This window comes from Halichoerus grypus, chromosome 10 (assembly GCF_964656455.1).
Source record: "Halichoerus grypus chromosome 10, mHalGry1.hap1.1, whole genome shotgun sequence".
Taxonomy (NCBI): Eukaryota; Metazoa; Chordata; class Mammalia; order Carnivora; family Phocidae; genus Halichoerus; species Halichoerus grypus.
This window is the reverse complement of record NC_135721.1, coordinates 1,771,790-2,015,582: the sequence shown is the minus strand read 5'-3', so window position 1 is coordinate 2,015,582 and position 243,793 is coordinate 1,771,790. Positions and strand designations below refer to the sequence as shown.

Genomic DNA, 243,793 nt, shown 5'->3' with positions numbered 1-243,793 from the left:
CTGCAGTGAATGGGGGGGTACCTGCTCCAGGCGCCTCACCTGCAGTGGACGGGGGTACCTGCTCCAGGCGCCTCACCTGCAGTGCACGGGGGTACCTGCTCCAGGCGCCTCACCTGCAGTGGACGGGGGTACCTGCTCCAGGCGCCTCACCTGCAGTGAATGGGGGGGTACCTGCTCCAGGCGCCTCACCTGCAGTGGACGGGGGTACCTGCTCCAGGCGCCTCACCTGCAGTGCACGGGGGTACCTGCTCCAGGCGCCTCACCTGCAGTGAATGGGGGTACCTGCTCCAGGCGCCCCACCTGCAGTGCACGGGGTACCTGCTCCAGGCGCCTCACCTGCAGTGAATGGGGGGGTACCTGCTCCAGGCGCCCCACCTGCAGTGAATGGGGGGGTACCTGCTCCAGGCGCCTCACCTGCAGTGGACGGGGGTACCTGCTCCAGGCGCCCCACCTGCAGTGGACGGGGGTACCTGCTCCAGGCGCCTCACCTGCAGTGAATGGGGGTACCTGCTCCAGGCGCCCCACCTGCAGTGGACAGGGGTACCTGCTCCAGGCGCCTCACCTGCAGTGAATGGGGGTACCTGCTCCAGGCGCCTCACCTGCAGTGGACGGGGGTACCTGCTCCAGGCGCCCCACCTGCAGTGGACGGGGGTACCTGCTCCAGGCGCCTCACCTGCAGTGAATGGGGGTACCTGCTCCAGGCGCCTCACCTGCAGTGGACGGGGGTACCTGCTCCAGGCGCCCCACCTGCAGTGCACGGGGGTACCTGCTCCAGGCGCCTCACCTGCAGTGAATGGGGGTACCTGCTCCAGGCGCCTCACCTGCAGTGGACGGGGGTACCTGCTCCAGGCGCCTCACCTGCAGTGCACGGGGGTACCTGCTCCAGGCGCCCCACCTGCAGTGGATGGGGGGGTACCTGCTCCAGGCGCCCCACCTGCAGTGGACAGGGGTACCTGCTCCAGGCGCCTCACCTGCAGTGAATGGGGGTACCTGCTCCAGGCGCCTCACCTGCAGTGGACGGGGGTACCTGCTCCAGGCGCCCCACCTGCAGTGGACGGGGGTACCTGCTCCAGGCGCCTCACCTGCAGTGAATGGGGGTACCTGCTCCAGGCGCCCCACCTGCAGTGGACGGGGGTACCTGCTCCAGGCGCCCCACCTGCAGTGGACGGGGGTACCTGCTCCAGGCGCCTCACCTGCAGTGCACGGGGGTACCTGCTCCAGGCGCCCCACCTGCAGTGGATGGGGGGGTACCTGCTCCAGGCGCCCCACCTGCAGTGCACGGGGGTACCTGCTCCAGGCGCCTCACCTGCAGTGGACGGGGGTACCTGCTCCAGGCGCCCCACCTGCGGTGGACAGGGGTACCTGCTCCAGGCACCCCACCTGCAGTGGACAGGGGTACCTGCTCCAGGCGCCCCACCTGCAGTGGATGGGGGGGTACCTGCTCCAGGCGCCCCACCTGCAGTGGACAGGGGTACCTGCTCCAGGTGCCTCACCTGCAGTGAATGGGGGGGTACCTGCTCCAGGCGCCTCACCTGCAGTGGATGGGGGGGTACCTGCTCCAGGCGCCTCACCTGCAGTGAATGGGGGGGTACCTGCTCCAGGCGCCTCACCTGCAGTGGACGGGGGTACCTGCTCCAGGCGCCTCACCTGCAGTGGACGGGGGTACCTGCTCCAGGCGCCTCACCTGCAGTGGACGGGGGTACCTGCTCCAGGCGCCTCACCTGCAGTGAATGGGGGGGTACCTGCTCCAGGCGCCTCACCTGCAGTGGATGGGGGGGTACCTGCTCCAGGCGCCTCACCTGCAGTGAATGGGGGGGTACCTGCTCCAGGCGCCTCACCTGCAGTGGACGGGGGTACCTGCTCCAGGCGCCTCACCTGCAGTGCACGGGGGTACCTGCTCCAGGCGCCTCACCTGCAGTGGACGGGGGTACCTGCTCCAGGCGCCTCACCTGCAGTGAATGGGGGGGTACCTGCTCCAGGCGCCTCACCTGCAGTGGACGGGGGTACCTGCTCCAGGCGCCTCACCTGCAGTGCACGGGGGTACCTGCTCCAGGCGCCTCACCTGCAGTGAATGGGGGTACCTGCTCCAGGCGCCCCACCTGCAGTGCACGGGGTACCTGCTCCAGGCGCCTCACCTGCAGTGAATGGGGGGGTACCTGCTCCAGGCGCCCCACCTGCAGTGAATGGGGGGGTACCTGCTCCAGGCGCCTCACCTGCAGTGGACGGGGGTACCTGCTCCAGGCGCCCCACCTGCAGTGGACGGGGGTACCTGCTCCAGGCGCCTCACCTGCAGTGAATGGGGGTACCTGCTCCAGGCGCCCCACCTGCAGTGGACAGGGGTACCTGCTCCAGGCGCCTCACCTGCAGTGAATGGGGGTACCTGCTCCAGGCGCCTCACCTGCAGTGGACGGGGGTACCTGCTCCAGGCGCCCCACCTGCAGTGGACGGGGGTACCTGCTCCAGGCGCCTCACCTGCAGTGAATGGGGGTACCTGCTCCAGGCGCCTCACCTGCAGTGGACGGGGGTACCTGCTCCAGGCGCCCCACCTGCAGTGCACGGGGGTACCTGCTCCAGGCGCCTCACCTGCAGTGAATGGGGGTACCTGCTCCAGGCGCCTCACCTGCAGTGGACGGGGGTACCTGCTCCAGGCGCCTCACCTGCAGTGCACGGGGGTACCTGCTCCAGGCGCCCCACCTGCAGTGGATGGGGGGGTACCTGCTCCAGGCGCCCCACCTGCAGTGGACAGGGGTACCTGCTCCAGGCGCCTCACCTGCAGTGAATGGGGGTACCTGCTCCAGGCGCCTCACCTGCAGTGGACGGGGGTACCTGCTCCAGGCGCCCCACCTGCAGTGGACGGGGGTACCTGCTCCAGGCGCCTCACCTGCAGTGAATGGGGGTACCTGCTCCAGGCGCCCCACCTGCAGTGGACGGGGGTACCTGCTCCAGGCGCCCCACCTGCAGTGGACGGGGGTACCTGCTCCAGGCGCCTCACCTGCAGTGCACGGGGGTACCTGCTCCAGGCGCCCCACCTGCAGTGGATGGGGGGGTACCTGCTCCAGGCGCCCCACCTGCAGTGGACAGGGGTACCTGCTCCAGGCGCCCCACCTGCAGTGCACGGGGGTACCTGCTCCAGGCGCCCCACCTGCAGTGCACGGGGTACCTGCTCCAGGCGCCTCACCTGCAGTGCACGGGGGTACCTGCTCCAGGCGCCTCACCTGCAGTGCACGGGGGTACCTGCTCCAGGCGCCTCACCTGCAGTGCACGGGGGTACCTGCTCCAGGCGCCCCACCTGCAGTGCACGGGGTACCTGCATCCTGCCTCAGCTACTGGGCTCCGCCAGTGGTCATTCGGTGCTGTCTCCTGGGCAGGCATGAGGCTCAGGAGGGCAAGGCCCTCTCAGGCAGAGAGGGAAGGCAAGTGAGCCAGGGAGTGGGTTGGGGTCTTGCCGAGGCGGGGGCAGACCCTGTCTGGGGCTGGAGGAGCAGGGCTGAGGAAGTCTTCGGGTCCACATGGTGATGGCTGGGCTGTCTTGAAGAAGTGTGTTTGAGAGGGTGGAGGGGTAAACGCTCAGGGCAGGGGCAGCAGGTGTGGGGCTCGGGGCTCTGGGGGAACGTGAGAGAGTGTGAGAGCCACGCGCTCCTCTGTACCCCGGGGCCCTGGCACGTTACGGGAGGCCAGGGAAGGGGCAGCCCGTGTCCCTGCAGGACGGGCAGGATCTGCTGGACAGAGAGGAGGGAGTGTTTGCGTTGGGGGTGTGTGTGTCTGGACGCCTGACAGACGGGAAAGGACGGAGCTCCCCCCGCGGGCTGTGGGTGTGGTGTCACTGTGTGGTTGGCAGGGAGCAGGGCCACTGCGGAGGATGTCACCGGTGTGGGACACGGCACAGAAGGACTTGCGCTGGAGGACCCGAGGCGCAGTCCTGGGTGACCGGGGCAGCCAAACCACACGGGAAAGGTGGGGACCAGAGAGAGGCTCTCGAGAACAGGAGTGATGTCACGTAGTGTTGGTGATTATTGTTCCATAGCGCAAGGATTTTAGAGATTTGGAGAAGAACCCACGTTTTTACCTAAATAAGCTGGCTGGGGAGCAAATTACTGAAGGTCACTCGGAAGCCGTGCAGAGCGAGGCCAGCACTCCCCTCCCTGCCAAGTACACCGGATGTTTCTGGGAATCGATAAATCGTGAATAATGCATGAAAACCCATTTTTACAGCAGTAGGAAAGGGGATAAAATGTATCCTGTGAGGCTACCTGGACAGGACAAACACGCGTAAATAAAACATACAAAAACAGTGAAGAGAAAGGTGTCCTACAGCCACAGCGGGGCGGGGGGGCTCTGGGGTGGCAGGGTCCACCCTCGCTCCTGCTGAGGCCTGAGGCTGCGGTGGGGCGGGGGAGCCCTGTGGGGACCCCACCGGCTCTGTGGCGTCTGTCCTTCCACCTCCTCTGCCTTCTGGCTGGGGCTCACCTGCAGGGCGGGCTTTCTGGGACATCGGGGGATGCAGCACAGGGCCTGAGCTCCTGGGTGGACAGGCCGTGGGCAGATCGGGGACCAGACCTGGGGGGCCCCGAATGGCACCCCGCTGGGCCAGGAAGGCTGGCGGGCTCTCCTGCTTTTCCCCTTCCTTCAGGTCTGCTCTCCTGTTTCTGCTTTCTCCTCTGCCCTCCCCGTCCCCTCTTCCTGCCCTATTTCTGGTCTGTTCTCTTCCTTCTCCCCTCTTTCTTGCCTTAGAGTAAGACACTGACTTAAGCAAATGGAGACGGTGCGTGCCTCTGAAGCCCCATTGCGGCCCCTCCTCCCACACCTTTCCTTCCAGCCTCCCTGGCTGCCAGGCTCCGGTGAGGCTGCCTTAGCAGAGCAGGCCTATGGGCTCCCTGGTCCCGGCCCTAGGGGTGCAGCGCCGAAAGACTATGGCTGAGCAGGACGCTGTCACCAAACAATTCCACAAGAAAGGCCCTCGTTTTCCTTTTATGGCATTGCATAAATTCCCAGCCACTGCTGCTGGTGGGACGTGCTGACTTTGATGGAGCATGGTGCATCGACTGGAATTTACAGCTGGGCTTTTCAGTGTGGGGCTTAGCTTATTACTCTTTTGGGTAACCTCTCAGGAGATGTGGGATAGCTTCTCTGTGGCCAGACATTCTGAGTAAGTTCTCTAATTTCCATGAGGCATGTTTGCCCTAGCCCTCAGCTTGTGTGCTAATAAAGGCAAAGGGTTGCTATTTCAGTGAGCAACCCAGAAAATCTGCACTGGCTTCTTTCAGGGAGTGTGGTCTCGATGGCCGTGCAGCCCGACCCATGTGCGCCAAAGGCTGATTGATGGGGCGTTGGAGGAAGGTTCCAGAGGTGCTGACTGCCTGTTCACCTAGACCGGTGCTTTCTGATGCTTTAAAAATGAAGCCTCCTTTGTAATCTTAAAAACTTCCAGAGCCCCCTGCTCCCCACCAATATTGCTGGTTTTCTTTTAATACTTGTTGACTGAGAAAAAAGCATAAATAAAACTACCATGCATTTATTTATAGTTTTAAAATGGATTCCAATTTTAGAAAATATAGCAGCATCTGGGCACATCTGAAAACAGTCTGTTATTTAGCCTACAGCCAAGCCCTGGACTCACACTGACGAGCAGAGCCCGCCCCACCCCATTCCCAGCAGCTCGAGGTCCCCAAGGCTGTGATGTCTCTGAAATCTGTAGGTTGGAGTCTGTGGTTCTCAATGCTCTGGGAGCTCTCCCTAAACTAAGCCAGACTAGCAGGGAACCTTGCGTGTGGATTGCCTTTCTCTCCTCCTTTCCCACAGCAAGCTTCCTCTGCTGCGTTGTACTCTGTGCTGATGTCACGGTCCGAGGGACAGCACAGGGACAGTGCTCGGAACCCATCTGCCCCGAGGGAGCTGTGGGGCTGCTGCAGCTGGGAGGCTCGGCTGGGCTTCCTGGTCGCCGGCGATCGCAGCCTGTTCTGGCCGAGCTGGGTGGGAAGGAGCTTAAACAACGTTAAACAACCATGAAAATGGGAAGCGTTTATGAGACAACTGTGCTCAGGCACAGACGACAGGCAGTGCAAGACTGTGAGCCCAGGAGAGGGGACACTGGCAAGCTGTGCCCCATGATTGTCCGGGCTCCTGGCCTGGTTAAAATTTCCTATTGTGTCACAGAAAACTGGGATCCAAAGGAGCACGGCAACCCCACTAAGCAAAGGAGCCAAAGCTCAGAATCTGTGGAAGCAGATGCACCCGGAGTCAGCAGAGTGGGCACGAGGGAGGAGGGGCAGTGCAGAGGGGAGCCTGGGAGTCCATGTGTGGGCTCTCCATGAGCACTTGGCAGGGACCTGGGCTGTGTGTGTCCAGGCCAGACTGCATGGGGCCCACCGGTGCGTGGCTGCTGTGGGGCTGAGGGGGACAGAGATACTAGAGGCCACACAGTGCTGGTGACATCTGGGCCCGAACAGAGTAGACAGAGACTGTTAGCACCTCCGTTAACACCCTGCACCTTCATCTCATGGGAATGAAGGGAAAAAAAAAACATTTCCTGGAGTCAGTCCTATTCTAGAGCATCCCTAAGTGTAAAACTAAGCCCTGATAAGACCTGCAGACATGGAATTTGGAGGTTGAGTCCTACCAAGTTACAGAGTTTAGGCACAAGTAAAAAGGAAAATGAAAACAAAACAACAACAAACGTGTGTATTCATTCAAGGTGAGTAGCCAGTGAATGAACTACCTAATAGAATAAAATGGGCACTCTTTCAAAGAAGGTGACAGAACACAGAGGCCATATATTGTCTCTTCAACAAGGGCAAATATACAGAGGAACAGGAAATGTGACCTGAGTCAAGAGGGCAGTTAAAGGAAGCAGACTCAAGATAGCCAAATGTTGGATTTATGTGAAAAGGTGATAAAGCAGCTATTATAAGTATGTTTAAAATTCCAAAGTAAAACATATTTAAAGAATTAAGGGAAAATATGGCCCTCACGAGTTCCCGGATAAATAGAGAAATAAAAACTAGAGAAAAACCAATTGAAATTCTCTAGAACTGAAGATATAACAACTGAAATAAAAAATGTATGGGCTCGGGGTGCCTGGGTGGCTCAATCGTTAAGCGTCTGCCTTCGGCTCAGGTCATGATCCCAAGGTCCTGGGATCGAGCCCCGCATCGGGCTCCCTGCTCAGCGGGAAGCCTGCTTCTCCATCTCCCACTCCCCCTGCTTGTGTTTCCTCTCTTGCTGTGTCTCTCTCTGTCAAATAAATAAAATCTTAAAAAAAAAATGTATGGGCTCCACATCAAATAGAAGAGGTCAGGAGAAAAAGTCCATCTAAACTTCAAGTCTAAACTTGAAGACAAATCAATAGAATTTATCCAATTTGAAGGTGAGAGAGAAAAAAAAAGAAGAAAAGTGATCTCACATACAGTGAGAGTCTCTTAAAAAGAGCATCAGATTAGGGCAGAAAACATTTGAAGAAATAATTTAGCTGAAAAGTTCCAAATTTGGTGGAAAACTTAGAGATTCAGAAAGCTCAGCCAACCCCAAGCAGGTTAAATACAAAAAAACCCACAACTATAAGTATCATTGCCAAATTGCTGAAAACCAAAGATAAAGAGAAAATCTTGAAAGCAGCCTAAAACCCTGAAAACAAGCAAAAGGACATGTGGGGGGGCAATTATAAAAATGATACCCATCTTCTTATAAAATATAATGAAGTCCTGAAAACATTAGAACGCCTTTAAAGTGTTGAAAGAAAAAAAAAAAACAACAATGGTGTATGTCCAGAATTTTCTATTTCAATGCAATATCTTTCAAAAATGTAAGCAAAATAAAGACATTTACAGAAAACCAGAAAACTGAGAGAATTTGTCACCAGCAGACCTGCACTACAGGAAGTGTTAAAGGAAATCCCTTAGATCGAAGGAAATGCAAAGCATGAATTTACAGGAATTCACAGAAAGAAGAGCACCAGAACTGGAAATAGGTAAATATAAGGTGGTGTCTCTCCTCATGATTTCATTGGAAGACAACTGACTGCTTAGGACAAAATAATGACGGCATAAGGGGAAGTTTATAAAGTGTGGGCAGTAAAGGCCTGAAGACTCCCACACAGAAGCAGGGCGGGCGCTGAGTGGGCGCATCGGTGTGGCCACACTGCAGTTGGGCAGGAGTGAGGCCTGACGTGCAGATGTAAGACATCAGATGGGAAGCAGAAGGTGTTAGAACAGAGATGTTATGACATTGACTCTAAATGGACTTTGGTCATTTAAGGATGTATATCGTTCTAGAGCAACAATGAAAAATAATTAAAAAGAAAGAAAAAGCAAAGAAGCTAATAGAGGCTATAAAATGAAATCCCAAGAAACGTTTGATTAACACAAAGAAGGCAGAAAATCAGCATCAGAGGGACAGAGACATAGAAGGGGCTGCAATAAACCCAGCCATGTAAGGAATTACATTAAATTTATTTGGACTAAATATTCTAATTAAAAGGCAGAGATTGTCAGGTTGGATAAAAAAGCAATCTCCAATTACATGCTGTTTACAAAAGATGCACTTCAAAGTTGAAGACACAAATAGTTTGATAAAAAAAGAAGTTAAACACTTAACAACCCAGGTTGTGCATGGGCCCGACCGCCAAGCTTTAAAATTCACTATGCAAGAAGCGACAGTTCTAAGGGGGAAAGAGGCCATCCATAGTCCTCATCTGGGGCTGTTAACTTTGCCAACATTATATATCTGAACATTACCTGCAAACATGATCTACTTGGCATTTATAGAACACCACACTCAACACAACACATGTTCTTTCCAAGTGAACACAGAATGCACCAATAATTGCATTGTCAATAATTTTTAAAAAATTAATATGTAACAGAGAATGTCTTCTGACTAAAACAGAACTAAGTTTGAAGTAAATAACAATAGGATATCAAGAAAATCTCTAAACTGTTGGAAATAAAGTAGCATGCTTCTAAACAGCACCTGGGTCAAAGAAGAAGCCACATCGGAAACCGGAAAATAATACAAACTAAATGAAAATCAACCCACAATGTATCAAAATTTCCGTGAAATAGCTAAAGGAGACCAGAGGGGGAACTTATGGCTTTAAGTGCATATTTTATGAGAAGAAAGGTTAAAATCAACAATCTAAGTTTCTTCCATTAGATGAAACAGAAACAGAAAAGTGAGTTAAATCCAAGTAATTAGAATGTAAAAATAATGAATATCTGTCCAGAAAATCAGTACAATAGAGCTCAAAAGGACAATAGAGATAATAAAGAAAGCCAGATACTGGTTCTTTGAAAATATTAATAAAATTGGTAAATCTCTAGAAAGGAAAATAAAGAAAATCAGATACAGCTTACCAACAGCAGAAAGGAACAAGGGAATATCGCTACATATTCTGCAGGTATTTTAAGTAGGAAACTATTATGACCAGCTTTAAAAAGATAAAATTTACAACTTAGATAAAATGGAAACATTTCTGAAAAGCAGAACTTGACAAAACTGACTCTAGAAGAAATTAAAAGTCTGAATAGCCTTACAGTTAATAAAGATTGGAATAATAATCAAACACCTTTCTATGGAGAAAACACTGGACCTAGAGGGGTTCATCAGCAAACTGTATCAAATTCTTAAGGAAAATAAAATATTACCAATCTTATGCAAGCTCTTTCAGGATGTAGAGGGAAACTGAAAATTGGGGAGGCCAGTATTGATCTGATAGCGATACCAGTTAAAGATCATCTAATTAAAAGTACAGACCTATGTCCCCATGAAAAGAAACAAAAAGTCCGTATCAGAAATATTCTCACATCATATCTAGTATTGTATAAAAAGTATATTACATCGTTATTAAGTGGGGTCTGTCTCTGGTATGAAGGTGTAGGTTCAACGTGAGAAAATCCACCCATGTGAGTTCCCACTGGTGAGTAAGAGCCTAACCAACCAGCTCTCCTGAAACTAAAATTCCTGGGAAAAGAAATAACTACATGAATGCTCTGAAGAGTGAACTAACCAGGCCGGTTTTGGATGGGCATCACACCTGGAAGGCGGATGGATCCCCAGGGACCCCGGTGCACTTGTATAACCATGTACAGAAGCCCTCTGAGGGTGTGGGGGGTGGCCCCCCATGGCCACCCCTGATCTGCACCCTGGGCGGGATGTGCGCTCCCCTGAGCATGGCGGCTTCTCAGCGGCCACGCCAGGTGCGCCTCCTGGAGGCTGCGAGGGAGGCATGTGTCTGTCTGTGCCGTTGCCCTTCATCCTCGTGGGTTCAGGGCCCCTGCAGACGGTCTGGTTCATTCTTGCGCTCAGCTGTGCCTCGTTTTCTTACTCCTTACTGTGCTGGCTGACCTAGGGCCCCTTTTATCTGGGCCTTCTTTTCCTTTTTCTCTAGTGTCCCTATCCTGCTTTAGTTTGATCCACCTTCCAGAAGTTCTTTCTCTGTGTGGCCTTGTCCTGAGAGAGAGTCCTAGCTGGTCAGGGTGAGCCGTCTGGCCCCTTTGGTCCTGTGCAGACCCTGCCCCGTGCCACGGCGTGGCCAGAAGGGTTTCCAGCCCGGCTGCTGTGCTGAGGCTGGTCAGACACGTCTCCTCCCTCCGTTTTCCCCTCACGGATGCTGGGGTCACGCACATCTGCTAGATGGCAGTGGTTTGTCCTCCTCTACTTATATTTTGGGATTTGTGGGGAAACCTTATATAGTGAGTTGAAGTATGTCCCCAGAAAACATGTCTAAGTCTGCAGTGCCAGGCCCTGGGTCTGTGACTTAATTTGGAACAGAGTGTTTGCAGATGTCATTCAACTGGGGACTTGGAGATGAGATCATCCCCCAGTCCCAGGAGCGGAGAGGGAGACTGGACAGAAGGACGCAGAGGTGGAGGCAGAGGTTGGAGCGATCGGCTGCCAGCCGGGCCACACCCAGGACGCTGGCAAAGGCACAGGACAGGTTCTCCCCCAAGCCCCCCAGGAAGACTCAGCCCTGCCCATGCCTTGATTTGGGGCTTCTGGCCTCTGCCACTGTGAAGACACGAATCTCTGCTGCTTCAGCTGCTGGGCTGGTGGTGCTCATTACAGCAGCTCTGGGAAACTAGGCAGTGGGTCACTGGCGGCATCCGGTCGGGGCGGCTCTCACGGGGGCCGCAGACCCGGCAGCTCACGGACCGCGGGCAGGTGTGTGTCTCTCCCGGCTCTGGAGGCTGGAAGGCCTGGTGTTGGGGAGGGGGTGGGCGCTTCCTGGCTCAAGGGCCCTTTCCCGCTGTGCCCTCACCTGGGGTGGGGGCGGGAGCTCCTGGGGTCACCGGGGCTCCACCCTCAGGACCTGACCACCTCCCACAGCCCCACCTCCTAACCCAGTGCACTGGGGGTTAGGTTCCGACTTGTAACTGCTGTGGGGACACAACATTCAGTCTCAAGCACCTGGTTGAGCTCTGAACGTGAGCTCTGGTTTCAGTGGGGCTGTCTAGCTGCCCATCTGCTTTCCCGGGGATGTTTCAGGAAGAGGCTGCGAAAACTCTGCCGTCACGGCCACCATATCCCCAGGTTCCGTTCACTCACCGTTTTGTGCAGTCCGGACCCCTCCTCTCAAGCCCCCTGCCTCTCTGTCCCCTCCAGACTGTGTCCTGCCCCTGCTCCTGCCACTCTGGACCTGCTGTCTGGGATTCCTCCCCTGCCCCGCACGGCGGCTGGGTCCCCTGCACCCCCAACCTGCACCTTCCCTTCCCTGGTTCCTCTGTGCTTTGTTTCCCTGCCTTTTCACCCTGGAGCTCGGGCGTCTTGGTTCCCACGTGCCTGGAAATGCCTTATTTGCACTGTGCTGGTTTTGCTAGTTGAAGAAGTTCCGCCGTTTCCCGGACCCGGTGCTGGTGACATCCTGACACAGTCCTGTGCTCGTCCATTGTATGTGACCCGTTTTTCCTTCCCGGAAGCGTTTAGTGGGCCCCTCATCAGGGCCGCGGACACTCCGTGGGCCTCTGGGGCGCAGGGGACACTTCCTGCGTTCTTTCCGTGGCCATCTGAGGATGGCCTTCCCGGCTGTCCTATTTCTCAGGCTCCTAGGAGTTGGACACAAGACGACCTACGTCCCGTCCTCTAAATCTTTACCATTTTCCCTGTCCTCTGTTGTCTCTCCCACATTTCCTGTCCTTCATGTCCCAGTTTGTCCTGTGGATCTTTAATTTCACCTATCTTAATTTTAAAGAGACCTCTCTTTTCGTTTTCTATAATTCTTACATTTTTTTAAACAAATTCAACCATCTCCAGACCTGAGAGTGTTTCTTCTGTATGATTTTTCCCTCAATTTTTTTCTGTTATTATCTGTTTCCTTCTGATTCCGACTCCACCTTTGTTTCTTGCAGCCTCAATTTCGTGCTTGGCTGTCTGCCTGGTTCACAGCGAAGGGCTGGGGGCTGGAAGCGGCATGTAGCACGGGTGTGCCCGCCGGCTGACTTCAGTGCGGTTGTGGGGAAGTGGTGGGTATTCGGGAACAGAGCTGCTTTCCCTCTGATCGGTGGTCCCTGGCACAGTCCGCCAGCTCCCTGCTGGGGCTCAAACCTGGCGGGGCAGAGGGCTGGTGGGGTGGGCACACAAGCGGTGAGGCAGCCCGGGAGATCGGTCCTTACCCCCGTCCGGGCCCTGTGTGTTAGTGTGGCCCTGGGGTGGGGTCGGGGGAGGAGGGAGTCATCCGTGAGTTTGCAGCGCTCCTGGGTCATCCACCTGCTCTGTCCACGAATCTTGGCACCCCCGTTTCTGATCTCGTTCCTCGTGCCCGCGACCACGAGCTCCCAGCTCGCTTCTGCGGAAGCTGCCCGAAGCCTGATCTTTCCGTCCTGATGCTTCTCCTGGTTTCCCGAGGCAGAAGCAGCTTCTGGGTGCCACTGTCCTCCTCCACCCACTTGCTGTTTTCACAGAATCTGTGGACAGTCTTGCATCTGCTTGCTCCCTATACCCTGTTCTCTCTGGTCTTGCGTGTTTATAAATTTTAGTTCTTTCGTCTTTATTTTGTGTGGTCTAGTATGAGATGGAAGACTTGATGTTTAAATTGCATTGCACTATGATATTCTGCGTTTTCCTTGGAAGTCTTCTAAGGTCCTGCCTCGGACAGAGAAGGCGCATGCGTGGGAGCCCCAGGCTCTGGTCCGTGGTCCGCAGGCATCATGCTATGGTTCTCGGCTATGGAACCATCTTGGTGGGGTGAGCATGTTCTTCCCTTGTTGTCCTCCCCGCCCACCTGCAAGTTTAGGTGCCTAATTTTTTAAGAGTGAAATCCCAGGGAGTACCTTCAGCTGGCAGTTGGGGCCACAGGGACGAGACACCTGGACTGTGATCCTGGTTCTAGCTGAGCCTACACCCCAGCTTTGTGGCCCCCCTGGACTGACCAAAGACGGCATCTGATGTCGCAGGGACTTTGTGTGGACCACTTGAGCAGGAATGTAGAAAACGCTTGCACAGTGCCAAACACACCGGGGACCCTCCGCCAATTCTGACTCCAGCTGGTCCTCTGTGGACCAGAGGAAGCCAGGCGCCTGCATGCAGCATGGAGGAAGACGGTTACAGGGAGTCTGGGGGCTGCTGGGGCTCACGCATGCGTGCCCACGCCCACACATGACTCCTCCCAGACTGGGAGCCCCCAGGGCAGGAGCCAAGAGTGGTTTCCTGTGGTGCGTCGGCCCCGCCTCGTCCTAGGAGGTCAGTGTGCATGTGTGGAGTGGAGCCGAACCATGGGAGGGGTCTCGCCTTCCACCCGGGCCAGGTGGTTCGCCCACAGGGGCATGCAGTGGGGGCTCCCCACGGTGAGGGGCGGGGGAGATGGAGGGAGAACCCCCAAACAGGGCTTGAGAAACTGTTCCTAAGGGCAGCAGACCACCTCCCGTCCCGGGGTGCTGAGGGCTGCATGGCCGCCTCCTGCTTGACCACCCAAGTTTTCCCGAGAACTTTCTCTATTTGTTATAGAATTTGCCACAGGAACTAGATTCCTTATGGTGAAAAATGTTTATTCACCATGAAGGTTAAGAAAAACAGCCCTTGAAAGGGAATGAGCTTTTGTCGGAGGATTGTAGTTCTTTTAATGAACAGGATTATGTTTATACAATTGTGCATTTTGTGCGCATATTTTTCTAAAAGGAATGAGGACTTTTCAGAGTAAAATGAAATCCTTTAATTAGAAAGCATTTGAGAAAGCAGAATAGGAAATAATCCCACACTTGCAGCTCTGCCGTATCTCCTAGGAGGGCCTAATAGCATGTGTGTAGATCGCTGGGTTTCTGCTGAAAACAAGCTTGCTGTGCTGAGCTGCAGGCCGGGAGGCTTTGGGAGGACGAAGACCCAAATGTCCGTGTGCCCAAACCCGTGTGAGCACAGCATGGCCTGGGCAGGGCCCTGTGTGACTTCCGCGCCCCCTGGGCAGGTGCAGGTGGCCCCCTGGCCATGCTCGGGGAACAGACGTCTGGGGCAATGAGAGGGGGTTTGGTGGCTTGCAGGAGAGAGCTGCTGTGAAGGGGTATTGGGGTCCTGGGCTGATGGAGTCGGGCCAGCTGGGGGGCCGCTCTAGACTCATGGACCCAGCAGGAGAAAGAAGACCCACGGCTGCTGTGGTTCACCAGGTCAGTGGTTCTCGACTGGACGACTCAGCCCCCTTGGCGATGTCTGCGGACATTTCGATCGTCATGGCTGCAGGGAGGGAGGTGCTGCCGGCACTCGTGAGTAGAGGCCAGGGGTGCTGCTGATCACCGTACAGTGTGCAGGACCCCCACCCCCACCGAGAATCACCGGGTCACTGAGCCGCAGTCGAGAGATTCGCGTGTGAAGCCCAGAACTCTGGACTTTCTGTCCAGTGTCTTTGCTTCAAGGTTCTACATTTGCCTAGGACTTACCTGGTGGAAGGAAGGACAGGAGGGATGCACAGTGTGATCCCAGGCTCCGGGGTGGCCCACTGTGTCAGAATTACGCACAGACAAGGCAGGTGTCTTACCCAGATTCCGCTGTCTGGCTGGGAGCTGCGGGGCAGGCCACGCCGGTCACCTGCACACTCTCTGGGTCGGGCTGCCGGACCTTCACAGCGTATCTCCATGCTTGGAGTACAGTGCAAGTCACACGAGGACGTCGATTACTTGCCCTGTGAATCTGGGGTCACTGGAAAGATGCCTCTGTATCTGCTAACCATCCACACGTCGTTCTTGTGTCAAAGACTGTAAATATGAAAATGCCCCAGAAGAGGGTCAGATAGAAGCTCTTATTAACCTTTTATTTTTTTTTATTTTTTTTATTTTTATTTTTTAAAGATTTTATTTATTTATTTGAGAGAGAGAGAGACAGCTAGAGAGGGAACACAAGCAGGGGGAGTGGCAGAGGGAGAAGCAGGCTTCCCGCCGAGCAGGGAGCCCGATGTGGGGCTCGATCCCAGGACCCTGGGATCATGACCTGAGCCGAAGGCAGATGCTTAACGACTGAGCCACCCAGGCGCCCCTCTTATTAACCTTTTATCCTTTCATGTGAATGAGCTGTGGATTCCAGGCCATATTGATCATTGGCTGAAGCCAGAGAGTTCCGTATTGATCATTGGCTGAAAGGTTCTGAATGTTGGACAGAAAACCCTTGCCGAGTGTGGGGCAGGCTTGGCCCTGGGTGGAGGAGGGCCTTGCGGGCCTGGGAGGTATGAGGCCAGCAGCCCTTGGGTGGTGGAGCAGAAGGCAGCCCCCAGGGGCACCTGTGCTTGGGCTGGTCCTGGGCCTCGGCAGCCCTAGGAAATGAGCGTGAGCTTCAAAGAGGCGGAGGTGATGGACCAGGAGCTCTTCAATGGTCCATGCGGCTAGGTCTCCAGGGGCCCGTGAAGCAGGAGCTCCCTGTCACACAGGAAGCTACTGAAGACGCTGGGGGAGAGCAGCAAGCATTGCTCGTGTCTAGACCAGAAGCTTCTCAGGATCCCTGGTTCTCTGGAAGTTAGTCATTCTAGAAAATCGGGAGGGAAAGATCCAGTGACTCCACTGACGGGTCAAAGCGACCCTCAAAGTATGCTCCAAATCTCACCACCCTGCACCAGCTGTCACTGTGTCTGTCTGGGCATGGCCGTGGCCCCAGATGGCCTCCAGGTGACCCCCGCTTGGGCCCCTTTCCCAGTCTGCCCTCTGCAGAGCAGGATAACCTTTCAAATCATATTTCTGATCACATTGCCCTATTATTCAGACCATACAATGGCTTCTGTCACAATTAGAGGGAATGAGAAGCCGTACCTCGGTTTGCAAGGCCTACTGCTCTCTCCCGGCCTTCGTTCTAGCCGCATGGCCCTTCTTCCACGTTACTTGACGACGCTGAGCCTGTTTGAGCGTAGGCTCTTTCCTCTTGCCGTGGCTTCTGCTGGAAAGTTCTCTCTTACCCACACACAGCTCATCTGAACCTCTGGATGTTCCATCTAAAAATCTCTGTGACTTTCTTAACTCTTACGCTCTACTATTTTATATTATCACCACTTGAAATTACAGTATTTATTTATTTGCTTGCTTTTCGTTACCTAGTTCCCACTAAATCATAGGCCCAGTGTTGGCAGGAACTTTGTCTTTTTCATCTGTGGTCCTAGTGACTAGGACAGTGCCTGGCACACAGAAACCCAAAGTCAGCATTTGTTAAATAAATGCCTGAGTCATCAGCAGAGGGACTAGGAAAAGGGATACTTAAATAAATTACCTTAAGGCATAAAATTTAACTAGCACATTTAAGAGAACAAAATAATAAAAGTTCACCAATAAGTTTAATAACATAAAACAAATTTTGTCAAAATGCTTAGATAGGAAGGGGTCTGCAGCAGACACTTGGTTACAAGAAGCTAAGTCAATTCCAGAATGGTCCCCCTGAAGGACAGGGGTTGGAAGGCCCATTTTATGAGAAACAGAATGCACAGAAGTGATATGGCCTGGACCTCCGAGAATGAGGGGATTATTCCCAGAGAACTGGGCATTCGTGTTGGAGCCTGTGGTCACTGTTGGCCGGCATCCATGAGAACGCGTGGTTGGAGAGGGGCTTGGCGGGGTGTCTAATAGGGCAGCGGTGTCTCCTCTCCTGGGTTCACACCTGTGGGGAAACTCTTTACACGTATGCACAAGGTGACAGGCATAAACTTGTGTATTGCAAAATTGCTTATAACCACAAAGAGCAAAATAATCTAAATGACTATCCCTGTAAATGAATACATTGTGATATATTGAGAGATTAATTTTATAGTAATTAAAATGAACGAACCTCAAATCTCGCTCTCTCTCTCTCTCCGTGTATGGACATTTGTAAGTCTCGGTCATGTGATGAGGAGCCACGGACAGCTGGTTACGTGGAATCCCCATGGCAGGAGCTCACGCATGTACAGTAACGGTACAGAGCCACGCTGGTGGGAAATGCCGGATTCTGGGTGGTGTTTGCTTCTGAGGAAGGGCAGGTTAGGGATGCGCAGAGGTGAATACGGAAGTGAACACGTTTATCACTTAAGTAAATGTTTAAAATTGTAAACATAAAGCATACATGGCACCACGTGATAGAGCTGCGTGGGCAGTACTTGTGTGTTTTTTCTCTCGTTCTCTGTACTTTCATGCATGTGTGTCGTTTTTCGTAAGCATGTGACTGATTTTTTAATGGGCTGAATAAATGGCAAACAAATAGGAAACAGTATTATTATTTCTATAGTTTCTTTTCTTTTTTTTTTAAAGATTTTATTTATTTGAGAGCGAGAATGAGAGAGAGAGAGAGAGCACATGAGAGGGGGGAGGGTCAGAGGGAGAAGCAGACTCCCTGCTGAGCAGGGAGATGGATGTGGGACTCGATCCCGGGACTCCAGGATCATGACCTGAGCTGAAGGCAGTTGCTCAACCAACTGAGCCACCCAGGTGCCCCTTTTCTTTTCTTTTTTTTTTTTAAGTTCAGGGGTAGAATTTAGTGATTCATCAGTCTTATGTAACACCCAGTGCTCATTTCATCACATGCCCTCCTTAATGCGCATCCCCCTGTGACCCCATCCCCCCACCCTCTCCCCTCCCGCAACCCACAGTTTGTTTCCTAGAGTTCAGCGCCTCTCATGGTTTGTCTCCCTTCTGATTACATCTTGTTTTATCTTTCCCTCCCTTCCTCTATGTTCATCTATTTTGTTCTTTAAATTCCACATATGAGTGAAATCGTATGGTATTTGTCTTTCTCTGACTGACTTATTTCACTTAGCATAATACCCTTGGTTCCATCCGTGTGTTTGCAAATGGCAAGATTTCATCCTTTGTGATGGCTGAGGAGTATTCCATTGTCTATATACACCACATCTTCCTTATCCATTCATCAGTCCATGGACATCTGGGTGGCATCCATAGATTCTCTTAATAGCACTCTGGGTGGTTGGCTTTCTTCCTTCTACCTGAACTCGCAGGCAGACCTCACAGCTCTGTGTCGTCTCGGGGCCACAGACGATCCTGCTCTGATAAATATCACCTGCTCAGGTCCGTAGAGGTCCAGGCTCGTCCGGGGCAAGCCCTCAGCCTCACGCTCCATCCTGGCTTTCCTCCCCCAAGTAGCGCTGTGGCTGGGGGTCCTCCTCCTACAGGCCTGCTCTTCAGGGGGTTGGGGGCCAGAGAGCAAATAGTAAGATATTGTTTTCCTGTGGCCAAGACCGCTGATGGCTACTGGAGTCAGGGAGGGTGTCGGGGTGCTCCGGCCAGACTGGCACCTCTGGGGTCTGCAGGAGAGGGGGGCAGATGCTGGTCCCCATGCTGCAGGGACACAGCCAGTCTGGTCCAGGATCTCTCCCACCACACGTTGCCCTGGTGGCCAGGCTGGGGCAGGCCTGCAGAGTCCCCGGCAAGTGTTCGGCAGGGCGGATGGGATGGCCAGCAGCAGACAGTTGGATCGGAGGGTGTGCAATTTTTTTTTTTAATAAAAAGTAAATCATGCTCAAAATTAAAAAAAAATCAATTTGATATTCAAAGAGCAAAAAGTGTTTTTATTTCTCTTCCTACACCTACCCTGTAATTTCTTTACCTATAATTTACTTAAAATGTGGTCATGTGCTTAATACATCGTACTTGATAAATAATTCTCAGTTGGTTAGACATGAAGATGTTACAAAGGTAAAGGGAGTGAGCAAGAAAAATGCCCACAAGGAGAGTTTTCATCCCTGAGTCTGGACTGTGCGGAAATGTCAGGGGCTTCTGAGGAGGGGCCAGGAAGTAATCAGGCTTGCTTGTTGCACCTGTCCCAGGGGCCCTTGGACACCTGTAGCCCAGACACGATGTAGACTGAGCCCTTCCTCTTAATGCTCATAGAGCAGATGCTGGAGGCGGTGACATGTCGTGGCTCGGTTCCTGACCATCCCGCGGCTGGTGAGGGAGCCGAGGAGGCTCTAAGGCACCGTTTGCGGGAAGGCGTGAGGTCCAGGCTCAGCGTGGGCGGCGCTTACTGCGGTAAGAAAGGATTTCTGACAGCCTGACAGAGAGGGGGAAGCTGGGAGAACCATCAAAAGCGTATCGACTTGAAATCATTTAGCTTTTAGGAGAGAAGGCTTGCCTTATTTATAGCTCTTCCATCCCTGGGTGTGGGAGCTGGTGGGGAGCGGGGGGGGGGGGGCAGGCTGAGAAAAAGGAGATAGAAGGCCCAGGATGTGTTTGGCACACGTATCGCATTTGGTTTTTAATTGCGAGTGCCTCTCTGTGGGGTGGATTTGACTGTCTGCATTTATAAGTGAGAAAAGCAGGGCTTGGAGATAGGAAACAGGTCAGATCTAGCTCATTACAAGGACCACCGAGACAGCCAGAGACGATGAAACTGTATTCCAGGATGCTGTGTCAGAAGGCAGGGGGCATGCCCCTGGTGCAAAAAGGTCTCCAGAAAAATGGCTCCTCGCAAAGGTTTTGGTCGTGCAAGGGGAACGATGCCATTTCCCCAAAGAGTCCGCAGTGGGCGGCGCTCTTTCCCTGGTGTGGAGCGCCGGGAGCCGCCCACACTGAGGGCAAACCCCGGCTACATTATAATGCCTTTTTTGGGAAAGAGGGGCTTCTTCCAGTTTGGGGGTGCGCTGAGGGAGGTTTGGGGTAGGTAGGTTGCTGCAGGATGTCCCATCCCTGGACTCAGGTGAATGATGCAGGACAGGCAGCCTGTGCACTGAGCTGAATCAGGTCTTATTTGGGAGGAAGTGCACGGTACTTTGAGGAAAACCAAAAGATGCAGAGCATTAGGATGGGTGTTGTTTGGCCCCAGGGAGCCATGCGGGGTGGGGGGGCGGAGCAGGGGCAATTGCTGCTTGTCCTCCTCCAACACCGGTCTGATGGCTCTGGGTAAGGTGGTGTCCCTGGAGGCTCCAAGCTGGGAAAGCTTTCCCCCCTTTCACAGGCCGAGCCCACATGCAGGGGGCTGGCGCATGGAAGGGCAGGGGTGGGGGAACGTGTATGTGGTGTGCAGTGCGAAGTTCACGGGGTGGCAGGTGCCGTGTGTGCATAGTCCCTCTGCAAGCCTCTCTCATCGTGAAAAACAACTGGTATTTATTCTGTGGGCTTTGGGGCTAGCCTTTGTTCCTTCGGGCCCTGGAAAAGTGCCCTTAATCCAAAGTGATTACTTTGCTGCTGACTCAGATTTATTCTTTGGTGATAGGCTCTCCTCGTGGCCTGAATCTGGGGCTCAAATTACCCGAGGCCTGTCACAGAAGGGCCATCTGTCTTTCCATTCCCACGCTGGGAATGACATTGAGGCCTCTGTGTATTCTGAATCTTTTGTGTGTGTGCGTGACATTGACCTCCATGCTTCATTTCCACCCGCAGTTAAGAGGAACCATAAAGAACACTGGGACTTTAAAAAGTGGCCTGGACAGAAGGAAATAGCTCTCCCAGCAAGGGCTTGCAGGGTCCCTGCGTCTCTCTTTCTGGCCATTGGAGTGACCAGAGCACACGGGGTCAGCAGGAGGCGCACCTGCATCCCATCTGCATGGGGATATGAGTGGCTGGTCTCCTATTTGCTCTGCTCCTGGAGCCCACTGGCTTTCTTGGCAGGCTTAGAAAGGATCAGAAAGGGCCCCAGAGGGTGCATGGAGGAGAGAGACTCCTTCCTGGCAGGGTTGGGGATGCCCAGGTGTTCAGGATTTGGGGCCATCCCTCTCTCCATTGAGTGTCTCCTTAGCCCATAAGAACCCTGTCTGTGATGCTTTAAGTCTTGCTTCTCCATCCAGAGCATTGGCCACGCGGCCTCCCCTCGCGTTTTCCAGGCTCTGCTGCCGTTTCACTGATGTGGGTGTTTATTTCAGGCAGGACACAGGAGCGGACGTGACTCCATTTCACGGGCGCTAGGCATCGACTGGAAGGCATGCCCAGTCACACTGAATGCTCGCTCTCTTTGGAGTGACACAGAGAACATCTTTGGTCTTTGTGTCTCTGCTTGACATGAGGCTTGGCTATTTTGCACTATATAAAAAGTAAAATTTCAAATTAACTGTGGTTTAGTTGTGACTCAGCTTTTAATTGCTTGGAATTAGCACTTGATTTGCATAGTACTTGATTTGCTAATTATCTGTGACTTTGGGGTAATCTGTGCTAAAATGAGGGACACGTCCTGATTATATTCAGTAACGGGAAGAAGCAGGATCACGAATGATCCCACGATGGAAAACCCCCAATGCTATGATTCAGCCTTACCATGCGCTCCATCCTTCCGCTCAAGTGTGAGCAAGCTGCTCGTTCCAGAAGGAAGTGGCGTGATGGAAACTCAATCGGGGGGCCACGGGGGAGCTGCCTGGCTGCCCCTTTCCCACCTGAGCCCCTGTCCTGGCCACCCGTTCCCTCACAGCCCAAGATTGGCAAGATCGGAGACAGAGCTTGGGCTGACCTGACCTGCCCCGGCTGCCTGGGGGCGGGCGGGGGAGGGGGAGAGTAGACAGATCATGACATCAGAGTGGGTGGTTCACCCCACGTCACACCGCTGTCAGCTGTGGGCCTGACACGGACCCCCAGTCAGTAGTTCCTAACCATGGATGACCCAGGGTCTTGCAGAGGTACATAGATGGAGGGCTGCTCCCAGAAGCCCCACTCTCGGGATGGTGGAGTGGGGACCCAGACTCATGACCCCGTGCCCTGTGGCCCGTGGTCTCAGCTGTCTAGGAACTGCCTTCCAACACAGGCTTCTCCAGGGGCTGGTCGAGTCCGTGGATTGATCTGACAGGGATGAATCCTTTGTGCCACAAACAGAGGGGCAAACGAAGACACGGCAAACTGGGAGTTTTGGTTACCACTGGAGTGAAGTGCTCTCAGGAGCAGATGCTTCTGGAAGTCGTCATTGGCCCATCCACCCCTCCCGCCGGTCTTTACTGGGCATTGAACATAGGCCAGGTGCTCTCAGTCCTGGGGCTACAGCAGCCAGTGAGACTCAGTCCCTAGCTTCTTGGAGCCTTGAGCCACGTGGCAGAGCCAAGGAGAAATACTTAGGCATATAAATTAATGAGAAAGTAAGAAATGGCTGAAGGGCTCAAAAGGTAAACAACAACAACAACAACAACAACAAAAAACCTAGTAAATAAAATAAATAAAAATAAATAAGATCAGCTTTCTGAGCTAAGCAAAGGGAAGGAAGTAAAAAATTATTTAAGGTTTGTTTATTTGTATGATTTCCTGCCTTCATTGACTTTTTCAGTGATCCAACCAGAGACCCATTCTAGAAAGAGGATTGCTCCTGGGCTCACCCGTAATGGCCCCACTACCCAGTAGTGCAATTGCTGGGTCACAGGGTAGCTCTATTTTTAACTTTTTGAGGAACCTCCATACTGTTTTCCAGAGTGGCTGTACCAGCTTGCATTCCCACCAATAGTCTAAGAGGGTTCCCCTTTCTCCAAATCCTCACCAGCATTTGTTGTTTCCTGTCTTGTTAATTCTAGCCATTCTGGCTGGTATCAGCGAGGTGGTATCTCGCTGTGGTTTTGATTTGTATTTCCCTGGTGCCAAGTGATGTTGAGCATTTTTTTTTCATGTGTCTGTTGACTATTTGTATGTCTTCTTTGGAGAAATATCTGTTCATGTCTTCTGCCCATTTCTTGACTGGATTATTTTTTTTGGGGGTGTTGAGTTTGAAAAGTTCTTTATAGATCTTAGATACTAGCCCTTTACCTGATATGTCATTTACAAATATCTTCTTCCATTCCATAGGTTGCCTTTTAGTTTTGTTGACTGTTTCTTTGCTGTGCAGAAGCTTTTTATCTTGATGAAGTCCCAATAGTTCATTTCTGCTTTTGTTTCCCTTGCCTTTGGAGACGTGTCTAGCAAGAAGTTGCTGCAGCTGAGGTTGAAGAGGTTACTGCCTGTGTTCTCTAGAACTTTGATGGATTTCTGTCTCACATTTAGGTCTTTCATCCATTTTGAGTTTATCTTTGTGTATGGTATAAAAAAATGGTCCAGTTTCATTCTTCTGCATGTGGCTGTCCAATTTTCCCAACACCATTTGTTAAAGAGACTGTCCTTTTTCCATTGGATATTCTTTCCTGCTTTGTCAAAGATTAGTTGACCATAGAGTTGAAGGTCCATTTCTGGGCTCTCTATTCTGTTCCACTGCATCCATTTTTGTGCCAGTACCATACTTTCTTGATGATCACAGCTTTGTAATACAGCTTGAAGTCCGGAATTGTGATGCCACCAGCTTTTGTTTTCTTTTTCAACCTTCCCCTTCACAGATGACATGGTACTTTATGTGGAAAACCCAAAAGACTCCACCCCAAAATTGCTAGAACTCATACAGGAATTCAGCAATGTGGCAGGATATAAAATCAATGCACAGAAATCAGTTGCATTTCTAGACACTAACAATGAGACAGAAGAGAGAGAAATTAAGGAATTGATCCCATTTGCAATTTCACCAAAAACCATAAGATACCTAGGAATAAACCTAACCAAAGAGGTAAAGGATCGGTACTCTAAACACCACAGAACACTTATGAAACAAATTGAGGAAGACACAAAGAAATGGAAAAACATTCCATGCTCATGGATTGGAAGAATAAATATTGTTAAAATGTCTATGCTACCCAGAGCAATCTACACATTCAATGCCATCCTGATCAAAATACCATCGACATTATTCACAGAGCTGGAACTGAATCCCCATATACTTCTAAGGAAGATCTCCCTGGCCTCTCTTGTGTGTCGGTAAAATCCATGTGTTTAATAAGAAGAAATTAAAGGTACAGAGTACTTGGTTTTGCTGAAGGTTTGTTTTTTGTCTCTGCAAAATCAATGAGGCCTGTGTGGTCTAGGAAGAAATTAGTTCTGTTGTGGTTTGACAATAGTCAAAGCTGGAAGTGTTTTGCCCACGGGTGCTGAGCCCTGTGACGGGTTGTCCTGGGAACAGGCTGAAGGGGACTTCCCATTTGACTGGATGCTCTGTGAGCCAGGTGGTATTTCAGACTGCTTTCCATGAAATGATCGGCTATTTGCATTGATTAGATTTTCCTTTTCTTTGAGAAAATGTTCGTAGCAACCTAGTTTCCCTTCTGAGTTAAACAATAATTGAAAACACAAAATAGAGCCAGCTCCCTCTGGCAGTGTTTCTCGGCCCCCAGGATTTGTCATTGATTTTCGGCAGCCTCGCCCTGCTGTGGATGGCAGGATGTCTGGAGTTCATGGAAGGTCTTCGGTCGATACCCTCCGATTCGCTCCGTGCCCTGTGGTGCAGTGCTTGAGCTGGGCGCGGGTGCAGGAAAGGCCGGGGCTCGCCAGCCCGGCCCTCCGCATAGGATTAACACTCCGTTACACTCAAACTGCCCTCACCACCACCAAACGGAATGCTTTCCCTCAGCTTTTAAGTGTCTGTGTTTCAAAACCTTCAGTTTCAAGAAGGTCATAGAATTTCTTAATCGAGAAAGACCTGAGGACATTTGTATGTGGAACCATCGGTTTACCAGCAATATTTTAAAAGCTGTAAGTTTTAGGGAAAGAATAAAAAATCATGAGGCATCCATATTATGGATGGATCCCGCCCCTCCTCCCTCCTTCCTTCTCTCTCTCTCTCTCTGTTTCTCTGTCGTGTCTAAATAGGTTCAGGGGGATGTCTTGCATTCAACACTAAGCTATTACTTCTTTATATTTTCCAAACTACATAAAGGATTCAAGTTAGCTTAGAATATTAAATCATGTATGAAATAACAATCATAATAATAAGTAAGTAAGTAACAAACTAATAATCATGAACAGGAGGAATAAAAACACCTTTTAGGATTTGAGAGTCAGATGCTAAAACTGAATGATACATTTTGCTCTCAACTTTTCAATAGTCAGATGAGAAGGATGGAAAGCAAGAGGCTAGATGAGGGAGAAATGGGGACAAATGGCTTGGAGAAGGGTCTGAGAGAGAGAGGGAGGGAGACAGGGAGAGAGAGGAGGGAGAGAGAGAGGGAGGAGGGAGAGGGAAGAGGAAGAGGGAGGAGAGAGGGAGAGGGGAGAGAGAGAGACAGAGAGGGAGGGAGGAGGGAGAGAGGGAGAGAGAGAGAGAGGAGAGAGGAGAGAGAGAGGGAGGAGGGAGAGAGGGAGAGAGAGGAGAGAGAGAGAGGGAGGGAGGAGGGAGGGAGGAAGGAGAGAGGGAGAGGGAGGGAAGGAAGAGGGAGAGAGAGGGAGAGGGAGGGAGGGAGGGGGGGGGAGGAAGAGCCTCTGGCTGTCTGCCTGGGGTGTACTTACCTAGAGGAAGAGCTGCTTTAGGCCCTTGGTCCCCGGAGTGTGGCTCCTCATGTGGGGACACTGGCTAATTTAAGAGAGACCATTTCCAGTCATGGTGGAGCGCAGCAGGATCTGGTGAGAGATTGGACACAGAGGGCAAGACAGACAGAGGAGCCAGACTCATCTCGGGCCAGGCTTGTGCGGAACCCAGGGTCCTCCTGCCCAGACACCCTTCCTGCTGCCCCTCGGCTCCAGAGTCACCTTCCCTGAGACTAGCACATCTGGCCCAGGGCCTCCCTCTCTGCCACTTTCCTTCTCTTCTCTGGCTCCCTCTTTCCATCCTTGCCCCACCCGCCTCTCCTTTCCTTTCCTGAGTCAGTTCTTACTGCACATGCACAGGACAGCTGCTCTGGCTGGTTTATCATGTGCTGTGATGTTTGCGATAACTAGCCCAGCTAAACACTGTGCTGGGCACAATGCCGTGAGCTTCATCCACACAACTTTATTTCATCCTCACTCATTTTAAGGATGGTGCCAAGAGTATACCTACTTTTAGGGAAGACGAACTGAAGTAAAGAGAGGCTGAGTAATTTACACCCACCCTCCCCCAGGAAATCACTGTGAGCCAATTCTAGTGCTAGCTCCTTAACATTTGAAACCAGCCCCTAATTTAACAGGAGAGGACTCAGGCTTATCTCTCAGCAGATGAGAGCAAGCTGGCCTGGCTGTGTTCTCTGGCCTGATGACCCCACCTGGCTTCGACAACCCAGAGCTAAGAGGAGTCTGTGTTCCCCGAGCCTGTGGCTGCACAGGCAGGGTGGAGATCTGGACGGAACACAGGTCTGCTTAGAAAGGTGGGGGATGCTTCTGAGTAGGCAACTAAAATATCCACTACATGCATCTAGACATTTACTGCATGGAGTTTACTGAAGCCCTAGAAAACTGGTGATGCTCCCTTTCCCACACCCCATTGCCATAGTGGAGAGTTCATGGGAATCTACTTTCATACTAACCCTTTGCATTTTTATTTCCTATGCATAATTGCACCAAAATTGGTGGAGGCAGGTAGAGATCTCCAAAGAGATAGATGCAGGCAGGAATAATGTGGGCCCGGGGACCATATACCCCACAAAGCTTCCTTTAGGCATGTTGTGGTTCCTGCTTGTCAGGCACCTGTCCTAGGTGTTCCACATGTGCACATTGGCTGGAAGCAATAGCATTCTTCCAAGTAGCCTTGCAAATGAAATAAACCTTAGTTAATATAAAGCAGGTCTGGTCACAGCTATCTGAATGTTCAGAGGAGTAATAAGCAAATACAGCTTTCCTAGAGTTCAGGAGAACCCACGAAGCCCGCCTTTGCAAGTGAGTGTTGAAGAGTGTGAGTTAACATCTGGGATAACAATTACCCATGGTATTTATTATGACTGCCTGGTATTTTATGTTGCCTCTTTTTTTTTTTTTTTTTTTATTTTTTTTTTTAGCTTTTGTGGCCCTTTGTATCCACCTAGAGCACAGTAAGAAACTATTTGGTTGGAAGAATCTTAGGAGATTTTCTAGTTCGCAGTTTAATGGTTCTCAAAATTTAGGATCACCTTGAGGCCTTACTGAAGTAGAGACTCTGGACCCCACACCTAGAGATTAGGATTTGGTAGGTCAAGGGTCGTGCTTGAGAATTCACATCTCTAACAGATTCCCAGGTGATGCTGGTGGGCTGGACAGGGCTCACATTTTCAGAAACAGCAGCATGATCATTCCATGGGAATCAGCTGATGTTGTGGGCCAAATCTAACTCAAAGAAAATTTCAAAATGATACTATAAACAAAAATGTTAAATATGTCTCATCAGTTCTGTTGTTTCTGCTTCTTTCTATGATCTTCAAAACTCAGAGGCCATAGGTTCAGGAGAAGAGGTTTTCATTTTTCTTTGTTTTATTTTTAAAGTTTCTTGTCCAGGGGCTTTGTCCTGCCTGTTGATGCTCAAGATTTACAAAATACCCAGTAAATCAATCATTGTATTTTGAAGATCCCTAGTTCCCTAAATATTGTACATCATTGGTATTTCCTCTCAAAGCTTTACAGGAAAGAGCAAAGTATCATGAGCAGTGGATTAGGGTGTAGTGGAATAGTGGGGAGTTTCATGGAGAGAGTGGCCATTTGAAATCCTGCTGAATGCCAGGGATGGGAAAGGGAAGACAAAAACCACTTTCTGTCCCCCATGACATCACCTCCAACCCTGCTTCTCATTTTATTTTCAACTATGGTAAAATATATACCACAGAGAGTCACCATCTTAACCACTGTACAGTTCAGTAGTATTGAGTATATTCACATTGTTGTACAACCATCTCCAGAACTTTCTCATCCTGCAGAACTGAAACTCTGTCCTCATGAAACAGCAGTGCCCCATTCCCCTCCCCCAGACCCTGACAACCTCTGTTCCACTGTGTCCCTGTGGATCTGACGACTCTAGGAACCTCATATGAGTGGAATGATACATATTTGTCTTTTTGCAACTGGCTTATCTCACTTAGTATCATGTCCCCAAGGTTCATCCATGTCGTAGCATTACTTTTGAAGGCTGAATAATATTCCATTGTATGGATCGGCCACATTTTGCTCATCCATTTACTTGTTGATGGACACTGATGTGGTGTCCATCTTTTGCTTTTTGTGAGGAACACTGCTATGAACATGGGTGTACAATCTCTTTGAGACCCTGTTTTCAATTCTTTTGGGTACATACCCTGAAGTGGGATTGCTGGGTCATCTAGTACTCTATTTTTGATATTTTGAGGAACTGACATACTGTTTGTTACAGTGCCTGCACCATTTTACATTCTTAGCAATAGTGCATTTTCTCCAGATCCTTGCCAACACTTCTTTCTTTCCTTCCCTCCTCCCTCCCTTCCTTCCTTCCTTCCCTCTTTCTCTCCTTCTCCTTCATCTTTGGATAGTAGCTGTCCTAATGGGTGTAAGGTGGTGTCTCATTGTAGCTTTGGTTTGCGTTGCCTAATGATGAGTGATGTTGAGCATCTTTTCATGACCTTGCTGTCCATCTGTATGTCTTCTTTGGAGAAATCTCTGCTCAAGTCTTCTGCCCATTATTAATTAGATTTTGTTGTTGTTTTTGTTGATTTGTAGGAGTTTTTTTATAGATGCTAGACGAGCCCTGTTTGAATACTAACATTCCAGACTGGTGCCCTGAGGCCCTGTTTACTGTCATTGAACAGCTGTGTTGCCTTAATCCAGGGGTCTCAACTGCAGGTGATTTTGTGCCCAGGGGGATTTGACAATGTCTAAAGACATCTCTGGTTGTCATAACTGGGTAGGAGTGCTATTTGAACATCCTATAATGCATACCAAAGCCCCACAACAAAGAACTATCAGGCCCAGCATGGCAAAGTGCCAAGATTGAGTAACCTGCTTAAGGCAAATCACTTTCCCTCTTGAGGATTTTGTCTCCTCACTGTGCAGTGGGAGGGTTGGACTACATGACCTTGAAGGTACTTTACTATTTTAATCTCTCATGTATTCACTTTCTTTTATCTGCCATCAATTAAAAAAAAAACTAACATATCTTGAAAGGTCCCCCTCGGTCCGTGATGGGCGTTTACACCAACATCTCAAATTCACTCAGCCCACATGAGCTCCTCCGCTTGTGGAGCTGATGGTCCACACTGACAAACAACTGGCATGGGATGGACGTGGGGACAATAAAAAGTGCCCTGGCCACTTGCCCTTTGGCTCGGCCTTGAAGGGACCAGAGCTGTGTGATGGGGACAGCAGCAAGCTTGGGGTCATGGGGACCCAGACTTGAACCCTTGATGGCCGAGCACCTCTGGGACAAGTATGCATTTTACCGGTCATGCATTTTTCAGAGAACACCACTCAGACTTGTGGGAGCTGAGACGTGAGTGAATCTGAGGCTCCCCCTTGAAGTCTTGAACAGTCCCTAGACCCTCTGAGTGCCAGAGTCCCGTCTCAGAGGGCGATACAGGAAGTCCCTGGACAGTGCCGGGCGCACAGTGAGCACTCACTAATGGTTGTTGAGTGAAGGAGTGAAAGACTTTCTTCTGAGAGTCTTCTGCAGTTAAAAAAAAAAAATCCAGTTATTCTATGGAGTCTGGAAATCTGGTAATGATCACAATACACAGAAATTCTATTCTTCATTCTGTTCTGTACCTGCTGGTCCACAAATGGAGAACAGCCCCTAAGAATTGCAAATTCCTTTGTATAGCTTTCAGTCTGGAAATTCTAATCTGAAGGGGAACTGCGAACATATTAAATTATTGTTTGCAGGCACTGAAAACATGGGTCCTGGGTGTCCTGTTTGGCACGTCCGTGGTGGCTTTCCGGCACAGATGTGTCCCCCAGCACAGGGAGTTCAGTGTGGCTTGAATCGAATCCTAACTCGGTGCCAACTCTCTGCTCCTCATTATTAGCAGCCCCATCAGGGGCTGTCAACGCTCACAGAGATATGTGGTCAGGGAAAAGCTCCTTTTCATTTAGAGAAAATTCCTCGAAGACTTTTCTTAAATTGTTTCTTTCCCGAGTGGCTAGAATGTGGTTATTCATTTAAATATTTACCATGGGGAGAATCCCCCACCAACTGCAGGATCTCATGTGCTGAGGGATCTGAGACTCACGCAGTCTCCTGTACAATTTGGAATTACCTTTGAAAACCCTCTCAAAATAGGAAGCTGATGAAGCATCCATCTTTGACAGATCAGGAGAATAAAGCCAGGTCTTTGGGAAGGAAGCCAAAGCGGATCGTTAGCAAGGATCGGGTGGTTGTTCCCATGCCAGGCACCTTGCGATAGGTGCTCCTATATTATCTCATTGAATTTAAGCCACCTCTCGAGGTAGGAACCATCTTGCATTGGACACATGGGGAAACTGGGGAATAAAGGCTTTAAATCAGCTGTGCGTGGCCCACTACAGCTGGTCAGTAGGGAGGCCAGGTCTGCCCAATTCCGAGGCTCCTGCTCGTAGCCACTCCCTGGTCTGGTGCTGAGTGACACCACACTGGTGGAAAATGCTTGGCTTTTATCCCTGATGTTCTTTCTCAGTGTAGGTAGTAGGAAACTCAGAGAGGCTTTCTTGGAGGAAATGGGAAGAAAATGTGTGCACATGTGAAGCTTTCAGGTGTGAGAAATTAGGGGTAGGGATGAGCCTGTGAAAGCTTTCAAGTCACACGGTGGTGGCGGGGCCCTAGTTAGATCAGCCCCGGTGTCCTGCATGCTTTCCTTTCAGCTCCAGTAGGAGCACAGTGGGGAGGGGCTGGGACGTGCCAATGATCCTGGCCCGTTGCGGGCACCGGCCCGGCCGACGCCCACAGGTTGGGCCGGTGAGAACAGATCAGGAGCCAGATCTGTGGAAGCGAGAGTGCTCGGCCAGGTGCAGAGAAATGGTGAGAGGTCTGGTTTTGTATTTCTCCTTTTCCCTGATTCCTTCTACCTTCCTAAATAAATAGAATCAACTCTTTAAAGACTTAATTACAAAAGCAATACATATCTTTATTGTCTGTTTAGAAAATAGAGGCGAGCCAGCAGAAGAACACAGGAATAAACCGTAATACTGCCATCCAGCAGGCGGCAGTAACCCCTACCAGCATCCTGGTGTCGGGCTTCCAGGCACCTCGGGGCGTTTGTGTGTCTGCATGTCTCCCCACAAGACACATGCACACACGTGTGCACACATGCACACACACACACAGGCAAAAGCATTTAGAATATGCAGAAATAGAAAAAAATTAGGTATTCCTCTCTTAAAGTGTTGTTTTCATTCATTATATATATATTTAAAGATTTTATTTTTTTGTTTATTTGACACAGAGAGAGAGATTGAGCACAAGCAGGGAGAGGGGCAGAGGGAGAGAGAGAAGCAGACTCCCCACTGAGCAGGGAGCCCGATATGGGGCTCGATCCCAGGACCCTGGGATCATGACCTGAGCTGAGGGCAGATGTTTAACCGACTGAGCCCCCCAGGCGCCCCCATCATTCATATATATATATATATATTTTTAAATTTAATTTTATTATGTTAGTCACCATACAATACATCATTAGTCTTTTTTAAAAATTTTTATTATGTTAAGTTAATCACCTTACATTATATCATTAGTTTTTGATGTAGTGTTCCATGATTCATTGTTTGCGTATAACATTCATATATTTTTAAAAACGATTTCCTTGGTGTCACGTAACTTGCTCTTCGTGATTGTATGCACGTTGGGCGCATGTGCTGCCGGCCGTGTGGTGGCCAGGGTGCAGGTGGTCAGCTACCCCGACTTGACCTGGACTTGACCCAGACATGCACCTCCAGCTTCTCGCTCTCTCCTGGCCCTTCGTCACTCCCTTGGGGTTTGATGGGCTGCTGGCTCGTGCAAGGCCGTGGGGTCAGGCCCTCAAAGCCACCACATGGCAGGTCTCTGGGAGTTCCTGCTGACCCGGCTGCGTGAAGGTGGGGCCTTCATGGGTAGGAGGTCTATCTTGGGGGGGGTTGGCGAGCAAGGGTGGACAGGCCACGTGAGGGGCAGGAGAGTCAGGTGTGGCTGGGGCACCGAGTAGACAGGCCAAGCGCAGGCCCAGGGAAAGCTCAGGCAAAAAGCTAGTGTGGGCCTCGTCTTGGCTCAACTGCTGTAACAGAAAGACCAGACTGGGTTTAAGCAACACATACTCATTCTCACAGTTCCAGAGGCTGGAGTCCAAGATCCAGGTGCGGACTCGGTCTGTGGCGAGGGCCCTCTCCCTGGCTCGCAGACGGGCACCTCCTCCCGGTGTCTGTGCGTGGCGAGAGGGAACTCTAGTCACCCTCCTCTCATGCGGCGCTGGTCCCACTACGGGCCCCTCCTTGTGACCCCATCTATACTCAGTCACCTACCAACGGCCACAGCTCCTAACACTGGCACCGGGGGCGGAGGGGACACAGCCACACCATCCACGACAAGCCCACCCCAGAGGGCACCTTGACTTCCACACTGAGGACTTCTGGACACTGGATATGTAGGGTTCCAACATTAACGTTAGCCCCGTGGCCTTGAGCAGCTGAACGGACTGTGTCTTGCCACCTCATTCCATGAAACGGGACAGTCATTTATGTGGAATATACTCCTTGGCCAGAATGATTAAATTTATAGTTAAATTTTATTATCAAAAATCACCTGATAGACAACTGGTTTTATATCTAGAGGCCACACCACTGCATAGCTCCTGTGGGGTCCCCACAGGTTTCCTGGACATGGCTGGACCAGAATGCAGGGGGCGGACAGCGACTTGCCCCCGGCCACAGCTGTGGCTACAGGACTAGAATCCTCATCTCCTGGGCCCTTATCTGGGGTCCTGCCTCCTCCCTCTAGGTGCATATGACAGTTCATGGCACCTTTTTTCAAAAAAGCACCCTGGCTGGCGAAAGCCCAGTTCTTACTTTATGGAGATATGCCCGATCAATGTTTTTCTAGGGAGATACCTACAGTTTGCTGGTTCTTCTTAAGTTTTCGGGAATCCCTAATAGAAAACCAGTTACCTGGGAAGTGGGGGTGGCTGGTAGCGTAGCAGAGATTGACTTGAACGGGACGTGGATGGTGGAGTGCATACCAGTCTTTGCTCACTTAGCTCACGGATTACTTGTGACCCCAGGGAAGTCACTTAACAAGAGTCTCAGTTTCCTTATCTGTCAAATGCAGGCATTAATGCTTATTCTGAGGATAATGCAAGAGTCAAACGATATCGCAGATGGAAAGGACTTGCACAGGTGCTTATCACCTCCCAGATGGTCAATAACGTTTGTTCCCTTCCTGAATTCTCTTTCGCTGTTAGCTGGTATTTGTCTAGGGTTGAGCATTTGGACTGAGTGCCTGCCCTCCCCTCCAGCCCTCAGCTGCTGTCCTGGCCTCTCTGCTGGAGACAGATTTGGACAGGCCTGGCTAAGCCAGCCTCCTGCCCAGCCTGACCCTGTCTGTGAGCTCTGTGGAGCCTTCTCCAACCTGTCGCGGGGACCTTCTGGAGGGTGTTGGCTTCCAGGGACTTGTGACCCCAACTTTGCATGTTTCAGCCTTACATGAGTTTGAATAGATTCCTCGGTGGTCAGCTGTTCTAGGATTCAGGGCTGGGATCTGGCAGATGGTGGCTGGGTTTTTGCAGCAGACTCTCTCATTCCTGTTCCTAAAGTACTTGTGTTTCTGGGGCTGAGGCTTGGGTGAGTCTCAATCATTTATGCTCCCAAAGCTGACTTCAGTGCCACATCTGGGCATAGATGCCTGCATCGGGAGGCTGTAGGGAAGGTGACTGGATTGCACAGGCAGCGTCTGATCTTCCCAAGGAGAACCAAGGTGGAAGGATGAGGTGTGTTTCCTCCCACTGCTTTCCTGTCTGATTGCACAGACTCAGAGGTTCCTAACTGATTGCACAGAATCAGAGGTTCCTAACTGATTGCAGAGAATCGGAGGTTCCTAACTAATTGCAGAGAATCGGAGGTTCCTATCTGATTGCACAGAATCAGAGGTTCCTATCTGATTGCACAGAATTGGAGGTTCCTAAGTGATTACACAGAATCGGAGGTTCCTAACTGATTGCACACAATCGGAGGTTCCTAACTGATTGCACACAATCGGAGGTTCCTATCTGATTGCACACAATTGGAGGGTCCTAACTAATTGCACACAATCAGAGGATCTTTGACATCAGAAGATTCCGCAGAGATCACACCTTCCAGCCGCATCATTTGGGAGAGGCAGAGAGGGAGACTCAGGGATCTTCAGTGATGTCCTTGAGATGCTTTGCTAGCTGGTGACAGCAGAGCCAGCAGCGAACCCGGACCTCTAGGTGTTTGATCCAGTGCATTTCACATCACCACAGGGAGACTTTAAAGCATGGCTCTCCAGGGGCCGGGGGAGACCAGCCTTTGACTAGTGCCTGCTCTGGGTTAGTAAGTTCACGTGTACCCCACACAAGCTGTGTTTCGCAGGAGAGCAAAGGACTAAGGTATTTCCTCAAAGCCGCATAAGCGAATCCAAGCAGGAGCCCAGAATGCCTGTCCGTGGTCGCGTCAGCTGCCACCTGACATGCAGCCCCGCAGCTCGCTCTCCCAGCAACCCCGCGGGCCAGGTGTCACCACCCCCATCTCATGAGGACAGACAGGCATGGAGAAGTTGACAACGTGCCCAAGTTCACAGCACACAGACTCCGTGGCCGGGTCCAGAGGTCTGCCCCCCTCCTTCGTCTGGCTCTTATTACCCCTTCCAAAGATAGTTCTGAGACATCCTGCCTTCCTTGCCGAGGACTCGTGTTCGCGAGAAGAGCTGATCACGATGCACGGAGAACATAGAATAATCTTTTGCGCTCTACAACACCATGTAGTTTACGGAACAGCTGTGTAGGTTTTATCTGAGCCTCCCAGGAACCAGCCTCCTTGTTCACGGTGGCGGCCAGGTCAGGTCGCGGTTCTGCGGCTCCTCAGGAGCCTGCGGTAAGGAGCACGTTGTTACCCCAGGGAGTCCGAGGGGCACCCGTCCAGGGCCGGGTCTTCCAGCGTGGCCGTCCTGGCCCAGCTTTGATCAGGGGTCTCAGGTGGGTTGGCTGCCCTCTTGGTGTGACAGGTGTCAGCAGGACAGGACGTGACAGCCGAGCCCACGTTAGTCCCTTCGAAAGGACTTCGTCTCCTGACCACAGCCACACGAGCACAGAAGTTCCTAAAACAGCAGTGTTGACAAGCAGGTGGTCTTTATGTGGATTCACTTAGTACTCTAACATAAAGAAATAGAGATGTGATGCATTTTCTGAAAAGTCTAATTTCTGATCCAACAATTCCTCTTTAAGTACTTTCTTCCTTTTTAAAAATTGCTTTAAATGTCCTCAAGAAAAATTATCCCTGCAGTGACAAATGGCTTGCTTGCCTTGGGATCCAATTGTTCTTATAGTTAACTAATGTAAGAGTTTGGGTTAATATAAAAAAAAGTCTGGGAAAAATGTGTTTTTCTCTAACCCAATTATTCTTTGCTCCCCCATATTGCATTAGTAGGTGTCACCGTTACGGGACCTCATATCTTACTTTTTCACCAGCCCCTTGTGCTTCTGCACCCTCCTCCCTTCTGAGACGGCGGTGTCGCTGGCCCCTTTGCTGCGGAGGGCAGATGTGCACCCAGGGAGAGCCAGCAGGTCGGACCCAGCGGCACCGAAAACCATCCGACATAAAGAGTGTCTCTCCGGAGGACTTCTTTAGGAAAAGATAAAAGCCACTTCAGAGATGATTTTCACCCTTCTTTACGTTGATTTAACCCAAATCTGGCTTGTCCTCCCCACAGGCTCTGGGGGCGGACCCTCACCTCCATGTGCTCCCGCCCCCGCTTTGCCTCTCACGAGGCCTCGCTGGCCTCTCCCCTCCCCGCTGCAGCTTTTCATTCATTATGTTCCTTCCTAAAAGGAGAAATGAAGAAAAGAATTTATTTTTCCCCAGACAGGTGGTAAGAAAGAACGTGAGAGATCAAAGCCATGGATTTAATTGATGCCTTTCAACCACTCATCTGTCTTTTTGGCCCATTTAAATATTTTAGCAAATAAATGTCAAGTCAATAAAGCTACCTGGTCTGAGGATGCTTGTAATTATTCGTAGAAAATAATTAAATGATCTTAATATTCTCTGTGATATCCTCCGCGAAGCACACCCACGCGTGCGCACGTGCACATGGAAGAAATGCCCTGGGTCGTCCCGTCTCTGGAAGGCGAGGAAGATGAATAGTAGCTCGGAGCTGGCTGGTCTGGGGGCAGGTGACGGATGGTGGCTGGCTCGGTCACCGGCGCGCCCTCCTCACACGCATCCCCATCAAGGACAGCAGCGAGTCCGTGGAGGGAACTCGGTGCAGGCCGGCTGTCACGCTCATTCCCTCCACTGCTGGGCTACAGGCTCCTTGAGGCTGAGAGGTCATCTCCTGTTACTTCTCCTGCCCCCACACCCAAGCTCAGCATTGGGCAGAGTGGAGAGACTCAGACTTTTTAAGACTTCATACTTTATTCATGGGTGAAATTCCTTTGTTCCCCTCAGCTCTGCTCTGTGTCCTCACCTGGCTCTGTGCGGGGGTGGACCAGGAAGGGCTGCACCTGTCTGGTCCCTTCCTTGCCCTCCAGGGGTGGGCTTGTGCCGAGTGGGAGGAGAGAGGCGGGCACCTGTCGTCCCAGCTCCTTCCCAGCCAGGCTGGACCCCAGAGAGCCCCAGTGCTCACTGGGCAGCCTGCCACCTGGTAACGGCCCCCTCTACATGCCCCTGGGCCTGGGGACACAGTTACTAGCCCCCCGTGTTTCCTTGTCTTATTTTGTTTCCTTTAGCCCCGTATTCCTATAACCCACACTGTTGTAAGCAGCGCCTTTGATGATCTCCTTTTAATATCCCCTTTGGAATGTGCCCGTCATTTCTTGCTGGGATCCCGACCAATACAATTAAGACTGTTCCAGCTATTGTTGTTTGCTTTTTTTAGAGGATGCTTATTTTTACTCCTTTGAGAAGATAGATCTAGGAGGTTAGTGAGGAAATAGCGTTCTCTACTGGGTGGCCAGATTTGCCAAGTAATGCAGCCAGTTCCTTCTGTGTTTGAAACTCCAAAGCCTCTGGCCCCGGAGCCTCTGCTTTGTGCTGAGGAAGTCAGGCAGGGCTGCTGCCTCAGTGGGACCAATGGCCCAGAGTAGAGCGCAAGTCTGTACGTTTGTGCTTCCGGGGACTGTCCTGCACCCTGTTGGATCCTTTGCACTGTTGTCAACTGGCCACGCCTGCCCTCCTCTCTGGATTGGAGCCTCTGGTGGGCAGAGTTGGGTTTTATTCCTTTTTGCTCTCCCAATAGCTATGGAAGAGGCCAGTTTCTGACTTTGCATTCAGGAAATATTTGTTGAATGCTGAGTCAAGAGATGCCAACACCAACTTCGCCTTCTTTCAGAGCCTGGACAGACCCCACATGGAACATTTAGATGTTACTACAGTCCTGTGATTCCCATGACTGGACCCGCTGGTTCTAGTGGCCTAGGTGTTTTCTGCCTGATTCAGAAATGACAGTGTGTCATTTTCTCTGAATCCAGTTCCCAGCATAAACTGCAATACATGAAGGTAACAAAGTAAAATACTAGTTACCGCCTTTAAAAATATTCCACAGAAACTAAACCGTGAACAATGGAAGGTTGTCAAAGATGTGAAATTCTTCCAAGTGTGTCATATTTGTCAAGACGTATGTTGAGATATGAGCACCATGCCTGTTGCGTTCTATTAAAAGGAAAGCAGCTGTGTAAATGCTCATAAAGCTCTCCCATTGTTTGTGATCATGGGTAATGCAGTTTATCTTCTCCATTTTAGATACCTCAGATCTATATATGATTATCCCTAAAATAATTCAGTGTTCAGAATCAAAAAGCATGGCCTTTCATATCTTGCAAGCCCTGTATCTCTAATTTGGGATTGCTGGGTGAACCACTCTGCCGAGATGATATTTTAACTTTTAATATCTTTTACATTGGATGAAATGATGAGCATTTTTGGATCTCTTCCTCATTAATTAGTGGTATTTCGCTCCTATTGGGAAAAAAAGTTGTGTATACATTCTCATTTAGAAAACACATATCAACATTTTAAGGACTAGAAGTAGAGCAAACAACTGAGAAAAGTGGAGGCAAGGGGTAAGGGAGTTGAAGAGTGAAAAGCCACATGGCAACATCATCACCACCATCACCATAATGACCATGAGCATACCATCACTATCACCATGACAACCATGAGTATTATCATCACCATCACCATCATCACCATCACCACCACCATCACCATCATCACCATCACCATCACCACCATCACCACCATCACCACCATCATCACCATCACCATCAGCACCATCACCACCATCATCATCACCACCATCACCACCACCATCACCATCACCACCATCACCACCATCACCATCATCACCATCATCACCATCCTCATCCTCATCACCATTATCACCATCACCAACATCACCACCATCATCATCATCCACATCACCACCATCATCATCATCCACATCACCATCACCACCATCACCATCATCACCATCACCACCATCACCATCATCACCATCATCATCCTCATCACCATCACCACCATCACCATCATCACCATCTCCACCATCACCATCATCATCATGATCAAAGTAATGATAATACTCAGCATTTGCTGACTCTACTCTGCAGCAGGCACTGTGTTCAGTATGTTTCATGTCATGTATCAGCTTTGTTATAACCTTCTGAGGCAGGTAGATTCTTATCCCCAATTTACAGATAAGGAATGTGAAGTACAGGGAAGTTTAAATAAATTGGGCAAAGTGATTCAAACCCAGCAGCCTGACTCTGAAGCATGTATTCTTATCAGCTAAGCTATATGCAAGTATACAGTATGGCTGTGTGCACACACTGGCATTTCATGTGTGTAATGCCGTATAGGAAGGCAGGCTGGCCAGGTATAAATAGCCTCTCAGCTACCGCAAGTAAACCAAGCCTCAGACACTTAGGAGCACCTGCTATTTGTCTTCTTCTCTCTGATAAACTTTCCTCCTTCGGACGATCCCTTTCCCTCCTGCCACCTTCAGAGTTGTCTTGTTCCCCAGGGCCCTTCCCCACACAAGAAGTGCCTGAGGGCTTGTACGGGAATGGCATAGAGAGTCAATCTTCAGTGCCAGCTCTATGAACCTGTTGCCCGGGTGTGGTTGTTCCCTCTATGACCTGTGAGCATTGCATGGATGGCCTCCATTTCCCTCAATGCCCTATAGCCGCGCCCTCTGCTAATCTCGTCCTGCTCTGACACAGGCTTGGTCACCACCTGACCTGCTTTGCCAATGGGACAGAGCATCTTGATGTCCACAGATGCATGTCTGCCTCTTCCTTTGGACCTCCATCACTGCCATGTGAACATGACTGGGTAGCTTGCTGGGGCGACTGGAGTCCCCCTGGCTGGGCTATCGGAGACCAGCCATGTCCCAGCAGGGATCCCCGGAGCATGGGCAAGTCCTGCTGAGACCAGCAGAGCTGCCCCAAGGACACAGAGACTGTGAGCAGGAATCAGCGGTTTTCACTGAGGCTGCTAAGTCTGGGCGCTTTGTTATGCAGCAGTGTCAAGATGGTAGAGAACTGATCCAGCATGTCTGGAACAAAGCCTTACGGCAAAGCAGAGGAGGCGCCTCATGCAATGGAATTGTCTGTAGGGACTGAGTGCACATGAGGGGGCTCTGCTGAGCCTCCCCGAGGTCAGGCTGCTCCTGGGGCAGGTTGCCCTGCCCTGCCCTGGGAAAGACCTTCTTCCTCCTTCTTCCCATCATGCTGCCCTTCAACCTGATGCCCAGAGGGTTGTTAAATTTCCAGGAAACACATGAACATCGGGTGCAGGGAGACTGTGAAAACAGTGTTGTCAGAGGCGTGATCCCTGTGGGAGGACGGGCTTTCCCCACTCCCCCTTGCCTGGGGGCTGACATCAGCTGCAGTAAGCCTGGCCTGGGACCGGTGGCTGCCTGTGTGCAGGGGGATCCTTACCCTCAACTCAGGTTGCAGAAATGCAGGCCAAGTGCCTTGGGGTTGGTTGTCTGCATGGCCCTGGAGCATGGGACAAGTGACCTGTCCTCCCAGCCGCAGACGCCAGACCACCATATGTCACCATTGTTCTGTCTCTGCTTCCTCTTCCATTCCCTTCACCGTGCTGGCCGTCAGCTAGGGGATACCGTCCACTTCCCGGCCAACCGCTCCGGGGCCACAGAGACTTGGACTGTGTCCCACCGGCCACCCCATGCCGTGACAGCGCCTGGGACACCAGAGGGCCCCTGGATATCGCGTGTGGAGCACACACCTAGAGGCACCAGCCCCTCCCTTGTATGTACACAGTAGAAATGGTGGGTCTTATTTTTGAAAACGTCGATGGCAAGACTCTTGCTCTACCTTTGGTTCATGAGTGGCCCTGCAGCGAGGCTCCTGCTCTCGGGGCCTCGTGTGGGAACCCGAGGAAAGGAACAGTATCTGTGGTTCCTGCTCTTTCAACACAAGAGACAACTTCTATCAGGATGATTTTTAACCCTTCTCTCTCTGCGTCTCCCTCAGATTCCATATGTAGAAGAAATGCGTTCACTAAATACTAACGTTTAACAAGAAATGGTTTGTTCCTCCCTTTTTCATCAAAGACATTGCCATGACTAACGGGAGTTCATGATCGGCAGACATGACCCGTGTCCGGCCCCCACCTGATGCCTCTGGTCAGGGGAAGGGCAGCAGTGTCCAAGCCCGCCCTCTTCCCCTGCGCCCGGTCCAGTTTAGACCTGTTTCTGCCCACTCCTGATGGCCAAGGCTGGTATCATCACCTCTAGCTCTAATGGAACTGTTTCATGAATACAAACTTATGGGGGCCCCTGCTCATCCCCTAAATGCCCCACTTGAGCACCGGCTACAAAATTGGTGGGGTCCAGTGGAAAATGAAAACACAAAGCCCTCTGTTCAGAGCTTATTAAGAATTTCAGGTCATCACAGGAAAGCCTCACCCCTGTGACTGCCCTGGTTTCGCTCTTTGTTTCTCAGCACTCCCAGGGATCCACTCTCCTTCAAGTGGGCGTTCTGGGTGATGCATAGAGGTACCGCCTCTAAGATGGGTATCTACGCCGGGGTTCCAAGTATTACCTAGTGACATAGGACGCACCCTATCCATTTCCTGAAGGTATAGTTTCTTCTCTCGAGAATCATATGCAGGTTTTGCCATGTGTGTCGGTACTGGGATTAGGGTATTTGTTGCAAATACATTTTTATTTACATAAATACGAATGCTCTTTGCGTATGGAGTCTCTCCCTCCCTCCCAAGTGCTTATGTGCCCGGCACCATGTTAGCTGCTGGGCGGGGGGCTCAATCAGACACCTATCCTCATAAATAGTACAAATGCAAAGTTGAAAATATGAGCACCTTAGGAAAGGTACAAGGTTATAGGAATTTGGAGAAGAATGTCAGTGCACTTGGCTGGGGACAGAGAGGACGTCACAGTTAAGCATCTGGAACTGGTCTGGCAAAGCTTCTCGGAATCCGCTTGCCTCACCCTCTCCAAGATGGCTCTTCCGTCTTGGAGAGGGAGAACTTCCTAGCTCATGAGACTCTGTCTCCTACAGAACTCATTATGCTGGGTGACAGAGAGGGAAAGGCAGACCAATCCTCACCGAAGTGACCTCTGTGTGAATATTTCAAGTTTAACTTGAAAAACAGGGGCTCTTCTGAAACCCTCCTAGGAAAGCATATCAAAACCCTACCTGAGGATTCCTCACTGTTTTACTTCCCAGAAATTGTCACCCTGTTGGTATTTGGGGTGTATTAAAGGATGTCGTTGGCACACGCTGCTAAATTTCCAGGTGTTGGCATCCTGGAAGACATGAATCTTTCCGATAATCTCAGGTGTGGATTATTTGCTCCACTGAGCCCCTGAACTTGTCAGAACCCTATGCCAGTTGGCATTCCCCATCTCACCTAAGTGTCAGGAAACCCAGGATGTCTGAGGGGACAGGCTTGGGCACACCTGACACTGTCCTTGCACCCCCCCTGCACTCCCGCACCCCCTCCAGGCTCTGCTCACCTCTGCTGGGCTTCCTTCTTAATGGGGGTCCGCCACGTGGCAGCCAGATGGCCACGGGCTGGCAAACCTCACTCAGGGATGGGAGGCAACTTTTCACTCCAGTTCTGGCCACAGTCCAAGGGAGGCTCTTCTTGCTCTGATTTGGGCCGTGTATGGCCTGGGGTGGGTGGGGGGTGGAGCAGGGTGGGTAAAGGGAGACTACACTTGAACAAAATGAATGGGGCAGGATCATTCTAGACCAGGGGAGGGGGACAGAATCTGGACAGACAACCACACTCCTTATTTCAAAAGGGATCATTGGGGACACAAGTTCGACACTTGTGCAGTATCATTTCCTCAAGCAGAGTTTTTGGCTGATTCCTTTGAGCAGTGAAATGTGGCTCGAGGGCCCAAACTGTGTCTTGTAAAGAAAGACAGCTTCTTTATCTTTTTTTTTTTAAATTTTTTATTATGTTAATCACCATACATTACATCAGTAGTTTTTGATGTAGTGTTCCATGATTCATTGTTTGTGCATAACACCCAGTGCTCCATGCAGAACGTGCCCTCTTTAATACCCATCACCAGGCTAACCCATCCTCCCACCCCCCTCCCCTCTAGAACCCTCAGTTTGTTTCTCAGAGTCCATAGTCTCTCATGGTTCGTCTCCCCCTCCGATTTCCTCCCCCTTCATTCTTCCCTTCCTGCTATCTTCTTCTTCTTCTTTTTTTTTAAACATATATTGTATTATTTGTTTCAGAGGTACAGATCTGAGATTTAACAGTCTTGCACAATTCACAGTGCTCACCATAGCACATACCCTCCCCAATGACTATCACCCAGTCACCCCATCCCTCCCACCCCACCCCCCACTCCAGCAACCCTCAGTTTGTTTCCTGAGATTAAGAATTCCTCATATCAGTGAGGTCATATGATACATGTCTTTCTCTGATTGACTTATTTTGCTCAGCATGATACCCTCCAGTTCCATCCACGTCATTGCAAATGGCAAGATTCATTCCTTTTGATGGCTGCATAATATTCCATTGTATATATATACACCACCTCTTCTTTTTTTTTTTTTTTAAAGATTTTATTTATTTATTTGAGAGAGAGAGAATGAGAGACAGAGAGCATGAGAGGGAGGAGGGTCAGAGGGAGAAGCAGACTCCCTGCCGAGCAGGGAGCCCGATGCGGGACTCAATCCCGGGACTCCAGGATCATGACCTGAGCCGAAGGCAGTCGCTTAACCAACTGAGCCACCCAGGTGCCCCCACCTCTTCTTTATCCATTCATCTGTTGATGGACATCTTGGCTCTTTCCACAGTTTGGCTAATGTGGACATTGCTGCTATAAACATCGGGGTGCACATAACCCTTCGGATCCCTACATTTGTATCTTTGGGGTAAATACCCAGTAGTGCAATTGCTGGATCGTATGGTAGCTCTATTTTCAACTTTTTGAGGAACCTCCATACTGTTTTCCAGAGTGGCTGCACCAGCTTGCATTCCCACCAACAGTGTAGGAGAGTTCCCCTTTCTCCGCATCCCCGCCAACATCTGTCATTTCCTGACTTGTTAATTTTAGCCATTCTGACTGGTGTGAGGTGATATCTCATTGAGGTTTTGATTTGGATTTCCCTGATGCTAAGAGATGCTGAGCACTTTTTCATGTGTCTGTTGGCCCTTTGGATGTCTTCTTTGGAAAAATGTCTGTTCATGTCTTCTGCCCATTTCTTGATTGGATCATTTGTTTTTTGGGTGTTGAGTTTAAGAAGTTCTTTATAGATTTTAGATACTAGCCCTTTATCTGATATGTCATTTGCAAATATCTTCTCCCACTCTGTCAGTTGTCTTTTGGTTTTGTTGATTGTTTCTAAGAAAGACAGCTTCTATTCTGAGATGAGACCTGAGCTGAAGTCAAGAGCCAGACACTTAACTGAACCACCCAGGAGCCCCGAGACAGCTTACATGGGAAGGCAATGTTGTTCCAGACGATCACCGATGGTTACCATGGGGCCGTGACTCGCTGGCAGGCTGGTGAAATGCTTGCAGGTGGCTGGAGGAGGTTTGGAAGAGACCGGATCAGGACCACTGCTTGCTAAGCTTCCTGGAGGGAGGGAAGTGTGCGCGGGGGCAGAGCGCCTGGCTGCGCTTGGGCGTCGGGCAGCCTGGCTCCTCGGTTCTGTCCTGACACAGGTGTGTGACCTGGGCAAGTTTATAAGCCCATCTGTGCCTCCAAAATAAGACACTGTACCAGATCCTTCTCCCCTGAAACTCTGTGTTTTCATGAATTGAGCCCCATCTGAGTAGCTGGGTTCCATCCACTTAGTATCTAAGTATGTGCATTCCTGGCGCGCTTCAGTGGGATAATTCAAGACGCTGTTGGCAGTTGGGGGACAGCAAGCTTCTAAAACATGAATTCTCTGAGTAAGACATACCGATAACTCATATGATCAGCACTCCTTTTCAGACTGCTCATGAAACAAAAGGCGGGCAAACTCTTGTCACACTCCTGAGCCAAGGGGCGCCCCCACAAGTGGGAACAGGGCTCTCATGACACAGCTGTGTGGCCTCCCCAGCCACCTGCCTGCCTGGGACTCAGTTTCCTCCTGTGTACACTGAGGGGGTTGGGCAGCATGATCTTGCAGATGCTTTCCAGCCCACCTGCTCTGTGGCCGCTCGACTTCCTTTGTCCATGAGAGGCAAACACGGACATGATCCAGTCTTCATCACTGGACTGGTGACCCTCCTTCCTTACCCTAAAGGAAGTGCAAAGGGCACATGTGTTATGGAAATACATTTGTACTTAATTTTAGGTGAAAAAAGCAGGTAATAAATTGCATGAATACTATGAGGCCATCTTTGTAAAAATATACCCACTTGAACATATTTGCAGGGGAGAGATACCAGGACAGTGAGATCTGGGGTTGCTTACTTTACTTTTTTGTTGTTGGTCTGTACTTTCTACTTTTTCTATAATGATAAGGCCTTATATGGAGCATTACATTTCATTTTGTTCATTTTGCAACTTTCATGTCTCAGAGTTTTGGGGGCATAATGAGGAGTCCTAACGCCAGGCTAGGAATCAATACTGAAGGGCCAGTTCCTGGTCACCCGAGGACTGATTTTCATTTCCTTGGAAGATAAAATTTCTTCCAGCACCTTCATGAGTGCAATGCAGCCTCCCTGCCTGGCCTTGGCTGGCCTCCCCCCACCCTACCCCCTGCAGTCGCCCAGGGCCCCAGCTGGTTGCCCTGGCCCTCTGCACCTGCAGAGCACTGCCCCCCACCCCTGCTCCTCCTCATGCAGCCTGCATCTCCTCACATGTGAGCTCCCTCCTCTTCCTCCTAAGACTCCCCGACAGAGGCCACCTCTTTTCTAAATTCTGACCAAAGCAACGAAATAAAAGGCAGCAGACGAGCTACCGCGTGCCACATTCCATCAAACATTCTATTTGATATAAAAAGCACTCTTGCTTTGATATTCCCCTCCAGGCTGCCCTGTGAAGGATGTGAAGTCAGGGACCACTCCTCGGCTGTCTGCGTTCCCCAGCACTGGCCAGAGCCTGCACACAGTAGGTGCTCAGGAAATGTGAGTGGTACTCGCTTTGAAATACGGTCGGAACAACCCTGGAGGCACTGTCATTTTAGGTGATGTGTTGCCTACTTTTTAAACTTTATGTTATGAAAAATTTCAAATATACTCAAAAGAAGAGAGACCAGCCCAATAACCCCCCCCACCTGTCACCTCCATCACCTGCCTCCAGTCAGTTCCGACCTTTTGTCAGCCTTATGCCATCTACCTGCCACTTTTTTTTTTTTCTTTTGCAAGACTATTTCTGTGCCAATCCCGGATATACCATTCCACCTGTAAATACTTCAATATATATCTTTAAATGACAAGGATTTTTTTCAAACACAGCTGTGTGATAACACCAGTCCTAGCTGTCCCTGGTAATTCCATATTTGTGAAGACATGTAAGCTTGGAGAAGAGGCAGGCAGGCAGGGACAGGCCGCTGTGAGGAGGAGAGCCGGGTCAGCCGGTGGGTCACGCGCCCCCACCCCACTGCTCGGTCAGCGGGTGGCTTTGGTAACCTGTGGGAATTCTGGGCCTCGGTTACCCGAGTTTTAATGTGAGGGGCCTGGTGTGCTTGCCTGAGGCAGAGGAATGAGGCAGTGTTTGTACTACTCTGGAGGTTGGGTCAGTGTTCTCGGCAGTTGGGGGGGCCACCCCCGCCAGGAGCCGGGCAGGGAGGGAAGTCCCCACGGAAGTTGGCTTCGTGGCCGCGGCCGCACCTGCTGAGCGCGGAGGCGGTGTCCTGGGCTGACTGGTCCCTGCTGAGTGAGGCAGGGTTTGAATGCGAGGCTCGGCCATCCTGCAGTGTTGGGGGTCCCTGGAGAAGAAGGGTCCACAGCCGAGTTTCCTGATCTATTCCTGGATCGCCAGCCCTGACTGAAGCATCACTATGGCAACGGGAGAAAGGAAACCAACGGGTTCAGGAATGAAATGTGTAAGGCACACCTAAACAGAGCAATAAGGGACATCTTTAGTTTTCCACATTATGGAGCATCTGTTGTTTACGGGATGTGGATGCAATCTTTTCCTTCCCCTTCGAGAGAGCTACTGGCCTAGAAGGAGATGAAAGAGAGCCCCCGAGGGATGATCAGAGGACCGGAGGCGAGGAGAAAACACAAAGGCCGCCTGGCGTTGCCCAGCCGCAGAACGCAGTCTGGTGCTCCCGGGGGGCGGGCTCGGAGCTCACTGCCCCGAGGGCGCGTGTGGTTCTGGCCCTGCTTGCTGGTCCACCCGGGTCTGGGTACCGGGCCCCGTGCTCGTGCTGGACGCGCAGGTGCAGGGGCCGTCAGAGGGGCCGCGGGCGCGCGCCTGTCCGGAATCACGGGGGTGCTCGGGAGGAGAGGGGGGCATGCCGCTGCGCGGGGGACACGCGGTGACTGCGGGCCTGGGTGCGGGGGACGGGGCACAGAGCGTGCGCGGGTGTGCGCAGGGTGCCGGGCTGGGGCGCGCCCCGCGGTAATGGTGGGGATGACCGTGCGTCCCCCTGGGCCGTACCCTGAGCGGGCGGCGGGCGTCGTTCCGTGCGGCCTGCGTGTCTCCCCGTGACAGCCCACCCTGCCCAGCCTCCCTCGGGGTGGCGGTCCCCACCGTGGGGACGAGGCCTCCCAGCCGCCCCCGCGCGCACTCCTCACATGTGCAGACCCATGCGCACACCTCACACGTGCATACACACCCCCCACACTCACATGTACACACCCCACACACGCACACACCCACACACAGGCTACAACTTACATACACGCTCATATTTCATTCACATATTCATTATCAGCAAATATTTATTGAATACCCGCTATGTGATACTTTCCAAGCTCTGAGGACACAGCTGTGGAAAAGGCACCGAACACCCGTGCCCTGCGGAACTTACGTTCTGGTTTACATAACTGGTCTACTCGTCCTGCGCAGCGAATCCAGCTTTGCAGAGATTTCTGGTTTCCAGGGAAGAACTGGGGCATTTGCACCAGACAAGGCTCCAGGCAGCCCATGGCGCTGGTGTTCTCACTCTTCCCCAGAGCTTCTGAAGCGGTGTGGACGAGGGCCTGCAGGCTCCGTGGCCAGCCAGCTCTGGGGACGGGGGCTGTCACCCAGGGGCCTTCCCTTCCCACCTCACGGTGCATATCCCATTACTCCCTCTGTACACACGCAGCGTCGGGCCTCCGGAAAGCTTAAATGAGAGCCCCCCAAGGTAGCAGTGCTGCCAAGTGGACAGTGGAAGCCAAGCTAGCTCCAAATCCAGCGCTCTGTCATGAATCGGTGCCCAGCGTCATGTCTAGGACAACGGGTGGAGAGCCTCCTGCCTCCCTTCAGAGCCATCTGACTCCACAGCTGGCTTCCGTCAACCTGATGCACCCCAAGGCAGAGCACATGACCTCCCTCCAAGGCGGGAGGAGGAAGGAGGGAAGTGCTGTTGGCCAGGCTCCATCGAGCCCCTGCTGGCCTCCCCCCGGCAGCCCATGGCGTGGCTCTGACCTCCAGGGACAGCAGTGCCCGCCGAGCATCTTTTCATGTGCTCACGGACTGTTCATGTCTCTTATTTGGAGAGATGTTTATTGAAAACCTTTGCCTATCTCTTTATTTGGGTTATTTGTGTTTTGTTGTTGAATTCTAGACACTCTATATACTCGGGAAACTAGATCGGATGTGTGATTTGAAAATACCTCCCTCCATCCTGCAGCTTATCTTTCCACTATCTCAAGTGTCTTTCGAAGTACATAAGTTTTTAATTTTGATGGAGTCTAATTTATCTGATTTCCTTTTGTTCCTTATGCTTTGGTGTCACGGGCAAGGACCGTCACCAAATTCAAGGTCATGGGAATTTACCCCTGTGCTTTCTTGTAAGAATTTTGCAGTTTTGGCTCTTAGGTTTTATACTTAGCTTTTTACTCAGTAATTTAACACGGCTCCTCACACTGACGTGGAGGACCACCATCCTTACTCTCTCTGTGCTGCTGTGTTGGCCTCCACAAGATTTGAATAACGTGAACTTGGGAAGGTGGATGTGAAGGAGCTCTCTGAGACACCTTTATGACAGAGTGGCTTCCCAGTTCCCAAGGCACAGAGCGTCCCTTGCGGTTGTGTTCATCCCACATGGCCTTGCCTTTAGGGTCCCGGACCACATACCTGGGGCAGGGGATGCTGCACCACGCTGGGTCCTGGCGGGCGTGCACCTGGGTCACGTGACTCCTCTCTCCCTGCTTCTGGGCTCCACTCCGTTCCCGCCTTGTCTGCTCGCTTTTCCTGCAAAGTGCAAGGATTCTTCTGCCGTGGTTTTCAGAGGAGTCCATCTCCTGGCCAAACAGGGCTCCAGGGCCCCTCCCTGAATAGTGCTTGATCACCCTGCCCTGGAAGATCTGACCTAAGAACGGGGCCCGGCTTCTTCTCCCAGACCTCGTGTCACCTCCTCTCTGATACCTTTCCAGAGCCCTTCCCAGGCAGAGCTGCCCTCTCTCTCAGTTTCTCTGTGTGTGTCTCTGCGTCTCTGTGTGTGTGTCTCTCTCTGTTTCTGTCTCTCTCTCTCTCTGTCTCTGTCCCTCTCTCCCCTCCTCTTTCCTCAGACTCTCCCAGCACTGTCTCCATGCCCCCTTCTCCCGCTGGGGAGGCCTGGCTGCACGGAGTGTGTCTCTGTTTCTGGACTGTAAGCTCCTTGTGGTTAGGGACAGGGTCCTGCGTCCTCAGAGCCTAGTAAGGGCCTCGCACACCCACGGTGCTCAGTACGTGTTGGGTAATGAATCGAGGAGACCCCAGTGGAGTCTTGGGAGCATACTTGTGATTTTGTTCTAAACCGAGAAGACCCCGGAGGCAGGGCAGGTGTGGTGGAGCTCTGTGGGGTGGCTCGACTGCGGCACGTTCCTGTTTCCCGAGAGCAGGACTGTGAGGGGAGCTTGGCAGGTTTCCGGAAGCATCTGCAGAGTCACTCCTCCTGCAGCTTTTCCCTTCCTGTGACTGGAAAACTGGGAAAGTGTAGCTGTCTGCGCCCTGCCGCCGCCCGGAGCTGCCAAGTCTGTGTGGGCACGAGAGCATTTGCATCGATTCCGATGAATCTGCTTTGGGGTGTTGGGCCCGTCTAGGGCTTCTGGATGCGTGGCATGTGTGGGCCCATCGCGGCCCGTTTCAACAGTGTGCCCCGGGGGGTGAAGCTGGTGCCTGGGGCGGACAGTTCAGCCCGACCCCCTCGAGGGGACGGGCCCTGCCTTGGCTTCCGCTCTGCTGGGTTCTCCCTGCAGGATGTGCTGGCAACGAGGTGGCCACGGTGGGCCGGCCACGGAGCACGGGGGGTCCACACCAGCGACTCTGCTCACTCCCAGAGCTGCGGGTCCTGGGGATTCAGGAAGGTCTGTTGGACCAGCCAGTTTTCTGGGATTTTCAGGTAAAGAACTGAAACCTAAGTGAGGGCAGAAGTGTGACCCTCGCAGGACCGGGACCGGGTGGGGTGGAGTGGGCGGCTGGTGCTCAGCAGCAGACTCTGTTCTCCCGTGAGGCCTTGGCGCCCTTCAGGAGAGCATCGCGGACTTCCTGCTGCCGATGGGTATGGGGGCTGTGGAATAACCCGTAGAAGGAAGGAAGCCAGAGCCCAGCATTTTACCCCAGGTGACGATGAGTGAGCTGTCCCGCTAGAATCCGGCTCTAAACCAAACCCAGCTCTTCCATCCACAGGCAAGGGGGCCTCCCGGCCCCCAGCAGCTGCTCATCGTCCAGGCCGCGCTCGGGTGTCGGTGCTGAGAAGGGCTGAGAAGGCTTCCACCACCAGAGGGCCGGTCAGCCGGTGCTGCCTCCACACGAAAACCAGCCGGCCACTTCGCAGCAGCCCTGATCAGACGCTCGAACGTTAGACCGGAAACTGTGAGACCTCCGGACGAGAACCAGGGGTGAGCTCCTTGACATCGGTCTTGGGGATGATGTTTTGAATCTGACACCAAAAACAAAGGCAACAAAAGCAAAAATAAACAAGTGGGACCACATCAAACTAAAAAGCTCCCACTCAGCAAAGGAAACTGCCAACAATCATGAAAGGCAACCTACAGGATGGGAGAGAATATTTGCCAACCACCTATCTGGTAAGAGGTTAATATCCAAAACACACAAGAAACTCACACAGCTCAATAGAATAAAGAACAAAAACCAACCAACCAACAAATACAAATTCAAGAATGAGCAGAGGACCCGAACCGACATTTCTCCAAAGAAGACACACAGGCGGCCAACACACTCATGCGAAGATGCTCAGCATCACTCGTCGTCGGGGAAAAGCAAGTCAGAACCACAAAGAGACACCGCCCGACACGGGTCAGGATGGGCTATCGTGAAGACGAGAGCTGACAGGCTAGCGAGGATGCTGGTGGGAGGGCAGGGGCTGCCAGTGGGATCTGGTAACCCCACTTCTGCATATTTATCCAAAGGAATTCATTTCATTTCCACGAGATATTCTGTTACTCGGCCTTAAAAAAGAAGGAGTTCCCGGGGGGCTCAGTTGGTTAAGTATTGGACTCTTAATTTCAGCTCAGATCATGATCTCAGGGTCCTGGGATGGAGCCCCGTGTTGGGCTCTGTGCTCAGCGGGGAGTCTGCTTGAGATTCTCTCTCCTTCTGCCCCTCCCCCGCTCTCTTTCTCTCTCAAATAAACAAATCTTTTTTTTTTTTTTTAAAGATTTTATTTATTTATTTATTTGAGAGAGAGAGAGAGAGAGAGAGAGAGAGAGAAACAGCATGAGAGGGGGAGGGTCAGAGGGAGAAGCAGGCTTCCCGCGGAGCAGGGAGCCCGATGCGGGACTCGATCCCAGGACTCCGGGATCATGACCTGAGCCGAAGGCAGTCGCTTAACCAACTGAGCCACCCAGGTGCCCTCAAATAAACAAATCTTAAAAAAAGAAGGGTTTCCTGTGAAACTGGAGGGTTTTATTTTTTTTAAAAAATTTTATTTATTTGAGAGAGAGAGAGCGAGCACAAGCAGGGGGAGATGCAGAGGGAAAAGGAGAAACAGGCTCCCCGACTAGCAGGGAGCCTGATGTGGGACTCGATCCCAGGACCCTGAGATCATGACCTGAGCCGGAGGCAGATGCAAGGCTTTTACTGGTGGGGTTGGTGCGGTGACAGGAGCGCGGGGCTGGACGGAGGCAGAGACAACACAAGGACCTTCGTGTTTTCCTCTGGTGAACGTTGATGTGCCCCGAGCAGTTCCTCTCGTGGGGGCTCCAGCTCCCTGACCTTTTCAGCAGGGCGGGAGCGTGAACCCCCGGTGCCCTGAGGCTCCCTGCCTGTCCCGACTTAACTCCTCCCCTGTACCCAGAGTGCCGGCTTGCACCATCCGCAGGCCAGTTGGGAAGACGGTCGTCCCAGGCCTGCTCTGGGCGCTTCATCTCCCCTGGAGCCCTGCCCGAGAAGGGATGCCGTGGGTCCTTAAAGACTGGATTGAGGAGGGGGCGCCTGGCTGGCTCAGTCGGTGGAGTGCGCAGCTCTTGCTTCCAGGGTTGTGAGTTCGAGTCCCACGTTGGGGGTAGAGATTACTTAAAAGATAATTTGATAAAATCCTTTAAAAAACATTAAGAAGATTGGATTTAGGGAGGGTTCGCTGTGGAGGCACCATTGACGGCCCAGCCAGTGCTACCCGGGGCCTATCTGTTCTGACCACTGGGTGTCTCAGACTCAAAATGTCTTAAAAAATGTCTTGGTGAAGTAAGAATAAAGTTAATTCCTTAGATTTTAAAAAAATCCTCACATTGTTATGACTTAAGAAATATAATCTCCTCTTTCACAAATCTCTCTTAGTCGAATAAAGACCTGTCCCTTCTCTGTAGAACCAAATGTTCTTTGTTCACAACTCAGGATCGCTCGCTTAGCCGCTCTCAGCAGCGCTGCCGGACGCGGACAGGACAGAACGTCACACGGGCTCATCTACTTTTGCAACAATGAGAGCGCGGACGGCCACTAAGGAAAATCCCCACAGGAGGATGTCAAGGCATTAACAAAAATCTCAGGTACAAACATGGGGGATTACCAGTATGTTTTAGATTCAAGTTCATTTTCATAATGGGCTTCATTTTCCTTGGATTCTACAGGGTTTTGGCCTCTGCCACGAGGAATAAGCTCTCCTCCCAATAACTTAGGATTGGCCCTTTGTAGTACTTGTCTTTGGGGAAGAATGAATGGTTTGAGAAGGTACGGGAGTGCCCTTGTGCTTGGCGTTAATCAGGAGCCATCCACGCAGCTCTTCTGAACATCAGCCCTTCGTCCGGCCTTGTCTTTCTCCCGGCCGCGTGGGGTCACGGGGAGGGGGTTGGACACGCTCTGGAGACAGAAATCCAGGTTTGCACCAGGTTTCTGCCACATATTAACTTTGCTGTGCCTCAGTTTCCCTGTCTGTACAACGTGGCTTGGTTTACCTGCCTCACTGGATCCTCGTGTGGGTTAACGGGATTGTTGAGCCTGCTCTAGGCCCCCACCTCCCTCGGCCTCACCCCTCGGGCCACCAGCCTGGGCAGGCGCAGGAGGGGCGGGGGTGGGGGCTCTGCCTGCTCCTGGCAGGACCCGCTCGCTGCAGACCTCACCACTACCGTCTCTCTGGCGGACTGCTGAGTGGCTCCGTCACTTCCTCCCACCCGGTGCACTTTGTTCCGCACGAAACACCCCGCACGGCCAGGTCACCCTCACCTGGACTCACGGCCCCGAGGGTCTCCGTGCCTCCTGACCTCACCTCCGGCCCCGCCCACGACAGGCAAAGAACAGAGTTACTCTCCTGGCAGGAGTGACTGGCCTGACTCTCCCGAGTGTGAAGGTGCAGCGGTGCGGGGCTGGGCAAGAAGACGCGGGACTCGGGGCATCCACGCGGCCTTTCAGCGTCCAGGGTAGAGGCGAGTCAGCAGCTGCGTGAGAAGCCCTGCGACGGCAAGGGCCCCCATCCCTTGGGCACCCCTGGGTGTGGTGGCATTGCCCCCGCCCCCCGATGTCGGGGGGGGCCCAGCACACACGTGAGCAGCAAGGAGAACCCGCGTGGGGAGCCTGCCTCGCTGGGGTGGCGGCTACAGGGCTCGCTTCTGCCCCTTGTCCTTGCGACCCACAATTCTGTGACACTGGCCGGGGTTCCCGGTGGAACCCCGCCTGACTCCCTGTCTGTGACAGCCGGTGCCACGCCCTTAAGTGGCTCCTCCCCCGTCCCCCCGCACCATCCCCACGCCCAGGACGGCCCCCCACAGGGGCCACCTGCACACAGTGATCCCTCAGACTTGGCGCGGCGAGCCCAGTGACGTGCAAGTGATGCCCACGTTTGGTTTTAGAGGATCGGCGATGTTTCTCAGATGGATTAGGAGTGCAGCGTGGAGGAGGCGGAGGGACTTTCCAGCAGGAACATCACACAGGGGGACACGTCCTTCAGCTTAGGGGTGGCAAACGATGATCCACACGCCAAACCAGCCCAACACATGTTCCTGTAAATAAAGTTTTATTGGTCCACGTGTGCTGGTTTCAGCCTGCAGCAGAGCAGGGGGCTGCAAAGGGGACCTCACGCCGCACAGCCCCGAGTTCCTCTCTGGCCCCTTACAGCACGAGTTTGCCATCGGCCCTTCGTGGAGCTGTGGAGCCCGTGGGGGGCAGTAAGCAGGGGCGACGCGACCGGATAACGTCCTAGAGAGGTCACTTTCTCGGGCGGTGTCGGGTGAGGAAGCGAAGGGCCTGGCCGAGGACGTTCAGAGCTGCATGCAGCAGTGGCCGGAGATGGTGGGCGTCAGGACGGAGCGAAGACAGAGCCCGTGGGCTGGGCAGGAGGGCGTGGCCTGGGCCTCACGGAGGAGGAAGGGCTGGCGAGGGGGCCGGCGAGGGGGCCGGCGAGGGCAGCAGGCGCACACATGCACGGCGGTGGCCCGCAGGGCGGACTGTTTCCGCGGGCAGGGCTGGCTTCTCCCAGGCCACCGGCTCCCTGCCTGACTGGGGGCTGTGGTCACGGGGCGACCTCGAAGCTCAGGGCCCTTTCCTGGCTCAGCAGTGAGCTGACTTGCCCTCTGAGTGCTACCATGTCTCACTGCATACGATGTGTGGTGGGGACAACTGCCACGGGAGCATGGCCCCTGGGGCAGAGGGCCGGGAATGCCGCGTGTGATCTTGGCTCCTGAGCAGGTGGTGGCTGGAGAAGGAGGCGCTCACCTCAGCAGGCCGGGGTTGGGGGCGGGGGGCTTGAGGACACATGACAAGTGGGAATGGACCCTGCATTTCTCTACCCGGTCTGCGGGTGTGGACCACGAAGCCGCAGGAGCCTGGCAGGTGTGCGAGAAAGACCCGGACGGGCCTCTGGAGCGCGCTCCTGATAACCTCATCCTTTATTTACTGCTGGGTCCATGGATGCTCCTTGTAAGTAAGGAGCCTGGGAGGAAAGGCCTGTAAATTCCATTCAGGACACCTGTCCGCTTTGTTCTCAGTTGTGCTTGAAAGAGAACAGGGGTAAACTTCTGTCTGCTTTTTTCTCAGCCGTGAACTTGCACCTCTGTGTGTCCCTCTTCTTCCTCCTCACTTGTGTGTGTTCTCAGCTCCTGTTATTCATCAGTTACTTGGGGCTGTTTGTAATCTGATGACGTATTAGAAGGTAGCGCAGCTTGCCGGCTGCCTTATTTCTCCTTGACCAAACTCTAAGCCAGCTGGGCCTTCTTACTCGAGCATAAAGTTTTATGAGGGCAGTTACAGCTGCAACTCCTAAATTTAATACAAAGAAAAGTCCATATAAATATTTTGGAATTCTTTAGTTAATTAGTAATATCACAGAAGTCACTCTGTATATCATGCTAGATCATTTGAGTTTGAAAGTTTAAAAAAAGTGCAATTAAAATATACCTCTTTATTTTCATGGCAGCGTAATTATTTGATGGGACTACTTTAAAGCTTCTGAGGCATCAACTATTCTTCTGTTGGAAGAAGTCTCTCTGACCTTTCTGGCTTGTGTGGTAACTGCGGAGCCTTGGTCCCGCAGGCTTTAACCGAGGCTCCTGGTGGAGCTGCTTGGGTGGTAGGCCCGCTCTCCTCGTGGGGAAGCCTGTCTGCTCTGGGCTCAGTCTCATGCCCTGTCCCCTCTCTGCTGTCCCCCTCCTTGGGGAATACCGTTTGCTCCCAGGGCTCCGGGATCCAGACTGATGGTCCCCCAGTGTCTCTCCCACCCTGAATCTCCCCTGAGCTTCCTGCTTCGAGGGCTCCCCACCTAGCATCTAGAATGCATCTGAAAACCTCACTCAAACGCTCCTTGGCAGCATTCCACGTCCTGGTTGGCGGCACCCCTGTCCCCCAGATCACAGCGCAGAAATGTGAAAGTCATCCTGTTTTCCCCCTTTTCTCTCGGCTCCACTCGGTCTGGCTCGGTCCTGCCGGCCTGACCGACCAGCCACCGGCTCAGCGAACCACCCTTGCTGTTGACCGCCATACACTGGAGCGCTGGGCCCTGTGCTGACTCCTGATGTCTGTCCCTCTGTGTGTCCAGCCCATGCTTCATGCACGAACCATAATTATCTCTTTAAAATGTAAATTACTTCCCATCACTGCCCCTCTTAAAAGCCTCTTAATAGTCTTCTCTCACACTTGGAACAAAATCCAAAATCCTTACCCTGATCTGTAAGGCCTCACGTGGCCTGGTGTGGGTTTTTCCTTAAAATTCACTGGGCGGCCAGAGCTAATCCTTTGTCCACTAAAAATCCCACCGTCCGTGTTATTATTATATTGCTATAGTTCAGATGTCAGTTGCTATATTAAGAGGATAAAGCACATATTTACATATTTTAATCAATACATTATACTACTGGTATGGCTTTTACATATTTAAACTATTCTAATGGATCTTCTTGAAATATCATTAAAGACAGCATATCCTTGACGTCTGTCTCAGGAACATGGATGTGTGGGAAGTTCTCTGCATTGTAGCTAAAAATGCAGCTTTTGTGTTCTGGGCCTATTGGTGTGATGGGGTGAAGTGTCGCCCTCAGTCTGTGTTCCTGTCCTCCCGGAGCAGTCACCCCACAGGCCTCAAGTCCTTTGGTTTTCATGTAAGTTTTAGAATAATCTTATCCACATATGCAAGACTTTTGGTGGGCATTGCATTAATCCACATGTTGGTCTGGGGGCAACCAACATCTTTCCTGTCGAACCTGGCAATCCACGATTGTGGCGTGTCTCCCTGTTACATTTATCTTCTCTAATTGCTTTTTTTGGCATTTTGTGGTTGTCAGCATACACATGTCCTGTGCAGGTTTTGTTAGATCTACACCTAAGTATTTCACCTTGAAAGTAATTTTACATAGTACTGTGTTTTACTCTCAGTGTCTGTTCATTGCTGGTGTGTAGAAATACAGTGGATCTCTGTTCACTGATCCTGTCTCCTGGGAACTTACCCAATTCACTTTTTAGTTCTAGAGCTTTTTGTAGATTTCTTGGGGCTCCATGCACAGATAATCATGCCATCCACAAGTAGAAACCATTTTATTCTTTCCTTTCTGGTCTGTATGCTTTCATTCCCTTTTCTTGCCTCATTGCATTGGCCTGATTTCCCAGCATGTTCTGAGTAAGAGCGGTGAGAACAGACATCTTTGCCTTGTTCCCAAAGTTAGGAGTGAGGCATTCAGCCCTTCACCAATGAGTATGAAGCTAGCTTTGGCTGTTGGTACATGTTCAGAATTAAGTTGAGGAAGTTCCCCTCTATTCTTACTTTTCTGAGAGTTTTTATCATGAATGGGTGTGATTTTTTTCAAATGCTTTTTCTATAATGATTGATATGGCCATGTGGTTTTTATTCTTTAGCATGATAATATGGTGGACTACATTGATTTTTTTTTCTTTTTCTTTTTTTAACTGACAGGCTTTTTGCATCTTTATTATTGAGTTTTGAATTTACTCTTGTTTTTGGTGCACAGGTATTCTTGTTTTTTATTAATTTTTTTTAAAAAAGATTTTATTTATTTATTAGAGAGAGAGTTGGGGGGGGAAGCAGAGGGAGAGGGACAAGCAGACTCCACACTGAGTGTGGAGCCTGATGCAGGGCTCAATCTCATGACTCCAAGAGCATGACCTGAGCCGAAATCAAGAGTCAGACACTCAACCAACTGAGCCACTCAGGTGCCCTCTTACTAAGTTTTTAATTTCAATTCCAGTATAGTTATATACAGTGTTGTATTAGTTTTAGGTGTACAATACAGTGATTCAGTAATTCCATACATTACTCAGTGCTCATCATGATAAGTATGCTCTTAATCCCCACCTATTGCATCTGTCCCCCCACCCAGCTCTCCTCTGGTAATTGGCAGAAGACATGAACAGACATTTCTTCAAAGAAGACATACAGAGGGCCAGCACTGGTTGACTTTTGAATATTGAACCAGCTTTGCATTCTGGAAATAAATTGTCATCGGTCATGGTATGTAATTATTTTCCTATTGTGCTGAACTCTGTCCCTTTGCTGAGGCTTTCCATTTTTCTATTTGTTTCCAGTGTATCTGTACTTGTGGATGCATTTTATAATGGCTGTTTAAAATCCTCATTAGATAATTCTAATATGTTGGCCATATTGGTTTTGGTGTCTCCTCATTAGCTCTGACTCATTATCAGTCAGAGATATTCTTGGTGTTTAGTATGACTGGAACCTGGACGACTAGGGTATTATGGTATGGTACTGGATCTTGTTTAAGTCTCTGTTTCGGCGTGCTGTGGCAGAGAAAAGGAAGTGCCGCCTCATTGCTGCCAAGTGGGGGGAAAAGTGCAGGTTGTCCACTTGGCCTCCATGACACTGAGCTGGGGGAGCCCCGTGGTGCTGCTGGGCAGAGTTGGGAGTGTGACTCCCCAGTGGGCCCCATTGATTCCTCTGGTCTTGCAATGTCAGGACTGCTCCCCACATGGCCTCCCCTGACACCATGATTGGGCGACTGTGAATGTCCTGACTGGGGTCACCCCAACAACCACAGGGTAGCCTTTGTCCTCTTCTGCCTGCTTCCGTCCCAGGACCCAGGCATTTTTTGCAAATAGCTTTGGGAGACCTAGGGGGACCCTGCCATACACACCTGGTGAGCACGCTCCTGGTGAAGTCGGCCTATCAGCAAGTGTCTTGGGTCTGTGCCCTGTGGAGAGCACGGCCTCTGGTCGTTGGGTACCTGAGTTCAAATCCCAGCTCCACCATTCTTGGCAGTGGGACCTGGAGCACGTTACTAAACCTCAATACTTCAGTTACTTATTCCATAAGGTGGGGATGATAATAAGGTTATAGGGGGGTTACCTGAGCTAATAACGTGTAAACCCCTTAGAAGAGTACCTGGTGCACAGACCGTGGTACATGAGTGTTTACATTTGCTGTTGTTATCAATGCCGCCCAGTTAGGTGACCTGGGACACTGCCATCTGTCCCCCGCCCCTGGGCTCTCTGTGGTCATCTGGCCTTTTACGGCCAGTGCGAAGGGTGCGGGTGCCCGCCGGGGTGGCCAGACCGTGTCCAGGCTGAGGACTAGGATCTGACGTGTGAACAAGGATGGCGGCGAGAAGCGTGGACGGTGGTTCTTATGACAGTCGGCAGTTGTGCGGGCCAGGGTGGCTGGGGCCATCACGGGTGTCACCGTGCCCTCCGGGGCCAACCCCTGCCCGCAGCGCTGCTTCTGCGCCCCAGGCAAACCCGACCACTTCTGCCTGTTTGTGCGAGTACGCTCCCGCCCACGTGGGTGTGACTCTAGTTCCCACGTTCTTCCCAGCAACTGTCCAAAGTCCTGAGTCTCTAACTCAGCTTCTACGTCTAGAAGGAGAGGCTTCCACAGTTCACACAAGAGCGAGGTTTCTCAGAAGTGGTCACGCCATCGTCTGTCCCCTACACTTTTCTTGTGTCCTTCGCTCCTGCCTCCAAGGGTGAGGGCTCACCCCACCGGGGTTCTGGAAGTGTCTAGACTCCACAAATTCAGGTCGGTGTTAGATCCTGAGGCTGCTGGAGCAAATGACCACAAACTGGGTGGCTTACAACAACAGAAGTGCATGTCCTCACAGCTCTGGAGGCTGGAAGTCTGAGGCCAAAGTGTCAGCAGGGTCGGTTCCTTCTGAGGCCTTGAGGGAGCGGCAGGGGGAGTGTTCCAGCCTGTCCAGATCTGGGGATTTGCTAGCGGCCCTTGGTGTTCCTTTGCTTCTGGAAGCATCACGTCGTCGCTCTAGGCTCTGCCCTCACCGGCACGCGGTGCCCCTCCTGTGTGTCTCTGCATCCAGATGTCCTTCTTCTTACAAGGACACCATTGCCTGCATTAAGGGCCACCCTACTCCAGGACACCTGCAAAGACCTTGTGGCCACATTCACGGGTGCCTGCGGTTACGACTTTTTCATAGCTTCTCAGGGGACCCAATTCAACCCACAACCAGGGGTAACAGTGATGTCCAAGCGGGGACCTCTGCTGGGTCAGAAATGTCACCCCCGCCGCAGTGTGCAGAGAGTGCGGATGGGGAAGGGTCCTGGGCAGGGGAATACGAGTAGAGACACGATTAAAGTTGTTCCGGAAAGAGATTAAGTTCTGAACCAGTGAGCGGGGTTTGGGGTAGATCACGTTGTCTCTTTAAAATTTTGTGTCCCAAATTCAAAGCCTTTTTGTAGTCTCCCCCTCCCCTTTAATGCCAGGTGTCTGAGCTCTGCACACAGGCGTTTCCTGGGCTCGTCCCCGTTCTGCTGGAGGCCACGCTTATCACGCTGTCCACGATGGAGGCTGCGCAGCTGTGCATCTGGGCTGGTGGGAGCCAAGTTTGTTTATGTAAATTTTGTTTTATTTTAGTCTTTCCAATGACTGCCTTGGGGCTTTAGTTCTGAGCCAAGGGCAGGGAAGAAAAGCCTTTATTGCTGAGATGTAGGCATTTGGGATAATACGTGAAGCAAACATCAGCTCGCACCTAGCGAGCCCTTCCCGAGCAGCTCACTTTCCTCAGTGATTCTCGGAGAAACAGACACTGTTCCCACCTGGGGCAAGTCTGTCAAACGTCTTTTCTCTTTCATTTCCACAGCTTTATTTAGCTTTTGAAAAATTCCTTTAAATATATTATGTCATTCTAGTATATGTTTTCTTCCTTTATAATTATTCTTGAGCCCAGGCTGCAGCAAAGGGAGAACAAGCAACAGCAATGATGGATTTGTAGGCAATTATTTTCTTACAAATTCTTCCATTCTAAATACAAGTGAGTCTTTCCAAATCTCATTATGTGAAGTAGATGGTCAGGAGAAGGCTATGGTCATCAGTAAAATATTTTCAATTACATTTATACGTGCGTTAAAGTTGAAGAGGGTATTGAAGGTGATGGAGAAGACCCTGATGCGAGGATTCGTTGTTTTAGAGTGTTTACTGACCCGACTCTGTGTCGGGAAAGGGTGGGCCATGGGGGTGGGGAGAAGAGCAGGACCCCCGTGGATAAAGGCCCTGCCGTCTGTCCGTGTGGGCCACGAAGGCCCAGATGCTTAACCCTGCCACTCCCTGACCCGCTCTGCCACATTCTTCCCAAACCCTCCAGCGCCCCGAGCCGCTGCCTCCAGAAGGAGGGTGCGCCCTCCACCTCTGTCCCCTGCACCCTCCTGTGTCCTTTGCTCTCCTCCAAAGAAGACTCTTCTTCAGGCTCCCTGATCCTACTCCCTCTCTCTGGTACACAACGGTTCGTGCAATTGGAAAAACCACAAACAACATTTTTTGGTCAACATCACTCAGCATGCCAATACGTGTCATTGCAGTTGTGCCCAGTCCCGAGAGTCCCTCTGGCTCTGAGTTGAGGGGACCGTGGAAAGGCCAGTGGGCGGGGGCAGGCCATGGCCACAGCAGTCAAGGAGGTCAGAGGCATCTAGGAGTCAAACACACGAAGCCCTTGTGCTCGCTTCGGCAGCACATATACTAAACACACGAAGCCCTCTGAGCTTGGCCACGGCGTTCTGACGGTTCTGTGCCAGTGGTCTTGCCCCAGAGTCTCCCGGGTTGGGATCTGCTGCTCTGCCTGGCCATGCTCTCCTGCCTTCCTCCTTCACTCATCCCCTTGTGCTGTTTATCCTTCCTCACCTCCCCATCCTTTCCCGTGGCCCTGAAATCCCCCTCATGTGCCCAGAGATGGCCTGGGAGGACAGGTGGCCCAGACCCACCAGCCTCTAAATATATTTATATTGTCCGCTTGGAGGAGGAAAGTGGAAGGTCTAGCACTGAACATAAATGGGCAAATGGAAACTAAGAACAGTGGCGTGTATTTTGCACTTGACCCTGAGAGCCCACCATGCACTGCAGAGTCGTTCTGTCTTGGGGGCTGTGCCTGGGCCTGGAGGCAAAGTGCCCATCCCCACACGTGCTGTCCCGCGGGTTCAGCCTCCCCTGTCAGCCGGGACCCAAAGAATCATGGCGCGCCTTCCAGGGTCTTCCCTTCCCACCTGCTCAGCGTCATGGCCGTCACCGTGAGCACAGGGAGTGATGGCTCCCGCCTGGAGTCTGAGTGGCTGTGCAGCCCTGGAGAGGTCCCCGAGTCAGCAAGTCTGCCACTGCACCTGGGGCTGATCTAGAGCCTAGAGCGGGCCTTCGCTGATGGCCAAGTGACTGCCCTGCCACGTTGTCGGGCTCGGCCTATGGCTTGCTGCCTGGTCTGCCCACAGGAGGCTCAAGTTTCCACCAGCGGGGAGACCTGCCAGCCCCCCGCAGACCCTCCCCCGTCCTGATCTCCTCGCGGGAAGCCGGCGGCTGCCACTGGTGTGTCCAGTGAACAGTGAGTGAGCGTCCCCCATGCCACGGAGACTTGGGGTTGTTCACACCTACAGCAGACACTGACTGACACCCCGTCTTTGTCAGTGCTGGATTTTGCCAGATTTTAGTCTATCATTCTGAGGCTTTAATTTGCTTTCCCAAATTAGTAATGGAGTTGAGGTTTTGTTTTGTTTTCATTTTTCTGACTCCTCGTGGTTCTACTTCCGTGACAGGCCCGATTCTAGTTATTTGTTGACCTACAGGAGTGCTTTCTGCCATCCGGATACTGCTCTTGGGTTGGATGTGTGTGTTCCAAAGACCTTGCCCCATTGTTATGCGTTGTCTCTTCATTCTCTTTAGGGTGTCTTTAGAGATCAGACACTCTTAATTTTAAATTAATTCTTAATTTTAAAGTTAAATAGGTCAGTTTTTCTCTCTGGTTGTGTTTTTTACATCTGTTTATAAGAAACCATTTTGTATCCTGTGACTTTACTGAACTTGTTTGTCAGTTTTAGCAGTTTTTTGGTTGAGTCTTAAGGGTTTTCTGTATATAGTATCATGTCATCTGCAAATAGTGAAAGTTTGGCTTCTTCCTTACCAATTTGGATGCCTTTTATTTCATTTTCTTGTCTGATTGCTGAGGCTTGGACTTCCAGTACTATGTTGAATAAAAGTGGTGAGAGTGGGCATTCCTGTCTTCTTCCTGACCTTAAGGGGAAACCTGTTAGTTTTTCTCCATTGAGGATGATGTTAGTTGTGGGTTTTTCATACATGCCTTCTATTATGTTGAGTTATGTTGCCTCTAAATCCACTTTGTCGAGGGTTTTTATTATGATTGGATGTTGTACTTTGTCAAATGCTTTTTCTGTGACTATTGAAATGATCATAAGGATTTTATCCTTTCTTTTATTTATGTGATGTATCATGTTGATTGATTTGCAAATATTGAACCACCCTTACAACCCAGGAATAAATCCCACTTGATTTTGGTGAATGCTTTTTTTTAATGTACTGTTGGATTTGGTTTGCTAGTGTTTTATTGAGGATTTTTGCATCCATGTTCATCAGGGATATTGGCCTATAGTTCTCTTTTTCAGTGGTGTCTTTACCTCGTTTTGGTATCAGGGTAATGCTGAACTAATAGAATGAATTTAGAAGTTTTCCTTCCTCTTCTATTTTCTGAATAGTTTGAGAAGAATAGGTATTGACTCTTCTCTAAACGTTTGGTAGAATTCCCCTGTGAAACCATCTGGTCCTGGGCTTTTGTCTGTTGGGAGATTTTTGATTATTGATTCAATTTCTTTGCTGGTTATTGGTCTATTAAAGTTTTCTATTCTCTCTGTTTCAGGTTTGGTAGTTTACATGTTTCCAGGAATTTGGCCAGTTCTTCTCAGTTATCAAATTTGTTGGCGTATAGTTTTTCATAATATTCTCTTATAATTGTTTGTATTTCTGTGCTGTTGGTTGTTATTTCTCCTCTCTCATTAGTGATTTTATTTATTTGGGTTCTTTCTCTTTTTTTTCTTGGTAAGTCTGGCTAGAGATTTATCAATTTTATGGAGTTTTTCAAAGAACCAGCTCCTGGTTTCATTGATCTGTTCTTTTGTTTTTTTGTTTCTATATTATTTATTTTTGCTCTAATCTTTATTATTTCCTTCCTTCAGCTAATTTTGGGTTTTCCTTGTTCTTTTTCTACCTCTTTTAGGTGCAAGTTTAGGTTGTTTATTTGAGATTTTTCTTGCCTCATGAGTTAGGCCTGTATTGCTATAAACTTCCCTCTCAGAACTGCTTTTGCTGCATCCAAAAGGTTTTGGACTGTTGTGTTTTCATTTTCATTTGTTTCTATGTAATTTTTAGTTTCTTCTTTGATTTCCTGTTTAACCTATTCATTGCATGTTGTTTAACCTCCATGTATTTGCGTTCTTTCCAGATTTTTTTTTCATGGTTGATTTCTAGTTTCATAGTGTTGTGGTCAGAAAAGATGTATGGTATGACTTTGATCTTCTTGAATTTGTTAAGACTTGTTTCGTGGCCTAAAATGTGATCTATTCTGGAGACTATCCCGTGTGCATCGAAAAGAATGTGCATTCTGCTGTTTTACAGTGGAATGTTCTGAAATATCTGTTAAGTCCATCTGGTCCAATATGTCATTCAAAGCCATTATTTCCTCATTGATTCTCTGTTTGGATGATCTGTCCATTGATGAAAGTGGGATATTAAAGTCCCCTACTATTATTGTATTATTATTGAATTAGTTCTTTTATGTTTGTTATTAGTGTTTTATATATTTGGGTACTCCTATGATGGATACATAAATACTTACAATTGTTATATTTTCTTGTTGCATTGTTCTCTTTATTATCATATTGTGTCCTTCTTTGGCTCCTATTACAGTCTTTGTTTTAAAGTCTATTTTGTCCAATATAAGTATTGCTACTCTACCTTTCTTTTGACATCCATTTGCATAATAGATGTTTTTCCATCCCCTCACTTTCAGTCTGTAGGTGTCTTTAGGTCTAAAATGAGTCTCTTGTAGGCAGCATATAGATGGGTCTTTTTTTTTTTTTTTTTTTTTGTCTATTCTGTTACCTATGTCTTTTGGTTGAAGTGTTTAGTCCATTTACATTCAAAGTAATTATTGATAGATATGTATTTATTGCCATCTTATTACTTGTTTTGTGGTTGTTTCTGAATATTTTCTCTGATCTTTTCTTGTCTTTCTCTCTTTCATGGTTTGCTGGTTTTCTTTAGTGATATCTTTTGATTTCTTTCTCTTTATTCTTTGCTTATTTTTTAGTGGTTTTTGATTTGTGACTACCATAAGTTTGTATATAACATCTCCTACATGTAACAGTCTATATTAAGTTGATGCTCATTTAAATTTGGACTCATTCTTTACTCCTCTCCTCCCACATTTTAGGTATATGGTATCATATTTTATATCCTTTCATTTTGTGAGTTTCTTGACTGATGTTTTACAGAAATATTCATTTCTACTGCTTTTGTGTTTCTTATCTTTGTACTGTCACTTTTGGTCTCTCCTTTCTACTCAAAGAGTTTCCTTTAATATTTCTTGCAGGGCTGGTTTAGTGGTCATAAACTCCTTTAGTTTTTGTTTGTCTGGAAAACTCTTCATGTCTCCTTCTATTCTGAATGAGGGCCCTACTGGATAGAGTATTGTTGGCTGCAGATTTTTCCCATTCAGCACTTTGAACATGACACTCCCTTCTGGCTTGCAAAGATTTTGTTGAAGAATCTCCTTCTAGCCTTATGGGTTTTCCCTTGTAAGTTACTGACTACTTTTATCTTGCTGCTTTTGAGATTTTTTTTTCTATATCACTATATTTTGCAAATGTAATTACAATATGTGTTGGTGTGGGTCTGCTTTTGTTGGTTTTGATGGGTGTTCTCTGTGCCTCCTGGATCTGGATATCTGTTTCCTTCCCCAGATTAGGGAAGTTTTTGGCTATTATTTCTTCAAATAAATTTTCATCCCCCTCTTCTCTCTCTTCTTCTTCTGGGACTCCTTTAATAAAAATGATATTACCTTTGATGGAGTCACTGAGTTCCCTAAGTTTGTTTTTGTTTTGTGGAATACTTTTTCCTGTCTTTTGTTCAGCTTGGTTACTGTTTTCTCAGTCACTAATTTGTTCCTCTCCTTCTAGCCTGCTGTTCATTCCGTCAAGCATGTTTCTCATTCCATTTATTGAGCCCTTTATCTCTCTTATTCCTCATCTCTATGTTAAGGGTCTCACTCATGTCTTCCACTCTTCTCAGGTCCAGTGAATATCCTTATGATCATTGCTTTAAAGTCTCTACCGGGCATGTTACTTATATCTGTTCTGCTCAGATCTCTGGCTGTGGCCTTGTCCCATTCTTTCATTTGGAATAAATTTCTCTCTCTCCTCACTTTGTCTGTGTCTCTGTGTGTTTCTGTGTGTTAAGAAACTCAGTTATGTCCTCTGCTCTTGAGAGTAGTGACTTCATGAAGAAGATGTCCTGGAGCGGCCTGCAGTGTGGTGTCTCCCCTGCACCTTCTCCAGACCCCGGCACTTCAGGAGAGTATCCTGTGTGTGCTGCTTATGCCCTGCGGTTGTGTCCGAGTCACTTTGCCTTTTAGTGCAGTTGTCTGCACTGAATCCCCACCTGACGTGGGTTGTGCTTGCTCTCTGTGGTGTTAGTGGGGCCGAGGCAGGCAGCTCTGAGGGGGTGTGCTTGCCAGGGAACTTGGGAGCTGGTGGCAGTGTTAGCAGAATTTGCGCTGGGCCACGAGTCCTATGCCGGATCCCCTGAAGCCCTTGCAGTAGCTGGGGGCACACCACTGGGTGCGGTGCATGATGGTGGCTGGGGTGTATGGCTGGGCACAGCATGTGACCAGGCATTGTAAGGGGAGAATTGGGGACGTGGGGGTGGAGCGAGTGGAGGCTCAGGGGAGTCAAGGAAAAGAAAAATATTAAAAACAGGAAGGGGGTGGTCCATGTGAAACCCATTAGGTTTGTTTGCTGGTGCTTATTGAAGTTAGGCTCCTGCTTTCCACAGAGATGGGGAGATGGGTGTCATCTTCAGGTGTCAGCTGCAACACACAGTGGATTCTTCTGGCTGCCTTGGGTTTTCTCAGACATTTTAAGAGAGGCTGGTGTCATCTTAGGGATATGGCCTTGAGCTGTTAGAAACTCTGTTTCTGTTTGTTCAGGTCTTTATAGGACAAGATTGGGACCTCATCAAGAAGAGGGCTCAGCAGAACATGACTAGAGTTTGGTCAAGAGAGTTTTTGTCAATATACACATTTTTACATTTTTATAGCTTCTCTTATGTTTTTCAATAAGGCTGTATAATTTGCTCCGTAATATCCTTGAAATTTTTATTACATTTCTTACTAGAGATATTAATTTTTTTGTGATTTAAGTAGCATCTTTTTATTTTCTACTTAAAAAATTTAAAATCTAGGGACACCTGGGTGGCTCAGTTGGTTGAGCGTCTGCCTTCAGCTCAGGTCTTGATCTCAGCATCCTGGAACTGAGTCCCGTGTTGGGCTCCCTGCTTGGTGGGAAGCCCGCTTCTCCCTCTGCCTGCCGCTTCCCCTGTTTGTGCCCTCTCTCTCTCTGATAAATCAATTAAAAAAATTTAAAATGTATAGGAAAGTTAGTAGAATGACACAGTGAATACTCACATGCCCTTCACCTGGGCTCACCAGCTGTTAGCATCTTATAACATTTACTTTCTCTCTCTCTCACTCTCCATAGATATGTGTGTGTATACATATGTCTGTGTGTGTGTGTGTGTGTATGTGTATCTCTATATATTTTTTTTACCAACATCATGCCACTTCATTTCAGGTTATATTAGCTAAGAATAAAAAACATAAATCCACATGATTGTCACACTCATGAAGTTTAATATTGATATAATATTATTATCCAACATGTAATTCACATTCAAATGTCACTGATTATCTAATCATAATATTTGTTGTAGTCCCCCTTTATCTGATTTAGAAGCCTATTAAGGGTCACACTTGGGATGCCTGGGTGGCCCAGTTGGTTAAGCGTCTGCCTTTGGCTCACGTCATGATCCCAGGGTCCTGGATCGAGTCCTGTATCAGGCTTCTTACTCAGTGGGGAGCCTGCTTCTCCCTCTGTCTGCCATCCCCGCTTATGTTCTCACTCTCTCTCTCTGACAAATAAATAAATAAAATCTTTAGAAGAAAAAAGGATCACACTTCGCGCTGCACAGCCACAGGACCTTGGTCTTCCTTAATCTTGCTCCTGAGGCTCTTGAATTGCTGGTGTGCTGTCAGATGCCCTCGACAAGGTCCTGCACTGGGGTGGAGGTGAGTCTCTTCCCTTTGCATCGTACTGGGAGGCATGTGGTTTGTTCCATTACTGGCATGTGAAGCTTGACCACTTGGTCAAGTTGCATGTTCTAGATTTCTCCATTATAAGTGATTTTGGGGGTGATTCTTTGAGGCACTGTGAGTATCCTGTTCCCACCAGAGTCTTTCACCCAGTTGTTGTAGTGGCCATTGCTGAATCTTGTTTGAATCATTACTGTGCCAGGGACAAAATAGTGATTTTCTGTTTCCATAATTTATTCCTCATTCATTGGTTAGCATTCTTCTATCCTGAAGACCTTCTTCCTCATTCTTTAATAATTTTAGTATCAGAATAGATTCCCCTCAAAGATTTATAATCCACTTGATCATTATTCATTTCATCATTCAAATCATCCCAAATTCAGCCAATGGGACCCTCTTTAAGCTGGTATCTGGGTCCCAATCAATGTTTGAGAAATAAGTAGTATCTGGTAAAAATTGCATCTTTCTATTTGCTTGTTGCCTACGTATCTGATTTTGCTATACTGATCTTACTTCCAGCAACCTTACTTAACTCTTCACTTCTAATATGGTATCTGGAAATTCTTTTGATTTTATATATTGATAATCATACCCCTATGCATAATGACAATTTAATTTAATTCTTTCCAATTATCTTTTTATTTCTTTTGTTACTTAGCTGGCTAGAACCTCCTAGACAAGGCTAATTCTATATAAGAAAACATTTACAAAAAGCACTATTGTCTCCTTCCTAATTTTGATGTTTCAACATTAAATATGATGTTTGTTTTGGGTTATTAGTTGCTATCCTTTCCTCCATTAAAGAAGGTCTCTCTCTCTCTCTTCTTTAAATCACTGAGTTTTGTTTTTTAATAACTAATAGGGTTTGGATTGTATCAAACACTTTGTTTTGTACTTGTTAAGATGATTATGTTTTTTGTCCTTTAATATATTAATGTGGTAAATCACAATAATATCTTTTGCATGGGAATCATCCCTGCATTATTGGTATAAACCTTATTTAATATATTTAATATATTCTACACTTAGCTTGACAACATTTTGTTTAGGCTTTTGGCATGTATACATGAGATTGGCTTCTGTTTTTCCTGTGTCGTATTTCTCTGTTTTACATTATCTAGTTGTCTGAACTCATTTGTGTTTCAGTATTTTGTGTGTCTGCTCTTGAATGTATGGAAAAGCATGTGTATGTAACCTGGGCCTGTTTGTGTGCAGTGTGTCATGGGGAGGAGTGACATGACATTTCCTTGTGGATGTATCTCCTCTCAGGTGTCTAGGACTTTGTAAGGTGGGTGCCTATAACACCGAGAGACCCTCCAGTGGCAGGTCTGGACCTCACATAGCCAAGGTGGGTGAAGGAGGCAGAGTTATGGGAAATCAGATCTCGCCCCAGGGGGTCACCTATCCCCTGGGGGTTGCCTATCCCCGGGTCACCTAGCCCCTTGGGGTCACCTAGCCCTTCAGGGTGGTCTAGCTCAGGAGTTCACAGTCTGGACCTGGAAGGCCCCATGTTTAGGTGCTCTCACACTGCATGTCCCCTTATGTGTCTGTCAGTCAGTTGGTCTCTGCTATCTGTTATGAGCTCCTTGGGCCCAGGGCTCAGTTGTGAAGGGTCAGGGGAGTTCTAAGGACCCTGACTGGAGGAGAAATGCTGTCTGTGGACGGGGATTTTTCGTGTTCTGTGCTGTTTGTTTTCTTCCCAGGTATCAACAAAGACAGGGATGTGTCACACTTGCCCATGACCTAGGATTTTCTTCATGCCTCCTAACAGAGGATTTCCTTATTGTGTCCACAGAGCCTGTGCCTTTTCACCTGAGTCGTAGGTGCCAACAAGGGGGGCTGCAAGCCTAACCCCTGGGTGCGGGGCACTCCCCAGCTACAGGAGTGGTTAGTGTGTGCATGTGTGTGCACGTGAGCAAGTGTGTGTGCCTGTATGTGCCAGTGTGTGTGAGTATGTGCATGTGTCAGTGTGAGCAAGTGTATGCGAGTGACACTGTGCTGGGAGTGTAAGAGTGTTTACATGTGTGAGTGGGTGTATGCAAAAGTGTATGTGCATTGTGATCAGTGTATGAGTGTGATCAAGTGTGTACATGTGTGTGAATGTGAGAGTGTGCATGCATGTGTGAGAGTGAGTGTGCGTGTCTGGAACTGTGCACATGTGAGAGTGTCCGTGTGTGAGAGCATGTGTGCTTGCATGTGTATGTGTGTGTGTGTGCATGGGTGAATGTGAGAGAGTGTGCGCTTGCATGTGTATGTGTGTACACGTGTGTGGATGTGCATGGGTGAATGTGTGTGAGAGCGTGTGTGCTTGCACGTGTACGTGTGAGTGTGCATGGGTGAATGTGTGTGAGAATGTGTGTGTGCTTGTGTGTATGTGTGTACACGTGTGTGGATGTGCATGGGTGAATGTGTGTGAGTGTGTGTGTGCTTGCATGTGTATGCGTGTACACGTGTGTGGATGTGCATGGGTGAATGTGTGTGAGAACACATGCATGTTTGCATGTGTACATGTGTGAGTGTGCATAGTGTGCATGGGTGAATGTGTGTGAGAGCGTGTGCATGTTTGCATGTGTACGTGCGTGTGTGCATGGGTGAATGTGTGTGAGAGTGTGTGTGCTTGCATGTGCACATGTGTGTGTGAGTGTGCATGGGTGAATGTGTGAGAGCACACGTGTGTTTGCATGTGTACATGTGTGTGAGTGTGCATGGGTAAATGTGTGTGAGAGTGTGCTTGCATGTGTACGTGTGTGTGTGTGCATGGGTGAATGTGTTTGAGAGTGTGTGTGCTTGCATGTGCACATGTGTGTATGAGTGTGCATGGGTGAATGTGTGAGAGCACACGTGTGTTTGCATGTGTACATGTGTGTGAGTGTGCATGGGTAAATGTGTGTGAGAGCGTGTGTGTGTTTGCATGTGTACGTGTGTGTGTGCATGTGTGTGTACATGTGTGTGCATGTAGCATGGTGGGGAGTCCGAGACAAGCTGTGGCCTCTCCCCCCTTCTTCCCTTGCCTGCCCTCTCCAGTTCCCGCCCCACTAATCAGGTTGCTTGCTGTCCCGGGAACCTGCCCCGGTCCCCTGATTCCTGCCTTTGCTGAGCTGTTCTTTGTGTCTGCAAAGTCTCTACTCTCTCCGCACTGTTCTGCAAGCTGAAATCCTCCTCTGTCTTCAAGATGCAGATGAAATGCCTTGTTCTCCCTGACGTATCCCAGCTGGGGATAAACATTGCTTCCTCTTTTAAGACTTGGCACGTCTGCCTTGAATTATACATGTGTGCAGTGGAAGGCTCCTTTAGGATAAGGATTATGACTTATTTATCTTCACATTTCCCCTGTAACTCTCTCCACACCAGTACCTCAGGCAGCGTCTGGCATGTCGAAGGTGCTCAATAATTATTTATGAAATCGGCTATTAACTGCTCCTCCTTATTTGTGTGTTTAGTGACATTGTTCAGTTCAGGGGTAAGTGACGCAATCTTGTGAGAAATGGGAGCTTTCTGCCTCCCACCCTGAGGCTAAAATAGTGCCATCCCCTTCCACTGCCTGTCTTCCTGCTTCCCCCCTGGATCTGGCATCTCCTCCCCCTGCCCACCCTTTGCTGCTCTCGCGTGGGCTTCTGTGCCAGCCCAGCCTCCTTCAGCTCAGAGGGCATGCACACGGGAGCATCCTCGGACTGTGGCAGGGCCGAATGCCGTGCCTCAGAGCAGTTCTCGCAGATCCGGGCAGGGAAGTGGCTTCAGCTCCACTCCCATACAGCTCTCTCTTCTGGGAGACTTAGTGGAGGGGCTTGAGAAGCAGCTCTTGAACCCAGTTCAATGCTCTGAATTATCCTCAGGGGTGCTGGAAAATTTCAAAACAAAGTTAATTGCAATTCTTGGTAATGACACACATATTTAACGCCATGCCACGCTTGGAGTCTAAGATGACTATTACAAAAACCTGAATGTCACAACTCCAGGAAGACCACCAGGGTGACTGTATTCTTCTCCTCTGAAAATGGAAAACATGCCCGACACATTGTGACTTCATGCTCTTGAGGATCTGGTGCTCGCAGGGCCTTTCTGAGTCTTGGTCTCCTCAGCTTGGCTTGGCTGGTCTGAAATCCCAAGGTTTAGATTTGCATTTCTGAGATGATTGTATTCAGTCATGTTTGTATTTATTTAGTACCTGGACTATGCCAGGTTTCTGGAAATGCTGATTCTATGGGCAGTTTATATGACACCCAAAGTTGCAGAAGTGACTCCCTGTTTCAGGAGAAAGAATCGATGTTCTCACCTGCTTGCCTACCAGCCCTCTGGCACCAGGTGGCCCGGAGCTGGCTTGCCCCAAGAAATCCAAAATCACAGCCATATTGTTCCCCTAAGCACTTTGTTTTCTTCAACTCCTGGCAACAACTTTCTGAGAGACCGTTGCTGTTCCCATGCTGTTGGCAAGGAAAGGAAGTTCAGCAGGGTTACCCGACCCCCAGTATGCACTGCTGGCTGGGGGTCACCCAGCTGGATCCCAGCCCTAGCTGAACAAGAGCATCCAGGCCGTCCACTGCTGCAAGCCACTTTTAACTTGTTTGTGTGGTTTAAGCCACCCCGACACCTTGGGACTCACAAGTCTTCATGTACAGTTTTCACTGGAAAGTTCCTGCCTCTGCCCGGTGATATTCTTTCTGCTCTGGCTGCTCTTGGCTCCCACCCACCTGCACACCATGAGAACTTCCTTCATCCCTGGCGGGAGAAGGCCCTGCCTTCTGTCTGTGCCCAGCACTCTCTCTCTTCTCATGTGATCTTTCGTGCTTCAGACCTGGCATTAGAATCATTGTCACGTGGGACATGGCGTGGGGACACCCTGTTTAAGGGGAAGGACGTGTCCAGGTCATCTCTGCTCTGCCCACAGTACTTGGAACAGTGCTTAGGACATTGTGGTTTGAAAGCTTATTGGAACTATATTTGTTGAATACGTGAAAGAGGGACATGTTGCTGTAAGTGGGAGGGTGTGATTTTCATGTGTGCTTTCGTGGCCCGTGATGTGTGGTCTGCACCTGGCAGGGTGACATGGTGCCACTCCAGTTATTGTCACTGTCACAGAAATGTGAGCCGCCCACGAAAAACGGGGGCATGGCGTTTCCTGTCTCCATGCCTTGGACCATGGGAATGGGCAGTTACTGATCTCCTGATGTCCACAGATAGAGTATTAGTCCCAGGGTGGAGAGATCAGAGGAGACTTCCAGCCAGAGACCCCATTTTCTGATAAGAGAACTACAGCCCAGAGATGGGATGAAGAGCTCAGACCTCCTGGCTCCTGAACAAGCACATTTCCTGCTAATAAAAAGATAAATTTAGCTGTGGTCTAACACAATGGAGCATGGCGACGGGGTGCAGTGCTGAGTCACTGCAGCGTTCTTCAGCTTGGGCAAAGAGCTTGAAGAGACACTGATTAGGAGGCCCTTTTGTACTTAGTGCGTGCAGAAGCCCAAGAGCCAGGGAGCACTTCCTGAAGTATAATTCATACAATTTCACTGCGTAAATTACTATGGTTAATTTCTGAATCACGGAAATCCTGACTATATTCCATTCCTAGAGAATGTGGTGCGTGTGCGTGAATTCGCCTGTGTCTGTGTGCATGTGTGTGTGTGTGCGCACACGTGTGTGTGCGCGTGTGTGTTTATACATTGCCTTCATAAAAAATTGAAATGATTACGAGCTCTCATTTATCTTATCAATGTACAATTTTTGGGTTCTGAGTTACTTGTCTTCCAGTTTTGATCACACTAGTCACACCCTTGACCAGGCCTGTGATCTTATGCTGCACACACATACTTGAAATCACTTCTTCTGATCCAGCAGTGCTTAAGAGTGAGCAGTCGCTGCTGTGTTGGTTATTACAAATCACATAAATCAAGCTGACCTCTTTTTGCGTCCTATAGGAAAGGGGTTTGTGTGATGTGGAGAACTTGTCTGCAGTTTTAGATGCTCAACAGAAAGATCTTGGGCGGATGAGGTCCAGGGGATTTTTGTACTCTACAAGGTCAGGTGCACATGGTGGCCGGGTGACCGCCTTTGTCCTTTACCTCGTCCATCACTACCACCTGTAGGAATCCGGACACTTCCAACTCTAAGAATACTCTCCAGCGGGGTAATGACATTCTCTTAGTGTCTGATTGATTTAGGGTTCTGGAATAGGTTGGTAGGGAAAGATGCAGACATAACAGGTTATGGCATCTCTCCCCACAAGGATCTTAACAGAGAAGTTAGAGACGGAAAATACGAACTTTTTGTCAAACTATAAAAGTAACAAAGGGGAATTCAAGTTGACGATGATGGAGGGAAGCTAACTCTTTCCTGTACCAATATCAAATGAAATAAATAAAAGTAAAAACCAAAAATTGCAAAAATGTTCACTGGCAACAATTAAATATTCAATCTCACTCATAAATTTTTAAGTGAGTGGCCAAGTAAAGGAGCAGGACTCTGACACAGTGAGTCCTCCAATGTCTCCAAGCCCCACTGTACCCACCCTGAAGCAGTGCAAGGAAAAAGGGTGACTCAGGAGAATATTGGAATCTCACTGCATGCCCAGTTTGGAGGAAAGCCCACTGTGGGCATGAGCAGCCCGTTTGATCTGGTGGACTGGTGGGAAGACTGATAGAGAGTCACAGAGGAGTCAAAGGGGTAATGGTGGACGCACTTCATGTAATAGTTTATTTAAAATGTTGCAGATGCTAATTAGCTTCCTAAGTGACAGTGACATAAAGGCATTTGCAGGTGCACAGATGATCCTTGCTAAAAGAACTACTGAAGGAGGTACTTCAGCAAGAAGAAAACCAAACTAGTTGGGGAGAACTGGCAGAGAGGAAAAATGGTGATTAAGGAAAGAGGTAAATTGTGTTAGTATGGAAATGTGATAGGTTCTTTTTCATAACCTTAAAGCATAGTGGATTGAAAGTCCTACGCAACAATATCAGGGAATTTGGTAGAGGGAGTTTACAGGGAAACAGTGGGTTTAAACGTGTTTCTCTTATTTGGAGGCAGTGTATGGAATTTGACCAACCTTGTATTTTGTTAGAAAAATGCAAAGGATAGGTAAGTTAGAAAATATAAAGGTAATCACTAAGATAATAGAATGGGATAGAGGAGTTCCAAGCAAGTAGAGGAAAAATAGGGATTAAAAAACAGTGATTCACCTAACAGAAGGCAGAGAAGGAGAAATCAAATAAAAAATTTAAAATTGCAAATAGGAAATACAGGTGGTAGGAACATATCAGTAATCACAGTAAATGAAAATATAAAATTCACTTAAGTTTTGTCTAAAAGAGACTTGGAACCCAGAACAGTCTGCTGTGTATAATTTATAAGCTATGCTTAAACATTTATTGAATATCATATGATGGAAAAATGTACACCAGAAAAGTAACTAAAAATTAATATAGCTATTTTAATATGGAATGAAATACATTTTTAGGGGAAAGTATGGATAAAATGGATCACAAAAGAAACAATCTATCAATAACTTACTGTAATTACAAACCTGTATGCACCTAACTTACAGTCTTACAAAATATATGACAAAACTCAACAGAATTACAAGTAGAAATTGAAAAATCCATAATGAGCAGGAGTTATTACCAGATGTCTCTCACACTGATAGATGAGGTTTACAAAAAGTAAAGTCACAGATTATTTAAATAATACAATTACTCTTTTTTAAATTTTATTATGTTATGTTAGTCACCATACATTACATCATTAGTTTTAGATGTAGTGTTCCATGATTCATTGTTTGCGTATAACACCCAGTGCTCCATGCAGAACGTGCCCACTTTAATACCCATCACCAGGCTAACCCATCCCTCCCACCCCCTCCCCTCTAGAACCCTCAGTTTGTTTCTCAGAGTCCATCGTCTCTCATGGTTCGTCTCCCCCTCCAATTCCCCCCCCTTCATTTTTCCCTTCCTACTATCTTCTCTTTTTAACATATAATGAGATAATACAATTACTCTTGATTGTATACACATACATATGCAAGCAATAAATATAGCATGTACACTTTTACTGATAAGTAGAAGATTTTAAAAAGCTATTTATAATGGGGCCACAGAGGAATTCTCATTAAATCCAAGGAATTTATATAATAAAAACCATCTTTTCTGATAATAGTGCAATAAAATTATAGCCGAAAAAGCACCTATGCCCCCCAGAACTGTACATTTGCAAACTTACATTTGTTAAAAATTCATAGTATTCATGATATTCCATTTACATAAAATTATTATTTTATTTTTTATTACGTTCTTAATTTTAATTCTAGCATAATTAACATACCATCTTATATTAGTGTCAGGGGTACACGATAGTGATTCAACATTTCTGTACATTACTCAGTGCTCATCGTGATAAATGTGCTCTTCATCCCCATCACCTCTCCCCGCCCACCTCCCTTTGGTGACATCGGTGTGTTCTCTGCAGTTAAGAGTCTATTTCTTGGTTTGTCCCTCTCCCTCCTCCCTCTCTCTGTTTTTTTTTCCCCTTTGCTCATTTGTTTCTTAAATTCCACATATGAGTATGATCCTATGGTATTTGTCTTTCTCTGATTTATTTTGCTTAGTATTATACCCTCCAGACCCATCCATGTTGTTGCACCCATTTACATAGAATTACATGTGTGCGCATGCATGCATAAGGACACGTGAAGGACATCCATGAAGGATAATTATCAACAGCAGTAGATGGTCATTTCAGAGTGGTGAAAAAAAATTTTTTACATTCTTTCTTTAAATTTAGTCCTTGTTTTTCCATTGGAAATGGTTTATTTATAGAATTTTTATTGTGAAAATAATTCTAAATATTTATGTTTTAAAAATAAAGGTGAAATACTAAATATTTTCTATTGAACAATAATGAAGGCACTATGCAACAAAATAGCTAAGGGAAACTCATAGCCTTAAACATACATATTGAAAAGTGGTTAATTAATAAGCTGGTAATTAAAGAAAGTAGAAAATGAACAGTTGGGCAATTCCAAATAAAGTCTAAGGGAGACTCTGACAAACATAAAAGCAAAATTAAAATAAAAAACAGGATCACTAGAGATAGCTTGAAAAAGAGTTCTTCCAAAAATTAAAATGAGAATATTAATTTAAATAAAAAGAGAAAACGCATACGGACCAATATTAGAAACAGAGACGCATGTGGGATATAAGAGCAGCATTCCACGGAGGAGTTCCGTGGAGGTCACAAAAGAAAGAGAATCCAGGTGCTCCTTGCTCGCTGGGGTCTCAGGACGGCGGGCTAGCTGAGTGGCCCCGTCTGCGCCCGCACAAGGTGGGCTTGCTGACCTTGACGGAGCGTGGGGACCATGGCTTTTCCTTGCTGCTTGTGTAAGCCAACCATGTTAATTCACATTATGGCCCCTGTACACCCGTTGTAGTGACATTTCGGAGGGTGCAGGTAGAACTGCCACAGACGTGCCCTGAGGAACAGTTTGCTGCCGCCACTGTTGCTTCAGTTTATTTGTTTAAATTCGGGTCCTTGATTAGAGCAAAACTCAGGATTAGTGCACAGCCCTGCTCTTCATCATCCCCATTTGTAAATCAAATAACTCAGCATTCCCTGCTCTCCAAATCTTAGCCTCATTGTCTTCTGAGCAGGGATTAGCGAGCACAACGAACGTGTGAAGGAATCATGAAGCAAGAAGGAGAGGAAAAATCCAGATACTGAAGCAGACTTATCTTCAAATAACCTGGCAGGCAATCTAATCTATCCTCATGAATGCTAGCCCCAAGAGATAACTAGCACATGAATATTTTAAGCATTTCGGTCTGCTATTGATTTGTGGCCTGTCAGTATCCAACCGGTTAATTTAATTTGATGCAAAAACATAAGGAATTGGGAGCAAACCAGCATCTTTGAGCAGAGAGGTGGGGCAGAGTGAGTTCCTGGTTTGAGGGAAAACCTGCCCACCTACGGGCAGGAAGAACGCACGAGGGCAGTGAGTGCCTTCCATCCCGGTTCACGGGGAGGACATGCTCACTTGTAAGGATTCGAGAGAGGGAAACTTCTTTGCTTTGCTGAACATGATGGAATGACTTGTTTATACACAAAAAAGTCTGAATTCAGGAAAGGGCAGACCATACTCAAGCCAAATGTGAGTAACCAATTTCTAATATATTGTTTTACAAATTGAATTAGCTTTTTAAAGTCGGCTTTCATCCTAGCGCCCCCACTGCCCAAGCTCTATGCGCAAACCCAGGGTGGGCGTCCTGGGTTGTGCGGAGTTTGAACTCCAGAGGAAAGGTGAGAATTTCCATCAGCAGGCAGGTGAATTCAGTGTCTTTGAATCCTCTTTGATTTATTCTACTTATTAAGTTACTTTCTTGTTTTCAAAAGTTTGACAGCAGTAATAACAAACATTTTACGTGACTAGAAGTTGCACTGTTCCTAAACATTCCTATTGTTTTCTTTTTTCAGACAAGGAATGGCTTTTATGACGTCCATCCCCAGAGCCAGGTAGAGGTTTAGCAAAGAATCCTGTGTCCTTATGAAGGAAAGTATCTCCCCTGAAAAAATGACATCACACTCCCATTTAAAGAAACAAAGGTGGCTCTATGGCTTAGCTGGTTAAAGCGCCTGTCTCGTAAAGAAACAAAAATGTATTTGCACAAATAACAACTTTCATGTGCATTGAAACATTGCTTGTAAATGTGAAAGCTTGATCCTCCAAACCATGACCCGAGAGAGGTGACTGGTAAATACCTATTTTTTTCCCTATAAAGGTGAGGAAAGTCTAACCCTGGGAGAGTAAGCTACCGACTAGGAAGACATTTTCTAAACCCAGTGATGAGCAGCTCAGGTGGACAGAGTTCTAAGAGGACTCCAGGATCCCTGCCTCCTGGTGTGTGCACCTGCATCACCCCTCCCTTTAAGTGTGGGAGGTGCCTGCCTGTGAATCTAGTCACTTCCTGGATTAGGTTATGTCTTGAGACCCAGGTGATACGATGGTGACTCCCATGCTGTCCGTACACTGTGTAAGACCCCCTCTTCAGAGAGATGCTCTGGCAGGCCTTGAAGAACCAGCCGTGTGGGAACGAACTATTGGGGGGGCCGTGAGCCAGGACCTGAGAGCCCCTCTAGGAGCTGAGAGTGGTCCCTGGTTAACAGCCCAGGGAACGGGATCTCATCATACAGCCACAAGGGAATGAATTCCCTCAACAACTAGAGGGAGCCTAGAAGGGGATCATTCCCTCATTGAGCCTTCTGATGAGGACACAGCTAGTGGACAGCTTGATTTCAGCCTTGTGAGATCCTGAGCAGAACACCGGGCTAGAATGGGTGGGAATCCTAACAGTGGAAGCTGAGAGTGACAACAGATGTCCGCATAAGCTGCTACACTGTGGTATTTGTTACACGGCAGTAGAAAGCTGATACATTAGCCAACTGCCCCCAAATAAGGAAACATCTCCTGGACTTGTAAATTTTGTGTTTAATGTACTGTACTAACCTTATTCTATTAAGGCTCACCATTATAGAAATCCTAAGTATTTCCCTTGGGTTCCCTGTACTCAGTGGGAAAAACCTGGTACCTGATTATCTTACTTACCGTATGCCACCGCACACTTCCAGGAACCCAGGGAAGGAGATGTCTTGTCCCTGTGTCACACAGGAGAAAGTTAGGCTTGGTGGACAAGAGGTCTCAGTGCCGGAGACCTCAGAGTCCTGGCTCTCTCAACACACCCACCACCTCCTGCAGCCCCATCCCCTCCTCGGGAGGAGGCTTCTTTCTCTGCTCTCATGGTTTTTCTGCACTGCCACAGCGTCACGGGTCCTTTGAGGGGTGGCACTGACCAAGGCTTTAGGTTTATTCCTTCAGAGCGGTCTGGTCCCTCTGTCCTGGCGCTCCTATGGGGCAAGGTGCTGTGCGAGACCCCACAGAGTCTGGGAGAGCAGAACGAGGGCCGGGGAGGTTCTAGCTGCCCGCACCCTCCGCATAGCCTCAGAGTGTGAGCAGATTCTCCCGGCAAGGAAACACCTCTGGTTTCCATCGGATGGAAGAGGGACGGTGATTATTGTCCACTGAAGGGGAACGGTCACCATTTTGGCATTTGTCACCATCAAATTGTCAACCGGATTTTGTGCCTTCCGTCAATAGTAGTGGTTTTTAGAGAGGAGGCTGCCTGGAGGTCAGGGCTCGAGGCCGGCCGCCTTTATAACCAGCCCTCCCACCTCCTACTTGTGTGACCGGGTCACTGGCTGCTCTTAGAGGGGTGCTGTAAGCGTCTGGCCGTCTCACTTCAGACCTGACTCATTCGGTGCTTCCAGCTGCAGAGTCTGGGTCTCCTTCTGGGCGTCTTTGTCCTCGGTGATACCTGGGGGGGGGAATGATGCTGGCGACCTGGTGCCCCTCCCCAGGGCCCTCCCTGTCAGCTGGGGGACCCTGGGGCCCATGCCTGCACCGAGTGCCAGGATGTCCCTCAGGATGAGGCCAGTTGCTTGTCAGCGCGGCGGCAGCCGATTCGCCCCTAGCGGGTGCCTTCCCTTCCCGGTGGCCCTTCCCACTTCCCCACGATGCCCTTCCCAAGGGAAGCTGCGCCTTCTCCCACTCCTGAGACAGGTTGTAAGCAGACCTCTTCTCATGTGAACACAGGCGCAGTGGCTGCGGTGCAGCTGGGAGGACCGGTGGTCCCCGTGGTGGAAGGCGCTTTCGGGGGGCTGGGCGTGTAACTGCCTCCAGTAAACACCGCCTCCTTTCTTTAAGGGCTGGCTTCAGATCGCTGCTGGGATCCACCAAGTGCTTTGGCTATCTCCTGTGATTTTTGAGGAGGAAATAGAAAACCACTTTCCCCCACATGATTTTCTTTCTCGTGGGCTTCTATGCTCAGCTCATCAGCATTGCTGAGGCTCTGAAGGATTGTTAACAGTTGAAATACTCAGAGAGGATTGTAGAAGACACATTGTAAGGACAAATCCTAACACTGTTGATGTCTTCGTAATGTGTGGTAGCTATTAATTGCTGTTGCTAATACTTTTAGGAAAACGGCTATTTCCTTAGAGGGTTTTGCAAATGCTGGTGATGATGCTTTGCATCCACAGCCCGAGGCTCTGCCCAGCCAGCCTCTCCTGGGCTCAGCCCACAGGCTGGGGCCTCTTGAGTGGCCTTTCTGCTTGATTTTCCTTTACTTGAGATCACATTAGGAAGAGGGGACAGATTGGGGGTTCCTTGCTGCTCTCTAAAAGAATTTCATTTTCTCCTCTTTGTAGGATGAAAAATAACTTAAAACAGTATATTCCTGGGTCTCTGTGATTCCAGTGGTGGCTTGGGGCCAAGTGCAGTGGGAGGCAGGGCCTGAGCACCTCGCCGGCCCCAGCGACTCAGCCGTCCACACGTTTGCGCCTGGAATCCTGATGAACTGCAGGGCCCCCGGGGCGGGGGGGGGCAGGGGGGCTGGCATCCATAGTCATCGCTGTGAGCACTTAGCCCACCACCATTTCTACAATGAAAACAAAATCTGTTGGAAAAAGGGAAGAGATCATGTTGCAAATATAGGGAGTTCATGTGTGAATAGGAATTTTCACTCCCTATTGTACCATTTTAGGAGAAATGATTGACAAATCTAGTGTCTGCATGAGCAATATGTGGATTCTGAGTCTGGAGCGTGGCCAGGCTCTGGGAAGTCACTGTGGTGGCCTGCTAGGCGGGGAAGCCAAGGAAACACGGTTCCCCTGGAGAGTTCTCTGGGAAAAGATGGTGTCTTACAGTGAGGCTCGATGAGCACGGGTTATTGCCGTGCGTGGGGTCCTGCAGGGCGCGGCCCCTGTCCCCGGCTGACTGTTGGCCTCTGCCAACTTCTTGTTCCCTTTTCCAGGCTGATTTGGAAACCTGATAGGTGCCTAATTTATTTGAACACATTACAGTAAACCGCAGTGGATTCACCAAGTAATTGTAACTGTATGTGTTTGGAATGTGAGGCTGCAGAACACGTGGGTGGGTGCCTCCCTGGGTGTCTCTGTGGCCTCTTACTGCTCACGGCATGGCCGGGCTGGCACGCCGAGACCACGTGTGGGAGCCCCCCGCCCCCCGCCCCTCGCCGTCAGAACCGGAGTTCTCAGCTTGCCCCCGACTGCTATGTGAAACTGGGAAAGTTACTTAATCTGGAGTTTCCTTCTCTGTAAAATGGGTGTGATTCACGCACCGTGTGACTTGTTTTGAAAGAATGGATGAGTTAGGGCTCGCGGAGCATTCGGGGTGGGTGTTGTTTTTATTGTAAGAACGGAACGGGAATCCGAGGCTTCGAGGCCCGGGGTCCTGCTTATGACATCCGAGCGGGTTGGACAGAGGCCTGAGTGCAGGCTTTATCTGTGGGGCTCTGCGCCTCTGAAACAGGCTGTGCGGGCATTTCCCCGTGTGTGCTGCCTTCCCGTCAGTCCGGACTGAATTCGGGAGGGCAGTGGGATGACGGCAGACAGCTATGACCATGGAACGACCAGCACGGTGGCTGGTGGGCTGCCTTACCGCCGAGACTTCCCTGCGCGACTTGGGTCCAGTCCACCAGCCTTCCTAAGTCGGCTTCCTCTTGTGCGGTGGGAGGAGATCACACCCCCCTTTCCGGTAGTTTTGAGGAATCGGTGAAATAACGTGTACAAAGATGGTACACGCTCATCAAGGAATGCCTCTTGTTGGTTCTCTTCACGGGCCCAGGTTTGATGTCTCCAACCCCTTGGGCGATTTTGACAAGTGTGGTTCATGAAGACAGACAAAGAAACAAGGAACCCCAATGACCCGATCCAAAATGAAGCCAAGGGCTGGCTGACTTTGAGTCTTTGGTGGTCCACGAAGTCCCAGCCCCACTGGGACGGCCTTGAGGCGCAAGTGGCAGACATCCCGCTGGGGCCTCATGGGGCTTTTTGGCCAAAGGAGAATGAGGAAAGGGTTTTGTGTGCTGCCGAGTCAGCAAGGCTGGGAGAAGGGTCGGGGTCTGCCTCTGATGGTGTTGATGTTTTTCAATAAGACGGGGCCATGGGGTCACCGGGAACAGTGTGTGGGGCACAGGTGTGATGGGGGACAGGGCAGGATGCCCACGGTTGTGGTTTGGTGAGATCCAGACAACGTGGTGCCGCTCAGACTTAGGGTTCTGGGGTGGAGTCCTGGGGTCGTGGGGCACTGTGTCCTGGGTGAGTCCATGTGACGCCATGTGAACTCAGGCAGGTGAAGCCTGGAGGTTCTTGTGCTAAAGCTCTATTGTTTTAAAAAATATCTACTAGATGAAAAAACTTAAAGTTACATGTGCTCATGGCAACAAGTAAAAACCAGGCAGGCGCATGAAGGAAACGTAACAATGTGACCACGCTCACATCCTCCAAAGATATATAATGACAACAGACCTTTCTGCATCCTCACAGAAAGCCAGCTCACACGGGAACACAATAATCCACACAAAAACACATGTATGTGTGCATATATTTTTTCTTGGAAAGATGAGGTATTATTAACATATTCAGCCTTTTTGTGCTAATTAATAGAGGACGGATAAGATGTGACTTAATTCAGCAGTCAGGGTGTTAGGGTTTTGTTTTTACATTTTTCTCGTAAACAACGTCACATTTAGTGCGTATGCACACACGTGAACATACCCACATGCAGGTAGGTCCTCACGCCGGGGAGCATAGACCCCAGGGGCCACGCGGCCCGCTCACGGGGTATGTGCAAGTCCGAGGGTGATGGGCGTTGCGGGATCGCTCCCCAAGGCCATCCTCTGACCAGCAGGCCCGACTCTGCTCCTTTGCCTGCATCCTCACAGGTGCGGGCACTCCTCAAGCTCTCCAACAGTAGGGCTCAGCTGATGATAAACATGCCTCCCTTCCTTCTCAGCGTCTGCAGAGGCTGAATGTCCTCGCATAGGATCCCATGGGTACGTGCCTCTCCTCTTTCCTGAATTGCTTGCTTGGACCTTTTGTCCATTTTTCTTTTAGGTTGGATTGCACTCTTCACCCTTGCTTATTCCACTCCTCCACATTCACAGCTGTGTCTTAGGATAAAAGTTTGTATTAAAAAATTACCATTCAAATAGAAAAGGACTCTAGCAAGAGTTTTAAATTTTCCTGTGGCGTGAACTGAAGTCCTATCTATGTCTAGCCCATTTGGGGTTTGGGCCAGGGTGTTTTTTAACAAAATCAAAATTAAAATCTTGATTTAGGTTCATTCTACTTTATTTCTCTGGCAAATGTATGGGTGTTGGCAACAGTGAAGAGAAATTTTAAGGTGGGTTGTTTCAAGGAATAGTCTCCTTAATTATAAACACAACCGTGAACAACTTTACATAGCGGAAGCTTCCTTTTGGTTTTCTGCTCTGACACGTTGTTCGTGCCCACGGTGAGACTTCTCAAAACTGACACCCTTGAATCTGTATGCTTTTTAACGGAATACCTGCTCAGAGACATTTAGGCAACGATAGTGAAACAGCTCAAATTAATCAGTTGTGACTGATTTAAATGAAGCCTAATTGCTTATGTGGCTGGTGCTGATTTGGCTCCCAGCCCCGAACGAGGCCAGGTGCACGCCGCCCCTCCAAGAGAGCCGCGCGCCGCGTCCCCGGTCATCGGGAGCCCGGAGCCGGTCTGTTCTGTGGGGTCTGGGTCGGCTGTTCATATTTGGGGAGGAAATAAATCAGAGTGTTCTTCTTGGCAGGTGATGATATTCCCAAATTTCCTTCTCAATATGAAGAAAGAAAAGACTCGTTAAGTCAAATCCGCTGGGGATGGAGTTTCTTTTGTCATTCTTTTCTTCAGGAGTGCACCTCGCGCTCTGCCAGGAAATTGCTCATTAATCCCCGTGGAATGACGCAGTCACTCAAGTGGACTCGAGCTATGAGAAATTTCTAAAGACCCTGGCTGCCATTAATTGCTTGCTGTGGCTTCTATTAGGCCATGTCTCCCCACAGAGGACACCAGGTCCCTGCTGGCTGCTAGCGGCAGTGTGCGTCGGCTTTTCTCTCACGTCGGGAACGATGCATCGTGCTTCCAAGCACGCCGAAGCGACGCTGGGTGGGCACAGAGGCTCCCTTCCTTCCGGTAGTGGCAAGTCACTAATTTTAGTGAAATCAGGAATCAGCGTTTGTATCATGAAACTGTATAAATATTGTTCTTTCTAGAACCAAGATGTGCGCGATGATTACAGCCTGGTTTTTTCTCTTGAGTTAATACATCACTTTGGTACTTGTAATTTCTCAAATGAAGGTCCTTATTTTTTCCAGATGATTTATCATACAATGCATCCGTATTATTTAGCTGTATAAGTGTGGTTAATACACCAAGTAGTGTACCACGATTGTTTTCTGTTAGAGGTTTTGTTCTTCCTTGGTTTAATGATTGCAGAGCGTCCTCCTTGTTTGGTTTTCTCAGCAAATGTCCCTTCCTCCTTCCCAGAGGAGCCTGATTCCCACGGCTTCCTCTCTCTCTGCCGACGGCTCTCTTGGAGACCTCTGTCTTCGGGGACATTTTCTGTCATCCTAAGACTTTTCTTCTCCACGCTCCCAGCCTCAATCTATTTCCTGGAGCTCTTTCTGGATTTACTGCTTTCTTGTACTGGATCCGACTTTCTAGCAGCTTCCAGAGAAATGGTACATCAAAGGCTAACATCCTGCCTTCTTCTACACCTCGAATCATCTGTGGCTGGCTTGCACCCACGTTGTGAGCTTGGGTCGGTGGAGAATTCCTTCAGAATTTTTAATTGTCTGCTCTGAAAAAGCATGATCTCATTTTGAATTTTTAATCCAGATTTGTTGTTAAAAAAAATCCCATCTTATTCTGATTCTCATTCTTCTGGGTGTAATGACGGTGCTCACTGCACCTCCTGCATTTTCTCTGGTATTCTTTAAAACTCTGTCCTTCGCCTCTGATGTTCGGATATTAAATTTTAGTTAATTAATTTAATTAATTAATTTCATCATAGACTCTTTCCAAACCTCGTGCTGGGCATTCAGCTGGCCCATTCTAGCTCATGATTTATGTTTTTTAAGTATGAGGACTTTCCTTGAATTAATTTCTCCACGATAACTTCCACTTGATTTCTCTCCCTCTGTTTTTGGAGGTCTTTTGGTCGGTCAGATGTTAGACCTCCTGCGTTAATTGCTTACGTCTCTAATACATTCTCGCAGAATTCCATCACTTTTTGTCTTTTTGTCCTACTTCCTGAGAGGTTTCTTCAATTTTATCCTTCAACCATTTATTAAATTTTAATATTTTTCCATCAGTTTTTAACTCCTAAGATTTTTTCCTGTTCTCAAGTGTCCCTAACCTTGTTTTAGGTATGAAATGTTGAATTATCACACTGAAGACATTAATTAAGGTGCTTTTGAGGTTTTCTTCTGTTCTCCACATTATGTCTCTGTCCTTATGCTTTTTGTTTTTTTCTGTCTTTTTTTTTTATTAAAGATTTTATTTATTTATTTGACAGAGATAGAGATAGCGAGAGCAGGAACACAAGCAGGGGGAATGGGCGAGGGAGAAGCAGGCTTCCCGCTGAGCAGGGAGCCCGATGTGGGGCTTGATCCCAGGACGCTGGGATCATGACCTGAGCTGAAAGCAGACGCTTAACGACTGAGCCACCCAGGCGCCCCTTTTTCTGTCTTTCTTATTAGAGATTTTCTTAGAGTCTGATATGCCATGTCTTCATCTATCAGGCTCTCTGTCCATTATCTGTGTGTTTGTCATGTTCGTATCTGTCCATCTGTCCACCTGCTCACCTACCTCCTGACATAGCGGGAGCTCCATGTGTGATGGGGGTCATCACGTTATGAGAGACTGGATATTCGTGGCTGATAATTCCATGAGGAGACCGCTCAATATCAATAGGTGGAGATTTTCTTTTCTCCTGAGCCTGTTAATCTTTTCCCGGGGGACTGTGTGGCTGTCTACCTGGGGGTAAGGTGAGGGGGGTCCAGGTGTCTAGCTCTTCCATCTGAGACCATCAGTCCTGCAGTGTCAGCCCCACACGCTGCACCCCTACGTGGCACGGGCTACACCCACTGCATGCTGCGCCCTCCCATTCAGATGCTGCAGGAAATCAGGATCTAGTCTCCTAGTCAATGATCAATATCAAATTGCTCCCCTGGGTGGATAAGTTGGTGGGGTTTGGATTTCCAAACAAGCTGTCACGTAGCTTTGGTGTGTGAGTGTCCCTTTTGAGTGTTGAGCCTCTCTAAGTATCTGTCGGAAGAGCAAGTCTCTTCTTACTGGTGTCCTTCTCTGCAAGGCTGGCCCCTGTGCAGAACCACTTTTCTTCATGCTTCCTGCCTGTCACACGTCACTTGAAATTGCTTGTCTGCTAATACTCTCCTTTCCCATTTGCCTCTGGGGATTTATACCTCTCTATTTCTTTAACTTTTTGGAGGTGAGGTCACAGGAGGGAGAAGATATAAATTTATGTTCTCAGCCCTTTAAATTTCACAGAAGTCCAAAGACTTCTTTTTGCAGAGAGGTTGTTGAATGATGGGTTTCAGTTGAAAGAGCCTCAGGAAATTGAGGACAGAGCACCTTCAGGTATGAGGTTTGGAGACTTAAACTTTTATCTCTGACAGAAAAGTTAATCCCATTCTTAATCGGATACAAGCACATTAGCATTGGCCCACAGATTCGAGCAAGGAGAAAGCAACTCACCCCCCAAAAGGAAAAAGATCAAGGCCAAGAACTGGAATGGTTTCTCAAATGGGTTGAGTTAACCCACACAATGGACACCATACTTCTCTATCATTCTGCTTCTTGTTGCCGTCAGGGACGGTGAGTCTTCTCACGGTGGTGGGAAGATGGGCATAAACAGAGCTGGGGAAATCACGTTGCCAATTAGACTTGAAAAGCTGGATTTCTAGAGGAATGGATCAAAGTGGGTCAAACTGCAGAGTTCACATTAGCAGCAGTTGATGGGGCTGCTGGTGAGAATGTGGGTGAGGTGTCTACACTGGCTGATAAACAGAGACATCTCCTGGGGTTCTTGCACGTTCTTGCACATAGTGATGGTGAAGGGGTCCCTCCCTCTCTCTTGTTTTATCACAGAAGGGTCTGAGGAATGGACGTTTTGGAGCCACAAGGGAAGACTATGAGGGCGTGGGAAGGGAAGGATATGTTGGACTGTGCCTGATGGGGAGAGCTTGCAGTTGGAATTAGGGTCATCCAAGTGAACCTCGAACCAATTTGCCTTTGAAGAAACGGTGATGGGCTTGGGCAATGGGAAGGCATCCAGGTCACCCCCTCAGGAGCGTCAGACTATTGAGTCCCATTATGTGGGTTCTTGTTCAACTGTTTTGTCATAGATTGGAGACGTTTAGATGAGTGGGAAGTCACATTAAGATCACGCTGGGTGGGTATATGTTCCGATCTCCCTGACAGCCTGGATACCCCCTCTGACGTCAAAGTGTGTTCATTGTCCCGGTCATGAGCGAAGGAAGGCTTTCCCGCGTCTGCAGGGGCTCAGGTGACAGTTACCACAGGAACATCACTGCCGCCGAGGCCAGAGAGCGGCCCTGCACCCCTAGTCTGGGAGGAAGATGCACCTTTTTGGAGGAGGGAGAGCAGGTTGGCCCGGCACCAGGCATTTGGTGTGGTCAGACGCAGGTGTCCCACCTTCGACTGCAGGGCTCAGCCAGGTGCTGGGGGGTGAAGGTGTGAGAGATGGTCTCAGCTGACGCCTGAATCGGTAAGTGGTTCTAGAAGCTGTGAAGCACGGTGAACGCCCACTAGGTGGGTGTGCTGCTAAATTATCATTGAACAGGAACCAGTGTTTTCCAAAATGCTCTGGGAACACAGGTACCAGGAAGTGCCCCACAACAAAGGAGCTCACAGTTGCCATGAGTCTGGGAATGCCACACAGTACCCCTCCCTCCGTGTTCGTCCCAATGTTTCTAAGGATGAAATTCTACAGAAAATTCTATTTCCTTTTAATGCAGCACTTTGACACTGATTTGAATATTAGCCTCTCTTTAGAGAAACACTGGTTGACATGTGGAGGAAGAATGGCACCAGGCAGTGTTAGGGGATGGGGTTCAGGAGACAACTGGGTCTCCATCTCTTGTGCACTCTTCGTACCGGGCGGATGGCCATGCACGAGCTCAGCAGGCTGACTGAGAGGCGGGAACGAGGGTGCTGCCCTGTCTCCCTCGCTCCCACTCACCTCTGTGTTTAATCAGTAAATGAAAATACAGATGGATCTGGCAGGGGGCGTGTCTCTCATCTTAAATAAATTTGATCTTGAAAGAAAAGAAAGAAGGAATCTAGGGCAAGCAATGATGTTTTGTTTGTTTTAGAACAGGAAATCGAGGCATGTTCATATACCCATGAAATGCATGGGCCACCCCTGCTCACCTGGGGGGCCTCCCGCCTCCCACTTCCCGCCAGCCCTGCTGAGTCTCGGCTCTCCAGGTGGTGTGCTCCCGTGGCCCAGGTGCCCCCGCATGTGTGGTTCTCTGGGTCTAGAATGTTCTTTCCCCGCTCTCCTTCCCCGCCCCCATCCCCATTCCACATGTGTGGTTCTCTGGGTCTAGAATGTTCTTTCCCCGCCTTCCTTCCCCGCCCCCATCCCCATTCCACATGTGTGGTTCTCTGGGTCTAGAATGTTCTTTCCCCACCCCCATCCCCATTCCACATGTGTGGTTCTCTGGGTCTAGAATGTTCTTTCCCCACCCCCATCCCCATTCCACATGTGTGGTTCTCTGGGTCTAGAATGTTCTTTCCCCGCTCCCTTCCCCATTCTGAGCACATCTTCCTCATCCTCAGGTCTGTGCCTACCGTCCCACCAGTACCTCCTCACCCGCTCTGGGCTGCACCAGCCCTCGTGGCCTCCCGTGAAGCCAGCCGGGCATGAAGCAGGGGCACCGTGACCTTGCCCAGAGCTCCATCCGGGTGTGCTGGGCGACCATGCGCTGACCGTGGATCACGCTGCTGTGGCCCATATCGCAGGCCACACAGGACGGTCCCCTGCAAACACACATTGTTTTGATTGTAATAGTTCATGTGTCTTAATGATCACTTTTGATTTTGAGGCATGATTCTTATTTGTAGCAAAACATGTTGGGTCATCTGTGCCCTTTTAGTGACTTTGTAAACTTAAGTAGGTTTCATTTTTTTTTTTCTTCTACAGTATAAAGCATTTTTTTTTTCATTAACTGGTTCTCATTTGTTATGAAAATTTCCCTTTCAAGTGCTTTGCTATGAGAGGTTGAAAAATTAGGAGAAGTCTGGAGTTAGGTCCTCATTTCTAATATGGAAATGTTAGCTTATGATATTTAACTTTGTCTGCATTTGTGTATCAGTATGGAAGTTCCCAACAGCTGTGGGCATGGGATTCTTACAGAGAGGACAGAATCTTCATTTTGTAACTTGGTAATTAATGCATTACGGTTATTGTGTTTCAAGTGTGCACATTATTGAAAATTAGAACACATTTTGATTGGATTGCAAAGAATATGGCCGTCTAAAAGCATGGTTTAATATAATACAGATGAGTCTGCTAGGCGACCACGTTTCAGAGGGAATGCTGGGCACTCCTCAGGATACCCCAGGGCCCGTGCTTGCCGGTCTGGGGTTATGAGTCACTGTTGGTAGTATTCGGGGACAGAACCAGAAAAGCTGGTGTGCATGTGCGTGTGCGTGTGTGTGTGTGTGTGTGTTTTGTGAAGGAGTCTGACAGCCTGTATTTACCCATTGGATGTATATGCACATCTTCCTAAGCATTCATTTAGCTGACAGTCTGGGAAATGTCAGCGTTCTAATTAACTCCAGTCAGAGAAGGTTGTGCTGTAGCTTGAAATCCCTTTGATTGATGCAGCTGCAATTAGAGCGGGCTCGGGCTCTGCACGCCGGCGCGGAAGAGGGTCGGATCGAGGAGGAGGTGGTTCTGGAGGCTCTGCAGAGCGGCTCCTCTTCCAGAGCTGGGGGGGTCCCAGGCCGTGGTCACCCGGCGGCACCCACAGCTCAGAGCCCAAGCGTCTCACCCCAGCCTTGCCCACTTCCCCAGCTCAGAGAAGGCATTCCTTTGTTAGCATACGGAGTCCACATCATCCTTTGATTTTGTGGATATTGCTTTATGAAGGGGTCTTGAGGATTTGAAGGTTATTAGGCTAACTCCCAATTGATCTGCTCTCATACTTATGAAATGTACTGACAGGAGCATCCTGATTTATATTTACCTTAAAAATTAACTGTTAAACGCTGTGTCTAAAATCACGTGATTAAAATGACAGGAATAGAGATACAATCCAGATCTTTGGATACTTTATATAGATGCTGATACACCCGAATAAAAAGTCTTCCCTTGAGCATTGAATCCGGCAATTCAAAATCTGTTGATTACCCAGGAACTGACACTGCTTTGGACCCCCAGGGCTCATTGAAGCCGAGCACCGGGCATGGGGCGTCAGTGCTGTGTGGAGTCTAGGTAGGAGGTCTGCTAGTGAGGAAGTGGGGATCCGTCGGGGGGAGCCACTGAGCTGGTCTCTGATGTGCGAGACAGGGGCTTCCAGGCTGAGAGGGCTGGGGTGGCCTACTTGGGGGACAGGTGCGTGGCCAATGTGCGGAAGGCTGGGCTTGAGAAGGGTGCCGCGGGGGGAGACACAACGGGGTCATCACATGGGGCCTGGAGCTTATGTTAGGTTTGCTGGTGGTGCTAGGGGACCCTGCCCAGTGCTTGGTGGAGGGAGCCCAGGAACTCATCTCTGTTTGGGGCCGACAGTCTTGTCCCCGTGGTAGAGCAGGAGAGACTGGAGGCAAGAGAACCGGTCACGACACCACAGCAATTGTCCTCACGAAAGGTAGGAGGGTCTAGATGAGGTCATTAGCCCTGTGTTCCTCCAGGTCAGGGTGAGAGGAGCTGGCCGGTCAGGCAGACACGGGGGGGGGGGGGCGGCAGGAGATGATTCTCAGACTGGCCCTGCCTTCAAGCTCCTCGACTCGATTAAAAACGAAGACGCTTGAGCTCTGGGCCTCACAAAGCAGAGTTCCAAGCAAGGCCAAGGGAAGAACCCTTTAGGAAGAAGATGATGGGGACAGGTTCTGGCTGTGGGAGTACGTGGAGGGCGTAGCATTTCCCGTGGAGCAGGGAGCTTCTCCTGATGCTCCTCTCAGCATCTGGACCGGCTCCGGGCTGTCCTCCACGGGACCTGCTGAAATGCACAGTGGAGAGTGACTTGTTTTTGAAGTGGTGGTAGCTAATTTTGTGTGTCAGCCTGAGGGGGCCGTGGGATATCTGGTCCAGCACGGGTCTGCGCGTGTTGAGATGAGATCAGCAATTGGGTCTGTGGACCGAGGAAAGCAGACCGCTCTCCTCGATGGGGGTGGGCCTCGCCCAATCTGTTGAGGGCCCGAAGAGAACAAGAGGGAGGAGGGGACAATTTGTCCTCTCTGCTGACATCAGCTTCTTCCGTCTCTGGGCTCGGCTCCGACCAGAACCTCACCACTGCCCCTCGGGGGGCTCTGGCTTGCTGACTGCAGGTCGTGGGCTCCTCAGCCTCCGTAATCACGTGAGCCTCTTCCTTACGATGAATCCCTCTGTCGATGTACCGCCCATGGCCGTGTCTTTCTGGAGAACCCAGACCGAAACAGAAGTGTTAATTTCCTACTTAAAAATGTTAATGACTTTACTGTTTTTATATAAACAATAATACACATGATAAAAACAATCAAGTCACATAGATGAGAACAGAAATGAGAGCCAAAAACATTGCTTAATATCCTAAAATATTATTCTAAGGCTAAGAAAAATATTATGAAACATTCAATAAGAGATTGGAATTATTGTATTTTTAACTCCACGTTCTAATTTTAGATGTTAGCAACTTCTGGCAAGGAGCGATGAGAGAGTCAGCACTCCTACGGTTCTTGCCAAATGCCCTCCTTTTCCCCTCCAGTTTTTGTGTTTGCAATGTTATTGTTGTCACATTGTTGGGGTTTCTAACGTTCGCAGAACTTTTGCAGTTGCTCAACATCACATTAATAGGTGTGACAAGGGCAACAATATAAACAATAGTCTTTCATGAGCTTTTCAAGGATTGTGCAGAAATAGCGCCATCTTCCTCTTTGGGGCAGATGTGTTTTTGTTTGTAGTTTGCTTTTAATCTGAAGGAAGTTTGCTGCTTGTGATGGAGTTCCAGGGGCAAGGTGTGCCCGAGAACTCATAAACTCGTTGTACATGTGATTGATGAATGCAAGTCTCTACTGGGTGATAATTATGATACATGTGCACGCACTCCTCTGCGACCCTCTCCTGGGTGTCCCATGTGGCCCCCTTAGGTCACTCCGTGAGATCACAAACTTTTCCATCCCACACTGACCGTCTCCTAGAGTGCAGGCTGCCCATGGTAAGCACATCCACGCACAATTTTGGGAGACTTTATAGCTATTTGGGGAGAAATAACATAAGTAAACGATGACTCTGGCCATAACTGACTAGTAATGAAACTGCTAGACATCCTTAAAGGTCATGGTGGAATTTTATTTGTTATTTTTAACAAAAACACTGAAATGTATGGTATGATACTTGTTAAGGACATGAGATGATTTAAGCAGCTCATTTCTGAGTCCCGTTAGGAAAGCCGGCTGCAGGCGATGTCCCGTAGCAGACAAATGAGGTGTTCTTCTGACGCAGCAGGAAGCTGATGGTGTGCACTGTGTGGCTGGGCAGCTACTGTGCACGGCCCCCCTGGAGCTAGGGCTTTCCTAGCTTTAGTTCTCACACTCGCCACCTCATGGTCTCAATCTGGCAGCTGCAGTTCTGGACATCAGTAACATTGTAGCTTTTTATTGGGATTCAGTGCCTCAGACAAGCAATCTGAGGCTCAGAGAGGAGGAAACTTTGCCCGAGTCACAGGGCTAGAAAGTCACAGAGCTTATCATTGGTGCCAGCCTTGTTGTGTTCCGACCCCCATTGTCTCTGCTCTGCCCCCCGACTCTGGGGAGCGTGCGTGGGCATCGGGCTTCCCTTCCAGACAGGGAGCACCTGAGGAAGTGCGGGTGTGCTCCAGCTTGGCAGGGGCCTCTAGAGGATGCCGGGAAGGGATTTGGGTCCATCCACTCAGGCAGACGTGCCTTCCGGGCCACCTCCCCGATCTCCTCGCATGCTGGGCCCTGGGGGTATGGAGTAGCCGATGAGATGACAGTAAAACAAGTCTTCTCACTTTGAGATTTGCTCAGAGACGATGAGCAGCCGTGGGGTGGGAGGTGGGATTGGAGGAGGTGACCCGCTGGGCCGTGCATCTCAGGCCTCTGGGCTCGCTGAGTGCAGGACCACAAATCTAGGCAGGGTATTGTGTTTCTCAGGGGACAGGAAGAGCTGTATGTCCTGATGCCCCCCAGTGCTCCAAGCCAGGCTGGGCCTGCAGGGGAGGTGGTGGAGGTCACAGCAAACATCTCCTGCTCCCTGGGCAGCCCAGCCTGCTCGAAGCAGCAGCCCCACATGTGCGTCCGTGTCTGTGGCACAAGTCTGGGCTCTCCGGAGAGCCAGAGCCAGTAGGATGTCTGCACCCACGTACCCCCTTTATGTATAATATGTACATTTGTCTATAAAGAACTGGCTCACGAGATTAGAGAGGCTGGTATGTCCACAGCGTACCATCTGCAAGCTGGAGACTTGGGCGCCGATGGTGTGAATCCTAATCCAGGTCAGAGAAGACTAATAGCTCAGCCCAAGCAGGCAGAGAGAGAGGGAAAGAAACCACCCTTCTTCCTTCTTTTTGTTCTGGTCAGGCCGTCAACATGATAGATGGGGTGCAGCCATATTTGTGTGAGCAGGCCTTCCGCACTCCATCCACAGATTCACTCATCTCTTCCAGAAACACCTCACAGGCACACCCCCAAATATTGGTAGACCACCTATCTGGGCATACTGTGGCTCAGTCAAGTAGGCAAAATATTAACCATCGCACACGGCACATCACCAGTGGGTTATTTTCAGCCCTGACAAGCCAATCATTATTCACATTATAACACATTTGTACGCAGTTTTCCCTTTTTTTTTTTTTAAGATTTTATTTATTTATTTGACAGAGAGAGAGACACAGCGAGAGAGGGAACACAAGCAGGGGGAGTGGGAGAGGGAGAAGCAGGCTTCCCACTGAGCAGGGAGCCCAATGCAGGGCTCCATCCTAGGACCTAGGATCATGACCTGAGCCAAAGGCAGATGCCCAACGACTGAGCCACCCAGGTGCCCCATTTTCCCCATTCTTTTAAAAAATGGATGCCAATAACGTTAAAGACTCCTTTAAAGTTACTCTAGCTTTGAAAGTTTCCCCTATGTGGATTCCCAGAACAATGACCTTCTACTGTGTATTATGTCTACGTAAGAGTGATGGAAAGCAAGATGAGAAGGCAATGTGGAATCAGCCAGCGTTTGGGGGGTGTGAGAAAGCCGACAGTGACCCGCAGGTACGTGGCTTATGGGATTTTCTGGAGAAGACCCTGGCAGTCCACGCCTGCCTCTTGGCTCCAGCGGGTTGTTGCCACAAGGAAAGTATGGTGCCAGGAGTTTGAACTGTTCAAGACACAGAAGCTTTTCGTTTTGTAGAATAACCTATTTTAAAAACAGTTGGGTCCATTAAGAAAATACTGTGTGGTTTTAAGAAACCGTGTCTCTGTGTTGGATGCAGCTTGAGGGCTCCAATTGGAGACTTCTGTACTCGTAAAGAAGAATGGATGGAATTCAGGTCCATTCCCAGGCATCCAAAACTCAGCATGTCCTGAACCAGACCCCCTGTTTCTTCTCCCCAACTCCCCGTCTCCATGTTTCCTCCCTGAAGAAGGGCTCTACTGTCCATGTGGCTGCCCTGGACTCCTGAACTCCAAGCCATCCTTAATCGGAATATTATCTTCCTTCCCTTCCAAAATACAACCCTGAGCCTTATTAATTCCAGATGCTTCCTATCTCCTGAGTCCATCCATTTCTCCCTACACCCACCAGTGGAAGGCTCCACCACGGGGTCTTGGTATCGCCTTCCAGTCCATCCGTCCTGCCTCCACCAGAACCAGCTTTCCGACTGAAGCGCTCGGCCCAACCCCGTCACGGTTCTGACCCCAGAATTCTTCTCAAGGCAAAGTAGTTTCCTTAGTGGTGGACACGGCTGCTTACCAGGTGGGTCACTCAGGATTCATGATGCACAGCTGTGTACGATGGGCAGCAGGATAAATGGGGGGGACAATTATTTGCTCAGTCTCATATTTTATGTACAGAAAAATATCACCCACCTCTGGACAGTTGATTCAATTATTGGCTCAAGACTTTGATGGCATTTAGGGTCAGATCAGAGAATATCTTGGATTTCTTATTCAGAACAATTTTTAAATGTGCCTTCAGGTCTAGCTTGTGTTGGCTAAGTGTCCAAACCTTCAAAAATAAGTTTTGTCACTATGCACAGTTCAGGTAAAAGGTAAAGCCATATATATTCATGGTATAATCTACACTTTGATCATATGTGTGACCTCATGAAAATCTAGGTGTAACCTTTGTACAAAATCTGCATTCCTTAATAAACATACAAATCAGACATTTTTTTTAAATTTGGAAATGCATAACATGTTACTGGAATATTTTTATAATGAAACGCCTTGTCACGTGAACAGTGCATCCTTAATCTCTTTATTTGGGGATAATTCATGTATCAAATTTCCTGAAAGAGGCGTGAAACGTGTCTATTCCGCAAAGCCCAGATATGCTTGCGCTGTGAAAGACTTGCAGTGGCGAATGGAAAGTCTGTCTTCTTCCTCGAAGCCAAATTGTATGTGAAATGGAGAGACAAGTGTTTTATTGCTAATTCCAGTGCTCACTCATTGGCGAGCGCGCCTCCTCATAATGGTCACCCTTAGTGCTGTGAAATGCCATGGAGAATGTGCAGTGAAGCCCTTGGAATTAACCACTCATACTAATTACAGGTTCCACTGGTGAAGCCGTTTAACTCTGACCCGGGAAGGAGAGACATAAATTCACATCCATGAGCGGGAGGAGGGCAGAGAGCCGCGGGCGCTGTGAGTCCTTTATTTATTTATTCTCCTCAGAGCTTTTTGGCTCTGCAAACACAATCTTGTCAGGATTATTTTCAGGTTATTTGTCGAGAGTCCAAAGGAAGGTGACTTTGTTTATTTTGGGGATTTACATGCCATTTCTACAAAATAATCTCTCTTTAAAAATGGATAAAATAGATTGCATTAAACCAAAAAGGAAATATTAGTTCTGGTTCCTTTTGTAATTCAGGGAGATTAAGACAAGCATTCTTGGAGGAGGACTAGACCCTATTTTGAAAAGAAGTCTGTGTCGTCAGAATGAGCACAGAGCAAGACGTGGAAGAATGCCGTACCCCGTCCTCAGCCGTCGCCCCAGGGGGAGGGCAGAGCCTTCAGCATTCTGCGGCAGAGGATCCCTCCATCAAAGGGCAGCTCGTGTCGGGAAGGGAGCGGCATTTGGAGTCAGAAGATTTGGGTCCTGGCCACGGGTCTGTGGGTTCCCTGTCAGCTGAACCTGGGCAGTGAGGTCCCCTTTTGGCGTCCTGATTTCTCGGCTGTGGAGTGGGGGCGATGAGGCACAGCGTGCTGGTGGGGGTCGGATGAGATCGGCGGGGGGGATGTGAAGTGGCTCTGAAGACTGAGAGTGTTTTACAATTGTGAGGGATTACCGTTGCTGTTACCACTGTTCCATTTGTAAAGACAGACCCACATCTGTGACAACATCCTCACGTATCCCCCTTTATGAGCCCGAGAGGCATTTTCCAGTAATGAGCATCTCATGACTTGTGGTGAGTGTTGCAGAATCTGGTGGTGTAGACAGTGTTTATACTGAAGTCAGAACTGAGGAATAGCACTGGGATGGTTCTCTATCAGAAGTCATTGTTTTGTGTTTTTCCTTCTTTTAAATTACATCTTTGAAACTTTTATAATACATCGTGTCTGCTTGGAATCATGGGCTAACATCATTTTAAAGATACCCTGCAACTAGAGATATAAATTCATTGTTCATTGTGTTACAGCCAGGAAACTGGAGGCCCAGAGAGGCTAGGTGACTCGTCCAAGGACACACAGCATGTAGGTGATGTAATCGACTCTTTAAATGTCTGTTAGACAAAGTTTCTTGATTTCAGGAAATAAAAATAAACTCCGAGTGACATCATTAGATTGCTGCACCAAAGGGACTGGGATGTTACTACTGCATGGAATAAATCCCAAATATCTCTTCTCTCCAGGTTCAAAGTGCCAGGAAGGGATATCCAGTCTGTGAACGAGGTCACTGCTGGAAACCTGGCTGCCAGGGGCCGGGCAGGTGGCAGATGTATATTAAAGCCCAATTCTATTTTTATACAGTTATTACACAATTCTATAATTGTGCGTATTTATACAGTTGCATCATTAATGTATATTAGTTGGGCATTAATATATTAAATATAGGAATATTACCCAAAGGGAAGGAAGACTGGATGTTGGAAAGCAAAAAAACCAAAGAGGAATAGCAAATGTCCGTCAAAGTTCACCTTTTTAGTTCACGTCTCATGCTTGTCCTCACCCGTTGTGGTATCAGCTCTGGTGATGTCTCTTCTCCTAATTCAGATTTAATGCCCCATAATATCTTCAACTCAGGACAAAATTGTAGAGTTAAACACAACTAGCGCATCTCACACAAAAGGAGAAAGGAAGTGTGTGCACGAGGCAGTGACCTCATCGCTCATGATAAATCTCTATCTCAAGCCTTTGAATACCTTATTCTTAAGTTCTCTACTTACCCCAAGACGTGTCTGAGACTTCACTTTCTTTCTTGAGAGGGGACCATCATCAGGCTCCTGCTTGGACTAACCACTGAGCGAGCGGTGAGAGCCACCGACCTCCAAGCAAGTCACCGGCCCAGAACGATGAGCTCGGCCGGACATAAACCTGTGTGCTTGCGCTTCATTTAGCACCCTCAGTATGCAAGTCCACAAATACTGCCAAGCTTTGCTGACATAAATGGACACATTTTTACAGTTATATTTTAATTTTAGAACCTCTGCTCCTGGGGTCGAGCCTGCCTTGGGTTCCCAGTGATAAGGTGGGAATGCACGTTCGTCACAGATCCGAAGGCACGGACGGGTGTGTGCATGTGTTACGTGTGGGTGGCTTGGTGGGGGAGATATCTGATGGCCTAAAAGTCCTATGCCCAGTGAAGGGATTAGCTGCGGTATGCGGTGTCACTGGTTGTTGCTAGTCTGTAGAGTGATGCTTGAAATCACAGTGGAGAGTCAGAATGTTACTTACGTGGGAGGCAGCACACATTTTATGCCTCAACAGCAGGTTTCCCTGGTAAAAACGAAGTGATAGGTTTTCCTCAAAACCAGCTTTCCCAGTTGTACTTGGTAAGAGACTGAACTAATTTGCAAGGAAGCAGAAACAGAATTTGAAGAATTGCCCCTTCTCAGTCCCATTGACAGTGCACACACGGAGCTGCGCTGCGTACACACTGGATGGTCTTCTGCTCACCCCGAGCCCCTCGCGGCCACCAGGAACGTGCCCCCTCCACCATCGCTAGCACACGGGAGGGCGTAGTGAATGCAGTGCCCAATGCCTGTCGGGAACATGAGCTAATGAGGTTGGGTGCACACGAAGCATTTTCTAAGTCAGAACCACAGCCTACAATGTCAACAGAATTTCTCCAAAAAAAAAAAAGGCAGGTGTGTGCTTTGGACAGGCACCAGTCACAAATCACATGGCCGTTCCAGGCACTTGGGTCCGATGTCAAGTTAAACAGACCAGAGACCTTACTTTGTTGCATCTGAAGGTATGCTAGGCCCTTGTCATCTTCTCTGGTCTGGAACTACAGGGGAAGGGAAATTCTTGAACAAAACAGTGAAGCAAATTATTCAAAAATGAGGGTCTTGCATAGGACTCTCTGAAATGGCAGCCGTGTGATGTACCCCATAATTACCAGGAGGGACGACGTCTTTTCAGGCTGGTCCTCTCTGACAGCTTATAGCAATCAGAGCGGGACAACTTGAGCCAGATGGCTGGCCATGGTGATTTCAAGTAGACACAATCAGTGACTGGAGTGGCAATGTCCTCTGGCAGACAAGGAGTGAGAAACCAGCCACTCGTCCTACAGGGTTCCATTCCTGCCACACGTTAACACATAGGAAACTCATCTTCATTCCTTTGTTCTGCATAAACCACCCACTTGCCTCCTGCCACCAGCAGGAAAACAGCCAATGCACAGAGGTCAGAGGCCTGGCTAATCATCATTTTGTTCTGTCTAGTTACATTTGTACATTTTTCAAATTTCAGCTTCTGGATGATTTTCCTCTCCACTGAATAAAACAGTAATGGCCTTCACCAGAGCCTGATGAATGAACACACATTTCTGCTCTTTCCTTCATTGTCAAGCCATCGGAAATTTGCAAGGGCAGAAATGGCGTTCTACAAAAGACTCAGCAATCCCATCCAAGGCAAGTCTTTATTCGCCAGACTTGCCTGGCTCTGGGAGACCCTGGTAATCAGCCTCAAGAGCCTGGGGATCTCTGACCAGCTGTGCTATTGGTTTGCAGCGCCTTCCCGGGACAGTGTTACTCTATTTCTGAATCTCCTTTGCCATTGTGTGTCTAGCTGTCCACACGCGGCGATCAGCAGGAGTGCCCTGAGAGGCTGGGTAGGAGGAGATGGTCATATGTTCCTAGCAACACCTTGAGAGACATGCTAACTGTAGACTTCGGGAGATCGGATGGTTCATAAGTGGATTTAGCTTTGGCAGGTTTTCATATTTATTTTCCTCCATGGAATTTCAAATGAAGACATTAAATGTTGATGTCACAGATATTAATCACTGGACACTTTTAAATTTTACTTATTAGAGAGAGAGGGTTTTTTTAACTTTTAAAACAATTGATACAACTTTTAAAAAACATTTTATCATGAAAAATTCAAACATGCACTAAAGTAAAGAGATTAAATAATAAATAACTAGTCCACATACCCAAACCAAGACTTAACAGTTACTTACATTGTGATGATCATGTTTCATTTTTTGGATGGAAGGCGGATATTTTTGAAGGGGGTATTTATTTTTCCCCAGTGATAATTAGGTTCCCTTTTACAAAATATTTACATGTTAAAGTTTTTTTAAAAATAAAATACAACATGCATAGAGTAAATTGCACAAATTTTGGATATATGGCCCTGTGAATGTTTTTACTAAGTGTTCACACCCAGGTTGCTTAGCCCAGGTCAAGATACAAAACATTCCCAGCAGCCTAGAAGCCCTCCTGATGCTCCTTCTGGTCATTCGCACAGCCCCCCCCCCCCCCCCCCACCGCCGACTAAAGGTATTCATTGTTCTAATTTCTGTCATCATAGTTCTACCTGTTTTTAAATTATATGAATGACATTTTGCAGTATATATTCTTATATGTCTGTCTTGCACTCAAACCATTGTCTGAGATTCATCCACACATTGTATGTAGCCGTGACTTGCTCACTACTTGAATATACTGCAATTTCTTTATTCTACCCTTGACAAACTCTCCAGTTCTTGGATATTAAAAATTATGCTGCTGTTAAAGTCAGGAATATATCTGTGAGTGCACCCATGTACATGTTTGTATTGGATCCGTATCTGGAGAGGAACTGACGTCTTGCAGGGCATGCATGCGTTCTGCTTTAGTAGATACTGCCAAGGAATTTCACAAGGTGGTTGTACAAATTCATGCTTTCCACCAGCAGTGCAACCACCAAGCTTTTTGTCTGTAAGGATTTGCCTATTCTGGACATTGCGTATCAGTAGACTCATACAGTACACGGACCTTGTGTCTGGCTTCTTTCACTTAGCATAAAGTTTTCAAGGTTCATCCATTTTGTAGCATATGTTAGTACTCCAACTTTTTCATATCTGAATAAATATTCCACTGAATGTATGTATACATACTGTAATTTGTTTATCCATTCATCAATTGCTGGACATTTGAGTTGTTCCCACTTTTTGGTTATTGTGCTATGCTGCTATGAACATTTGTGTAAAAGTTTTTATAAGGACATGTTTTCATTTCTCTTAGGTATATACCTAAGGATGGACTCACTGAGTCATATGGTAACTCCACATTTAACTTTTTTGAGGAACTGCCAAACTGATTTCCACAGTGGCTGCATGGTTATACATTCCCACCAGCAATGTGTGAGGGTTGTAATATCTCCACACCCTTGCTAACCATTGTTATTTTATGTTGTTGGGTTTATTTTTATTTTTTTAAACTAAAGCCTTCCTAGTGGATATGAAGGGGTATGTCATTGTGGTTTCAATTTGCACTTCTTGACTAAGGATATGGAGCATCTTTTCATGTGCTTATTGGCCATTTGCATATCTGCTTTGGAGAAATGCCTATTCCAGTCCTTTGCCTATTTTTTATTGAATTTGTTCATTTTTATTTTGTTGTGTGGCATGAGTCCTTTATATATTCTGAGAACAGAACTTTGTCAGACACGTGTCTCCTATTCTGTGGGTTGTTTCTTTATGTTGTGGTAGTGCCATCGGATGCACAGTTTTTAATTTTGGTGAACTCCAACTATCAGTGTTTCCTCTGTTTTTTGTGGTATCGTATTTAAGGAACTGCTGCTTGATCTGAGGTCACAAAGATTTACACCTGTGTGATGTCTGATTTTTCATTCCTCATGTTGGTAGTGCATGCCTGCTCTTTTCTGCACTATCAGCCTTACTAGGAATTTATCAGTCTTATATGCCTTTTTAAAGAATTAACTTTTGAATGTTTCTCTATTACATTTTTCTATTTTTTTTTATTATTTGTTTCTACTTTCGTTTGGTATGATTTACAGTTCTTTTTTAAAAATACCTTCTTGGAATGGGTATCTGGCTCCTTGTTTTTCAATAATATTTCTTTTCTAATACATAAATTTATACCTTTAAATTTTCCTCTACTCGCTGTATCAGCTGTACATCAAAAGATTTGCTATGTTGCATTTTCATTACCATTTAGTTAAAAATGTATTCTTGCTTCCTTTTTAATTTTTTCTCTTCTCATTTATTTAGAAATATATTGCTTAATTTGTAAAACTCCGAAAAAAATTAGTTATGCTATTAATTTCTTGCTTGATCCTACTGTGGTTAGAGGATATATTAAATCACTTAAAATGAATTTAGAATTGCTTTTTGGCTCATAATATAAACAAATTTTTATGTATTCCACGTAAATTTGAAAAGTGAGGTCCATTTTGTTAATTGTGTTTTTCACATTGTCTATGCTGTTACTGATTTTTTATTTGTTCATTTTGATTTTTATTTAGAGAATGGTTTCAATATTTCTATGTCTTTTCTTTTTAGCCCATTTTTAGCTCTTGCTTTATATGTTTCAAAATTGTGTTATTAGGTGCCTACAAATTTAGGATCTAATCTTTCTATTAAAGTATACTCTTTTTAAATCTAAAAATCCTCATGGCCTTAAAGACTACTTTATCTTATATAAGTTGCACTATGTCAGATGTTTTTTGGTTAGTGTTTTCAATGTATATCTTTTTTGATCAGTGTTTTGAATGTGTAACTTTTTTCAATTCTTATACTCCAAATGTTCTGTATTCTTATATTTAAAACAGCTTTCTCTTGAAAGCAACATGTACTTGGATTTTAAAATACAAGTTATAAAACCTTTGTTTTTTAATTTATATTATTGATACTTTCACGTAATATAATTACTTATAATCTTGTATTTAAATCTAGAATCTTACTAACTTTTTTGTTTGTATACCTGTTGGTATGTTTTTCTCCTTTCCATCTTAGTTTTTAACTAATTGTCTATATTTTTAGCTCTACAATTGCACTTTGTTAATTCCTTAGTTATACATGCTTTTATTAATCTTTTCGTGATTACAGTAGAGAGCATAATGTGCACCTTTGATTAATTTGCATTTAAGTTAAAATGTTACTTTTACTATTTAATGAATTATCAAGGACATTGCTGTAGTTTAACACTCCTGCTTTTTGTGCAATTGTTGTCATATGTTTCAATTCTTCAAATAATTTAAATCCTACAAGAATTTTTTAAAAGATTTATCTATCTATCTATCTATCTATCTATCTATCTATCTATCTATCTAAGAGAGAGAGGGAGGAGGGGCAGAGGGAGAGAATCCCCAATCAGACTCCCTGCTGAGCTTGGAGCCTAATGTGGGGCTTGATCTCATGACCCTGAGATTATGACCTGAGCCAAAACCAAGAGTCAGACACTCAACCAACTGAGCCACCCAGGTGCCCCAATCCTACAATAATTTTTAATCTTTGTGTTAATAATATCTCATATTTAATTAGAGTTAAACATATATTTACCCTTTCTAGTGTTTTCAACCCTCCCTGCATTTCTGTGCTTTTTTACTGGGATCATTTTCCTTCTGTTGAAAAATTCCTTTTAATTTCTTTACTTCTGTTAGTGTTTTTCTATTCATGACGAATTTTAAATTCTTGTTTGTCTAAAAAATACATTCATTTATTTGATATTTAAGACTACTTGTGCTATGTATTTAATTCTAGTTTGGAAATTATTTTCTTTCAGCATTTTAAAATTGTCATTTTATTGTCATCTGTCTTCTATTGTTTATGTTGTATAGACATCTGTCTGTCTTATTGCTGCTCCTTTGAAGGACAGGTTGCTTTTTTTCCACTGACTATTTTTAAGAGTTTTTTATCTTTTTTTTTTTTTTTTTTTTTTTAGCAGTTTACTCTGAACAGTAGTTTACTCTGTGAGTAGTTGTGGTAGGTGGACTTCTCAAATGATTCCCCAGGGACTCTCACCTTTGTATAACCCCCTCTTTGCCTCTCTAAGCTCTGGTTGCCTTCATTGATCTCTGGTCCTTCCATGCTTTCAAAAATCATTATCCAGCTTTTGAAATTGTTTTCCATGGGGTGATTCTTCTTATACCAGCTATGAAATCCCAGCTAATAGCAAGACCACATGGTCAGTCAAAACAATGTGAGTAGGCATTCTCTAAGTGAATTTCCATTGATCAAGGATGCATTGCCAAACACTCTTCAAGTACTGCTTGAGAATTAATGAATGAGATCAGTTTGACCTGGAAGAACCATGCTCCTGGTTAATGTGAAGCATGTTCATGACTTGTGGTTGAAACATGTTCAAAGTTCAGTAAGTTTCTAAATAGACTGGAATGGGAAATACCTTGAAACAACTAAAAAGATGCAGATGAAAGCCAGCCCCAGGGGAAGAGCGAAGAAAATGCAGCTTCACTCAGCGCTGGAACCCTATGCCACTTGACCCTGGGTAATAAATATCATGCACAACCTACTTGCATTTTCTGCACCTTTGAGGCTCCATGTACCCTTGGGAACTACCCAGCTATGCCTGGCTCAGTCCTTTCCCTTGTCCACAGGGATCCAATTGGCATTGGCCAGAATTCCATAGAGGAGGCATAGTTAAAACACAGAGGCTTTGTGGGGCCCATGAAAAGAGATTAGAATCCCAGTTTATCCACCCACGTTCCATATTGGACAATTCATTCAAATCTCAGTCTTGGTTTCCTGGTTTGTGAGATGAAGGTTGTTATGACAGTGAGGCATGGTGTCACTGTCAGCCTCCTGACACATGGTAACCAATCAGTAAGGTGTGCTCTTTGCTCACTCTTCCTTTTAGACTTACCTTTCATGTTCAGGGGATTTCTACATGTGGGCACCGCTCCATCACTTACGTCTTTCATCTCTCAGGCTTCAGTCACTTCTCTCTCGGTCTGGGTGGTGTGTGAGTGTTAGGGGGAAAGTTGGTCTAGGAAGGGATGACAGTGGGATTTGTGCTGTGGAAACCTATGCCGCAGACGTTCTAATTAGTCCAGCAGCCTCTTTTCCAAACGCAACCCAGGCAGCATTCATTACCCCCACTGGCCAAGAGGGTCAGCCTGGCTCTGGAAGCAAAGGTGGGGACGGTGTTCTAGCACAACAGAAGTGGTGGCAGAAGGATCATCCATCTGTGGAGACCCCGCAGCAATGCAATTATGGGACCATTGCAGGGTGAAAGTTCAGTGGCGTACGGGGCAGGTCTACAGGGGCCCGTTTTGATGGGGTGATTACGATGTGCAAATGCAGGGCAGAGATTCTGAGACCTGGCTAAGCCAGATACAGGCCAGTGAGAGTCATTTTGTGCATACGTCTGTGGAGCCAGGGAGGGGCTGGAGGACCAGTATGTGGGGGATCCCGGGACTGGGGAGAGAAGCAGGCTGTTAGGAAATGAGAGACGTTTCACTGGGATGACTTGTCCCTCACAGGAGGGAAGGGGGTTTGGAGGGAGTAAACTTAATGAATCCAAAGATAGCGTACCTGCGAAACATCCAAATCTTCAGATTTTAGCAAAGTGTGCTTACTGTTATTCTTGAACAGGGAGGGTTGGTTTTTGTTTTGTTTTGATGAGAGATTGTGGTACTGGGTGTTACAGAAAAACGGTGTGATTCCCCCGGCTTCTCATGCTGCCATCTGACTTACATCTGACTTGATCGTATAACATCGGAGACGTCATATGTGAGGAGACCCGCCATGTTTGGGGCCCATGGAATAACGAGCGAAGGAGGAACCTGGGCACCTGGGACAAAGGTCAAGCTGGAGAGAACTGATTTCCCCCTCAAGGTGACCCCCGTAAAGTGACCCCTTCATTTTTGGAGAGTAGATGAAATGAGCGGAAGGAGGGGGTGCGGGAGATGCCATGCCCCCGGAGTCCAGGAGAGATGCTGATCGAAGCCTCAGGGAGTTTTCCCTGAACACTCGGTGCAGACTGACGTTAGCGCAGTCCCTTAGATTCCACACTGGCAGAGGCCACAAGGCAAATGCAGTGACGGCCAGCGGGGCCGTCCTGGGTGTGGGGCGATGTAAGCAGTAGCAGCACCTGCTGTCACCCCGACTGCAGGTAAGGTCCTCGGCGTCCCTGGTGTGTACTGAGCCGGGGACATGTGTGGGGGCAGGGTGCACGTGTCATTGGAGGGACAGCCTGAACCAACTGCCTTTGTTCTTGGCAGAAGGGGGGATGGGTCCAGCTACTGCCTTGCTTTTCCCCTCCCCACCCCAAAGTTATTAATCTCCCTTCTCTCTGTGTCAACAGTAGCAGAATCAGAGAACCCGAAAGGATCCCCCCATCACATTCGTTTTCTAATCAGCAGGGCTTCGGGGAGGGAGGTGCAATGATTTGCAGAATGCCCTGCATCTCCCAGCCCCCTCCTCCCCATCCACTGGCCTCCTGGGTATTGAGTGCTGCCCTTCTCAATTCCACCACGAATCCGACATGTCCCTACCCCTCTGGATGGTGACCAGGATTCACGGTCAGACATACAGGAGTGGTCCGATGACTCTATGGTGAAGAGCAGGTGGATCAATGCAACTCATCTCTCCCACTGGAAAGACAAGGCAGCCTTGTGTGGGGGACGTTGCCTTAACTCGGGGCCAGGCAGACAGGTTCGAACGTGGCTGCTTTACTGTCCAGCTATGCGGCTTCAGACAACTCAACCACTCAGGGCTTCCATTTCTTTCCCTGTAGTCGGGAAATAATACGTACCTGGGAGGACTGGGATGCAGATTAAGCCATGTGTGAAAACGCTACACCCATGCACGTGTATTCAGGAGTGACTGGTACCTGACATCACAGGTGTTCAGGGGTGTTTGTTGAACTGAACTTAGCTGGGGAACGTATTCCAAGTCCACCTGAGTTGTGGTGTCTTTGGAGGTGGAGAGCCAAGTCACAGTCAGAGCTAAGCTTGCCTTTGAGATCCCACAGGTGAGCGTGGTGGCCCCAGGGGAAATGGAGCAGAAGTGGCCGGGAACACAGCTGCAAAGTTGTCATATCTGATGGTCTCAGGGAGCATGGCGCTCTTCGCGGTAGCTCTAGAAGGTGGGTGGGATAGAGACCTTATTTTATGTCTTCCAAGGTGCTCGTTGCCGTGACAGCTGACTTAACGGCGTTCCATTTCAGGCTGCGCCGCCGTCATCCCCAAAGGCCCCATCAGCCCTCGTCCCTCAGGGTGTCAGCTGGACCACGTGGCTCTCTGGGAGCTGCGATTCCACGGCAGGCATGGCAATCCAAAGTGAGTTTGTGAGGTTCAGGAATCCAATTTTGCCCGGATTATGTTCCTGCTCTGCTTCAGAACGGAAAGCTGTCTTTGTCAGTCAAATAAAGGATGGAAATGATTTAGGTCTGGATTTCATGCCGCTTTTCTTTCTAGACAGAAGACGGCTTCAGAAGTCACGTGTGGTGTGTGTCTCGAATACTTGAGAACCCGCTCAGCAGAGAACACAAAGAACAGATCAAGATCCTACCATCTGGCGAGCTTTCCTATCGAGCAGGTGCTTACACTTATGGTCTCAGGAAATTTGTTTATTAAAACAATAACCATGAGTTGAGTGTTGTCCCTTTTACAGATGAGGATACTGAGGTAGGCACAGAATTGGGGGTTTCATCCTTGCCTTCCCCTGCAGAGCCTCTCCCCACAGGGTATCGCCTTTTGTCAGAATCAAGAACGTTTTTCTTTCATGCTGCTCACGAGTTAGTTTCCCTTGCTCTAGTGGGGCCGATGCGGGTACGGGCCTTTGGTGTTAAGCAACAGTATAACCCTGTGGTTTGTTCATCAATTACACAGGACTTGCTTCGAAGTACAATTTGAATGCCACATGGGGCCACATGTGTCCGTAGGACCAGGCAACATACCTCTTCTTTCCCATTTACTGTTCGTGGGTAACCCAGGGCCCAGGCCTTCAATTAGCTTCATTAGAATAGATCTTCTGCCTAAAAGAGAAGAGAAGAAGCAGCATTAAAAGACAGAGGCCAATTGGGAATTGCTGTTTTCGTTTACCGAGTGATGATAAATAAAGGTGTATTCCCTGATTTAAAGAAGGTTTCAGGAGAATAGTTGGTGAGAGCCTCTCAAACACACAGCCTGGCCTCAGAAGAATTTTTATCTCAAAATAAATGATTGGATTAATTACTAATTAATATCTTATTATCTCTCGAATGCACTTGTTTTTTTCTTCCACCGCCAAAGCCATTATCTTAGTCTGGGGCTCCCACCCTCTGTCACCAGGACTGTCCAAGTCCCTCATCTCATCTCTCTGACCCAGACTCTCCCATGAAGCTGGAGCAAGCTTTGGAAAGCACTTATTTACCACGTTCTTGTCTGTCTTACCGTCTGATGGCTCTGCCGGTGGCACATGGAAGTCCTGCCCAGGCCGATCATGCACTAATGGTCGGGGGCAGCCTACCTCTCCAGCATGTCCTCTCCCACTCTGCAACCACGTGGGATTGTTTGTAGTCTTCCAAAGCCCCTGTTCCCTTGGTGATTGGTCTGTGCACACCCCACGCACTCTGCGAGGCACCTCTGGCCCCACCCACCCGGGGGCTCCATCCAGGTCCTGGAGATGAGCTTGCCCCCTCTTGGATGCCTCCTTGGCCACCTGCCCCAGCTGTGCAGGCCTGGCATCCCTCCTGCTTGCTTCTGCAGCCTCCTGTTCTTATCTTTAACTCATCACACTGTATTGTAAGTACCCAGTGGACGCTGGTCCCTGATGGTACAGGCAGTAGGTTATAGTGACGACAGAGTGATAACTCTGTGGGACTCCTGGCTGTTGTTAGGGAAGCCTCCCCATTTCTTGGTGTCTCCATCTCAGTTGCTTTTCAGATGTGGGGACTGGGGTGTCCAGACCTGGCCAAACAGTCAATTCTCAGGCACTTATCTTGTAAGAGCCTTGGGATTATCTGGTCTTTATTTTTAATTATTATTTTTGCAGTGGTATCATTCATGGAACTTTGTAAAAAAGCTAAAATACTAGGTTAGTTGGGTTGGAATTTGGTGAGAGTCTTGGACTTTCATATAATTCTCCCCTGTGATCCCTAGTTACCCTGATGCATGGTTTGAGAAATGACAAATCAACCCTGACATCTGATATTACAGGTGAGGAAACTCATCTCTAAGAGGGGTAATGATTTCCTTTAGATCACACTGCTAAGTAGGGGCAAGGCAAGCACTAAAACTTGAATATTTTAGTTTTAAGCCTTAATCCATTTTTTTGGTCCTAAATTCCACACTGATTCCTATTTATTTATGTCTCTTACTATCTGTCTTACTATGTATCTATGTCTTTATGATTTATCTACTTATCATCTATCCTCTATTATTACCCATCTTCACCATCACCACCACCATCATCATCATCATCACCATCATCATCATCATCACCATTAACATCATCACCACCATCATCACCACCACCATCATCATCATCACCATCAACATCATCACCACCATCATCATCACCACCATCACCATCATCACCATCATCACCATTATCACCATCACCATCATCATCATCACCATTATCACCATCACCATCATCATCACCATTATCACCATCATCATCACCATTATCACCATCACCATCATCAACACCACCATCATCAGCATCATCACCATCACCATCATAATCACCATTAACATCACCATCACCATCATCATCATCATCACCATCACCACCATCACCATCATCACCACTATCACCATCATCATCACCATAATCATCATCATCATCATCATGTGATCATCATCATCTATTTTCTTAGCTTTACATTCTGTGCCACAAAGATAAGTAATCCACATGGAGGCTTCCTATATTCATTCATAGGCCATGATTTTCTATTTATCCTGATCTGGTCTTTACAGAACTGACTCATCAGCTCATCTAGGAACCAAGTTGCCAGCATGCAGCTGCTAGATAGCCATACCTGCTCAGGAAGTAAATTTTACCTTCTGCCACCTCATTTTCTCATTTGATCCTAGCCCCTTGGTGCATCTGAGTCCAGCTGCCTTCCGATGTTTTGCTTCATTGCCAGTTCCTGATGTGCACATACTCCCTGGAACATGGCTTTTGCAATTGGCCTACTCCTCGTTCTTGGGTATGATATCATATCTGACATCGGGCCTCCCTTGCATCCACCCACAGGGCTCAGGAGCAAGCCTGTGTTGGCCCTCTGTCGATGGCGGCTTTGCCCTACATGCATTAAGACCCAAGGACTGGGTGCTTTCCCATGCAGATCAGTCATTGTTGGCTTCTCTTTCAGCAGGACTCTGATGCTTGGCCATGGCTGCCGTGGGAGGCTAAGCTCCCATTTACCTACTATGAGGATTCTTGGTGCCAAGCAACAGAATTTGACTCTAGCTAACTGAGGCAGAAGAAAAATGTATTGGAAGAATATTTGCTAGCTCATAGAATTGATGCAGGGCAAAAGAAGAGGCTCAGTAAATGGGAGGAACCAGGAACGCTGAACATCCAGAAGCTCAGTCTGGTTAGATGCGCCTGACATGGGAAGCCCTTCCAGCTCCCCTGCCATCAGGCATGCCTGAAACCTGCTGGAATGCATTCTAATCCATTCTCTGTGATCCACACTCTCAGACGGGACAAAGCACCTGACGGCCATGCTAGGTCACATGCTATACTGCCAGGGTCCGAGGAACGTCGGCACCTGGCATTTATCCTCCATAGATACGGCAGTCCTCGCTCCTGCCGGATTTCACATGGTGGTGGGCTCAAATACTAGACAGAGAGAAAAAGGCCAATGCCAACTCTCAGTCTCTATATTTGCTTCCAGTGTGTTCTGTGTGCCAACGCCCAGAGTTCTTTCCTAGACGTGGTTCTAAAGCCTGACTCCACACTTCCAGCTCTCGGTTTAGTGATGACTATAAGTAAGCCCATCAGGCTTCCACGAGCGGGCCATAATCTGGCCTTGGCCACAGGGCTGAGTCTTACTGGCCTTTGTCACTTAACCCTTTCCTCTCACCCACTTAGGGTCTAGAAGAAGCTGAACTTCCTAACTCCGAGAAATTTCACATCTCTGGACTCTTGGAGCTGCTTTGATTTTCACTTTCCAACCAGCCATCGATTTTTCCTAATAATGCTTCAAGCACAGCCGTATCAGCCAATGCCCTCTCCTAATTTACGTTACACCTAGATGTTCCGTGGGAACCCGACCTACCTTCCCTGATTCCATGTGTGACAGAGTAACCGTATGTTGACATCATGTATTATACTCTAGTTTTCCAGGCTCTGACATCAGTCTCCCTGTCACCAGCCATTGGGCCACTAAGCCAGTGACATACTTTAAATCACTGATATGACAGCACCCCACGTCAAGCTACCAATGTGTGTATTTATTCAGGTAACATGATCTGACCTAACAGGGAAGCCCTGAAATGCAATAGTGGACACTCCAGGAGTGATTTATGGTTTGCTTGAAGTACGGTGAGGGCTGTGTTTGTGGTGTGGGGGGTAGAGAAGGGGCAGGGCTCTGCCTGACACTGTCCTTCCGGTCACTCCAGAGCCCGGACAGCAGAGGCCCCACCAACGGCAGCACGTGGCTCCCACAGCCCCACCCCCCTCAGCAACGGCACACATCTGCAGAGGAGGGGTGCAGTGTGGAGGGTTCCACGGGGAGTTTTTCTGGACTCGGCCTAAAAGATGTCCCTTCTGCCCTCTTCTCTTGGCCAGAACTCTGTGCCGTGGCTCAAGCTGGACGCTGGGAGAGCGCAGTTGTGGGCAGGGCCGCTTTCCGGTTGCTTTCCAGTTCTTTCTTAGTTTCCATCCCTCTACTGAAATTCCTCATCTGTTCATGCACCGTCCACTTTTTCCTCGAGGGCCTTCAACACAGCAATCGTGGGTATTTTAAACCCCATATGATGGTTCCAGCACCAGGGCCCTGCCAGAGTCTGGTTCTTTTGCACGTTCTGTCTCCTCACGGTGAGTTTGCCTGCTTCCGTGGGCCGTGTGGGGGCTTCAGTTCATCGAGTCAGGGGCACCGGGCTTGGCTTCTGCTGATCCGGTCACCCTCCATGTAACTCTGGCTTCCAGTGGTCCCTTTGTTGAGGGTGGGGCTGATTTCCTGGGGGTTTCCAGTCTTGTCACAGTCATCGTCAGCTCCCCTTTGTGCCTGCACCTCAGAGCACCTTTCTCCACGCCCTCATCTTCTTGCGTAGGTTAAGGTGCCCCTCCTTGTGACTCCGTGAGCTCAGCTCAGTACTGGCTGGGGATGGTGAGGCGCTCTCCATCCCAGGCTGGCCTGGTCTCTGAGAGGCCGGGTCCCTGAACCTCAGAGATGGTGGGGTGCTCTCCATCCCAGGCTGGCCTGGACTCTGAGAGGCTGGGTCCCCAAACCTCGGGGATGGTGGGGTGCTCTCCTATCCCAGGCTGGCCTGGTCTCTGGGCCGGGTCCCTGAACCTTGGGGATGGTGGGGTGCTCTCCATCCCGGGCTGGCCTGGACTCTGAGAGGCCGGGTCCCTGAACCTCAGGGATGGTGGGGTGCTCTCCATCCCAGGCTGGCCTGGACTCTGAGAGGCCGGGTCCCTGAACCTCAGAGATGGTGGGGTGCTCTCCTGTCCCAGGCTGGCCTGGTCTCTGAGAGGCTGGGTCCCCGAACCTTGGGGATGGTGGGGTGCTCTCCTGTCCCAGGCTGGCCTGGACTCTGAGAGGCTGGGTCCCTGAACCTCAGAGATGGTGGGGTGCTCTCCATCCCGGGCTGGCCTGGACTCTGAGAGGCTGGGTTCTTGAACTTCAGGGATGGTGGGGTGCTCTCCTGTCCCAGGCTGGCCTGGACTCTGAGAGGCTGGGTTCCTGAACCTCAGGGATGGTGGGGTGCTCTCCCGTCCTGGGCTGGCCTGTTCTCTGAGGGGCTGGGTCCCCGAACCTCGGGGATGGTGGGGTGGTCTCCATCCCAGGCTGGCCTGGTCTCTGAGAGGCCGGGTCCCTGAACCTCAGGGATGGTGGGGTGCTCTCCATCCCAGGCTGGCCTGGACTCTGAGAGGCCAGGTCCCTGAACCTCAGAGATGGTGGGGTGCTCTCCCGTCCCAGGCTGGCCTGGTCTCTGGGCCGGGTCCCTGAACCTTGGGGATGGTGGGGTGCTCTCCTGTCCCAGGCTGGCCAGGTCTCTGAGAGGCACTGGGTTCCTGAACCTCGGGGATGGTGGGGTGCTCTCCATCCCAGGCTGGCCGGGTCTCTGAGAGGCTGGGTCCTCATCTTGGGGGTAGGGGGTTGGTTTAGTCAGTGTGTCCCCTGCCTGTAGCAGCGTCTCTGGTAGTGAGGGTCCAGCGTCTCTTCCTGCTCCTCTCCCGGGGGGGACGGGTGTTCTCCTGTGCCCCGAGAGCCAGCGCCCTGCCCTGCCCCAGCAGCCTGGCTGGGTTCTGTGGGCACAGCACGGCTGGCTTCCGGTGGCTCCTCTCCTCCGGCCGGGCGAGGCCAGGAAGAAGAGCCCCTGAGTGTGCCTGAAGGCCCCCGGGTTTTGGCTGGTGGGGCTGTGCACCGCCGCGCTGGCCTGCCCCCGTCCCCTAGCGGTGTGTTCCGACTGGGCCTTCACGGTCTCCGCGGTGAGAGCAGAGCTGCTATGTCTCCTTGAAGGGTCTGGGTTCCTTGTTCCCACTCTGACCTCAGCTCTCCACTGGATTCAGTGCAGGTACTTTGTGGATTTTGTGTCTCTTTTTTGTCATAATGGTAGGAACAACACTCTTGCCAGCTTCTACATTTTAAATGGAAGCCAGAGGTCCGCTGTCATGTTTTTAATTACTACTAATTTAATTGCTTTTTGTTCTCTAATGATTTTCGTCTCTGAGCCGCCTCTCTTGCAACGTGGATGCACTCTTCTCTCATCCCGCTGTGGACGTTAACTTCTCATTCCCTCCTTCCTACACATACAGGCTGTTTCCTGCAAATTGCTTTGTTCCTGCTTGATTGTTCTGGTGGCTGCCTTCCTTGTTAGAGGCATTTCGCAGATATCCGCTATTCCCGACCACTGCTCAGGATCGAGAGGGGCAGGCCGACATTGTTCGGCGGGTCTGAAAGCGTGGTGGTCAAGTGTGGGCTTCCCTGCAGAGTGTCTGGGGGCTTTCTACAGAACCCCTGGTGTCAGTCCCCCGCTTCTGTCACGAGGCTCTTCCGGTCCCCTGCACCAGGAAACCAGGTCTGGCTGTGCTGAGTATTCCTGTTCCGGAGAAGTCTGTTTTAATTATAAAGAGACTTGACTGAATGCCTTTCTGGAACACTATTCCTCTCTCTCTCTCCTTATTGCTTCTTTCCCAAGTTGGGAAGTTGGTACCTATTTAACGTGCCTAAGCAGACTGCCGTATGGCCACGTTCAGACTCTCCCACCGACTTCCCGGGAGCGCAAATATTAGACGCCCACTCTCGGGGCGAAAGGCTCTCATACGCTTGTCCTTTTAAGCCGTGCGGCTGAGTGCGGGCTCGTGATTGCCCCAGGTTGATTGAGGAACGACAGTTACGAAGAGGCCGGTTAACGAAAGCCATGAGCTGGCCTCCCGCATGGGGAGGACGTGGCAGAATCTGCCCTCGCTCTGTGTGTGCCATTGTGCCCGCGGCTCTCCGGGGTCAGCCCTCCCTTCGGAGACAGGGCTCCCAGGCGCAGGGGACCCAGGCGCTCCTCCACACTCACGTCACGTGGCAGCAAACAGGGACAGGCGTCCGGCCACCGAGGAGATGTGGGTTGGGCCTGGGGCCTGTCCTCCGCGTGTGAGCGGGACTTGCTTCTTGCTAAGCTCTTTGACATCTGCCATCTTGCGAGTCCTCTCTCTGTCTTGGGAGCCAGGAACAATTCCACGACACCCGTGTAACTGTCGGGCACTTTCAGGCTCAAGAGACCGTGGGGTGTGGCTGTGAAGAGGACGTCCAAGGGCACAGGGGACCCGGTGTCCTGGCAGCCTTGGCACCCAGTCCTTGGTTAGGACTGACCTAACAGAGTGCTTTCCCTAACATTCAGGGACCTACAGAAACCTATAATGGGCTAACGTAGACTTAACGAGGAGAATCCTCGGGGCCCTGATTTAACATGTGGACCAAGGACATAGGGGGCACATGGAGGTCTTCCCTGGGAATTCCCGCCTCTAAGGTGAGCTGTTTGCACCTTGGTCCTGAGGAGGCGATGTGTCTTCTGCAATCTCCCCTGTGCCACGCATTTCCCACTCTGGTGGTTGCCGGTGAACTTGCTGTCCCTCTCCTCTGCATGGACATGAACCCTGAATTGGCAATGTGAAATGTATGAGCTTACCGTAACATGTGGAAGGTGGAATTGGCTTGACGTCGGAAGCCGTGGGTGTTGCTTGCTGTAAGTCTTCAGGCTTTGAGGAGCAGCGCTCCCCCCTGGGAGGGAGTCAGGAGAGCAGGGTGGCCTGGGCCGGCACCCCCGCCATGGGCCTCTGGAGCCTCGTGACCGCCCGCCCCGGCCAGCGCTGGGGTTCGGGGCTGAGGTCCCCCTGCACCCGCCAGCACCACCTGCCCCTGCCCAGCGCGATGCATGTCTGTCCCCAGGCACGCACAGCAGGCCTTTCTGGTTGCCCTCGATTAGACTCCTCGTCCGAGCCTCTGAAGAAAAATCTCGATAGGAGCCTCTTAGCATTCCGGCGGGGCTGTCTGCGGTAATGTGTTCGAGGATATAGGTGCCATCGTGTGCAGGGAGCTTGAAAAATGACCAGACAGAGCCAGGCTCGCGGAGCTTGCTATCGGCAGAGCTGGCAGGATAATAGATCAGCCTGTCTCGTGTCAGGGTCAGTTCGCTTGGCGTTGAAAGCACTGGGGCCAATATAATCAGGCTGGGCACACCCCATTTGTCCGGAGCTGCTGCGCCCTCGCGCTCCTGAGATTGCTCTCAGGCGCTGCTCTCTCCCCTGACGACCCCGGAGGGCCTCGGGCCCAGGTCGGGGTGAAGTAGACGGTCAGCAGCTCAGAGGCTGGAGCCTCCTGCTGGCTTCCCTTGGCTCCAAGAACGCCGTGCATTCGGCCATTGAGGGAGGCTGGCAGGTACCTGCTATCTAGCTGGGGGCGGGGGGAGACAGAGTTTTAAATGATTCATTTCCTCTTGGAGAACCGAGGAGCTGGGCTGGCTCCAGAGTTTGCAGGGCTCAGTGCAAAATTAGACCGTGGTTCCCTTGTTCAGAAAGCCAGACTAAGTGCCATCCTAGTTAGCAAAGCATAAATCTTTTTCTTTTCTCCCATGATCTGTCTCTTAATTTGTCATGTTGCTTTTATTTGATATATAATATAGTTTTCAGTAAGGAAAAATTGTAATTTTGAATTATTAGCATGAATTTTACCTTTTGTCTCTATGTAGTGCAATACCAGCTTTAAATGCAAATACAAGGGAATGTAAGTCACACGCAGGATCATGCATCATGTTCATCTCTGGGGCTCATCCCTGGTGGGTGCTTCCAGCCAGGCAGAGCAGACCAATGCAGCCGACTCAGGAAGGCTGGAAGAGAAAGAGGTCCCCCAGGAACAGAGCCGACAGAGGGGTGCTGCCCAGGCACAGGGATGTCTGTGAACCAAGGCGTACCCCAACATCTGCACCCTGGGCTGGGGCAGGCGCTTGGGACGCCGAGCTAAGCACTTCCCCTTCCATGGCCCGCCTCCCCAGCCCTCTGCAGACAGGTGAGCCTCAGAACCTTGAAACTGCTGTGTAGGGACATGCTCGGGACCTGGATGAGGGGTGACAAGACAGGGCTGACCTGGCACTCGTCGGGCACGTCAGCAAGGGCAGGGGATACCCAAGAGGTGTGCCCAGAGATGCACCTGTGTCGGACGGGGTGACGGTGGTCACCGGAGTGGGGGGGGCGGGGTAGCTGGTGGTCAAGGACTCGTCCCAGGGAGGCAGGCAGACCGTGTAGGGGGCTCCACAGGTGAGCTGGGGCTCTCCGCCTCTGTGTCCCACCAATGTCACTCACAAACACAAGCTCATAGACTATGGCAGGAACTTAAGACGGTGACTGCAGCATGCCCTTCTGAGCGGGCGATGGGGGTGGCGGAGGCCCCGAGGCCGACTCCGCTTGGGGCACCTGACCCCCACGGCGGTGATGTTCTCACGGTGCTGGAGTCTCAGCCGAGGTGGCGTGAAATACTGGAGGTGCTCAACAACCCAAAGAAAGCCAACATTTCACAGACGGGGGGCAGGGTCGCGTAAGGCGGCCTGGAGGCTTCGTTCTGTTGGTGGTGTTCTGTGCACTTTCTCCGAGGGGATAAGGCAAGGACGTATTTCCAGCATTTAGAGATTATTCAAGAACATGGCCCGCAGAGGGGAAGAGCTCCATGTGAGAGGTGGGTCCGCAGGTGAGGGGTGGGGGGGAGCAGGGGAGGGACGCGTGGACGTGGGCGCTGGCTCGGCCCGCTTCCTGTGCCGCCCTGGCCGTCGGGCGCTGGGCACACCGGCAGCGTCTCCCGCCCCTTCCCTCTGTCCAGAAATCAAGGACACTGGTGATTAGACAGCAGCCGAAACAAGGGCCTCCTGCTCAGGACAAGGGGCTGCCGCTCGGGCCGCCTTGGGGCTGGGGTACCTGTTGCAGGCCAGGGAGCGGCTGTGACAAAATGCCCCGGCCAGGGGGCTTATGGACAGCAGACGCTTACTGGTTCTGAGGCTGGAGGTCCCAGATCGGGGCGTCTGCATGGTTGGGGTCTGCAGAACTGTCCTCTTGCTGTGGCCCCACATGGTGGCAGGGGCGAGGGGGCTCTGTGCGTCCCTCATTCTCGGGGGCCCCCCAGGACCCGGTCAGCCCCCAGAGGCCCTGTGTCTTGAAGCCGTCATGTTGGGGCTCCCGGTGAGTTCTGGAGGACACGATGTTCAGACGGTCGCTGCCTGGGCCTGGGGGTGGAGGGCTCCACGGGCCGCGCCCTCCCGCCTTAGAAAGTGTTGGCGCAGAGCCTGGGCCTGAAGGTGGGCGAGCAGCTGCCTGCAGCCGCCTTTTTGTCCTTCTTCCTGCGCTACCCACGCCGGGACGCCATGTACTCCTCTCGGCTGCCTGGTGCCGGGCCTAGACCGTACGATTGAGGGACAAGTCCTGTGACCGAGGGTCTGTTTCTCCTGATGAGAAGGTCGGCTCGAGGCAGAGGGCCGACAGCGGAGCGCGAGGGCGGAGCCCGCCCCCGAGGCCGCAGTGTGGGAGTTGGGGTCCCCCTAGTCCTGGGCAGCCTTCCTGTGCTACTCAGTCGATGGGGAAACAGCCTTCCTCCTCCAGGCTGCAGTTTGTCCTGTTTCCGCTGCTGGCCGCTGGGCACGAGGCGATGGAGCCCACTCCTCCCCACGCCAAGCTTTAGGAAAAGGGATCAGAGGCCATAGTGCCCGGCCCCAGAAGACAGGGGCGGCCAGACAGGTGCTCCCTGAGAACCAGCACGGAGAGGACTTGGGGGGCGCGTGACTCTGAGACCCCAGAGAGGCCGTGCCGGGGGCAAAGCAGACCCTGAGCTCCCACTGCAACAGCCCGGGGGCAGGGGTCAGGCCGCAGGAAGGTAAGAGAGGCGGTCCCGTGGGCTGGGGAGAGATGGACGACGATGACCCAGGGAGGCCCACCGGCCACCGGCCCCTGTCTGCCTGCGAGGGGAAGCTGTTCAGAAGGCCTGTTTTTGCTCTGCCCGCTGGGTGATCGCTATTGGTTGTGTTTCATTATTTCTAATGATTTCCAGGTGCTTATAGCTCTGGGGCCCTGGCATGGTGTGGATACCTCTGTTCACCACTCCTGACCTGTAAACCCCGAGCCCACGGTCCGCCTCGGCTTCACAGGTCGTGGGGATGCATCGTCCACCCTGTGGGGAGTGATGGGCGAGCGCCACCTGCACTGACCGAAGCAGGATGACGGGAAGCAGGAAGGGGCGCGCGAGCAGGGCCGGGGAGCGAAGGCCCACCCACGCTCCGCAGGGACCGGGCAGAGGCCTGCAGGGCAGGACGCGGCCCGAGGAAGCCAGCCTGACGGCTGGTTGATGGCTCACAGGGCACCGCATGCCGCTGACCGCTCACAGGGCACCCGGGGGCAGCACGACCAGCGTCCTGCCACGTGACCCTGCTGACCAGACAGCGGAGGACAGAGTCCTCTTCCAGGTTCGTGCAAAGAAGGGGTTTCTTTTCATGTTTCTGGTTGAGAGCTCTACTACATTTTCCTTGGATCAGGAGGAGTTTTGTTCGGTTTTGTCTTTTGCAAATATAAGTAAACGTGCAGTATGAAATGAGAATCGGCTCCCCATCCGTGGATTTACTGCTTTGTAATTGTTTTCCTGAACATGCACCTTGTCCTACACGCCCTGTTGTAGCAAATGCACTGGGTTCGGGAAGCCTCGTTGGGAAGAATGCCACCCAGGGGGACGGGTCTCACCCCGAGGACCCTGGCCTGCCGGGTGGGAGCATGGCGGGCTCGTCACACCTCCCCTCTCCTCCCGCCAGCCCCGGCCTTCCCGGCCCCCTGCCCCGCCCCCAGACCTGCGGGAGCAGCCGTAGGCACACTGCAGGGGTGGGTGCAAACAGGCAGGCGGCTCAGGCGATCCACGTGCCTAATGGGTGTGACCAGGCCTGGCATCTGGCCATGGGGAGTTTTTATTTTTGACCGTGGCCTTCATGCACAGCAACGTCATAACGAAGATGGGACAATTTATTGAGTGAACTTCTATGGAAAGGCCACCCTGGCCGGATGCCTGGGAGCTGAGTCAGCAGGACATGCTTTACCTGCCTCGGCCTGTGTCCGCAGGTGTGTGTCTCCCGGGCTCAGCTGGGCCTGTCAGCACCTGCTTTGCTTTAAAGCTTCTGTGGGGGCGCATGGCACGGGGGCCCTCCTCGGGGACGTGGTCCCGGCCCACAGGTCCCCATGTGGCCACCAGAACTGAGGTGTCCGTTCAGTCCTTGGGGCCTTGGCTCCCTCAGCCCCAGGCTGACTTGGTGGAGTAAGGACGGTTCCAGCACACCGCTCTCAGATCAGCGGGGGAGGGAGCCCGGAGTGAATTGGCGTGAGCAAGACTGCGGGAACACCACCAGGCGGCTGGGGGCCACCCAGAGGATCCCGAGTGCTGCTGGGAGCACCTGTCAGGGCAGAACCCTGAGTCCCAGGGCTTCGGGGTCAGAGTTGTCAGGTCGTTTCCAAAGCTTGCCAACAGTAACAGCCATCTTACTGTCTTTGCACACACACACCTTGTTCTGCGCCCTTCCGTGAAATAGGCCCAGAGAAGCTCGGGAGTGATGCTCATGTCCTCGGCAGAATGGGCTGACACCTGCTCTGTGAGTGGAGCCGCAGGATTTCACGGGTGCGGCAGGAGAAGGAGAGCCCTTCTGGGGAGTTAGGCCTCAAAATTACCCATGAGTCCAGGAATAAAGCTTAGAAAGGGGCATCACCAGCGTACACCTGCCTAGCCGAGCCCAGCACTGCACAGTGAGGGTCTGGGTGAGGGCCAGGAGGGAGCTGTGCTGGGGGGAGAGGGGCAGCCCCAGGCTGCCCAAGCACGGGGCGGGGAGCTCCAGCTCCATCCCGCCCTGAACACAGCAGACGGGTGCCCTGCAAGGGGCAGCACCGGGCTCACGCCAGATCACTCGGGATGTCGTGTAGCCGCCCCCTCCCTCGTGCCAGATGGGGGCCCTGGGCTTGCATTCCCAGACAGATGTGGGGGGTGTGAGGGAAGGGGCCTGCAGGGTCTCAAATAGCTGCAGGAGGAAGAAGGGAGAGGCACAGGTGGAGGTGGTGAAGGCTCTGATGGGGACAAGGAGACAAGACACAGCACCTCTAGAAGGGAGGGAAGGCAGAGGTCGTGTCTTGTGTCGGTGAGGTGGTCCCAGGTTCCCAGAACCTGGAGCTCCGAGGATCGGGCCATCAGAGTGGATGCTTGTCTGCCGGAAGTCTTTGGCTGCAGAGTCCAGGCAAAAAGGAAGAAGCCAGGGGTAGGTCTCGCGTACCTGCTGACCGCATGGTCTCGGCGTGGAGCGGGCAGCCAGGATGAGGGCGGCAGGGAGCCGCAGTGGCTGCTGATCAGAAGTTCACCCCCAGCATCTGCTGGATGCCTCCCGCAAGGCTGCAGAAACATCGTGGGGCCGGGGCTTGTGGCTCAGAATGTGATCAATAAACTAGCGCTTCTGGCCTGCTTAACTCCTGAGCCGTGGAGAGGGGAAAATGGGCATGCTGCAGGCGAGGCGGCATGCTAAGGTGCTCCGCCCCGGCCGGGGGGGCCACTCGGGACCCGAGGCTCTGCTGGGCTGTGAGTCACCTCCTTCAGGCCAGAGGTGGAGTCTTGGCCGGGCTCGAGGGCTGGAGAGAGCAGCTCAGGCGTTTCTCCCTGGTTTTATTGGTCCCAGCCCAGTGGAACAGGAGGGACAGGCGAGGAAGTAGGCAGGTGTCTGGCCGGAGGAGCAGTCCCAGCGCAGAGAGCCCCGTGGGGAGAGGGGGCTCGCGAGGTGGCCAGGGAGGGATCCACAGCGGTGGACAGGGCTGAGCGCAGCTGGGCACCGGGCAGCTGGGAGGCTCGGGGCTACATGTGGGCCGCATCCTGTCCGTTTCTAGAGTTTTAATTTTTTCCAGTTCGATTGGTGGTTTAGTTTCAAGCTCTACTGTGTAAGGTTTTTGTGTGTTTTTAGGTGATGATTTACTTTCTTTAATGTACTTGTTTCCAAGGGCAAAAGTTGGAAGATGAACTTTTACATTGAAGATGTTTTAAACTGATAATATTTAATATATTTGTCATTATACCAACAAAGTTGTAAAGTATAATTTAAACCTTACTTTTGTGGAAGAAGGGACTGACAGAGGCAGGTGGCTCAGGGCTGGGGTTGGTGACAAGCCCCGTCACTGGCGCGGTCATCGATGTGGCCGGCTGGGCTGAAGGGGCAGGTGCACCCCTCAGAGCAGGATGTGGGTCTGGCTCTGGAGCTTGCCGTGCCTGTCATCACACACGTTCCCTTTGCACTCGGACAACACTGACTTTCCGGAGTCACACACACACACACACACACACACACACACACACACACACACACGATCCTCCCGTATGTGACTACGTGAAGCCTGGGTGCTTTGGTTTCCTCCAGCACCAGTGTACACAGAGCTGTCCAGCACTGGGTTTGGGGAGGTGACTTGCGATGGTGGGAGAACTGGTTCCTGAGAACGGGGTGGGATGCTGGATGGACTTGTCTACAGCAAATGGAGGATTGTCCCCGCCAGATCGTCCGTGGCTTTGCCTAGACAAAGTCAGGAGGGTGTGGAGCGTTTCTTCCTCGGTGCTCTCCAGAGCACGGACCACGTTCCCGCATTGGCGCACGGGCCAGCACCACAATCTTGTGTCTCGTGGTACATCTGGGGCATTCTGGGGCAAGCATGCTGCAGTTTTTGGCTTCAGAATGTACAGTCCAGGGGCCCGTGCTAGAGTCCTCGCGTGCAAAGCAGCTGCACTAGGTGGGAGTTTTTGCTCGCAGCCTGTAGGAGCAGTTAGGGCATGTGTCCCAGGAGCCAGGACCGGATTCTCGGGACCACTGCTCACTGGTGGCCCATCACCATCGCTATCTTTCAGATCATAGCATGTGACTTGTCTTAGTTTTTGTCTCCCTGGAGTGTCCAGCAGGGCCGGTGTCCCCTGAGTTCTTGCCCTCAGTTAACGCGTAGTTAGGGGAGGGTAGCGCTGTGCTCATTCTGAGCCTCCCAGCAGCACGGGGAACAACCTCAGTGCTGACTTCAAAGGTCTCCTTAGAAGCCCCACAGTGACTCGGAGCTAATCATCTTGTTACATCAGGATTTCTCTCCCCAGATCGCCATCCACCCACCCGCCGCTCCCCGCCTTGTTCAACCCATGGAAACGCAATTGCAGGAACGAGCAAGCAGGACTTCCCAGAAGGCCTGTGTAGCTCATGGTGCAACGCTCGCTTGTTGGGGTCCATGTGCGGGGCAGGAGGGCCTCAGCCAGGAGAGCCAAGTTTCCCGGGCACTGGGGTGAGAAGGGCGTGCGTCCCCGTCACTCGTGGGGACAGACGTGTGTGATGGAGAAGCCCTCTGCTTATTCCTCGGAAGCATTACAGAGACGCTGTCCTCCAGAATGCAGCACGACTTCGATTAAAATATAAGTCATCAAAGTTGTATGTATGACTTCACTGGTACAACCATGAATATATTAATTTTATATATCAAAACATTTCCTAAATGTTCACTTCTTACCTTCTGATTTTTAAAGTGTCTATCCAGCACCTGGGGGGCTCAGTCAGTTTAGTGTCTGGCTCTTGATTTAGGCTCAGGTCATGATCTCAGGGTCGTGGGATCGAGCCCCATGTCGGGCTCGTGTGCTGGACGTGGAGCCTTTTTAAAATTTTCTCTCTCCTTCTTCCTCCCCCCCCAAAAAAAAGTATTGTGGCCCCACGTCTTACATCTAGTGTGTGTAGTGATGAAGCTCTCCTGGCCAGGTCCCCGGGGAAGCTGAGGACATGGGAAACAGACAAGTGACTTTAAGTAACATGTCCATTCCCCATAATAAAAACAATAATGTCAATGTCAAAGAAGAGTTTTGACATACTAAGGAATCAATCACTTTGTCTGCCAATAGGATTGATGTTTCTTTGCCAAGATATTTTCCCCAAGTTTAAAATAGAAATGGTTGGAGATGAGTTATACGGTGCCATCTGGATATTTAACAACACTAAATGACTTCTCTCCTTCCCTGACCCAAAAAATGTATCACAGTGGGAGAAACAGACTGCCCTGATTATCTGTTGGGTTCCAAAAAAATTGGGTCATTTTAGCAAGATAGAAGTGTTAGGCTGAGGCCCACCTGGTGTTTTCAGTAGTCAATTTCCTTGGGTGAAGCCCAAAGCGAACCAAATTTACTTTATGCCGTGTTAGTGTGGTTCGTGTGGTAGTTTATCAAGCAGAGGTTTGGAATCGAGGGTCCTAAACTTCAGTCCACTAATTACTGCTTAGTGACCTTAGGCAAACCCCTCACCCTTGCGCCTCGGGTGTCAGGAATCTGTGTCCGTGCTAGTCCTGGCTCAGTGCTGCAGAACTGGGAGGCTCGCATGAGACAGCAAACAAGCAATCACTTTGCAACGAGTAGAGTGTATTTGGATCTTTTATTAGATGATAACTTGGTGGTGACTTAACAGGTAACTTTTCTAGGCCTTTGGCTCTACCAGGCTAGCTCACAGCATCGTAGGAACAGAAGACGCAGTGGACAGATGTCTGTGTCCCCCCAGATTCCCATGCTGAACCTTAACCCCAGCATGAGGGTTAGGAGGTGAGCCTTTGGGAGGTGGTTCGGTCGTGAAAGCGGAGCCCCCAGGAATGGGATGAGTGCCCTTCCAGAAGAGACGTTTCTGCCACATGAGGACACAGTGAAAGGTCATTGGCCTGAAGCCCAGAAGAGGGCTCTCACCAGAGCCTGGCCCCGTGGGCCCTCATCGCAGACTTCCAGCCTCCAGAACTGTGAGAAATAAATGTCTGTTTTTTCTAAGCCACCCAGTCTGTGGGGCTTTGTTATACCAGCCCAAACTGACTAAGACAAAGACCACAGGAATAGATCTAATACAGTCCAACGGCAAGCAAGCTAAGAAGTTAAGTGAAAGAGAAAGCATGCTCCATCCTGGCATGCACCTCATGGTGCCTCCTTCAATTCAGGTGGGGAGAATTAGCGGGAAATCTGCATGCTGCCCTGTATCCTCCTTGCACTGAGAAGGACCGTAACCCATAGGTGAGAGGGTAGAGCTCTCGGTGAACTTCAGTTGATATAGTCTGGTGCTTCTGCTGGACAAACTTCCCTTGTTCCTCATGGAGACTCTCGGCTTCCCTTCAGCAGATGGGAAAACCCAAGGAAATGTGCCGTTTGGCACAGTGTTAAAGCTTACCTGTTGGGACTGTGGACTGTGTTAGATCTTAATGCCTGTGTGTACAGAGAGGGGGGAGGAAAGAAAAACTCTCTGAAAGATTGTATGTAATGGTCTAAGAAAGCATGTTAGTGATAGGAGGGTTGTTCTTGGAACTCGCAGAACTGAGTTTGTTGAAAACTCTAGGCCATGCTAGCCTTCCTGTCCCACCTAGGGGTGAGGGAAAGACTCAGGAGTCTCACTTATGAAGGTCACAGCTCAGGAGCATAAACCCAATAAAAGACTGAGACCTATTCTTGGGATTCCAGAATGTTCTCCCATCCCTAACATCTTACCACCACATCAGTGGGACTCCTATATAAAAACAGAAGATTATGTCTCACAGAACTGCAAGTCTCAGCCCTATTTAAGAAGGAATCTCTAAGGAAACCTAATGACAACAGGGGAGACAGGAACAAGGACACTGGGGAAACATTTAGCCTCTGAACCCACAGCTTCAGTGCATGATAAAGACAGTCTAACTCCTGGCCAGATCAACAAAACCCTCACACCAAAGGCCTATCTACCTCAGTTCCACTTACCTGACGCATCATGTCCACTTTCAAGAAAAATCGGAAGGCATGCTCAAAGTCAGTTTGAAGAGGCAAGCCAACCCTCAGAACCAGACACAGATATGGTGGAGATTTCGGAATTATCAGGCCAGAAATTTAAAATAACTATGATTAACATGCTAAGGGCTCTAATGGATAAAGCAGATAACATGCAAGAACAGATAGGTAATATGAACAGAGGTGGGTACTCTCAGAAAGAATCAGAAGGAAATATTAGAAATAAAAAACACTGTAACAGAAATAAAGAATGCCTTGGATGGGTTCATTGGTGCACTGGACACAGCTGAGGGAAGAACCAGTGAGGCAGAAGATATGTTAATAGAGACTTTTCAAACTGAAATGCAAAGAGAAAAATAATATGAAAGAACTATGGGACAATTACAAAAAGTATGAAATGTGTGTAATGAGGATAGCAGAAGGAGAAAAAGAGAGGAAGGAATAGAAGAAATATTTGAAACAATGATGGCTGAGAATTAAAAAAAAAAATAACGGCAGACATCAAACCACTGATCCAATGGTTCACACACCTATCAGAATGGCCAAAATCCAGAACCCTGACAATACCAAATGCTGGTGAGGACATGGAGCAACTGGGATTTTCATTCATTGCTGGTGGGAATGCAAAATGCCACAGCTCCTTTGGAACACAGTTTTGTGGTTTCCTGCAAAGCTGAGCACACTCTTACCATAATAAGATCCAGCAGTCACACTCCTTAGCATTTACCCAAAGGAGTTGAAAGCTTAGGTCCACATGTGGATGTTTATAGCAGCTTTATTCATAACTGCCAAAAAGTAGGAGCAAAAATTGAAGGAAGAAATGTCCTTCGATAGGCAAATGGACAAACAAACTGTGATAAATCCATACAAGGAAATATTATTCAACAATAGAAAGAAGTGAGCTGTCAAGCCACAAAAATACATAGAGGACCATTAAAGCCATATTGCTCAGTGAAAGAGGCCAATCTGAATAGGTCACATACCGTATGATTCCAACTATATGACATTCTGGAATAGACAAAGCTATGGAGATGGTTGAGAGATCAGTGGTAATAAGATCAAGGGTCCAGGCCTGGGGAGGGATGAGTAGGTGGGCCACGGGGGATTTGTGGGGCAGTGAAACTGTTCTGTACAACACTGTGATGGTGGATACACGACATTAGGCATTTGGCAAAGTCCATGGAATGCATGATGCAAAGAGTGAACTCTAATATAAACCATGGACTTTAGTTAGTAATGATGTATCGATATTGGGTCATCAATCGAAACAGAGGTACACACTAATGGGAGGACTGTGGGATGGGGGTCAGAGGGTCTATGGGAGTTCGCTGTAACTTCAGCTCAGTTTTTCTGTAACTCTAAAGCTGCTCAAAATATATATGGTTTATTGATTTATAAAATCCTCTAGTCTTACAACCTCAGGATAAAACTGAATATTTAGGTGTATTTTCTTCCAGTATTTTTCCGGGTGAGTATTTTTATAGTTCAGTTGTGTTGTTATTGAATGTACTGATTCACAACCTAATGTTTTTGCTTAATAATAAATCTTTAAATAAATCTCCAGCATTTCTCATGTCACTAAATATGCCATTGAGACAGGGCTATGAATGGCTGCCTAATATTCCATTGTATGAATGAGTTTTTACAGATGGAGCTGTAGGATGCTTTCTATTACTCAATATTCTCTTATAGAAGTCTTTCTGTGAATTCCCAGTAATTCCCATTGAATACATCCTGAAGCGTGGAACTACTGCACAAAAAGAGAGAAGCACTTGTGGGGCTTTTTGAAGCTGTTTTTACCCTCAGTTCTTTACCAATTCAACTCCCATCAGAACTGTCAGCGTCCCAAAGTGTGCAACCAGTGTCTGTGCTGGTTGGAAAGGACTTCCCCGAAAGCCCGTCTCCGCCAATGCACAGGAATCGGGCAATGAAGTTTGTGGATAACTCTACTCGGTGCAGACATGAGGAAATGAGCAGAGGGCTCATGTCCCTGAGTCGCTGGGCGTGCTGCCCACGGCATCGGGAAGAGGGGTGTGTGGCGGGCACAGGGGTGCAGGCAGCCCAGGGTGCGGGCAAGGGTGGTTGCAGCCTGGGTAGAAGGAAGGGTTCATGCTGGTGCCATGTTTTCGGCCACAGGAATGGCATGGCCAGCAGCGTGGACGTCAGCGTGGCACTGGACGTTGGTCCCGTGGAGTGAGAGTGGCCCTGGAGGGGCATAAAGGGCAAGGCAGGGATGGCCTGAGGTGGGGCTGGGGACACATGACAGGTGCAGCCTTGTGTGGCACGCAGGGTGGTTGGGGGACTGCAGGCAGTTAACTGTTTTCGGTAGACGTATAATAGGGCTAAAATTGTGGTTTACTTTTTAAATTTTTGTTTGGAAAATTCTAAACATACACAAAAGAATAGCAAATTGAACTCCCAAGTGCAGAACCCACAACCAGCTTCAGAATTATCAGCACGACTAATCCCACTGCATTTACACCGTTTCCTACCTCACTGCTCCTGCGGATCATTTTGCAGCAAATCCCAGATATCTTATCATTTCATCCTGTTTTAGTGGGACTGTCAGATAAGGAAACTTGTAAACATGAAAAAACAAAACCATTAACACATGACCATGGCTGAACTGATCAACAGTAATTTCTTCGTAGTACCGTCTGTCCGCTTCTGGAGATTATGTATACATATGTGCGTGTGTGGGTTTGTTTGGAGCAGGTTCCAAAGGAGGCTCAGATATCTGCCTTGGTTCTTCCGCTCCACGTGGACCCCAACGCTTCTCCTCGGCCGGTGGCTCTCTCGTCTCCCTCCTCGGGTCTGCTGACGCAGCTCCCAGCCTTCGCTCCTGGGCCCAGCTGCCCAGGCCTCTGGCACTGTCCCCCTGGAGGGGGTTGCTGCCCTCAGATGCCCACCTACGACACCTTCCCGTCAGGGTGAGCCCCTGGCTGTCAGAGGTCCCTGTGCCTCTCCAAGCTGCCTGCTCATTGCACCTGCCGCGGCAGCCGTCCCTGCCTTAGCATCACCCCGTCGGTCACATGTTGGGGTTCATGGGGACCGCTTGTTACCCAGCTTCGTTGAAGCTGTCCTCGGAGGGTTTCCTGTTTGGCTATGCAAGTTGCTCTATTTTGAGGAGATTTATGGAGGTTCAGAAACTGCCCAACGCCCAATGTCTCTGGCTTCAGAGGAAGCATGAGGCGGGGCACAGGCGGGGCGGGGCCGACGGGGGCTGCCACACAGAGGAGAGGGGGCCCAGGGTCCGGTTAGGGCGTGAAGGAGCCAACCCTAAATCCCTAGGATGTAAGATCACCAGACTTGGTGGCTACGGTAACCCTTGACTTTGTCGTTCTCTCAACAGAACAACCTTGGTTCCACACTCACTGATCACCACCTCGTGTGCGTCAGGTGCTGACGGGAAATAGCCAGGAACACGGATCCTGTTTCTTCTCATTTCTCGAGTGTCTGCTATGTGCTTTCACGTTTTATAATCGTGGCTGTTAATAGTAAGTTATATGCTAGAGATAAATCTTAGTATTTGAGAAACAGAATTGAAAATGTTCCCAGCTTCCTTCTCTGGAATCATCCATTTTCCTCGGCTTCACTGACAAATATTTATGCTTTCCATTTCCAACATGGCCCTGCCATTGTTTGCGCGGGATGACCTCTCTTCCAGTGGGTCCATTTTGCTTAAGTCCTTTAAAATGATGAATTGATGATGACCTTTGAATTAAAATACCATATTTCTTGATTCTAAGATGGATATTTTTCACCTGTGAGCATTTCTGAAATCTGAATTCAGCTTATAATTGATGGTTGCTTTTAACACGGTCTTTTTTCCCCCTGAAAAGCTGTTAATAAGTAGATGGTGCATCTTATAATGGATGGCACCTTAGAATCAAGGAAATATGGTAATTCTCTTTCGGTGGCCCGCATCCTGACCAACATAATGCATTCCATCTCACAAATTTTGGCTAAGGAAAGTTGCAAGAAATCTCACCAGAACTTGATACAGTTTCCTCATTATATCCCCTGATTTGCTGATTTTGGATTGTTTTTCTGGTTTCTATGAAAAAAAATCACCTTCCGCTCCCTGTTGAGTCACAGAATCGGATGGATGTGAAGCAGGTCCGCCAGCCATGGTTTCCGTCCAGGGCGGGCCAGCCATCCCGGACCACATTCCGTCACCGCCCCACATCTCCCACCTCACCTGACCAGGCCCGGGGTGCTGCCTCAGGACATTTAGGATCACAAATCTACTGTCGGAGGATCCGTGGGGAAGATGTCTAGCGAGCTGACAACTTAAAAGCAAACACTTAAAAATATGACAACATTCACCCTGAAAGGGACACTTTACTTGCAGATAAAGAGAAGATAATTGATTAGGCTTATTATTTATGAAAGAAAAAAAAAAGGACAATGCTTTTTAAAAGGGAGAAAAGTAGAGTTTTTAGATTTTTTTCCCCTAAAATTGATGGTTCTTTTTTTCCTTAATGGGAAAAAATTAATGGCATGTGTGAATTAACTGCCATGTAAGCAGTTTTGAGAAACCGCTGCTGGTTTAGAGTTTGAAGACATTAGGGCTAATGCAGGCCCCCGGATTCGGCGGCTGACAGCCCTGTTTTGACAGGGATGAGCACAGAATGGGCAGATGCTGCCCGGGCTGTGTGCTGCTCCCATTCTTGGTCAGGGGACACTCCGGCCACGCTGCCGGCATCGAAATCAGGGACTGAGGGTTTGAGAACTGGTTGCTCAGGGATCCCATCTGGAAACAGACAGATGCCAAGAGGAAAAAGGAAGGCATTGCTTCTTTCTGCTTTGCTTTCTTTCCCCCTTGGATAAATGTGGCCAGCTTATATGCATTTATTGTCTTCTGGGAGCACTTAAAATCAGGATTTATTGTGCTTTAAGGAAAAAAATAATGAAGTATCAAATCTGATGTCAAATATGGGAAACGCTAAGTCCAGGAATGTTGGGACAGTGTCAGCTTCCTGGAACATTTGTGATTTGATATTGCATCTGTGAGCGCTCCAGGCCACCATGTGCCCGAGGGTCTGCAGGGATCTCTGTGTGCCCAGCAGTGGGTGCCACACCCCGGGGGACACACTGGACCCTGTGAGTGAGCGTCCATCCGCCGCGCTCTCGTTCGCTCCGCCAGACCTCTCCGCCTTGGAGCCATGGCCTGTGTCCCTGCACCACGCTCCCACCACTGACATGGCTGTCAGGTCAGCGGCCCCGACAGCCGTGCCCGTGTGAAGCTTCGGCTCAGAGATCTGCAGTGCCTCCCTCTTGGGGCCTCACAGACCTCCCCAGCGGGGCCTTCATGGAAAGGGAGACCTCGTCTACCAGGTCTGCCCACACCCAGCTCAGCTCAGGAGCCCCACCCCCCACCCAGCGCCTGGTAGTAGGTGGGTGTTTATTGCAAGAAAAGAAGAGTGCTCTGGAAGTCTGCGATGTGCGTGTCCTCTCCATTAAGGAGCACTCTTGGCTTCTCCTTGCCGTGCCTCCATTGGCTAGTTGTCATTATCAACTCTCCTTAAAATCCTACTGAGTATGTTTCTTTCATTTGCATGTTCCCAGCTTAATTGATTCTGGCTTGACATGCAGTAAGAGCTTAATAAATGTGCATTGTTCTAACCAACAGAATCTACTTGTTGTTCCCAAATAGGCTCTTTCTTTCCCACCTCTGTGATTTTGCTCATGGTGCTCCCTTTCCCTCCTGCCCCCTGACTACCTGAGCTGTAAGGTCCCCGTCCTCCTTCCAGAAGCTTTAATATGCTTCTTTATAACATATCCAATGGATGACAACGGGGAAGGTCTCTGTTTTTGTGGGTACCTATTCTAAGACGGAGCCTCTGGGGCCTGGGGTCCTAGCATCCACCCCCGAGTATAAGCTATGGGACAGCTGGGCTGTCATCTCCAAACCAAGGCTCACCGCATGCGCACTGTGGCTTGTTCTCAGGCTCGTGCAAAGTGCTGGACGTAACCGTAGGCATTGTCCACCCAGTCTCTCTGATTTACAAGTGAGAACACTGGGGTCATCCTGGGGGGAAGCTCTTTGTCCCACGGCCCAGGTCTCTGGATGCCCTGTCCTGTGTTTGCTCGTAGAAGGGAGGGGAACTCATGTGTGGTGGTTTCTGACATCGCCAGTGAGAGATGATATCCTTAAAAAAGGTTATCAGTACTATTGTTATTACTGCAACCACAGAATAAGAAATTACTTAGTGGTCTAGACAGAAAACCCAGGTTCCAGAGTATCAAGGAACAATTCTACTGTACAATTACCTACCAGTGTAATCTTGGCAGATTAACCCTCATCCTAATAGTACAGTGATAATAAAGCATTTTGAAGTGTGTCTTCTCTTTATGAAAGAGAGGAAAGCATTGCTTTTATTTGTAAATCACGGAGGTCATTAGGATGAAGAAATCCATGAATGTGTCTGTAAATGTCAATGAGCATATCCTGCAAGATGAAGAATGAACGTGTGAAAATTATGCTCTACAGATTGTCAGCATGCACGTGCTCTCCTTGAGCCGCGGGTCAGGAGCCCACACAGGTCGTCCCCCTGGACAGGTGTGCTTGCTGGGACCACAGCTGGGAGGCAGAGGATGACAGGGAGCAATGGATGATGGGAATTAAGAAACTGTAGTTCTTAGAGACCAGACTTAGAGCAGAACACCAGAGGATCTCTGTAGGAAAGGCCTGGAGGCAGGACACTCCTCGGTGCAAACTTGGGACCGTGTCCAGCGTGGGCGTGAGCAGGCTGATCACAAGTCCTCGGGGGGCCCAGATCCAAACACCCGCAAACACTTACTTTTAGTTCAATGCCAGAAAGGAGGGCCAACCAAGTAGAGTGCTCGTTAACAAAAGGGATGAACAAATGTTGCTGCTCATTTTTGTTTTCTCCTACCAATTTCTCCTTTAAGATAAGCAAAAAAAGCCATTGAGGTAAAAACAATCAGTGTACCCACGTACAGGGACAAAGGAGACAAACCTGAATTTATGCATATTTAAAATGTGTGCAAGAAGGCTCACCCCGGGGAGCTAGGGGAGCAGTTCCTCCCGAGGTGTTCCCCGCTCCGAGGCCGTGTTGCTGGCCCTCTGCCACTCTGGCTGGGCTGGCGCCCCTCGTCCTGTCCCCCCTGCACCGATGCTCCTGAGGGCACCGACTGGAGTCCAGGGACGTGTCTGCTCTGCGTTGTGTAGGTTGGACCCACGCTCGGTGAGCAAATAGGTAAATATCTTCTCCTCTGCTCCTTTCCAACAGTTAGGGTCTTGGGTACGTCTGTTCTGAACCTGCCATATTCCCTTGTCCGGGTGGCTTGGTGAGGACCTTGAAACAATCCTATACACTTTAGGAGACATGTCCTACCCTCAGGAAGCTATAGTTGAAGAGGGGAGATAAAATCAGACATATCCAGAGCTAATCAAGCTGTTGCACATATGATTTATTATTAAATTGATGTACAGACTGATTACATAGGTCCTCTCGTTACACTTTATCTTCATTGCTTATTTCCTCACGCTCCCCTACCTGCCACACCGTAAGCTCTGGGAAGGCAGAAGCCAGGACTGTTGAAATCTTCCCAGGGTCAGACCTCATCCGTGTCTCGCTCATGACCAAGCTCCTTGCGGAAATCCTACCTGGGGGGGAAGTCAGTGATCAAATACAGGGATTGGCTTTCTGTCTATCTCTGTCCCTATAAGTTGAACAATGTATATACTTTCTAAAGGTCATGTGTCTCATTTCATAGTTTTCATCACTTCGGTCACTTTCTAGCACCAAACACAGAGCACATGGTGGCGCGGCCCGTCGCCCAGTGTCTGTGCTTTCACCCACTGAAGGCGACCCTGAAGACAAATCGCTGGCCGTGTAAACAGATGTTAAACGATAACTTGCCAGCGGCTCTTCTCCTTCAGGATATGAGGCTCTGCTAAGTCACGGGTGAGTCCTTTGCTGGCACATGGGCCACAACACCAGGTGAAACGTCATGTCACAGTTGGCACGTGGTTCCTGCTCTGTCTCGGGACCGTCAGTGGAGAGGGCTACCGACGCCGTGCTCGAGGAGACGCTGGGGACAGAGCCGCCCGGAGCGGAGTCCCCCCATCAGCGCTTCGGGGAGCTGGGCACGCGGCGCACCCTGCCGCTCCGGTGGGCTGAGGGCCGGCGCGCCTGCCCGGCGGCTTCTGGGGCCAAGGCTGGATGCAGCCGCTCCGGGTCTGTGGCCCCCGAGGGGGCACGGCCTGCGTCCGTCCCGGGGCTGCCATGGCCCAGTGCAACAGTCCGGTCCACGGTGACGCAACCTGAGCCGGTTTTGAGGCTTCTGAATTGTTGAGTCATCAAACAACGGGGCGAGGAAACATAATTCCGATCGCCGTTACCTGCACACATTCTTTAAGTGCGGTGGAAGCACGCGTTCCCTCCGAGCCCGGGGAAGGGGGCCTCTCCGCTCCATGGATGCTCCTCATCTGCCTTAGTCTCCAGAAGGCACCACCTTGAAGTGAACTTGAAACAGCAGGGAAGAGCCACGTGTGGGCCTTTCTGAGGAACTCCAGAAACTGGAGAGCACTGCGGGCCAGGGACTTTGAGGAAAAGGAGTTTCTCGTTCCCATTCTGCCTGCCTCAGCAATGCATGTGCCCCGAGGGGGCTCCTTCTGCCCAGCCGTGTCCTCTGGCCAGTGTGTGCCCACAAGACCACACGCCCAGGTCCAAACCGGCGTGAGAAGCAGGTGGAAGTTGGATTTCTCCCCGGGAAGCCAAGGAATACAGGGTGACGGCAGATGTGCCCCATGGCTGCCCCACAGGCCCCGGGGCCGGGGCTTCGGGAAGTGAGGTGAGGGGGTGTCCCTTCCCCTGGGGCCAGGCCAGCAGAGCTGGGGCAGTGCAGACCAGGCTGGAGAGAGCAGCCCCGGGAGGGTGGTGTGTGGGGTCTCTGCCGCGGGGATCCCTTGAGTTACAGGACCCTGCAGAGGCTCTCGGTGCCGAGGACAGCTGGACGCCTGCAGAGGCCACAGTTAAACTCTCTTGATCGCTCCTAAATGGGAATGTTAAGGATTTAATGAGGACATGTGGATGGAGACAGGCCCCTTGGAACTCCAGGCTTTCACTGGACATTTTACGTGAAGGGTGACGGGTGGAATGACGGGGGAGCAGAGTCCTTGTCCTGTGCTGCTGAGCGTAGCTCCTCCGGGCCCCTGACCCATCGGCATCTGTGGACGGACCATTCTGCTGCATGAGAACCAGCGGTTGTTCCGGATCAGGGCGATATGCAGGCACACAGGGCTGGACACTTCGGTGGCGGCCGGCAGGTCCTGAGTCACCCCTCGGCCCCTTTCTGGAGTCAGCGTGCTGGAGCCAGCCTGCCTAGCGAACAATCGTGGATGTGGACGTGACCCAAACCGGGTGGTTTGGGAGTCAACTCAGGCAGTTCCTGGCTGTGGGATCTTGGGCGACGTACGCACCCTCTGGCTACTCCTTTCCCCCATCTATACGGTTGGGTTGCTAGTTAGCCCGGGAGGTCGTTCTAAGGAAGAGAAATAAGTTAGGTGCCTGGCACGCAGCAGGTGCTCCATGAGTGACAGTCAGAGTATGACGTGCTTGGAGCTCACAGCACTTTCCTCCCCTCCCCAGCGTTCACGCAGCACTCAGGAGGTTGTGGGTGTTCAGGGAATGCGGGGACTCGGCATCTCCGCCCTCAAAGTGCTCTCTCACATTGAGTTTCAAAGTTCATGGGTGAGAATCTTCAGGACCACAAATGTCCAATGTTTGTACTGTTTTAAATACATACATGATGGGGTCTTTTATGCATGGGGTGTTTTCTTCCTTCCAGTTGAGTTTTTGAGCAAACTGCAATAACAGCTCAGCAGAGAAGTAATTTTGCCCGATTTCCCTGACTTCTGTGTAGATGGTGCACCAGGCGAGCCCCTCCTTGCTGGGCGCACTGCACGGAACACTCCCACCTTGTCCCTTCTCTGACTGGTGACGGAGAGCTGACTATCTGCACTTCCTCCAGGGGCTGGCACATCCACTGTCAATGTGGCCCCCAGCGTCCCTGCTTTGGTTTCCTCTGCCCACTCTGTGGTGATACCCTGGCCCTGGGATGATGCGTTTCAGCCCTGGGAGACTCCTGATGGTTCTTTATTCCACGCTGGATCTTCATCTGAGGATGAAACTCCCGAAAGTGGTCTCTATCATTTCACGTTCCTGCTGGAAACTTCTGTGCATAAAGTTTAGACTGCCATTTTTAATAAGCTGGCCTCAACACTCTTTCCAGATGGGCCTCCGGTGCACTCTTGCTCTTTCCTTGGGCTCAAAAATAGAACATGTCTACATCTGGTCCATCTCTGCCTTTGTTTGGGGCTCATCGTGGCTCCATATCGTCGGGTGCCTTCCTGGGCTTTTGTCCGGAGTGATGCCTTTCAAAGCCTACCTGTTCTGTAAGATGGTGGCCAGAGGCTCTGGTCCACAAGGGGTGGCTCGGGCCCTCCTCCGTGCAGCAGAGCTCTGGGTCATCAGTAGTCAGCATTAGCTTTGCTTCAGTGTCTCTTGCACTGGTCGTGAGCATCGAGAGAGCAGGGACCACCTGCCTTGCAGTCACTTCTCCTTCCAGCCCTCCTCCCCCTGTTTGGAACACCGTCTCTCAAACAGACGTGCTCGAGAGAAATGTGTGAATTGTAGTGAAGTAGATCAAGTCGACTGTAGGGTCTGTGCTTGCAGCTCCCGGGTCAGCGCCCCACCCTTCCATGATCGCCTGCCCCACATTTTGGAATGAGTTCTGCACGGAGCCCCCCATGAGCCTGTTCATCAGACGCAGGAGGAGGGTGCGGACTGTGGCTTCCCCCCAACCTCTTACTGTTACCAGGTGGCCGTCACACCTGTCACTCTGTGCTGGAGCTGAGGGGGCTACCATTAAAACGAAAGCCACGGGAGTGTCCACCCCACAAAGCCGCCTCCAGGGAGAGGACGGAGCGCCCGTCTGTGGAGCTTCAGCCCTTTTCTGTGTGGGTTAAACGGTCTCTGCAGGGGGCCTCCTGGAGCAGAAGGGCCCTCACTTGGAAATCTATGGCGCGTTGATATGTTCACCCCGCACCCCAGCAGCCTCATCGACAGGACGGTGAGGCAGGGGCAGGATGCCTAGTGGAAGGAAGGACATTGCCAGTCTCCCACCATCCTCAGATCGGAGGCCGTCAGTCATGCCAGGACCTGGGTCTAACCGAGGCTTTGGTTACAGTGGGTTCAAGGTTTGAGAAGAAATGGAATAAGAACAATAGGGAAAAGCAGTAGGCAGAGGTGGGCACAGGGGTTGATGGGAAGAATGAGGCCAGTGGATGAAGGGAATGTTGTCCAGCAGAAGGTGAAGCACGATGACAGGGTGTCCCCTGGAGTCTTCCCGCCAGGCAGACTCAAGCACCTGTCCTCGCCGTGGGGCACCCCTGCCGTGTCCCCACACGACTAGGGAGAGAAAATAAGGGACACAGATGAGTGTGGCCCTGGCTTTGAAGCAGAAGGAGGCTTGTTTGGTTGTACAGGAAGAGTGGTGTGGGAGCCTGGGACGCACAGCCCGCCCTGCAGCCGCGGGAAGGAACAGGGCTGGAAACCGCATCTCCTTGTCAGGGAAGGGGAAGCCCGCAGAGGGTGAACAGCTTCCAGAAGGTCTCCCGGCCAGTCGGTGCCCAGCTGGCCGAGCTCCCTGCAGTGGAAGTCAATTGAATATGAACTTGGCTTTGGGGAAGGGATTTCGTTTCTCTGGGCCTCATTTTCCTGAAGTGTCGAGTTTTGGAGCACTCAATAAATGGAACCTCTTCAGGCCACCTCAGGGAATTTCAGTAAGTGTGGGCCAGTGCGCGCTCTCCTCCATGAGTGGGTCTTTGTCCTGTATCAGGAATAGTCTTCCGGCCTGGCCAGGCCAACAAGTTCCCAGAGGCTCTGAAGTCTCTATAAATGTATTGAGATCCAGGAGGAATTCAGTTCAGCAACCGATAGCCTCTCAGAAATGCTGACTGTGGTCTTTTGGAGCCAGAGGTGATGTGCCAGGAACTCTCAGTGGGAGGGTCGGGGGCGGGTGTCAGGAAGCGCTGGATTACCTTGGAGGGACCCCGAGAGTCCTGCTTGGCTTTCTCAGGTCCCTGCAGGGAGGCTCCCAAGGCATGGGCCCCACACAGCTGGACTCTGCCGGGCAGGTGTCGAGTTGTAGTTTTGGACTCAGGTGCACATCAGCGACTGAATGAGGGTGTGCTCCCGGTGACTTGGCTTTGGGCAAACCCACACACCCAAATCAAAACCCACACAACAGTCACTTCAGGGGAGTCAGTGGGGGGAGGTTCCTTCTACTGAGCTTAGCGGTGGATGGAAGCAGGACCAGGGGAAGCTTAAGGGGGGCTGCAGGTGAGCGTGGAGTGGCGGGCAGGGTTTTCAGGCTGGGTGTGGGGAGTAAGCGCGTTCTAGACAGAGGGGATGGAGGGAGCAGCCCCAGGGCACCTTTGCTGGTGGTGGGACCCAAGCAGCATTTCACGTGACGTGGGAGCCGAGGCGGGGAATACGCATCTCCCACCGTACCTTTGACAGTGACGTGCGTGTAATCCAGTTTCCTGGAACAAATCTGTGGCGCAGAGTGAAGTTCAGCTGTGTTATCCTGTGTCTTGCTCTGTGTTTTTCTCCTTTGCAATGAGGTTTCACACTTGTCCAGGAAGTGGAGCGTTGAAGTCGTGGTGCCCCCGAGGGGATGTCTGCCACGAGTCAGTGACACGGTAAACTTTACGTTGGTAGGATCTGTAATTTTATGTTAAATCAGACACTCCTTACACCAACTTCGAACACGGTTAAAGGTGGTAGCAGGCTCTAAGCACTTCAGGAAAACTCACAGGATAAAAACCAAAAATTAGAAACTTTCCATTTATTATATTATGTTGTGTTAACTAGATAGAAGACATCATTGTAAAATTTAAGAGAATGCCTTAATTCAGAAGTGACATGACAATAAATCCCCTTTCTTGAGCATCTGTTACGTTCCAGGAACCTTGCGAGCTGCTCTACTTTCTACCTGGTCCTCTCAACAACCCTGAGGGGTCATTTCATTCTTTCTTCCTTTAGGAGAAGTCTGAGGCTCAGAGAGGTTAAATGATCTGCCCGAAAGAGGTGGCGCCAGGATTCCAACCCCAGGTCTTTCTGACCGAAGTCTGTTGCTCTTGCCCGCAGGCCTTGGTCTGCTCCAGGCCCGGAGCACAGGTATGCGCTGGGGCACAGAGGTTGAGGACCGTGACCCGCTCTCCATGGGATGACAGCGTGTCTCCCAGGGTCCCCTCTCGCACGCACGCTGATGAGCTCCTGCTGCCCGGATGGCGCCTTCTTCTCAAACCTTCCCGACCTGGCGTTCACGCTGCGGTTCATTGTCCATCCACACAGGGCCAGGCGTGTCCCAGGATAGCCTGGGGGAGCTTCAGACGGAGCCACGAGCCCGGGACCCTGCACCGCTCGGACAGATCCTGGGCACGCTTATTTTGACCCGAGGATACTTTGCAGTGTCTACGGTTGGGAACGGTTGAGTACTGAAGACCCCAAGGGGACGTGGAGGAGGGGTCTCCTCTGGAAGGCAGAGGTGAGGAAATGTAAATAGCTGAGTTCAGCTCAGAATTTGTCGGTCTGAAAGCATCTGGCTCTTTTGTTACCCCTTTTCCTCTAGACAGGCCTCCCCACCCTACCCGCAGGATCGTCCTTCATGGCTGCCAGAGGTTCGTTCCTCATCTGGGAATGTGATGTGCTTCTTCCTTTGCTCCCCCCACTGCCTCTCGGGGAATGTGGGGCGCAGGTGCGTGGCTTCCTCCTCAGGCCCCGTCTCTTCTGAGGCCCTGACCTTCACCTGACCTTCAGCCACACGGACCAGTGGTCCTTTCCTCGGACTTTTGCTCCTGCTCTACGGACTGCTGACTGTCCCTCATTCTTCAGGTCACAGCTCCAGAATCACCTCCACCTGGAAGCCTTCCTTGACCCTAGGCCTGATGGAGGTGTTCCTGGTATTTTACATTTCAGGACTGTTTCCTGCTTACTTGTCCGTCTCCCCTAGGAGTTCTTGTGATCTTTGAAAGCAGGAATGCTCCACAATTTACATTTTACCTCTAGCGCTAGCAGATTCTTGACAAATAGCAGTACTCAATGTACACTGTTGAATAAAGCAAGCCATTTCTTTGTGACTTTAGATAAGAAAAATATTTTTGTTGGGAAGATATGGTCATTGTAAGAGAATCTGTTGCAAGCATACATTGATTTCTCAGCAAGTATTTAATGAACACCTTTTATGGGCTTATCATAAACTAGCATGGGATGTTGAGCAGGACTTGCTTTATGTAAGGGATGCTTTGGTTTTTCTAAAACCACTGGATCTACAGTTCTAGAATAGGGGCTAGCATGTTGTGAACACCCAAAGAACATGTATGAAATGAATGAATGAAGTACTCCAGAGCTTCTAATGACTTCACACGTGTGGTCTTACATGAAAATTCACACAAAACTGCAAAGAAAGGTGCATTGGTAACTATCCCAATTGTATTTTATTTTTAAAATTATTATTATTATTTTTTTAAATTATTATTTATTTGACAGAGAGAGAGACACAGTGAGAGAGGGAACACAAGCAGGGGGAGTAGGAGAGGGAGAAGCAGGCTTCCCGTGGATCAGGGAGCCCGACCTGGAGCTTGATCCCAGGACCCTGGGATCATGACCTGTGCCGAAGGCAGGCGCTTAATGGCTGAGCCACCCAGGAGCCCCTATCCGAGTTTCAGATGAGAAACTGAGGCCTGGAGATGTTGAGTGACTTGCTCTGGGTTATCAGAGCAGAACTCAGCACAGAAGCAGCGGCAGAAGTTTGCTCTGATGGCTGGTTGTCGGGAGTCTGGGAGCTCACACGTATCATTCGTTGCCTAGTGAACTCTGGGCACCTGCAATGAGCGAGCGCTGGTCTGACGGCTGAGTCACTCAGGAGTGAGTCAGAGATGGTCAGCGGTGGCCGGCCCGGACGTGTGTCTTGCTCACCGGGGTCTGTCTGTGCGTGCTGACTGTAGGCAGCCAGAGCAGGGTCCAGGCTTGAAAGCATAGCTGGGGCATCTGCCTGCATGAGGGAGGTGAGCTGTCCTCGTGCAGGGTCATTAGCTTGCGGTATGGCTCAGTTGGGGCTGCAGTGAGCATGTGGCCACAGATAACTGAGCAGCTCTGCCTGCAGGCGTGCATAAGAAAGAAAGGCACAGTCCCTCTTTGAAGGAGTCCCAGCCCGTGGGGAGGCACACACACGTGCAGAGATGTGCACAGGGTTACATCGATCACAGAACGAAGGCATCCAACCAGACTGGGGTGAGCAGAGACGGATTCAGAGAGGAGAGGATGGTGCACCGGGACGCTGGAGGGGGTGTGAGGCTGAGGGCTGGGGAGCTATAGTGAGGGCAAGGGGGGCAGCCTGGTTGAAGCCAACATGCTCTTGGAGAACGGGTAACAGCTTGGAGTGAACGAAGCCTGGGCCCGGAGGGCTGGGAGCGACGAGGCAGGGAGCTGGTGAGGAATTCTTGGTGGCCCGTCTGTGCCGGGGTAGGCCGTACTTATGGGCAGGTGCGGAGGACCCCGCGACATGCCTGTGGGAAGCGCGATGCCCAGGCAGGGCTGAGCTCCATGGGAGCAGCGGGCCCGCTCCCTGCAGACCAGAAGAATCTTCTGCCATCGCCTGGGATGCTGGGCTCTGAGTCTTCTCCTCAAACATCTCTGCCTCCACATCATCCTTGGGCAGACCCGAGCCTTCCCTGCAGTGGGGGTATCTTTCACTCCCTGTGACCTTTGGCACCTCGTCTCCCGGGCCAGGCTGAACTCCTGGTTGATTCTCTGGAGAGATGACGTGAGGTAGCGCGCGCCCACCCTTCCCCACGTCCTGCGCACCTCGCCACCAGGGAGAACCCAGCCTGGGCAAGCACACCTCCCAGGCCTGCCTGTTCGCTCCCGACTGTTGGCACCACCGAGTCCTCACACCTGCCTCTCACGCTCCTTTTGATTTTGGTGACCTGTTTTGACAACTCCCTGGCTTTCTCATTCTGTATATTTGTTGAATGAATATGGAATGAATGGATGCCTTTGATCTTCCCCTCAACTGACAGCTCTTGGCGAGATCCTCCTATAACCTAGATCTTCTGGGAGGTTCGCCGGCCACCGGAGGAGGGGGCTTGTGGCTTCCCACCCAGAGAACGGCTTGTGTTTCATGAGTTGAGTCACATTCTTTCCCAGGAGGCACAAACAGCCCTCGGCCACGGCTCTAGAGTGAATGAGGACGCCCACAAAAAGTTTGGAACATCTTCGTCCTTGGCGCTAATACTTGGCAGCTTGCGCCCCCTCTGATAATGAGCGTGTGATGGCTGTCTCTGTGGCTTCCGGAACCGACCTTGGTCACCATGGAGACGTGCATCCTGCCGGACCTGCCCACAAAGCCTGTTCTGAGGTTTCACTTCCCTTTTCCCTTTCAAGGACCCTCTATTCATAACCACTTTTGAAACCCAACAAGTGGGAAATGTCACGCAAGAGAGCGGACACAGTCCCGCGGTCGCTGGGGACGCCTCCGCAGCGTCCTGGAGGGTGGAAACACAGCTGGCACTCGACAGGCATTTTAACGGCTGCCCCCACCCCAGAGAATAAATTACCCTTTTCAACCAAGTCCGATTTAAGCACAAATCTGAAGTCCTGGCTTCGATAGTCTGCTCCTCTGGGGTGGCAGTGTGGAGACAGCAGCTCCCCTGCACAGAGTGTGACAATCCTCAAACACGCATGCTTCTGGGGACAGCAAAGGGACTGTCTCAAAACTTCTCCACAGCTCCTGCTTCAGAACCCCCACGGGGTGCAGAGATGGGGTAAGCGCAGTCCCCTGTCGTGTCCTGTTACTGATGGCTGAGTGGACCAGAAAGGCTTCATGTCACTAAAACCGGTGCTACCGAATTGTCCCCTCCTACTTTGTAGTTACACAGTGTGGAATACACCTCCTCTTCGGCGGGGGCCTCCTGAGCATTGGGTAGAGCCAGGCAGTGGAGATTCTGGCTGCAGTTCTGTTCCAGCGCCCCCAGTGAGCCAACCCAAGTGGCTTGCCTTCTCTGAGATCCCTTTCCTTATCAATAAAGTGTCTCTTTGTGTTTCCAAAAGGGCAAGTGTGAGCGGGACATGCAGGAGCGTGTCATACCTGTGGGACTGATTTGCTGATCGTTACCAGTTTCATCTTCAGTGTTCTGTCTGTTTAATACCATTTACCTGTAGGATTGCAAATTATTAACATTCATGGCAGAAAATTAGAAAAAAGGAGAAGCCCCCCCAAAAAACGGAAAAATCCTTCAGTTCTACTCAGAAGAAATAGGTGTTTGAGGACGTGAAGGCGTGATACTTATCTGTGGGCATATGTGCGTGTATGCGTTTTTGTTTGTCAGTAGACTGGGATCATCCACACCGCATGTTGTTAACCTGCCGTTCCCTCTGCCCGTGTGGCACACACAGGTGTACCCGCTCAGTGTGAAGGGCATCACGCATCTTCTGCTATGCTCTTTCTGCAGCGAGATGGTGTGCCTTCCCCTGGATGCACTGCACACTCCTGTGGGTCTTAGGATGTTTCCAGTGTTTCTCTATTATAAACAATGCTGTGATGAAAATTCCTGCTCCTTTTATATTTTTGTGATGATTTATTTTGTTAGAGTAAATTCTTAAAAGTGGAATTGCTGGGTCAGACGGAACTTGTATTTTTAAAGGCTTTTGATACTTACTGACAAATTTCTTTTCTGAAAAGTTTTGCTCGTTTTCATTTCTGCTAGTATGATATGATACTGGCCATTTCCTTACACTCTCCCCAACTTAATTATTACTAAAATAATTTTTGACCCATTTTAGAATGAAAATACAGTATTGTTCTGAATTGCATGTCTTTAATTTCAGCTTTGAATAATCATACAGACATTTAGGGCTGTACATTTCTTCTGACTACAGATTTTGTTGCATTCCATAGATTTTCATTTGTGGTTTTCTCACTGTTAATTTTTAAGAGGTCTGCAGTGGTAGTTTTCCTATGTTTCTTTAACTTTTTTTTTAAAGATTTTTTTTATTTATTCATTTGAGACACAGAGATACAGAGAGAGAGAGCATGAGCAGGGGGAGCGGCAGGCAGAGGGAGAAGCAGGCTTCTTGCTGAGCAGGGAGCCCGACGCGGGGCTCCATCCCAGGACCCTGGGATCATGACCTGAGCCGAAGGCAGACGCTTAACCATCTGAGACACCCAGGCGCCCCTATGTTTCCTTACCTTAAAGATTACTTAGTTTAGGTGTTTTGTTTGTTTGTTTTGTTTTATTTTTTGCAGATTCACCTTTATCTCCTTGGTTTATTCAAAAGTTCTTTTAGTTTTGTTCACTGAGGTAGAGACTGTGGGTAGAGATTATAGCACGGACCTTCAGTACGGGCTGTGCTTTTATAAAATTATAATGATCCTCTTGGTGACTTTTAATGTAATTATCTTGTATTCTTTATTATTTGTTATTGTTAGTGGGGCTTCTCTTGCATTGCTATTTTTATTTCCTTGACCTACCTTTGCTGATCTCTTAACTTTGAGCCCTGCTCCCATCATCCTGGTTTAGATGGATCTCTTCTGCACTTATTTCTTGTTATTTTCTCACTTTAAAGGACTTTGTCATACTTGTGTTTTCTGTTTTTCATGTTTTTGTGATTGCTTTGGAGTTTTATTTTTGCACTTTGATATATACAGTGCCTTTGTATTATCTCGGAGAGGTCATCTGTTTTTTCGGAGTTCAGCATCAAGAATGTCTTCCTGCCCATTCCTCAGTACGATGAGACACTTGGCACACTTTCCAACCAACCCTTGCCAGTGAGCTGTCATCTCAGGTCCTGACTATTGACGGTGTTCTCGGCCAGTATGTTAGTAATTAATGGTTACATTATTTCCATTACCTTTTAAGAATGAGGCCCATCTTTGTGCTCATTCTATTGTTTAATCTCCCTTCTTTTATACTTTGGCCATTGCAGTCTAAATTATACTTGGAGTTGATGGTTTTAAAAAATATATATTTTTTCAACAAAGGTATATAATCCTATAATTTCTTTGCTTTTCTGGCAAGATCTTTTTGTCACTTGAATTTGAATATAAAGTTTTGTAGATAATATTCTTTGAAAATTTAAAAGTATTCAGGTATATGTTATTTAAGGGTGACTTGATTTTTTTCATTTGTAAGTAATCTTTTATCTTGTTGGTAACATGGCATAGTTTTTAAGAATACATAAGAATATATGTATGAAATCAACATATCTAAGATTTTTAATACTTTTTCCATGATATTTAATGCTTTCTTGCTTATGACTTGAGCCTCTCTTTTGCCCTGGTATGTATGTTTAGGCTTTGAATTTGTATGTTCTGTTTGCTTCTGGAATTCCTAAGTTAGAGCTCTCAGACTTGCTTTCTCTTAGATTTCAGTTCTCCCTATCTTGTTCCCTTTCATGGTTCTAATTCATTGGTTTAGTTTTCTGAAAATTTCAATCTGTCCCTTTTGCCTCCACTGCAGTCTTTAATCCAGACGGGTGTTTTATGTGTCTTATGTATTCCTTCCTATTCCGGATCATGGCCCCACGTCTGTGGGCAACATGTTCTTTGTTTTTTTTTTCTTTTAGTTTATTTATTTATTTGACAGAGAGATACAGCGAGAGAGGGAACACAAGCAGGGGGAGTGGGAGAGGGAGAAGCAGGCTCCCCACTGAGCAGGGAGCCCGATGCGGGGCTCGATCCCAGGACCCTGGGATCATGACCTGAGCTGAAGGCAGACGCTTAACGACTGAGCCACCCAGGTGCCCCGCAACATGTTCTTTGAATTTTACTGAGGCCACAAATTGGAAGCATTCAAGTGTCCCCGTAGTAGATCTGTGTCACTGAATGGCTCCTGGTGCCCCTGGCTGGAGCCTAGGAGAGGTGGGCCCTTTCTGTGAGCCAGCAGAGATCACCTTTAGCCTGGTACACATGAGGGGCTCAGAGGGCATTCTGGAACGAATGGAGGGCACTGGAGTTTTAAGAAAGGGTTTGTAGGTTGAAGGACATTTTCCTAGTATTTGCCTCTACCCAAAGCCACTGTGTGACCCAAGTAAAAGGGTCAGATGGCACTGGAGGGGGGCCACCAGCATGGTTGCAGATCCCTGGGGGCTTCTGGGCCAGTCCTGAGACTTCAGCTACGTGACTTTTTGCAAATCCCTTCTCTCTGGTTCTCGTTTCATCCATGTGTGATACGGGGTAAAAGAAACAGTGTGTGTGAGTGTCTGGTTCGGCTAACGGTTTTAACTCCATGTGCATGGATTGATAATCGATGTTTGTGAGCAAAGATCAAGAGATGGATGGGACTTGACTGGAATCATGCATGGGGTTGAGACATAGGTACTTTGTAGAAATTATGGTTCAACATGTATCATCTTCTTCCAGTAAGAACATATTCTGATGTCTTTCAGAAACTGGTGAGTTGCTGAGCTGCCTTCTGATGAGGCTGAGTGTTGGCTGTGGAGTCCTTCTTAATTTCTTCTGACCCCAGTGTGCAGGCGCTTCTACCATGGTGGTGAGCTGAGAGCCCTACACCTGGGCCAGAGCCTGGGCTGTCCATGCGGTTTCGGTCACAGCCACAGGGGGATGCCACACCTGTTTTAGTCTGCGTAGGCCCTGAATTGTTGCAAAGGCTCTGATTAAATCACGTTTTTCTTACCACAATCAGGAAACAGGAAGCGATCTGACACAGAACACTGCATCGATTATGATCAGATTGGGGAAATCCTCTTTGATAAGTATGTTCCGCCAAGCTGTGCATCTAGCTCTGATGGCAGTCAGCAGTAGGGGACCGTTTTATTCACCAGGCTGGCACCTTGCTCCAAGTCTCGGCCCTCCTTTGTTTTCAGGGGCTCCAGAGGCTCCTCTCTGAGGTCCAGACCTCCGGCTCTTCTGCACAACACGTAAATCATGGCTTCAGAAGGGAAATGGTTGTTTGCCTACAGACAGGCAACATACACATAATTTTAAAAACTGAATTCTGTCACTTAGACTGTGCTTTATTTTTGCTTTTTAAAAGGAATCCTTGTCAGATGCTTCGTGAGTGAAGACAAAGCACTCTGAGCTGGGTGTGGACAGATGCCCATGTAAAGAGGAGGAATCTGGCTCTCAGTTGTAGGGAAGGGACTTTATGAGCGAGCAGCAGAAATCTGGGTTTGAATCCTGGCTTCACCATGATCCCCGGTTCCCAGGCTTGTTGGGAGGGTCGATGAGGCCCTGGGATTGTGCTGGTAGATCACTTGATACTGTTTCCAGTCCCTTCTGTACAGTATTCTTTGCAACTAAACACACCTCAACATGGTAACATCTCTCTTTTCTCTTTCCCACAGGGGACTGTTTGCAATGCAAACCCTTACTTTTGCCTTAGATTCTATGCAGTGAAACAAACATGGTTCAGGTATCTGTTATCCGTAATAGAGTAGGTTACTGGAATAAAATAAAATGAAAGAGAAGCACACTTACAACTTCTCCACTGGATCCCAAAGGCTAGCAATGTCTCTCAGGCACATGGTTCCCACGTTTCAAGTCAGAAGGTGTCCTCACCGTCCCTGGAGATACGAGCACACACCACAGCATCTGTGGACTCGTTCGTTTTTGTGTGCTGTGAATGCGCTTCAGGTAATTTCTACTTTACCTGAATTATAATTTGCAAAAATCATTCCTGCAATCACTGGTTTAAACTACGAAATAAACATAAATATTCCTAAGAAGCACCTTTCAGGATGTGTCCCTTTCACTTCTCCTACATGTGTCTTTTCCTGAAGACCTCACGCATACCTTTGCTCATCAGGAGCGTAGGACAAAGGAGGACTTCCCAGAGTCTGGGGTTGGGTGTGTTGGGAAGGGGGTGGATTTTTGGCAACTCTGTAAACAAAAATAGAAAGTGAAATCGGTTGATTTTCTTCCCCCATTCTGATCCTCCAAACACTATCCATCGGTTCATCTGACACGTTAAGCCTTTGCATGAAGAACAGAAGGGAGTTAATGGACCCCGGCGGTTCGTCTGACTCATGTGCCAGATTTCAGGCACATTCATCTTTTTTTTTTAAGATTTATTTATTTATTTGAGAGAGAGAGAGGAGGGGCTGAGGGAGAGACAGGATCTCAAGCAGACTCCACACTGAGCGCAGAACCTGACATGGGGCTCAATCTCAGGACCTGAGTCAAAACCAAGAGTTGGATGCTTAACCAGCTCTGCCACCCAGGTGCCCTGGGCACCACCACCTCGAAGGTATTGGTGTTGAGGGTGGAAGCTTTCCCCACTCACTCCTATGCTACTTCCACATGCTAGCACCACTACAGCACTGCCTTGTGGTATTGGGAGACCGGGTTGGAAAAAAGAGGGTGCAAGAGCTCCCGGAGGCCCACTGGGGACTGCAGGAGGCTGTCGAGCCCTGGAGAGGCCAAGATGGTGGCCACAGCAAAGGACGATTATGTTCTCTTCCCTTTGATGGTATCTAAAAAGATGTTAATGATCTGTAGCTAGATGGGCACCAGCCCCGTGTTGCCTGTGGCTTCCCAAGGATGGTGTGGGAGGGGTTTGACCAGGGAGGCAGCTCAGTATGGCGGCTGGCGTTAGTGGGTTGACTAAGGCAGGCAGGAAGTGTCCTGTCTGCTTCTGTGACGCAGTGCTGGGGGTCCAGACACAGAGCAGCCTTGAAATCACAGGCACGGTTGGCAGGGAGAGCAAGGGAGTGACAGGCAGAGGCCCCAGGAGCTCCGCGTGCATGTGGTGGTCACGGCAGGTGGAACAGACGTCAAGGCTCGGCCTCGGGGTAGGGCAGACCAGTCCTGGAAGTGTAGTTCCTCCGCCTACTGATCTGCTGCTTTCAGCAAGCCACCCACCTCCCTGGGCCTCAGTTTCTGGCCCTGCAGAAGGACGGTGCTGGTAGCTACTTGTGGGATGGTTGTGAGGTTGCAGATGACATAAAATATCCAAAGCGTCCCACACGATGTCTGGAGAAAGCAGGTGGTAAATAAGTACAAGGGGTTTCATGTAATGTTTTCTGTTAATAAAAATGTTTTTAATGTGATTTATGGTTCCATAGAAATTGTTTATTGTAGATATTCCCAGCATGGCTGGGGAATTGGGAGCTAGTTCCCCCCAGAAAGTGTATCCTTGTAACTAATTCCCCGGGTGAATTACTGACAATCTGTAGCAATGGAGAAGCCTTCCAGCAATGTTCCCGAGGACTTCCCAAGTGTCCCCCAGAAACTTCTAGCCTCCAGTGTCGAAGAATGTGCCCTTACTTGGAAATAGGGTTGTTGTGGATGTAATTAGTTAGGATGAGACCATTATGGAATAGGGTGGGTCCTAATCCAATATGATTGATGTCCCTATAAAAAGAGGGACGTTCGAACACAGAGGAGTGGAGGGACGGCCGTCTGAAGACATGTGGCCGCGGAGGCAGACACTGGAGCGATGCATGCCCGCGCCAAGGAAGCGGCACCAGGATTGCCCGCTTTCACCAGAAGCTGGGAGACGAGCAAGGAGCTGCTGAGAGAACCACCCCCGCCGGCATCGTGATTTCAGATTTCTGGACTCCGGAGCTGTGCCGTGGACACATTCGTCTCATTGTGCTCATGTGGTACTGAGCTTTTCCTTGTAAAATACCAGCAATTGGTGGTTTATTGCCCGTTCTGACATCTTCCTTTTATGGTGTAACTTGTTTCATGGAAAGATAGGGTTCCTTCCACTGAAGTCGGCTCAGCCAACACCATGTGATCACGCTGGTTGTGCTTAGTGCTCCTTAGAGGCTGCAGGAGAATGGAGAAGGTGGTCCATGACTTTTCCTGAAGCAAGGAGTCAAGGGGTAACCACACGTTTCAGGCACACACACACATACACGCTAGCATTCGGATCAAAACCCTGTTTTGTTATTTCTGGTGTTCCTGAGCAAAGCCTTATGAATTTTTCAAGTAAGTTTTCAGCTGCAGCCGTGCTTCTAGTAAAACAGCCAGTGAGTGTGCCCTGCGGGTTCTGCCGCCCCTCAGCGCTGCCCGGTCCTCTGTGATCTCCTCCGCGCGGCGAGGGCCGGGGCCTGAAAGCCTCACCCCCCCGTCAGCCTGCCCGCTGGGCTCTGGCTGCGCTGTGCCCGGGGGAGGCGCTGACGGGGAAGTTGTTGGCAGTGTGGGGGTGCGGGCCCTGTGTCCGGCCGCCCCAGCAGGGTGGCAGTGGGCGGCTCTCCGTGACAGGGCACGCGGCTCCATCCCAGGGCCTTGGGGCTTCCTGATCTCTCAGCGCTCCTGCCCTGATTCCTTCAGTTCCTCCAAAACATTTGTAAACAACTCCCTCTGTCAAACCCTCACCTCTCTGGGTGAGACATCTAGAGTGGCTTCTGAAAGCTTCTGAACTAAGACAAGCTATTTAATTAAATTCTATTCCCAAGTACCATCATATAATTTAGGGAATCCTACAGGTTTTGTGGCAAAATAGCACCATAAATTTCTGGCTCTGTGTCTCACAGAAAATGACTATGTCTGAGCGTGAGTTTTCTCTTCTGTAAAATGAGGTTATAGATGTATAAAGTGTGTGTGTGTGTGTGTGTGTGTGTGTGTGTGTGTGTGTGTGTGTAGGGTTACAGATACCAGCACAGAAGATCATGTAAATAAAGGTACCCCACCGTGCTCACACACAGAGAGAGCTCACATTTACACTCAATAAATGTTGGATCCCTTCCCAATGTGCTCCTTCCTTCCCCTGAATCATTCGCATCTTTCATCCCGTGCAGTCCTGCAGGGTAGGACGTCAGTCCTGGGAATTTTGGGCCACACCGTCATAACTCCTTAATCAAAGCATTTCCTTTGTTTTGGTTTCAGGGGGAAAATCGATGTTTTGGGGTGAGTCATTTTCTTAGTGACTATTCAGAATATCATCCAGAAATGGGTCTTAGTCCACTGACCACCCAGGAATCCATGTGAATCATGCCCTTCATCCTTCATGGGGAATGTGAGGACAAACATGAAGGGGACGTGTATGAATTTGGACTCACTTAGGGCAGTGCTGGGCACATGGAAAGCACTCAGTGTTTTCAAATCATTTTTTACCAAGTTAATGGACAGATGTACACAAAAGCAAGATGGACAAAATAGTTGTGAAGAGGAAGGAAGATGGGAAGTAAACAAGGGTGTCAATGGCTATCTTAATAGTGCTTTGATTCTCACGGCACTCTACAGTTTATAAAGTGATTTCCCCGTTCCCCCCTTTCATCATGGTGACAATACTCTGAGGTAGGTAGGAAAAGAAACCTCAATGTCCTGATCTTTATTTTTTGATGAAGAAAGTGAAGCCCAAACGGGCTGAATACCTTTCCTGTGGACCCACAGCCAGTGATGATGCAGTTAACATTCTGAAACCCGACCGCCTGTCAGGCACTCTTCAGTGGCTTCTAGGCACCATTTTCTTCAACCATCAGATCAATCTACAGGCCTGTTATACTAGTGTTCCCACTCACATGGGGGAACTGAGCTCGGGACCGTGAGGAGCTTTCTCAGGAAGCACAGCACACGTGGAGTCACTCGGGCAGCCCGAGGAGAGCAAGGGCTGGGGCCCTGACTTCAGTGTGATGCCACCACGTCAGGGCAGGGATCCTAAAGCCAGCTTCGCTGTCCACGGGTCTGCATGGGAAAGAGTTCAGTTCCACGATCCAAGCAAGCTCAAGGGTTTCCAATTGCGTCATGTCTTATGGAGGCTAAAGCTTTTCCACTCATGCAAAATCTGTAAGAACAATTTCAACCAGCAGTAACCAACTAGGAAATAAAGCAGAAAGTGAAATTTTATTCACAATAACAGCCACAGCAGCCAATGATCAAACATCAAATATCCAAGACCTTTATGAAAATATTTAAAAAAAAAATCTATCAAAAGACATGACATTAGATGTGAATAAAAGCCAAGATACATACCATATTCATGGAGGAGGCAGCTTGGCATCATGAAGAAGTCTGTTTTCCTCTAATCTACGGGTGCAATGTTCTTCCAATAAAAATTCTAGCGTGTCTATTTAGAAATCAAAGTATTTCTAAATTTATGGGAGAAGAAATGTCCAGAATAAATAAGACACTTTTGGACAAAAAAAGTGGGGGGGATTAATCTTTCAGATACTAAGACACACTAGAAAGAATTAGTAAGGACAACTGTGTATCTGGTGGAGGAACTGACTTATCGACAGGAAATAGGTTTCAGAAACGTGTTGCCATGTTTGCAAGGCCAGGGTGTGGCTTCCGTGGCCCCTGCCTCAGCGAGGAGAGAGTGATGCTTTCAGGTAATGTTCTTGGTCTGTGGAGAGGAGGGGAGCAGGGCTGCAGGCTCAGACCACACAACGGTCCCCCAGAAGGACCGAAGACCCACATGGGGCAGATGAGACTGTGGAGGCAACTGAAGAAGATGTGGTGTGTCTTTATAATCTTGGGTGGGGAAAGATGTGTGAGCCGTCCCCCAGGAGCCCAAGCCATAATGAAGCGGGGTGGATTTGGCAACGCATCGTTTGCTTTTCTGTCCCGAGCAGAGGCCATGTGACGGGCAGATGTGCCTGAGTAGGTAGGAGGCATCTCTAACCTCTCAAACCGACAGGGGATCACCACCTGGAATATACAGTAAATGTCTTCAAATGAAGAAAGAGAACAAGAGGAAACTCAAAAACAGTGTGCAAAAAAAAAAAAAAAAAAAAAAGAATAAGCAGTTTAGAAGAGCAGAGACCAGGATGCTCAAAAGACTGTGAAGAGACAACGAACACACGTGTCATCTGAGAAGCGCCAACTGGAGCGACATGGGCCTCTCGTTCTATACCCATCAGACTTCCAAAATTCACATAGTCTATAAATCCAATTGCTGGTAAAAGATGGGTGGAGCTAGAAGCCCACATGCCCCGGTGATGGGCTGGGAGGGCCTGGCGGTCCTCAGTCAGAGGAGGATTTGTGTACCCAATGGCCAGGATCCCACGCAGAGCATGGGACGGGGTGCGTGGTACTGAGGGATGCTGGCCCCCGAGGATGCATGGCTCAGCCGATTGGCAGGTAAGGGCAGTGGAGGTGTGCCATGCGACACCAGCATCCGCAGGGGCCCAGAGCAGCCCGCGGCCCACACGGTCGATATGCAAAGCATGGTTCAGTGAACCGCGTAAGGAACAGCAAGGTCCGTAGCCCAAGGCTAGAAGGTCAGTTAAAACCATGAGTAGGCAAACCGTTCTATATATTCTTCGTGCACACATGCATATTTACAGACAGAAATCAAATACAGGAAGGTGGAGGGGGCGGAGGTGGGGAGAGGACCAGGCGGCGGACTTGGGGAACGAGCTGGGGAAACCTGAACATAAACCAGAAGCAGGTGTTTCTGCATCATTTGTGCGGGCTGCCGAACACAGGACTAGAATTCCTGTGCAGTCCTCGGGGGAGTGAGCGGCACACGGCGAGAAGTGGGTGAACGCGCCATTCCCGGGTGTCGGTTTGGGACCAAGGGAGGCCGGCCCTGTGCCCCATGGCTGACAGGCCCACGCCATCAGCATGGAACACACGCCTGGTGTGAATCAGGTAGAGAGACAAAACATTGCATCGTTTCCTCACTAAACCAGGTAGGTCAGATGAAAACGCAAACACCACATCATGGGACCTAGTCATGGCGAGAAGTGTGAGTCCCGGTGGCTGCCTGGAGGAGGAGGCTAATTCCTCCCGGCCACGAGTGAGTGAACGTGGGCCAGAGGCACGAGTGGGAAGGGGCTGCCTCGTGGGACAGCGTGCGGAGCGGGAGGCCACAGGGCCGGGGCGGCGGGAGGGTGAAGCCGCGAGACCTCCTGTGTTGTCGGAAGGTGGTGGCAGCCCGGGCAGCGCGGGGGGCGCACGGGTCCTGGGACTGACCGCCGGGCGGGGACTGACGGGGGTCGGGAGACCCGCCCTTTGTTTGACTTCCTTTCTTTCCGCAATTGGAAGCTCCCTTTTCATAATCAAATACTGAGTGTCGGGAGTGAGACTCAAACGTGCCGTCCATGAGGGAACGTGTGTACCTGTCAGGGCTGAGACGCACCTGAGAAATCTTACCTATTTTAGGGTTTTTCCCCAAACAATTTAAAATCAGTGCTTTCTAAGGATTTCTTCTGTGGAGCCGCACTGGGAGGAGCAGGCTGTGCCCCGCGTGGTCCTGGCGGTGGGGGTGCGCCCTGCACACGGGACAACCCGTTGGGGACGTCCACCCACAGGGCGTCAGGTCCCGTGGAGACTGGATGGCGGAGTTCCGTGATGCGGGGGCCACTGGGCTGCGACCCGGCGCTCCCCCCGCCCCATCAGACGGCAGCTCTACCAGATCGCGGCTGCGGGGTCCCACGAAGGCCGTCCGCTTTCACAAGGAGTGACCAACAGCCATGTTCACTGAGGACCTAGTCTAAAGAACTGACTCACGTATGCAGAAGTAAAGCTCCCCCCAATAGAGAAAATCAGTTATATATTGTTTTATTTGCAACCAGTGCTATTTCCTTGACACGGTGCCCTCTTGCAAAGAGTGTTGTCAGCTCTGAGATCCTTTAACGACCGTGGAGCGGTTAAAATGGGCAGAATGGTTGCATCTCCGCATGGTAAATAAGGCCACCTCCTTGCATGCAGCACACGGCCCGTGTCCTTGGGGGGGAGGGGCGGGCGCCCACGGCCGGCCTGCGGCGGCTCCTGCAGTGGGCGGCTCCCGAGCACCTGGCCCAGGCCATCAAGCATGAACAAGAGTGAATGGCATGCAATATGCGTTTCTGGGCCAGGCACTGTGTGTGGAACTCAGGGACAGAGCGATCCTGGCAGCCTCTGACCTCATCTCCCCCACACCTAGATCTTCTGCTTGAAAGGGAGAGTGAGTGATTTTAACCCAAAACATGTTGTCACTTTGTGTTAGAAAGAGGTGAGATGGAATTATGGTTGACAGGTGAGCCAAAGATGAAAGGAACAATTTCATGTTCCTCCTTGAAACCAGCCTTGCCTGGCTGATGGACTGACAGTGGGAAGATCTTGCCGAAGGAAATACTCACTTACGGCCGCGCTTGCTGGGAGCACCTGCTGTGGGGGCCCCGGAGCAAGGGAGGACTGCCCCCGCCCCACGGCCCCGTGGGCCCCACGACAGGCCACCCCTCCCCCGCCGGCCGCGGCCGCCCCCGAATCTGATGGGGCCTCGCACGGGGTGCGCGTCACAAGACTCTGCTGAACTGAGAGAAACTGGAGCAGGCCAGGCTGGGAGGCGTGGGCGGAGGCTCTGGCGCTGAGGTCCAGATGGCAGCCGGTGGACTGGCAAGGACGGGGCGGACCGCTGCTTCTAGAAAGGCCCAGACCTCTGTTCCAGGGGCGTCACCAGGGCAGGGATCTGGTCATCACCGCCCAGGGTGGGGAAGCCAGAGGCCTGGGAGGACACTGGGGTGGCTTGTGGTTCCCTTGTATCCACTCTGGGACTGTGGGGGTCCAGGAGCGTGGCCCTGGGATGACCAGGGGCCCCAAGATAAGGGATGAATGCCGGCCCTGCATGGAGGGACCAGGTGGTCCTGGGGGTGTTGCTCTAAGGGCCAACTGCAGGTCATGCTCTGAGGGAAGAGATAATTCTCACTAGGCCCCAACCCCGCGCTCCTCCTGAGGGCGACACGCCGCAGGAGAGGGGCTTCCGGAGGAGAGGCTGCTCCTGAGTGTGGGTGCTGGGCATGGAGTGCGGTCCCCCAGGGCTGGGCTTCGGGAAGGGAGAGCAGCCTGGGGCTGCGTCAGAGCCGTGAAGTTCGTCTTGGTGCTCCCCCACGGCTGAGCAACCCCGAGCGGGTCCCCTGCGTCATGGACTAGCGTCTCTCTCTGTTAATGGAGAGCTTCCATGAAGCTCGAGCGAAAACAGATTTGCATGTGGAGGATGCTCTTTGTGAAATATGCAGCAGTGGGGTGGGTTCCAGGGGCCTCTGCCCTGGGCCCTCCTGCCAAGAGCAGCTCAGCCCTGCTGCCCTCACAGAGCATCTGAATCCCATCAGCTCGGCGGGAGCTGGATGAGCCCGAGATGCACGACCTTGAGAAGCAGTCAGCCTCTGGGCAAGGCTGCACCTAAATCACCCAGGGAGAACGCTCTGTGTTTGCTGGCTGCTTTGAAGTCGTCACGCACAGAGAGCTCCAGCATCGCCTGCCAGTCGGCCGGGCTGCCTTAACCCTTGCAGGGGGAGGGCCCGCTGTCTCGGGAGGCTCCGAGGGCTGGCGCTGCTCCCTGGTGACCCTCTTATACCAGGAGTCCCTGCAGCTTGGGGCTTGGCGCCTGTCCTGCTCGCTTTAACTATTCCCAACACCCTCAGATCTCGACAAAGGCACAGTTCTGCTTCTACGCCGAGGGCTAGTAACATTATTTGTTGTGCGGGACTCTCTGGGCTGGCTTCCTGATTCTGGGAATGCCTGGCACCAAGGCCTGGTGTTCTCCTAGGCCCCGCGGCCCGGCTGTGGCCTCGTGCACACTGTTGACCTGTCCCCCCGTCCCCGATGGCGGCCAGAACTGCCTCATCAATTCTGAAAACCTGGGAAGGGCCATTTTAGTGTGCAACTTGGGCAAAGATATTCCAAGGATCCTTCAAATGTCTTAACGTGGAAAGGGTCAGGCTTCCCAGAGTAAATCGTGTTTTTAATGCGCTGTCTGAGTGATTTCATTAGGTTGCAATGTTAAAGAGAGGTGTGTACCGTGCATAACTTATACAAATGCATGCAAATGCCATGCCTGCTCTGTCTGGGGAGGCCCCGGAATGAAATCCCTCGGAGATCCCCGAACCCCACCACCACCGCGGGGACGCCGATTATCACAAAGAGGAGCATGCGCGGCAGGGAAATGATTATTATGAAGGCGGCGGGAGCAGGGCAGCAGCCAGAATGCTCTCCCAGTTCGGGAGCAGGGGCTCCAGTGGGGCTGGGGGAGCAAGGGCTTCAATCGCTGGCCCCGAGCTGCTTTGTAGTGGTCCTGGTGCCCGGAATACTAATCAGCCCTCAACTTTTGAACTCCTCTTGGTAGGAAAAGAAGAAAATGCACAAAAAGAAGCCAATGCCATGCCCAGTGGAGGGATGCCTTTCATTTCTTCCTGGGGAGGGAGAGCGGGAGGGCCGGGGTGGGGTGGCTGGGGCAGCAAGGATGCCGTGGGGGCCACACCTCTCCCGTCTGCCCTGTGACTGCAGGTCCCAGGCACGGCGACGCCCCAGCCTGGCCCCTCGCTGAGGAAAGCCACAACGTTTTATCTGACTTTTTTAAGGTCTTTAGTGACCATAAGGCAGAGAGCTCAGGCAGGGTATTTTCTCAGGACTCCAGTTTTGGGGCAAGCTCTTCATGGGACATGAGACCCCTTTTCTGTCCCTGCCCCTCCTCAGGGTCACGTGGACGCACGGTCGGAAGGAAGCTCAGCCGAAGCCCCTGTGCTGACGGGAGGATGCACACCTGGTCTCCTGGGTCCTGCATCTGCTCAGCCCGGGAGAAGGAGGAGAATGAAGATCCTGGAGCCCTTTGCTGGCCGAATGCCCATTAGACCTCTGCTGGGGGTCACACAGGGTCACCTTGCTGAATCCACAGCTACTTTGGAGGTTGCCCCTGCGAGCTCATTCGCTTGTGGGCTCTCCGCTGAGGATGCCCTGTGCCGGGTGGGGTCTGTTGCCCTGGGCTGCCCCTGCCGGCATCTCTGGCAGAGCTTTGCTTCGGCTCCTGGGTCTGACACTTGCCAGCCGCCCACCTCCACCAACTGTAGTTGCCGGTTAATGGGGGGAGGGGAGGTGTGAAATCCCCGCCTGGCTCGTGCACAGCACGGAGTCTCACACCTTCCTGCCGTCGATTGTGTGTCCTGTCGCCAGGATCCCATCTTCCTCGCCTGGCCACCATACTCGACTTTAAGACCCAGGAAGTTCCTGCAGAGATTTCCCTGCAGCCCCTTTTCCTTTGTGCTCACACCCCGGCCCCTTTCCTGGTTGTGCCCGAGTTCTCCCTGACTGTTGCTAGACCCTCTCCTTGACCGAACTCCAGACAGGCTCTGCTGAGCCCGACGAGGCCCCATCCTTGGGCGTGTCCTTCAGAGTCCGGGTTTGGCACCAATCCTGCCACGTTTGTTTAGCCAGAATCCCCCCACCGGTTTCCGGCCACATCCCTCATCCTGCCCCAGCTGAGGTCTGATAACCTGGCCTGCTGCCAGCAAGAACACCCCCCAACACTCAATTGTCCACCCCTCGGCCCCACCCTGCCCTCGTCTGTGAGTCCCCACCCTCCCCTGCTGAATTCCGCTGACCCCCACCTCTCTCCCCCACCCTGCCCTCGTCTGTGAGTCCCCACCCTCCCCTGCTGAATTCCGCTGACCCCCACCTCTCCCCTGCTGTGCAGGCCAGCTGCAGCGGTCCTACACCCATCACCTCGTCCTCAGTCAAGTCCGCTTTATCCGAGCGTCTGGAAAGTGTTTCCTTTCCACTGCAGGACAGATTTATTTCTTATTCTCGGTTACACTCCACATGGCTGGCCCAGGGGGTCCATAATTATGGGGTGCATAATTAGCCCTTATGGCATGCCTACTGTGTGCTCAGCCCTTCCTACGCTCCTTCGGTTCCTTCCTTCCCTCTCCTCTGCAGTGTGTGATCTCCCCTTACTGCTGGGGGACTCGGGGGTCTCATGGCGGGATGGCTCCTCTCATAGCCGGGGCTGGAACCTAGATCTCTTCCTTCACCTGAAAAACATTTGTTGAGCACCTACTACGTGCCGGGCACTATGCCGGCTGCTGAGTGAACAGCAGCGAGCCTACTAGGGGCCTGACATAGGCTACCTTGGTAGTGGACGCTCAGACGTTAGTTGCTTAAGGACATAGACCAGGGGTTGAAACCATCTGCTTTGAAACTTAACGGCAAATGAGTGCTGTTCACCAAGTCACATCACCAGGGGAGGCCGGGGTGCGGGGAGGCGGGGAGGAGAAAGCCCTGAGGGGGCTTATCTTCTTAGGACTGGAGGATTACCACCACAACGCAGGTTCACCGTCAGGCCAGGACCCTGCGGCCTAGCAGGGGGCTCGCCCGGCTCACCCGCCCCGCCTGAGCCCCTGGATGCCCTGCTGCAGGCCGGGGAGGGCACAGACTTGCCGCTGGGACACGGGCCACTCAGGAGGGGCGGAGATGAGCTGAGAGATGTGACCTCCCCCTCCTCCCAGAGGCGCCTGAGGATGCTGGCCTCGGAAGGCAGAGGCCCTAGTGAGGGGCGGGTGACGACAGATGACTCAGCCGGGGAATTGCATCAAACAGATGATTCAGGCAGAGACCGAAGACCCCACGTTCCGGGCAGCTGAGGCTCCGCAGCCCAACGTGGGCAGGAGCCCTCACGCGGCCGGGGTGATGCGGGGTCCCCTGGAGGGCTGAGAGGGAGGACAGGCCGTACCAGGTGCAGCGGGGCTGCTCGGCCTCTGAGGGCTGCTCTTGTGGAAGTGTTCCCGGGAAACGTCCTGGGCACGTGCTCTCCAGCTGCTAGAACGTTGTGTGCAATGGGGTCCGAGCAGGAGAACATGGCGGGCACGGCCGGAGACCAGGGTCTTTGGAAGGGACAGTGGTGGGGCAGTGCGTGTTGGCCTGGGGGCAGGGTGGGACCTGGGGGCACGGGACTGGTCTCAGGGGTGAGAAGAGGGGGTGCGGCCAGAGCGGGCAGGGGAGGGCCGCGGGGGAGGAAGAGGGCAGGGTAGGCGGTGCCGCTCGGGCCAGCTGGAGGTCAGCCCAGGGGCCCAGGCTGTGCGGCCCTTGCCGCGTGCGGACACGGGGAAGGGGGGCTTTGGGTCCCCTCTCCCCATGTCCCATGGGCCCTGAGAAGTGGACGGGCAGGGGCTAGGCCCCGCTCCCTGGATGAACTGGAGGCCGAGGGCCACTCCGAGTCACCCAAGCCAGAGGCTGGCCCTCCCCTGCACTTCCCTAAGGCCCCAGCTCCAGAAGTCTGCCCTCCCTTTCCCCGTCCAGTGTTGTTCCTCAGAAATGGAGGGTCTCACTGCGTGGTGCACCATCAGCAAAGGCTCACTCTGTTTGGAGGAGGCTGGTGACGGTGTGAGCGTCCGTGGCGTGTTTGGGTTGGTGCCGCGAGGGCTGGGGGAAGGGGTTCTACTGCAGGAACCGAGAGAGCGAGAGCCCATCTGACCCCTTCTCCCATGTACTGGGGGCCGGCCGCAGCGTGGTCCATGCAGTGCTGAGGCCGTGGGCCCATGTGTCACCCAGGGAGGCCCCCGGCCAGGACCAGCGGGCCCGCGTGCACATGACGGACTCTGGCAGCCCCAGGCGGCGGTGGGAGGCCTTGGGGCTCTGGGTCCCCATGGATCAGAAGGTCTGCGCTCTGTCTCTCCCTTCCAGTCGGTGGGCACGTGGAAACGAGGCATTCTGATGTGACGTTAGTACCGTCCTTGGGGCACGGCAGGTCCTCAGAAGAGTGGTCACCCCCGTCCCCTCCCGTCTTTCTCTTCTATACATTGAAAAGTCAACAAAGAAGCCAGTTTGCTTAAAACCAAAGATGGCTCGGTCCGCGTGGCAATGTGGGGCCAGCAGATCGGAAGGCCCGAGATAGCCGGTTCGCTAAGCAGATCTCCTCATGCGTGTGTCCTATTGGTCCTCGTCTCTGGAGCGGCCGGTTAATGCACTGCCCTACTCGGAGTCTCTGTCGTGGGGAGGAGAAGGGGGCGGCAGGGTGCAGCCCGAGGGAGCCTGGGCCTGGAGGAGGGTCTCGGCAGAGCCGTGGGTGCCTGGCCAGCGAGGGACTCTGGCGCACTGCCTACCCCCTTCCAACCTCAGTTTTCCCGAAGGTTAACGCGTCCCAGACAGCTGCTGCAGAAGCCCTCAGCCCCATACATTTATTGTCAGCTGACCTGACATCCACTGCTTGTGTCTTTGCTGGGGGAACGGTCTTCCATCATAAGTGATTTGAGGACAAAGGCCTGTGTCCAGTGGCCGTGCCCCCCCACCAGGGCCTCGCGGGTATCCGCGTGTGGATGGGTAAAGAGAAAGTGGCATCAGAAGACCCCCCCCACCCCAAGGCCCAGCTTGGATCTTCACACATCATCTCTGCTCACCTTCCCTTAGCAAGAATTAACCAGACGGCCATCCCGGGCCTAGGGCCCTGGCTGGGGGTGTGAACGTGTCATCCATCCCTGACAGGTCGCTCCTCTCCAGGGCCGGAGCACATGCTGCTGGAGGACGGCCATGGTCTCTGCCGCAAGTCAGAGCTGACTGGGCCGTCGGGAGGGACAGACGCCAGAACGCATCAGCCATGGGGACAGCACCGCAGGCTCAGGGCAAATGCCACCATTGTTCCCGAGCAAACCGTGTCCCATGCGTCCAAGTGCAAACTTGAGGTCCAGTCCCGTAGCCTCCCGCAACCTGTTGCCTCCTGGGTGACGTCCGTGTGGAAGTGTCACTGTAAAAATTCACGTTCGGATAATGATGTACATAGAGGACCTGCTCAGTCGACGGTCCCACTCTGACGGGTAAAGGGGCGGCACTAGGGGCGGCTGTGCCGAGCTTCCTCTGCCCCCTCTGGCAGTCAGGGGCACCTGGGGTCCCTCCTGGAAGCTCTACACCAAGTGGAGTAAGTCTGAAATAGATTCCTAAGTCTGTGTGCGAGGCGGGTCCCTTGCATCCGCCCGTTTTCAACTCTCGGAGGCGGGGAGTCAGCAGGGACTTGCGTCAGGAGGGGGGCCGTGCCCGTCCCCCTGCAGCTCGAGGAGTACGAGGAGTAGGACGCCTCCTTCAGCACGCAGGCCCACAGACGCGACTAATGCTCCCGAGGCCCTCGGTGGCCAGATGCAGGAACTCTGCCTGCGCCGAGCAGAGCGCAGCATGACACGGCAGACCTTCCTCCCCGGACGCGAGCTGCTCCCCGCGGGGGTGCCTTTCTCCGTCCACTACTTCCACGTGCCACCAGATCCTTACTGATCCATACGGAGGGGCTGATGAGAATGCTAATAGGGGACGGTGTGGGCAGCACGCACGTCCCATCGATCTTCCTCCTCCTCAGGAAGGCCAGCTGAGGTGCGGACGTATCTGTTATTGACCCGTAGACGTGCCCCGACCCGTTAGCATTTGAGTTTGTGAGCTGGAAAAGGTCTTACCGTTTGCAGTTTTGCAACCCAGGAGACTGGGAAGTGTGTGAGCGGGCGACCCACGGCCTGGCACGAACCCTGGTGGCCCGTGGTGGGGCCAGGGGCTGAAGCCCGAGGCCAGGCCAGCGTCCGGTGGCTCTGCTGCTCGTGGCCTGGCTTTTCCCGTGGTCTTGACCTTGGGGAGAGCCAATCCCTGGGCTGCTGTTCCGACACTGTGTCCTGGACCCAAACCCAGATGCCCATGGCGTCCAGGGCTGCGTGTGGTCCTTTTAAAGCCAGGCTTGTTGAGAGATGAGCTCCAGGCTGTAGAGTGTCAGCTGTGGGAAGTCTGAGAAACACACGGGTGTGCAACCACCACCACCACCAACATGGAGAACACGCCCAGCCCCACAATTTCACCCAGTCCTTCTTGTTCCGTCCCCCGCCACCCCCTCGGCAGCTGCAGATCCCTTTTCTGTCCCTATGGTTGTGCCTTTTCCAGAATGTTCTGTCAGTGGGTCATACGGTCTGTGTCCTTTCCATCTGACTCTGACGTGGCTTGTTGAGCGTATCGTGGTGCCCCTTGTTGCCGGGAAGTGGGCTTCCAGGGTGTGCATGTGCACAGTGTGGACTTCCATTCCTGGGCGTTGGGCTTGTGTCCCGGTTTTCGTTGGACAGGGACTTCATCCTCTCAACAGACACCAGGTGATGCTCACATCCCTTCCTTCGCACCGCGGCCAGCTAGCACGGGCCTCCTGCGGCTGCCGTGGTAGTTAGGAGGCGTGCAAAGCCCAGGGAACACGGACGAAGTCGCCGTGTGTGCTGGCAGAGAAGATGCGGCCTGGCCCACGCTGCCCCTTCCTGTGGGAGCTCAGGCAAGCCACGTAACCTCTCTGTGCCCAGCTTCCTCATCTGCAAAATGCAGGAAGGAGGCAGAGGGTGTGGAGCCCGGGGGCTGGTAGGAGGGGTCAGGGAGGGCGGACTGGGGGAAGCGCTGCCTCACGGAGGTTAATCTGTGCCCCTTAAGCTGGGCTGCCTGTGGGGGCTGCAGACGTCCCCAGACACCGGTGGCGATGGCGTCCTGGCAACGGGACCTCGGCGCCACCGGCCCTGAGGGTGAGCACACTCAGCTCTACGGGCCCAGGAGCGCAGGGCAACCCGGCAGGAACGTCACCGGCCAGTGGCTTCCTTCTCGGGGCACAGCCCTTTCATCTCGGGGAGTTCAGTGCAACTCCCTTCCCTCCAAACCACCTAATCAACCCCCAGACAGACCAAACCTCCACGGGCACAGCACTGGAGATGTCCCGGCACGACAGCCCTACTCACGCTGGTTCTGGTGGATCAGAAGCGGGCAGCCTTCCCTTCCCGAGGCTCCACAGCACCCATGTCTCTTCGCAGGGCCTTAATAAACATTCGACAATTCTAGGGGAATAGTCGATGTGATTTGTCCTTGCAGAGAGCTTCCTAGTGGTTGGCGGCTGATCCTCGTGGGCGGGGGGACCCGTGCGGCACGTGCAGCCTGGCTCTGGAACAGCAGTGAGGGCTGACCCTTGCTGCACCCGGAAGATCATTCTGTAGGGTCGGGGGCCTTTCCTTCCTAGCACTCAGGAATGCTGCATTCATGTTCGCAGGAGTAGGGCCTCCCAGGGCCAGTGCCAAGATGCGGAGGGAGCAGACCGCTCACTTTGGGATGGGGCACAGGTGCCGAGGGGCTGCAGCTGGAGAGGACCAGGGTGGGGGCATCCCTGCCAGCCATAACAGCTACTCTGCGTCTCTGCTCGCCTCATGGGGAGGGCAGGGGGCCTGGCACCAGAGGACAGATGCCAGGTCTGCGGCTGGTTCCTCAAGAAGCTCTCCAGGTCCCACCTGGCGAGAGGCACACACCCATGAGAGCTGCATAAGATCAATCCTGTCACCAGCGCCTTAAGAATACGCTGTCCTCTCCTGTCCCGCCCCTTGTCCCCGCGGAGCGCCCACGGGAGCCCACCAGGTCCCCCCGACGCACTGTGCAGCCCTCACTCCTGGGGAGCCGGTGCGGGCCATGCATCAGTCGCTCCTGCAGCCAGGGCACACCAGCCTCCCCGGGCCCCCACGTCCTTATGCAGAAGCCCGGGGGCTGGCGCGAGACTGGATTTGGGGCCCCTCGCAGCAGACTGACCCCACGGTATCCCACTCCCCATGGGTATTTCTGTGCCGAGGGAGACTTGCTGGGAGGATGGGACCCCCTTGCCTCCTGCAGAGAAGTTGCTGCCCAGCTTGGCTCTCGCCAGCATCACGACCCCCTCTGGTGTCCACTGGGGGCAGGAAACACCCATCTGCATTTGCGTCTGTCTGGAAAACGCCTCCGCCCCACCCATCTGAGGACATCTTCCTGATAGCGGGGCCTGAGGCTCTTCCCCCCGCGTCCTCGGAGCACCCCCCGTCAGGGTGCACGGCCAGACTCTCATCGGGGGACGTGGCTTCCCAGGCTTCTGGGGGAGGCTGGTCTCCGTGGCTGCCTCTCGGCCGGTTGACTCGTTGGCGGACTTTCTGAACACGTGTGGACAGAGCCACCCATGGGCTCCAGCACCAGAGGACTTTCTAAGGTGGGCGACGTTGGCTGAAGGTGCACCGCCAAGCGTGGCCGCCCCTTGGGCTGACTTGGGGTGACCAGCACCACTGGCCTCCCGCAGAACCCGTGACCCTGTGTGTGGACCGGGACGGGGGTTCTGGGGGGGCCGCTCAGATGCTGACGGAGGTCAGCCTCTGCTGCTGGAAGTGGAGCAGCCACGGCGTGGCCAGGGGGCGAGCCTCGCGTGGAGCCCAGCCCAGCAGGACCCTGAATCCTCTGGACCCGGGCAAGGCGGTGGCATTTTATCATCGGGCATACCACACAGGCAGTGCTCTGAGCAAGGAGAGACAGAAAGGAAATGGATCTGGGGAGAAATGAAGTCTTTGTATTTTTTTTTACGTCAAATGGTACGTACAATTTTGTATGCTACTTTTATGGATCACATTCCATCCTAAGCATTTCCCTCAAGAAATTAAACACTTAAAAAAAAAGCGACATTTTTAATGGTGGTATAATCCTACATCAAATTATATGCAAACAGTAATTGAGTGTGAGAATCCCCTGGTTTTGGACATCCGTCTTTGCCTCCAGGGAAATAATCAGTATTTACGATGTGGTGGCACAAGCCACGGTTGGTCCTCCCTGCCCCCAGGAACCCGACTGCCTCCTCCTCGACTCCTTCCTTCTTGAGAATCTTCCGCCGGAGGAATTCATGCTCCCAGGAGAGCGGAATTCCAACAGGGTGCAAGCTGGAGTTTGGAGATTACATTGACCGGATTTTCTGTCCTCTGCGGTTGACCACAGGGCTCCTCAGGACCCGAGGGTGTGGGCAGGGGGTGGTCAGGAGAGCAGGTCTGGAAGAAACAGTAAAGATAAAGTGGCTTTTTGTTTGCGATGGAGGGTCCATGTGCCCCAGTAAAGTGCTTACACCACACAGCTTTGCGCTCAAACCTCAGTTTGCATCTCATGTTCTCACCTTTGATCCAAAATTATGAATGTTTTAAAATCTCTTGATGAGTACAAAGACACTGTTTTTCAGAAGGTTGTGAAAAACACAGATCTTCCAGAAGTTTCTAAAAGGGCACTGGGTAAAATTGGTTTCTGGGTACTTGCCAACATTGGTGGTCATGGCAGGGAGTCGGGGAAGCATGGGTAGGAGGACCCTTCCCCACGGGTAATGGGGGGCACGGTCCTGGGGGTGGGAGGGGCTTCCAACAAAACTCGCCTGCCCGGAGAGATGGGCATGGGGGGCCTAGAACAAAGAAGACCCTTGTTGAACCCGGGGCTTCCAGAAGTGTGGAGATTGACCTGAGCTTTTTAGGATGAGCGGGAGTTTGATGGGGGCAGATGGAACCACAGGGGCAGACGCCAGAAGGCAAGAGGAAGATTTTCCTGAAGATATCTTTGGTTTTAGGGGGAAAGCTGGCTCTCCTTTGGGTCAGGCTAGAGTCTGGGAACCTGGGGCACTCGGGAGAGACGAAGCTGCTGGACTGTGCTGGCCATGGTCACGGAGCTGGGGCATGCGTGGACCGTGTACTCGCCTGAATGCTGCGAGCTCGCTGGCGTCTCCCCACAGCCGGACAGTCTGCAAGGCTCCGGCCTGCTCTGTCCACTGCCCGTCCACAAGGGGTTCGCCCGCCTTGTAGGTGAGGAAGCTGCAGGCCAGGGGGTTTGGGGCCAGACAGGAGCAGGGCTGAAACCCTCCTCCTCTGCCTCTTCCTTCTGGCACCGAGTCACCGTCTCCTGCTCACACTCATGGTGTAGAGTGGGCCAGATGGGTCAGGCCTCCCAGAATCTCTGCCCATTGCCTTGAAAACAGGGACAATAACACAGGAATTGCTTTCCACTTATTAAAGATGAAGGCATCTAGAGCTTTATTACTGTTTGCGTGGTGGAAATTGAATGTGCCAATAGGTAATTACAGCAATATTAGCAATAGCATGAATTATAAGCCTAAAATAATTGAAATTGGCTTTTTCATGCACAAGTGGGAAGTGCTGAGAATCCTCATCACAGGATCTGCGTGCAGAGGGAAGCGTACGGACTCCCGAGGCCCTGTGGCCTTGTGAGCTGCTGTGCCGGCCGCGCCCCAGGGACACGGTGGCCTGGTAGAGGCAAGCTGGGGATCGAGCGTCTGAGCCCCAGAGCCTGTGCCCGCCACCTCCGTATTCTCGGTCGTCACCCTTGTGGCCTGTCCTAATTGCCGTTGCTCCCAGTTAAAATGGTCATCAACCTCTTTGGAACGTCCGGCAAAATAATCTCGCAGAGTCTATCCTGTGGCTGGAGTGCTGAGTGGAGTCACCAGCCCTGCGGTTCATTGGGTCCAACGGCCCGAGCCTGGGGCTGGCGTCCTGGGAGGGGAGGAGTGTCACTCAGTCTGTGGATCAGCACGAGGACCTGGGAGTGTGCTGCTGAGACCACCGCGGGGTTATGGGGAGCGAGCAAGGGGGTAGGGGAAGAAGGGGGTCCACAAGGAGGAAACGAGCCCCCACTGAGCAGCCCCTGAGACATGCAGGGCTCCAAGACATGCAGGGCTTCACCTACACACCGTGACTTGGAGCAGAGTGCTCTCCCAGCCTCTCGGCGGCTGTCTCACCTAGTTCATCTGAGCTCCGAAGGGTGTGGACGTGGCGTGTGCCAGGCCAGGGACGCAGGGCCGAGGGACGGCTTGCTGGGGCTGCACCTGTGTGTGCGGCTACGGGCTCCAGGAGGGGGCCGTCAACCGGGGCACTTCCCAGGCCTCCCCCACCTTGGTGCTCGCGGGCCTCCACGCCCCAGGGTCCTCAGAGGGGCACAGGGCGGCAGGGGCTCGGCCGCCCCAGATCCTCCTCGACCCCCTTGGGGCTCATTTACCTTCTCTTTCTGCAAACCTTCCCTTTTGCAGATACCCATCCCTGCACCTATTTTTTTTTAAGATTTTATTTATTTATTTGACAGAGAGAGACACAGCGAGAGAGGGAACACAAGCAGGGGGAGTGGGAGAGGGAGAAGCAGGCCTCCCACGGAGCAGGGAGCCCTATGTGGGGCTCGATCCCAGGACCCTGGGACCATGACCTGAGCCGAAGGCAGACGCTTAACGACTGAGCCACCCAGGCGCCCCACCCCTGCATCTATTTTAAATGCTTCCTAAAACTTATCTTCTAAAGTTTCTTTTGCCTTTGCCTACACTATGGTTTCACTTTACATTTATTGTGACATCCCAGTATGTGTGAGGTGCCGGGGATACAAGGTGAGGAAGCCCAGCCCGTGGCCTTTGGGGCCATTCTGTGTGGGGGGACCCATGGTGCACGGGGGGTCAAGGGAACAGGGGCAGCGATGGAGCTGAGGACCCCGGCGGCCAGAAGCCCCTCACGCACAGAAGGCAGGGTCCTGCAATTCACGTCATTCCCCGTTCTCTCTGTCACTAGAGTGTAAGTGCGCCCGTGTGTGTGCACGGAGAGAGGAGGGAGAGAGTGGAGCCTCACACACAGACCACCCACCAGGCCACAGGGAGCCACCGAGACGTGGTTGAGAACGTGGCTCATCCTGTCTTCACCTACACACCGTGACTTGGAGCAGAGTGCTCTCCCAGCCTCGACTGCCCGGCGCACGTGGGCGGAAGCGGCCGTTTCCGGATCCAAGCCACGTGCCTTCAGAGCCCCGAGCTTCTGCTTCCTCTCCTGCGGCGCGAACAGGCCGGGCTGTCAGGACCCAGCACCAGCACGGGTGGGGCGGGAGGGATTTTCTCAGGTTCTGGAAGCCACGGCCCGAGATCAAGGTGTGGGCAGGGCCGCGCTCCCTCGCTCTGGGGACAGCCCTTCTCTGCCTCTTCCAGGCTCTGGTGGCCCCAGACCATCCCGGGCTGGTGGCTGCGTCACGGCATCTCTCCTGTGTCCTCACGCGGCCGTCTTCCCTGAGTGTCCGTGTCTTCACGTCGTGGTGGATCAGAGCCACCGGGTGACCTCACCTGATGCAAGCGGCTGCAAAGACCCTGTTTCCCAATAAGGGGACATTCGCAGGTACTAGTGGTTAGGACTTGGACGCAGGCTCTGGGGAGGGGGCACAGCTCAGCTCACAACGCTAGCCTCCTGGTTCAAGGAGGAGGGGAGACACCGCCAGAGCCACCCAGCCGACCACGGACCCGCCCCCTGAGTGGTCTGCCGGCCAAGCCCCCGGGAGCTGCAGGAGTGGTGGGCAGCTGGTCACGCGGCATCGCTGTGCCTGAGGAGGGCTGATACACACGTTTCAGGGGTGTCCCACCCAGATCAGTGCTGCCCCTTTACCCCGTGCCCTCATCAAGCCTCGAATGTCTTCCCTGGGCCCCGTCCTCCGGCTCTTCCTCCAGCGTCCCACACCCTGCCGTCTTCCACCCTCTACAGACCCAGCCTGTCCCCCTCACTGAAGTCCTGCCAGTGCTCCAGCCCACGCCCACGGCCACGGCCACGGCCACGGCCCCGCAGCACTGCCTGCTTCCCGGCCTGGGCGCCCGGACTGTCCCTGACTCGTCCTCGCTCTCACGTGGCCACACGAGTCTCCAGAATTGTCAGTGGCCAGCCTGGCCACAGAGGGGCAGCGGGACCGTGTTGGTAAGGAGAAACCACGCGGTGGGCAGCAGGGAAGCCCGAACCAGGGCGTGGGACCTCTGTGCAAAGCCCAGATTTGCTGCCCGTGGTTGTCAGGGTCCAGGCTGAGGGCCGCCTGCCCTCCTAGCTCTGTCCCTCGTCCTGCTCCTTTCTCCGCCGCCTCCTGGGCCGTCCACACTCGTTCCTCCTGCCCAGGATGACCGTCTCCATCTCCACTGGCTGGATCCCCAACTCTGTCCTCTTGGGGCGCCTCCCGGGATCTCCATGGTAAGGCAAGTGTGCAGGACGGGAAGGCCAGGTCCGGGGGGGGCAGAGCTTCTGAGGGGGTCCCTGAAGGAAGAGAGTGGAGCAGTGACCATACACAGGTCTATATTCAAAAATAACTGTTGGTGATCTGGTGGGTCAGCGAGAGCTGAGGTCGGGGAGTAGTTCCCTACTGATCTGAGAGCCTGGGGTGTTCCCAGGAGAGACGGCCATCACAGAGGGGCCTGGGTCTGGGGAGCCCTTCAGTGACCTGATGTCCTCTCCCCACCCCACGCCCACAGCAGGCCTGTTAGGTCGTTACAGGTTTAAAATGAAAAAAAAAAAAGAAGCCATTAAGAAAGGTGTCCCAAGCCTTCACAATGGGTTAACTTCACTCCTGGTACAACCGGGGCCTGTTCATGGGGTGTGATTTTAGGGGAGACGGCGGCCCCTTTAGAACATTCTTCCACCCTGGATAATGATGGCAATTTACCCTCACAGAAATAAAGTCTTGCGACTAGTAAAGGCTTGGCTCTTTAAAATGCAGGTCCCCTGCGGGCGTCACAGAGTGCTGTTAGCAGACCTTTAGGGGGCCCGGAGACAGGAGGCCCTGGGGGCAGGCAGGGGTCGGGGAGGGGAGTGGGGACGCGCGTCCGCGTCCATATCTACACAGCTTCATAATTCTGTGCAGAAAGGCCCCGTCTCCAACTCCCCCTCAGAACAACAGTGATGTCTGGTTCTGTGTGTTGCAGAATCCTGAAATAATGAGCTCCTTTAGCCGGGAGCCCCCGAGCCCCTGCCCCTGCCTCGCTATGCTGACCAGCGTGCCGACCTGGGGGCCGACCTCGGGGCCGACCTGGGGGCCGAGCTGGGGGCCGAGCTGGGGGCCGAGCTGGGGGCGGACCTGGGGGCTGAGCTGGGGGCCGAGCTGGGGGCCGAGCTGGGGGCCGACCTCGGGGCTGACCTGGGGGCCGACCTGGGGGCCGCGCTGGGGGCCGAGCTGGGGGCCGAGCTGGGGGCTGACCTGGGGGCCGAGCTGGGGGCCGAGCTGGGGGCCGAGCTGGGGGCCGACCTGGGGGCCGAGCTGGGGGCCGAGCTGGGTGCCGACCTGGGGGCCGAGCTGGGGGCCGACCTGGGGGCCGAGCTGGGGGCCGACCTGGGTGCCTTGTGAAGGCAGGCCCTCTGCAGGTGGAGAAGCGAAGCCGACACCAAGAAGGTGTGACACAGGCAGCCGAGGCCACTGGGCCCTCTTCATACTCTGGGGGAGGAGGAGGGGTCCGGAAAGAGGTCCAGGGGGAGGAGGTGGGCCTGTGCTTAACTCTGAGGAATGAACAGAATTGACTAGAAAGGGGGTAGGGGCCCGGCCTCAGGCACAGCCTGGGAAAATATGCAGAGCCCTGAGTGAGAGATATATTCAGAAAACCTCCAGGACGCCGTTCTGTGGCAGGAGAAAGCTTTGCAAGGGGGTCTTGTCACCCAGCCCTGGGGAAGGGTCGCGCCCCAGCTCCCAGGTGAGCACCTGGGACTTGCCTGTGAGCACCTGTTCTGAGAAGGAGCCCCCCACTGGCTGGTTCCCCTTCCACACACTACGACAGAGACTTCCTGCAGAGCTGGGGGCCCCAGTAGGGGTGCGGGGGGGGGGTGTTATAGGAGCCCGATTCTGTCCTGAGTCGCCCTGGAGTGGTGTGCCGTGGAACCTTGGCAGGTGTCCGGCTGCTGGTCACGGTCAAGTGCAGGTGATCTGCCCACCTGTGAAGGGAGAGACAGGCCGAGGGACTCTTGTCCTCCAGCTCTGATAGGCAAGACCCCTGGTCCCACGTTTATTTAGGTTACTCCTCCATTGGAGGATGAGGTGTTTGGCTCAGAAATTTTATCAGGGGCACCAGGATGAGCAGTTGAGCCAACGATCATTGACAAAGGAGCACACCGTCTGTCTGTCTGTCCTCAGGAGGCTGGGGAGGCGCGGGAGGATGTGGGGACAGCAGGGCTGCCGGCAGCTCCCTGCAGGCCAGGAGTCCCTCCATTGTTGCCTCCGCGCTTGGCCCCGGGGGCTTCCAGGCGCCGTGAGCAGGGGCCTCGCAGGCAAGCCCTGGCACAAGGTCTAGCTTCAGCGACCGGAGCTGGGTTCTCCGGCCTCCCCAGAGACTAGGGAGCACTTCTCGCTCCGCTGTGGGTGGGGGCGAGCGAGGGCTGCCCAGGTGGGCGCAGACACCTGCGCTCCGGTCGGAGCCCGGGGAGCTCCGGGGTGCGTGGGCCGTGCGTGCGTGCGGTGCTGCAGGGCCTGCTTCCCCGGGGCTAACGCACGTCGGTTGTTCCAGAACAATGACTAAGAGCACGCTGTCCTCTGTCCACTCACAAACATCCCAGTTCTGGACATAAATTAAATCAACTTCTTTAGGGCCAGCGGAGAGAAAGCAGGCTGGGAAGGTTCCAGAGCATGAGCCTGAAGGGCCCGGGGGTTTCTCCTGATTGTGGGCTGGGGGCGGGGTAGAGTTTAGAGCAGGGAACTAAAAAGTTTAAAAAGAAAGGAAAGAAAGAAGAGGGAGAGGCAGAAAGACAGAGACAAAGTGATGGTGGATGCATCATTATGCATTTGCTCAAACCCGTGGAGTGGACACCGCCAGGAGTGAGACCTAAGGTGAGCTGTGGCCTCCGTCCCCTCTGCTGGGGGACACCGAGGGCGGGGAGCAGGTGCAGGGCTGTGGGCAGGGTGTGTGGGCAATCTGGGTACCTTCCTGAATCTCAGTTTCTCTTGAATGTAAAACTGCTCTAAAAATAAAAGAAAAAGCAAGCAAATAAAAAAGTGCCAGTAAAAAAGCAAGCGAGCAAGCAATCCTTTAGGAAAGAACCTTGTGTAGGGCATGGGGAGGAGGGCGTTGAGGGCCTTGCAGAGCCCAGGCAGGGCGGGCAGGGGGGCGTGCCTGCGAGCGTGAGTGCGCAGGCTCGGTGACGTGTCCTGGGGACGGTCTGGGCCCCGAGCAGTCGGGGCAGGTCGGATGTGCTGTTATAGCAGCTGGTGTGGAAGACCCAGGGCTGGCCTGCTCTGAGCACGTCCAGCCTGGTGTTCTTCGGGGACAGCTTGGGAGGGGGGGTCTGGGCCCCCAAGCCTGGCCAGGCCTGTGAGCACCCCGCCTGTGGCTGTGCCCTGGGTGGTGTCCCCGGGGCCCCTCCTGGCTCCCCAACTCCTCCAGGCACCCCCGTTATTCCCCTGCTGGGAGGCCCCATCCTCCCTCCCATGCTGGCTCTCCCTCAGCCCACCTTCCCTGGCTGGCTCTCCACCAGGCCCTGGCTGCACCCCAGCTCTGGCCAGAGGCGGCCCTAGTGCTCTGTGTCCATGTGCACCCGGCTTCCGTCTCAGCTAACTGACTCTTTTGTCTGCCTTCCTTCTGCTTTCCCTGCCTCCTCGGCTCCCACAGGTGCTGGGCCCTGGGCACGGGAGGGAGGAGGAAGGTGAAGCGGGCAGCTGTTGGCAGCAGGGGAGGTGGGCACCAGAGGGCTGTTGGTGCTTCCGAAGCAAAACAAAAAAGCACGAGATCTAGCTCCTCTAGCGAAGTGCACCTGGTGTGGGGGAGTGAGTGTGTGTGCATGTGTATGTGCACATGCGTGTACCCACCCGCCCCTGGGGAGCAGTGGGGGGGTGTGTGCATGTGGCTCACCCGTGCTCCCGTGACCTGGTATGGCTGGGTTTGGTGCAGTGGGAGGTCCTTTCTGAACCTCCCCGTCTACACAGCAAGGCTCCTGTGCTCAGAGGCAGAGCTGTCCCTGGGTGAGCTCCCAGGGATGACGGGCTGATCAGCTCTCCTTTCCACATAAACCATAGGTTCTGTTGTCTGCACAGCCCGGGGCTTCCCAGCAGAGAGCTGGGGGGCCCTGGGACAATCCAGGGCGGTGGGCCCTTCTCCGGGGGCCGCTCAGCTGGATGCGGGGCCCTGTGCTCCAAGCCTGGCCTGGTGGAGAGGCTCTGGGCTCGACCTTGGGTGGGGCCCCTGACTTCCTGGGGGTGTAGGAGTTTCCAGGGGTTTTCCCTGCTGAACAGGAGTCGGGGGGGGGGTCACTGGGGTGATTGCGCTCACCAAGAACGCTATCTGGAAGCCCGCTGTTCTCCTGGGCCATAAGGTGTCAGTGGCAAGTGGAATTCACAAGCAGGCATGGGGGGGCGGATTTGGGGCGCAGTCTCGTCGGCTTAATGAAGGTCCAGAGCGATGGCTGACCAGTTATTAGCAGGTTTGCAGTGGTGCGTGGACGGCGCTGAGTGCGTCCAGGGGTGCCCCCCATTGTGCTCAGAGCCGCCCTCCAATCTGCCCAGAGATCTGCGGCGGAACGTGTCAGTGTGGTAGGCCGTGTCCAGAAGCAGCAAATCTCGGGGTTAAGGCGGTCAAAGGGAAGGTGTCCAGTTCCTTACTGTTTCTTGTCCGTTCCAGCGCCATCCGTGCGTCCGTGGTGGGGCCGTGTTTCCTTTGGCTGAATAATTACCATCTCCACGTGGCCCAGGTAAGCTGCTTCTAGCAAAGTCCTGCATCCTTGGGCTTCCCTGGAACGGGGAGGGGAGTCTAGCTTGTCTGTGCCCCTCAGTTTTTGCCGGGGACCCGGAGGGAAACGTGTCACAGAGTCTTGTCCCGCGGAGCAGCGAATCCTCGCCTGGGGAGCTCTGGCCTCCTGGGGTGGCTGGGACGAGCGAGCACCTGGGATCGAAGCAGGATCTGTGAGTCTGGTTACTTGGCCACTTGGCGCCTCCGTGTCTTCATCTGCAGAACGAGCACGACATCATCAAGCTCGTGCTGTTGCTGGGAGGGCCGCTGCCACGTGGAGGGCCAAGCGCCTGGTGTGTGATAAGCATGGAGAAGGGCTTGGTCGTAGCAGGACCTCAGGCGACCTCTCCCTGCCCGGAGCCCAGCAGGGCCTCCCCAGGAGCCCAGGAGAGCAAAGCCTGGGGCAGGTGTGCAAGAGGTGACCTTGGCGACTTTGTTTATGGCAGATGAGGGCATCACGGTCCTGCTCGGGACCGCGGTGTACAAACCGAGAGGAGCACCGTAGTAACAATGCGGACACCGAGGGACCCGCAGCCTGCGGCCACGTCCAGCCCCGGGCCCTGTCGCAACGACGCATCACAGGCTCGCGTCTCTGGGGTCGCTCGAGCTAACACGCGTGTTGCTGAAATACGCGGGAAGGGACGGGAGGGGAGCAGAGCGGAGGAAGTGCGGGAGGAGGAGGCTTCAGATCTGCTCCCGCCGTCCTGCCCCGCGTCTGGATCCCAGAACCTCTGAGCCTCCCCGGCGCGTGCCCTGGCCTTCTCGGGAAGATGTGTTCTGAATCGAAATGCCTGGCCTTGTAAACACCTTTCTGGAAGATAAGCTTGACTGTTTAAAATTAGGAAATGAAATTTATGACATCCGCTTAGGACATTAAAGATGCTTCATTTGGAGAAGGCTTTGCTGTTAAGATCTTCCACTAGCTCTTTTTGGTGTTTGTTTCTGCTGGTGGCTCTGCATCATCCTGGGGAATCGCCTCTGACGTTCCCTCTTTGTGTCTCTCCTTGGGCTTCTTTCTCTTCCCTCCTGGGTTCTGCCAGAGGGTGCTGGGCTGAGCCGCGGGGTGAACTAAGCGTGTGCTCAGCGTGGTCAGGGTTACGTGGCTACGGATGGACGTGAAGGTAGGAAGCGGCCCTCGAGTGAGCCCCTCCACCTGCACGCCCCACACGATCAGCCCCCCCGGGGGCCGCACAGGGCACAGGCGAGAAGCATGCTGATGCTGCTCCTCGTTCCTTACTCGGCGGCTGGGTGAGCTCAGGCACATACTCTCCAGGCCTGTTTCGTTACATTTAGAACAATGGAAAGGACACGTCTCCTTTCTACCCTTGATGCATTTTGCTGAGAATCAAGTGAGCTGATAACAACAGACATGATTGTCTTGGTTACAAAGGCATCCTACGGGAAGGATGGAGGATGGCCCCCACTTTTCACTCAGTGGGGAGCTGAGCCTGACACACCCCTTACTCTGGGCCCAGAATTCCTGATCCTGGACAAGCCTGCCCCCCTCCACTTCACACATACATGTGAGTGCACACACAAAGACACGCCCATGCAGCACATAAGAACACACACAAATGTATGTACACACATGCATTTGCACACATGCACACCCACAAACACATGTGCACAGATCTGCACACCTTCAAGGGCACACATGCACACACACTTACAGCACACACAACACGCATCCACGTGTGTACACACCTACACACATGTGCACACCCACAAAGCACATGCACATGCATCTGCACACAGCTGTGCACACACACACTCACACACGGGACTCAGAGTGAGCACAGGTTTCCCTAAAATCGTGGTGAGCACAGGGACAGCCTTGTCACTGTCCTGCTTTGTGACTTTGGGCAAACCCTTTTACCCCTCTAGGACCTGGTGTCCAAACTGTCCAAACAGAAAGGAGATGGGATGAGGTGTCCATTGGAGAGAGTTCCAGGAGCAAACAGGAGGCGACACAAGTTGGTACCTGAGGGGAGTGATGGGCTGTGTTCCAGGACAGCCGGCTGAGGGCGGAGCACTGGGCGGCTCTGGGCCTAGGGCTCTCTCGCCCAAGCCCGAGGGTGCCATGTGGAAGGGCCAGAAACCCGGGAAAGCTGGCCGACCCCGGTCCTGACGCTTGCCAGGACCGATGTCCTTTGGTCTAAGGACGGGCCCGGGATGGCTGCAGTGAGGGAGCGCTGAAGGGCCCGGTGACCTCCCGCTGTCCCCCGTGGCCCTCTGACTCGTCCCATGGTCTGGACCCAGGTCAGGCCAGAGGGCGCAGGTGGATCAGGGGGGCAGAGCAAATGGGTGCGGAGCTGAGATACCCTGCCCAGCCCCGTGTGTGTGGAGGGCAGGCCCCGCTGTGAACAGGACAAATCCGTGCGCGGGCCAGTCGTGGTGCTGAGCGCCTTTCCTGCAGCTCACAGGCACAGAGAGGTCAGGCTGCCATCCCCCCCACCCCCCCACTGGGGAGGGCACAAGCACAGCTGCACGCAGAATCAGCCTGGCCCCCGGGCCCCGGGCCTGGCCCTGCCACCAACCGCCGTGGGCCCGAACCGGCCAGGTGCTCTGGGAACCTGCTTCCCTCGAGGTTGCGGGTCTTCCCTGTAGGACATGGAGGAGAAGCCTGGAGCAGCCGGGGGTGCGTGAGCCCTGCTCCGCCGCCACCTGCCCGTGACCCCCTGCCCGTCACCATCCCTGGGGGTAGCCCCGGCCTGCTGCGCCCACCCCGTCCATCACCTGCGAGAATCCAGCAGCCAGCTCGTCTGGCACACACAGCTCCATGGCTTTATCTGGGCTTAGCAGGCCTGCCCAGCTGCCTCCATCCCCGCAGCTCTGCGCTGAAGACGCCAACTTGGATGGCGTCCCAGGGCCGAGCGCCCCTGGAAGAGGCTTCCCAGCAGCCTCCGCGGGTGGGCCTCTGAGACCCAGGCAGATGGGAGCCCGTGGGCCCTTTGGGAGAGGCCGCAGGAGAGCGGGGTGTCCAGGCAGGATTGCGACAGCGAGAAGCCGGGGTGGCAGGCTGACCTCCCACCCTCTGAGGTCGCTGCTTAGACGCCGAGGCCCCCGCCTGCATCTGCAGTCCTGGTGCTTCCGACCTGCAGTGAGGGGGCGGGGCCTCGTCCTCTTCACCCCAGGCCCTTTTGTCTTCCCTGGCAGGTAAGGGCGGTTACATGGGAGCCAGCCATCAGCCCAGGTTGTATAGAGGCCTCCCCGACAGGCACATCAGAATCCGTTCAGGATGGGCTCCAGATCCTGATTCACACTTTCGGAGCAGCCCACGAGACCCTAGGTTACTGGGAGCATGCCACGCGAAGCCGAGAAGGTTCTGGGCATGGAGGTCGAGGGAAGACCTCAAGAGCTGGTTCTTCTAAAGGATGAGTGGATGTCCCCCAGACCCAGCCGGGGATTGGGAGGGTCCAGACCCCATGCTTGCTTCTCCTGCTCCTGTGGATTCTTCCCGTGGAATCTTGCTGCCACCACCTAGAGAGGACAGGGGCAATGAATTTTAAAAAGGGGAGGTTTTTGTTTGAAACTGACTCAAAATAAGGAAAATGGATCAAAGCTTTGAAAAGATGTAGGTGCCTTGTCCTTAGCTCTGCTGAGGATACCTCCTTTCCTGGTCCCAGGGGGAGGGTTCTGTCACCGAGAATGCCCTGAGGTCACGTGGAATGCAAATTAACCTGCAGCAATCAACAGCAGTGTGTGTGTATGTGCGCTCATGGGGTGTGTACACAGGCGCAGGTGGGTTGTGTATGTGTGTGCACGTGTGTGTATGTGCATGTGTGTGCACGTACATGCAAACGTGTGGGTACACATGTACCTGTGATGTGCATGTGTGTGCACGGGTACATGTATGTGTGTGCACCTGTGTGCATGTGCATGTGTGTGCACGTACACGCAAACGTGTGGGTACACATGTACCTGTGATGTGTATGTGTGTGCACAGGCATGTGTGTGTGCACGGGCACATGTATGTGTGTGCACCTGTGTGCATGTGCATGTGTGTGCACGTACACGCAAACGTGTGGGTACACATGTACCTGTGATGTGTATGTGTGTGCACAGGCATGTGTGTGTGCACGGGCACATGTATGTATTTGTGTGCACATGTGTGTGTGCATGTGTATGTACATGTAATTGTGTGAGTACATATGTACCCGTGTTGTGTGTGCGTGTGCAAGGCTTGTGTGTGTGTGCACGGGTACATGTATTTGTGTGCACCTGTGTGCATGTGCATGTGTGTGCACGTGTGTGAGAGATACAGACAGACACAGAGACAGAGATGGAAAGAGACAGGGAGAGAGAGTATTTAATCGTGTCGAGGAGCGTCTGCCCTGCACAGAGGGCACAGTGCATGTCTGTAGAGTGAGCTGACAGACGGCCGTGGACAGACAGACGGGGTGTGCTGTTGCACTGACCAGCTCCATCCCTTTCATGCCTCTCACAGGTGCTTGTGGCCTGCTGCCCTGTGGTTCTTAGGTGGACAGGTCTGTACTGCACCCTCTACACATATTTGGTGTCTGCTCAGCTTCCCAGGAGACCAGCTGTGCTGTCCTGTGGCTGCCGAGGAGGGGCGGTTCCAACCTGGCTGACCCCTGAGCTGGCCTCTGCCCACGCTGTGGCTCTGTTGTCTCCTCAAGCCCCATACCGCCCGTGCGGGAGGAAGGATCGGGGAAGCCACCTCCGATGTGCCTCTCCGCCAGCCTGGGACACTCCACCCGTGGTCCAGGGGCTTGATCCGCATCAGTCCCGCCCTGCGCACCTGCTGTCTCTTCTCCATCACGCCCCGCCCCTTCGCCCTCACCACCTCCTCTCTCACCGCTCCCTTGCTGGGGAAAGGGGCCACTACCACACCTCTGCGTCTCGCCTCGGTGGGAGACCGAGGCCGGCCCTGCGTGTGGAACGGAAGTTTGTCCCCTGCTGAGAGCTTTCAGCCGGGAGGGGGTATCTCGGGATCCTGGCTCACGGTCTGTGGGCAAAGCCCCAGTGGTCTACCGGGCAGAGCCCCTGGAAGGGGCCTTGATGTGTGGGCACAGCTGTGTGTGTCTGTGAGCACACAGACTTGTCCACACGGCAACCGCACTCCCGCGGTGGGCATCCCATCACCCACGTGCTGGGCTCACCGCGTGGATGTGGGCTGGCTGGAAGCTCCCGCCCCAGGTGCGGAGGCTTGGCCTCCCTCTTGGGTTTCTGATGTTTCCAAACTGGGGTGTCCCATTGCATTTTACGTGACCCCACAGAGAGGGCCCGTTGTCCCAGAGCTGCTTGTCTCCCCAGGACGGGCCCGGGGGCGGGGATGGCCCTCCCCCCTCCTCCGCCGTGACCTCAGGCGTGACTTAACCACAGGAGCCACTCAGCTGCTGGTCGGCCTCCTCCCCACCCGTGCGACCTTGCCCGCTGCCCACGCTGCCCCGCGAACCTCAGCACACGCCCGGGAGCCTCACGCCCGTGATGAGTACATAAAGACAGCGCTGGTATTGCAGACTGTTTTAGGATTTAAGGAACATATTCGCATACTTTAAAGGCTTCTCGTAAGGGTTAGATGGGGTTAGATGGGGCCGCCGAGGAAGCTGATGCCCGCAGCGAGGCGGGGCCTGTTCTGCTTGCGGCCCCAGCAGCTGGACGTGGGGCCTGGGATTTCGGCGGGGCTCTGCTGCAGTCTCAGTGCTGTCCCGACACATAACTAACCCACCCTGGGACTCCCAGTGGGCAGGAGGTGAGGGCCGACTCGTCTTATCCACGGACTCACCCCCAAATCTAGATGGACTGGGAGGCCAGGTCCCAGCACGGAGGGGAAAGAGCGGTTTGTGGTGTTGGTGGGCTGTGACCTCCTGATCCCCCGTCCTGAGCTGCCGACACGTAGCTGGTGTTAATGAATCTCTGCTGGACACAGAGGTCATCTTCTGGGTGTGTTGCTACCAAGCCCCCTTTCAGCACTGTGATGGATTTGGGATCATATGGCCTCCCAAAGGGACCCCTAAGTGTGGTTCCTGCCTTCTCCGTCTGCATTGCGCTTTTGTTTACGACCTGATTAGTGTCCCAGGACTGCCACATCCAAGCACCACTGGCCAGGCACTTAGGATGGCCGTCCCAGAGCCTGGAAGGCAAGGGGTCGGCAGGGCTGCGCTCCCTCGCTCTGGGGACAGCCCTTCTCTGCCTCCTCCAGCCTCTGGTGGCCCCAGACCATCCCGGGCTGGTGGCTGCGTCACGGCATCTCTGCCCGTGTCCTCACACAGCCGTCTTCCCTGCGTGTCCGTGTCTTCACGTGGCATTCTCCTTCCCGTGGGGACCCCAGTCGTGGTGGATCAGGGCCACCCAATGACCTCACCTGAACGCGAGCGGCTGCAAAGACCCTATTTCCCTACAAGGTCACATTCCCAGGTGCTGGGGGTTGGGCCTTCAGTGTGACTTTTGGGGACACAGTTCGACCCATGACATGCACGGCCCGTGCCCCTAACACCTTTCCTACCCTGAACATTCATTCCTAGGATGGAGATGCAGGAAAGGGCTCAGGGGCTTAGATATGTTAAAGAGGCCTTGACGCCTTTGAACTCACGAGGAGGCCAAAGGTGAAGGCCTGTGGCCACTTTGGGGATGCTTGGGGCGGGATGGGGCCGTCTACGTGTCCTGCACGGCACGCCCGCCTTTCCAAGCGCACGTCAGTGGGAGCATCCGCAGACGTCCACCCTGCTTCCTGGGGGGGCCCCTCCTGCCACGTTCTCATGCTCGTTTTCAAATGGTTTTGCTCAAGCAAACTGGAGGAGGTCTGGCCCCCTTAAATCTGCATGAGGTGGTGGGATTGAGGGGGGTCCAGTGCCATGTGTTTATTCATGAGGTTTTACTCACTGAATCACTATTTGTAAGAACTGTGTGTGTCCAGAGCCACTCATGGGCTGGAGGCCTGCCCTCCCAGGGTGTCTCTGCCCAGAAGACATCAAACCGGGATTTCACAATAGACAGTGTTGGTTTTCAACCCAAGACAGGTAACTTTGCATGGATGTACACTGATAGAGACTTTCCCTCTTCCTCCTGGGGGATCCCAGCCCAAGCCTCCCCAGGAGTCTGTTTGGGGTGGGAACCAGGAATCACTGGGTTTGGGAAGCTCCTGGAATTCTCTGCCCGCCCCCCCACATGCCGTCAGCGAATACTCTCCTCCTGGGAACGCGTCTCCATGTCCTTAGCAACAACCCGTGCAAATGTGTGCACATGGATGTTACCTCCTCTGCATGCACGCGCACGCACACACACACACACACACCATGTGCGGCAACACACGTACACACAGGATTTTTATACCACTTTGTATGTTTTGTTCTCGCTTGTGGAATGTCTGTGTTGACGCCCCACCTAGATCTCAACTTATTCTAGACACCCCCGGCAGGCTACAGTGTTCTTGGGCCAAAACCAAAGAGGCTGAAGATAGAAGCAGAGTATGGGAACCAGGCCTGGAAGCCGGAAGGCTGTATGCTTGGGCCTGGCTCGCACGCTCAGTGCCTGGGCTGTCCCACCTTCAGGCCGGCGGATGCCGCCCCCGCAGTGACAGGAAGGCACGTGTCAGAAGACGGGCCGTCTCCACACGGTGCAGGCGCACCCAGTGGCCTCTGTGGTCGGCACCCCCACATCTGTCTTTCAACAGTGCGCTCTGCCCTGGGTGTTCACGGCGCCTGCAAAGCAAATAGGAACATCGCACAATGTCCTGGGTCTGCGGCGGGCCATTGTCCCCTGATGTCCCCTCTGGTAGTGGGATTCAGCACTTTCTGCAAGGGTTTTGTTTTCTATATTAAGACTTAGACAAATAACCACAGGACTAGCAGGGAATGACCGCCCTCGCCTCTTGGAAGGAGGACCAGGTGCATGTTACCATCCAGTAACCTGAGAGGTGAGGAGGCCCCTGCACACATCCATCCTAAAGCCCCAATTTCTCCTGGAAGAGGATTGGCAGAAAAAGAGAGGTTTGAAGTCCCGTTCTTTCTGGAACGTCCAAATTGCTTCTCTGGATTATAAATGGCCACACTGGTGCCAGCCCCCACTCTGTCAAGGGCTACAGCTCAGAGCCGCCTGCTGAGCCAGTCCGGGCAGCCCCCAGCTGCGGGCCAGTCCTCTCCCACGCAGTGGTAAGGACGAGAGGTCAGTGATTCTCGGGCTCGCTCTGACTGCCTCTGGCTCTCACAGAACCGGAATGAACCGGAATGCACCAGCATGCCTCTAGAGATGCTCTGAGGTCCGCAGGCCAAACTGTTCCTCCAGATTCCTGCTTCATCCCAATTCTGATAGGGTCCCTGCCCCTCCTGTTGGGCCCACACTCCCCTCCTACACCATCTGCCTGCTCCCCGGCTGGCGCCCTGTCAACCTTCCCAGCTACAGCTGGGAGCCTTGGAGAGCTGGAGTTCGGTTTAGCAGAAAAATGAATTTGAATTCTTCCCTCTGGGCCCCCCTCTTGCTTTCCCCCTCCTCCCCGCTCCAGGACCAATTTATCTGCCAGTCCAGCCTCCAAGTGGAGTTGAGGCCAAGTTGGCGACCTGCCCGGGCTTGTCAGCGTCTTTGACCAGATGACAGGAGAGCAGCTCTCAGCCAGGAAAGGGCTGCGAGCCCCTGTGTGTGAGTGCTCGCAGGCCCTGTGCCAAGGCAAGGCAGGCAGGGCAACCGGAAGGTTCTCCCAGGCTGCTGAGGATCTGTGGCTGGGGTGGGAGGCCCCCGTCCCTGGCGGAGACACGAAGCTATGGGCTGTGTGTGTGTGTGCATGTAAGCGCACGTGTACGAGCATGCACCTGTGTGGGCCATACACGCCCACGTGCATAACCACGGGACCGCATCCATGTGTACATGCGATAGCACACATGTTCTTGCACGCACGCACGCGTGGGCACGTGTGCACACAAGCACGCACACGTGATAGTGTGTGCACATGTGCGTGCACATACGTGTGTGCGTGCATTCCTGATATGGCAGAGAAAGAGCACGAGGTAGCATTTAGATCCTCTCCAGCTATCTGGAGCCCTTGCAGGTGTCTCGGACTGCCTGCACCTGCCTCGGCCTTGACATATGAAGTCTGCTCTCCGATGTTCCACCTGCCATGCCCCCAGGGGCGCTGCCCCCCAGGCTCAGACACCCCACAGCATCTGAGTCTGTGCCCAGCTGAAGCTGAGGGGCCCGCCTCACCGAGGCGGTGAGCCTTGCTGCAGTGTCCCCGGCCGTCGGCAAGCTGCAATGCCTAGACTCACTCGTTCATTCAGCAAGGATTCCTGGGCGTGCTGTGTTGTGCGTCCAGATCTCTGGGCTGTGAGGGGGCCAGAGAGAAGGGGGAGAAGACACGCAGGTGCCCCGGTAAGAGGATGAGGCAGCCAGGCTGGAGGGAGCCTCGGGAGCCACCCAGGTGCCAAACCACTGGACACCTTGTCTTAACTGACCCCGGGATCGTCAGACACCTGTGTCCTCTCTGTCCTGAGGGAAATCCTCTTTTGGCTTCCAGTTACCACTCTCTCCTAGGTAACCCATCCCTTCCTGACCTCCTTTCTCTCTCTGTTCCCCAGTTTTCATGCTTGGACTCCTCATACCCTGGGCACCGTCCCCGGGGGGCCTCAGCGTCACCCCTGGCTGTAGCCACCCCCTCGCCAAGACCCCACATCTGTGTCTGCCCCTGACTTCGCTGCAGAGCTCCAGATCTGCATTTCCAGCTGCCCCTGGGCCTCTCCACTTGAGGGACTCACAGATGCCTCAAAACCAGCCAGCAACCACCAACCAACCCAGGCTTGTCTTGGCTTCATCCCAAACCAGCCCCTGTCTGCATTCCATCCTGGGAAGCATCCACTGAGCTGGAATCCCGAAGTCCCTCTTGCCTGCTTGCTGGCCCAGCCCCAAACCCCACTCTCCTGCAGGTGTCCCTCCTTCTCCATCCTTGGGTTCTCATCATCTTAAGTCTTGCCCACGTCTGAACCTCTGAACTATCTCTGCCTTGAATCAGTGCCCCGTTCCACCTTCTCCCACTGCTTCCGTCTAACACAGGCTTTAGTCCGAGCTACAAACTGCCTCCCCCGAGCTTTCTTCTTATTCTCCGATGCACGCGCTCCCTAGTCCCTGCCTTGTGATTGGAGGAAATGACCAGTCCCACACTGGTTCCTGCCTTGTGATTGGAAGAAATGACCAGTCCCACACTGGTCCTTGTCATGTGGTTGGAGAAATTGGCCAGTCCCACACTGGTCCCTGCCTTGTGATTGGAGGAAATGACCAGTCCCTTCCTGGTCCTTGTCATGTGATTGGAGGAAATGACCAGTCCCACACTGGTTCCTGCCTCATGATTGGAGGAAAGAGGGCTGTGACTTGTGTCCCACCACATGGCTCAAGGCTCCTGTGATAGGCTGAGCCACCTTGCAGGTGCTTCCTTTCAGGAGGTCGGCTCTGACTGCTGGGGCTGAGCTCTGTCTCCCTGTCACTTGCCTTGAGGCACAGTGTCTAACTCCTCTCTCATCTGACAGGGCTCCAGGTGTCTACCTTGAGTTGCTCCCATGTGCATGAGCTACCCATCAAAGGGGGGGATGGCAGGCTGGGTTCTCGCCCTGCTCCCTGGCCGTGGGCAGGTCTTGCCTCTCTTGGAACTCGAGTTTTTTCTCATTAATGATGGCATGGTGCCTTACCTCTTTACCCAGAATTTGACCTGGGTTTGTGCATGTCACACCTTCAAGTACATATGAATCCCCGGACATCATGCATATCTGTCCAAATACAGATTTGGTGGGACCTGGGAGTCTGCATTCCGAACAAGCACACTTGGGTGGCAGGGAACCGGGCAGTCTCCAACCTGTCCCTCAGGTCTCTGTCCTGAAGGGACATCTCTGGCAATGACGGAACCCCTCTGCCCTCGTCTGTGGTATGTCATCTCTCCTCCCTCCCTCCCTCCTGCCTCCCTCCCTCCTCCTCCCTCTCTCTCACTTTCCTCTTTCCCTCCCTCCCCCTCCTCCTTCCCCTCGTCCCCTTGTTTCCCACCTTCTCTCCCTCCCTTCCTCCCTCCCCCCTCCCTTCCCCCTCCTCTCTCCCTCCCCTCCTCCCTCTTCTCTCCTTCCCTCCTTTTGTCAACAGCATCCTTTCAGCCTCAGGCTCAGCCCTTGGATCCTGTGGGTGCGGAAGGTGTGGTGATGGATACAAACAGTCCCCTGTGGGAAGCACACACAATCACACAGTCACACAAAGCTGTGGGGGGAGGAGGCTCTGCAGGTCATGGAGGTCATGCGTCCCTGAGCCAGGGACATTGGAGCTAGGGGCTGAAGGAAGGCTGTGGGTCACGTGGCCTAGAAGGAGCGAGAAGGGCCTGCAGGGAAAGCCCCCGGACCCCAGGCCCCGCGGTGTGGTGGAGGGGTTGGTGGGGGTGGGGACAGGGAACACTGTTCTCTGGAGGAAGAAGAGGTGGAGGAGGGCAAAGGAGGAAGAGTCAGAGAAAGGGCGGAGGAGCAGTGGGGACTGGCCAGCTTTTCTGGATGTCTGCTCACTCTCCTCAGTGAGCCCCTGAGTACTGCCCTTGGCGAGTGTATTTAGACATTATTTCCTGTCTTCTTGGATTTTCTGTTGACCTTCGCAGGCTTACTGAGGTCTCACTTTCCAGCCCCCAGGCCGTCCCCAGCACTCCCTGCCTCAGAGTGCTGGCCAGCCGCCCCTCCTCCTGTCCCTGGGCCTCTCCCGGCTCCTGATCTGCACTGGGGCCTGGCTGGCAGGGGGCTCCTTCGGGGTGTGCTGCAGGGGGCGGGGGTGTGGTCAGCCCACCGCGACCCACCCCCTACTGCTAGGCTGGCATCACCGCCCCCCAGCCCCAGTCCCCCAAAGCCAGGAAAACGTCTCCCCTTCCACCTCAAGCAGAACCATCCAGTCTTCCTTCCAGCACATGTAAAACGTTGTCGCCACGTTACGTGTCTGCAAGTTCCTCTGAAACCGCGCGGGAGCGCGAGTGCAAACGGGTGCAGGTGGGACTCGCTGTGGCGCCCGGGAGCTCGGCTCTCAGTGCTCCCTGGGTGGGACGAGCCAGCTCCCGGCTCCTTCTTCTCCCCACGAACGCCAATACTGTTCAGAGAGAGAATTTAGGTGCTCATCAGCAGTGTGTCTAAATTTAGCAGACAGTTGTAGAGCTTTAAGCTGAAGTTTTAAAAATGACCTCTAATTTTGGCAAGCAGTAATGGATTCCATCAGACGGTGGTGATTTTAAGGAATGGGATTGATTTCAGCAAACCACGGTGTCCACGCCCTCCGCAAGCGGACGGCAGCACGGTGAATGCTCGGCCCTGCGAGGGGCGGCGCTCCCTTGGGCGGGCGTCGGACGAGCGCCTCTGTGGCCTCCCCGCCACGGAGCGGAATCCGCCTCTCGTGCGTCTGAGCTCCGAGGGCAGTTTGACAGGCGTCCCACCCCGGGCCGGGCACACATCTGTCTCCTGTCCAGCCCGCACACCGTGGAGACCAGCTGCCCGGAGCTCCTGCTCTCAGATGCAAGCATGTGAATATGCCATGTGCTCACAGATCTAAAAAAGAGGAGATCAGCCTGCTTTGATGTCTGTTAGAAGGAGCCTGCATTTTAAGATTAGGGGGATGTGTATTCAAAAAAAATGCAGCACTCACAGGCCAAGGTTTTCTAGGGCGTACCGCTGACTTACGGTCTGTCTTCTTATGGAAACGGGACACGCATGGCGCAGCTCAGCTGACAAGCAGCTGAAGAGAGCGGAGGTGCTGGTCTGGAGGACAGGATCTGGGCATGGCTGCTTACAGTTGTGGCCGACGTGGGCCCCACTCGTGTGTGGGCCCTGCAGACGTCCATCTACAATATGCACTGTTGCAAGTGCTCTACCCATTTCGTGGGGAAATGAAGGAGGCGCTAAGGGCCCTAGTCCTGCCCAGGAGCTGCACCCCAGCCGGGACCCAGGAACGCACAGGCGCAGTGCGGCTTCTGATCCCGCAGGGCAGGCTGCTGGTGAGAACCTGCCCAGCGCTGCAAAATGCTTAGCTTATATTTGGAAGAATGGCACGGTTTCCTTTTATGGTGCGCTCTGAGACCGGGCGGAGTCCCTGACTCCTGGCCTGTGTGTGGCTCTTCCCAGCACTGTCCTCTCCACAGAAGTCAGACGACAGGGACCTTGAGATCAGGTCCACCTTCCCGAGAACAGGTGAGCGGCTTGGGAGGAGCCGGGACCTCGTCCCGGGATCAGGTCCTCCGGAGGGCGGAATCCCATCCCCATCGACAACGTTCCTCTTTTGAGGTCCTAAACCCCAGCACCTCAGAATGTGGACATAAGCTCTTTAAAGAGATAACGAAGGTAAAATGAAGTCTTCAGGATGGGCCCTCGTCGCATACTGGTGTTCCTATAGGAAGAGGAGCCTGGGACACACACGCCCAGTGGGACGACCCTGGGAGGAAAGCCGTCTACACGTGGAGGAGGGAGGCCTTGGGAGACACCAGCCCTGCAGACACCTTGGTCTTAGACGTCCAGACTCCAGAATGAGGGAAAATAAACGTCTGTTGAAGCGGCCCGTGTGAGGTGTTTTGCTATGGCCGCCCTCAAACTGGCGTCCGCCTCCCACCTCTGTCTGGGCTCCTGATGACGGCAGTCTAAGGGGTAAGGGGACGGCTCCCTGACGCTCTTCCAGGAGTGGGGTCTGTGGCCTCTTGCCTGCCACCCCGGTGGCTGAGACCACTTGAGAGAGGGAGGTGACGCTCAAGCCGGTGCTCCACCCGGGGGCTGGGGTGCTCGTGGGGACACCCGGCCTGGGACCAGCTGTACACGTGGGTGTCCGGGGCCACGGGAAAGAGCTGTGTGTGGATGCTTGGTCAGGCCCACCGAGTCATCCTTCCGGCTATCCCTGCTCAGGTGTGGGGCTCCCAGCTGCTGGCCGTTCCGGTGGCTCCCGGAGCTCCGAGTCTTCTCAGACAGGCTGGCGGGCCGGAGGCTGGCACCCCCGGCTGGGCTCGGTCCAGGCTCCAGCCCCACAGCGCCCTGAGCAGGAGCGTGGATGCTGGCCGTTTGTAATGGGAGCCCGGCCCACGTGCAGGGGCCTCATTCAGCAGATTTTACTGAGAAGATGTTTGCCAGATGTTGCCCAGGTGCCCCGTCGGGAAGCTGAGTGTGTGCCCCACAGCACAGGGCTGGATCGTCCGGTCCCCGAGAGCCGCTCGCTCTGGGGTCTCTGGCCAGCCTGTTCCCTGCCTGGCCGGTGCGGCCATCTGGGTGGTGACGGTCCTTGCCCTCTGGCTTCCTCATGCTCTGTCCCCAAACTTGGGCCAGGAGCACAAGGCTAGCAAGCCCTGCCTGCCTCTGACCCTGCCCTCCACCGACCGAGGAGGATGTGACCCATCTGTGAGTACCGCCACCGCCAGAGGTCTCCTGGGGAATCGGGGTCCACAGCCGGGGCACAACCAGTCCTGCCGGGGTTCTCGTTAGTGCCACAGGCGAGAGTCTGATCCCCACATTGTAGGCAGAGCAGGGGGAAGGCTTTCGGGCTCTGGCTGGGTCACCTCCCCCAGGAGTGAAGGAGGGTGGCAGGGAACGCAGGGAGGGAGTCGGGGAGACGGAAGCACTACAAGTGCCTGGTCAAGACTGAGTGTCCTGGAGCACAGAGGGTGCCGTGGCCGATCTCCGCTTGAGGGGGACGGTGGGAGAGGAAGCCAAGGGGTGCGGCTGTGTCGGGAGGGATGCGCAGCGAGGACGCTGAGGTGGGATGGGAGGGAGATGTCTGCTGTGGAGGTGGGGTCACCGCGATTGGCTCCCAGGATGGCTACTGGGTGTGAAGAAGCAGGATAGCGTGACCCCGCACCACTGGCAAGTGGACACCCTCGAGGAGGGCGTGGGTGTGTTGAGGAAGGGGGATCGCACTCGGACGTGTTGTACTTGAGACGTCCTTGAGACACCTGGATGGGAACATGAAGTCGGTTTGGGGGATGTGTGTCTGGGACCCAGAGGAATGTTCTCAACTGGAGAAACGGATCCCTGTCTTAGGATCCCACAGGGCACACGGTGGATGATGAGAGACGTGGGCAGAGCTGGACAGAAGCCCTGTAGGACTGCTCAGGGTCTGCACCTTTGTTCCCTGCACTGTTGCTGGGGTGGGGGTGGGGGGCTGACAACACCAGAAATTCATTCTCTCACCCTGTGGAGGCCAGAAGTCCAAAATCCAGCTGTCAGCAGCACCGTGCTCCCTCTGCAGGCTCCAGGGGAGGGTCCTTCCTGCTCTTCCGGCTTCTAGGGGCTCCAGGTGTCCTTGGCTTGTGGCCACGTCGTCCCGTCTCTGCCTCGTCTTCACGTGGCTTCTCCTCTGTGTGCTGAGTCTCTTGGCTTCTGTTTTCCAAGGACACTGCGATTGGATTCAGAGCCCACCTTGAGAATCCAAGACAATCTCTCCACGTCAAGATCCTTAATCGTACCTGCAAAGACCCTTTCTCATTATGTGGTCAGGTGCGCAGGCTCTGGGATGAGGGCCTGCCATCTTTGGGAACCACCGTACAGCCCATCCCATCCCATCAACGGGGGCCTGGAGGCCTGGAGGCAGGACTTTAAAACAGAAGCTTGAGCTTGGGGTAAGAGTGCAGTTTGGAGATTGCGTTCCTGGACTGATGGAATTGGACCAGGGATTCTAGCTGTCTGACCACAGACCTGTTTTTTGCTTATCCGAGCCTCAGTTTACCTATCCATGAAGTGGGGATGACACGGTCCCTTATTCTCGGCCTGTCATCCGGTGTTACGAGTGAATACAATGGGTGGATTGGACAGAGGGCCTGAGGAACCCTGGGCCTGCACAGATCTCAGCCCCTCCTGTCCTCGCTGGAGGTTCCGGTGCTCCCGCTCCCAGCTCCTCGCGTCAGTCCGTACAGGTCACCCGTCTCGGGCCGACCTTAGACTCAGGCTGGACTCTTTCCCGGGAGAGACCCGTGCTGAGAAATGGGACACGCCGTGGTGCTGAGCCCGCCCAGGTGTCTGAGGGCCCTGCTCTCCGCGGGCGCCGCCGGGGTGAGGACCCTTGGGGCCCGGCTGGGCCTGAGAAGCCGAGGGCGAGGACAGCCCAGCCCCTGTGCCGAAGCCCCTCCGCCTGGAGTTGGCAGGGAGCCTCCTGGGGGGCGGGGAGGGCCGCGAGCCGCGGGTGCGAGCCTGGCTTCCTGCTCTCTCTTGCCATGGCAACGAGGGAGAGCGGCCAGCACGCGGCAGGCTCCCCGGAGCGTGGGCGCTGCTGTCTGCAGGCGGCGCAGCTAGACGGAGAAGCCCGAGGACGCAGCCCCGGTGCCAGCCCCGCTCTTGACCCGTGCCCGTCCTGTCCTCCTGTCCCCCGGGCCGGGGCCGCCTGCAGGGGACCACCTGCAAACAGAGAGGCTGAGGAGCTTGCCCGTAGGCACGCAGCGGGCCATGGGGGATTGGGGACAGAAACAGAGGGCTTCCTGGGGAGGAGGACCCGGGCCCAGGGACCCCACAGTGTGCCCCCAGCACCCCGTTTGAGTGCTGCTTGGGCCCCCGGGGACTCCCTGGAACTCAGGGCCGACCAGGCACCAGTGGGGTGCTGAGGCAGGATCAGGAGCAGCACACACTTTTAGAGACCCAGGGACTCTGAGGCCGCCAGCACACCCTGAGCTCCTGCCGGGGACCCCAGCACACCTTCCTCCAAGGAGCCGCGGACTCACGTCAGTGGTCTCCTCAGAGGGCATTTAGGAATATTCCCGGTGCCCTGAATCACTGCTTTAAGGAAGGGGCTGAGTAGAGAGGAAAGACATGGTGAGCAGACGTTTCTGGGCCCGCACTGGCCTCTCCCGGCTGATAAACCCAGTGGGGAGCCCGGCCGTCCCCCGGGGGCGGCCCATGATTGAACAGTCTTCACGCCACAGAGCCTGCCTCTGCTGATTCCCAGATAAGCTTTCATGCGTCCTCCAGGTTTCTAATTCCACGCATTTGGGATCCACAGAAAAATGATTTTCCCTCTTTCCTGTGATGGCAGCTTGGACACTGGCAGGTGCCTCCGGGCCACGCCATGTCTGAGCGTGGGGCACAGCCCTGTGCCGTTCTCCCCTCCGACCTGGCCGGCCCCAGCAGCTGTGTGCTTTCTGGGGTGTCCTACTCATGCCTCGGGCTCAAGGTAACCCAGAAAGTTGTCACCAGGGGTCACATGAGTGTCCCCCATGCAGGATGTGCCTCCAGGGATGAAACACCAGCTTCTTGAGGGAAAAGAAAAGTCTAGGACATGAGATGTCGAGTCAAGAGGTGAAACCTGGTGATCTGGAGACACGGAGGCTCAAGGTCGGGACAGTCACCCTGCGTCCCTCCCTGTCAACCCAGGACTCACTCTGCAGTGTTTCTGAAAGGACACCCCACTTCTGCTCGAGGCTGGTAGCGGATTGGTTGTGAGGTGGCCCCTTCCCTGGAGGACAGCTTTATTCTTAGAAAGTTACGTTTAATATGCAGCTGAAACCGCTCGCCCACCAGTCAGCGTCCTGGGTGAGCCTCCCTGGTGGGGGCGGCCCTGGGAGCGGAGCTCTCCTGGGGGCCTGGGGTCCCATCAGGCTCAGTCAGTGGGGCCCTGCATGCTCTGCCTGCATGCTGCGCTCGTTCCTCCTAATTTTGAGGGAGGGTTCATCCTACTTGATAGTTTCGGGCTGTTTCATAAAAATGCACCTGAGTTTGTGATAATCTGAAGCCCAAAGCCTGGGTTGGTTTTTCTTAAAACTCCATCTGCTTTTTTGTTGGTGACGATTCCTCCAAGATTTTCACAGGAATTGCTCCTCAGGCTTGGTTTCTGGTGGGCGAGTGTCTGTCGGTCTGTTTCTGCGAGTGTCAGGCGCTTGGGCCAGCAGAGGTGGTGGGGACGCGTCTCGGATGACGTCCGTTACTAACGAGGATGATGCTGCCTCTCCCGGGTGCGTGCCGAGGTTGGACTTGCTGGGTCATGTGGGAATCCATGTTTAACCATCTGAAGAACCACCAGGCGGTTTTCCAAAGCAGCTGCACGATTTTATGTTCCCACCAGCAGCGTGTGGTGTTTGGATCCCTTGCCAACGCTCACCGTCCCCCGTCTTCTGGTTAGAACCCCAGGGAGGGAGGTGCGGCCTCGCAGGCCGGTGACAGAGAGCGTCTCTTCTTCTGCTCACCTGGCACATGTCTGTCTTCTTTGGAAGGATGTCTATCCAGATCCTTTGTCCGTTTACCGAGTGACTGGTTGCGCCACTGTTGAACTGCATTCTGATACGTTTGAGGCCTCTTTCAGGAGCTGGTCCTAAATGTATCGCAGTAGGAAATACACATCCTCCACTGCTCTGACCGAGTGTGTCAGCAAGGAAAGAAATACAGCGTAATTTAACGATATTTTCCTCCCTCCCTTCTACTTGTCACTGCCATGTTTTTATTTGCGTGTTTCTCCTGGTGTTTACTTTTATATCTCTAAATATACTTTTGTCTCTGTTCCTTGATTTATCTACTCTGAGTGATGGCTTTTGACTCTCCATCCATCACAAAACACAACATGTGAGATCGGCGTGCGCTCCCGGAGCCGTAAGCCCGAGGACAGGATCCGATCTGTCTCTTCATGATTTTCTCCCATCTCATATACACGTGCACACAACATGTTTTCTTGAGTTATTTATGCAAAAGCGGCACGAATACATAGTTTTGATCTCTTATTTCGCACTGAAAAATAATTTGTGGAAATCCCTTCAAATGGTCTCGTACAACTGATTGTTTTCAAAGGGTTGGTGGTGCAAGGATGTCCTATATCCATCCCGGCTTCTCTGTAGTTTAGGTGCATTCACTGTACTTCCCATTCTTGGTCAGAACAACTCTAACGAGAAGCTTTGTACATTATTAGTTCATTTGATAAACATTATGGTTGGACAGGTCCTTATATGATGGTCCTGTTACTTCTGTTGGCATTTTAAGGGAGTTCCCAATAAATATATAGTAACTTTCTTCCCCGTTTAGATTCTAAACATGCTGAAAAACCAAGTAAGAAAATGATTATAGACATAAACACTACCTTTATCTCTGGTAGCAGCCAAATTGGAGGATTTGGAATTGGGCGTATTGCCAAAGGGGCTTCCAGGAAGACCACGGATGACGCCGGCTTGCCCACCACCTCAAAGGGCCACAGGCCTCACCTATGTGGGGCAGCCCGGGAGTGGGAACCCTGCCCATGGACGCCTGGCTCCCACGAGGAAAGGGGTGGAGCTGAGCCCATCTGCCTGATTATTGTTCCCAAATAGCCTCACCAGTTTCTCCAGTGTGAGTCCAGGACAGGGCAGAGGGTGCTCGGGGCTCATCCTTCCATGCGAGACCGGGAGCCAAGCGCAGCGTCCCTCTCCGGCTTCCCTGGCGAGCTCCCCGGGACGGGGAGGGGCATTGCCAGGCACACAGTGCGCTTCTACATGGCTGGGTGTGTGTCAGAGGGAGGACTGGGGCGTCTTCCAGTTGGGTTGTGATGGACATCAGGGGGAAGCTCCTTGTTGTCTCCATCAGGCATCTTCTGGAGTGCTGGGGGCCTTGGAGCTGTGTCCTCACTGAGGCGCTGGCTGGTCCTTTTTGGCCCCCTCCACCCCGGGATCCCTAACCCTCCTGTTGGTTTCTCCTCTGCTCGACCCTGGACACTGATGTCCCTGAGCCCTGTCCCTAGCACCCCTTCCTCAGCAGCTCGTCCCCTGGACACCCTGCTCCATCCTCCCAGCCCAACTCCCCTCCCCTTACTTGGCATCCACGTGGGCTCTAACAGACGTTCCAAAGTCCTTATGACCAGGACAGAATTTGCATTTCCCACCCAACTGCCTGTCCTCCATCTTGGCAAATGGCTCCTCATCTCTCTGGTTTCTGAAGCCAAAATGCCGTGTTTTCTGAGATGCTTCCCTGCCTCACTGCCCATGTTCCAGGGGGATCTGCTGACTTCCCTCCGGAATGCCTCCCAAACCCACCTCCCCCTCAACCGCCACCCCCACCACAGGAATCTAAGCCACTGTCATGTAACCCTGGGTGACTGTCCTCCAAACTCCTCGTTCCATGATGTTCCTTCTGGCTGTCCGGAATGCTGCTTGTGCCGGCCCTGAATCGAGGGCAGAGTGAGGGTCCCGGGTCAGAGGGGGCCGGGGTGGGGCAACACAGAACAGGGAGCCTGCCCGCAAGTGTCCTTCCTGGTGTGGCGTCTGACCCTGAAGAGTCACCCACCCTGATGCGATCGGTAAGTATTTTCCCCGAGGAGGCGGCTGGAGCTGTCTCGGGCTGTTCACTGTAGGCACCCTGAGCCTAGCCCCGTTCTCACACGGCAGCAGAGGGGCCTTCTTAGAGCACGATGAGGCCATCATCCCTCTTCTCGTCTCCCTTTGGTGTGACATTTACAAAGCCACACGGCCCGGCCTCACCCTGGAAAGTCATTTATTCATCCAGCAAAAATGTGTTGTGATCCGCCCGCAGTTGGGCCGTCCTTCAGGCCCCCGGAGCACACGGGGCACATGCCTGCTTCACGTTCCTGCTTCCGGAACACTCTCCGCCCTGACTTCCGCACGCTGCCTTCTTCCTGCCGCCCACCTCGGCCTAAATGTCCGCTTCACAGAGAGGGCTTCCTTGACCGCTGATCTAAAATAAACACTGAGATGCTGTCCTTGGGGCCGGGGTCTGGCCTGCTCCAGTCGACTCCGCGTGTCCGCCTCCACCCTGAAGCCCCGTCCCACCGCGTCCTCCGTTTGAGCCCCACTCCGCATCAGCTCCTCCTATGCGGTCCTCACTCTGGGTTATGGAAGTATTTGTGTGTTTAGTATCCAATTTCCCCAGGTGGGGCCTAAGTTCCTTGATGGAGGGACCTGTCTGTGCTCACGGACACGGTCCCGCGGAGAGAGCGGTACCAGGAGACGGCAGGTGCGACCTCCCAGAGTCGCTTGCGTCCCGCCGTCCCTGAGCCTCCCACCTGCTGCGTCCTGGGGAGCAGGCGGCTGGGCGCGCTGGCGTCTCTGGCCCCGGGCCTAGAGCTCCTCCCTTCTGTCCCTCAGCTGAGGCGCCTCCCTGGGAGCATCTTTCCGAAATTCTGTGTCTCTCTCCTTCCCCCTTCTCTTATGGGTTTACGCTGTATTGCTGGTGCTTTGTGGCTTCAGTGGGGTTTTGAGGAAGAGACGAGATCAGTGCATGTGGGCTCCTCCTTGTCAAACTGGAATCCTAACAACTTTGTTTCATGGACTGGGAGAGAGAGAGGTTCAAAGGTTCAAAGGCAGGCAGTGAAGGCCCTGGTTTCGGGCGAGAGCGGGCCTGGGTCTCAGGTCCCTAGGGTCCTGGCTGGTCACTGTCACAGCCCCTGAACCCCACCTAAGGTTTAGGTCGTGTTGGCGAGTCTCGCGTTCCAGGCGCCCTGTTGGGGCCGTGCAGGACGTGGGACCCGCTCGGTGTAGCCAGGACGTTCTTCCCACAGGTGGCGAGGTGACAGCCGCTCCGTCGGGCCGGCGAGGGGGGCACAGCTGCAGCCCCTGCGTGTGCTGTCCGGTCCGGGCTGTCCCGCCCTCTCGCGACTCAGAACCCAGAGCTCGGAGGACGTGGACGGGCCGTTGCCACCGTTCAGTTCTTGACTGTGTCGGTCGGGAGGGGCGAACCATCTGGGGCGCTGACGTCGGTGTTCCCGCGGTGCGGACGGAAGCTCCGGTGTCGTGCCCCAGGGTAGGCCACCGTCGGCTCCCTGCTCTCCCCGCGGCCTCCGGCCACACTGTCGGCTTGAGCACCGTCTCCCCCCACCCCTGATGCTCTGTCCTGGAGGAGGCCTGGGGCTCGGAGGAGGGGCAGCATCGCCTGAGTGTTTGCTCCCTGAGGTCACGGGGGTGGCTCCCCCGGGGTCCCCGGGACCCTGTGCACACCCTCCTCCCAGCCTCGAGCAGGTGTGCGACGTGCTAGCAATCCACACCAGTGCAACTGCGCTAACAGCACCGTGCTGGGTCCTGCGTGGTGAGTCGTCGCTTGCCTCCATCGTGGGGAAGGTGTCCGTCCACGAGTCCCCTGGGCCTGGCTCTGATGTGGGTACCGACTGGCCCTCGGTCCTTCTGCGGGTGTGGAGGGCAGGGCGCTGTCCCATAGGTCTCCTGCTCCTGGAGGCGAGACCATCAGAATCTTCTTCGGTGCCACATTCGCTGCACGACTAGAGGGGACACTGCGAGAGCAGGGTGACCTGGCTGGTGAATCTCGGCCGCGCCCAGTCCTCCTGCAGACCAACCGAGAGCCCCTAAGACAGGCTTCCGCCACTCTTCGTCCACCTCTGGTGTTTGCATTCGTCAAATACGTGAGAGAAGCTGTTTTACCCAGAGACCGGAGGTGTGCGGGGTCACGGACGGGCCCGAGGGACGGGTGTGCGGGGTCACGGATGGGCCTGAGGGAGGGGTGTGCGGGGTCACGGACGGGCCCGAGGGAGGGGCGTGCGGGGTCACAGGCGGGCCCGAGGGAGGGGTGTGAGGGGTCACGGACGGGCCCGAGGGAGAGAGGCAGGAGGAACGGAGCCGGGATTTCGTGGTCCTGCTGTGGAGCCCGCGTGCCCGGGTCCTGCTCTCCCGGGAAGCACCCAGACGCAGTCTCAGGGGAGAGGTTGGCTGGTGGTTCCCCGTGTCCCTCCTGGCCCTGAGGTTCATGAAAACACGTCCCCCTGAAACTCCGCTCGTCCCCGCAGGCAGCACCAGGACAATGAGGTGTCCTGTCAGCACCTCCTCAGAGTGTTAGGTGCTTAGTAACATGGCTTCGGTCTCTCACCCTCCGTTTATCAAAAACCGTCGCACACAGAAGTTCATTTTACTAATTATTTTCGTCCCATGTAACTCCTTAGGAGCCTGTGCCCCGAACAGGCAAAACAGCGGGAAGTGGGGTTTATTGATCACTCTGGGCCTCAGGGACCCCTCGGAGCCTCTGCCCTCCTGTTCATTTGCAGCCTCGAGCAGGGCGGACGGTGTGTATTTGTCTCTGTGTCCCCAGCTGCTAACAGAGGGCCTGTGAATGAGTGGTTGTTAGTAAGTACTTCTTAAATATTGGAGTGGTTCCCCCTGCCAGCTGACGTTTGGATTTTCCAGAAGCCTCTGAAGGGAAGGTAAGCGCCCTGTCTCGACGCCCTTACAAGGCAGGACTCAGGCTTGAACGCACTTGACCCCACGTTGTGCTCCCTGTCGTCAGGTCGAACTCTCTGGGGTTAGGGCCTGATTTTATTGTTTTATATATATATTTTATATGCTTCGTGTCCTGCAGTCTCGATGGTCTTGGCGTCCGGTCGGCTTGAACACCCGCCCTCACCCTGTGTGCGCCGAGTGAATCCAGCGTCCTCACGTCAGGGGTGGAACGAACGGGTCAGCACTGTGTCAGCCCCTGGTGCCGGGTAACAAATCAGTCCCAAACTTAGTGGTTTCAAAGGAAAAGTATGTCGCGTCTCCAGTTTCTGTGGCTTGGCTGGTTGCCTCCCAGGGTCTCCGCGGGTCCCGGTCGGGGTGGTCAGCTGGGTGGCAGCCGGCGCGGGCGGGGCTGAGGGACGACCCTGGTCCGGGCTCCGTCGCGTGGCTCTGGGCGGGCCTGTGTGCTGGCTGGCTGCTCCTCGGGTCCTCAGCCCTTTGCCGTGTGAGCCTCTCGGAAGGCTGCTCATGGGGCGGCGGCGGGATGCCCCACGGCCAGGGCTCCAGGAGCCTCCGAGGCCAGTGAGAAAGGCCAAAGTCATGGTCTTGGTGCCCAAATCTCAGAAGTGACAGCTAATCGCTTTTTGCTCTGTTCTGTTTATTAGAAAAGAGCCACTGGGTCCATTCCAAAGGCAAGGAGATTACGTGGGGGTGTGATCACGAGGAGGTGTCAGTCAACTCCAGACTGCAACCCCAGGGGCCGACTAGGTGCCATCCGCCCTTCTAGCCACGGGGTTTGCAAAGGTAAGTCAGATTTGGCTCCCAGCCTCGAGGACGTTACAGTTTAGTATGAGAAGGAGACATAGAAACAGATTCAGTTTTGCATGGTACTATAAGCGAAATAATGCAGATATTTAAAAGGTATAATGGTAGCTCCGAGAAAGAAGGGTTCACCTGCATTGACAGAGGATGGAGAGAGAAGGCAAGGAAGGCTTCCCGGAAGAGGTGACGCCTGAGCTGAAGAACAAATACCCTGCTGGATGCTGGACGGAGGTAACCAGGACCCAGCTGTGGATAGAAGCCGCGCAGCTGGCAGCCCCAGAGGGTGTGGGCTCCTTTCCCTCCAGGAAATGTCTGCGTCTCTCACCAACCCCCCAGAAATGCGACAGTCAGCACGACCGTTCGCCCTGGCTCTGTTCTCGTGGTGATGTTAGCATTAAAGGTGCATCAGAGCGGAGCTTCAGGCTTGGGTCCTGGTCAGCCTGCATTATGCTCTTGCCAAAACAGCCTTGTAAACATGAAATTTCGAGAAAATGGAATATGATGTTAAGCATATTTCTTAGAGACTCAAGCAGGAGGGCTGTTTACAGCAACGCGGGCACGGGGTTTGTCCCTTGGGGCTCCCTGGGCTGTCGCTGAGGGAATCCGGGCCAGGCTGAAGGAGGAGGGGTCAGGCCGGGACAGGAAGGGTGTGCCCAGAGACCTCCCTCAACGGACTTGGGAGGGAAACACCCCAAGGGCTGTCGGGGGCTGTAGGGTGGTGGCCGTTCCTTGCCCAGCATGTGGGGGACCCGTGGCCAAGAGGTACGGGCCTGCACACACATGCTCAGCCGGGCCTTCCGGGCAGCGGGGTCCAGGGCTCAACTGGCTGAGCCTCCCTCCCCTCGGTCCCCTGCTTCCCGCCCCAGCCCCAGCCCTCCTGCCACGGCAAGCATCCACCAGCCTGCCTCCCCCTCGGCCCTGCTCCCCGGGGGTGAGGGGCATCTTTATCTCCACTTTCTGCGTCTAGGATGGGGCCTGGCTCAGAGTGGTAATGCATCTGGAAGCTTCTGACTGGGCGGATAGTGGATAGTGCAGCCAGCTCTAGACGAGGGAGAGGAAGGGGACATTCCAGCGCACAGACCGTCCCTTCCAGCCCCGTGTCTGTTGGCGGAGTTGCTGTTAGAGGTGCAGTGAAATGCTCAGGGGACAGGCCCTGGGACCGGCCGCCGCGCGGATTTCCCTGGCGGGAAGGTGGAGGTGACGGAGGTGCACACGGGGGTTCCTGGAGGCATCGAGCTCCCACACCTGGAGCCTCGAGGAGTGGCCGCACCTGGACGTTGTCGGCGGCAGGTGCGAGGCCTCCTTACTGCGCTTGGCCGCTCCCCAGCCTGTGCTCCCACCCTCCCCTGGCTGTGGAGAGTCGGACACTCGGACTGGCACAGACGGGGCCCGGGGGCAGCCGACGCGGGCGCCCAGACCTGGGAAAGCAACAGGAGGGCGGTCGGACCCATGGCCCCCCAGCTGGGCGTCCCTCACCTCTGCCTCCCTTCTGTCTGCGTGTCCCGCTCTCCCTATGACCGGCCTTCTTCGGTGCTCCGCGGGTGTAGCCGAAGGAGGCTCCTGCCACAGCAGGGCCCCAGTAAGAGCTGCCCAGGGACAGCAGCTGATGTGGCCCCGCTCAGGGCCACGGGCACAGAGTGTCTTTGAGACTCATGTCCCTGGTTGGGGGGTGTCAGGGCTCTCAAGCAGGGGCACTGCCGTGAGCTGGTCCCCCACCCCGGAAGACGTGGGCTACACATTCGAATGTGACCCCGTTTAGCGTGATGGTGGATTAGTAGGACACCTTCACTCCCACATGAGTCAGAGGCGGTGATACTCAGAAGGCTTACTGTTACTTTGGGGTTTGGGGGGTCATGGGTATTTTGCATTTTCTTCTTTATGCTTTTTTCTGTATTTCCTGAATTTTCTGCCATGAGCAGATACGGCTTTTATGAAAGTAGCGCTTTGCCAAGGCGCTTAGCTTCCTGCCATAGCTTCTCCCGTGGTCCTTGGAGGCACAGACTTGCGCTAGTCACTTCTGGGGGAGTTTCAGGGGAGCGGTGATCACGCGGGCCAGGCAGGTGGCCGCTTTTTAAGGAGTAAGTGTGGATCCGCACCAGCAGGCTCTGTCTTGTCTCAGCATCCAGTGAGATGCTTCTCTGGGTAAATCACTGTGACTTGTCTAAAAATACTCTCTCCGAACCAATAGAATGACCAGTGTTTACATTTGGTTAAAAATAGCTTTTTAAATTTATTATTATTATTACAAAAGAACTTAAAAAAATCCCAGAAAAGTTTTAAGAAATCTATAAAGGGAAAACACTTGCTGAAGTGGTTAATTATACAGTTCTGCAAAGCTTTTGGTGCATATTTATTATTTTGTTTTTGGAATTAGATGTGAAATTCTTGAAGGAGAACAATGGCAACTAACAAAAGCATCTGAAGGAAGTCAGCACAAACTGAGGACCGGCAACTTTTAAAAAAACGGGTCTTGCAGAAGGGACAGGAGAGTCCTTCAACTCTGCGTCCCCAGGACGCCCCTCCACGCCCGGTCCAAACCCAAGGCGGCATCTGCCCTTGCTCGGCTGCTGTCCAGGCTTGGAAGCAGTTTTCCTGTGTCTGCTCGTCATGACGACCCTTCCATGGCATAAGTGAGCTCTGTCACCAGTTGGCCGACACCTGCCGGGTGACTGCTCTGCCCCAGAATGAACTGGGAGCCTTGCCTGCTTCCCCGGCTCCTTGCTCACTGCTGGGCGCCTTGCTGTTCTGCGGGTCCCCAGGCTTTCTCCTAACTCCTGGGCTTGCTGCTGGGGATCCTTCCTGGAATTTTCTCTTTCCAGCTCATCACGTGGCCCAGAGCGAACGTCCCCTCCCGGAGGCTGTCATTCCCGGAGGCCTTCCGAGACCACAGCTTCTCGTTTGTCTCCACTCTCTGCCCACCTCCTTCCCTTGCTGAGATATTAGAAGCTTCTCGCTCACAAATTACAAAACCACAACCCGAAGTGGCTTAAAGGAAAATGGGAATTCGCTGGCTCCCATGAGTGGGGAGTGGGAGAGAGACTGGTGTCAGGAGTAGCCACACGGAGAGACCCATCTGCTGGTCCCCACGTCGCCTGCCTGCTCTCTTCCTGATACGGGGGTTCTCTCCACGTGCTGAGGACCGGCGGCTGTCCGTAGCTTCAGGATCGCATTGCCCATGATTAGCAAATGGTGTAGAGAGCCCCCCCCACCCCCGCATCCTAGGGAAAGGTCCCCCCTGGGAGTCCTGCTGGCCTGGCTGTGGCCTGCATTGTCCTGGAACGGAGCTCCTCGGATGAAAGGATGCTGGGCTCTGAGTGGCCAACACCAGGGCCTGGGGCCAGTGCGCACGGACCGAGGGAGGGAGGGCTGGGCGTCTGAAGGGAGCGCAGACGTGGAGAGTGGATGGCGGGCTGGCAGAGACTATGCATGCTCACAAACCCGGCCTGTCCTCCGTGAGACCAGGTAGCCTGACCTTCCCCTTGTTTGCTTTATTACTCCCTGTCTTCTCACTGCAACAGAAGCTCAAGAGAACAGGGGTCTCGACTTGACTTTCAGAAGCACCGTGGTGTCCGTTTGACCACGGATGCTTGTTGAGTGGATAATGATGGAAGAAATGCAGTGGCAGAAGTGGGGTTCAAACCCAGGTTCTTGACCCCACGTTTCCCCCCTTCCTCCCTTCTCGTCACCGCCTCTGACTCTCTCTCTGAGCGCCGCTGCCCTGACGCTGCCCGGTGTGTCCGGCCCTCGGACAGGGGCTTGCTGCTGGTCTGGGGTCACTTCTCCAGCTGTCGGCGGCGAGAAGAGCTGCTGGAAGGCCGCTCTCCATCTCTGCCACGGAGCCGCCTGTCCATGCCGAACGAGCACGCGCATGGATTCCAACCCGAAGCTTTTGGGGTCATCATTGTTTGCAGTGACACCTCAAAGCGTGGTAGAGCCCCTAAATTCACTTGCTCAGCCTCCACGTTACCGCCGGCGGGATACTCGTGTTGATCGACGTGTCTCGTGGGGCTGTGTGAGTATTCAGTAAGTCCTCCTCTGCATCATGAAGATACCCTGCCCACCTCTGATTAGATTACAGGGAGTTTTCTCTCTCCCCGGTTCGGCTGAGCAACTCTGGTAGAGATTTCTGGCCACTCCCCAAAATTCATGGTGTGTTCTTCCAGGCGCAACTGGGCCATGTTTCTCAGCCTCTCTTGCAATGAGGTGAGACGGTGTGACTTTGTGTTGGCTTATGGAGCGTGAGCAGCTTCACGGCAGCCACGTGGGGCCCCCACACGGCCCCTGTCATCCTGCTGTCCTGGAGACAGGGCCTGGGCCACCGTGGTGGCCACTTGTTGAAGGCAACTGAGTCACCTCAGCTGCAGACCCCACGGGCCATGCTCTCCTGGCCTGTTGGCCCCCCAGGTTCTGCCACGAGGTGAGGTCGGAACCGCCACTGTGCTCCGAGCTGTACCTCTGGCAGCTTGCTTGTTCATTAAGTGGTTCCTAGCGTCACTCCATGACGCCAAGTGACCTCTGAAGGAGACCCCAGTGAGACCTCAATCTTATGATTGTTGTTAAAGAGAAATGATAACAAATATCAATGGGTATTTCCAGATGTCAGCTAGAAATACAGTGACACATGCATGTCACATCTGTTCGCTTACATGCACAATGTACTCTCTATTGTGATGCATGTGTAAACATATAAGATTTTATGTTTCAACCCGTTTCCAGATGCTGAAATCTGAGAAGACTCTATTATCAAACAACACCACTTCAAAAAGCAGCACCTTATTCTTTGAAGCTCAGGCTCAGTATTTCCCAACACAATTAATTGGAATAATGGCACGAAAGATGATAAAAACTAAAATATTTTTTATAAAAAGTGGGAAGTGTTAATGTGATAATTAAACAAACTGATTAAGAATGCTGAAGGCCTCAAATTTTAATTCCTCCCCCCAAAGACTGAGAGAGAGAAAGCAGGTGGGACCTGGAGGGCATAATGTCCTTGGTGTTTAGGTCATGTGTGGGGACAACCAGGAGCCCCTCCCTCCTCTGTCCTTGAGTCCAGCCCACATGGGACTCTGTCCTTCAGGGCGGCAGTGGCCTCGTGTCTGCTTGGCCAGGAGGTCCCGAGAGACGACAGTTCCTTCACGACAATCTCAGGGCTGCATTCCAACATCCTGAGCCCTCACTGTGAATGGGAACAGAGGCATGATATATTGAAGAAAGGTTCTCCAGAGAAACAAAACCAATGACATAGATATGGAGTTGGATCGTGCAATTATGGAGGCTGGCAAGTCCCACGTGCAGGTTGGGCCAGCCGGCTGAAGGCCCAGGGAGAGCCCGTGTCACAGATGAAGTCTAGAGGCATTTGCTGTAGAATTCTTTCGTATTCAGGGGAGGGTTCCTCTCTTTCTCCCATTCAGTTCCTCAACTGATTGGATGAGGCCCACCCACATTGGGGGGGGGGAGCAATCTGATTTACTCTATCAACTTAAATGTTAAGGTCATCCAAAGACCCCCTTATAGAAGCATCCAGAATAATGTTTGACCAAACATCCGTACACACTTAGCCCAGTCAAGTTGACACATAAAATTAACCATCTCAAGGGATCAACAAACCTTTTCAATAACGGGCCAGATGTTAAATATTCTGGGTTTGTGGGCACGTGATCTCTGTATCAATCACCAGTCCTTCTGTTGGGCTGTGAGACCTGCCCCCGCACAAGTGAACAAAAGAGCAGGGCTGTGTTCCAGTAACTTTCTATGAGCAGGCAAGTGGCTGTAGTCTACTCGTTCCTGAAGCAGACACGTAGCTCATGTCAGCTGAGATCTTAGCATGTTCTCTCTAAGCACCATCCATGTTTACACTGATTTAATCTTTTCAGAAATTCTATGAGAAAATTCAGGTGTAGGCACAGTTAGGTAACCTGCCGAAGATTACCAGCTAGTTAGTGGTAGAATTAGTGCTCAAACCCAGACATGGTGTTTCTGCAATCCTCGCCCATCAGGACACCCTGACTCCTCTGAGCTACTCTGCGTCCACACAGGTGATCCCACAGGAGGTTAATCCAGTGCAAGCACCTGGTTCCTCTCACTCTTCCCTGGCACTCTGGCCACGGACCCCCCGCCCCTGTAAGATCAGCATTACCATCGACATTTTTAGGAGACATTTCTATTCTTTGGAGCCCTAAGGCAGTAGGTATGGTGACTTTGTTTTTATAAAGGTTTCTCCACGTTCGGCATGAAGAAGGGGTATAAATTCTCTTCGGGTGTGCCAGGATGTGCCAGCCTTGAAGCTTGGAACCCTACTTTTAATAAGTGCTTTCAAGCTCACCAGTCTCTCTGTGAAGGTATTGACCCCATGTTTTTTCAAGACAGGAAGCAAGCTCGAGTGGATAAGCAATACTTTCAAGGTCGTATTCTTAATAAGTGGTGCAGGTGGATTTAGCCGAAAGTGCATGTGTCTACAGGACAGGTGCTTTGTGCAGGCGATCTCTCCACAGTGTGCATCCGATGAAAATTACTCAGAGCTGGAATAAAGTTTTACTTCAATGTCATTGAAGACTATCTGCTGTTTCAGTTTTACCAACAGCCATTCACTTCTCAAAGCAATGACCTTGATCATTATTATGATTATTTTTTACCAATATCACTCAGAAACCAGTGATTTCTAGTGGGAAGCATTATAACAAATACCACTCTTGGGGTATAAGTCATCACCTCCATTTGGAGTCTACTAGTTGGCAGAGGAAAAGTTACAAACAAATGGAATGTTCTTGAGATTTTATTTTTCAGAGTCCAGCCTTAGAGCTAATGTATTGAACAAGACTTCTCAAATGCAAAAAAAATCTGACATCTGAATTCTTAAAAGTATTAAAGACCAAGATGCCAAACTCCCAACATGATTATTAATTTGACCAGGTATGAATTAAGCCTAAGAACTATGACAGATGCTGGTCTCCATGTAAAAATGCAGGGCGAACTGTGCCCTCGGCTTCCTTCCCACGAGGATGGAGAATGTGGCAGGGGTGGGTCTGTGCGTGGACCAGCGGCCTTGGGATGAGCCTGCAGCTGTGACAGGGATGCTGAGGGACGGCTCTCTGCAGGCAGGCAACGTGGTTACATTCTCACTAGTGAACAGACATCCGTATGGAGTTTCATGATAGTTCAGCGTACGAGGTGGTCTTTGCACCCCAGTGCACCCCGCGCCCATGTGTTTTATAGACGGGGCACCGAGGGCAGAGAGATGAACTAATTGTATACATTCACAGATGTTACATGTTTGGTCTGGGATTAGAACCTGTGTCTGGCCACTTTTCCACCTTTTCGTTACAACCTTTGAACTCTGTCACATCTCGTCACTGCCCACGTAAAATCGTCCTCGATGTCAACATAAGTTTTGGCCCCAGAGGATCGAATGAGTCAGGGAGGTAAAAACAGGACACGCAGGTGGAATGGCCAGGTTGGCCGTGTCGCTTGCGCTTTGTCTAAGTGCCCCGCCGGGGCTTGGGTGAGCGCTGAGGCCCTGGCCGTCTCCCTGGCCCCGCTGAGAGCTGTGACTGGGGCAGCGAGCCAGCCAGGGGTGTGGCGGCCACACGGGTCTCTCTCCTCCGAGGCGCCGGTTCCTGCCACCACGTGGCACAGGCTTGCTGCAGTCCTGCTCTGAGGCTCCGACGGGGCAGGGACCGCCTTGAAGGAGCAGGGAGATGACTCTGGTCTCAGGGTTAGGAGGGACCCGGGGACTTGGAAAGCCCGCACTCATCCCCCCTCCTCTGGGAGGGCACTCGCCACTGCTCTGGATGACACTGCATCTGGGGACAGCTGGAATGGTTCCTGATTGTGACTTTAAGGAGCAAGTGAACCACACTGTTGGTGGGAATGCAGGCTGGTGCAGCCACTCTGGAAAACAGTATGGAGGTTCCTCAAAAAGTTGGAAATAGAGCTACCATACGATCCAGCAATTGCACTACTGGGTATTTACCCCAAAGATACAAATGTAGGGATCCAAAGGGGTACGTGCACCCCGATGTTTATAGCAGCAATGTCCACAATAGCCAAACTGTGGAAAGAGCCAAGATGTCCATCGACAGATGAATGGATAAAGAAGATGTGGTATATATATACAATGGAATATTATGCAGCCATCAAAAGGAATAAGATCTTGCCATTTGCAACGACGTGGATGGAACTGGAGGGTGTTATGCTGAGCGAAATAAGTCAAACAGAGAAAGACATGTATCATATGACCTCACTGATATGAGGAATTCTTAATCTCAGGAAACAAACTGAGGGTTGCTGGAGTGGGGGTGGGGTGGGAGGGATGGGGTGACTGGGTGATGGACACTGGGGAGGGTATGTGCTCTGGTAAGCGCTGTGAATTGTGCAAGACTGTTGAATCTCAGATCTGTACCTCTGAAACAAATAATGCAATATATGTTAAGAAAGAAAAAAAAAGAAGAAGAATGTAGCAGGAGGGGAAGAATGAAGGGGGGGAAATCGGAGGGGTAGACGAACCATGAGAGACGATGGACTCTGAGGGGCAAACTGAGGGTTCTAGAGGGGAAGGGGGTGGGAGGATGGGTTAGCCTGGTGATGGGTATTGAGGAGGGCACGTTCTGCATGGAGCACTGGGTGTTATGCACAAACAATGAATCATGGACCACTACATCTAAAACTAATGATGTAATGTATGGGGATTAACATAACAATAAAAAAATTAAAAAAAAACTTGCAGGGGGATGCGTTAGCCTCGTGATGGGTATTAAAGAGGGCACGTATTGAATGGAGCACTGGGTGTTATACACAAACAATGAATCATGGACCACTACATCAAAAACTAATGATGTACTGTATGGTGATTAACATAACAAAATAAAATAAAATAAAATAAATAAAAATTAAAAAAAAAGGAGCAAGTGAACCAAATCCTGTTGCCTCAACGTTCGCTCTTCACTGCACTTGAGGGTTTCACAGCTCACTGACTCCGGGTCTTCTCTCCAGCCCCCTGTTCTGTGGCTCCACGGCAAGAGGCATCAGGGAGGAGGCACACAGCAGTACCACCGGAGACCCCGTGCCGGGTTACCCTTGAAATGCTCCAGTCCTTGGCCATCTTAGCCCAGATACGTGCAGGTTTTAACAATGTTTCTGGTGTGCAAGCCACGCAGCACGCCTTCACTGAGCCTCATCTGCTTGGTGTGCAAGCCACGCAGTGCGATTCACTTAGTCTCATCTGCTCGGTGTGCGAGCCATGCAGCACGCCTTCACTGAACCTCGTCTGCTCGGTGTGCAAGCCACGCAGCACACCTTCACTGAGTCTCATCTGCTCCGGGTATGCAAGCCATGCAGCGTGATTCACTGAGCCTCATCTGCTCGGTGTGTAAGCCATGCAGCACACCTTCACTGAACCTCATCTGCTCTGAGTGTGCAAGCCACACAGCGTGCCTTCAATGAGCTTCATCTGCTCGGTGTGCAAGCCACACAGCGTGCTTTCACTGAGCCTCATCTGCTCTGAGTGTGCAAGCCACGCAGCGAGCCTTCACTGAGCCTCATCTGCTCCAAGTGTGCAAGCCACACAGCGTGCCTTCACTGAGCCTCATCTGCTCTAGGTGTGCAAGCCATGCAGCGTGCCTTCACTGAGCTTCATCTGCTCCGAGTGTGTAAGCCACGCAGCACACCTTCACTGAGCCTCATCTGCTCCGGGTGTGCAAGCCACGCAGCACACCTTCACTGAGCCTCATCTGCTTCGGGTGTGCAAGCCATGCAGCGTGCCTTCACTGAGCCTCATCTGCTCCGAGTGTGTAAGCCACGCAGCACACCTTCACTGAGCCTCATCTGGTCCTGGTGTGCAAGCCACGCAGTGTGCCTTCACGGCACCTCACCTGCTCTGGGTGTGCAAGCCATGCAGCACACCTTCACTGAGCCTCATCTGCTCCTAGTGTGCAAGCCACGCAGCACACCTTCACTGAGCCTCATCTGCTCTCAGTGTGCAAGCCACACAGCGCGCCTTCACTGAGCCTCCTCTGCTCTGAGTGTGCAAACCACACAACGCACTTTCACTGAGCCTCGTCTGCTCCAGGTGTGCAAGCCACACAGCACACCTTCACTGAGCCTCATCTGGTCCAGGTGTGCAAGCCACACAGCGTGCCCTCACTGCACCTCATCTGCTCTGGGTGTGCAAGCCACGCAGCGCACCTTCACTGAGCCTCATCTGCTCCGGGTGTGCAAGCCACACAGCGCGCCTTCACTGAGCCTCATCTGCTCCTATGATCTGAGTAACAACAGGTCGGTGGGCAAGCGTGGGTGGGGCCAAGTTAGGGGGGACACCACGGGTGTTGCGTTCCATGAAGTTGCCACAAACTGAACCATTGCTCCTGGGGAAACACAGGGTTGGTGTGGTAATCAGGGTTCTCCAGAGAAACAGAACCAGTAGGATGTGCACACACACACACACACACGCATAGAGAATGAGATTTATTTTAAGGAATTGGCTCACAAGATTACAGAGTCACATCCACAGTCTGCAGGGTGTGCCGTCAGGCTGGAGACCCGGGAAAGCTGCCGGTAACGTCTGAGAGCCGTCTGCTGTAGAATCCCCTCCTGCTGGGGGAGGTCAGTCTTTGTTCTGTTTAGGCCTTCCACCGATTGGATGAGGCCCACCCACGCCAGGGAGGGCAATCTGCTCTACTCAGTCCATGGGTCTAAATGTTAATCTCATCCAGAAACATCGTCCCAGAATCATCTAGAGTGATGCTGAACCCCACACTGGGGCAGCGTGGTCCAGCCAAGCTGACATGTCACAGATTCTAGCAAACTCCTGTCACACTGTTTGCACTGACCCGACAACACGCAGCTCTGTCTCGTGTGTGTCTGTTTAACACTGACTGTTGACTGATTCACCACGAGCTCACACCTACGGCATGCAGCTCGAGTCTTAATGAGATCACCTCACAGACACACACGGCCTCTTGCACTCAAGAGTGCCAGGTGGCATTCCAGCACGACACAGGGCCATTTAAAATCGTGAAATCGCAAATGGAAAGCACAAAAATGTGGAAACCATGGCACTAAATAGGTCACAAAAGCACACTTGTTTGCAAGACGAGAGCTGGAGCAGGAAGCCGAGGACCATCTTGCTCCCTCTATGTGCACGTCAGGCCACTCACATTCATTGCCTCCCTGCTATCTCAGAGAATGACCATGGAGGTCATGTATTGATGGTGGGGCGGCCACCAGATTTTGGCGAGCAGGCAAATTTGTAAATCTGGAGTCCAGAATAAGGAGGATCGATCTCATACAAGGTGTGCACTTGTGAGCCCCTGGTAGTGACTCAGAGTCAGGTGCAGCCAGGGGGCGGCGATGGTGGTGACGTGTAGAGTACAGAGCGGGGGGGGGGGGGGCATGGGGTTCAAAGACCTTCTCTGGAAGCCTGAACAGGGGGCTGGGACTTCTTATTATAGGTGATTGGAAGTGATGGAAGAGTTTTTAAGGAGTGAATCGTGATGAGGTTTGCATGTTAGTGACTGGGCAGCTGTGTACGTCGATTGGAAGAGGACACAGAGCTCGGGAGAGCTGAATGAAGGCTGTCGCCGGGTCCCAAGCAAGGGGGTGATGCTCTGCACCAGATGGATGGAGGGAGGGGAGCTTGCTGCAGTGTCAGTCCAAATAGGGGGATGAGGGCAGAGGAAAGGTTGCTGGTGGTCCTCCAGCTTCAACCCTCCAGCCATGGTTCCCAAGGGTTCTCCCCTTTCACACCTAAAGCAACACCATGCTTCCTTCCACTGAGACTTCTCTGGGAGACCCCTTGGCTCCTGCAGGTCTTCCTGTGGAGCATGGTGTCATCCCTCCACAGTACCCCACACCCCCTCTGAGTGGCTGCAGACCTCCCCTCAGCTATCCACCGATGTGATGACCACACTCGTAGGGTCTTCTTCCTTCAGCCACTGGGGACAATGCTTTTCAGACCTGTCACTCTTGCCTTTAATAAATTATATGCCTCTGCACCAAGGATGATGACGCTCAGTCCTGCCACTGCCCAGAGCCTCCTTGTGCGGGCAGGGAGAGCCAGAGGTCCTGGAGGTGAGGCAGCCCTTCTGAAGACTCAGCAGAAAGGGAAGATCGGAGGGGAGACATTCTGGCGGCTGCAGCCTGGTCCTTTGTTCACCTCTGCGCATCGAGCTGCATCTCAAAATGAATTACAACCCACCCACGACGATGATTGGTTCTCATTCGCCCTCCGCCGGGGCCAGGGGAGCGTGCCCGTCCCTGCATTTCTATCCGTCATTGTCAGACAGCACCCAACGAGACACTGCCTTCTGTAGTCGGGTTCAGCTCCGAGGCCGCAGCCTCTTCAAGATTCTGAGCCCAATGGAGCTCCAGCCGAGATGTATACTGTAAGTAATGAATTATCCATGATTAATTACAATTAACTGGGTCTCTTTCTTCCCTAGGCACTTGATCTAAATATTTACAAGGAATTCTGATCAGATGCTCACTGTCCAAATTAATATTATTTCATCTGAAAATACAAGAGTGTTTTCATCCAAAATCAGCTGTTGTTTTGAGTCCAATCAGCATATTATGTGGCAAAACACAACAGAGGAACATCATGTACAATGACATGTAATATGGCTGGTCAATGACAGAGGGGCAGAATCCACACTGGGCCACGGAGTTGATCTGAGAATCCAGAGCCGCCTGCCCCTGGCCCACCCGACCCTCACTTAGGGCCTTCCACAGAGTGCCTGGAATGCGGACCTGGATGCATAGACCTTCCCCAGATGCGCTTACCACACTGGAAAAGGAGGTCGGCAAAGTGCCTTAGGACTCCCAGGCCCAGTGCTCCCAGAAGACGGAACGTGTTTGCTCACACCTGAGGGCAGCCGCCCCTGGGCCTGGAAGCCTATGATGTAAACAAAGGAACCCCAGAATCATAACTGGAGGATGTTTGGGGGTTGGACATCTGAGTGGCATAGAATAAATGTTCAGATGATGACCATGTACGTTGGTATTATAACCCTCAGCTCAACTGCCTCCCGAATAAGTAAGGAGCAGGGAAGGGAAACTCAGGTTTCTCCCCCAGTTTAGCACATCTTGGGTTTGATGACTGAGTAAGTGGGCTGGGGGAGAAAGGTGTCCAGGTCAGGGCAGGTCTGCAGAAATGGGACCTGGTTCCAGGCAGAGTGGAGAGTGGAACTGGAGTCATTATCTTCACGATGTGTCTCCATGAACAGCAGCCTATAGATGAGGTCACCTTTGAGCAACAGGCCAGAGAACTCACTTTCTCAAAGGACCACCGGTTTGGCATCTCTCTGATTCCTCCTCCCCGGGTCCCCTCAATGTCCAACATCCTTGTGAATCTCCCGAGGGCAGACTGTCTCCTTGGGACCCAGGTCAGTGTATCCATCCATCCATTGATAGATTAATGCATTCTCCTTTCTCCCCTGCTGAGAATTAACTCAGAAAATGACTTATTTAGTCATGTCTTTCTGTGACCTGAGGTCAGTACGTCTCCTGTCCTGGAAGCAGAGAGCTGGGCTTCCCTGGCGTTTATCTGCATGTCATTTTCCCATTTTCTTACATCCATATATCACCAGTTCTATTGTCTAATATCTTTCTGAAAATTAAGTTTTAAAAACTAATCCCAGGCTAAAGCAATACTATCTATGGGAGTTTGACCTGCTAATTAGTGTTTTTTTTTCGGGGGGGGGAATAAATTTTCAAGTAAATTCATAATCATCAAAATAAAAACAAATCCATGTGTCCCTCCCCACTTACGGTGTGTGCCTGCTGTACTCTGGACCATACTCTGGCTGATAACAAGGCATGGGATTTGCAGCTGGTCAGACCTGAACTCACAGCTTAGCTCTGGCTCAGTTACTAGCTACACAATCCCTGGGAAGATCACATACCTCCCAGATGACCAGCATCTGTGTATATAAATGGAAATGTGCTGGGGATGAGGTGGGAGACTATGTGAAGCCAGACTCAGCAAGACAGCTGGTCTCTGCTCCAGACTCTGTTGATTCAGCCCCAAGGCTAATATCCTTATCCTCTCTTGCTTACAGATCCCTAGTTTGGTGAAAGCCTGCGTTGGCTTCATCCTCTGGGGTAGAAAGACTCCTCTCCAGCTCTAGGGGTGAATCAGGGTGGTCTAAGTCAGCCACAGCCGATACCCTTCCTTCTGCCAGAGGGGGCTTTAGACTTAGGTTTGTAAGGAAATCTGGCCGAGAGGGGCAGAGCACTAGCAGACATCTGTGTAGGGCTTTCACTGAAGATTAAAGAAGGTGCCAAGGTACCAGTGCCCCCTTTTTGCTTTCTGGATGTTGCCATCTACAGTGGTAACTGGAACTGCTGTGGACTCCCTGCCACCTCCAGCAGGGCCATCCTGGGGGGATAGGTCTTACATCATAAGTGGAAGAAAGAACTTGTGTCCTTCAGAGCATGGTTGAGGTACTCACACACTTAACCCTAGAATTGAAATGCGACCAGCATTTTTGTTACATTAAATAATTACTGAGCTTTATAGTTTTATATTTTATGCATTGCCTTTTTTTTTTCCCTTTGGTAAGTCTTTTGTTTGTTGTGGCAGAGAACATCCTGATATAATTTCCTTCCCAGCCAATGTTGGGTGTTCTAAGTATCTTTGAAACCAGACCTTTGAGGTGAGCACTCTTACAAATGAAGGAAAGCACCCACGCCCCTCCAGAATGGCCTAGAAATTCTGCTCACCTTTGTTTCCCCTCTTTGCCTCCTGACCTACAGTGTTGTACTACAGTCTTGTCACTATGAGCAGTCCACTGGCCTGGCCCACAGCAGAAGGGAGGTAGAACATGCTCCTTCTTGAAGGTATCCCCGCTCCTGCCATCTTGGTCCCCCTATGGGGAGTGATGATGACCCCTGACCAAGGGTAACCCCTGCCATCTCTGCCAGTGCCATTGTCACCAAACCGGCAGGCATACTGACCCACTGTGGGGCTTTTCCATTCTGTGTAGATGCCAGGCTCTTACTTCCAGGGATTAGTGAAGTACATCTGGGATTGAGTCTAGAAAACTGTTAGCAACCTGCCCTGGGGGTTTTGATACAGGTTTTTTATTGGTTAAAATTTGGAAAACGTATCAAGTTAGCTTGATAAATTGCTTCAAGAGTTCAATATATTTTGGTTCTCAGCCAGTTGTGATTTTGCCCTTCAGGGACATTTGGCAACATCTAGAGGTATGTTTGGTTGTCCCATTTTGTGGGACGCTACTGTCATTTGGTGGGGAGCACCCTGGGATGCAGCTAAGCACCCCACAATGCACAGGACAGTCCCCCACAAAAAGTCACCTGCCCCAACATGTCGGTAGTGCTGGGTAAGACACCTGGGTGGTGGAGTGCCTGGGTGGCTCTGTGGGTTGAGTGTCTGCCTTCGGCTCAGGTCATGGTCCCAGGGTCCTGGGATCGAGTCCTGCATCGGGCTCCTGGCTCAGTGGAGAGCCTGCTTCTCCCTCTCCCTCTGCCTCTCCTGCTGCTTGTGCTCTCTCGCTCTCAAATAAATAAATAAATAAATAAAATCTTTAAATAAAAGGACACCTGGGTGGTCTGAGCTGGAGGTGTAGCAAGGTGCCCATCTATGAAATACCGTGACCTACCTCAGAGCTAGGAAGAGAGGAAGGAAAGGAGGGAGAGATGCCTCAGTGAAAATGAGAAGCCGTTCTCAGTCCTTGAAATGTCTCCCTGGGAAATCCCTGCCACCCTCCCCAAGAGCAGGAGCGTAAGACCGGAGTCCAGATCAAAGACTTTGTGAGAAGAGCCTTCACTGCCGTGCGGGACTCTGCCTTTACCCAGCATCAGCAAGGAAGAAGATACTTTGAACAAATACATTATCCAAGTTTACTGAAATGAACTATTTTAAGCATAATTTAAAAAACACAATCTAGCATAATTTTATAATTTCTGTCTCTTCAAAATTAGAGTGTGGACCACGATGTAGTCTGTAGTCTCATTGCCAGCAGCAATTTACCACATTTTGTAGAGTGATGCCCTTGGGAAATAAACTTGCTCTAAATTAAATGACTTTCTCTCTCCCTTGCCCCCAAAAGTGGAAATTCTGGAGTTTGTGTACTTTTTTTGTGTCTTGGCAGCTTCCATTGTAAATTGCCAAATCTGCTATGGGTCTTTCTCTGGTTTCAATTCTCTCTCCTGGATGAGGCATTCAAGGCAGCTTGGTTTAGTAAAATGCACAGATTATCTTTTCCATTATTCCGGATGATTCCAAGCCTGTTATTTGCAACCAGACTTGCACCATGTTTAGATGATGGCACTTTTGGGAGGATCTTTGGGGGAGCCAGGCACGCCCATGTGATGCAGTCAGCGCTCCCTGTGGATGATGCTGAGACAGGGAAGCTCACCAACATGGAGCCAGTTGTCATTTGGGGTTTGTGGTAGGTTCCGATGTCTCTGTGCCAGGCTGTGGGTCACCCTGCATGCTCTTCCTGCAGTGGAGTGTTGGACAAGAGTCCAGCCAAACCACCCAAGCACGTTCAGACCTCTGTTTGGACGCGCAAGCTGTGTATTTGCACAGGTCCTGCCGGCCAAAGCAAAGCCATGGTCATGCCCAGAATTGGTGGGGCTGGGAGATGTCCTCTTCCCCTGGCGGGGTGAAGGAGAATATGTAATATAATTTCGGCTCTTCTTAGTTCTGTGTTTTAGGTGGAAAATGTCAAGAGTTTTCATCTGTGTCCATGGCCACATAGGGAAACCCTGGACTTTATGTGTCTCTGAGCACGGAGGAAATACTCATGGAGATGAAAGATGAGCATTTCCCTGGTAACCGCGACTCCAGCCAACCACAGGCTTACAATTTGTTCTAATTTGGGTTAAGGAACACCAGGTTTTTCATGGATATGGAGGGGAAGGAAGGAATGAGTAATTTCTGGATAATAAGCACACCAGGCCCTCTCTGTGCCTGTTGGGGTTCACATTCTCCCTGAGTCCTCCCTGGTCTAATGGGAAGCTCAAGCAGATGCCTTTCCAGCCTGGGCTCTGGGTCCTCGTCCTGAGGAGCGAGATGCCCACGCCTGCTGGCTCTGACTTTTGTCCACTGCAAATTGTGGGTTGCGATCGGATGGCAGAGGGGCTCCCAGCCCCATCCGGTCACCAAGCTGTGGTGTGGACTTCAATGAGCACCAAAGTGACAAACCACCCCCATTTCCAGTAAGTGCTTCCCGGGGCTTCACAGGAATCTGGAAGATTCAGCCCACCTGCCATGGCGACAGCCTGCAACCCTGACAAATCTTTTCTTCCCTTTCATCCTTGGAAGGCTCCTGTTGGAATGTGTGCCTGGTCATCGTCAGGCCCGCCCACGCGGCTCCTCCAGGGCCTGGGCCGACCGGCTTGGCCCCAACAGAAGGAGACGAGCCCCACCGGCTCCTGTGTTCGGCACTGGGTTTTGTGGCTACTGAGTAAACTCAGGGGGTGCCAGTCCAACATTCATATTTCACTTCTCTGTAGTCCACCACACATGCAGAGCATCTCGCTAACCCGAGCCAGCGAGTCGGCGAGCGGGCGGGTAGCTGCTCTGGGAGCCCCGGCTCTCTGGCTTTGGTGGGAAGCCTGCAGTGCCGGCCTGAGCAGCAGCAGGAATCAGGCTGCGGAGAGGGATGAGGCCGGTCCAGCTGCGCCTTTGAACCAGCTGTGCGACCTTGAGGAAGCCCCGTGACTGGCTCAGACCTCGTTCTCCTGTGTACTAAACAAGGATAAAGATGTGCTCCCCCTGTCTGGCCGCGTCACCGTGGAGACCCAGCGAGGTCACGGGAAGGGCCTGAAGGGGCTGCGGATGTCCAGGCCCACTGCCAGTCCCACGGCCGCCCGGTGAGTAGCAGCGACCCCAACCATGGGTTCCCGGCACCACGTGGAGGGTGCACTCCTGCCTTCCCTCCTGCCCCAGAGAAACACAGCTCCTTGTATAACACCCGGCAAGTCTGAGGGAGCATGCCAGAGGTTTGTAGAAGTTGCCTTGTTCAGGAAACCTTGTTCACGACTTCAGGGGTATGGCAGCCAGCAAACCGGGCTGTGCCCCCAGGAGCAAGTGGTGAAATCCTCCTCCACCACCACCGATTTGCTTGCCAGCCCTTTTCGGTGGAAAGGGAGCCTCAGCCTGGATCACGTCTGAATGATCACAGAGCCGAGAGGTCTCCATCCGCAGGACTGAGCTTCTCTTCAGCTCCATTTCATTAAGTCAGGGAGCAAGTGCTTAGCCCATTTCTGATGTTGAGGGGAGCGTCTAAACACCCAGTCCCGGGCCCTATTAAAACTAACTGCGAGTCTGATGCCTTTGAGATGGAGACCAGGCTGGAAATGGGGCTCCTGCTTTTCTGACTGTCCTAAGCTGTGCAGGGTTCCGGATTCCGCTCCTCGGACGAGCCCGGGTCCGGGTGTGTGTGCTTCCTGCAGGGGCTCTGCGGGGAGTGGGTGTCCCTCCTGCAGACGCCTGCGCTGACCAATTCTGGAAGGAGGGGCGGCTGTGCCCTTCCAGCCACCCCCTCGCCCCGCCCTCCGGCGCACACAGTGCTTCTAACTGAGGTTTGCAGGCGGTCACTCACTGCTCACCCTCTCCAGTGATTTGTTTCCACTTGTTGAGCGTCACTGTGTGTTGGGCACAGGCCAGAGCACAGAGCAGGGACCTGAGACTGGGATGAGACCGCCACGGCCTCGTGCTGCCGAAGGGCGGCGCTGTGTGGCACCAGGGCCAACGGAGTCAGCCGGAGGACCTCTCTGCGGGGTGGCAGGGGAGTTGTTACCGTGAGGCGATCGACGTTCAGGCTGGCCCCGGAGGCGGGATGGACGTCGCTTCCGTAGAGCGGTCAGGAAAAGCAGATGCAAAGCACCGAGGTGGGGGGAGCGGGTTCTGTGCAGCGGTGGGCACGGCACAGGGGGCTGAGGGTGGGGGGACCGACTGTCTTCAGTGTCAGGGGCGGGTCCTGCAGAGGAGCTGGGGTATCGTCCTGAGACGGGATCGCGATGGAGAGACCACGCGCTCTGCCGCGGCTCTGCTCTCCGGCTCTGTCCGGCTCCGGAGTGACCCGGGAAGCAGACACACCCTCCTGGTGCTTCCCCCTGGCGTTCTGGAAAGCCAGCCCACAGATCCGGAGGTGGCCGGACCTTCACCCAGGCCCTGCGGCTCTGTGAGAAGGGGACTCTGCATGGTCTCCTGCCACCTGTGCCTTTGGGGATGGAGTGGCTTGGGGGGTGGCCTGGCAAGAGTTGCCCACCGGTCAGGGGAAAGGGCTGCTTCTGTCGGCAAAGCCTTCCTGCTGGAGAGGCATCTGGCTAGAGGTGAAAAGGTGTGTGATGGGCGGTCCGTGTGAGGGGAGCCCCCGGGATGGCAGGACGTCAAGGCCAGCCGGCTGGACACCCTCAGAGTGGTCCTCCTGGCGAACTGAGACCTTATGGGAAAGTCTAGCTGTGTCGAGGACGCATGTCGTGGCTGCCGAGCCTGGAAGGGGCAGGCTCCGGCCAGCTGTGCCCCCACGTGAAATGCACCGTCTCCCGCAGCGAACACGGGCCAGTGCTTCCTCCCTAGGCTGAGAGTGAGGAGTTGCTGTGCCTTCGAAAAGCAATCTGAGTCATTTCAATTCTTCCCATGTCCATTCTAGGATGCAAATATCAATGCCGCATCTTCCTCACTGTGGGTGCCAACAATTGCCGGGTCTACGGGCCTATAGGTGGAGCAGAGATCAGCTACGCTCAGACCAGGGCTTACTTGTTCCTACATAGTTTCCGTGGGGCATGTCAGTCTGGGTGCATGATGACCGGGTGACAGCCCCCAAGAAGCCACCAGAAGTTCTTAGTTGAAAAGAGCCCCCTATTTCTTTTCTTTATTTTTTTTAAAGTAGACTCCATGCCCAGTGGGGAGCCCAGTATAGGACTTGGACTCACAACCCTGAGATCGAGACCTGAGCTGAGATCAAGAGTAGGACGCTCAACCGACAGAGCTGCCCAGGTGCCCTGAGCCCACTTTTTCTTATGGAACCGGCAGTAAGTGGCCCCGAGAGTTTCTCGCCAGATCTGGGCTTTGGCCTCAAGCCGTTTCTCAGGCACATTTTCTGCACACATCTGTAAGCATAGGGCATGTTTCTTAATAACAGCCATGGATGGGTCTGTTCTTCCAGAAGGAAGGCTTAGAGTGACATTCCACTGGGTTTATTGAACCCCTCGGCTGGGTGTCGCCATCCTGAGAGCTACCGCGTGTCTGTCCCTACTCAGGCTGGAGACCGTGTTTCTCCTCCCCATGTACAGTGTTGCTCCGTGCGTCTCTCCGAACCCCGAGAGCGCACTGTCCCGATGCTGCTGGTCTGCCGTGAGCTGCGTCCTTCTCTGTGGGCCACCGACTCCCCGTGGGCTGGGGCCAGAGCTCTCCTCCTGCCAGTGTGTGTTGCCTCCGGTGGAGCAGGCACTCAGTCACCGCTTTTGTGAAGATCTTATGCGATCTTCCACTTTTTCATTTACTTCTGATCTAAAAAAAAATGAGGTGGAAAACTGGTTCATGGTGTAGTTGACAGAGACTACGTTATCTGTCGTGTTCAGATAGGCCATCCTGCAGTTATTTGAGTTATAAGATTCTATCGCTTAAATAAGGTCATTCCTGTTGGACAGATTATGCCGGTGGCCCAGGCCAGCAGAGCGCAGCGAGCTGACACACTGGGTGAGATTGTGGGGTTGGGGAGGCTGATAAGTCGCCCCAATGGGAAACAAAATTGCTCATTGGAACTCCCGCATTTGGGATGTGGGAGACAGCTGGTGGCTGGTCACTGTTGGGGGCCGCAGTGGGAGCCCCTGCCCCTCTCCACGTGGGGCTTCAGTCTGCCCACGGGAAGACCCTTCTGCCTGGGTGGCTTAGGTGCTGGGCATAAAGCCGCCCCTGAGAGTCCGCGAAGCCAGGCGCCTTTCTTCCCAGGTCATTTCTCGGTCTCTTTGAGGGGCTAGGGTCATGCCCTTGGGCACCTGTGCTGTGTGCTCAGCCTCCCACGGAGCCCTGCAGTGGCCGTGGGGGTGTTCTTTCAGCCCTGACAGGGGGTAACGAGGAGCCCGGGATGAGATTAGAGGTGTCACCTTCACCCTGGGTGGGCTTTGACTGATTTCGTTTTCAAGGTTGTCTTAGAGTCAGGCGCAGACCCTGCGAGCTGCCCCCACTTTCTGCACATGGGAAAGCTAGGGCGCGGGGCCCTGGTGCCCTTCACGGAGGCCGCTCCGGGTCAGCCGCTCCCGGGAGAACACTGCCATCCTGCGCGGGGGCGGCATTTGTATGCCTCCAAGGGCCCATTGCATGTACTATACCGTTTTCTTTTTAAGGGAAACTCAGCTTTTTCCTTTAAAATATTTTTTTTTTTTTTTAAGGGAGGCTTCCCTGGTCCTCCTGCCCTGAGTTTTAGCTGTCACCTCCGTGTGCCCCGGCAGCTGGGCATGTCTCAGTGCTCAGCTCCCGGGGGAGCCCGCAGCTCGGCCTGTGCGCCGTTCCCAGTCTCGCCCGGCCAGAGCATTAGCTGCCTCGAGGAGCGAAGAGTGTGTCGAGCCAGAAGGAGCTCAGCGGGGGAGCCAGGCAGATCTTTCTGAATCCAGGGTCAGCTCTGTCTTCTGCGAAATTCTGACCCTTCTTAGGTTCCCGGGCTTAGTCTCGGCTTCGCTTCTAGGGGAGATCGCAGTGCTGCCTAGCTGGGTTGTCATGGAGATTTAGCCACATTCGGGCTGTAAATCACAGAGCGCGGGGCCCATCACGGGGTCCTTAATCCCCGTTCTTTCCTCCTACCCCTCTGGCCGAGACGTGTGTGAGGACGACCTCTGTCCCCACACCAGAGCGGGGCTGGGACTCACAGCGCGGGACCTGACGGGCCCCCCCACCGCGAAGACTCCCCCAGGAAGCCTCATCACCGGGCTGCTGCCTTTGGGGTCATGGCCCCACGGTGGGCATCGGGGCGCACGGTCACGGAAGCCCCGGCACGACGGGCGTCCGAGACACGGAACGCTTTGAAGGTCCGAGGGCTGTCTGGGGAAAAGAAGCCTTTCCTCACTATTGTTGAAAATCTTGATAAAACACACATAATTACAGTAATAAAAATAGCTCGCATGAAGTGGGTGCTTGTCATACGTCAGCCACATGCTATGTGCTAAGGGCTTAGATGCGGCGTTTTATTTAGACTTCTCAATACTCTTTCTCGTCCTCTTACATGTAAGGGAACTGGCGGGTAGGGGAGTTAAGTAGGGCGCCTCGAGGTGCAGACAGAGGACCCTGGAACGGACCCCAGATTCGTCTGCCCTACACCCCACACGTTTACCGCGGGCTCTCGCGTACGGGCTGCTTAAGAATCTCGTGGAAACTACCTGCATCCTTTAGGTCTTGTTTTGTTTTAAAATTCTTCTGTTTAGCTTTCTGTAGGAAACGAGGGGCTGCAGTTTCAGTTTTCTGTGTTTGGGCAAAGCTCCCAGTGGGCTGTTGGTCCAAAGAACACCGTCCCTCCTGTTCGCTGCTCCTGGTTCTGTCTCTCATCCCGTTCTTAGCTCTACCGGAGTCTGCTCTCTCTCTCTGCTCCCGACCCAGCGTGGCTTCTCATGGGCTTCTTCCTCAGCCTTGCCGAGGCCACAGGTGGGTGGGTTTTGTGTACAATGTGGTGAGTCATCCCCACTTACAAAGCCTCAGCCCTGCCTCTCCATCCCCGGCCTCCTGCACCACCAAGCAGGACATGAGCATGAGCTCATTGAGAGGAACGTCGTCTGTGTGCGGGACGGCCCAGGGCAACCCCACTGGGCACCGAGCATAGCCCGGCCAGGTCACCCGGGAGGACCGCAACGGAGCCTGGGGCCGGGCTGTGCTCGCTCCAAGTCAGGCCCTGCTCCTGACGGGCCCTGGACCGCTGTCTTGCTTGTGTGGAGCCGCGTACCCCACCCCCGGGACAGCTCCCTCTTCCTCTGCGTCCCCCCCGTGGCTGGTCTCGGCACCCTCTACGAGTCAACTGAAAACACCTTGCCACCCTTCGGTCAAAATCCATCTGCACGCCCGTGACTCCCTCACCAAATATCGAAAATTGCCGACTTCCCTCCCTGTCCTCGGCCTCGCCTTGGGTCCACCCTCGGGCATCTGACCGCAGCACAGCCGCGGGGCCTCCTGGCCCTCCTCCTTCCCGTCCTGGGTACAGTCCGCGCCCCCCGCTGCCAGGCTGGGAGCCTCGTTCAGAGCACACGCTAGACGACATTGCTTTTCTGCTTCACACACTTCAGTGTGTTACTGGAAGACCCCAAATCCTCTCCCTGACTTACAGACTTTCTCAGACTTCCCACCGGAGGCCCTGGGACTGCTCCTCCGCAGACGCTTTCCTCCCCGACCCGGGGCCAGGCGCTGTCCATCGGGCCCTGCGGCGCTGCACCGCAAACAGGATCTGCACTGAGGCGTCTGTACTCTCTTCTCCCCGTCCTCAAACCCACCATCTGTCCGCCCGCCCGGTGAGGGCAGGGCCCGCGCCGCGTCCTTCCAGCTGCCACCCGCAGCGATTCCAGGAGCCTGGGGCGCAGCATGCCATGAACGAAGGTCAGGTTTGGGGTAGGGTCCTGCCGCCTCTGTGGGAACTCTCAGCAAGGTCTGGGCACTTGGAGCCCACGGGATGTGCCTGCTTTCATCTTTTTTGCATCGGCTCATGCTTTTCCCCAGAGCTCGTGGGCACCAAGGGCTGGTGAGGAGGAGGACCCAGGAGCTGCAGGTGAGTGCAGGGGTTTGCTCAAGCAGGTGGAGTGGCTGGAGCCCCGCGGTCTCCTCAAGAACCCCGAGGGTTCCCTGGGGTTCTGTGTGTGCTGGGAACTTCCCCAGAGCTGCTTCTGGGAAGAGCTCTCGAAGGCAGAAATTGGATTTGGTGGTTCTCTCCTGTCTGGAACAGAATCGTGAATGGCTTTGTCTATAAAAACAAGAATCCCCGTGTGGATCCAGGAGGACCATGCCTCCTGATGATGTGGGCTGGCCGAACATATTCTGCTAGCTTTCTGCAGGTTTCTGAGAAATGCTAATAAAATTGAATGAGTTCATCTTGGCTTCCAAGTAACTTTGAGGCCCCCAAACTGAATTATTGAATCTGGTCTTTGCACGACTCCAGAGCTTTAAAAGTGCAGTTATGTTGGAACCTGAGGTCTCACTGACGGGCAAAAGAGCACTCAAACATTTTGTTTGCATTTTGCGGTTTGCTCCTTAGATGCCACGGTAATGCAGACAGCACTTCATTAGCCTCATTATGGAAATTTTCATTCCCTACAGTCATTTCCCTGGGTGTAGGATCTATCCACCCCTCACCTTCTCCCCTCCTTCCCTGTCCTCCGAGGCCCACCACGTGCAGGCACTGTGCTGGAAGGTGTGCAAGACCGGAGGCAGAGGGGGTAGGATGGTCTGCTGAAACGTGCCCTGTGAGGTGGGAGGGCCAGGAGAGGCCGAGGAGCTCTGGGGACACGTGGGTCCATGAGGGTGGGGCTGCTGGGACACCCAGAGCATGTCCAGGAAAGGATGAGCCGTCCAATTGGGATGGGCCATCGTGTGCATGAAGGGGACAGAGCCGAGGAGCCCAGGAGCCGGACAGCCGTCACCTTTCCTGCTTCTTGGGAATTGTCTGGAGTCTGCTTTTGGTTCGTTTGGATAGGTGACAGAGATGGCCATGATGCTGACATTTTCCGAGTGCTTACTCTTCTAAGTATTTGGATGTGTCAACCCACTTAATGCTTCCTTTATAGATGAGAGGACAGACAGATGGTACTTTGCTCCAGGTCACGCGGAGAAGGAGGACTTGGCATCTGGTGCCCAGCATCCTGTCCCCAGGGTTTGCTCATGCGTCCGTGAGGCTTGGCTCTCTGGACAGGGGATCCTGAAGCCTTTTGCAGAGGCGTGTGCCTGGCCCACTTGCCCATCTGCTTGGTCGTCATTCCTTCATTCCCTCAAGACACGGGTTGCTCACTTCCTGCGTGCCAAGTTTGTGCTAACGCTCACTTAGGATTGATGGGGAGGAGGTGCGGCTGGTGTGGGGAGCCTGGGAGGTCTTGCCGTCTTCGGGGAGTGGCTTCTGGATGAAGAGTGAGGGGCCAGGAGCCGAGCGCATCACAGCGAGGAGACCAGCAGAGCTTTGGAGCAGAGCAGCTGGGGTAACGAGGGCAGGGTGGCCAGATGGTTGTTAAGAAGTGTCCCGACATCTTCCTGGTCACCGTCGTGTCCCCAGGGAAGATGGGGCCATTGCCCCGCCCGGAACTGCTCTATGCCTTTACCTTTGGTGTCCCGCCCCCCCTTCCCTGTCCTTGGCCTCAACAGCCAGCGCCCACTGCCGCCCTGTTTCAGGGGCCTGTCCTGGGGCCACTGGAGCCTGCCTCCTGCCTGCTGGGATGCAGAGCTGAGGTCCTTGACAGTCTCCACCCCGTGTCCTGCAGACTTGCCAGTCACTGGTGTGCCCCGTGGGAAGCTCTGTGTGCCTTCCCTGCCGCGTCCTCCTGGCCGATCCAGCTCAAGCCACCCTCTGAGGAACCTTTCCCAGGCCCCCCAGGCTTGGCCCCCTCCTGCCTACTCCACGCAGATTTCCTCTGGGAGCACGTCATTCACCAGTCACTGCCCACGAACCGCTCCGTCCAGGACAGCTGCTTCGTGGCCCACCTAGGACCATGTGGACACTCGGAAGCCGCTCAGGAGGTACTGGATGGTCAGATGAGGAATCAACACACGAACCAGATGTTTTCTGGTTGTCCAAAGAGCTCTCTGCGGGGTGGGGGAATGTCACACCCCGTGGCTACTGGGCGGCCCTCTGAACGCGGCTGGAGAGGTGAGGAGAGCAGCCTCCTCACCACCCCCTGCCAGCTGGCCTCCGGCACCAGGGACAGGGAGGGGCTGCTGGAGGCACACAGGTTTGGGAGGCACCGCATCCCAAGTCCTCTCCAGATAGTCCCAAATACACAGTCTCTGCATGTAAAACTTGGATCAGGACTGCATTAAATATAGATACTTTAAAAAAAAATTCCATTCCTCTCAAATATATTTGGTCATGGAAAGCATTCTTCACTTAACACATTAATGGTCATCGTACGTGGTCTTCCACATGAAAGGTCCAGTGCAAGCTTGTTTCGGAAAGACCCTCATGGCAGAGGAGGGAGGTCGGGTTTGATGACTGCTGTTGGGTGGACCCTCGTGGGTCCCATGCCAGGGCCACTGCGGGGACATTTGGAGCTTTCTCTGGAGGTAAAGTCATTGTTAGCAAGAGAATAATGACAAATTTATTTTCCATTAAACAAGTGAGCTGTGTAATTGTTACAGATTATAATTTTTTTTTGCAACAGGACAGGGCATAGCTGGAAATTAAGCAGATTCTATGAACAACGAAACCTAATGAATCCTGCAAAGATTGAGCTGTAAGTGGCAAGGTCTGGAATTGCAGCAAACTGCGTGTCAGTGAACGAACAGTGTTAGGGTATTAATTATGTAATCATGGGTGGAGCGGGGGCAGAGAAGAGACCGGGCCTCGGTGGCAGCATGATGTCACTCTGGCCACCTGCGGGCTGAGGCAGAGACAGATGAGTGGAGGTGCTGGGGGTCAGAATCCCGCTAATGGACGGGGGCTGGCTCCCAGTTCAACGCGCGGCTGCTAAGCCGATTCTCCATGAGGGTGTAAGGAGGAAGGCAACTTGGGACCCCATGGACCACGGACCTGATCCAGCGAGCACCGATGTGCCAGAGTGCTATGCCAGGTGCCGAGCACCCCTACGGGAAGACACAGTGGGAAGTGAGACAGGCATCCGTCCTGTAGGGTTCCCAATCCAGCGGGGGGGCAGGCATGCGAGGAGCAGCTCCTGGAACCACAGGATGGCTCTGCGAAAGCTTCGTGGTGGCGTGTGCAAGGCACTGAGTAGTGGCGCTGAGTGAGTGCCCCAGAAAGCCTCCCACACGATAAAGTAGCCACGCACCTGCACGTCACATGTCCCCATCAAGGTCCCCGCAACACTCGGTAAATGTGGGATGACAAGGCGTGGGAGTCCACGAATGAATGAGTAAGTGAATTTGGAAAACATGGCTGTCTGTGTGCGGAGCCCTGTCCCTTAGGTGCCTGCAGCCCTCTGGTGGTCCTGCAGAGGAGACTCAGCGGCTTGCCACCTGGTCAGGAGGCGCCCAGTGGGACGTGAACCTGGGGCCCCGATCCCAGGTCTGGTGGCCTCTTCCCGGAGCTGGGCTCAGCTATCGGCAGAGACGAAGACGAGACCCCCACGGTCAGCATGCCCCGGGCTGTGGGAGGCCTGGGGACGGGCGTTCACAGGCGGACTCCAGTCCAGGATGCTTTTTTGGGTTTGTCTGTGTCTGGTTAGCTCCTTTATGAGCGCTCAGCCAGATGGCACCGATGCCACCTCAGAGGTCCATCCGGAAGCCACTCCTCCAGATTAACCAGCTTCCATTGATAACCTCACCTCAAAGAGCGCTCACACCTGTTCTTTGATCTTACAATCCCAGTTTTCAAAGCCTGCCCATCTCCCCGTCTTTCCTGTGCCTTTCTTCTTGCGGTGTTTCCTGGAACACCGGGGCGCTGCTGCGTGTTCTCAGAGCTCAGGTGTTTCCACGCACGTTCTCAGAAAGAGCTGCCGTGAGAGAAAGCAACCCTCGCATCTCCTGGGCATCCTTGGGCCCAGAGTTTACTTTGATATCACGCAGACCTATTTTAAGAAGGATAAAAAGCTTCTGTAAAATAGGAAAACAATAATTACCAAGGAAAAAGAAGAGGATTTTGTAAAAACCTGTGATCCTAAGCACAATGCCCTGACCTTGTCTCACAGGTTTGGGAAGAAGGCACGTGTTTGTTCTGTCATTTATTCATGTTGTCCTGACACCTTCACGGGGCTCTCGTGGTTTTCAGACACACGAGGCCTGTGTATAAGTCTCAAGCAACCCGTAGCCCCACCGCAGGACCAGCCGAGCCCTCGGGCACAGGTGGGAAGAGGGGCTGAGGAGCTTTGTGAGGACGCAGGAATGGGTCTGTGGGATTCAGGGAAAGACTTTGAAGTTCAAGCTTAGCCTTGAATGTGAACAAGATCAGAGGTGGAAGAAGGAGGAGAGGAATCTGGAGAGGAAACGTCAAGTGAGAAGGTGGAAGACAGGGGACAGGCTGCATTGGAAGGGCCCAGGCTTTCGGGATGGCTGCACCAGGGCCAGGTGAGGGCCGGGCCTGGGAAGGTAGATGCAGGGCAGGTGAGGGCCGGGCCTGGGAAGGTAGATGCAGGGCAGGGGAGGGCCGGGCCTGGGAAGGTAGATGCAGGGCAGGGGAGGGCCGGGCCTGGGAAGGTAGATGCAGCACAGGGGAGGGTTGGGCCTGGGAAGGTAGATGCAAGGCAGGGGAGGGCTGGGCCTGGGAAGGTAGATGCAGGGCAGGAGGTTGGGAGGCAGGCCTGAGAAGGTAGATGCAGGGCAGGGGGTTGGGAGGCGGGCCTGGGAAGGTAAATACAGGGCAGGAGGGTGCTGGGCCTGGGAAGGTAAATGCAGGGCAGGAGGGTGCTGGGCCTGAGAAGGTAGATGCAGGGCAGGGGGTTGGGGATTGGGCCTGGGAAGGTAGATGCAGGGCAGGAGAGGGCTGGGCCTGGGAAGGTAGGTGCAGGGCAGGGGAGGGCCGGGCCTGGGAAGGTAGATGCAGGGCAAGGGAGGGCTGGGCCTGGGAAGGTAGATGCAGGGCAGAGGAGGGCTGGGCCTGGGAAGGTAGATGCAGGGCAGGGGAGGGCTGGGCCTGGGAAGGTAGATGCAGGGCAAGGGAGGGCTGGGCCTGGGAAGGTAGATGCAGGGCAGGGGAGGGCTGGGCCTGGGAAGGTAGATGCAGGGCAGGGGAGGGCTGGGCCTGGGAAGGTAGATGCAGGACAGGGGGTTGGGGGGCGGGCTTGAGAAGGTAGATGCAGGGCAGGAAGGGGCTGGGCTTGGGAAGGTAGATGCAGGGCAGGGGGTTGGGTAGGCAGGCGTGGGAAGGTAGATGCAGGGCAGGGGAGGGCCGGGCCTGGGAAGGTAGATGCAGGGCAGGGGAGGGCCGGGCCTGGGAAGGTAGATGCAGGGCAGGGGAGGGCCGGGCCTGGGAAGATAGATGCAGGGCAGGGGAGGGCCGGGCCTGGGAAGGTAGATTTGAAGCCACAGTGGGGTCAGAGCAGCGGGGACCCCTGGGCCACAGTTGATGATGCTGTTTGCACTCGGGTTTATCCCGCATGAGAGAGTGGTTTTGTTCCTCGCTGCGCCCTCCCCACCCTGCTCCCCTGCAGTGACCACCTGCTGGTGCACCCGATCGGGGACCCCGGCCTCTCTGTTTCCCTCCGCGCAGGCAGGTTCGCCCCGTGACCTGCCCGCGTCAAACAGCCGACCTGGGGGAGCGGGTTCTCTTCTCAGCCGTTAGCACCAGGGACCGAGTGCTGGTGACAGAGCACCGATGTCTCGTGCCCTGGGCGTCACTGCTTCCAGGGCCACCCAGCGCCAGGCGTTGCGCCCGCCGCTGCTCGGTGTCGAGATTCTGCCTGGACTCAGGCTCTGGCTGAGCATCACCGGGCAAGTTACGTCCTCTCGTCTGCATCTGGTTCTCAGGCTCCTGGGCGGCACGATGCGGACCGCTGGGAAGTGTCAAGCCGAGCACATATAAAACGTTTCGTGGTCAGCTCACCCCGGCTGTAACCGGCTAGTGCTGCTGTTGACTGCTGTTGCATACATAGAATGTGGTCCCCTGTCCTCCAGGGGCTGCGGCCAGGAGGACGCCTGCGGTTAGAAGGACAAATGCCATGTGGTTTGATGAGAGCCGGCCTAAGATAGATGGAGGGGCAGGGGCCTGGAGGCCAGCGGGCCAGCACGGGGCACTTGCCAGGCCTGCCCCCGGGCCGCCCCCATCGCAGCCGGGGTGGGGGCAGCAATCCGGGAGGAGTCATCTGACCGTGCTTTCCAGAGTTCTCACCAATCGTGGTGCTGTCGTGCACGCACCGCAAGGCCGCGAACGGCCCAGAGGCCATTTCGGCTTTGGGTGTTTTATTTTGGTCGGGGGCAGTAAGGGCAGTAGGGAAAATTAAATGACCCTCTCCAACGGATTTGTCTTTTGCTCTTGTTGTTAAGAAGGAGAAACGGGCGAACAGAAGGCAGCTTCGGCAGGAGAAGCGGGTCTCGGCGCCGCGCTGGCCATGGAGGAGGGCAGTCGGCCTCGGGAACAGAGTGAGCTCCCCAGAGTGGCGGCTTTGTTCTTGCCTCCCACTCTGCACTTGGAGGGGCTCCTCCCTCAAGCCCGGCTCCGTTTGGGTCCTTCCCTGCTGGCCAACTTTGTTGCCTGGTCTCCACTCTTTCTTACTGCAGAGGGACCCTTCAGTGGCCTCACTCCCGTGACCGTGGTGTTTGAAGCAGGTCTATGGATGAAGTAGACTGGATGTCTTCAGACCCAATTTACAGATCAAGAAAGTGAGATTCAAAGAGATGTCTCTCCCGTTCTTCCAACAAAGAAAACGACAGAGCCAGGACTGAGCTGATACTTGACTCGAATCCCATCGTTCTGCATGAGTCCTCACTTAAAATAATTCTGCAAAGAACTACGTGCTGCTTGGCATTTCAACATATTAAGTGCAGATCTGGCTGCTGGTGTGGGGTAAACACATATCAACTAGAGATCTATCAGAAGCTCTCATTATCTAGAAATAACGAGACATTTCCATCAACCTGTATTTGAGGCTGCCCTCTACTTGTGGGAGAAAGAGACACATCATGTGAGCACGAATTTATCTTGAGTCCCAGATTGGTTTAGTCCAGTGTCAGCTTCTGGGGTTGGGTGAACCCCGTTCTCTGCTTCGTTGGAGGTCCGGGAGCAGAGACGCTTGAATACAGGTCCAAACCCATGCAAGGTGCTCGGCCCCAGGTACACGGCAACGCCCGTCTAGAACAATTAGTGTGCTGTGCAGACATGGTTTTTAAGCAAAAACTGGCAAAATGACAATTCTGTCGTACCTTCAGTTCCTAGAACATTGCCCCAGCTGGACACACTCAGCCTGCAAGATGAGCAGAGGTTATTTTGAAAGTGTTTTCTTTCCTGTGATATCAGAAAATAAGACAGAGCCTGGGATAACAGACCTACATGTAAATCCTTGAATTTTGGTTATTTAAAAATAGTGACCTTTTATTTTTTTATTATTTTTTAAAGATTTTATTTATTTATTTGACAGAGACAGCGAGACAGCGAGAGAGGGAACACAAGCAGGGGGAGCAGGAGAGGGAGAAGCAGGCTTCCCGCCGAGCAGGGAGTCTGACGCGGGGCTGAGCCAAAGGCTCAGGCAGACACTTAACGACTGAGCCACCCAGGCACCCCAATAGTGACCTTTTAAATACATATTCGTTTATGTCTGTTTTTTAGGGAGATTGTGCTGGTTACTCAGAAGGGGGAGGGGCTAGTCAAATACGGGCCTGTCTTCAGGGCAGTTAAAATCTGGGAGACAAAAGATGGTTTTAAATAATAGCGGCAATGGCAGAACGTGGTCCTCGAGCTGCTGTGATGCATAGCTCTGCAGGTGCTCTGCAGGAAGCCCTCAGCGGCAGGAGAGGCTCAGGGAAGGTGTGAGCCAGCGGGGACCAGCGCTCAGCAGTAGGGGCAGAGTGAGCAAGGCCAGAGGCTGCCCAGTGCAGGCGTGTGTGTGTGCATGCATGTGCGCACATGTGCAAATGTGTGCATGTGCAAAGGTGTGTCTGTGTGCATGTGTGTGTCCATATGTGTGCGTACACATGAAATGCGTGCAAATGTGCACAGCACATATGTGCACATATATGCAAATATGTGCATGTGCAAATGTGCACATGTGTATGTGTGCGTGTGCACGTATATGCAAATGTGTGTGTGCACGTGTGCAACTGCCTGTGCCTTGCGGAAGTGCGTGCGTGTGTGCATGTGCACACACGTGTGAGAAGCGGTGGGAGAGGGTCCCTTACAGCTCTCAGGGCCTGGCTCCCGTCAGACGCCAGGAGACACAGTCCAATCTCCACAATCTCTACCCCACTGAGGCAGAGTGCAGAGCGGAGGCGTGCTTACTTGTGCCTGCTGGGGGAGAGTGGGCGGAGCTGGGGAGCTGGGAGGAGAAACTGGGTCACCCAGGTTGGGTCAGGGGCACTCGTATTAAACCGAGAGAATGGGCTTTATTCTGCTCGCTGCGGGAAGCTGCTGGGAGGTTTTGGGCAATGAAGCAAACAGAACGTAATTATGTTCTGAGGCCAGCCAGCATCCTATAGCGATGTTTCTGTGGTTTCTCTCGAGGTCAGAGACTGTGTCTCCTGTCTCTTCTGACCAAGGACCAGGCCTTGTCCCCACCCAGGTCCTGGTGCCCCCAGTGTGGCTGCAGCCAACGCTCCTCTCCCAGTGGGTCCTCCATCTCCAGTTCTGCCCAGTTGGAGCCCTGATTAATGAGAGCCTCTAATTAGAGCCCTGTATTCCCAGCGTTCGGGACATGGCTAGAAGCCAAGCTCGGAAGACTCAGATTCGCTCCCGGAACCGATGGGGAGAACCGGGGCGGGGAGGACCACGGGACCACGCCTGCCATCGTCTGCCCCTTCCCGCCCACCAGCCACCTGCCCACCCACTCTGCCCAGGCCTGACATTTCCTCTCCGTCCTCCCTGGCCTCAGCTTCCTGCATCCGTGCCGTCGGGGTGAGGGCAAAGGACTTCCCAGTGACATGGGGGACGAGGGCCTGCACCAAGGCCAGGCGAATCAGGATCTCTGGGTGGGAACCCAGTGTCCAGATGGTGATGACAATGTACGGCCAAAGCTGAGAACAGCTGCCTGACGTAGGTGGGTCTGTGTCCATCCCTGGGCATGTGGGTGGGAAAGAGGCAGCCCTATGGACCACCCAGCGTCGGCTTGACCTATCACCCCCAAAGTCACCTGCCCACTTGCTGAGATTTTAGGTGGCTCAGAATATCATCCTATCGCCCTTCCTGGAGACGGAAGTTTCCACCAGTACAAATATTTTCTCCATTCATTCATTCACTCACTCATTCACTCACTCATTGCACCTACACCTGTTTAGCAGACCACCTGTCATGTGCTGTGGGCGTCTGAACAGCCCGAACGACTGAGACGTCCCTGCAGACAGGAGGGGAGGGGCAGATGCACAGGCCCGTGACAGCACAAGGGGCTGTGTTGTAGCAGAGAATGTGCTGGGCAGGGTGGGCATGCGGTGAGGGGAGGGGTGTCCTGGGGAGGGCAGGGAAGGGAGGCAGGGCGACCCGGGGAGGTGGCATGTGCACCTGGCCCGGCTGCCGCTTGGAGCCGGACTCCGACAGAAGCACGACCTGTCGGGACACGCAGGCAGAGGCACAGGTGTGGACGGGAGGAGGGCGGCAGCCAGGCTGAGCTACTTCGTGTGCAAAGCTGAAAGAGCGCAGGTGAGCCTCACATCCCTGCAGCAGGCATGTGACACGGAGGCCTAGCGCCTGGGACCTGTGCTGGGCTGGGGGAGGGCCTGGCTTCCAGCCGCTCACCTGGGAGGAGGAGCCCCACGGGCCAGGAGTGGTGTCCCATGCATCTCCTAACTCCTTAAATGCTATCACAATTCCCGCTGCAGCAGCTGGTCCCAGATAGGGAAACTGAGGCTCCGAAGAGCTTGTGACTTGTGTCAGGTCACATATGTAGCTAAGCCATGAATCAGGAAACGGCCATCCACCTGAGGGTCCCAGAAGAAGCACCCCAGATGCCAGGCAGAGAGAAACCCCTATCCAGAGGAGCTTTGACCCTGGGCCACCTTTCCAGGGAAGCAGGGCCTGGCCCTGGGCTGGGTCAGGAGCAGGAGGGAGCCTGTCCCAGGAGAGGCATGGGCCCCATGCAGGAATGGGCAGTGTGTCTAGAGCGGGGCTGTGGACAGCCCGACAGGGCATTGGAGCTCGGGAGGATCTGGGGCGTCCCTGAGAACTTGGGGAGCATCCTCAGGGCACTGTGGGTGAGCAGCCCATCACCTACGGAGATTTCCTGTCCTTCATTGAAACGGGGGGACAGAAGGGTCATGCAGGGAGGGCAGAGCTCAGGCTGCAGGGAGCTCAGAGGCAGCAAAGCGCCCATGAGTTGCCAGTGGATTTCCGGGGAAACGTCCCTCGGCAGCCCCTCAGCAGGACCAATTGGTCCGACTAAGCAGGAACATCCTGGAATTAGCATGGCGAGGCAGGAACGTTTCCTGGGGGCACAGAGCATTCGGAGTCCACCTTCCCAGGCTGTCTCCTTATGCACGTGCTTGCAAACGGGATTTATGTGCCCCCACCCCGAAAATTATTCAAGATGTTTGTCCAAAGCCTGCACTTTGCTGTGTGACAGGTGTGAAAGGGCAGTGCCCCTTGGCAGTTGGAGATGGGTCGGATGCCCCAGAGAGGAAGCATTCTCTTCCCCTCTAGAAAACGTGGGTTTTGCAGAAGCCCCTCAGCAGGAGGTTCTGGGCGGGACTGAGGAGCCTCCTGTCCCCATGGGGCGCGGGGACAAGGGAAGGGCTCCGTGGTGGCCACTCCAGGAGCTTTGAGGTGTAGGTACTTAAGCCACTTTCAGACCCTAAAATGGCGATGGTTGCTCCCAGCCGCATGGACAGGGGCCAGACCCGCAGCCGTAGCGCCTGGAGGCTGGCGGGCTGGGGCCCGTTACTGCTCACGATGTGGCCGGCGGCGCAGCCGGTCTTTAAGGCAGCGGGATGTCCTGTTGCATTCATGCCTCCCTGAGGGGCTGCCTCGAGCTCCCGGAGACCTGCCTCACGTCAGGGCTGCCGGTCGGGAAAGGGGGCCGTCCACGTGACGTAAGTGCCCCGTCTCCCTCATCCCCCTCTTTGTGGCTCCTGGTCCTCGTTTCTCGTGCCCAGAAATGTAGAATTTGTGGAAGAATGTGGAGGGTGCCCGGAGAGACGGTCTGTGCTGTGGACACCGTGGCCTTGTTTCTTTTCTTCCAAGTGCCTCCCTGTCATGCTGTCACCGAGAGCCCCTACTTTGTCTCCTTCCTCACGAAGCCTCCAGCCGGTTCCATGTCATTCATCCCCCAGGGCAATTCCACTCTGCCCCACACTTACACAGATCGGCTGCCTCTGCCCATTTGGAAGATCACAAGAGTAAAGTGACCGGGAAATCCACAAGTGCACCGCACCTAGAATAAGGTGGGGTGTCCATGCAGTTTGTTAGAGTAACGCAATCCCCTCTCGGCAGACAGGGATCCCGAGCATTCATCTGAAGCTTGCCCGGCTTCTGCGGGGCTCTGATCAGGCCGGTGGCGGGACCAGCGGGTGGCACTCCCGGCTGCCAGTGCAGAAAGGGGTGGCCATGTGACCGAGTTTGGCCACTGTGGGCGAGTGGTGCTACTTTGGGTCTGGCCCGTACAAAAATCCCTTGTGGGACCCTTCAGGAATTTCCTTCCTGTTTCTGCGCCTCTTGTGCATGTGAGCACTGCGATGAGGAGTCGCGTGTGGAAGGCAGACAGAGCCTGAGATGACTCCTCGGAGGGAGACCGTGGTCATCAGGACGCTTGGCGGCAGTGGTCCCGGGTCTGACGCTGGGGACTTTCGTTTGTTACAGCAGCGGGCCTGCCTCCAGTGGGTAGAGAAGCTGGTAACCAGTCTCCTGAACCAACGCTCCTCTTTTAAGGCTACGCTCCTTACCAAGGGCTTTCAGGCTCCCCAGCAGATGCACTGTTGTCCTCAGCTCACTGGACCTCAGCTTACACCTCACCTCCAGACTCTCACACAGCCTGACCCCAGTCTGCGCCTCACCTGCAGACCCTCAGACCCTCAGCCTGCACCTCACCTCCAGACCCTCAGCCTGCTCCTCACCTCCAGACCCTCAGACCCTCAGACCCTCAGCCTGCACCTCACCTGCAGACCCTCAGCTTACACCTCACCTCCAGACTCTCAGTCTGCGCCTCAGCTCCAGACCCTCAGACCCTCAGCCTGCACCTCACCTGCAGACCCTCAGCTTACACCTCACCTCCAGACCCTCAGACCCTCAGTCTGCACCTCAACTCCAGACCCTCAGCCTGCACCTCACCTCCAGACCCTCAACCTGCACCTCAACTCCAGACCCTCAGACCCTCAGCCTGCACCTCACCTCCAGACCCTCAGACCCTCAGTCTGCACCTCACCTCCAGACCCTCAGCTTACACCTCACCTCCAGACCCTCAGCCTGCACCTCACTTCCAGACCTCAACCTGCACCTCAACTCCAGACCCTCAGCCTTCACCTCACCTCCAGACCCTCAGACCCTCAGTCTGCACCTCACCTCCAGACCCTCAGCTTACACCTCACCTCCAGACCCTCAGCCTGCACCTCACTTCCAGACCTCAACCTGCACCTCAACTCCAGACCCTCAGCCTTCACCTCACCTCCAGACCCTCAGACCCTCAGTCTGCACCTCACCTCCAGACCCTCAGCTTACACCTCACCTCCAGACCCTCAGCCTGCACCTCACTTCCAGACCTCAACCTGCACCTCAACTCCAGACCCTCAGCCTTCACCTCACCTCCAGACCCTCAGACCCTCAGCCTGCACCTCACCTGCAGACCCTCAGCTTACACCTCACCTCCAGACCCTCAGACCCTCAGTCTGCACCTCAACTTCAGACCCTCAGCTTACACCTCACCTCCAGACCCTCAGCCTGCACCTCACCTCCAGACCCTCAACCTGCACCTCAACTCCAGACCCTCAGACCCTCAGCCTGCACCTCACCTCCAGACCCTCAGACCCTCAGTCTGCACCTCACCTCCAGACCCTCAGCTTACACCTCACCTCCAGACCCTCAGCCTGCACCTCACTTCCAGACCTCAACCTGCACCTCAACTCCAGACCCTCAGCCTTCACCTCACCTCCAGACCCTCAGACCCTCAGTCTGCACCTCACCTCCAGACCCTCAGCTTACACCTCACCTCCAGACCCTCAGCCTGCACCTCACTTCCAGACCTCAACCTGCACCTCAACTCCAGACCCTCAGCCTTCACCTCACTTCCAGACCCTCAGACCCTCAGCCTGCACCTCACCTCCAGACCCTCAGCTTACACCTCACCTCCAGACTCTCAGCCTGCACCTCACTTCCAGACCTCAACCTGCACCTCAACTCCAGACCCTCAGCCTTCACCTCACCTCCAGACCCTCAGACCCTCAGTCTGCACCTCACCTGCAGACCCTCAGCTTACACCTCACCTCCAGACCCTCAGCCTGCACCTCACTTCCAGACCTCAACCTGCACCTCAACTCCAGACCCTCAGCCTTCACCTCACTTCCAGACCCTCAGACCCTCAGCCTGCACCTCACCTGCAGACCCTCAGCTTACACCTCACCTCCAGACCCTCAGACACCCAGACCCTCAACCTGCACCTGCAGACACCCAGGCTTGGAAGGGCAGGGCGTGTGTGGTGGGCGTCTAGTCTTGAATGGTGACCCCCTCCATTTGGAGGACCCAGACATCAAGGCCTAGGCAGCCCAAGACTCCTGTCCCTCCCCACCCCACAAGGTCCGTGGCTTATGCTGGCCCACTGGGGCACATTGCTCGGTGCCGGCCCCGCTCTCTGCCCCCCCTTGCTGTGCCTGACACGGCCCTCACTGTCTGGCTCCCATCGAGGGAGGAGGCGAGGGGGGCAGACAGCAGGGACCCGCTTCCTTGCAGGATTTGGTGCCCTCCTAAAGCATAAGCTGTGTCCTGCGCTGGCTGGTTTCCCTGGCCGCCAGCGTCAGGCGGGGTTTCGGGAGTTGGAGGGAGGGCACTCTCACAGCAGATCCAAATGTTCCTGCAGCCTGCTTCCCGACCTGCTTCTCTTTGGAAATCTCCTCATCGGGGAGGGCCTTCGTTTTGCCAGATATCGCCCATCCTGAGACAGGGGCAGTCTTCAGCTGGACCCTTTCCCCAGAGCCGCACGGGTGAGCCTTGCCTTCCCGCACAAACAAGCAAGGTGCCCAGGCTCCGCGTGGGCTGGTCTGTGCACTGAGCGCCCACTCACGCACCCACTGCACCCTGGGGACAGCTGGGTGAGGAACGAGGAAGGGGTCAGCTCTTTACATCACGTAGGAGGGAGAGGGCTCTCTGACAGACCCCGAATCCAAAGGCAGCGAGGAGGGAGGGGAGCCATGGGGCTGGGGGGGGTATGGCATGTGCAGGCATGGGAAGGGGCTGCACGGGATCTTGGAGGCGGGCGCGCCCCTGGTGTGCACGCACAAGGGAGTGGGCAAGGTCACTGGGCAGGGTGTGAGCAGAGGGGAGGTGTGCGCTGAGCGGTGTCTGTTTTCTGTGGAGCCCGGGAGGAGGGGATGACGGGGACAAGCAGGCATCCAGGGCTGGGACAACAGTGAGATGCGGGCCAGTGGACGAGCTGGTGCACGGGTGGCGGGACTGGAGTGTGACCTGATCTCTGACCCGAGACATTAGTAGAGTAGGGTTGTCCCTTACCGGGATGGGCAACATGGGCGGGGACAGTTAGAGCCTCTGGAAGCTTCCATGCCACCGAGGTGAGGCCCCCTTTATGCAGGCTGGTGCACCTCAATAATGATGCACAGGTGTTAGCGTTTCTGATGGGTCAGTTTTCCGGGGGAAATCTCCCAGCCCCGGGTCACACATGATGAGTGGAACCCAGACAAGAACTTGTTCTGACCCCCAGGGAACTCCATCTTCCCCGAGTGGCAGGTCCCGCTGCAGGGGTGTGGCCGTGGGACACGGGGAGGGTGCCTCAGGAGGGGACGTGCGCCTGGCGTTCCCCTCCATCCCCGGCCCTGTGTCACACAGAGGCTCCTGTGAGGGACACGCGGCCTCCCCGGCCAGCGTGCCCAGTGTGGGCAGGCCTGGGAAGCCGCCCCGGGCCCTCTTCTTCCTCCCACCTCTCCTCTTGGTGGTGACAGCCGAGGAAGGACCTCCTCATGCCCTGTCAACAACAACGCTCTGCAGGCTGCTAAGATGTCCCATCTTTCCTGGCACCTATTTCTCAGAGATGTGCTCTGAGTCAGAATATGAGGAATCCTCCCTGCCTGTGTCCTGTCCTCTTTTCCTTTTAGAGAAGAAACAGCCTCCAAAGACCATTTGAGCCCTTTCGTGGGAAAGATCCTTTCAACAGACAGAGCGGGCCAGAAAGTTACCCATTCCCCAGGCTGGAGGCGGTGGGAGGAGCTTGTCCTCTAAGGGGCTTCCTGGGCCCCCAGCTTGGGGTGGTCCTGCTCACGGGACAGACAGGAAGGTGCCTTGAGGGGCTCAGAACGATATGGGCTCTCCTTGGCAGCCCTACAGGACCCCTCCCCCAGTGTGTCCTGCCTTCAGATGAGTTTGGGGTGTTGGTTTGTCCCATGTTGTTGCAGAATTCCCAGTCCTGGCATTCCGGGACCCCCCTGGGCCCCGCGCCCCACGGGCGATATACTGGGGCCTGGTGTCCAAGTTCTCTGGGGTAGCGATGCCCATGGGCATACTTGTTCACCCCCATGACCCGTATTGTACCAGGAGACGTGTGTGTGCAGACAGAACCCCAAACCAAACAGAAAGGTCATTCCAGCTGCTTGCTGAGGGTCCTGGGGCTGGGACACTGCAGACCCTCCGGGTGCTGTCCCAGCAGAGCCCCCAGAGTCTGGGGAGGGCAGTCGGCCATCTGAAGCCTCGGTTTCTTGATCTGTAAAACAGGAAGATGAAGACAAATGCAGTTTCTCGGGTTCTGCTGGGGGTTGCGTGAGGAGGACGGACCCCCAGGCCGACGTGCTCTAGGCACTCAGTGAATGCTGAGTCTCGGGCGTCTGCGTTCAGCAGGAAGAGCGCCAGCGCTGTTGAGGATGGGCAGGTTCTCGACCGCCCTGTGCGTAGATGCTTGGAGAGCCATTCCAGAGCCTTCTCCGGTCTTGGCCCCACAGGTGGGAGGCAGTACTGGCATCATAGCCTCCCCTGCTGGCTGCGGGGCTCAGAGGGCTGGAGGAGTGACCCTGGAAACGGGCCCGGGGCCCAGGCAGCCGGTGCTCCCGGTCACCCAGCAGGGATGGCCCCGTGTGGACGAGCGTGCCGCGGGCCTTCCTGAGACAGTGCCGGACACCCGTGCTTTCCCCTCGGAAGCCCACCACTGCGGGCACCTGGCCCAGCCCTCGGCCAGGATGGGCACGAGCCACATGCACTCAGATGGGGACCCTGAGCACAGAGGGTGTGGCTGGGGTCCTCCTCATTATTTGTCAGGTGACACGCTCTTTCCTGTAGCCTCGTCATACTCGTCGCCTTTGGGTCTTCCCCTCCCCCAGGTGGGTGATCACAGGGCGGGCACCTCACCTCTGACTGCACCAGTGAGGCCAGGCACAGCTGGTTTGATTTTCTCCAGGCTGGTAATTCTGATGGAAGGGGAAGGATCGGCCAAGAGGCAGACCAGAAACCTCCAGTGGAAAACTCCAGGGAGTGAGTGGTATCTTCCTAACTGACCGGAATTCACTTGCATGAAACACAAATTCTCCACCGGGGATTTGTCTCAAGACAGGGAAATGCCAGTGAGTTCTTCTCTGAAATTGAAAAATTGGTAGGAGGCAGTGGGCTTGGAGCTCTTAGGGTCCACCCCCCTTTTATAAGCGCTGGGCTGAGGTTTATCAAGGGGAAGGAGTTTGCCCAGAAACAACCACTTGCAGCCCCAGGCCGGCCCCCACAGGACATCTCGCAGCTGTCCCTGCCAGGGGGACAGTGGATCTGATAAACGACCTGCGCTTTAGTGAGAAATAGGTTAATGTATCATCTCACCCGGCTATTGGCATTCTCATAGTGGAGAGGAAGAAGGAGGAAGTCTCTGAGGGGCCTTCTGGCTTCGATTGCCAGAGGGACCTTCCCACATCCTGTAAGGTGACTGCCTGCTCCACCTTCCTGGAAGCCGCTCTCAGTCCCGGGAGCCAGGGCTTGTGGTCTGGGCACTTCCCCAGGACGGTCTCAGCAGGGGTCTCTAGGAGGCCCATGGTGAGACTCGCGATGGACGGATTCAGCTGGTGCCCGGGGGAGGCCAGCGAGGCCCCTGGAGCACCGGGTTCTGCCTGCAGGACCTTCAGGGCAGGTGTCCTGGGGCATGGGGGTGACCGGTATCCCAGAGCAAGGCCCAGGCAGGGGTGCTCAGGGGAACAGGCCCCCGGCCCCCATGCTGCTAGGCTCAGAGCAAACCAGACCTGCTTATCCCACCTGGCAGGAGGAGCCTGGCCACCACCCCATGGAGGCTGAAAGAGCCCTCCAGCCACCACATCGGACCCCTGCCCCTGGGGGCTCTCAGGTGTGGGTGTGGCCAGGTGGGCCGATCCCCCCAAGTGGCCCAAGCATCTCTTGCAGGTCTTGTTCATACCACACACACTCCAAGCCTATGATCCTCTGGACTCGGCAGTTGGACAGAGCCCCATTGGACCCACTCCTTCCTCTCCTCGCTCCTGGCTCAGCTTCACTCCCCCAAATTCCCCTAGCCTCTACCACCTCTGACCTGGCCTTCCAGGTGGATACTTGAGTCCAGTGTTTGGGGCTTGCTTCCTCCAGTCAGGAACTAGGAACCCTAAGCCCAGCTCTCAAGTCAGCTGCTTACTCATTTCATGGCGACATTAACCTTTCCATTGTGGTGCTCCCTAATTCTATTTAGAGCACCTACTTTAAGTCAGGCACTATAGTGGAGGCTGAGATGCGGGGTGACGAAGGGTAATTAATGCCCTCCAAGGCCTGGTGAAGGACAGGCACGTGATGAGCAAATGCAGCAGAATGTTATTACTTCTGCCTGGAGATGCTGAGGACAGCACCCAGTGATGGGCTTTTTCAATCCTGGGCAGGAACATCCCATGAGCTGACAGGTGCCCTTCAGACACCCGAAGGGGAGCATAGTGTAAAGGCAGAAGGAGCCATGTTCTCTGCAGGAAGGCTTGAAAGGGGAAGCAATGTGATGCCCATGAAGGACTGGACCAGGTAGCCCACAAGCTGGGGCACTGTCAGGGCGTGGTGGGAATGCACCTGCAGGGGCTGAGTGAGGGTTCAAGGTGGAAGGCCCCAGGGTGGTGTAGGGTCTTCACTGTTAAGGAAACCCACTTCTAATACATCTGCAAGTCCTACTGGTGCCACCTTCAAATCAAGGTCAACTTGCAAAGCCCTGTTGCCACCCAAGAGTCCCCACTCTGGTCAGTGCCACCATCCTCACCAAGATGGCCCATTGCAACTGCGTCCTCATGTGTCTTCCTGCTTCAGAGTCACCCACTTAGTGTCATCTCCACCAGTGCTCAGGGGGACCCTGGAAACAAAGGTAGATCTGTCACTCCACTGTTGGACACCTTCCAAGGGCCTGTGTTTCACTCACAACAAAGACAAAATAAGTCCTAAGGCCCATAGGCCTACCCAGTGTAGACCTCATCTACACCTCTTCTACTGGTCTGACTTCCAGCAAGGATGGTCACCTACTGTCCTTGAACACACCAGGTCAGCTTCTCCCTAGGCACCGCCCTCCAGCAAGGACGGTCACCTGCTGTCCTTGAACACACAGGTCAGCTCCTCCCTTGGGACCTGCCCTCCAGCAAGGACGGTCACCTACTATCATTGAACACACCAGGTCAGCTTCTCCCTCAGGACCTACCCTCCAGCAAGGACGGTCACCTGCTGTCCTTGAACACACAGGTCAGCTCCTCCCTCAGGACCTGCCCTCCAGCAAGGATGGTCACCTACTGTCCTTGAGCACACCAGGTCAGCTCCTCCCTTGGGACCTACTCTCCAGCAAGGACGGTCACCTGCTGTCCTTGAACACACAGGTCAGCTCCTCCCTTAGGACCTGCCCTCCAGCAAGGATGGTCACCTACTGTCCTTGAGCACACCAGGTCAACTCCTCCCTTGGGACCTACTCTCCAGCAAGGACGGTCACCTGCTGTCCTTGAACACACCAGGTCAGCTCCTCCAAGCAGCTGTAAGTGTTCCCGCCTCCCAGTGTTCACATCCTGGCATGACCTCTGTCCTGGCTGTGGGCAGGACCTGTGCTTGCTTCCACCCATGGAATGTGCCAGAGGTGCTGGGCTGTTGCTCTGTGATCCTCTCCGGCATGTAAGACTGTGTGTGTCAGCAAACTCACCTCACTGCCTTACTCTCTGTTATTTGCTTTGAATGACCAAGTTGTCTGGAAATGGAGGGAAAAGCTGCCAGAGTGTGAGTGACAGTGGGAGGGGATTTCTCCTCAGCTGAGCTTCCAGATGAGAACATGGCCCAGCCCCCATCGGAACTGCTGGCTGAGCGAGCCTGAGCAGCAAATCCAGCTCGGCTGTGCCCAGACTCCTGGCCACAGAAACCATGAGGTAATAAGCCTGGTTGTTCTGAGCTGCCACATGGGGTCATTTGTTACGCAGCACTACCAAGCCAGCATGCCTTCTAACGTTTCTCCTGTGCACTCGCCCTACAGTGCAGGCTGCAGAGGCTGGAGATCTTTGTCCCTGGGCTCGGCTCTGCCTCCAGGGCCCAGCACATAGATGCAGCTCTGTAAATGTCTGGCAAGAGAGAGGCAAAGGGAGAGACGCTTTGATCCACAAATACAGAATGTCTCTGCTCTGCAGGTAGAATGGAGGCTTCTCACATGACTTCATTTTTCTGCAAACTCACTGAAGAGCATTTTCTTTCCTCAATTAGAAACAGAGTGGGGCAGTTGGAAGTGGGGCTGGTGGCCACCCCAGCTGGCCCCTGACTTTACAGATGAGGGAAAGACCTGTGCAGGGTCATGCAGCCAGGAATGAGGTGGTGAGTATCACACACGGAGGACAAAACAAAACAGAGACAGCCAGCAGCCCACGTCCCCGGCTGGGGGCCCCTTCCCTGATACCGAATGACGTCTAGCTGTCGAGTGGCAATGCAGACCAGCCAGTCTGCTTCCTTAACCATGGAAACAACGCAGGATGAGTAAACTCTATCTAAATTCACTACTAATATAATTTAACTCTGCCCTTGAATGAAGCCATTTTTCTCAGGGGACGACAGTGTTGGCGATCAATGAAGAGTAGCTGTGACGACACAAGGTGAGAGCTCTCACAGTCGGCGTCTCCAGATGCCTGGTTTGCACTGGGGACAACAGAGTCATCTCCTACAGACGATGAGCTTGCACTGCAGGGCACTGGAAAGAACGTAAGCTACGTTTCCTCCTTATTTTCCAAGCAGGCATCTGCACTCTCTGATGACATATGATACTTCGCAGCAGATAGGGCTGAGGACATATTACACATACGATTTTGAACCGCATATTAAAAATCATATAGACTGAGATGGCTTAATATATAATGGTATATGTCTAATTAATACAGTCGGATCCTAGATTAGATCCACAATGCGAGTGGTGCAGCCTTTCGGGCAGTGTGCAAGTGGTGAATTACCCGGTAGGTATTTTCGTAGATGTTCGACGCAGTGTTCCCATTTGACATGAGCTTCTGTACCATCAGACAAGGAATTAGCAATCACACAGATTCTGTCTTCATTTCGTCCATATTTATTATCTTCGAGAAAAGCTATTTTATGGTCACTTTTTGTCTGGTAATTTGGGGAAGTTACAGGGTTAATGTGCAGTTCCTTTCTCCCGCTTCTCAAAGATATGCACCGTTTGCTCCTGGTGATGGGGCTTGATTTAAGGCCAGATCCCGTCATCTAGAGATAGACCCACGCAGACCCGTGTCCTCATGCCTACTGTGCTCCTGAGGCACAGAGGCAGGGGAGAGAGGAAACGTTCACCGAGCGAGTCTCCTGTGCAGGCTCTGTGCCAGGGACAGCCTCTCTTGCACTTACAGCCTGGGACACAGGCCGTCATGGGGATGGACGGCACGGGAACGTGCCTGGCACCTGCTGCTGCCTGGCCCTGCGGCTGCTCTCCTCACCCACCCCGGGGCCTTCTGCTCTCTTTCTAGCCCGGGCTTCCCGGGACTCAGTCCGGTAGCATTTATTCCTTTGGGCCTGACCGATGTGCGTGTCCCCCTTTGTCCAGCCTGGCCCCCGATCTAACCCTGGCCAGCCTGAGCCTGCCCGCGTCCTCACACACATGACCCGAAGGCAGCTGCCTCTTGCACACGCTCGGCTTCGTTCAATCCAAACTGTCATGGAGCCTGGCGCTATGGTCGTGGGTTCCCTCAGCAGACCTCCCACCCTTTCTCTTTAGGCAACAGAGTGCTGACCACAAACAGTTATTTGTCTATGTCTGTGAGTCACTGTGCTTATATCCTTGTGACAGTGCCACTCTAGATGGGCTCGTGACATGAAGAGGGCTGGTCACAAGTCTCTGTGGGACGGATACATGGACACCAGGAGGGGAAAAGTTCTACTTCCCACTGGGGTCTCTAAGTGTGGAAGCAGGCGCTGGTGGTGGAGCCTGTGTGTGAAGTGAAGCCAAGCAGAGGCAGGTGACGTGGGGTGTGTTGACAGGAAGGGGACTCTTTCTGCAGGGTTGTGAGCCACTGTGGTAGCCTCCGGTTACAGAAATCAAGACGTCCTGCTCTTCTGGCTTACTTGGGTCTGGGTACCTGCTGCTTGTAACTGAAAGTGTTCTAGGGCATCATTGTGCCCATGTCACA

At 52.7% G+C, this 243,793-nt stretch overlaps 3 long non-coding RNA genes across 8 annotated transcripts; 2 read left to right on the top strand and 1 right to left on the bottom strand.

The window, feature by feature from the left end:
* Window positions 1–14,610: 14,610 nt before the first annotated feature.
* Window positions 14,611–25,883, bottom strand: LOC144379186 (uncharacterized). Of its 2 annotated transcripts, XR_013441563.1 has the most exons (4): window positions 25,638–25,883; window positions 17,212–17,387; window positions 14,951–15,167; window positions 14,611–14,852 (listed from the first exon to the last, which is right to left on the bottom strand). It is a non-coding gene; the product is annotated as an uncharacterized LOC144379186 (long non-coding RNA). The 2 variants fall into 2 exon arrangements; XR_013441562.1 differs by having other exon boundaries at window positions 14,611–15,167.
* LOC118524087 (uncharacterized) lies at window positions 19,180–131,457 on the top strand. Its single transcript, XR_013441559.1, has 13 exons — window positions 19,180–19,403; window positions 45,686–45,782; window positions 52,588–52,739; window positions 58,008–58,138; window positions 96,158–96,375; window positions 97,173–97,265; window positions 97,492–98,029; window positions 99,263–99,350; window positions 106,682–106,869; window positions 108,159–108,314; window positions 108,453–108,573; window positions 129,822–129,966; window positions 130,568–131,457. It is a non-coding gene; the product is annotated as an uncharacterized LOC118524087 (long non-coding RNA).
* A 37,411-nt stretch (window positions 131,458–168,868) lies between these two features.
* LOC118524088 (uncharacterized) lies at window positions 168,869–203,281 on the top strand. Of its 5 annotated transcripts, none has more exons than XR_013441560.1 (4): window positions 168,869–169,125; window positions 174,354–174,423; window positions 198,165–198,303; window positions 200,696–203,281. It is a non-coding gene; the product is annotated as an uncharacterized LOC118524088 (long non-coding RNA). The 5 variants fall into 5 exon arrangements; XR_004911425.2 differs by lacking the exon at window positions 168,869–169,125 and adding an exon at window positions 173,184–173,348; XR_004911423.2 differs by lacking the exons at window positions 168,869–169,125; window positions 174,354–174,423 and adding exons at window positions 196,472–196,726; window positions 197,375–197,739.
* The last annotated feature ends 40,512 nt before the right edge of the window (window positions 203,282–243,793 follow it).